This window comes from Tauraco erythrolophus, chromosome 5, assembly GCF_009769465.1.
Source record: "Tauraco erythrolophus isolate bTauEry1 chromosome 5, bTauEry1.pri, whole genome shotgun sequence".
NCBI lineage: Eukaryota > Metazoa > Chordata > Aves > Musophagiformes > Musophagidae > Tauraco > Tauraco erythrolophus.
The window spans coordinates 2,202,598-2,483,077 of NC_141469.1; the positions used below are offsets into that span (position 1 = coordinate 2,202,598).

A 280,480-nucleotide genomic window follows, 5' to 3' on the forward strand; every position below is an offset into this window, starting at 1 on the left:
GCATAATATGGGTAGATTTTTAAGAGACATAAGCCAAAACACTGAGTACTCAAAACCAAAATTCTGTATAAATCATCGCTTCATCTATAAATGTTCATGCCAGGGTTTAGCTAAAGGAATTTCAGTGCTCCCGTGGGCTGCAGGAATCATTTATCTGTTGCAGCAGCAAGCCACATTTAGCCTTTGAAAAAAAAATTGTGTATCTCCCATTTAAGATATCTCAGATTACTGGAATTCCTTAAATATTCCTGCCTTATTTTATTTTCCAGGTTTTCAGTGCTTAGAGGAAACAGCATGTTCTTGAACATCATTGATAAAAAAATGCTTTATGGCTGTGAAAAGAAGTTGTGATAAAAATGGCTTTGCTTAACTGGAGAATTGCTGTCTATTCTTGTTCATCTTTATTTATCTCTGATTTAGAGACAACAGACCTGGTCAGCTTCTTACCTGCACTGGAGTGCACGCATCAGGGTATCCTTACTCGGAGCAGAAGTCAAAGAGCAATTAAACCACTTTAGGTGAGAAAATAAAGAGGTTTACACTTGGCTGCTTCAGCAGCCATGGAACATATGTTTAATGCGCTGCAGGAGGGGGCATCAGCTTGTCAAAATTGTCACTACAGCTGGCCCCCACCAAAGGCCAATATTTTATGGTGTAAGGGAAGGTTTGTGGTTTCAGAGAGATAATTCCCATGGATGATTTTTTTTCCCGGGGGGAGCACAATCAATGTTTTGATATTGACATTAAATTAGCCTTCAAAACTGGATTCTAATTATTTACTCTGTTGCTTGCTTTTTGGAGAGATGATGGTGAAACAGAGCTAAGAACACCAATTTGGAGTGGGAATCTAAATCAAAACAAGCTGCCAGAACAATCGTTTTTATTTTTTTTAGCTGCATGGGAGGGACCACAAAAATTCTAGTTTTCCAAACAGCTGCAAAATGTGACCTCATAACCTTTTGTAAACTAAAAAAAGGCACATAGTGACATAATGCTGTTACTGCAATTACAGTTACAGGAGGCAGTGTTCATCAAGGAAAATGCTTCAGTCCATCTTAGCAGGAAATCCACCTGATAGTCTACTTGCTCTCTTCCAGGGAAAGCATCATTTGGACCCAGCTGATGGTGGCAAGCTGGAGAGGGAACTGACTCCTGACTTTGGGAATGCTGGTGCTGCCGCCAGCTTGGTTACGGTTCTGGGACAGGAGCCCTGTATGGCAGAGGCTTTTCTTCTTTCTCTGCAATAGAAGGCTGTGGTGGAAAGCAATTAGCACAAATTCCATGGCTGGGAAAGCCCCTGTCGCAGGTGGCCTTCCTTTTGATAGCAGTGCAGCAGGCTGCCATTATGGGGGCAAGCTGGAGTGGCAGTGCCCACTGTCTTTCAAAGGAGAGGGGCTTTGGACAAGGTGTGTAGTGACAGACACAGGGCAATGGATTTAAACTGCAAGAGGGGAGGTTGTGATGGGATATAACGAAGAAATTTTTCACTCAGAGGGTGGTGAGGCACTGGCACAGGTTGCCCAGAGAAGCTGTGGCTGCCCCATCCCTGGCAGTGTTCAAGGCCAGGTTGGATGGGGGTTTGGGCAACCTGGTGTAGTGGAGGGTGTCCCTGCCCATGGTGGCAGCGGGGGGTTGGAATGAGATTATCTTTGAGGTCCCTTCCAACCCAACCCATTCCGTGATTCCATGATCCTATGCTATGTGTACCTCAATTTATTTCGTAGGAGTGACCCAGCTCAGCAGGAGCCGAACCGCGCTGAATCACGGCAGGATCTCATCCCTGCGAAGCTCAATTCATCCCAGAGCCACTTCGCCTTCCCGACAAGCTTCTCCCCACTCACCCCGCTGAAGCAGACCTGCTTTTCCGCTGCTTTTTCCAGAAAACCTTTCCGAGACGCCTGCTGCACCCACCGCCCCGCCACCAGACGGCAGGATCCGGCCCCGGGACGCCCCTCGGCGCCGGCGGCTCCTCCCGGCCCGGCGGCGGGCGGAGCGAGGCGGCCGCCCGCCCCCTCCCTGCGCCCGGCCCGGAGCCTCGGCGGCGGCGGCGGACGCGTCTCTCGGCGGCAGCAGCCATGAAGTCGCTGTGCCTCGTCACCGTGGGGGTCTTGGCCATGACGCTGCTCATCGCCAGCATCTCCTTGCTGGTGGCACACGTCTTCCAAAGAGTGGTGGACCTGCAGGTGAAGCAGGTGAGAGCACGGCCCGATTCCCACCCCCAGTCCCTCCTGCGCGGTTTCTTCTTTCCCAAAATAACCCTTCGAGGGAGGGAGGAGGCGGGCGGGTGGCGTTTTTTGGCTCTCCCCTTGTACCACCTGCGGTTGGGTGAGGGCAGGAGCATCCCTGGGCAGTGAACCCCCCCTTGCCCTGCACCACCCGCAAAGGCTGGGGCTCCGGATGGAGCTCAGGCTGCGCTGGCCTGGGCTGGGTAACAATTGAGTAAATAGGAGTGAAAATCAGCTCTGTTGAGGCAGCTTTACTGGTTGCGGGGCCGTAGCTGTAGTGAGGAGCCCTCTCCACCGCACAAGGTGGGCAGGGGACACCTAAAGCCCCCCTCCTGTTTTCCCATCCCTATCCTAGATTTCTTGCAGCTTTCATACAGCAGCCTGTTCTGCTGCTCCATTTAGTGTTTCCTCTGGAGCACAGCCAGAGGTGCTGTGGGCTGAAAGACATGGTACACCCAGGCTGGGTGATGACAGACTTTACATCCTGTTGTTACAGGCTGCTTGTAGCAGGCTTTGGGGACACCCATCCTGGCATTGTTGTGAATGCAGAGCCCTTCACTGTTTGTGGTCTGCCCAAGCTTTTGTTCTTCTCTCTTAGCAGCTCTTTGCATTTATCTGGTGGTCCAGTGAGAAGGATGAACTATGTTAGTGTTAGTAACTGCCTTAAAATACCTGTGAAGCATGTAAATGGACAACTATTTATCTACTTGGTCTGAGGATTATCATCCTCTCTGTTATTCTGACAGAGAAACCAAGAGCACTAACAGGTGAAGTGATTTGACCAGTGCTATTGTGTAACTGGTGACCAAAATCTGGTGATCCCCTGTGATGTCCTAACCAATGTACTGTTCTTTTTTTGGGGGTATTGACGGGGAGCATCTCCTACCATAGAAGCTGTGTTGTCTTTAAGTTCAATCAGTTTGGTTTAGCGAGCGCAATCTTAGGGTGGCAGTTAGCTTAAAGCAAGCTGTGACACTTGGCAGCGTGCCTGTAAGCTTCAGGGGATAGCCAAAAACCAAAAGGCTACTGTAGCTTAAGCTGTTGTGCAGGCTGCCAGTGTGGCAGCTGCTCTTCAGGAACTGCTGGTACAGCTACTCCTACCACGTTTGTTCTCAGGGATGTGCCTCTGCCATGCTGGAGCACAGCATGGGTAATGAGTAGTTGGTTCTGAAGTCATTTGATGGTCAGCCCATATGTTTTCTAGGCAGCCTGAAAGCCAGATGTGGCGTGATGGGAGTGTTCATGTACATGCAAAGCAAGCTGGCTGAGTACAGCTTGGCATGCACAGGCATGCACGCATGGGCACCTACAGTTCCATCTCTTGGGTCTCTCTGGAAAGAAGGCTCTCATCCTCTGCATCACAGCAGAAGTTCTAGTTTCAAGGCTATTTCGTGCTCTTACCAAAAGAGCAGTAGGGTAAAAAAGAAAAATGGTTTGGCTGGAGAGTGTAGGACTGTGAGGAATTAGGCGTGATCCTCCTTACGCGTATTATCTGTGAGCTACACGCTCCTTACCCGTAATGGTTGATTACGTAAGAGTAAATTGGTGTTCGCTCAGCAGGGCTTTTAGTAATAGTAATGCAGGATAAAGTTTCCAGAGCTCAGTCTTCTCCTGCTTGCTGCTCTTCAGCTCGTGCTAGCATACGTCTGGATTGCACAGAATCCAACATCCTGCCCCCCGCGCTAGCCACTGGCTCCCTCCTGGCCTTCTCCGCGAGCCACACGGGCAAACTGCAGAAATACAGCTTTCGGCCCCAAAGCAGCGTGCTCCCAGTCACTGCTGATTCCACTGCTTTTCACGTGCACTTTAGCCCATGTGAGCTTTTGCTCGTTTGTGTGTAGTCTAGAAAGTTGCTGTCTCTTGTGTAACTGTGTATGCAGCTTAGAAAATCTTGTGCAAATAGGCAAAGCTCAATTTGCCTTCGAAAAGTGGCAAGACTTGAGCTTTACCAGCTCTCAGCAGTCTGGGGCATTGGACATCAAATGCTATCTCGGTGCTGTGGCCCTTCTCAGCCTCCTCAACCTCCCTGTCAGTGGAGGAGTTACAGAAGGGGCAGAGGTTGCCCTTACAACATGTAGTTGGTATTCCTTTGAGGGCTTTCCAGCAGTCCTGAAACAGCTGACTTCGAGTGAAGAGCTGTCTCAACTGCATCTGAAATGGAAGACTGCATTTTGGAGGAGCTGAAGCACCTGTGTGTCCACACCCAGGACTTGTGAACCACTGAGGATGGGTCAGCTTTCAGCAGGGGTTTGGTGTGCTCCATCCTTTCAAGCCAAGGGGTGTGGGAAAAGTGGGAATCCAGCCCGGCGTCAGACTTCACATCCCCTGGAAAGCAGCAGGCAGATGTGTAGCGACAAGGACGGTGGGAACACCTTTCCTGGAAGGCATTCAAATCTTGTCTACTTATACTCTGTCGTATTTGCCAGCCTGTTTGGCTTTTTGGGAGTTAGACTGCCATGCCACATCAGATGCCTAACTTGTCCAATATCTGTTTGTTGTCAGCACCTGATTCTCCATCGCAGAAGGGCAAAAAATCCTGTAATGACCAAGAATAGATGAGCTGCCCACAGGAGAAAGGCCTTCCCAGCTGCTAGCAGCGTTTGCCCTGTGCTATATGTTGCTTTCGTGCTTCCGTATGCAGTTTGTGAAGGTAACAACCTTTGATCAAGGCACCTAATTCCAAACTTGGGCAATCAGTGCTTTACCTCAAGTGCTTGCTTTATTCCCCACACCTGACACTAGTAATTTTAGAAAAAGCTTAGTTTTCGAACCCCTTGAAATTTCACTGGCTTTTTGTTGCCAGCCATTTCTAGAGCTGGATTGTCTGGAGAGTTTAGGACCCGAAAGGACAGGGAGAATATTTTGTCCCTTCATTTAGTTTATTTATCAGTCTTTTGTTGCTGTTGTTGTTTAAGGGGAAGTTGAAGAGCTCTCAGCACAGTTTAGTGTGGAGGCTTAGTTGAAGCATCTGTTGAGACGCTCCTTTTGAAGAGACCGTTCCCAAGGTGCAGAGTCAGAGTAAGTTTGCTCATGTTGGTTTGAAAGCTTACCCCATCACTTGTCTTCAAAGATGCAATGAAATTCTGTCATAGATGAAGGCATCAAACTGTGTCTTGGAATTAGAACATTTTGCAGTTTCGGGGGGGAAAAATTAAATTTAATTTTATGTGTAGGTTCCCAAAATATTCAGTACTATTTCCCACCCCCATGACCGCAGCCAATAACAGTTGCGTTTGGGAGAGGAAGCTTTTTTTCTTTCCATTGTCTGAAGCATGGTCAAGACAAGGAGACATGAAAGAAAGAGCTAGCTGGAAGTTCAGGACTGGCATGATAAATCAAGTCAGTGGGAAGCTTGGGTACGCTTGAAATGAGTGTGGACTCCACTTGGAAAGGAGAACTCGTGCTGTGCGTCGGCGTGAAGACAGGAGATGCTATTATCCATGGGTTTTGGGTTGTGGTTTTGCAGTAGGTACACCCTTGCACCTCCCTGAGACAGGATCTCCGAGTCTGAGGCCCCTCCACGCTCCTGCCTGCAGGACTAGCATCTGACTTGAGATTTCGGAATAATTTTGTCTCTTGCATATCAATATACCAAGAGGAAAGGTCTGATTCTCTGGCCTTACGCAGTACAGCAGCAGTAACTACAGTGGAAGTATCTCCCACATACTTGAGGTTAAAGAGCAGTCCTGTAGTCTGCTAAGTCACAGCTGCCCAACCTAGTAGTGAACCCAAAACAAAAAAACAAGCAATCCCAGTTGTATAAGATCACTTCTGCAGGGGATCTGAACAGTGTCCTGCAGATCCCCTTAAAAAATTCACCAGACAACTTTGTTTCACTGTCCTTCTGCTCTGTAGCCCATCTCCCAGGGGACCACTTAGGATTTCAAAATCTCCGGAGCCTGTATTTAAACTGCCTGCCACAGAAAAGCTCCTTTATTTCCTTCTTATTAATGCTCCTTCTGTGTCATCTGGTGCACGTGTATATCTAGAGAGCGTGGTAGAAACCCGTGTTATGTTTAGTGATGCTACAGTCTTGTTGGGGAGCTTCTTGTTTTCAGTTAGCTCAGGCCACGTCCCCTGTCCCCCTGCACATGATAAATGTGACCCCTCTGTCATAAAGGATACACAGGAGACTAAATCTGGACTGAATACGATCAGAGTGCACTTTTAGCCTGAGTAATAATCTCTCATTTTAGTTGTTTCATACGAGAAACATTTAAGCAGTAGATAGGTGTCCTGAATATGCTTAGTAGTTGTTAGGGAACAGTTCAAATTCCTAGATATGGGTGGTTAAGGTCACGACAGGCAATAGTTACTCTATTTATCAGTGTCAAGCTTATTGTTTTTCATGCACGTGAGAGATGTGAGTTTTAAACAACTTAGGGAGGGAAAAAACGTCAGTAGTTCACTACACCACCACCTCTGAAATGCTTGAGTTTGTAATGTGGTTATGTGCAGATGGAGAAAAGCTGTCACCATCATCTGTAGATGTCTTAAATGCATTGCTGTCTCACTCCCAGCCCTTTGTGGTGGCATCGTGGGAACGGTATGCCTGATTGGAGGGGATTTTTGGCTCCTGATCCTACAAACCAACTTCAGGAGGGCTCTTGTCTGAATACAGGGATGAGCCTCCTTAGCACAGATGGGAAGAAAACAGGATGAAAAGCATCAGGCTATGCAGACAATGATACCTATGAGGTGCTGGTAGTTCCAAGGAAATGCACAAAGCTCCTGAAGCACATCTAAAATATTTTTGGGATTTGTGGCGTGCACAGAGTATGTGGTTTGAAATTCTCAGGGGAAGGTGGTCTGCAACTGCAAAGTGCTACGAGCTGGGTTGGCTTTCATGGCTTTTCATTCTGTCATCCCCAACTCCTGCCAGTGAGTTTTTCTTTGAAACAGTCTTCTCTTGATCTACTCATGCAAAATGAAAATCTACACGGAGAGAAACCAGCTCCTTAAGTGGGAAGGCCAGGAACGAGTCCCGAGGCAACTGTGGCTGATAAAGTTGAGACCTCAAGAACAGTAATCAAGAAATGGCAGCTGTCCAGTCTGCCCTGCTTTGGAGCTTGCACTTACAATATTTGCCTTGTTTTCTCCGAAGAATAAAAAGAGCAATTGTTGATGAGGCCCATTTAATTGCAAATTATTCCCCTCCTCCCCTTCTTATGCCTACAGGTGTTATGGTTTTCCATGATATAGTTTTATTTTGTGCTTCTTTCTGAAAATTTTATTCTGCAAGCCAAATTAACTAGCCACCAGTGTTGTAACTACATGAACACCCTTCATTTTGTTTGTGTTGATGGTGATGCTTTTATAGCTGGGGTGAATTTTATCTAAAATGGAATGGCAATAAAATGGGCGGTTGAGACCTGTATTATCTGTTTCTAATGGAGCCACATACAGGTATGGGTGCAACTTTCCTTGTAACATGTATATGCTGCTATGTAAAGGAATTACTCATTCATTTCTTAAGTGCTTTTGCCATAAAATAATGATTTATAGCTTTTCTTTTGTACGTTCACGTTCTTTTGGTTACAAAATAGACTGAGAGTCCATGAATCTGCAGATACATGCACACTCATTGCTATAGGAAAGTAATTGAGGACAGGGGGTGAAGAATCTTGGCCTTATTCAGAGACCTCAGAAAGGCACGAGTCCTCGTACACCTATGTGAAAGCCATTTCTGCCACTTCCAGGTTTCCCTCACAGGCCACTGAAAAACAAACTCTTAATTACTTTGGAGACAGCGTCTCACAGCTGTACTGTATTTTGACCTTCTGAGGCAAAGAAATCAGAAAGAAAAGGGATCTAAACTTCTTTTCTGGCCTCCCTTAGGACCTCTTGGCCCTCCCATTGTTGCGTTCCACTTTTAGCTGCAGTGTTGGCATGTTTCGTGGTACCTGACACCAGGTCAGGTTTTTGCTGATGCGGGGAACGCCACAGGATCGCTGCGTAATAGCTGATATTTTCCCTCTGGAAAATGTCAGGCAGAAGTGTTTGTGGGAAGAAGTAAAACAACAAACCCAACAAACGTTTGCCCCTAACCCGCGAGCCGGTGCAGCACGTCTCACCTTGTTGATGTTTAGTGACAGGCTTCCAAGTCAAACATAGCTATAATTATTTGCAGAATTGGGGTCTCGAGTCCTGTTGCCTGTGCTGGTTGTGAGGGCACAGAATGCCTCTCTTTGCTGTAAATATCATCCAGCATCTGTCACTAACGGCTCATCTGTCTTTCTCTTGTTTCAGGGAACAGTATTGAAAAATGGCACGGAAACCTTTGAAGCCTGGGAGGATCCTCCTCCACCAGTCTACATGCAGTTCTACTTTTTTAATGTGACAAATCCTTTAGAAGTGCTTCAAGGCGATACTCCTCTTGTAGAGGAAATAGGGCCGTACACCTACAGGTAGGACCGTTTCACTATTTTCACATTTCACTAAACCTGTTGTGTGTGAGGAAGCCAAAAAGTGGGATCCAAAACGCTTTGGATCCCGTTCTAAGAGAAAACCTAACTGTTCATGTGTGAGTACAAGTTTATTCAGGGGAGCACGGTCATACGCCACCCAGACAGTACGTCCAGACTGACGTTTGGAGAACCTGCCATCAGCTTCAGATTAAGCAAGTGACTTCTATCAGATTTTGGGCAAGGTTTTGCTTGTCTGCTGCTGTTCCTCAGCTGCTGAACACAGAGGAAGTTGTTTCCACGTTGGCCTACTGTCTTATGAGGGCAAAGACAGTGACTGGTTGGGGGATGTTTGATAGTCTGGGGAGAGGAGTGTTGCGTAAAAGTGTGATTCATGTGTTCACTTAGAACTTAGCTCCTAGCTGAAGTTGCACAATTCATGCCTGTAAAAGTACGGCCAGAAAACCAGTTCGAGAGTGGTACTTCCTCAGCCAACCCTGACTGTAAAATCTACTTGGATTCAGACATATCTACTGTTTTTACAGATAGTGGACTTACTAAGGCCACGTGCAGTGTTGGAGCTTATCCAGCCCCTTGAACTCCCCTGCGTGGTAATGGCCACACACTGAGCAGTCTGAGCCCGCTGCACCTGGAGAGATTTTCAAGTCACCTTACAAATGCCTTTTCCTTTGAAGCTTTATTCTGCTCTGCTGCATGCAGCAGTGTAAACCAGGAGCAGTCCTGGAGCAGGAAGGTCTTGGAAGTCATGGAGGTACGAGAGCCGTGGCAGAAAGGCTGATTTCTCATTGTCAGTCTCACTTCTGGTCACGGATGCTCGTTCAGACCGAGCGCTGGCTCAGTGCCAGAAGGGGTTGTCTTTACCTACAGTGCAAAATGATCAGAATCGGGTTGTTAGCATTGGAAAAAAGCAGTACTAGAATAAAAGGGAGAGTCTTGGCGGTAGCCTTGGTCTCTGCAGTATGTCTTGCCTTTCTTTCCTCCTGCACCTCAGCTTTGCTTCACCCTCTGCCGTCCATCTTTTCCCCCCTCGCCTCTGCATCTCAGCCTTGGCAAACTACGTGTGGTACTTTGGCAAAACACCTCGTGTTAGATAAACCAGGAGAGCTAGAAGAAAGATGCATAAGCTTTCAAGTTCCCAAGCTTTTCTCCTGCTCTCTGTAGTATAATCTGATAATTAGTCAGTAGTGCCTTCTGTCTGTCAGGAAGAAATAGGCCAGCTCTAGGTGTAGTATTGCTACACGAAACCATGCAGGCCCACGCTCTTCTGCACCCTGGTACTCCATCCCCTTTATTTCCTTCTTTTTTTCCCTTTCCTTAGCCCCAAGTGTCTCATGGGTGTCACGCACAGCCCGGTTTGTCAAGCTGCGCCTTATCTGCGCCGGAGCTCGGTGGCACCAGCAGGGCTGGTGGTGCAGCCGGCTGGGTTGGTCCATGCCCGAGGAGAAGCTCAGCCTGAGCTGCTGGTTTGTGGCTTGCTGGAAGAGCTTTCCCCGGCCACGCTCGCCGCAGGCTGGCTGTCAGCCGGTCGGGCAACGCGGGCTCTGCCCGAGTCGTTCCTTGCGGTGCGAGGGAGGGCGGCTGCGCATTCCAGCGCTGCGTGGTTCGCTTCTGGCTTCCTTGGTGAGCCCCGTTTTGACGTGTCCCAACAGGATTCGGTTGTGCTGTGCTCCGTCTGGTAGAAGAAAGAGCAAAGTTAGGAAGTGGAGGGCTCTTTTCCAGCGGATTGTTTAACCCTTGCCTAGCTGTCGCCGCTGACTGTACCAGACTGCCAGCGGTGGGGGCAGAAAGAGAGGAGGGGTGTGGGAGGAGATGGAGAAGGGAGGGATGTTGCCAACACATGACACTCAAGCCAGAGAAAAAACACCAAGTTTGTCTCTCAGGCCCCATGTAGGTAAGTGTTAAAGACTTGTTTGGGTTTAGCGTGCGGCAGAAGGCCTGAAGTGCCTTGACATGAGGTGCATGGCTCGGTGTTTTGATAAAACAGGATACTGGGGAGAAAGGCTGGAAGTGAACTGGCCCAGACAAGCAGAGGAAAAAAATCTAATCACACAATCATGGAATGTTAGGGATTGGAAGGGACCTCAAAGGATCATCTAGTCCAATCCCCCTGCCAGAGCAGGACCACCTAGATCAGATCACACAAGAACGTGTCCAGGCGGGTTTGGAACATCTCCAGAGAAGGAGACTCCACAACCTCTCTGGGCAGCCTGTTCCAGTGTTCTGTTACCCTTACTGGGAAGAAGTTCTTCCTCATCTTTAAGTGGAACCTCCTCTGTTCCAGTTTATATCCATTTCCCCTTGTCCTATCATTGGATGCCACTGAGAAGAGCCTGGCTCCATCCTCATGGCAGTCACCCTTTCCATATTTATAAACATTACTGAGGTCCCCCCTCAGTCTCCTCTTCTTCAAGCTAAAGAGACCCAGCTCCCTCAGCCTTTCCTCAGAAGGGAGATGCTCCACTCCCTCAATCATCTTTGTGGCCCTGGTACTGATAGAGGGCAGGTGAGACTGGTTATATTGATAACAGAGGTTAAATTCATAATTTAACCAACATACATTGTAAATCCATTTAGCACAGAGGCAGATTCTGTAACAAGAACGTGGTAGTGCTTGTGTTTTTAAATCATGGAAGCTGCATTTGCAGCATTTAAATAATTAATTACCAAGTGCAAGCTGCTGATCTGCCCAAGCCTGCTGAGTTCTAAAGAATCTCCTTTGGTCTTGCGCACATTTATCGCTTTTTGTCTCTAACATCTGAGATCCTCCAACTCCTATCCCTAATCAGGGAGTATTATTTTCTTCTCTGACCCTTCTAGAGTTTGAGAGGCTTCTCAGGTTCTAACTCTGGCCTATTTTAGGGAAGGCACTTCACAACTATCCGTTCCCATCCCCTTGTATAAAGTAGATGGCTGTATCAGAGGCTCTGGCCAAATCAAGCCCTAAGTGTTGCCGGACCAAAACGTTCCTAGGTGGTAGGGATATCCTGAAGAGTGATAGATACACTGTTTGTGTAAGGAAGATGGGAGATGGTTGGTTTCTAACCAGAACAGTTTCACGGGCCTTTACAGTTTTCCTTAAATTTAAAAGACTGAACCAGAGCAATACAGCCTGTCACGAAGCTGCACTGATGGATCTAGTGCAGCCAGGATGGGACCTAGGCTCCGAAATGAATGGGAAAACATCATAGCACAGGGTGCACAGCCTGAGCCAGCCAGCTCTGCGGAATTTTATGTTTCTTGTTTGTAAAATGGTAGTGGGCAACAGGCCGAATTATGGTTATGACATGCGTTTCAGGGTAGTTAAGATGTGACTTCCTCCTCAGGCCAGCAGGTAACATTTGCAGTTTCTTGCCAATTGCACTTGTTTGTCAGAAGTCCTGAGTTTTATGCTGCTTGTCTGAGTGCTTAGACAGTAACAGTACCAGCTTTCCAGGCCGTCAGTAGTTCATGGAAAAAATTCTGTTGAATTTCTCTTGTGTCCGGGATTCCTGCCTGAGAATTAAAGGAGATGAGCTAAAATAAGGCTTGTTCTGTGGTCCTGTCACCTGAAGTCCTAGTGCAAAGTACTTTGAAGCCAGCAGAAATATTCTGGTAGGTTCTTAGGACGGGTTAATGAGACTTACGTGGAGCTTACATCTTATTCTGCCTGGGAGTGAATTTTGCCTGCAGCGAAGAGGCAAAAGTTTGGTTTTTCAAATTGTACTTCAAGGGCAGCCTCATATATAGTGCCTGTAAATCCTGCTGTACTGAATGAAATTGTTGTCTTTCCTTGGAGGTTTTTAAAGATGAGGCAAAAATATAAACTACAACTCAAGTGTAGGGTGGCATTTTTGGAAGGCCCATGCGAGGTCTGATTCAGCTTACACTGAGGCAGAGGGGCCTTCTGTTGCTGACAGCAGCAGTAGCAGAAATGAATCTCCTCCTAAGGAACTGAAAATCCCACCCTCCATGTGCTTAAAGCAGTAGGAGAGCCCTAAGTCAGCTGAAGTTAGTGCTGTGTGTACTTGTTTAACTCGCTTACAGAACATACTCTCTTGTTCCGCAGAGAATACAGGCCAAGAGTGCACGTTCAGTTTTTGGACAACGGTACCAAAGTATCTGCTCTGAATCCAAAGACGTATGTATTTGAACCTCAGAAGTCAGTCGGAGACCCTGAAGTGGACCTGGTTAGAACAGTTAATATTCCTGCAGTGGTGAGTTCTCGTTCATTTCTGCTTGGAAATCATCCTAACACAACTAGTGGCTTGTTGCTTCAAACTGTCTCTCCCTTCGTGGTGGACAAACATGACTGAAGAACGAGGGAGGCACCTTATGTCCGGGGCAGGTAACTGCATTCAGTTTTGGTTTGGAATGCTGAGGGTTATTTGGTGATGGTCCTCCCTCGCCGTATGCCTCTGTGGAGTTAGTGGCTCACTCTTGTGCTGGGAGCACTTCAGAGCTGAGCAGAAATCAGGCTTGGTGGGTTTCCATGAGGAAGCGAAGCTAGGGAATTAGTGATGCGTAGGAGGAACTGACTTTTGAATGAGAAAGTTTGGGATGCTTGGCGTTGTTTTTTGTCCAAATTGCAAGAATTGCCTCGAAGTGCATCTCAAACTGGAGAAAGAAAACGACAGCAGAGGAGTTTCAGATACAGCCGAATGAAAAGGTGCTCTCAGAATAAAATTGAAGTTAAAACCTGCACTTCCAAACTGTGTTAGGTGCAAGTACTCTGCAAAAAAAAGTCTCATTTTGGTGATCAGAGGCAGACCATTATTTTTGGTCTCATAGAGGGATGGTATGAGAACAAGCAGACCTAAAGCTGTCACACCTTCCAAAGGAACTTGCACTGTGCTAAAATACTTGTTGGTTGTGTAATGAAGCCTTTACTTCCTGTGCTAGTTTAATGGACTTCAATTACAGGCTACATTCATTTCTACTTTTCCCTCAGCATTTCCAAAATGTCTTGTCTGATTTTATGAATGAATACCTAAATGCACTGTAGGTAGTGGTAGACAGGACTCAGCTTACTAAAAGTTGCAAACAGTGCAGTGACTGCATTTACAATTCCTCCCAGGCGTTTGAGGGGTGACAAGTATTATCTCTTGTTGTGGTTTCTGCCTGTGATGTGCTGTAACAGGCAATACTAGAAAAACTACAGGTTGGTTTGCCCAAGCAATATTCCCTTCTTTTGTTTTTGCTTTTTTAAAGACATGTCACTTGTCAGCTAGAAAGGAAATAAATTTTGATGTTGTTTGTATTTTGGAGAAATGACTCTCTTTTAAAAATGGCAAGTAGAAATTCCTAAGGGCGGAATTGAAAGGACATCTCCAGCTCTAATATAGTTGTGAAATTCAGGCTGTTTAGAAAGCAGTTTTGCACTTTTTTCTTAAAATCCATTCTTAAGACTATGGCAGTTAATGGGACGCAACAGCGCTGGTTGTGTGCCAGTGCCAGGCTGAACAGGGATCTGCAAGACCACGTCCCTGTGGGAGAAAAGCTGAAGAAGGTTACTTGGTACAAGTAGGAATAAGGAAACTGAAAGTACAGTTGAAACACGTGCAGTGCTGAAAGGTGCCTGTGTGCCTCTGAGTGTATGCAGCTGGTGTCATTGATTCTGCAAGAAATCTAACCGTCGCTCCCTTGTTTCGATCCCCTGGCAGACTGCGATGGAGTGGACCAGGTCAACCCCTTTCCAGTTTGCCACGGAGGTGCTGCTGCTCCTGTACCAAGAATCCCTGTTCACCCTCCACACGGTTCATGAGTTACTGTGGGGCTACAAAGACAGGCTCCTGTCAGCCATTCACCTGTTGCATCCAGAGGTCGACCCAGTATTTGGTTTCTTTCATAAGGTAACAGAGATGCAAGTCTTGGTGATGCTTTAGGTGGGGAGTGATGTCATTGCTGCAGTTTGGGCTGTCATCGCCAGCCAGTTGGGAAGGATGTGCTCGGACCGCCGCCGGGAGGCAGGCTGTAGGGATAGCAAAAGGTTTCCAAAAGGAGGCCACGAAGATGATCTGAGGGCTGGAGCACCTCTGCTATGAAGACAGGCTGAGAGAGTTGGGGCTGTTCAGACTGGAGAAGAGAAGGCTCCGGGGTGATCTTATTGCAGCCTTCCAGTACCTAAAGGGGCTACAGGAAAGCTGGAGAGGGACTTTTTACAAGGGCGTGTAGTGATAGGACAAGGGTTGATGGCTTTAAACTGAAAGAGGGGAGATTTGATTAGATCTGAGGAAGAAATTTTTCACATTGAGGGTGGTGAGGCACTGGAACAGGTTGCCCAGAGAAGCTGTGGCTGCCCCATCCCTGGAAGTGTTCAAGGCCAGGTTGGATGAGGCTTTGTGCAACCTGGTGTAATGGAGGGTGTCCCTGCCCATGGCAGGGGAGTTGGAATGAGATGATCTTTGAGGTCCCTTCCAACCCAAACCATTCTATGATTCCCTTTCCAGTTTGGCTGTATCTGGGCACTGGCTGTTTTATCTGACTTCTCTTTATCAGGTGTGCATAAGCTTTCCAAGGGGGGATATAAACCATTCCACTGTGGCCCACGCTCGCTTGAATAACAGGGGCTTTGTGGGGCCGGTTGTGCAAACTACTGGAAAAAATTCCTGACTGATTTCCTTAGTTACGGCTTGAAATTGCCTGTTATTTCTGTGCTGGAGCCATTGCTGGCTCCCACAGTGTTTCGGGTTGCACGTCTTTTTCGACTGTGGGGACTTCTTGTTTCTTGGAAATCATACCTCAGGGGCAGTCCATCACTCCTAGAGTGGGTTTTGAAGTGATGACTGCTTAAACTCCTGCCACCCCATTGTAGTTACCAGCCAGGTGTTAGAGAATGAGTGCAGTCATTAACAACTCCTCTGTCTGCTTCCAGATGAATGGAACCGATGACGGAGAATATGTTTTCCTAAGTGGGGAAACGAGCTACCTTAACTTCTCAAGGATTGTGGAATGGAAAGGCAAAGAGTAAGTTTTTCAGTGTGGTGTGGCCTCTCGCAAAATCTGCACCTGCTCACATTTTGGATGAACATAAGCTCTGTTTATAAAAAAAAAAGAGGAGTCCTTTTATTCTGAAGATGATGGTAGCTCTTAGCAGCTGTAGCTTCAGAGCAGCCCCCAGTATTTTGGCACGTGGCATGTAACGATGAAAGGAAGACAGCCCCGGCGCTCGGAGAGCAGGCTGCTGTGAGTACTCACCTCGGAATCCCTGACTGCCCCGTGGCAGAGGTGACCCTCTCTCTGCTCCCTCCTCTAGGACACTCATCTCAGCCACCTGCGGGGACAGTATTGCTGCATCCACACAGGCAGTGTTCCCAGACATCTCGTGCCTGGGTATCCAACACTTCTTTGGGCAGCACGTTACGAGGAAGCCAAAGTGGAACTACCTAAAGCCTCCCCCTCCCATGAAACAACACGCCTGCTAGCAATTACTTACATGGGAGCAACTTGAGCAGCTGTGTTCTTGCTTGTCTGGTGCCAGTTTAAAAACATGTAATTTAAACCCATTTTAATCCCCTTTTTTGCTAGCAGAGCTGAGGCAAGAGGAGATAGCGCTGTACAGGTCTGATTGTTGTTCCCTTAGACCGTGAGCTGGCATCTCCTGACCACCGCTCCAAGATCTTTTAACCCTTGCTCTTTTGCTTTGTTTTCTTCAGGTCATTGAGCTGGTGGACAACAGAGAAATGTAACATGATCAACGGAACAGACGGGACGTCCTTTCACCCACTAATTAGCAAAGATGAGAACATTTATATCTTTTCGTCTGATTTCTGCAGGTAGGGAGAAGAAAAGGTCACTCAGACTTTAAAGCGGAGCCTTCACGTCCGTTCCTCTTAAGGTTTGGTGTTAGGCTGGTGGTTGTCCTCCCGTGATTTTTTTAGCAGTATGAGTGCTCTGCATTTATTCATGGTATGAAGGATGAGATAGTTACACCAAGAAAACATCGATCTGCATCAAGTTAAGGATGTGCCATTTCAAAAGAAAGATAAAGTGGAAATTTGGGAGATGACTGGCAAGACGAACTGGCCTGCCTTGCAAGGCTAGTAATGAGGGGAATGGAAGGATTTATATGAACCTTGTCTGAAGCTTCTTTCCTCCAAAATCTTCCTCTGTTCCTTGCTTTTTTAGAGAACCCAAATTGCCCTCTTGAGAGAGTCATGACTTGACGTCATGCTGTTTGAAATACAAGGTGCAGAAAATTTTGGTGTTTCCTTTGTTATGTTCCACCTTGTCTCCTCCCTTGCCCATTTCCTTATCTGTGAAGAACAAACCCCATCTGAAATTGTCTGTTGAAATCAATACAGATGTGTGTTATGCTAAATTCAGGACTTATCTAATTGTTCTGTCTTCCACGGCTGTGTTCCTTTCCTCGTCCCCTCATGTGATAACAACATGGGGACCGGAGGAGACCCTGACACGCTGAAGACAGGCATCAGTGTCCCTGTAGCAGCACAGTTGGCACGAGATTGTCTGTTTTGTGCAGCAGCAGAATGATGAGTTGTGTGTTTGCTCATCAAAAGCCCAGCGGATTTCATGCAGAATGGGCTTGAACCAAACCTCTGGCTTACTGCAAGCTTAAGTTGATATGCAGGCATCCGCAAAGAGATATCTGCAGCAGGTGTGCTCAAGACTAACAAGTCTGAGTCTGGCTTTTCTTCCTTGCAGATCTCTCTACCTGGTGTACGACAGCTCAGGAAGTGTGGCAGGCATCCCAACCTACCGCTTCGTGCCCTCTGCTATGGTGTTTGCCAACACGACGGTGAACCCGGACAACGCTGGGTTCTGCGTGCCGCCAGGAAACTGCCCCGGCACCGGTGTCCTCAACGTCAGCATCTGCAAGCAAGGTGTGTTAACAGGTGTTGGAAACAGGCTGGAGGGACATCAGTGGGGACCACATTTCTCCTTCCTATCTGAAATAGATGAGGACAGTCTGGTGAGGCCTGTGGGGTGACGATTGTGCTGGGTGAGACTGGCCACCAACAAGTGATCGTTTGGTTGTAAAATGCAGTAGTGCTCTGAGGGGATGTTCTGTCAGGTGCTGTCTGCTCCAGCCATGATTTAAATCGAGGATTCCGAAGAAAGTACCAGGGTCCATACTGAACAGCTTGGGCATTTATCCTCTGGTCTTAGCCAGGCAGCTGTCACATCTGAGTAGCTGAATGAAAACAGTGCAAGAGACCAGCGTGCAAGCTTGAGACGTGAAGCCATGCTGATGCTGCCCAAGGGAAAATTTGGCTTGTTCTGAAGACAGAGAGTCAGAGTGTTCATTCTGTAGCTCCAGAATGAACTTTTCCTTGCACTGTGAATGGCACAGTGGGATGAGTTTTGAGGTCCTCAAAGACTTCCCCGAATCCTGCTCTGCCTTTTTTAGGTGGTGACTTTCCATGTTTTCACATTCCAGGTGCTCCGATATTTCTCTCAGCTCCACACTTTTACCAAGCAGATGAAAAGTTTGTAGAGGACATAGAGGGCATGCATCCAAAAAAGGAATATCATGAGACGTTCCTGGACATCAATCCTGTAAGTACAACCTTTTTTGAAGGATTATATACTTGAATCGAAGCACGTGAGTTTAGGTCACCTTCTTGGGTGGTGTGTATCTACATAGTCCCATTGACCTCAAGGAAGCTGTGCTAGTTTATGTGGAACTGATCTACTTACACATGCTTATATAGAGCAAGCTTTACTGGATAGCACGATTTAAAATAGTTTACCCAGTGTACCTGTGCAATTAGAGATGCCATCAGACCGGTAATGATGAGATGAAGGGGTTAAAATATTGCTTTGAAGTAGATGGGACTACTTTTCCTCTTCACTCTGCCATCCCAACCATTTCAGAGTTACTTTTGACTGTGTGTTCCCCAAGCTGAAGGAGATAGGTATGTGGACCAAGAGAGCAAGTCAACTAAGATTCGATAAATATAGGCAGCACAGAATCAGGAGAGCAGAGATACAGAAGTGTGATGATTCTGTCTTTCATGAAATTTTACGGAGCTGTTGGTACTCTCACCGGGAAATGTTGGAAATTAAGGGAGCTCACAATTGATGGTCTGTGGTTTGCCCCCCAAGCGGGATGGGGAGATCATCAGGAGGGTAAAAGTGAGGAAACTCAGGCTGAGATGAAGATGCTTTAATGAGGTGGGGGGGGAAGAAACAAAGAGAAACAAAGCTAAGAAAATCAAGTGATGACAAAAAAAATCCCACTTGGTCACCACCAGCCAGTCCTCAAGCACTGACAAATTTCCCCCCCAGTTTTTCATCACTAAGCATGATGTCATAGGGTATGGGATATACCCTGGGCTGGCTTGGGTCCGTTGTCCTGTCTGTGCCCCCTCCCAGCGTCTTACCCGCCCCCAGCCTACTCACTGGAGAAATGGAAAAGGTCTTCAGGCTGTGTAAGCACTTTTCAGCAACATCTAGAATGTTTATGTGTCACCAACGCTGTTTTCATCACAATTCCAAAACATAGTCTGAAACCAGCTACTATAAAGAAAATGAGTTCTATGCCAGCTAAAACCAGTACAACACTGATCTCGACATGCACACCTCGGAGTGTAGGTCGAGGGAAAGGGCAAAATCCTGACCTACCTAGTTCACAGGAACAGAGTCCTCTGACTCATCAAGCTGTTCTGCGTAGCTTGAGGAGGAGGAAATGGTTCAGTTGCTCTCTTGAGGTCTAGTGCCTGTGCTACCTGGTGTCTGCTTTGGTGCCAGGTTCTTCCCGTGACCCTGCTCCGACTTAGCCAGCTTTTTTGTACTCCCATGAAACGAGCTCTGCGCCTCCCCCTTCCCACCCACTCTCCAGTTTTGCTGCTCGAATGAGGTCTGGAAGAAAGGGGATCTACCTGTAGCCCCAGTCTAAGTTTGCACAGCACACTGGCCCCCTTATCTCTGTTGCAGCCTCTTCACGTCTCCTTAATTAAGAGGCAGACTGGAATGTAGGGATATGAGTTACAGGAGTATCTTGGCAAAGGGAAATAAATAATAACCCTGAGTGGGTCTTGGCTCGCCTTGCCAAGTCCACACCAGTGTAAATAACAGGTTGTGTTCTCCCAGTTCCTATGATTTGTTTTTTTTTTTTACACTGGTTTCTTTTGTCCTGCAGCTGACAGGGCTTGTCCTGCAAGCAGCCAAGCGGATGCAGATCAATGTTCACGTCAGAAAATTACCTGAATTTTTGTAAGTGTTCTCTGCTGCCGGGTGGGTATCTCCCATCCGATTGGATGTTTCCAAATAAGCTTGTCTGCAGTGTTTAGATGGAATATTGGTTGGACAGAGGAACTAAAAGAGAGAGAGAAGGCCAGTGACATCGCAATTAGAAGTGGCAGTAACCTCTCTTCTCACAGATCAAGTAGATTTTACAGTTTCTTCTGCAGAGTGAAGACTAATCAAGACAAGAGAGATGTTCTGGACAGGTTCCTTGCCATCCTTGTGGTGGCATCAGTCATACCACGCTGGTTTGTGCCCTCAGTGGAGTGCAGCTGGAGCTCGGAGAGTGGCTGCTCACCGCTGCTCGGAGGTGCCGTCCTCCTCGTCACGGCTTTTAGGGGGCAAAAATCTTGCAGTTACCATAATTTCTCTCCCGTGAAAACCAAGTGAGAAGGCATGACGCCAGACAGGGCTGCCCGTGCCTTTCCCAACAAGCACAAAAAGTAGACCAGGTGGTATGTCTCACAACAGCCCTCAGGTTTTATCCAAACTCAGGAGAGAGGGCTCATGTGATGAGTTGGAGTGACTGCATTGGCAGGAGAAAGAAAAATCTTTGCGCTGCAACTGTGGCAGTCAGAACAACCCTGCAGATGGGAGCAGGGAACAGTCCCGAGCACGGTGTCAGTGAAACGCCCCGTTTTTGCTTTGTTGCACGTGGGTTCTGCCTGGTTTTCCGGGTGTTGCAGCTCGAGAGGGATGTCCCCAAACTGCAGCTCAGTTATGCAAAAATACTGTTCCCTTCATTGAATTATAGAATCATCTGGTTGGAAGAGACCCTCAAGATCATCGAGTCCAACCATTCACCCGGCACTGTCAGCGTCCCTAAACCATGTTCCTCAACACCAAATCCACACGGTTTTTAAACACCTCCAGGGATGGGGTCTCCACCACCTCCCTGGGCAGCCTGTTCCAATACTTCACAACCCTCTCTGGAAAGAAATTCTTCCTGCTATCTAACCTAAATTTCCCCTGGCGTAACTAAATCATGTGTCTTTCTGACATTTCTATTTACTTAGCACCAATGCTGTGCGTAGCTGTTCTCCCCACTCAGCTGCGGAGCTGATGTTCATTGGCACAGCTTTGTTACACACTGCAACTAAAAACCAAGGATTTCATCTGCCCCATCCTTTTGGGAGAGTCGGTGACGTTTCCTCACCGTAGCCCCACCTCGTCTCCTGGTGCCCGGGAGCTGTTACGTGAGCACAACTCACGCAGAAACTGTTATTTCGTGCGTGCCAAACGTTGGATTTTTGCTGCTGTGCACATGTTGCTTGCACAATAGATTCTGTGTTTTACAAATACGAGTGACCTTCAACACGGGCTTGGTTTAGCATTCCTGCTGGGTGGCACAGATCTGGAATTCAGTCGGTTATTAATGAGCCTCTTAGGGATCCCTCCCTTTCTCCCCCCACGGAGTCCCCAAATACGCCATTGCTCCCAAAACAGAATTTATTATCCATCTTGGAGGCTGAGATTGTTCTACTCCAGCGGGGAGGTGAAAACTGGTAATAAAAAGGAACAGCCCAGAGGTTTTTTTAGGGACAATTTCCTCATTCGTTGTTCTATAATAATAATATAAAAATATATATAATAATATTATCATTACTATAATCTGTCTTCAGAACCCTCCAGTTGAAAAGTTGCAAACCAATAAATTTTTATTGTTTTTTTCACACAGTGAAACAGGCAACATCCGAACGCTGATCTTCCCGGTTATGTATATAAACGAGGTAAATATTTTTATTATTTCTTTGCAGCATTATGGTGTGTTTATGTTTGCAAACATCCTGTCTTTGAGCTAGCCAGAAAAGAAAACACTGCTTTTCTTGTTTCGTACAGTAACAGGTAGGAAGCTGCTGCTCTTTCTTCACTGACATCTTCCTGCTGGTTGTAGACTGTAGCGTTAAGCTGGGCCCTGCAAAACACTCCCAGTCAGCCAGTCCTTTTACTTCCAAAGTTACTGGCCTCAAGGAACAGGATTGCTCAGATGGGGAGGCGGGAGTTCACAAGATGACTCCTTTTTTTGAGTTGTCTTCTGTGAATGTTCCTGGGCTGCAGCTGGATCACTGAGTTAACTGGATTCAGGGAGGACTCTGGGAGGGCTAGTTTACATGTTTTACACCATTATTCCAGGCCTGTATTATTCCATTCCTAAACTGAGAGTTCGAAATCACTACTTGCTTTCGAAACGCAGACAGATGATCTCTCTGGCTATGCCAGGAGAGCTAAGAAATATTAGAGGGAAAATATACCCAGAAGCAATGAAGTGGAGGTGGAGAATTGTGGGTGTGTTGTTTCTCTGCCCTTCCCAAAAGGAAAGCAGTCTTGGATACAGGAAGAACAGAAATAAATCCTTCTTTTCTTCTTTGTCTCTCTCTGCCCCAGAGTGTTCTGATTGACGAAGAATCTGCCAGCAGACTCAAGCACGTCCTGCTGGAAGCCAGTGTTGTAACTGCAATCCCCTTCGTAATCATGGTTCTAGGAATTGTTTTTGGGATTATTTTTACTGTGCTCGTGTGCAGGTCCCGGGGAGTAAGTGAAGAGGTAAGTAGCATTTGAATTTGCCCTTGCTTCCTCTGCATCTGCCTGGATTTGGTTTTCTTTTGGTTGATTTGACCTGTTCATTGTCTTCCTGCACACAAACGTTTTTATGTGTTGTTTCTGTTTAAAATGACCTTTTCAGGGAAGGGAAGTTTTGATAGACTCAGAATAAATTCATCAAAGCAAAGGAATGGAGGTAATATGAGAAACACGGTAAGGCAGGTTCTATCTTCTGTGCCTAATTCCCTTGCCAACAGTAGTAAAAAAAAAAAAAAAAAAAAAATCAGCCTGTCTAGAGGACCCTGAAGGATAAGATGCAAAAAGTCCACCGTGTTCGATGGGCAGACTTGGTCAGCAACTAAACGACTGTTCTCAGCAGAAACCACTGTGTTGTGCCAGTTGATGATTTTTCAGAATCGTAATGCAAATTTGCGACCAAAGAACAGACCGACTTTACAGACGACAGCACGCAGAAGTTTAGTCCCGACAGTTCTAGTCTCTACTTCTATTTATAACAAGTTCTCCCCCAAAATGACACGCTGGCATTCAGGTTGCTAGTCACGCTGAAAGCTGGTGCCAGAATTTCACCCTAATGGACACAGATGAGACAAATTATGGATCCCTTGGTTAGAGAAATACACTGGGTACTCTAGTAGGCTGTTTTCTCCTGGTAGTTGCTGTGGACTTAGCATGGTCTTGCTCGTATGATGTTTCCCAAATACTTTCTAACGGTGTGAAGAAGCCCCTCATGCCTTACCAAGCACTCAGCCACACTGCGTGTGCTTTGCCCGAGTCGGTGGGACCCATCTGGTCAGCGGGTCCCGTTGCCATCACGTCTCCAGTGGGACTATGGATGTGCTGGCAGTGGCAGCGGTGGCAGCACTTGGGCAATGAGGTTTCCAGCCTCCTTTCCTTGACCAGTGGCTCTGAGCAGCTGCTCTTTGGCTCTCTTGGCTTTGTTCTCGCTGTGCTCTCTGGGTACCCAGGAGGCCTTTCACGAGCAGATGCTCTCAGGCCTGTACTTCAGGTTCCTTTACAGCAGAGACTGGCCAGAGAAGTTGTAGATGCCCCATCCCTGCAAGTGTTCAAGGCCAGGTTGGATGAGGCTTTGAGCAACCTGGTGTAGTGGAGGGTGTCCCTGCCCATGGCAGGGGGGTTGGAACTAGGTGGTCTTTGAGGTCCCTTCCAACTCAAACCATTCCATGATTCTGTGATTCTTTTTCCTTTGAGCTTTTGAGCCTGCCTGTGTTACCAGCAGGCTGAGCAGGAGAGTCAAAACTGTCCCATTGCCTGAGGCCCCTGTCCCAGGCGTTCCTGCCTCACCCTAGCCGTATAGCTTTACACCAGCTCTCTTGGATGCTCTTGAACACTGCACAGGGATTAAAATGACAAAGGCACACCTAAATTCCATGTTTTCTCTACATACTGCAAAGAAAATTAATTCAGTTGGTCACAGCTCTCCTTGTGATCTGCCTCCCCTCCCATCGGGGCGGTTATGGCCTTCTGTCATCTGCAAGGTGGTACAGTGAGCCCAAGGTCCCTGCCCAAGCTGCCACCCACCCTCTGGCACTTTTTTAGTGCAGTGCTGGTTCTCTTACAGGAAACTGTGCCTAGAAGTAGAAGCCAAGAGCTTTTTTCTTTTCCTATTTGGAGTCTCAGCAATGCAGCTTCCCCACTGTGGAAGCTCTCTTATGTGCCACGTTTAACTTTGCTGCCTTGTGTTTTTTTTCTTTCAGAGCACTGAAGATGAACGGTCCCCACTCATCAGGACATCTTAGTAGATATTCTTTACCATGTGAGCTTGGAGAACAAACTATTAGAGCTGACCTAATGCCAACTACCACTGCCCAGCGTTGTCCACTGTGGAGGAACGACCGTGTCAAGTACAAATTTGTGTGGTATAGAGACGGAAGAGAATCTGCACCGTCATCCAGAGAGGAGACTTTTCTTACCCACTAAGTTACAACTTGGAAACTGCGTTTTGAAACGGCTTGAGACCCTGCTTTTTTCAACCCTGCACTCTCTTTGTACCTGCACTGACAGCCACAGACCATCGTAACCACTCTATCAGCGCAAATAAAATGGCCTGGTTCCTTGCAGGAACAACACGGGGGAAAACTGGCAAACGGCCTTAGGAGGGTGGGCTGCCTTCTTGCAACAGAGCAGGCTCCTGGGAGCACCCATGGACAACGCACAGCTCTGCTGTAGGCCACGTGTAGTCTTTTCTGTCAAGTGTTGCGCACTACTTGCTACCATTATGCACTGACTGTATTCTTCATGTCGTTGGTCCTTGAAAAACTGGTTTGGACAACTAAGCCAAAACACTGAGTGAAACGTCGTTAAGCGTCTGTAGTTACCAGTTAAAAAGAAGACAATGATTTGAAATCTTTTCCCTGCAGAGCTCTTAACTCCTCTAACTCCGCACAGGATCCCATCGCATGTTAACAATGCGTTTATCCTTAAAGGGTTTGGAGTTATTTTCCTTAGCTTCCAACCTCAACAGGACGTTGGTGAAGGGTACAAAAATGGTGTTCTTATTTGTCTGGTGTTTGTGACACAGTTACCAGCTGCGTGGTTTAACTTGAGTGCAGACTTGGGAGTTGCATTTGTTGTTGAGGATAAAAGCACACCTCTGTGTGTTAAGGTTTGTACAGGGCCTTGAGAAGTCACAACAGTGTTTTTTTTTACTTTGTCCAGTGGAGACTTGTTTTAAAAATCACAAAAGTACTTTTTTCCCCAATTAAAAGAATATTCTCATGGAGAAGTATTTCCATTAGAGATAGTGAAACATATTTTAAAAATGTGGTGTTGTCTTCTAAATAGAAGCACTGGTTTTTGCATTGGTTGGGTTTGGGGTTTTTTTCCTAACTGGTGATGTGTTCAACAGTTTGGTTAAGCTGGAGGCAGCTCCAAGCGGGAACTTTTATGCTAACTGCAATGATTTAGTATCTGTATTGGCTACAGCACCTGGCACAGCCCAGGCTCCTCACAGTGTTGCAGTTGCATTTTTGCCTCTTCCACGTGTTTGGCATCAGCCGAAGGCTGGAGCTGGTGTCCCAGACCTTGGCTGAGGAGCAGGACTCCGGTTGGACATGTGCCTGCCTGTTTCCATGAAAACTGCAAGCTCAGGGAAGGAGAAACTCCTCGCAGCTTCCTGCAGTGAGTCTCCAAAGAGCTGGTCTGGAGCAACCTCTCTCTTCGTGTCACCTCTTATGTGTGTCCCCCTCCCAAAATCCTGCTCTGTGGGCAGCGAGGGGGGAAGTAAGGCTCCGTGAAAACACCCTGGGAACTTGTTTTGCTCTGCTTCCAGCCAGATGTCGCTGTTCGGGCCGGTTCTGGATGCCAGATGTTGGGAGTTGGGGCCACCTCAGCCCCTTTGGGGTATTTGTGTCCTTTCCTGACCAATTCCAGGGAGGAACATGTCCTGCAGGGAAAGTCCAGCGGCTTCTCTTGCCCAGCTGCCTGCCCCCAGTTCCCGGAGTCCGGAAGGGACAAGGCTGATCCCCGGGAAAGAAAAGGGATCACGACCCCGCAGGCGGGCAGGGCTCCCGCCCTGCGCGGCGCCCCCTCTTCCTCAGCATATTTCTCCCCGGGAGATTTTCTTACATCCCCGTTAAACCAAAAGCGGGAGCTTTTCTTCTCGGGCGGCTTCTCCCTGTTTTTCACTGTGTCTTCCCCTCCCCGCCCCGGGTGGGCATTACCCGCTGATAGCCGCCCCCCCCCCCCCCCCCCCCCCCCCCCAGTGGTACAGCCCACGGCGCGCACTGATTGCGTCACTGCGCTGCGCTCCCTCGGCGACGGGAGGCTGCGCCGACCGGAAGCGCTTGCTGGCAGCGGCCGGAAGCGGCGGCGGTTGGTTTCTGGCCGGACCCGCCGACCGACACCTCATGGCCTTCAACTTCGGCGCGACGGCGGGCGCCGGTGCCGCCAACCCGACGGGTGAGCGCGGAGGGTCCCGGGCGGCGGCAGGAGCCGGGCGTAGATGGCGGGGGGGGGGGGGAGGGCGGGCGAGGCGGGGGGGGGGGAGGGAGCCTTTTTCTCTTCCTGTCACGCGCCCGACGCCGCGCTCGAGCCCCGGCAGGCCCGGGCCCACGCGCGCACCACGTGGCACGCGGCCCCCAACGCTCGCGGGGCGCGCGTGCCCCCCGCTCCCCGCCAATGAGAACCGCAGCCCCCTCAGCGGGCGCGAGGCGCGCGCGCCCCCCGCTCCCCGCCAATGAGAACCGCAGCCCTCTCAGCGGGCGCGAGGCGCGCGTGCCCGCCGCTCCCCGCCAATGAGAACCGCAGCCCCCTCAGCGGCGGCGGGACGCGCGCGCCCCCTCCCTCAGTGCGACCCCCAGTCCCCTCAGCGGCGGCGGGACGCGCGCGCCCCCTCCCTCAGCGCGACCCGCAGCCCCCTCAGCGGCGGCGGGACGCGCGGTCCCCGCAGGTTCCTCGTTACACCCGGAGCGCGGCGGGGCTTTCTGCTCGGGGCAGGCGGTGAGGCGCGAGTTCCTGCGCTGCTTTCTCCCCCCCCGCCTCCGGTCAAACGTTGCACACACTCCCCCCCCCCCGCCCCCGACACCCCGCGCCAGCCGGGTTGTGTGGGGTTCCTTCTTTCCTCCCCCGTGAACGGCGCTTGGTCCCGCTGGAAGGAGAAGCCGGTTGCTCTTCGGGCACTTGCGATGTGTTGCTGACCCCGTGGTGCCTGGTTACAGCTGCCAGGTCAGTCGGACCGTCGCTTTCGGCTGCGGTAGCGATCCTGCGTGGACGAAACGCTCTTGGAAGGTGATTTCTGAGCAGTGTAAAAGGCGGTGCTTAACTTGGCAAGGGAGAAAGACTTTTCCCCTCTTCTTGTTTGGCTGACAGTCGGTCTTGGTGGAATGCAAGCCAGAGCCTTCCTTATTCTCGCTTAGTAGTATCATTTTGTGTGGGCTCTTAGAGTAGACAATGAATAAGCCTTTTTGGCTGGGCTCATCTTCACTGCATCTAGCCTGGGCTACACGGTGTGGTCTTCGGCTCTAACCCTGGCTGGTTTAGACACAGGCTTTCTGGCCCCATCTCAAAGTAAAATATAGTATTGTACTGCTTGTACACTGTTTTGTTGTGCTCACAGGCCAGTGTTAGAGGGAATTCGGGCATCACACCCCAGGACTTGGTGTTGTCTGTCTGCCTGTCTGGCATGAACTTGTTCCCAGCTCCTCTTGGGGAGGGAGCCAGAGAACCACTATACTAGCATATTTTTCTTTCCACTGAAAAACCCGGATGCATCAGGTAAGACATCAGCCAGTGCTGGAGTGGAGAGATTTTGCGACTATAGCTTGAATGAGTCCACGCTGGAGGATTTGAGGCACGCACGGAGCCTCAGCTGCTGAAGTTGTGTTTTGTGGTTATTCTGCTCTTGCTGCTTATATACGGGTGGGGTATTAGCATGAGGATGGTTTAGTTTTGTCTTCTTGACAGCCTGTGAGGTAATTCTACTACTGTCAGTTACGCTAGTACAAATGCAACCGTATCGAGCAATCTTAGGTGGTTAAAAATTATTCTTAACAGGAATGCTGAATCACATGAGTGTTTTCATGAATGCCTTTGCGATAAGATGGGAAAAATGTTAGCTGCTTTATATGTAATATAGTTGAAAAGTAACGTGCGTACAGCAGTGATGTAGGAGGAGTGGGTTAAACAGAAAGCTTCTCTCTGTCCTCCTTGTGTTCAGTAAATCATGTTTAATGCCAGTTAATATCTTACTCTTGTTTTTAACTATGTCTGTCTCGTCCGTGGTGATGGAAAAATATTTTAGCTTTTCTTTCCTGAACCTGCCTTTTACTTAGAACTAATGTTACCTTGCTCTTTTTCTGCTTCCCGCTTGTCAGGATTTGGTGGGCTTGAAACTACAAACTCCACTGCCAGTGGGTTTAATTTTGGGGGTTTCGGATTAACTGCTAATCCCGCGGTGAATTTTAATATTGGCAATTTCGGTGTTTCCACTACCTCAACTCCACCGTTCAATTTTGGTAACAGTCTGGCAAGTGCAGGTAGATAACGCATAAATAATTGTTCTGTAATAAATGTTAATAGCAGGGGTCCAAGAATTACATTCCTGGGAATCTGTACTGAGTACTAATCGTGATATCCGGTGAAGGCTGGAGAAAAAAGCCCTGAAAGTGGAATAGGTTTGAGAACCATAGGCTTGTAGGGGTTTTTGCCTGTTAAATTCTCAAGAAACAGCTATTGTGGAAAAATAACCGTGTGCCAAATACTCGGTCTGTGAAATGGAAATGAGCTGTGGTAGCCTGCAGTCTGACCCAGTCTAAAATTGGCCCTCGATGACCTGCCAAAACGGCAACGTCCGTTCTCCGTTCAGGTCCAGGCAGTGGGGAGCAGTCGCGGAGCTGCTCCCTGCTGCCACCTTTCCTGCCATGAGATTCTTGGACTACTGCAGTCATGGTTTTCATCTTCCCCGTGTCTCCTCATTGGCCTCCGTTGGCTGTCATGAATGCGCTCCACCTCGGTGGTTTCCGTGGAGAAACAAATTTTATACGACCAGCACGAAACGAAGAGCCCTGGCTGTGATGAGTTTCCTAAACGCCGTTCTGCGCCCCGAAATGGCGCCCCAGGCTCTCGCTAGCAGATCCTCTGTGCTTCTGGGAGGATCTCCAGGGTGGCGTGCGAGCCGGGTGTTGATTGAGAGAACTCCCTGTGGCCCTGTGTAGATCCATCAGTTCTGAGCCATCAGCTGATGTCATTTCCAGTTAAATTTTTATCCATTTCGTATAGAAACGTTTAACTATCTGGATTTCTCATGCTTTTACTCACGTAGCCCGTGGGGCCTTGTTGCCGCTGCTCGTATAGGAATGACATGCACTCCACAGCGTCATCGCTCCCTGTGTTAGCCCACCCTTACTGTCTTGTGCACTCGGGGGGGGTCTCATTTTGGTTTTATTTGGTTTGAATTTGAACGACTCCAGCAGAGAACTCAGACACTTAGTTTTATGTAGCAGTTTGCACTCCTAGATCCTTCTGCAAGAAAGGATGAATTGCTGTGAGGACAAAACTACCTAAAAATTGTGTCACTCACCAGTAAGACTGAGACTTGAATGTTACAGGGAACAACTTCGTACATCCACTCGCATTAAGATGATTGTTGAATGGAAATAAAATGTGATTGCACGTCAACTTCAGTTTAAGTTTGTACATAGACAATAGGATGGGAAGTGTAGTAGGTCTAAAGACACTTTTTTTTTTTTTTTCCCTGCTGTTGACGTGTGAGTTATCAGTGGCAGCACCTTTTTGACAAATCCTTTGTAGCAGACTCTCTTTCTTCATTCGAATGCATGCAAAACCAGTTTGAAACGGAGAGACTTGGTTCTCTAGGGCCAGTCAGATGTCCACAGGCTGCATCGTGGGCCAGCGGTGCTTTGGCACCGCCGTGCCGAGGAGATGGCATGGCAGCATCCTGTGTAGCCTCACGTGCCAGGACAGGTAGCACCTGTCTTGGCACAGCCGCCCTGCGTTGGGGCACCTCTTCTAAGGGGGCAAATGGGAAGATGGGTTTCTTGGGGTTTTCTCTGTCGTGGTGGAGCTCAGGCCCTCACTTAGGTCTCCACGTGCTAGCCAGTGACTGGTTTTCCTGAAAATCTGTGGAAGGCTGAGTGCTTTTGCATCCGTCTTCCTCTGGTCGTGGTTGAACTTCAGAATGAGGTTTAATGGGGATGATGATAGGGAAACGATGCTTAAGAAAGGAAAACCTCGTAGAATTCTCCCTGTATGTAGAAAGAAACCATTGCTGTGGCAACGTTCCCACGTAAGCACAGCAATTGTGTGCCCCCTAGCCTCAGGCTTCACTTAATTTGTTTCTATTTTTGCTCTGAAGAGGTTAGGAATGTTGAAAAAGCTCACAAAACATCAGATGGTTGATTGAACACTTAGCAACAACATTGCCGAGAACTATTCCTGAGAAATAATCTAAGAAATACTGTTAGTTGTGTCTGAAAGCACATCCTGCTGGTAAAGGAACAGGATGTTGGTTAACTGCTGCTTTTTTATTTGCTTTCCTGACACACTGGGGATGTACTGGCTTTCTGGTTCGTGTTTTCTCCCCCGTTTCCTCAGCCAGTGACCTCAATACCCATGATCCACGCGAACTACATGCTTGCAACATAACGCATCCATCTGTCAACATCTCATAACACACCTTGAAGTCGATTGTCGTGTTACGCACAGCTGCCACTCGCAGGGTGCCGTCCACCTGACTTGCAAACTTTGTTGGCTAGGTGCCTTCGGAGGGTTTGGGACAACCACCACCACCGCGGGACCAGCCTTCAGCTTTTCCGCCCCCACCAACACCGGCACCAGCGGTAAGAGAGCACCAGTCTGAAAGTACTTGCTGGAGAATGCACAGCAGGGCGTCAGCCCTTCGCAAGAACGTTTGGCATTTCATCGGTTCTCTTCTCCTCTTTTCCTCAATACTCGTTTGCTTATTTCTGCAGGACTCTTTGGCGCTACCCAGAACAAAGGCTTTGGATTCGGTACTAGTTTTGGCACAGGAACTGGAACCGGCCTGGGTAGTGGGTTGGGAACCGGGCTCTGCTTTGGAGGCTTCGGTACCCAGCAGCAACAGAGCAGTGAGTATGGCCTTCTCTTGATTTACTTCTTCCTTAGCAAGGAGAGCATAAGTCTGCAACAGATGCCCAAGTAGTGGGACAGAAGTATATTATAAAGGGAGGCAGTTACACTTAGGCCTTGATGGATGGAGACTTGTCAGAAATTGGGCTGCTGAAATGCCTGCATTTGCAGCCCTTGCCTTTTTCTTAAACTAGAGCTCGAGCAAGTTTCTGAGCCTCACCCTTGAGTTTCTGATAATATTTGCCCCTTTGCTTTGGCACTTTGGCAGGTACAGAATTGATGCTGGCAGTCGTAGCGTTACTGGAAAGGGAAGGAAAACAGTGTTGAGTTCAGTTTAAGTGTGAGGTGGATGATGGCCAGATGCAGGCTCTAAGTCCACTGAATTCATAATAACAAACCCACCCTTCAGGTTTAGATAGCAAAGGCGCCAGATGATGTCATGGGCGAATACAAACGTCACATTTAAAGAAAAAAGTATAAATGTTTTTCTTCAAACTCAGCATTCGGAAACTTGTGTTGCTGATGAAGATTGGATGTAAAAGGACACTTCTGAAAAACATTTACGATGTTGATTTATTTATTCTGCGCATTTATTTTGTTCCTCAAAATGCAGAAAGATGTAATGCCAAGGATACCCAGATGGTATGTGTCAGCAAGTGAGCCTGTCTTGGTAAAGGAGTTAATTTGTTTTTCTTCATCCAATGCAGCATTAGGAAGCGGCTTGTTCAGCCAGCCTGCTCAGACACCCGCCCAGTCGAACCAGCTCATCAATACAGCCAGTGCCCTCTCGGCTCCAACGCTCTTAGGAGATGAGAGAGATGCAATTTTGGCAAAATGGAACCAGCTGCAGGCCTTCTGGGGAACAGGCAAAGGGTACTTCAGCAACAACATTGCTCCAGTGGAGTTCACGCAGGAAAACCCCTTTTACAGGTTTAAGGTACGGAATTATTCGGGTCCCCACCAGCAGTTCCGAAGCAGTTACTCTGCTCGCTGAGAGTCGGAGTGTGTCATGAGTGTTCAATCAGATTTTGTTACTCTGCAGAGTATTCTGAAACAGGATTTATCCAGGTTACGTACACAAGTCCGATACATGCTCATGAAAAGGGCTGAAGATGCACACATGCTGGAAATGTGGGTGTTGTTGAGGTACGAGATAAGGAGTGCCTCTCTGGGTCATAAACCAAGCCTTCTTCTGTGATAATAGTCAGATTAATGCGTGCGTGGTTGGAGCAAATATCTGGAAACGAATTTTAAGGTGTATTTGTTTAGGTTACAATATTAGGGAAACTCTTCCTTCACATCCGAAAGAAACTGTTAACATCTGGAATGAGAACTTCAGGGTCTGTCTTCATTGCTTTGCCTGCGTTAGTAAACCCCTCTGTGAACCTGGCCCGTGCATACCCTTTTAAATCCAGCAGCCTTCAGCTTTCTTCTGCCTTTCTCCTTGCCAGCGCTAAAGCTGACTCCATTCCTTGTGTGATGTCGGCATTTCCAGATCTTGCTTCTCGTGTCAGCAAAGAATACGTAACTCCTCTTCGTCCTCTGCAAATCCCGTGCCTGCTGCCTTCCTTGCTAAGCTTCACGCTTCAAGGTGGATTTGGGTCAGGCTTTCCCAAGCTGATTTGTTGAAGTGCAAACTTTCTAACCCGAATGTAGGTTAATAACTATTTAAGTCCAGTTTTGCACGTCGTGACATGTTGTAAAACCTTCGCAGCAGCTGAGTGCCTGCATGCAAACGTTTGGCTGCTGTTGCATGACCTTTTTAGATGCTATCTTGAATATTTTGGTGATCATGCACCTGAAAGCTTACTTGATGGTAAGTCGTCGCCTGAAGGGGCTTTAGAGTTTTTGCAGCTTTGAAAAACTGCGACGTCTAACTTGCGTGATGGAAAATCAGTTATTTGAGAGTTTCGTTTCCCAAAAGGAGAAGTTTTCCTTCCTTTCAGGTTCGACAACGCCACATATCAGGTTTACTTTTGTCCCTATGACTCGAGTCTTACTAATGCCACGAGGATTTCACGTGTGTGATACCACGTGTGTGATACAGGCCGTCGTTTGAAGGAGCACAACGCAGTGCAAAATCTGCCGTGGTTTGAAAACATGTAATTGCATAAAGGAACGTAGGAAAATGCTGAGAAATCCATCCAGATTTATGGCTGGCTTGTCTTTCAAATAGGTTGTGTCAGTCACTGCTTGCATTCATTCAGACATTTGGGAATATAATGTTGTAAAATTTCTGGAACTCTAGTAATTTTTCTGTATTAAAGTCTGCTTCCTTTTGCGACTTATAAATCTAAGTGTAAATTTGTAAAATGTTCTGATTGCTATCAGCTCAAAGCAACATAAATAGCCAACCGATCTCCCAATCCATAGCTTTTTGGTGTGTTTGTTTGTTGTTTTTTTTTTAAGTTGAGGAATGGATACTTAACAAACTTTTTATGTAAAAAATGTGAACTGTTTCAAAAGCTACTGGTGGCCTTGTGAGAGAACATTTTAAAGGGGGCTTGATTTTATGTTTCTCCATCTCTGAATATGTTGTAAGTTAAATTTTGAACCAGTTGCTCTAAAAATTGAGGGGTTTAGCCCCTTCCCTTCGTACCACATAGGTATATTTTTGCTCAGTAATATATCCCCAGTTTTTGTTTGTGTGTCTGCAGGCTGTGGGTTACAGTTTAATGCACAACAAAAAAGATGAAGATGGCTTCGTGGCCTTGGTCTTCAACAGAAAAGAAATAGATATTCGAAGCCAGCAGCAGCAGCTCGTAGAATCACTACACAAAATTCTGGGAGGAAACCAGGCCCTCACCGTCAACGTAGAAAGTGTTAAAACGATTCCAGATGACCAGTACGTGAACTTTACAGTTTTGGGTTTTTATCCAGTGTTGTGTGTTATAAAGGGTTGGCACGTGGTCTCCTCTGTCTCCCGTTCTCCTTGATTTTACATCTTTTTGTCTCGAGTTTGATTCTGAGTCTCTCATTCCTTCGCGTCGCTTTTTCGCTGTGCGCTTTTGCTAGAGCGCGCAGCTGTGAAACTCAGCTCAGGAAACGGGCTTCTCCAGACCCTGCTCGGCAGCAAAAATTGGAGATGAGGATGCTAGCCACAAAGGTGGCATACATACGTGGTGTTTTAGGAGCTGTGGGGTGTTCACCTGGTAGTGCGTGAGGTGGAGGGGCACTGGGGTGCACAGTAATAGGGTCTGTGCAGTGTTTGGTGTCGCAGACGTTGGTTTCAGGGGGACAGCTGTGCTGAGGCCGGTTGAGCTGGCTCACCCTGCGTGGGTGAGAGCAGAGTGCTGTCTGCTTGGACTCGTTTGAGGGCCTCGGGCTCGTCTGCTTTAAGTGCTTCAGCACGCCGACGTTTCCGTGCTTTCCCACCGTTTCATTCAGTTTTAGAGACCAAAGGTTTTAGGTTATTCTTAATGTAGTAGTAGTAGTATCACCGTATCACATGGTGATTAAAACTGAGGGGGAAGAATGTAGGTTGTAGGGTATTTACAGCTTTCCTTTTTCTGCCTTGCTGTGTTAAACCCAAGATGTACTGGCACTTTCTGCCCCAGTTAGCTCAAGGAAGTTAACAGCCAGCTAGGAGAAGCGGTAACTTGGATTTAGGGTTGTTTTTCGTGCTGACCTTTTTCTGACAGAACGCCCTTTGTCTTGCTCAGGACAGAAGTGACCATTTACGTTGTTGAGCGCTCGCCCAACGGCACTTCGAGGAGAGTTCCTGCAACGACCCTCCACGCCCACTTGGACCAAGCCAACATAAAATCGTCTCTGCAGCAGCTGGGGGTCAGCCTTTCCATGACCAGAATGGAGCTTTCCCCAGCACAACTCAAACAGCACCTGCAGAACCCTCCTGCTGGTAGGTGGTCTGGGGCCGTGCAGAGGCTCAGCTGGGCATCTGCTGGGGCGTTTTGGGGCTCTGGGAAAAATGCAGGTGTCGCCCCCCTGGAAAATACCTTTTAAAACTACAAGTTTCCAAGGCATTCTGGCATATTGACGTAGTGGTTTTAATTAGAATCATACAATCAGGGAACAGTTTGGGTTGGAAGGGACCTCAAAGATCATCTCGTTCCAGTGCCCCTGACATGGGCAGGGACACCCTCCACTACACCAGGTTGCCCAAAGCCTCATCCAACCTGGCCTGGAACACCTCCAGGGATGGGGCAGCCGCAGCTTCTCTGGGCAGCCTGTGCCAGTGCGTCACCACTGTCTGAGTGAAAAATTTCTTCCTTATATCCAATCTAAATCTCCTCTCTTTCAGTATAAAGCCATTGCCCCGTGTCCTGTCATGCAGGGTGGCTGACTGTGCTGGTCTCCTCTTTAAGCTGGCCAGAAATTGTTACATTACCCGCACAGGGTTTTTTTGGGGTTTTTTTGCATGTCTGTCTCTGGTCAGAAAGTCAGTCGCTTCCCTCTCAGTGCTGTCTTGTTTTTCCCCTAGCATAGCTAGGTGTGTGCATTTTAGACACTGATCTGGTGTGCAGTGAGGTTTGCAGAATGTCAGAACTTGCATCATGATGGACAATTGGGCTGTTTCTATTTTCTGTATTTACCCTATGAAGCAACTGTTCTGTCAACAGTAAAATCCTTAGACAGATCCTGTTAGGAACCATGATAATTCCTGCTGGAGGTATCATTATAACTATATTATATATATAATATAAATATTATATATATATATTTATATTTGGTTATACCAAACCAGTACCAACTGGTTTGGTACTTTGACCATTTAATTACTGATTTTTTAAAATTTTATTTATTTTTATTTTTTTAAGTAAGCGACTTGAAGGGGAAGGATGACCCAGGTGTGGCCTACAATGGGAACAACAGGAATTTTTCCCCTTGAAGTATGGATTGTCTGATTTGATCACCTGTGGGTTTCACACCAGTAGAAGTGCTTGACAGCCTTTGGGACTGAATTTGCTGCCTTAGTCCAGAACCAAGACTTTTAAGAAATACCCTTGTTTAATTAACTGTAATTTGTACAACAGTCATTCAGGTTAGCGTAGTTCATAGGTCTGCTGTATTTCCTGGTGTTTTTCCTGCTTGACAGTTGTAAGATGTGGTATCTATCTTTCCAGATCTAGCCCTACTAAAAACTTGTTTTGTTTTTTTTTTTAAGGTATTGATCCTATTATATGGGAACAAGCCAAAATTGATAATCCCGATCCTGAGAAGTAAGTCTAATAGTCTGTCTGAGTGTTACCAAAAGCCTTGGAAAGGGGGGAAATACGTAATATTGTGTAGTACCCTTCGGGTAACTTGTAGGAAACTTATTGGAGAATAACTTTGTCAAGTGCTGAGCTCGTTTGAAGCAGTGAGGATCGCTAGAAACGCCTGTCTAATCCTTTTTCCTGTTCAAGCACTTCAGGGTTGTCAGGCTCAAGAGCTACTTGAATTACTTCGAGTTGTGGAGTCCTCCATTATATGGAGTCGTTATTGTGACTCTTCTCTTACAGCCATTAGTTTTTTTCTCTTTATTCCTGCAGCTGAAAGTGATGTACCCTCGTACCCTTCCGTGGGTACAGCTAAATCAGGCTGATTTCTTTATGAAAAAGGAGCAGGTTGTTAGAAAAAGCAAAGACTGTAGCACTTAGCGAAACAAGATGTGCTTATGTAATATCTTAATTTATAATAGGCCAAGATCATCTGTAACTTTAGATTATATGAATAATTGTTAATCCATACCACATGTCTAATCTAAAAACGTGTTGTAAGAAATACTTGTATTTCGTAGGCTTATTCCTCTGCCGATGGTGGGTTTCAAGGAACTGTTGAGAAGATTGAAGGTCCAAGAACAGATGACCAAACAGCACCAAACTCGATTAGATGTAAGGTTTCTCATTTTTATCACGCCTACTTGCTCTTGACAAAGGATGTGTTATTAAATGAGCCTCCCCCTGTGCCTCCCGTGTGTTGAAAACAACCTGGAACGCTGTGCACGGGGCTGTGACTCGTCATTACTATTTATTAATACATGCCTTAATTATTTCTTTTGGCCAAAAAACAAGCAGTACTTCTTGGCTTTAGTTTTTTTCAGGTTCTAGGTTGCTGTGTTGTTACAGGCCAATTCAAACCAGCTGAATTAAGTTGCACTGGCCCAGACTCTAGTTTGGGCGCCCAGTTTTCTGGTGCCTTCTGACAATCCTAGTTGCCTGTGAAAATAGAAACCAGAACAGCAGCGGCCTAGCAAAAAGCTTCCGGAAAGCACCTTTGGCAAGGACCCCAAGTACTGTTTTGAAACTCTAGTTTCAAATGAGGACTCATGCGTTCTGTTACCAGAACCTCTTATACCTGACTTGGTCTCCTCTGCAGATAATATCAGAAGATATCAGTGAGCTGCAGAAAAACCAAACAACAACTATGGCAAAAATTGCACAGTACAAAAGGAAACTGATGGCGCTTTCTCACAGAACGTTACAGGTAACAGGGACAGTAGAAATAACTCCTTCTGATGCACAGTCTGGGGCATGGCCAGTGTTGAAAATGAAATTCTGGCTTCATATAAATGGTGTTGCTTTAAGAGGCAGAGCTGTCAGGGAAAGCTTGGGGTGCACAGCATGTCTTACTGCTTCGGGAGCCTTGTCTCTCCCTCACTGCCCTGACTAAACGACAAAACAAATCCCATGAGAGATGTTGGGGAGGAAGGGCAAGAAGACATGTGCAGGGGCTAGTGGGGAAAGAGGCGTGCCAAGTCTTCTGGAATGAACCTCCAAGGCTTCTTGTGCAGGTGTTAATAAAGCAGGAGATCCAAAGGAAGAGCGGTTACGCCATTCAAGCAGACGAAGAGCAGCTTCGTGTACAGTTGGATACAATTCAGTGTGAACTTAACGCACCGACACAGTTCAAGGTGAGGAATTAATAGAACTTTGCCAATAACTCTGCTTTTTTCTCACAAAGGAATGTAAGTTTTTCAAACCATATATATATTTGTTGTGGAAAGCTTTCAGAAGGGAAGTCCAGCAGTGTTACTAGGTTGTAGTGTCAAGCTCCTTGCTGCATTACGGGTAGGTATTTAAGTATTTTTGAGTTGTTAGAAGTATTGTAGTTGCTTGCCTTTTGCATGTCTTCCAGAAAAAAAAAAAATCATTTAAAATGGAACGAGCGGCAATGCTTCCTGCCCTGGTGAGGTGAGGAGTGGTACGTGCTGGAGCTCTGGCAGATTAGAGGTGGATGAGTTGCGGTCGATTTAAGCCTGTTTCTCTTCCCAGGGCAGGCTGAATGAGCTCATGTCCCAGATCAGGATGCAGAACCACTTTGGAGCAGTGAGGGCTGAAGAGCGCTATTACATCGATGCAGACCTCCTAAGGGAAATCAAGCAAGTAAGTATTTCTGCATAGAACCCCGGGATACCCTTTGAATGAACTTCATGATTTAAGCCAGCTACACAGTAACTTGGGAGATGTATCTGGAGTGTCACGTTTTTGTAACTGTTTGATGATCAAGTCCTTTTTATTCTTGGTGACAGTGCATCAAGGTGTTGTACCAAGCCACTCTGCGCAGTTTGGGTGTTAGCGCAGAAAACACTGGTTTTCCTTCTTTCCAAGAAATTATGCCAGGCTTTTCCATGTGCCAAGGCCACCAGACATGGCACTTGTGAGAAATATTACTTAGAGTCTGTGAAGTTCAACCCTGCTCATGCTGGTTTTTATCATCTGCAGCATCTGAAGCAGCAGCAAGAAGGCCTGAGTCACTTAATTAGCATTATAAAGGACGACTTGGAGGACATCAAACTTATTGAACACGGGCTGAACGAGAGCATTCCAATCAGAGGAGGAGTCTTCAGTTGAGGTGGAGGCTGCTGGGCCTATACAGAACCGGTCACTCGAGTTCATGGTTCGCCTTCCAAGGCTAAAACTGTTGAGGTAAAATAAACCACGTACCTTCTAGGAGCAATGGTGTTTGGGCTGTTATCTTTAGAATTAGCAAAGCCTCTTCTAAGCTTTTGAACTTGACCTTTGGAAGGTTTATATTTCATAAAGCTGTATATGCTTTAATAAAAGAAGGAAAACTGAATCTGTTGAGATACTGGTTTACTATAAAACAATATGTACTATTGTACATTTTTTCTTTTTCTTTTCCTTTTTTTACAACAGCATTGTCCTAGAAATGCACTGCTGAGGGAATTGTTCCTCCTGTGACTTGGTTTGTGGAAAGCTTAGTCTGCTTCCTTGTTTTTCTCAAAACAATCCAGTACCATCTTTATGTAAACAGCTAATTTAAATCATTACAGATCTGTGTGTTGCTGTAACTATGTCTGTCTCTGCAATACCAGTAGTTTACTGGGGCAAGCTGTGGGAAGTTCCTGGTTCCCGTTTCTGTTCTTCCTTTGGACTGCAAGGATCTGAAGGTTATGTCTTTATCACTTTATGTGTGTGAATTATCCAATGCCTTGCTGCCCCTCAAATTACAACAGAATGTCTGGACGTTGTCCTCTGCTTTTTTTTTAATTGCCAGAGAGTAATAAATTCAGTCTGAGTTTGTAATAATGGGTGCTTGGTGTTGGCTCTTTCTCACTCCGTCTGCAAAGCAGTGAAACTGCTGACAGCTCCAGGTTACTGCACTTCACTCCTCCAGGCACTGCAGGTACCAGGCTCTCAAACCCCATGCCACAGCGCTGCTGAGCAGCCTCAGTCCCCAAACTAAAATAAAAGGTCATGTCCCTTTGATCCCAGGTGGGAACAAGTACTGGAGAGCAGCTGGCTACTCCATACTTTGGAGAGACAGCTTGCTTTATTCTCCCCTCAAGTTGTCTTTTTTCCTCGTTACAAAATTCACTTAAAATAACTAAAACAAAAATACCCCATGCTCTGCAGTAGGAGTTTGTGCAGCAGAAACAACTCAAACAGGGTAGAGACAGAGTGATTTTTTTCATCAGCCACAAAAAAACCCCTCCATTCCTAAAATATGAAAGATAGAAATACAGCCTCAGCATGCTAGAGCCTGTATTGTGCATTTGAGAGAGTTTACTTTTGAAAGCACGCTTCCATCACAGCTGAAAAAGTTGATGTGGAACTGCAATTAAGAGCAAAGAGAATTAGCTTATTTGTGGAAGCATGGTTCCAATTCATAAAACACCTAACGTGCAATACAGGCTTTAGCAGGAGCTCTTGTAAGAAATGGAATAAGGCTGGAATTTTCTTTTTCAAGGGCTAGGGTCCCAGTCTCAGTGCAATCTTCTACCCTAGCGCCCCTGCTAGCGGGACTAGGCTGCGTGTTCGGGATGAACAGGTGGGTTTCTTCTTTGCAAACAATGTACCAGCCCCCTACCTCTGTAAACTGCAAGTGCACTCCGCTTGGAAAAGATCTGGAACGTGTAGCATAGGCACTTCAGCAGGGGGCTACTTGATCTGTTACCCTGGCCTTCGGAAAAAAAACTGGTCACAATAAATTTCTTCAAAATGGCCCCCTGCTAGAGACAGTTTTGCATGTTTGAGAGAGAGAGTTTTTTTCCAAGTGTTGCTCCACTGCATGTACTGAGTAGCTTCAAACTTGTACAAACTAGTAGGGTACAAACTTGTCACAGTACAGGAACAACAGAGGGGAAGTAGGTATTATGAGTGAAACAGCACTGCTGCTGCCAGAGTTGACAAACGAGAGAAGGCACCAACAGCCCAGAAACAGCAATCTAGAAAAAAATGCTTTATTAAAAGGCAAGCTGCGCCCTAGAAGTTGCTACCTGGTTATAACGCTGCCTACAACAAATAATTTTACTTCTGTTTTACTACACTTGAATAGCCCTGTAACGCTTCATCACATGCAATGACAAGGTAAACTACACTGCATCTCCCTTTGAGCAGCAATTTCTACTTAAAACCCAGCTCCTTCTTAAAAAAGGTTGGAACTGAAGTGCAGCTCATCGGTTTTACCTGCTACCTTCCCCAGAAGGATCGCAGCAGTTGGCTACGGCGGTCACTGGTTTTAAGCAGTAAGTGCTACTGCTATCTGACTTCCCAGTCCCTGCTTTGCATCGGCAGGCACGCTCTGCGGTTAGGTAGGAAGCAGCCCCCCTGGCTTCGCAGACAGTCAAGGCATCCGACATGGCAACCCTCACCAGGTTCTCGCTACTGTGACTGTTTGACGAGGCGAAAGGCTTCGAGGAACTCGTTGAAGTCGATGTTTCCATCCTTGTTGAAATCAATGCTGCGCACTAAGTCATTGATGCCGTCGTCTGTGAGGTCAATGTTCATGTGGGAGCTGAAGAGCTTCCAGGTTTGGTGGAATTCCTCGAATGAGATGAGACCTGTGGAGAAGGAAGGCACAGCCGCCTCAGCACAAGGTCAGCACGGGCACTGCTGCCAGTCAGTCCCCACTCAGCATACAAGGAGGGACCCCTGCTCAGATTTCGTCTCTAATCCCTGCATACCCTCAAGGACGGAAAGAAATCACTCCTAATCTTCATTTCATGGGCTGCAACTACATTTCCCAGCATGCAGAACTCTGGCTAAAATAAAAGTTAAAGCAGGAAAGAGACATAATACAACTTGGGAGAACAAAAGCAAGCAAAGACTGTTGTAGTTTCACTTTCCTGAAGGAATTTGGTGGAGATGACTGCTTGAAAGCTGGTAACTCTTGAGATGCCAGGTATGCTGCATTACTGTCATTGCTTTCATGGCCAGTTTTGTTCTGCTGAACTCCTCCAGAAAAAATAATGATTAATTCTCTACCTGGACTGCACAGAGTCCTTCAAAAGGCGTTATGTTTGTGGAAATTTGCAATGACATTTCAGAAACTCTTGAGGCAATAAGCCCAACCGAGAGAAAAGAAAGACTCAAACTTTAACACATGAAATGAAAATAGCTTTGTACATACTAAAAGGAGCCCAAAAGCAGAACGGAATATGCTGCAGTGACCACCAGCCCCTGCACACCTGCTTACCCGAATGATCTCTGTCTATGATCCGGAATATGGTCTCCAAGTTGGATCTGTTCCGATAGATGACTTCCAGCAAGCTCGACTGGATGTGCTGAAAGACAACATGGTCACACTCCTTCTACCCTTCTGACAGCACTCGGCTTTCTCCGAGCAGTGACTGCAGACCTTCCCGTGGATCAACATTTCCCTGCTCTCGGGAGCTTGCCAGCAGCGCGCCTAGCGTCGCGTGTGGCGTACCAAACAGCTTAGTGGTGACTGGACCCTCTGCGCAACCCCGCATTGTGGCACATCAGCAACCCGTCGCTTCCACACAGAGCTTTTCCCGAGAAGACGGTGACGGGCTACGTGTTTTAACCACCACAGAGCTGATTTTGCTGGGTGTAATTAAAAAACTGCAGCTCAGAGCCTGCAATAAAGTTTTCCTGCTTAAAAGCCTGCATCCAAAACTACCTCTAGGTTTTGACTGCACGTGCATCATCTGTTTCTACAAGGGACTTGAATTCATACAAGCTTTTCCATTGACTTCAGCGGGATTTTGGATTATACGGGAACCAGAACCATCCACTCTCCTTTCATACCATACTTGGTTTCACGTGCTGGAGATCTCGTGAGCTGCTTTGCATCATTCTTCGATGGAGGGGAGCGAGTCCTTACCTCTGGGCTCCGCTGCTCCATGGCCAAGTCGTCAAGCCAGGACTTGTACTCCAGCATGCCGTCCGCCGTGCTGCGCACCAGCTGCGGTCTCAGCATCCTCCAGGGCAATCCCAGGTGCAAGACTGACTCCACCGCTGTCGCCCAGTTGCTCAGCGTGATCCTTCCTGTGAGGCAAAGAGAGCGCCGTGGAGACCTCTGAGAGACAGGCAGCTGAAAGCACATGAAGGCAACCGGCATGTTGCTTGTTTCAGTGCCACCACCTGCTACACCACTGTCTCCTTCAGGTGCTGGAACAGGTCCAGGCCATCTCCAGAACATTCTTTACCACCAAGCTGCAGCAGGGCTGCCCACCGAACAAAAAACCCTCTGAGTGCACTTCTTCCTCTTCAAGCAGTCAGGTGATGGGACAGGAACACAGCAGACCTGTTGGATGCCCCTCCCTGTCACCGAAGAGGAGCCTCGAGGAGCAGTACACGTACCCAGCCTACCGTGCTGCCGACAGCAGCAGCGTCATTTCTCCGTGGCACACTTGAGCACTTCGGTACAGGAAAAAAAACCTACACTGCCCTATAGACATCAGGCACAAGTGCACTTGCTCCTCCCTCCCCAGTCTCAGCAAACTTTTGGACATTCCAAGAAATCAGGGCCCTGGGGCTGCAAACATCTGAACAACAGGAAGACACTGACTTTGGGTCTTTCACTGTAAATTTGTGGCCTACAGCCAGGGTCACCTTGCAGATCGTGGCCTACACAACTGCACTGTACTTCCTCAGTGACCCAGGAACATGGAAAAGCCTCTGGTCTAACAGCTGAACTGGACTTGTGTGAACAATTGCGCTGCCAGGGAAGAAAGCAAGAAGCCAATTCGGCCCACGAGGAAGGGTTCTGCCAACTGCTGTGGCCCTTTTCTCCCTCGGCCCACCAACGAACCCATCTCAACTCCACGTCTCATTCACCACATCAGCAGCGCAGAGTGCTCCTGACAGCCAGACAACTGTCAACTCTCAGCTCCTCCCTTTAAGGCTCGGACAGAGGCAGCAGCCATTGAGGACATCCCCTGCTTTCCTCTTCCCAGCGATTTGAGACTCTAGGGATGAAAAGGCTCTAGAGACCACCCAGGCCTTCCCGAGTGACACACGTTCCAGATCATCTTTTGCAATGCTTCATCGATACTCCTGTTCCAAAGGGTTCTCCTCGTACCAAGCCTAAATGGCTACGCACCTCTCACTTCTCCGACACCCCCTCAGTACAACACCACCCTGAGGCATGAACAGGTTCCCAACAGAGACACTGAATAACAGCAAACGAGACCAACCGTGTGGCAAGGTCTGACGCAGCCTCCCTGTGACAGTCGCTGACAACGATCGGCGATGAGTGTCCCAACCAGCCCGAGGCCCAGCTTCACCGCTTCAACCCCGTCCTACCAGGAAATGAACCCGAGTGTCCCTCGGTGCAGGTTTACCTGTATCGTCCTTATCGTAGGCCTTGAACGCGCTGATGAGGGCTGAGGTGTGAGCAAAGAGCTTCTCCCGCAAGGCTCGAAAGGCTGACTCCTCTACTCTGCTGATTCTGGAGGATGCAGAAAAGAGAGAAGCACATTCAAGACCTGCCACGAAGCGCAAGAGAAGCCGTGCCTTCCCAGTCCTCTGGCCTATCCTCGCACAACTGCTCTGCACGGCTACAGCTACGCTGCGATCCTCGTGACAAGGTACTGCGTGCCTGCAGCACATCCCTGCATCAATTCGTGAAGCAACAACGCAGAAGAGAACCTCAGCAAGGGTCAAAAGTTAAAACTCGACGTTGTAAAGAAGCTGTAAAATCAGCTGTCCGTACTAAAGAGTCCCCTTCTGATCTTGCAACGCTCCTTCCTCGACCCTTGAGCCTCCCTCAGTCATTTCTGCACAAAGCTTGAACCCTCCTCAAGCGCTATTATTTAGTAAATCAAGCCGTGAAAGTTCAGCTCCGGAGCCAAACATTCTCCAAGCTCCCAAAGTTTTCCCCTTCGGAATTTCAACTTGGTGAATATAGAGCAGCCGGAAAGCCTTGCCTTTGGGTCATGGTGAGAGTGTGGGCTGTCTTGTTCGCTTGGTACTGAACGATGTGGGGGACGAGGTCCGGCCCCAGCTTCACGTAGGCTCCCCTGTTGCTGCCGATCTCATAGTAGTTGGAGGCTGAAAATATGGTCAGCACCTAATCCCAAAGAAGAGAGGCATTTACAGTCAGTACCTACATCCTCTATTCGGTGAAAACGACGCAACCGATCCCATCTGGAGTCAACAGACTGGAAAAGCAACGTATTTTACACGGAAAAGGAAGAGCCAGGTGGCAGCTGGCCTGGAAGCCTTACGGGTGCGAGTTCCTCGACCGAGGCACTGGTCTGGTGTGCAACTGGCCACACGCTCGGCTTCTGCCATTTCACTTGACTCTCCTGACCAACTTCCACTCTGCACTGCAGTGAGCGGAGTGAAAAGTCCCCTGAACCTTCCGAGAGCAAAACTTTGCTGCAGCAGCTTAGTAACACCCTTTTGTAAGTCATCTTTGGAAACAGCTGTGATAAGTGCAGGGCAACGCCACGAACGGGCTCAGACCTTTTCTCAGCCACCGTGCACGGAGATGTGCTTTGCCTGCACAACACGTGCCCCAGCAGAGTAGGGACTACAGACTGTCCCGACCTCAGACCTCAGCTGGGAACACGCTTCAGTAACTCCCAATTAGGCTGTTCCATGATTTTGTACGTACTTAACAAAGCTTCACTGGAAGAAATACAGAGCTGAGACAAGCCACCACAGCAACCCCACCGTGGCAGGACAGAAAGTGCTGTCCCCCCCAAGCATCCTTCACGCTGTCCTCCTCACTGACCTTCCGGTTGTGACAGAACTCGTAGCCCTCGTGCTTGCACTCATGGGAGCGGATGAGGAACTGCAAGTTGTACTTCTCCAGGATCTTCCTTGTCACGTCAGGCCCAAAGTAGCAGCCACCACCTCGCACCGTATTTGCTCTACAGCCCTCCTGTGGCATGGGGTCACTCCAGAGAATGTCTAAAATCTGAAAGGATTGGCAAAGTCCACTGAATAAAGTGCACCCTGCAGATATCACCTGTCAAAGTTTAATAAGCAAATACAGCCCTGTCTCTGAATCCCTCTCTGGGCTGCTGCTATTGCTATAGTGCAGGGAAAGAGATGTTTCCCGCATCCCAGCTGAACCACCGTGCTGCTATGCAGGACTATCACGGACCTGGTCCACCACAGAGGTGACAATGTTATTGGTCTGGAGCTACAGGCACACCCAAAGTGCCTGGAGGAAGAGACGAGTCCATAAATCAAGCCTCATACAAGCTTTCCCTTTACTGCCTCTAAGATTTGAAACAGCCCTGGCTGTTCTCCTCCATCCAAAACACAGGTCCCAGGGCAAGAACACCCAGCAGATCCCGAGGCCTTGAGCAGGCTTAGTATTAAACTCCTTTGCTCTCCAGCCAGGACATTCCGCAGCCTGCAGAGATGTAAATAAGTGCTGACTCAGGAACCACTATTTGGATTAAAGTTTCAATCTCTTTAACCCTGACCTCAATATATAGCTTTATGCTGATCAGGCGTGCAATGCTGGGATGTCAGATGTAACGTGAACTCAGTAACGATGTTTTCAGAGCACAGAGAAGACCGGTCCAACACAAGCAGCAAACCGAGTTCTAGGCTCTGACCTGCCTAGCAATCTACTCGCAGCGCTGCCCAGCTGAACCCACAAATTCAGTCTGCTCTTAGCACCCACGATCACGACTCGCTCATCAGCAAACAACATGCTCGTTCACGACCTACAGAGCAGACTTCACGTCCTACGTGCGCAGTAAGCGACATAACCACTGGGCTTGACCATCAGGCTTGTCTATTCTTTCTCCCCCCTCCAGGGAAGCAAGAAAACCTGTCGCCCCACTCCATGCCCGAGCAGCAGTTTTATTTATACAGCGACAAGCGAGTGCTGTGCTGGGGACAAACACTGAGACAAAATAGCACAAACCCCATCAGCCTGCCTGCTGGCATTTCACCAAGTTGCTCCTTAACTTCGCAACTCCGAGTTGCTCCTTAACTCCATTATATGAAGCAGCAAAAATCTCAGCAGGGAGGTCTGTGCGCTGACTCGCGTATTTTGTAGTGAGCTTCCTCACAGCAGAGAGCAAACCCGCAGCAGGCACCCCCAGCCCACCAGAACCCAGGGCCACACTTAGACTACTCACCTGCTTCCACTCCTTCTGGCGAGCGTGGCACGGCCCATCCAAATCCGTCAAGGAGACCATGCTGGAATAGGTGAGCTCCTCCGACTCCGACTCGCTGATGTCCACCAGCCGGCGGCACCGCTCGATTTGCTCCTGCACTGTCTGCCGGACCCACCTGGAGAACTCCAGCCTGTTGGCCATGCTGGGAGCCTGGGCTGGCTGGGGCTGCGGAGATAAACTGGGGGCTGCCTCGTTGCCTGCTGGGTCAGCCTCTACTTTGCTCTCCCCATTTATTTCCTGTATTTCCACGTTTCTATTCGACTCCTTTATTTTCTTCACTCTTAGTACAGAAATAAACTGAAAGAGGGAAGACAGAAAAGGGAGATGGTCACACCGCTTGGAAACCAACATCTCCATTCTAACATCATCCACTGTCAAGCTGCTCAGACCTCTGAGCCTCAATTCCCTTTGCTGCCATCAAATGCTGATGAATTGTGGGAGCTTACTAGCGCCGTCCTCTTGAGTGTGCCATTCTTGGTTTACACATCCATCCTCACTAGAGATCTCTCTCTTCATTGACTTTATGCTGCTCAGACATTTCACAAAAGGTAGAGTACCTGGATCTAATCCGCAATGGGATCTAGGCAGCAGAATGAGGGAAGGACTAAAATGACTAACGGCAGTGCTTGTCATTACATTTGGAGAAGGGAAGTCGTGTTTCTTAAGTAGAAAATGAGGCAGAGACAAGTTAAAGGATTTATCAAAATCCTTCTGGAAATCTAGGGAGAAAAACAGGCTAAGACACTGTGAAACAAAATCTCCTCATTGTATGTTTTTTACAGTCAGCACAAGCACACCTATTTACCCGTGCCATTACCCACCACTTCCATGGCTACGATCCTTACGGTCTTCCAGAAGCCAAGAATGCTTCTTCCCTTCACACCTCCTGCACGCACACTACTAATCCAAAGCGATCCCCTCCGAACCTCAACCTAAACACCGTTTGTCTAGGAAGAGCACCCTTCAGATTTGTCTGGTCAGCAGCCAAGTTGATGTGTAGAAATAAGCTCCTCACCACAGATCAGCAACATGGTCGTCTCGTGCGATATCTGTGAGATAACACCTACTTTGTTCCTTTGAATTTTCTCAAGCATGTCCAGGTCAGTGGTGTCAGAGATGCCCCCGTGTATAATGAGGACTTTCTGATCAATCAGGGTGGCCAGGGGCAGCCAGCAGAAGACATTCTGGATCATCTTCAAGATTTTCTTTCCATGCGCCTAGGAGGACAGGTCAGAAAGGAAAAGATGAAGCATGAAGCCTTCAAAGTCTCCATCTTACACGGTAAAGATGACACAAACGTATGCCTACCTTGTATTTCTGCATTACTTCCTTGGCGAAACCGTAGCTAAAGGAACAGGAGAAAGGAAGTTCAGTGGGATTTCGCAGCGACACCCTTGACACCGCGATCAGCCCCGCACAGAACCCGTACCGTAAATTGACCATGTGGTCCTCGTGGTTCCCACGGTTGAGATGAACTTCCTTTGGATAGATCAAGAGGAAGGTAAAGAGGACGATGAGGATCTCAAGAGACTGTTTGCCTCTGTCTACAAAGTCCCCGTTGAAAACGTAGGACTTGGAAGGGGAAGGAAGGCCATTCTGCAAAAGCAAGGAACAGATGTTACAAGAGAGGCAGATGTTACAAGAGAGGCTCCCCGTGATCTACATATACCTTCCCCCCCACAGCTGCACATTCGCTCACTCCCGTCCCAGGCTGCCTTAAACAATAGATCCTGACTCTTATTTTTATCCTGTAGGCTCCCAGTGCCAAACGCACCGACGAGTGAAAGGTGGCAATCTGGAAGGGTTGCCATTGGTCTCGGCGCTTACAAAAACGTCCACCCGCACTTCCCAAACGTACGTGTAAGTCAGATCCACCAGGGGAAGCAGCTGGTGCTTTGTGAAGCCATTTAAAAGGGATGGAATTGACCTGGAGAATCGCACGTGAAGGGCCCAATTTTGCAAACACTTCTCAGTGTGACCCGTGCGATACCTCTCGCGATGCCTGGCCGGCCTCCCTCTCCCAATACAGTGCCTACCTTATAAAATATGAGGAACAAGTCATCCAGCTGGCCGTGCAAGTCTCCTAACAGGCACAAAAAGACAAGTCACAGCATGTTTAACTTCAAAGGACATCAATAAATAACTTCCTATGAAGGATCTCCTCCAAAAATTAAAGACTACGGAAATATTTTGGCAAGTTCAAGGTACCAGTTTCCTTACACTGAGACAGTGTGCCCGAGGAAAAAGGGCATGATGTAAAGGCTTGAGAAGGACAGCAAAAAGCCTACGGCAGCTTCTGAAGACTCTGATTCAGAAGCTTTGTTCATTTATCTCTTAGGATGACACAACACAGCCCAAGGAACTGCTTGCCTTTGATGGTTACATGGGAGAAAACTTTGCGTACAAAACAATAATGAAACTAAATTCTCATTTAACATGTTATCGGGGAGGGAGGTTTGTTTTCAGAAGCTGACTGCAGGCAAAAGTCTGTGTGAAGTACGTATTTGTCAGATATATCTTCAAGTTTAAGCCTTAGTCCTAGAGTAGGAAAATAGTGGTGAAAAGCTTGGTCTCTTTCAAATTTACTTGATAGGACACAAAGTTGTGTTCGTATTCCGGATCTGAATGCGTACGCTGCTGCTAAGGAAGACTCGACCAAAACAGCTCCAGGACTCGGATGTTTAAACAATCCCAGGCCACAGAACAGGACAGAACATGACTGAGCTTTGAGGCCAGTCCTCGACTGGGAGCAGTTTCTGTGTTTTATTAAAAGAACTGCAAGTTTGGGGTGCCAGAACAACGACAAATTTGAATCCAGATGAGAAATTCTTTACATCTTTGCTGAAACATATAACAACTTTAAGAGCCACAGGCCACCATTAGACTTCATCTTCCCTTACACCAAAGTGTATCCTTCTCTTTTCCATTCCCACCTCCTCCTCTCTTTACCTTGTTGTCCCTGGTGTGACAGCACCCCTGCTACAGCAGGCTGTGCCGAGCGGAACGCTGCCATCTAGGGGCAGGGTTTGTTAGTGGTGTATCCCAAAATCTCTCCTGCAAGCCAAACGCAGCCTACAAATAGATAAACCACCTTTCCTAGACACCTCCATCCCGTTCCGGACCAAGCAGCAATAGGGCCATGAGGCAGACTTGCTCCCTCCCAGCCTTCAGGCTAGTCTTTGCAGCAGCTCAAATACAGGATCTGAGAAGAAACCTGGACGTTTTAGACAGCCCCAGTTGCCTCACACGTTTTGCTTACGGGCTGCATTTGTGTTCCACACTCACTACAGAGGAGGACATCACGTTCACGCTACCGTTTTATATCTTTCATACCCCTTCCATGCGAGCGTTGTGCCCCGGAGGCTGCGCAGTGCCCTCCCACCCCGACGTACCGCACACGGTGACCTCCTCGCTATAGCAGGTGGAGACGTGACTGATGTTTGGCAACTGCTTGAGGTGCTTTCTGGTCTCGTGCAGAAGGTTTAAGACATAGCAAGCGTGGAGCTGCTACTAGGAGAAAGCGAAGGGATTAAAGCAGGAAATCAGTGACCTCTGAGCAGCAATGCGGCTCTGCCTGCAAAGGCCCCAAGGACCCACCAGCATGACCTGGATGGCAGAAACTCCAACTGGGACAACACTCGACGCTGACCCGCGGGCTTCCAACAAGAGGGGACAAATACTGGACAACAGCACAAAGGAAAAGACTCGCCCAAAGCAGCCCAGCCTCGGCACTGGCAGGGCTGGCAAGGGGACCCAAAAGCCCTGGCACCGTGTGGTGAAGGCTGTATGCGCTGGGCAACATCACCTCCTAGAGCAGCAGAAATTCCAGCCCCGTATCACAGGTAAGAAGCTGCTCCTCTAGATCTTTCTTAGCCTCTTCCACCAGGCTGTGAGCTTCTGTGTGTCCTGCAGAACTATGTTCGCCCAAAGCCAGGATGCAGGCATTTAATATTAGCTAAGACACTAGAGACCTTTGGTTTACAAGTCGTTTGGTTTGGAGAAGGGATGTTGGGGCCTGTTTTGCAGTTTAGCACCTTGACTGAGGGATGGCAGCAGAACACTGCAATTGTACAAGGACTTGGCTTGTTAGTGCTGCTGAATTGGTACTGGGCTTCCTCACCAAAAAACTCACATTTTACATTTTAAACATGAGTCAAAGTTGCATGGCGCAACACACAATTTTAATCAGCTGTTTCCATCTGGGCCACCCTATACGTTTTTACAAATGGAGGATATGAAACAAAAAAATGACAGAATGTTCCAACATAGACTGTTGAGGGAGTTTTTTCCTTCTAAAATGACATTCAGGTTAATATTGGCATACACCTACGACAAGTTTTCGGTTTTGTCAGCATTTGTCTGGATTTTCAGAAAGGAGAAAAGTTCCCATAGCAGGGGCAAACAGCGTATCATTTCCATCCCCTTTCGCTTAACAGCCTGCCAGCTCTTTATACTCCAATCAACTTAGCTTGCTAGGAAGGCTAAACCCAAATTATCTGTCCTACACGCCTGCGTGGAGAAAGCCTGGTTCTTTTTTGGGATCCTTACTTGTTTCTGTTTGAAAGCTTCCAGCAAGGCAGTCGCATGGTCAGGGAGGAGTGGGAAAGAGAGACGGGGTCCAGTGTAGGAGTCTGGCACCTCCATGGATTCATAGTCACAGTATTTTTCCAGCTCTGCCTCTTTGAAGCTTTCCCCACTTATGAACATGCGACTGATAAAATCTCCTGGATGACCGATTAGTTGGATCGATTGTTTTTGAAAAAAGAGAAAGAGACAAGAAAAAGTTAAGTCGGCTGGGGTAGTTGTGAGAAAAAGGGTGGCAGTTTGAACGGAAGGAGCAAGGACTTCAGCAGGTTATGGTCAGCAAAAGAAATAGTTAATTTTGACTTACTACCATCAGGTTTCAGAGCTAAGCTCATGAGCACGTTCCCAACACTAAGAAACTACAGGTAACGCTCTCTGCAGATGCAGGAAGATGCTGTACTGGTTCCCACAGCACTTCTCCTCACCACTGCCTCAGTTGTAAGGAGAGACTAAATTAAAGAGACACCCTAAAGCACAGTGCCCTAAAGATGGATTCTCTCACCTCGGAAACGGACTGTGCTCAGCCCTGCTTCCAGGGATCACTGAAAAAAGGCAGATTTCTAATGCTGCTCTCAGAAAACATACTGTGGTTTTATTGTCCCTTCCGGCTCCTAAGGAGGAGGAACTGCCCCACCTCCCTCGCACGGCTCTGAGAGTCCCCAGACAATTCACTTTCCCGTCTGAATTCCTGATGCCATCACTCTTCAGGCTGTCTCGGCCCCCTTTGCCATCCTGAGGGGCCCGCACGGGGCAATGAATTGATACAGGGTGTAACGTTCTGCGCTGCTGGTGCCACAGCTACAAACGACATCGAGAAACTTACTCTCTTTACTGCTGCTTGGCGTGAACTGATCCATGAGGTAACTGAAGAAGTTGTGAAGCTGCAAGAAGAGACAGAGCCCATCATCATTCACTCTGGAATGAAATTCTTCTTTCTGGAAGAATCATCTGTGCCTTTCTCATGTTGTCTGATACGTACCCCAGATGGTACTACACCAATTCGAGTTTTGAACAGCTTGTGATGAAGTCAAAAAAGCAGCTTTACCTTCAGCCATGCAGACAGAAGTAGCCCTGTAAGCCCTCCCTCTCCCTGCCTGACAGCAAGGCAACCAGGAAAGAGAATATTAATCCAAGTTAAGGCATAACAAACCAAGTAGGCTTGCCTATGGTGTTCAGACTCAGGGAAAACAAGATGAAATTGTCCTTACGGCTTGCTTTCAAGACTCATTACTTGGGGTTTCATCAGACACAAACAGGCAGGAAGTCAGTAGGCTAAAAAGGGGCAGGAAACCCCGTCCTTGGCCCACTGAAGCACTTAAAGGGTTACGAGCCACTCGCCAGAAACAAGCGAGCCTGTGGCAAAGAAGCCACCCTCCTATCTATTTTCCTACGTACTCTTTTCCTTGGCACCTTACCTTGATCTGGTCCTGCTCACAAGCATACTCAATGGATTGGAAGATTCTCCAAGTGCAACGTCGGCGCATTTCCAGCCGAGCGACGTAGCGCCGATACCACCGCTGGATCAAGACGGCCGCCTTGAAAGCTGGAGAGCAAAACCAGAACCAACCTGCTGAGCTGCAGCGGAGGTACCCTGCTACCGCTCCTTTCCCAATCCTGAAACCCGAAGAGGGACCTTGCTTTTTCAGAAGCAAGCTTTCAGGAAAGGTGTTCTGATGCCTAAATATCGAGCATAAAACGCTCACTTCTTTTCACCATATTGCAAGAGGTCGATCTGACCCTGCCTGACCAGAGACCTCTGAAGCCATTCTAACCATTGCTGTTGGCTCCTCAGCACCAGCGTCGACAACTTATTAGAGCCTAAAGATCCAAACCTGTTCTTCAGTATTAATAGATAAGTTCCTCCCTTTCTTTCCACCTTGATCATTTTTATGTCCTAGTCTAGGTACTAGGGCTTCAGGAAAGCAGAGATTTGACTGAGGCCAGGAGCTGGGGCAAAGCAAGACACCCAGTCCCCTTCCCGAACCTTTAAAGTATCGGGTTTGTCTACCTTCATAGAATCATAGAATGGTTTGGGTTGGAAGTGACCTCAAAGATCATCTAGTTCCAACCGCCCTGTCATGGGCAGGGACACCCTCCCCTACACCAGGTTGCCCAAAGCCTCATCCAACCTGGCCTAAAAGCCAAAAAAAAAAAGCCAAAAGCCTTCAAGCTAAATAAATATCTCAGCTTGTGCAGTCCTGGACAAACTCTACAAGGGATCTATTCTAGCTTAAGTGTTAACATAACCTTCCGTTGGGATACAATAAAGACATAATTAACAGCCACAGTGAAAACAGGGAGACAGATCTTAGGCCACCTAATGACAAAGAAGGAACAAAATGCCAGGAATTTCCAGGTGGTCATAGTTCAATCCACAGCCAGCACTGGCACCAGGCTCGTCCTGCCAAACAGTGGTTATTTGCCCTGATCTTTACAACATAACCATTCCTCTGCATTTCCCCAGTTCCAGTGGTTTTCGTTAGACTGGATGGGGTATGTGCATATGTGAAGTGAAGTACATTGGTGCAGTTTCCCATTTCTTTTTTCAAGTTCTGCAACGGAACTTTATGTGCCTCTAGAAACTCTTCCATCCTCTTTAGCTGGCCTTGACCACATTTGGACTGCCCGGTTACTTGACAGCACCGTGCCAACCCACTCTGCTACCTGGCATTTCTCTTTTCATTACGCTCAGTGTCCCTTCCTGTTAATTTCTGGAGCCCTACCCTAGAGCTCTGCGTTTAAAACATTTTCTAACAGTGTGTCTCTGTCCTATATGTAGCTGAGGGAGGGAGGGAGGGATGACTGCTTTATCTACAGGCTGGCCCCAAAACCAAGTGGAGACTACAGCATTAGCTCTGCTAGCCCTAACTAGCAGATGCTTGTATTCCCTCGGCATCGTGTTTGTGAGAGAGCACTGCCACCTTCGCCAAAGCAGGGAGAGCAACACAGGGTGTAGGGTGGAAAAACTTACTTCAAAAGAAGGAAATGCCCCACCCCTACCCCAAAGGCTGCTAAGTGCTTGCAACAAAGAGATCACCTTAATTCAATTAGCTTGCATTAATTATATAACACAAACCACCGTCCATGTACTTCAGCAGGAAACACTGACCTTTACCTACAGAAGATATCCTGATGGCTTACGTACAGAAAATAATAATCCTTTAAATTATGTTACTGTTACAGCACGAGGAGCTGCAGAGCACAAAGAGGGAAGAGGTATTGCTGTTGTGCAGCTGGGCAACTGAGTCACAGAAAAGTCACAGGCAAGAAGGTAAGACTTGGTTAGCCTTAATTCAAGACTAACTTACATATTCTTTGCCTGAGCCTTCTATCTTGTTGAGAAAATGCTTACTGATCTGCTGGGCTATGAAAAAATAAAAAAGGCTGACTTTTTTCCTGTAGTTGGGTGCTCCTGATGTTACCTCAGCCTCTTTTACAACAGACCCCACACTAGCTGCCTTCCTCTCTGTACAGTCATTTGGCTGGCATGTAACCACCATCACAGTCGCAATCACTCTCTAAAATAACAACTTGGAAATATCCCGCATTCCCCTAACAGTGGATAAACACCCAATTACTCTGGTCGGAGCCAGATGAATTTCAGCTGAATCCTGAGCAGAAATTCCTAGTTGTAACTCCACACATACCAATGAAAACTAGATCTTTTGAAACACTCTAAATGAAATCTGTGAAAGACTCATTATGAAGCACACAGTGAGCATATATACCAACAGCCACAGCATTTTAAGTTTCCAGATGGGCAAGGCATTGTTTTTTTTATGTTACTTTTACAGAGACAGGCTCTGCAACTGAAAAAGCCAGGTATTCTAATTTGCCAGCTTACCTGAGTGAGTTTCATCTGGCAGTGTTTGTACTAGTTTAGAAAAAAAATAATAAAAAAGGAACAAAATGAGATTTATCCACCTTTTATGAGGATCCAAGCAGTAAACTGAACCATACATCATCACATAAGCTACTGAAAGCACACCAAAGTGGCAGCACTCAGCCTAAAATAAGCCTGTTTGTGCTAGCAGTGTAGTTCACAAACCAGCTTACAGGATGGAGTCTGCACCCTCTCTCTGGTTCCCCATTCTCCTCTTTGCTCAAGCGCAGGGCCGGTTTAACAGAGCTCTGCTGGCTCCGCTTTCCGTAGGGAACAGCTTCTCGGGCCTCCTACAAGTGGGACAGGACACCACCCGGCACGTTACACTTGGGTGGCAAGTCTTAAGCAGCTCCACATCTGCAGATCAGCAGACGTGAAAGATTTTGAGAACCAGAAGCTAGAAATTCAGAGAGGTTTTACTGTCATGGGAACGGTTGAGGAGGTATCAGATCTAACGCAGAGTTTCAGATAAGTAGTTTTATGTCCCACTTGGTTTGTTATAGACAAGCCATAACCATAAAATAGCCCTGAACTTTTTTGGGAAAGGCCATGGTTCTCTGGTGCTATAAGGCAACAGACAAGTCTAACTTACTTTAAAAAAGGCGAAGTTTTTCAACAAAGAATTACAAACAAAAAAGGCTGACTCACAACACTGTCCCTGCTTTCTTCATTTCTCAATGCAATCACTATCTTCCTTTCAAAGCACTTGCAAACAGTTTGCACCCTACTGTTCTACCAAGGCTGATGACTGAGTGATTCAAGCAACAAAGTCATCCGTTTCCTTGTTTCACACTTCCTCTTGTGTCAAGCCTCACTCAGAAACTCCGTTTGTTCCATAGCAGACCTGAGCACATGCCCAGCAAATCCATATTATCCTACAGAGGGTTTCATAAAAACAAATCATTACAGCTTCAAGAGCCATAAAAAAAGTCTACATTATTAGCAGAGATTCGGAGCATTGCACTGATGTAATTATAAAAAAGCACAATTATTGATTTTCCACCTCTCTTAACCACATCATCTTACCTTCTTTAGAAGCAGATGTGTTTTGGCTTTGCTAATGCTTCTGCTTGATCAGTCCCGCACCACTAACACAGTCTTTAAAAACCAAGTCCACCCGAAGCAGCAGGGTGATACCATCCATCTCGCTCTCAGCACGTGACAACGCACGCCTGAGCCAGCAATTGATTAATCCATCGGGTGTCAGTTTCAACAGAATCGCTTTTTGCTGCTTCATTTCTGGTCAGGCTGAGTTTAATCTAATCCTCATCTAAATAGCTGTTATTTTCTCAAGCCCGTTGCTCTTCTGCCTGGCAGCTGAGACTCCTTGGCACAGGATACTCAAAGACCTCGCCTCAATGCTACCAAGAAAACCAGGTAACTCAAAAAACAAACACAATCCAACAGCATGTGCAGGACCAGACAGGAAATTACTACTTTACAAAGAATCACTCACCATTTTCAGACTTCTGCAGGGAGTACTTGTAGTTGGCATTTACGGAACTACCAGAGCCCATGTTCTCCAACCAGTACTCCTGGAACACTGCAGACTGGCTCAGTATGACCAAAACCACGAAACAGATGCAGGAGAGAACATAGTCCATTCAGTCGGAATCAAAATAGCTGCAACATGCCACACAGTGCTGAGAATCTGTAATTAAATATATTAACACTTATTAAGATCAATGAGCAGATGGCCTGTCTCGTGCCCAAGTACATCTTCCACTACCAGGTTTTTCCAGCTCCTTTGTTGTCCTCTAGACAATCTCAGATGAAGATTTGTGTCTTACTGGTTCAAACTTAAAGTCAGCTGTAGGAATAGGAACCTTTTCAGCACCTTTCTTAATTGTGTAAAAATAGCAGAGATTATGTATTGAGGTGCTATAATTGTACGGTAGATGGCTAAATCATTCATTCACAATGCTTCACATCCTCATTTTAAGCTCCTAAACTGTGAACAATATGACCTGAACCTTCATTTCAGATGCTACAATAAAATAAACTCGATTGAGCTCTTGAGAGCAGGCAACACCTCCAAAACCTCATGCTACCTCCCTGCTTCTTGGTGCGCAGCTGGAGCACCTGGATGAAGGGGCTAAAATACTACACATGACTGCATGTGGGAGGCACTCGTACACTGTACAGAAAAGAAAAAAAAAAGGTTTTCAGTACCAATCAGGAACCATAAAAGTCATGAAGATGATTCCTTAACAATCAGTCTACGCAGACAAATATTCATGCACGTAGCCATCTGCGAAGGATAGCTCTCATAACGAGAGGGATGAACACACAGATGGTATTTAAATCTATTTGCAGTAGCACAGCTAGAAGGGAGATAAGTCTAAAATAACAATTAGCTATCATAAGAAAATAATCAGCTTGGTTAAACACTGCTTTCCTTCACCTCGTGGATTTGCTCGAGTTTGGGGGCGTATTATACCAGCAGTTGCCCAGATCCCGGCTAGTATAAAAAGATGGGATAGCCAGACCGTTGTCACCTCACTGCTGCAGAAAGCTCTGCTCAGAGCAAACGGATCCCATTTCAAGATTAGGTCAAATTCTGAACCAATTCTCTTGGATAACAACCAGAATGTCATTCACAGCCAGAAACGTTTCCTCTGGACAAAAAAAAACCCTATCATGTACTACTGCCAAAGCAGCCCCAGGCTATACGGCCTAAGAATTACACAGATTTTCATTCCAACCTCCAAGTGGGGGAGGAAGAAGCTGAGGAAGAGAGGGAAGGAAATGAACACCTGTAAAAACATTAAACCTGGTGCTAGCAGGAGACCACGGCTCAAAGGATTTGGAAGGGTCAGAACAACGCGACTACAGAGGCACTTCTTCCCAGCAGAGGGAAGAGTCCTTCTCCTTTTCTCACCTCCCGCAATCCTTTTGCCTCCTTCAGTCTCTTTCCACCTAACCCACGTCTTTCCTCTCAGAATAGGGACAGATCTGCACGAACCCTAAGTGAAGGAACGCGTCCGGTGTTGCGTAAGGTGCACGTGCACAGTGCTTGCTCGGGAAGGCAAGCTGTGCTAAGGAATGTTTCGGCATGGAATGTCTCTAAGGCAGATGAAATGCTGGTTCTCTACCTCACCCAGCATGCCGAATCGCAGGGTGGCACCTTCTCAATAACTGGAGGATACGTAGCAATGCTCTCAACAAAACACCAGTCACTCCAGTTGTATTCTAACAACATTCTTTCATATCGGTGTCAAAAACGGCCTGAAATCTCTGCAGAGTTATGCCAAGTTACATCCAGTGCTTTATGGCCTGTGTGCTCAAATAACGCAGCTTTTCAGATTACTAACTGTTCAAAAGGACAATTGCGCACAAAAATCCGAATCCCTAGTGTTTGAGGCTCTTATTTGTGACCTCCTGCACGAGGCATATTGCATCTCAGGAAAAACAAATTTTCAAGCTTAGAATTTCGCAGTGTAGACTTCTAACTCCCGTCCGGCTAGCCAACCAAAAATTCTGTTCAAAGACACAAATCTGAAGATTTTGGCAAGTATTACCCATCCAGAGAACCAGCGATACAAACGTGAATTTAGAGTCATCCCCAAGCACCTCCACTTACTGCCTTCCGCTCCGCCTGGGAGGGCGGCCTGAACCAGCGTGACACAGGTTCCCTTCAGATGAAACACATCAGAAGACACACTCCAGTGACTAATGGGAGTTCAGTCTGCAGGACCGAATTCCAGCCAGTCCCAAGAAAAGACCCCAAAACACGGTTAGGGGAGACAGCTGTTCCTCCACGCTGCAGGTCAGCACAGCCTGCGTGCCTCGCTGCATCTTCCGTGCTGCTTAGGAACCCGACAGCACCAGCTTCAAAAGAAGACAGATGCTTCGGCTTTTTGGAGGTGAGCGCCTTTAAAGATACCTTTTAAAATGTAAACACGAGGAAGAAAATCCTTTTTCAGGAACTAAAACACCTCCAGATCACTTTTTATAACGGAGAAGAAATTTGAAGCACACTCTTAAGTGCAGAGTTAGGTACTTTGCTTGTTTAGGATGTGTTCAGGGGTATTGCCGATGTGTTTTGATAAAAGGTGACCTTGGATTTGAGAGCACCTTTGGGGACACAGAATTAAAACTTTTCCTCATTTCCCCTCTTCCTTGCAAAACAAATAAGCATTTGTTATTTGGGCGGTTCTACTTTAAACTTAAATTTCAGCCATCCCTACCCAGGGATGGTCTACTATCCGTGTGTCCTAGGAGCACCTGCGTGAAAGGTCTTGTCCACAGGTCTCTCCCAAGCAATTCCTGGAGATGCCAGCTTTTTCACTTCCTTACCCTCAGATTTTCCTGAGGGCCACAGCCTGAACAAAGGAGCGCACGGCAGTAAACCAAAGACTAATGGAATCGAACCTGTTTCAAGGGTGGGAGTGAGGAACAAATAGAGCTGGTCCAACGGCTCAGCACCTCTCATCCTTCCTCATCTACCCAAACGTGACATGCACTCCTCCTCTTCCTAAAATCCTATACTTCCACCCAAAAAAAGCATGGACTCCAGAGCCGTACGCGGACAGGGACAACTAACAGAACACCACAGGTGGGTGCCTCAGTAGAAGGCCACAAACATGTAGAAAAGAAGCATGTTCCCTGTTCACCAGAGCTGGTGTTCTAAAAGTCGGAGAAAGATCTAACAACCAGACTCCGCATATACCTCCCAAGCAACAGGTAATATACTCATTTTTGTAACTCACAAACTGCTGACTCATTGAATTATACCACATCAAAACTCATCAAAGGAAAACTTGCACAAATCCAGTTCTGTCAACCACCCCAAAACAAGAACAAAAGCCGAAGTAAATCTCCTAGCTTACCCTAAATGTTATTTTAACTCCTTCAAAACCAAAGCCAGTGACAGCATTTGTGAATCAAACGCTACGCACTCTGTCACATCGCTGAGCTTGTCCACACAACACATCTGTGCAAAATGTGGTGCTCCACCCACGTGAATTGAAGGCTTCCTGCAAGGAACACCAAAGCTAACTCCAAAACAACAGAGCTCTGAGAAATGATGACACGCTTCACGTATCACGTGCACAACCGGACCACCACTAACTTGACAATTTTATAGACGTTCGGACCACTGAGGGAAGAGATAAGCAGAATCTGGAAGGTGATGAGAAGATAGAACAGGCTTACTGAAAGTTTACTAGGAAAAAAAAATCTGTAAAAGAGGGAAATGGAAATTTTGATTTCTGCTGAAAGAAAAACAGCAACAGTTTAAGAGCTACAAATGAATTAAAAAAAAAAATAATCAAATAATCCTCCCCAGAACAAAAATACTAGCCAGCACTAGGGAAAGTGATGATCCCACTGTGCCCTCCTAGAGTAATGCCCATGTATGTCCCACGTGTACATCAGACTCGGCACGTCTCATATCTGGAAACGAGGTGATGAAGCTTATTTTATTTTACACATGCACTGACCTGGGCACCTGCACAGTTACCACAGTGCCAAAAAAGAGAATTTCAGACAGAAAACTCCCAACCGCAGTATTACCCATCTTGACGTTTAAAAAAGATATTTCTCCCCAAACTATGGGTGCCAAGTAACTACTTCTGAACACAAAACACTGCTACAGAGAAACAAAAAGAACAACGTAACTTACCTTGCCACCAGTTTCTAACTCAGGGAATTATCAAGATAAACACATGAGAAGCTCCCCGCTTTTTAAATTTATGTTTCCACTCAGTATCCAACGTGACCAGTAATCTCTGAAGTGATTTGCTTGCTGGGAGCTCGAGCAAGTCCTCCTGAAAATCTCAATAACGGAGTAAGGTGTTCGCTCGGTCACTGCCGTGCAGCACGTGTGTGCTGGGCTGCAACCAGTGCAGCCCCTGGGATTTATTTACTGCACCGTTGCTTTGAGCAGCCTTAAGAATCCTGTCCCATGTGATGCTTAAGAAAGGCTACAGCTCTGAAATGGATTAGGATTACTGCAGAGGATTATGAATGAGAAATATAGTACGTTGGCCTCTCTCATCTTAGAGTCAGCTCTTGCACACTTTCAAGTTGCCTTTTGCTAAATGCAAACTTCTGGAAGAAAAGGAGTTAAAAGTTTCACCCTTTCTCTGTGTTGGGCTGAAAAATCTTGTGGGCTTTTTAGTTAGGGAATGCGTCCTGCAGAAACAAAAGGATGGAAGAAGCAAGGATAATGTCTTTAACGTAGTTCTGTTTAATTACTTAACATTTCTGAGTCATGAATCTGACTGGGCTTGAGAAAGCAGAAAAACTGATTTTACTTCCCAGTCTCTTGCAGCGGACACACAAAGCAGATGATAACTCAAACAGAAGGAGGATGAGCAATTCACACAACTACAGACGATCCTCCTTTTTTAAAAACACACAAGACCCCACAGAATACCCAAATGCTCCAGAATCTATCAGTGTTACATTTTAATGGTTCCAGGTTTTATTTAACATATTAGCAATCCTCTATCTCTGTATTTTTATCAGATTTCAGTTCTTGCGCAAAAGCAGTTCAACACATTCCATAGGTTAAATCATCTAGTTTTTAAGACATGTTATTTACTACTTTCTCAGTGTTTAGTTCCATGACATGCTGAAAATATAAGACCAAAAAGTTATATGTTGTTCCACTTAGGAAAAAAAAATAAATCAAGTATTCAAGTTAGCACATAGGCTTTATTTTGTTGTCAATCAGGATGTCTCTGTGTTTACAAGCAGATGAAAGGCAAGACTTTGTTAAAAAAATAATTTAAAAGACCAAAAGAAAATAAAATTAGACTTGTTCAAATCTAGTTTCCAACTCAAACCAACCCCCACGTTTCAATGATCTGCTCTGTGCTGGCACAAGTTCTGAACAGCTGATGAGGCATACACAGGACAGGAATATACAATTGTTTCCTGATTATTCATGGTTACCAGATATTTATACTCTTGAGATCTGTTTGTACACATTGAAACAAACACATTCAATTAAATTTATATCCCACTGAGACGCCAGGCAGACCGCTGCCAGAAGATAATCAGCCTAACACCGCTGAGGTCAAGAGGACTCTGCAAAATGACACCTGTAAGGATCCTTTTGTCTTTACTGGTGGGTGGCTGTTACATAAAAGAAACCTGCTGGAATCAGGACTCAGTGCCTGTTCTGTCAATTAAAGCAACATCATGCCACAATCTCAAAGATATCACAACTGCTGTTATCCACGTCTTCGTCCAGGAACCCTCCTTTTCTCCAAATTTATCCTTTTAGCGTACCACTGCTAACAACATTGTGCAAAGTGGGTCAAGGCAAAGCCCGCAGCGTGTTTATCCAGGTAGTGAAGGATGCAGGTAAGTAGGTTACAGCACTTAGTAGGTGATGACTTTAACCAGACTCAGCCCAAGAAGATCAACGGCCCACATCTCCAGCAAGCTCTCTCGGGAACAGTTTGCGTAACCGGTGCGGAAATACTGCAGGTGACATTACACATGTGGAAACAATGCCCTCAGCTAACACTCTGATCATGCCTTCTTCTCCCATATCAAGTGCTCACTGGCACGAGCAGGAATTTTGTCCAGTGAAGAACAGAACCTCTAAGCTTTAGGTGAAGGTATCCACTGTTCTTATCTCTTTAAACTCTTCTGTGTTTTTAGTGTGTTCCTAGGAAGTGCCTGAATTGAATAGGCCACCACAGCATAACCCAACCAACAAACAAACCAACCCCTCTGCACTATAGAAACTGTAAACTTTCTGTTAAAGGCAACTTTCAACCAAGTAAAAGGAAAACCATCCCTTTTCTAACCTCCCTGCTATCCCAGCACAAGCTTCTCCCATCTACTGCAGGAAAAACCTGTATTATCCCTCCTCCTGATTTCTGATGGAGAAAGCACCAGTCTACAGCTATGTGTGCAGCAGTCCAACAGTGCAACAAGATTCCAAGAGAGGTGGTCGATGCCCAAGCCTGGCAGTGTTCAGGAAGCATTTGGCCAACACCACACTAACTTTTGGTCAGCCGTGAAGCAGTCAAGCAGTTAGACTTAGCCATTGTCACACATCCCTTCCAAGTGCAATAGTCTATTCTATACTCCCAGGCACCTTTCGTAAGCCCACTGAAAACAACTGAATAGCCTGTACACCAGGGAACCACAGCTGAAGGGGAGAGTGTGCCTGCAATGGCATTCACATGACAAAGTCACATTCCTTTGCACTGGTGCAGTAACTTCTGCATGGAGGAAGGTCCCACAGAGGATGGCCCAACAACTGCGGTTCAGCAAAGGCTTATAACACCACTACCTGTGGCAACCCTATTCTGCAATTATAGTAGCATTCAGCAGAGGTCTATTCCTGCGCCTGCTCTCCCACTCCAGTTGTCTCTGGCAATAGCATCTGACCAGTTAGGCTCACGATCACAAGCCCCTCACCCGTCAGGAGAAAAGCATGACGACAGTAGGAGCAACACCACAGGTCTTGATAGATCAAGTGACCAGCAGCATATTTTTTTTTAATTATATTCAGACCTACACACCATGCAAAATATATTTTATTAGTCAGCACATAAATACATTCAAGTTAAACAGCTCTTTCCAAAAAGAGTAAAAGCAATTTTTAGCCATTGACATGTGCTAGAACATCAGCATAATCACAGCAAAATCAATGAAACCTCCATTACAGTTCATTATCAGTATTATTTGCAACAATTCAAAGAATTAACAAGCTACTATTTCCTGAGTGGTTCACTTAATAAGCCCAAACAGCTGTACTGCTTGTGAGAGTGATTTTAAAAGCATAGGCCAGTCTTGGACAGTTCCAGCTTTTCACTCACTTTTTCTGTTGAAATAAAAAGAGACAGATAAATGAGAGAGCACAGATTCATATAGAGCTAAGAAACCAACTCTTCAGAATCATAGAACGGCATAGGCTGGAAGGGACCTTAGAGATCATCTAATCCAACCTCCCTGTCGTGAGCAGGGACGCCTCTCAACTAGATCAGGCCACTCAAGGCTCCCTCCAACCTGGCCTTGAACACCTCCAGGGAAGGGGCATCCACAACTTCTCTGGGCAATTTATTCCAAAGTCTCACCACCCTCGTACTGAAGAATTTCTTCCTAAGATCTAACCTAAATCTGTTCTTCAACTTAAACCCATTTCCCCTTGTCCTATCAGTGGACACTCTTGTACAAAGTCCCTCCCCAGCCTTCCTGTAGGTGCCCTTCAGGTATTGGAAGGCACTTATTAGGTCCCCCTTAAGTCTTCTCTTTTTAAGGCTGAACAAACCCAGCTCCCGCAACCTGTCCTCGTAGCAGAGGTGCTCCAGCCCCTGGATCGTCTTTGTGGCCCTCCTCTGAACACGCTCCAACAGATCTATGTCTCTTTTATGGTGAGGACACCACAACTGGACGCAGTATTTGAGGTGGGGTCTCACAAAAGCCGAGTTAGGCAGGACAACCACCTCTCTAGTTTAGTAAATTCTGGGTTTTAGCTCCATAAATGATTTGCATAGCCTTTATCCATGGAAACCATCTTCTTGGACACAGATTTATTCATGACCTCAACAGCAAAAAGGCAAACTGCATTAACTGTTAAGTTAAATTCTATAGTGTACATACATACAACATACATAGAACCATGTGTGTTTTATAAATACTATCTCATTGTACATGTATTGCACACTGGAATGCCTCCAGGGTCTTTTGGTATGGGTGAACTACTTGTAGATACTTCTAAGTTCTTGCTAGTCTGAGACTGATCGTGTCCTGCTTATTAAAGTGGTCTCTAAAGGAAAGGAATTATTCTTGCTAAATGTCCAAATATGCTATTTGTTCAAGTTTGAAAACCTATTCCAACTGGAATGCAGCTTCTTGTGCTATAAACAAAACTTGGTCTCTTTCCCTGAGCACTTCAAACCTACCACATGAGGCACATGGGCAATTCAAGCACTGGGACTTTTTCTGCAAGTTCCCAAAACAAACCCCTCAAAGGATGCTCATGTTCCATCGCCTGTGAACAGCTGCCATAAATTAAGCTTGATCTTTTCCAGCCCCAAGTGCACCAGCTCCTCCTGCTGGGCTTCAGTTCAGTCAGGGCTTTCTGTCGTAGTCAACCACCTGGAGACACATCATGTATCACAGTAGTGAGACTAGTACAAAAAAAAATAGCTGAAACCTTCACAGAGGGCACCTGTACCTTTAGGTTTTAGCACCACTCACCGCTGCCTCTCTGATAAAGTGCTTTTTTCCTAAGATCAACTCCAAGGGTTTTGTAAAGCAAGTCAAAACTGAACTCCAGCTCTAAAACAACAAAGTAAGCTATTTACCCAAGGTCGTAAGCAAATCAAGGGGAGAATCAGGAATTCTGACTAGGTCACTTGAGTGGCACTGCAGCCCTTTGTCCTTCCATGACTCCTCAGCTGAAATTTTTATTTCAACACAAGTAGCTGGGAGTACCAGCACACTACTTACACCTCTTCACCTCACAGTTCGGATCCATGTCTGGTACTTATTTGGAAGTGCAGCGCTCATGACTGTGGTATACACAGTGTTACTGGTAGGGAAAGAGCAAAAGAAGGACTAAGTGACACTGCAAAGGCAGAAATATTTACTTATTAAACTAGCAAAGCAGCACAACAAATTTTAGTAGAAACAAATGTTCTGCTTAGGTACAGAAGGGTTGGAAAAAGTGGGAAAGAGCATTAAAAATCAAGGCTGCTGGCACCAATTTTTATTATTTTTTTCCCTGCTTAGTATAGCGAAGGAATTGTACCTCAACATCCATTTGATCATTGTATTAAATCATGAGTATTGCTCATCTTAGTCACACAGAAATCATCTTCTCCTTTCCACATTTCCTCACATTTTTAAGACAGAGAAGAAGCAGTCCCAGTATGAACTGTGAAGAAGACATTGCCAAGCTCTAATGCCAGTGACTGAGCCAGAATATATCCTGAACTCCATAGAGAAGTAACCAAAACAGGATAACCTGCAAAGGTGCCATCTGTGGAACAACGCAGAACAAGGAACCGTCTATTAAAATACATGTCAAAAAAAAACAGGAAATGATACCTGAAAGGGACACCTTCATTTACTGTTTTTCTCCTTTTATACACAAAGCAGAGCGGTGTCAGTAACACCAGAGAAAGCCATTTACAGCGTTAAAACCCAGAGGTTTTTGGATTTTGAAAGGCACAAACACCTCAGCAAAAAGTCCAGCTGCTCCTCTAAGCAGTCATTTGTTTCACTACTACAAAGGAACTTCCCACTACCAGACCGAGCCTGACAACTTCTGGTTTCTTGGCTAGAGTGGCAGACCAAAGAGGAAGGGTGCTGCAGAAGTGAAAACATCGAGTGCCCAGTGCACAAGCAGAAATCTAAACTGGGAAACAGCAAGATATTCAGACAGACACACAGGAAGATCCTCACGACATCTGTGATTGCCTTTCGAGTGGCCTGAGGCACGGTGAGAGGCACTGATTAATCTCTCAATCTCATACTTACTTGTTTAAGACTGGCTTCACTGACAACACCTGTACAGAGAGTGGGAAGAGTAGTCATTTTCATAAGTGAAGAGGGAATTAAAAGGCTATTTAAAAGCAGCAGTAGGATGAAGTTATGAAAAGAAATAATACAAAGTCAAGGACTTCTCTTGCTGGTTTTGTGTTGTCTTTTTTTAAAATCAATTTTAAGTAAAATATTCTCAAAAAGCCCTCTGAAATGCACAACGTTTAAGTTCTGTGAACTAAGTGGCAAACATGACTCATCTCATACTTTATCTGCCTGCTCTAATATTTATAGTTGTGCTTGAAACCAGGAACCACCCAGAGATGATGGTGATGGGATTCACCTCTTGCCTTTTCTGCTTAAACAGGCAGACTATTACGAAACGCCAGTGCAAGGGAGTTCAGATATGTTTTAACAAACAACCTTATCAGCCTCCACCTCTCCAGACGTGGCTGTGCAGTACACCCTTTTCACCAGGCCTTCCTTGCACAGCTTGGAAATCCCTGACAAGAAGGTAACTGCACTTCTGATTTGAAAGAGTCCAAGTCTACATGCCACAAAGCAGAATTTAAGAGGAATACCTTAAAGAGCGTATCAAAATTGATGTGCTGCTGTCCAGTAGCATTGAGAGCTTTGATGGCCGGAGTTCTGCAGGAAAACCACACAGAAGCATGAAGACACATGGCAGTGTTCCAAACAAAGCACCAACGTGAAAAATTTTCAGTAAACGCCTTGGCATTAAAATGCTTACCTTGGCCTAAAATAATCCAGAGCTCTGCATTCTTGTTTAATATATTTATTATTATTATATTGTGAGTCAATGTCTCTCACCTTGCTGAAGCTACTCTATTACTACACCACTGAGGACAGACCAAGAGGCTATCTGCCAACAGCTTTTTGCACACTACTCAGCCTAAAGATGGCATGATGTATGCAAGTATCTTCCTAGTGTCAAATCTTTTTTTCACTGTCAATCTAAATCCTTTAACTTGATATCAATCTAAAGCCTTTGACTTTTACTACAGTTTGCTTTAGAATGAAATTTTTGGTACATGCCTTATCCTTGCAGTTTCTCATCTTTCATGCCGTTCAAAGCCACACGGACTTTTCTCTGGCATTTGAATATCCTTCCTTACCTTATCCTGCTCCCTTTGGAGCAGCATTACAGAACCTAAATAAGCTGCCTGCTCAGTGAGCTAACACCTGCTCAGAAAACACCCTAGTCTTGAGGCTTGTTCAAAATCCAAGTGTTATCTCACCACAGAGCTCCAAATTAACTTTACCTTCGATCATCAGAAGGAGGAGGGGTAGTCCAATGGTCATAGTTTGTCTCCACACGAAACCACCTATAACACAAAACACAAAAAGTAAGAAAAGGCCAATCAGTAAGGCTAAAAAAACAGGATTTCTATTTTGTCAAAAGGAAAAAAAAGCCTCTTTCCCTTATCTCTTGCAAGCCCAAGGGATCCTACCTAGGTATACACGACAGACTTTACCATAAACTCCCGAACACAACTGAAAAAGGAGCAACCTCTGAACTCCTCCTGGCCTCAGTGACTAAACTACTACTGAATACACTGAAAAAAAGATCAGACCTTAAAAGAAAGCATCAGAGAAAAGCTTATGGGTATGCATAGAACACAGCCTGCAACTTTCAGTTTGGAGTACACAGCCAACATGCCACCTGGCTGTTACCAGTATTGGCTGACTGCAGTCATTGCGTGCTGTTGTTCCCCGTAGTGCAAGCATTTAGCATCTCCTTCCTATATTAAGCTGCTCATTTCACCAAATTGATAGGTGCAGTTATTTTTGAGCCTTCCACCTTTCTACCACATTGGGTCACAACTAGTTTGGATGTGCTCAATTCACTGATGTGGTACTTGGCAGACAAACAGGAAAAGCCTTCGAGTCTTTTCTCCTTTGGAATCTGCATGAAAACCAAACACCTATAGATGCTTTTTCCACTCACTTGACTCTCTGGACTACCCCAACCTGACAAGGCAGCGTGATTCCTTCTCACAGAAAAACACTGGGGTTCCTTTCAGAGGCTTTCAAGCTTTTCCTGTTCAGCTGTAGACATTAGCAAGAGACAAACCTGGATCTCCCAAGGCAGTCATGTCACTAACCCTGCTTATCACTCAGAAGGGGATATGAAAGACCAAAACTAACCAGTTTTCAATACTTACGCTCCCCGTAAAGGATCAAGAGGCCAGAGATCTGCTGGCCCTCTTCTATTCCTCGTTATGACCATGCCTTCTTTGGGGGATACACCTCCTACAATATAGTAAACTTCAGCAATGATGGGCATGCCCGCTAGTCTGAGAACAGCTGACTGAAAGTCCTCTGCTCTGCTCAGGGTCTAATGCAAAAAGGAGATCACAGTGAAATAAGGATCACAGAGCACCATCAAGCACGAAAACTAGCACCGGGACATCTTACAAAGAAGATACAGTCCAGCTTTTCTGAACATGGCTATTGACTGTGAAGTGCTACCTGCAAAATCTTACTCTGAAAATCGTTTTCCAAACTGACTAGCATATGAACATGGAATGTGTAAGACTAGTAAATGAAATCATTAATCCCAGTTTTGCAACTATTCAAAATATTATTTAATATACATACACTTATTAATACACATATATATCGTGAAAAATGAAAAAAGGTGAAAAATCTGCCATTCAAAAGACGGATGCATATCCATACTCTGCAAATTCAATTCTCAAAGACCTTCTATGTGAACAATAGGACAGATGTAAGGGCAGGGAAAACCCACTCCACGTCTTTGTCTTGCCAGTGGTTGAAAAGGACTCGATAACAACACTGAGTAAGGTAGAGGCATCGCCAGTAGCCAGCATGGCTTCTCCAGCCGTAGCCAGGGACTAACTGGGCCTCAACTGACACTTCTACCACCATGAAACTACCATTTTCCGGCACATGGTAAACTGAGTGCTATGCAAGAACTCAAAACATATCAGAGAGCAAGCATCACAAACCATGCAGAAAGACAAGGAAAGCCCTAGAGAACCATTATTTTCCTGGCTGCAGCACTGCAGCTAGTAGTCTCATCTCAAGTCGCAGCATCAAGTGACTTGTCAAATGCAAAAAAAAACGAACAATCAAGTGTCCAGTGGACACGCCAGTTCTGCAGGGATTTTAGCTGCAAATCCAATCATTCACGTTCACTGTAATTACTGAATTTAAGAAGCAGCACACTTAATTTGTCTTAGCAGTACCCTAACATAATAATCCTAAAACGTGCAATACAAAATCTCAGTCTAACTCCTGCTGCCCACCAGCGAGCTCTGCATTTTTAACATGGAAACACATCAGACCTAGTGTAAAATAACAACTGAGTCAAACAGTCACCATCGCAGAGCACAGCTGTGTGAATTACTTGGATTACAAGTCACAGCTACCCAGTAAACTCCCTGGGAAGGAAGTCTTGGCACAGCTTCTCTAGAGTTTTAGCATTGACTAGAGATTGTCCCCCTGAGGGACTGGAATTGCCTCTCATACACATCCCTGACCATCTGGAGACAATACTTATTGCCCTCTCATGAAATGCATTTACTTATCAATTGATTGATTTTTCTATGAAACTGAAAGTTGGAACATGAAATTTAGCATGAGTTCGCAAGTACAAACGACATCACTGTGAAACACGATGAAATAAGTCAGCGCACTTACGTCTCGGACAAGCCAGCTTACAGGGTAATTCCGATTCAGAAAAGCAGCTATTGCATTTTCCCACCACCTACCACCCTCTCGAAAAAAAAGGAAAAAAGGACAAATTACTACACACGCGTTAGATATACTGTGAATTCCATCCTCCTGCCTTCCTTTCTTCTCCACGTCCCATCTCTAGCTCTGCAACCTTTCGCTCTACTGTGTTACACAACAGCAGTTATGATGAATTCCACAATTCTGACTATACCACTGTAACAAAACCAGCAAATTTTATACCGAACTCACAAAGCACACACCACCTGAAAGCAATAACTGCCTCTGTACTGTGTTGAGCTTATCAATGCTGCCTAGAACATTCAATGTCAGTAGTGCTCCTTTTCTTACGTATGACTGATATCTATACATAAAATAGGCAGGATGTGCTGCTTAACCAGGCTAACATACCCTGGACAAGCCCACTATTTCCATAATTTTTCTTTCAAACGCTCCGTTTTCTGCATGACTAGACTTGGATATTCAAATGCAACAGAAAGCTAAATCCTCAGTGAAGCAGTGCAGCTATGTACCAGCATAAAACGTCATCACTTCAGGAAAGGAGCTAACCAAGTGCATAATATCCAGGTGAAACTACAGGTGAAATAAAAAAAGACAACATAATCCCAACTGAAGTTCAACCAGGGCAGCTGGATTAACACCTCTGCTTTCCAGAAAGCATCTCAGACCCATAACATTCCCGTGCCATAAGAGGGTGCCGTCAAACAGTGGGAAGTCCGAGGTAGAGTGGAAAGTAAAGATGACAGACAGTGTTCAGCACTGTACAGAAAATACACTATCTCTCAGAACTGGCCAGTGCTAGCCATTTCCCTGAAAAACTATCACTATTCCTTTCAGTATTGGTGACTTGCTAGGTGCTCACTTTTTTAACAGTTTTTATTCATAGCTGAACAATAAGCAGAGTTGAAGGTGACTGTAATAGGGACTAGCACTTGGTAACACATTTCCAAAAGGATAGCAGGTCTTTTCATTTGATATAGTAGCTTGCATCTGTCAGCTCAAATATTTGTGTTAATCATAGAATCATAGAATGGTTAGGGCTGGAAGGGACCTTCAAAGGTCATCTAGTCCAACCCCCCTGCAAGGAACAGGGATATCTCCAACTAGATCAGGTTGCTCAGGGCCTTGTCCAACCTGGCCTTGAACGTCTCCAGGGATGGAGCATCCACCACCTCTCTGGGCAACCTGTTCCAGTGTTCTACCACTCTCATGGTAAAAAATTTTTTCCTAATATCCAACCTGAACCTACCTCCCTCTATTTTAAAACCGTTACCCCTTGTCCTATCATAACTGGCCCTCCTGAACAGCCTCTCCCCATCTTTCCTGTAGGCCCCCTTGAGGTATTGGAAGACCGCTATAAGGTCACCCCGGAGCCTCCTCTTCTCCAGGCTGAACAGCCCCAACTCTTTCAGCCTGTCCTCATAGGAAAGGTGCTCCAGCCCTCTTATCATCTTCGTGGCCCTCCTCTGGACCCTCTCCAACTGGTCCATGTCCTTCTTATGTTGGGGACTCCAGAACTGGACGCAGTACTCCAAGTGAGGTCTCACGAGGGCAGAGTAGAGGGGGAGAATCACCTCCCTCGACCTGCTGGCCACGCTCCTCTTGATGCAGCCCAGGACACGGTTGGCCTTCTGGGCCGCAAGAGCACATTGCCGGCTCATATTGAGCTTCTCGTCACAGCATAATTGACCTTACTGAATTATTACAGCAACGGGAAGAGTTACACAGAAATCATGAAATAGCTAAAAAAAGTAGTGATCGTGTTCCTGTGTTACTGCAGAAAATTAGGAGAAGTAAGAACACCAGAAAGTCAAGTGTGTAATTATTCACATGCCAAAACCAGAAAAGCCCACAGAAACAATATGCTTGTCACTTGACAGACCTTGGCCCTCATCTGAAGTCACCCCCCTTTTCAGCTGTAGTTCACATGCTCATTTCCCAAAATTTTTTTCAGTTGCACAGCCACAGATGAAGCACCAAGCAGACAGCAACCCCTGATTTTCCAGAGTGCAGCATGTGTTGAGTGAACTCTTCTTGTCTGCAGTTCCAAAGCAACTGCAGTCAAGGCACGCAGGTAGATAACAGCACATCAGCTCCTGATGGACCAGAGGGCCCATCCCACCCAAAAGCTTGCTGATCTTAGTTCCTCTGTCTGAATAAGGGTAACAGAAAGGGTTTGTGCCCAGATTAAACCACCTCACTGTGGTCTCAGATGATCCTTATACTGAGGGCTGAAGCACACTGCTGAGAAACAGCAGGGAGAACAGGGCAACACTGGTTCTGTCCCCAGATAGTGCCAGTTCACAGACACAGGACTCTGGTCTGCAAGATATTCTAAATCAAGCCTTTTAGCAAGACTCAGTAACACTTAAGGCTTTATTTCCAAGCTGATATTGGTGCCAACTAAATGCAGTTTGCATCTCTTGTTATCAGTCCAGGACACTCCAGTTTTGAAAGGATTCAACTACACTAGGTTCAGAAGCAAACTCTTTGAAAAATGTGTCTTTAAATTAAGCAAAGAATCTAGTGACTGCAACAAGGCAGCCTTAACTAAGGAAACAGGAATCACAAGGTGCATGTGTCCATCGCAGAATCTCTACTTCTACAGGTAATTAATATGTACATAATGTAGACAGTCAATAGTTTTTGCATAACATCTCAAGTAGAATTTTGAAAACGAAAGATGGTCTAATTCAAAGATTAAGAAGAAAATTAAAAATGGTTACCACACTCCCAAGGGAAAAACAAACATATATTTTTCAAGTTTTAAAAGAAAAACACTTCAAGCTCAGATGACACTGTACTGACAAACAAATACTTCTCTCTGCTACGCAGCAGCCTGAAACTGGCAGCCTGGGTGCTTTCTCTCCCCAAGGCCATTAGAGCTTCTTCCTGGCAACCTTCATTTTTTTCTCCTCCAAGAGAACAAGAGCCAAGGGCCAGAGCAGGCCACAGCCAACCAAAACAGTTTATGTAACATCAAGTGAGGAAACAGTTTTGTTTTACCTCGTTCATCACCGGAAATGGTGAACTTGTGTGGACTTTGTCCAGTCCATAGGCCTACGTAACCGAGAAAGGTGGTGCCTTGATACGCTACCTGAAACCAGGAAACAGGCAGTATTTCAGCTTTCTGGCACAGCACGCCGCTCCAAACATGGGCAACATGCTTAAGCAGCGTCTTGTTATTTTTCCATGACGTTCATACATTAACTGATGCACAAAACTTTGCCTTAGGTTACAAAAAAACTTGCAAAGTGAATTCTAAAAACACTCCGAGGACCAAAATTATCTGCATTTCATTTGTTAACCATCACTGACTGCTACCAAAGTTTTACTCAAGTGAATGAATAGCCAAAAGAAAAAATTCTCTATTTGCAAAACAGACTAATGAACATTAAGAAAATGACATGCAAGGACTGCACTAGCAACTAGTTCATTTTTGCAAATCTTCATCTAAAACACACATATTGGTCACAAAAATTAACAAGATGTCAGAAAAAAAGCCTTGGAATCGGTCCCTGCTGAAACTGATATCTTACTTTATATTCTCTATTATTTTTTTAGTATCTCAACATTTCCTTCTTTCAACATCTCCTTCCAAATAATCATCCTGAGATAGTAAATAATGCTGTTCTATTTGTTCCACTTTATCACCACAAACTCAATGTCCAGACAGCAAAGAAAACCAGCATTGATCCCACCTTCCTCGAGACAGTGACTGTGCTGCTCTAGTAATGCAGCAAACCTGGGATCGGAACCATGTTCCTACATAAAATCCAGCTGCCTCCCCAGCTGTTGACGCGACCCCAATCCTTGACAGAAAACCATCCCACCACATCCTCTCAGACCATACCTGCCCGCCTCGCAGAAACCGCACATCGATTGTAATCTTGCTCAATATATCGACGAAATCGTAATCCAGGTTGCGACCATGGAAAATGTTTCCTTTGTCATCCTGAGCGACAATGCTAGTACAGAACCTTCCAGAAGAGAAGGAGAAAGAATGATTTAAGCTATAGCTATGACAACACTGTCAATTTTATAGTTGAACATTTCAGAAGGAGTTAAGAGTTTATCTTTTGCAAAGTATTTTCCTAACACAGCAAGCATACAAGTAGGCGTTTGCATTACATTGTGAATATACTTACACTTCCCTATCTCTGAATAGTCTCATCCCATACTTTTTCATAAAATTTCTTACAGGTTTTAATGTGAAATTGGGGGAAAAAAAAGGACAAAATGGTCTGACTGAAGCTCTCCATAACACTGCAGCATCTTGCAGGACTTATGCACAATATACATGAAGGAAAGACTTGAATTTCTTAAAGGCAAAACTACACAATATTTAAGTTATCAAGTCTCACCTGGCTCAAAAAGTCAAAAGCTGCACTACAGTCCTCATCAGGACAGACATTACCAGGCAGGAAGAAGCATTTCCACTGGGGAAAAATTTCATTATTTCATTTTGCTTCTTGTCTAAATCGAGATTAAAATCTGACATCTAAAAACAGCCACAAAGTATCATTCTGAAACTTTCTGCATTTCATTTTGACAGTTATAGCTAATTTCATTTCAGTTTGGACCCTGGTTATATTTTTAATATCACAACTAGATCAAAAGCTCAAACAAAGCCCCTTGCAACTGAAAACATCACTTGCTGCCCAAGTGTCAGCCATGTCAATCACAGTTTAACCTCTACTCTACAACAGCAAGTGTGCTGAATTTCCTTTTTTAGTTACAGTTTCATTGCAACAGGCTTTTTCATGAAGTATATTGACTTCCTAGGGCATGAACAACTTAATTGCTCTGGAGTTATTAGTTTGTTATTCCAGTGATGTATAGCACTGTAACACCTTTCACAACTGTAAAAGTGAAAAATTATGCAAACATGTAGTTTGTCCCTGGCTGATGTTTTTTCCTTAGTATCATGAAAAGTGAGAAACCTGAAATTTCATGGGCCTTACGAGAGTTAAGAATGGTAAGTATACTCTGTTAAATAATAGGAAAGCTACATCTAAATGACTGTCTTAGCTGATATTAATTCTTATTAAACAAACAAAAGAACTACAACTTAAATACCACATGTTAAAAAAAAAATAATCCAACTGGAACTAAGTGGCTGTATGCACCTGTTTTTTATTACAACTTATATGGAGAAAAGTTTTTAGGATCTTAACAGGCAACACCAAATGTTTCTTCATCTCCTGCACATGCTTCTAGAGCAAAAAACAACAATGAAACTGAGTGGGTTTTCCACTGAGGTTTTGTTTCCTGTCAGTAAGATAATACATCCATTTTCTACTCTGCAAATCAAAATGTTAGCTTATACAAGCCTTGTGAACATTCGTCCAGAAAATTATTTGCAAACACCTTCCTCTCAGATGAAAGGTTCAAATAATCAGATTCCCACTAGGTATTCTAGTTTCCTTTTTGATGTAATATGACAATTTGAGTGACAACAGAAGACACTACAAAATCTTTGACAGTAAATGAACCCAAATACTTGAGATGGCCCTTCCTTGTCATATTTCTACACACATTACATTTATTAACACCTAACATGCTGCTCTACGTTTCTTGTTCAATTCAGGATACAAACAGCCCAATGGCAATGCAACCTTCCAGCTGCACATATAAAGTGGAACAAGAATGGAGAGTGCAAATCATCCGCCACGTGTCTTCACCTGCCTTCTGGCGCGTTCTGCCACGCTGACCTGCGACAAGTCTCTACATCCATTCCTACCAGACTCGGTAAGGACCAGACACTTACACGGTAGACTCATAGGCGAAGTTAAGCAGGACCCCATCTCCAAGACTTATTCCCAGTGCTTTGCACAGTCCCAGGATTTCCCCTGCGAAGGGCTGCGGCATAAAGAACTCCAATTCCGCTGCGATCGGCCGAATAACTTTGTGGACCCATTTTGGCACTTTTTCACTGAAAAACACACTCAAGATGTTACCTAAGAGACCCACAGGTTTCTAACTCAGCTGGCAGTCAGATACTCAAGCAGCCTGTGACTTCTCTGGTGAGCCTGTCCCCACTGACCTTGACCACCCTTTCCCAGCCTCTCCCACACCTTAGCAGACATCCCTGCATCCCATCCCTCACTTCATCTCATCAGCTCCCGCACAATCCACGCAAAACATCCAGCACAGTCTTGCTACTTGCCATGGTTTTTATTTTTACGAGGATTTCCCCAGTGCTGCCAAGTCATAATGCAGCAGCACCAGGTTAACACTCAAAAATGCCGGAATTTTTGAATTCAGACCATTTCAGCGGCCGCGCAGCATCACTTCGCCGCCTTCCTCCAGGACCCGCATCAACGAGGGGGCGACCAGCACTGCACGGCCCTGAGGGGCACGGGAGAAGCCGGCCCCGGCCCGCTGCAGCTCCCGGCGCGGCCGCGGGAGGAGCGGGGCTGCCCATCCCGGCGCTTTAACGGGGAAGCGGGGCCGTCCGTCCCCCCTCGGTCATTCCGCACCCCCCCCCCCGGGCTGCCCCACACTCACTCGATGACCCGCGCGACGGCGGCTCGCAGGAAACCGGGATCGAAGTGCCGCAGCACCGGCAGCCAGCGCTCCTCGGCGGGGCTGTCCAGGCTCACGTTACACAACAACGGCGAGACCGCGGGGGGGGCCGCCGCCACCGCCCCGCACAGCAGCACCAGCAGCCCCCACCGCCGGGCCCAACCCATGGCGCTGGCCGCGGCCCCCGCCCGCCGCCCCGGCCCCAGCGCTCCCCGCAGCGCCGGGGGCGGCCCGAGGGGAAGGGCCGGGACACGCCGGCGGCGGCCCACAGCACCGCCTAGCAGCGGGGACGAGAGGTGGGACAGAAGGAGTAGAGAGTTACCGAAAACACAACCGAAAAAGGGGGAAAGGTGAGGGTTAACCCTTATGTTTCACTGGCCCTGTGTTTTGGCAAATCTATTAGAAAAGGCAGCCCAGTTCCTTCTGGTTTGAAATGAGGGTAGCAGAGACAGCCACACACTGGGCAGCCACCAGGCAGAGCTCTCTGCTCGCTGGAGGCTGCTGCCAGGATACACACAACAGGAAGCAAACAGCAGAGGAGACTGGCTACTAGTCCTAAACTCAAAGGATGCGAAAAAAACAATTGCCTTTCCCTTACCAGCTCCCAAGTTTGGACATAAAGGCAAAAAACCCAACCCAAACCCTTGCGGTTTTTAAGTGCGGCTTGTACTCCCCCTCTCCTCCCCTTACTGGGGTCTCATCAGCTGCTGCTCCACTCGCCAACCCTGCACCACTACAGCTCCCCTGCATCCCTTTGCCTCTCCAGCTCTCAGCTACATATCCTGCACCTGGCCAGCTCTCTATCCTTGCCAAGTAGCAAAACCCACACAAACAAGACAAATAACAGGAGTTGGAATCAAAACAATTGTGCATTTGACATAAAAAAAACTCCCATTCCTAAGAGGAGAGAATTTCCATGTGAGAGATTAACATTAACCTGGTTTCCCAAGAAGGAAGGAAAAAAAACAGCCAAGCAAATGCTTTTCCAAGATACTGTGCATGTGGCACCTCTTTTGGCCCCACCAGAAAAAACAGTTATCAAAAAGAATTTAAACAAGGGTGGTACAGCTACCTCAAGTTTCAATTAAAACAGGTGGCTGGGTAAGTACAAATTACCCATTAATGGTCCCAGCAGAGGTCAAGGCTGAAGCAAGAGTCCATCCTTTGATGCAAAAAAATCGAAGTACTATAAAAATACTTTTTTAAAAAATAACACAAAAAACATCAGCAAGTCCCACCACCAGATGCACTGACACAGGAAATAACATTCCTTAGTTCTCTAGCAGCATGCGAGGCTGCTTTTCTATTTTAACAGCAACATGGAAACTATGTCCCATGTGCTAATTTTTTCTTGTTTTCTTCATGTATCATAATGAAACTCTTCCTCTCCCCACTTTTCACTTTAACTTAGCTGTATTTTAAGAATTTGGGTTTATGATTATTAAGCAGGTACAAACCAGATGCTTTGAAAATGGCCTAGTCTGTAAAAAATCACATCCCTAAGGCACAGACATGATGTCACATAGGCTTTTATGGACTGAGGCAGAATATTTTTTCCTTCCAATGATGTGTTCATGAATTGCTTCAAATAAATTATTTTCACAATATGGTTGAGTGTTTTAATACTTAGACATACAGAAGTAGCTCTAAATTAAATGATACTTAGTAACTGCTAATTGCCTTCATCCATAGAACGTTTTCAAGAATTAAAAAAGCTGCAATGTTAAGGGCCTCTTCTCTGTCCTACAGACATGATACCCAACAGATTGGAAGCGTTCCATTTCTAATTCTGAACAGAATAGTGAGAATGGCTTAAGGCATTTCAGTCATTTTTTCCCTTTTGGGTGATGGTAAAAATAAGCATTTCCAGGGCGATTTCTTCAAGGGTGATTCAGGACTCCTCTCCAGTATTGTTTTGTTATTTCAGCAGCCGTTTTCTCTTTTTCAGAAGTGCGTCTCGAAGAGCCAGCTACATGGGAAAGAAGAGTGGAATATTCAGGTAAGGAAATACTAGTTAAGGAGACAACACTGTCACATCCACAACCCTCTTGAATTTCTTCAGCCTCAGAAAATCAGTAACAGCTTATCTGCTAAATCTGGGAGCAGTAACTGGCAAATGCTACTGACTACACTGTGGTTATTTAGGTAAACTCAGTAGTAAAATTAACAACAGAGTTGGGCTTCCAGAAAAGTTTCAGTACAGCAGATCGTGTATTATGAAAAAGAGTAGTGTAACATCAGCTGTTCTTCCACTCACTCATGTTGAAGTACAAGACACCAAGAAAAAAAACTTCCATCCGGCTGAGAGGTAAGTAGGATTAAATGGCATTTTTTTCAAGAGTATTTAAAAGCTTCTTTTGAAGGAAGTGACAAAGGGATGCTAGAATTTTTGCAAGTGCCACATCACTCTGAAGAGATTTCATTCTTCATTTCGGACATGTTTCAGTTGGTAAAGGGCTTTAGCTCTGGACTGTAGACCAAAGTCAATTTTATTCTACCACCAAAGAGGGCAGAAAAACAGTGTCCTACAACAATGTTATTTCAACCCACTTTTAACAAATATTTCCAGATCATGGTCAATACAACTGATGCTCTTGTACAATTTCACAGAAAAAGTATGGAAAAATTCTTTCTCTCAGGATTAAGGGCTGAAACCATTCCAGATAGCATTTTACAAAAAGCAAGCCAAGTGCAATAATCTTTGTAAACAGCAGATTTATAAGAGTGCCTAGATTGTTTGTTTGTGACTTGTTGTGTGTGGATACCTGGGTTATTTGGGATGAGGCAAAGTGACACCAAATAAAAAAACTGCAAAGGCTATTGGTCCAAGTCTTCCTGTTTAACTGGATCACTTAGGACCCGTTCTCTCCTTGGAGTGTACAAACACTATCACTCTTGCTGCTCTTCATGCAACCAATTGCAGTCAAATACACATTATCCTAATGATACGATCCTGGAAACAAGTCACAAAGGAAGGTTTGTCCAAAAAGCATCTGAACACACTCTACCACAGGACAGAACCCAGCAACAAAAGACAAAAATCAACACTGCATAGAAACAAGTTCCTCCATCACAGGGTTATAGTCAGCGTTTTAATATGATCTTCTTCAACTGATATAAAGGAAAACAAACCACTTGGTCTTTGCCTCCCTAAGCTATACATGACTTGGCAGCAGAGCTTGGTCCTCAATGCACACTGAAGGTCATGAACCCACAAAAGCATTCCTCACCACTGCCATCTCCAATAGGATCCTGTGGGGAGGATTCAAGGGAAGCCACCTACCCACACACCTCTCCAGCAATTAAGCCATCAAACCCAACAGCAGACTAAGGGCACAGGACAGAAAGCACTTCACCTACTTTGCAAGTCTACTGCTCAGACTGCCCCATCTCTTTTCAGCATGAAATATTACCTGTTTTTCCCTGAACGAACGCTTATTTTTTGTCCGGACACTATGGCTGTATCTCATCATCATGAAGTTCTTGTGCTTTTTCTTTTCTTTATTGGAAGAGCTGGCAAATGGGTTAATTCTTGTTTTCTTTTTCACAAATTCTTTTCTATCTGTTTTTCCAGCCTAGAATAGATAACGTAACAGAAAAATGGGGTCACTTCCGCATTTTCTTTTCCCTGCAGTTAACATCAGCTGCTAAGGCCACAGGTTCTATAGTAGTACCAACAACCTCAGGTTGAGCATGACTTTTCATGTTACAAACATTCTTCCATGCTGGCTGTATTTCTTTAGTCACAGTAAAAAACGTGTGTGTCTATTTTCTTTGTCATCTGTGACCAAAAAGATGCTGTTGATGTGTTAGAGCCAAGCTGCAACAGCAACACACTACACAGAACTTGTCTCAAAACACAGATGGCAGCCAGGCACCTGTCATAGATACAACCCCACCACCTCCTCCTCCAGCAGCAGAGAAAAACACAACCCCAAACCTTCAACAGAGAACATGAATTGACCAAGTTGCTCACCATGGCAGTTGCCAACCTGGTCTCCTTGTCTGATTTCGGCTTCTTATGCAGATGTTCAATATCTCTGAGTGAAAGCAGCTCTCCCCTACGCACACAAAAACCCCACAAAAGGCTGTCACACACAAAACTTCATCTAGCAAGAAAAACAGAAATCCCTCATGACCCTTGGTCTCTCACACTACCATTTTATCTGAACTTGCACACTATCAGTTGTCATCCTTTCTCAGGCTAATCCTCACGCTCGGGACAACCCTTACTAAAGTCTCTCATGACTGTTTTCAAGTCCTGCTTTAACCACAAAGTGGAAGACACTCTGGAGATTAGGGAACTACTGCTACAAAGCACATGGCTATTAGCAGATTAGACCCTTAGTTCCCATCAGCCCCTCATGACTTTACTCCCAGGTACAAACAGACCCCCCAAGCCAGGACCCCCTCCTTCCAGGCTGTGTGGCTGTTTGCCACCTGCCACCAGCAGACACTGACAACAGCAGAGCTCCGCGCCCTCCAGCAATTAAAAGCTGAATTTCCAGGCTGTAGGAAAGACAAAGCACTCATTGATATTTCATATCCTACCTGCTCTCCTCTTCATCATCTATTTCAATCATTTTCCTCTTAGCAGCTTTGCCAGGTGCAGAATTAATTTCTTTGGAGAGCTGGGCAAGGCGTATTTTGTGGAAGTCTTCTTGGGTTAGCAGCCTGCTTGTACTGACTGCTGCAGCTTTGGCTTTTCTTTCCTCTATAGGCATGCTTTTCACCTTCTCTGCCTTTTGAACAAAGTGCAAAAGAAAAATTATCTGGAGCTTTCCAAACCATTTCTGTGCCATATTCCATGACCTTAGCCTCCCAAATACCTACGTAAGGGCAATATTGTCAGGAAATGCTTTAAACAGCTGTTGGGATTCTTCACAGTCCTATATGCAATGTGTATTATTAAAATAAGGTAGGACTTGCACTCCTTCCTGTTTCAGAGTCAATGAAAGCACTCATCATATAAATATCATAGCTCTGCAAGAACTTAGCACTAGGACAGAACTCCCCCATCTCTTCTCCTCACTACGCACGCACTTAGGCACAGGTGCCAGATAGTACTTCGGCCTCACCAATTCTGGTCAAGTTACTCCCGAGACCTCCATAGGTAGTTATAAGAAGCCACATGAAGGTATAGAGGAAGACAATCGGGTCTGCTATTTGAAAGCCTTATTTTTATTTGGGTTACAAGACACTTCAAACTCACTACTTCTTGCTGCTCCTCATCTGAGGAGTGATGCACATCAATCCATTCTCCATCTTCATTATCTTCTTCCTCACTCAGACTAGCACTCTCCCATCCATCTGCTCAGAGGAAGAAATGCACAATATTGTTAATATAGATTCAGTTTAACTGCTGCAGTGTGAAATAACTTCAGACTGGATCGCAAGCTCTCACCACCTTTGATGACCTATCAGGTAACTGAATTTACACCCAGGGACACACTTACCCAACAGGCAAGTTGTAGCACTTCAGCCTCAGAACTACATAGACATTACCAAGATATAAGATAAGTCACACACCTGATCACTATTTGGTTATGATTTTTAGAAGACATCCACAGCTTACCAGACCAGCAGCTCCCATGCTGTCCCACTAGCCAGTTCAGCTACCAAATTCCATCTGGCTTACAACCAATTCAGAGCTGTGTAAAAAACCTCAGCTTTGATTCCTCTGCACACTCACATCACAGGCACACTCCATTACAGACATAAAATTTTCTAGTGATAACGGCAGTGCGAGATCTTGGAAAACACACACACCCCTACCCCCCAACAGACTGCTTCAAACAGCCATCACTTTTTGTCATTACTGTGAGCTGTAATCACCTTAACACAATTCTTGATGATGAGCTTCCTACAAGCCTGGAACCATGGTGATCAGAACGTTGACAGGAACTGCCTTCAATTACACTTGCTCCCCTCAAAAGCAAACCAACTGCAGAACACGGCCAAAGCAGCTCACAACAGCAGGCTGTACCATAATGCTATGCTCTGCAAAGGCTAACTCTCATCTGAAGTTCCAGATCCTCAAAACAAAGTGCATTTGGGACATTGCCTGAATCAACACTCTAGTTTGTGGATGCTCATCCTTACTACACTATTCAGTAAGGGTCTTCCCCACTTCCTGCCATCTAAACCAAGAAGGGAAGCATTGCAATTCATAGCTAAGTGACTTCCTACAGTATATGCATTGCTCTTCCTCACTGTTGCTCCAACTGACTGTGCTGAAGTTACCAGCTTCAGAAACCCCAGCAAAGATTGTTATCCTGATCGCTGTATTCAGATGCGTAGGAAACATGACATCTGAGGGTGTTCATCCCTCCAGTACACCTCTGCTGCCCTATCTCCAAATCCCTCAGGCTTTCTTTGCCAAACTCTTCCACCTTGATTTCAGTCCCTCCCCATCTTTTTTTTCCTGATCCACACAGCAGTTCCAGGTTGTGTGGAGCATTTACCCAGGAAGTGAATTTAAGCAGCCAAATGCTATTTTTAAGTACAAGCTCAGTGTTTAGCATGGAGCAAGAACTTTTCTTTACGAAAAGCTAAAGGCTTCCTAGCTGAACAAAGTTAGTTCCTCTGCTTTGCCATCCTTCAGCATCTGTCACACAAAGCAACACACAGTACCACACTTGACTGGATAAACTGTGCTTAGTTGAGGAGAGCATCAGTTCTTCCAAACTGACAAAACCCAACACCTGCAAACCATGCAGCATGCAACAGCAGCAAACGATAAGCAGGAAGGCCATGTTTGGCATCCAAATCAAGTCTTGGTGACAATAATACTCAAAGTAGAAGTGGTAAAGAAAAAAAGGCCAACCTTCCTCTTGATTTCCTCCCTTTTCCTTTTGACTCTCAACATCCAGTACTTCTGCTCCTGGAATATAATCTTTAGCATCCAGTTCTCCATATTCATGAATCCTGGCTTCCAACGAGGCCTCTGTAGGCTTACCCTGCAAGTTACCAAAACAGATGTTCACCAGGCTGCTATTTTAATGCTCACAAATCCATGAAAAAAGTTAGGGGAGAGGAGGGTGCAGGTGGAAAAGGCAAGTTCTGCCTGGTAAAATAAGCCAAGATATTAAATTACTAACAAGTTGAACCAACTCTACATAGATAGTCAAGCTTCTGTTGCACAATCCTTCTGTCCATGAATCTGATGAAATTCAACTGAGGAAATCCCAAAATAAGAGCACAGCACATCAACAGGCAGCAAGGGAGCAGTCAGGACAAGGACAAGGGCGTAATTCCACCTCATTCTCAAGAGGTGATGAGACCAATTCTCACCATCATTTTTGAGCACATAAGCCTACATTTATAGTGAATACAAAGCACATCAAACACTCACCCTGAATTTCTTCTGCAGCATCTCTGGATTCAGAGAACGGAAAAGGTGTATCAGAGTTCTTGCAGACATCATCACATCTACCCAGAAACAGAGAGAGTCAAGATTAAGTATAGAAAAGCAGAATTCTGAGCAAACTGAAAGCTCACTCAGAAAAAATCAATATGTGCAGCCTGCTCGTGCCTTTTCTGAAGTTACAGCTCCCTCTGATTTCTCTAATGCAGATCCAGCTACTCCTTAGGGCCAAAACTTCATAGCAAGCCGTTTCTGTTGTTCTGTTTTGTCCATGAGTTCTGCTACCATAACTACTCTTGGCTGTTTTGTCTCCTATGTACATACACTCAAAATACAGACAAGAGGCATGTTGAAAAAGATGCCTCTCAGCCCACATTAAAACAATTAGGACATCACTATTATTAAGGTTATAACAATGGAGAACCAGATGATACAGGAGAAACAAGATCTACAAGTAACATACATGTAATTCACTTACTTTTGTTTTTGTGAGTCTTGTACTGAACAAGGTCTTGGAGCAGATCTTCCGTCATGGCTAAGGGACATCTCGCAGTGATTTCTTTTATCGCGTTGATTCTAAAAAAATAAGACATGAATATAAGAGAAATCAAGTCATAGCACCAAGCACAGCAACTCATCCTTCTGAGGAACTTAGAACACTCCCAAAAACAGTAAGGGACATTTATGCTGAGATACTGTGAGACAATAGTGTGAATGACACCACTAAGTTGGAGGTGGTTGAAAGAAGAAGAATAATTTTCCACATTAAGTGAGAGTTACATGGATTTCACAAGATTCTGCACCCACCCTACGGTCATGACCTCCCCAGAATTCTTGTCGGTGACGAAGTTGTTGGCAATGGTCATTAACACTGACTGGATAATCTGAAAACAAGAAAAAAGGTTTAATAACCTTAATGTGTACTTTTAAAACTGTGAAAGTTTTTCATATTATTAATTAACCAACAGAGCCCGTAAAGAAAGACAGAGCTCAGGACTAGTCATCATATCCTGTGAATATCTTCTAGACAAAAATTCTCTTGCAGGAAGGAGGACAGCAGACACGGGTGGATTTTCTCCCTTCATGTAAAACAACCCCTTCAAACTCGCAGAAGCAGGCAAAATTCCTCTAAGCTTTTCCAGACAAAAGGTTTTACCAGACTCCCTTTTCCCCCTCCCCACGACTGCACTCACTTATATTTCCAGGCTGGCTCGCTGTCCATTTTTAACATCACCAAATTAGGTGGAGTACTGACCTCAGGTGGCACAAGCTGATGCGCAGCCTGTGCAGCAAACAGAAGAATCTTTGTCACTTCTGGAAAAAAAAGTGGAAAGGAGATGTCTAAGTTCATTGTCGCAGCTTAGTCTGGCCAATAAACACACTCACCAACAAAACTAACTCAACAAGCTGCTCAGTCTAAGTCTCAAAGCTATTTCAGTGTGAATTTATTTGGGACAACAGTTTCTACTCTCCCACCAAGGATTAGGAACTAATCTGGTCTCCACCCCAGCAGCAGTGCAGGCCATTACCAGCCAGCTGAGATGAAAATAAATGCTCTACAACTTGAGTGAAACACTTGTCAAACACACATGCCTCAACTAGTAAGGATTTGCAAGGAACTAGGGACTCCAGAGATGCATTTGATTCCACTGCTGGAGTTCCTCAAACGCCCAAGTGAAGAGCACTGAGTGCACACAGCTTCCATCCAAGTCTAAAGCCCTCTGCACCTCTGGCAGTTGTGGCCTCCTTCTTGCTTCATCCACACTCTCTGGACTAATCCTACTTCCTACTAAGCTTCCACTACCTATTCCTTTACAGCACCACTGGTAAGAACTGACTTTTCACATGACATGGACCAGCAGCGATACCTACTAGTAGCTACTTACCTCTCTGATGGGGCTGTAGGAATCTCTGAACGAAGGGGTAAAAGTTAAAAAGGAGAAGCTGCAAGAAGGAAATTAGTACAAGATTAGCTTCTTGTCTTTTAACTTGAGATCACCTTCATAGGCTGACATGCTTTAAAACATTGATTCTACACAGCTTGCTTTCTAAACACCTTCGATGTCAGTCCATGAGCCATCCTCCTCTCTTGAGCTTGACATATGTGGGTATAAAGAAATTAGTTTTGCAAAGGAAATACAAGGCTCTATCCTACAAGCTGTAAAATCCCGAGGATAGTTCTTGTTACGCTGCACAGAATTCAAATTAGGGCATTCTGCTACGCCATCCTACAACGTGCCAATTGATTTTGCATTGAGGACACACGTTCTCTGCCAAACCAGAACATGACTCCAGTCATTTTGATCCCACTTGGGCCATATCTCAGAATACCTTTGAGGACTGCTTTTCCAAGTCCTTCTTTCAATCATCTCCCAGGAGCACGCAGGTCTTGAACAAGACATGTTCCCCTACTTCTTAGGGACATCCCAGCTATTCCAGACCAACAGTGTTCTCCAGCAGAGTTTACTCAGTACCACACAAGCACTCCGGCACTGCGCCGTTCCATGAGGCCCACTGGCAAGTGTACCTGACCATACACCTGCACTTTCCACATACATCAAATTTAAACCTCATTAGCCAGAGGTCTAACGCCAGAGCACACCAATCCACCCAAACCAGGCTGGCTACCACCAGACCATTACACAATTATCTACCTCGTGTATTCCAACCAGCCTAGATATGAGGTCCATGAGCATCATCTTCACTTCAAATCGCTCCTTACAGTTCTCCAGCTGTTTCAGCAGTTTCTCTGCAAAGTCTGGAGGAAACAGTAATAGATTAGTGGTAGACTTGAACAACACAAAGCAGAACTCAGCTGGGATTAGGTTAAAAAAGGCAGTCAGTTTGGTCTAAGTTTTTTTTAGAGCCCCAGTGCCCTTGTAGAGAAGAAATTAAAGGTGGTCAGAGCACTACTCCTAGTGGGTTACTTTTCTTCACAGGCCTAGAAAGTCTAAAGCTGTGCACAGGTTCAGCACAGAGGTAAACTCAGAGGTTCCACAACATCATAAACACAGGGTCAGTATTTAAAGCTAGATTTTTTTAATATATAATTTTTGGGTTCATCTGAAAAGTGAAATCCCCTGAAGTTCACTAGATCAGACTAAGACCAAGTAGAGTGATACGAGACAAACAAACTAGTAATAGGAACACATTTTTGAAGGGGGCTAAGCCATCTAAGTTTTAGTAGATAAACTACTCCTCTGTCACACAAATTACAGCCTCCACACATCCAAGAGGTAGAGAGCCACATCCCAATCTGTAGCAACCGAAAGCCAACGACCTAGTATTGCTTGTTCCTTGTCTGACTATGTGCAAGTGCTCCACCATGACAAGCACAACAGGATTGATCTTCCTTTTTTGGAGTGCTACAGAACTCTAGGATAACACACACTAGGAGCATCTCACAGTCTCATTTGTATCTACTCATTACTATCATTCTCCTTGGAAAGTTCTGTCTTAACCTCAGTGTCAGGGATTAAACAACCTTGAAAAAAGATAGAAACAACGCATGCTTACCTTGGGGATCATGAATCAAGTGAATAGCAGAGAAATTGAACACCTCTGGCTTGCTCTTCTTCTTGTGTTTCTGCATGGCAAAAAGAGTGAGAGAAATTCTTGTTTCCATGAAACAAGCTTCAAAGGCTGCAGTTTCATGCTGGTGCTAAAAGCAGCTATTTGCTATTTTTCACTTGAAGAAGAGGCACTTGGACTCTAACAAGTAAACTATCACTCTTTTCAACTGCATTGAGTTTTCTGCCACCTGAAGCAACCGGAGCTGCTTTAAAAACTAATTTATCAGGACACTACATACTTCGAAGCAGGGGACCACACAAAGGGTACCCAAAGCAGAACTAATCCCCAACTTAGACTCCAAGTCTGTTTCAAAACAGCTCTCTTCCAGGCAAACATGGCATTACGCCTGGCCAACTGATGCTAGAACACTTGAGGACCTGTACCTAGAACAGATAGCTAAAGCTAGCAAAGATGACAGGGCAACAGCATGTCTTCTGCTCTTGAAGGATGAAGCTAAAAACACTAGGAAGTTGGATGCCATTCTAGTCACCTTGAGAACCTTCATCGCTTTTTCCAGTTTTTTCTTTCGCTTGGTAGTTTTCTTGTTAGTTGCATACCGTACCATCAGATCTCTGGCTGTGGGAACATCGTCCTTGAGACAGAAAGGAAAACAAGACTCAAGTGACATCAGGCTTCAAAACAGCAATCAGAAATCAACGGTATTGATGTTTTTCAGGATTATGTACTCTTAAGTGAAAACTCTCCCTAAACTTCCTTATACAAAACCAGTAGCACTTCAAATCCCAATTCCATAAAACTAGCTACCTACATGCAAGAGAGATCACCAACACTTAACAACACATCAACTCAGGAGTTGGCACAGCTGCTTAAGCACAGAGTATTTTGCAGTCAGACAAATACTGCTATCTTGTATTGCGAGGTTCTAGACTCAAATCCTATTAGCTTATCAGCCTTCTCAAGCTAACTGATTTATGTTCATTTGTCCATAAAAGGGAAATGGAAGACAAAAAGGAAAACAAAAGTACAAACAGACAGCTAAACAATTAAACCAGCTTCCAATACACCAGGTGAAAGTCTCTTCCCACACTTCTGCATTCCACTTCTAGTCATTTGTGTATTCATGAACCAGACTGACTAGTCCCTGCTTATGTCTTCCCAGTGAAGTTATTCCTTCAGAAGGAGAACAGGAAAGCCAAGGAGCTCTTTGCATTAGTCTTTAGACAGGCAGTAAAGCCATTCTGCTGTCAATTTGAGACAGCTGTCAAAACCACTGAACTTTTCGTGAAGTGTAGGAGCATCTGGAGAAAACAGGATGTAAAACAAAGTAGCCCAGAGGCAGACAGACTGGCGGAGTCAGGGTTGCTAGGATGCCAGACCTGCTAAGAGTCTCAAAACCAGAGAGATTTTATCACAACACCCACCTCAGATTCCGATTCGCTGTCTTGTTTCTCGTCTTCATCCTTCCCAAGGAAGAACTTCAAAGCAGCAACTAACACCTGAAAAGCAAAGTAGGCTTATGCAAGATAGGACAAGCTGACAAGAATATTTAGCACAGCCCTACATCCACATCGTAGGTTATGCAAAGGCTCATAATTTTTTTTAGGTATGGATTCAAACAGAGAGCAAAACAAATTAAACAGAAAACCAGAGGTGTTTTAGACACACAGTCAATTTCTGCAGCCCATTCTCATCAGCAACACATGCACAGCTGACAACCAAGGCAGTGCTCAAAGGCTAAACTTGTATTAGTTTACATGGGTTTGTTTGTGAGGTGCTTTTTGGTGGGTTTTTTTTAGGTTTTTGTTGGTAGTTTTTTATTCCAAGTAACAGCTTTTGGACCTTCATAGTGGAATACCTTGTCTCAAACCGTAACCTAAGTGTTCAAAGCCTCCAGCACTGCAGAACTGACAGAGATGACAAGGCCTAAGATCCACTCAAGCCCCAGGCAGGATACCAGCTCTCTTGACATTTAACAAATTAAAGCCTTCCCGTGCTCATCAAAAAGAGGTGATATTCTGACAGTCTCTTTGGGCAACAGCAGAAAGCACACATACCCTCCCCACACCAGCCTGCACACACTCGCAATTCTGCTGCTCTGTACCTAAGCACCAAATGCCACCTCCTCTCACAACAGAAACAGCATTTTGAAAATAATCCAAGCAGAAGACACCTCATCAGTGAAGCCCATTAGCAATCAAAGTACTGAAAAGACCAGCTGAGCGCACAGGAAAAACAGCTTCAGTAACATCCCGTTTCATCAATCCATTTCTGTTCTCACCTTTGTCACTTTGGAAAAGCAGGCAGTTGTGATGACGTTTACTGTTTTGGCATCGTTCCTGGAATAAACCAAAATATCACCTTTTACTTAGTTTGGCCATGTCAAGTCATTCTCAGAAAACCAAGTCTCATGAAACGTGACTCCTAACCATCAGGTAGCTTCATCACCATCGAGTCTCTTAATGCTCCAAGTAGATTTGCAAACAAAAAACTTAAGCTTCTGTCTTTTTCTTTTTTCCTTCTAACAAAGCAGTAGCTTCATCTAAATTAACACTTGCATTCTATATAGTTCATGATGTGACTCCAGGGACACTAAGAAGAACCTCCAGTAATATAACTGAAGACAGATTACCAGTTTACTGATAAAAACAATAAACTCCCTGTCAAGTAAACAAACAAAAAGATTATTTCAGAACTCTAACTTGTATTAGAAAAATCAACTATATAGTTGATGCTCTCAAAACTCCTAAGGAATAAAGCCGCAGGAATTAATGTTATTTTACACCAAATCTCACATACTTACAAACCTACTTACTAAAATTGCTCAAGTCTTAACTTTTCAGCAACACTATCTTTCAGGAGTCTGTTTTCTCTCCCTTGTCATAACCTATTCTATTTCATTTTCGAGATGTGTAAGCAGCAAACATGCTGCTCACCGGCAGCATCACCTGTTGCATTTTTTAGAGTTCATTTCTGTGCAATAACAAAGAAGAGAAAAGGAGTTAAACACTGAACAGCTTTTAAGTCTTCAATGTGTATTCACAGTCAAAAAGCAAGTAGAGTACCATCTCCTCATGTGTTTTACTGCTGGGTCACATCTGCTCCAGCGTTTTGCAACACAACACAAGATTATTAGATATGAGACAGGAACTGACAGCACTCCTGGTGCTTTTACTCATTTCAGTACTTACCTAGACAGCAATTTTTCAGGCTGCTATCTACTAAAAATAGGAGTTGTAGTATAGCTTGACCCAAAAAGCCCAAAACTCCAAGGATCCATTAGATCAGTCTTCTAGAATGACCTTATAGAGTGAAGACAACCAGAAAAACCCTAAAATTCCTCTTCCTGTTGTACACAACAACCTATACGCCAACACTGGCAGCTTTCATGTGCAAAAGCTCAAAAAATCAAGCTGCACACCGCTTCTTTCCAATGCAACACTTGAAATTTACACCCTGTTTTCATACCAAAACATCGAAGATGAAACCTAAATAACTTTGACATTACATACAAGACAGTCTTTTTTACCACTTAAATAACATTCCACAAAACACAGCCCCAAGACAATATATTTTTAGGTCACAGCCCCTCAATATAACCTTTTGCACTAGGTGCCACGAGTGACCTCAGGAAGGCCGCTCCATCATAAATAAGGAATCAACACAAGCCTGCCAGACCTACCAAATATTCCTTCTGTACAGTTCTATCATCACATCTAGAGATATCTTGGCAGCAGTGGGATTGCTGTCTCTCAACATCGTATACATGAAATTCTGCAGTGTCTGAGAAAGAAGTTTGGAAACTTTTATTATCACAAGTCTTGAACAGCATCAAGGGGTTACATGGAAATATATCTGAAAGCTCAACCACTTACTGTGTTTACTTTATTATTTTTGTGCTTAGCATTGACATTCTTGATGTCCGACACGATGTGAGTATATAAAGTCTGCAAATGGAGAAATCAGAGAATAACCACTAAGACATGCAGAAAACAAAGCAGATATGTCCCAGTTCCCCCAAAGCCTCAAATAACTGAAACAGACCAAACTGATCACCACCCATATGTTACAGCTGAAAAACAACAAGAAGTTATCCTGTAACTTCTCAAATATGCTTAATTTTGAGTTATTTGTCAAGTGTACTTAATTTACAGTACAAAGAGTGAGGCAACAAAATGAACAGCATGAAATAAGGCTTCAAAAAAAATACCCCATCCTTAAATGCCTGTTTTGTTCAGGCACCTTCTGCTGGACAGTTTAGTAATTCTGGTAGCAGAAAGCAAGTATTTCAACTTATATGGCAGAAAACCTGAAATATCGTAGCTGGTCTAGTTTTATCCTGGTTTTGACTGAGACAGACATAGTTTTTCTGTTTAGCAGCTAGCAGAGCTCTGTCTTGTAGCTGCAGTCTGGCATTTGCTGAAAAAAATGTTGATAGCACACTGCTGTTGGTATTTGGTCATGAGACCTCAAGGACTTTTCAGCAGCTTTGGTTTTGTCAGCATGCAGGAGCACAACCAGCTGAGGGAAAGCTTAGCCAGGACCAGGAGCCCACAGCTCCCCTTGTGAGTGGAGCTTAGAGTGGGGATTGAGGGCCAAACTGCCCAACAGAGCATTCCAGACCACGCAACACCAAACTGGCCAACAGAGCGTTCTAGACCACGCAACGCCATGCCCAGTATAGACATGAGGGCTGACTAGGAAAAGCTTTGGCTCTTCCAGGACTGTGTTCCGAAGGCACTGTCTCTTTTTGGGCCTCTCCACGCAATCTAGGATTGCGGTGCCCAGACTCACCTGTTGGGGATCACTTGCTGGGATGGGACAGGCCTTGGTCACCAGGTGGTGAGCAATTACACTGAGCAAGACTTGTTTGTTTAATATTATCCATATGTACCCTCATATGTTATTATTATATTGTACTTAACTCACAAGCCTCCGTCCCTTTTCCTCTTTAATTCTCTCCCCCATTCCCCAGCAATAGGGGCAGGTGAGCAAGCACCTGTGTGGCTTTTAATTGCCAGCTCAGCAATTAAGAATTCTCACCAAGAATCCATTTCAGGCTGGTCTCAGAGCTCCACCTTCATGGCTTTCACCTGGAGACACACAAGCTGCTCAGTCCCCAGCACAGGACAGCAGTGCCACAGCATGGTAAAAATGGTTACAGCAGCATGCCTCATTGACTAACCCAACATAGAGATCAAGTCTTGCCTCTGGCACAGTCAGATGATGAAAAACAACAGCTATTTTTAACTTGTTTACTAAGGAAAAGAGAGAAAATTTTTTTCAGCACAGCTTACTTTTCGTAGTAGCTTATCATGACACCTCAGCAACTGAAAGAAGAGCTCCAGCAAACTTGTTGGATTTATTAGGTTTTTGTTTCTTAACAAGATCAATGCCTTACAGAAGGTCTGTGAAAGAGAAACAGGCAATCAGAACCAAAATTTCATAACACCCTCCAGTTTCCATCTTCATTAACAATTAAAAAGCAAACCATAAGCTCTAATCTCACACACCAACAGCTTATTTTAACCACAGGACACCAAAACACCTCTTGGTGTGGGACTTACCATGCGCAGGTCTACATCCAGGACAGTATGGTGGTAGGAGAGCAGCTCCTTCAGCTGCTGGGGAAAGTTGGCCATGTGTTCTGGGTAGCAGTGGGCAACCTGGACAGAGACAGAGCCAGCTGAGCTCACTAGGAGAATCTTGGGGCCACCCCATAACCCTGGGACAGTGTGAGATCTTGTAAGCAACCCAAAAAAGTATACTTGTTTAAAATAACTATTCAATACACACAATGAAAAGTAAGTTATGATCCATGCCCAGGTGTCAGAGCTACAGTGCAATTAAAAACAAACTTTTAAAAAACTGAACCAAAGCTCAAAATTAAAAGCTCTATTTCTGGAAAAACACAACCCCGCTGCAAAATCTGGGAGAAAACACAGTTTTAGGGCAACCCCGCCAAGGCTGTCCCCGCAAAACAGAGCGCGACACACTCGGCAGGACCTGCTCCGCTCCGGACCCAGATGCCACGGCTGCGGCTCACCTGTGCCAGGAACATGACCAGCTCTGCCAGCTCCTTACTGGGCTTGTCCGGCTGGAAGGAGAAGATCTCCACATGGGACTGGTAGTGGTGGTACTGCTGGAGGAACTGAGCACACGATGGGGGGGCGGGTGTGAGCGGGCACAGCCCACACCTGCCCCCGGCCCACCGCGCCCCGGCCCCGGCACCACCTCCCGCTCCCGCCGCCCGGCGACCCACCTCTTCGGTGTAGGACGGCGGGTCGCGCTTGATGAGGTTCTGCAGCTGCGGCAGGTTGCTGGGCAGCTTGTTCCCCTGGCGGCCCGACATGGCGGCACCGCGCCGCCGCCCGCACGCCGCCGCTCCCGGCACACGTGAACTACCGGCCGGGCGCCGCCATCTCGGCCCGCCCCCCCCGACCGGCGCCGCCGAGGGACAAACTTCAGCGATCGCAACGGCTGCCCCGCAGCGCTCCTGCGCAAGGGGAGAGCGGCGGAAACGCAGCTTTTCGCGGGCGGGTCTGCCTCCGGGCCCGGAAAGGGTTTGGCCGATCTCAAGGAAGTGAGACACCCGTGTAATTCGGAGGGCATCGCCTCCGCAGCTTTCCATGGATTTCTCGTCCTCAAGTGCATCCTGTCGCTTCAGCGCAGGGACCCTGAAGCCCCCCGGCCGGACCACGCGTACTTATTTGGTAGGAAAACGTCAGGTTTTACACACTGCCAGCAGCGCAGCAACACTGCCGAGGTGCTAAACCCGGCCCTGACCCCTTATGTTGCTCATGTCGGGTGCTACCAATGCAAATTACTGCCAAGCAATCCACGTGCAAGAGAAAAAACACTATCAGCACCGGCTCTCCACTCCAGCACTTAAAAGCTGTAACCAATTAAGCATGTTTTTGCTGGTCCAGGTATGTTCTGGCTTCTCCAAATATTTGAAGGCAGGAACACACACCTGTGTGTGAGACCCCTCCCACGCAAACTCCCAAGTGTAAAAAAAAAACACATACCAAAAGTAATTATTGGTTTCCAGTGTCTGCTCACAGGAGCATGGAGGTATTTCTCACTCATATGGAGAACAGCCACTTGGCACAACACAAACTGACCATGAAGGACCAGATACTGGCACTGATAGCCATGAACAGGAGCTTCATTATCACTTTGGCAGCAAGCCCTACCTGCACACCTTGTTTTTCAGGAGTGTTTACTGCTGCTGCATGTAGAGGTCCTTGTCAGATAACATCCAGAACCTGAAGATAAAGAAGCTCAATCTTTTAGGAAAGAAGACAAAACAATCTGTTCTTTCTCCTCCTCTTCTTGCTGAACACTTTGAAATAGTTGGTTTCAAAAGGGATAGTCAAAGGACAGGTTAGGTTGTACACTAATTATCCCAAGCACAGTGTAAGTAACACAATTCCTTACAGGCTTGTACAAATTTTAAGTTGGTTTTTGCTTTAGTTTAACTTACAAAAGAATACAAGATGAAAAAACAACCTTTTTGTGGTTTGTTATCTCATTAGCTCAAAGCAAAGCTACGCACTGTCCTAAACAATATTTTAAAATTTCATATCTATTCATCTTAGTATCAATTTATTAGTTTCATTAGCATCTTGACATCCTTAGTTTCTGTATTCAGGCATCTTTGCTCTCTATCCTCATACCAACCCTTTTAGCTCAAAACTAACCATGGACATGGTTTTTCTTACAGTAAAGCATAACCACCCAACTGTTCTTTAATTAATACCAAACTATTAACACAACTCACCCACTCTACCACAGGAATAGCTTACTATCTTAAAACATTACAAGACAACCGGTGAAACGGAACAGCACCATATTTTTCAGAGTAACCATGGAAAAAAACATTTTTTCTACTACAGTAATATAGTCCTGGAATAAACTGTTAATGTTTTTTTAACATACCTGTAGAGACAGCATTATGGTGCTGGTTTCTGTGGAGACCATAGTCCCTCCATAAGACCACATAAACTGTTTTTTTTTTTTTATTTTACAAATAATTTGTAGACTTACCATAAGTGTGAAGTAATTAGTTTTAAAACACATTTTCACTTGAAAAGCACTTATTATGTTAAATAACTTTCACACTTAAAAATAAGCTCATGAAAGAAAACTTCTTTATCAAGTTTTGAAATACCACCCAACATTTACTACTAATAATTTTAAGTAAATAGAAAGAAATATTATAAAGTTTAAAATGACATTTTAAGTTATTACAGAATAATTTAACACAGCCCAAAACCACTCCCTATATTTGCTTTAACTTTCTGTCAATACACCATAAACACTAAAAAATTACTTGCATTAAAAAAAAAGCAGATTTTTCAATGTTACTACTTCAACTGTTAAGAAAGAAAAGAATATTACTGGGAAAGCACGCAGTGTGAGCATTTATATCCTAATTCCTTTGCCTCCTGCACACTCATTGGTCTGATTTTAACGAGCTAATCAAGCCAGGAATGCTTAAATTTACGGGGGAAAGACATTCATTATCTTATTTGTTGTAGTGGGGTGGTGGTTCTTAATGAGTTTTATTGTTTAAGGAAATAAGTACAATTTTTTTGTGTGTGTTTTTTGCAACAAAGCTCTCATGTTTTTTATGTATGTGATGTGAGTACTGTGGTTTCGTTTATCTGATGGGAAATGAATTTAGTTGAGGCATTGTTTTGTTGTGTTAAAAGATGGAAAGCTAAAACATGGATTTCGGTGTCGTCTTAGAGCTATGTATGTATTTGCTATGTTTTATTTGTCTTGATTGAGGTCTATGAGCTGACAGTTTCTGTGATTGTGTGTTTGGTACAACATGAAGAAGTTAATTGAAAAAAAGTTTTTTGTGTACGCTTTGAACATTAGTGTAGATATAATTAAATTTACATACACAATTTTTTTTAATCTTGTATTAAATACAGCAAAAATACAAAATAGGAAAAATACCTATAAAGCCTAGTGGAGAAAGCTTTAGTCTTTTAACTTTATGAGCACTTGTCTTTTTCAGCTTAGTTTTTGCATAGGTTAAATATGCCCTTAAAAAAAAAAAATAAAACTGTGCGTTTTCTTCATGTTGTGAACTAAGAAATAATGTTCCATTAGAAAGTAAAGCAAAGGAAGAAAAAGGTTACTTAAAAACAGTATTAGAGAACTAAGATAACTCTCTGCAGGTTACTTTTTAGTAGTGGTTTAAATGACTTCAGCTCCATTTGAGGTTGCAGTGTTGATGGATGGAGTGTAAATGGATGGAATTACAGGCTGGGAATTAAAACATACCAAGTTATTGGTTCTGTTTTGTCCACAGTTAAGTTGCTTTTAGTGTTGCAGAAGAAAGAGAGTTGAAAAGTTGAGTACATGATCTTGAACGATATTGCTACTTTTGGTGTCACTACTTTAGTTCCAAACAAGCCTTTAAGCCATATGGGTCCTCTTCCATGGAAAAGAGTTTACAAGCTGTTACATATATTTTGGAGAAAGATGTACGTACTGGACTGCAACAACTGCATAACCAGCAAAAGAGAGCTTAGCTTCTTCCAGTTAGCACCCATTTCTCTTTATCTTATGAATGGCTGTAGAGTTCCGGTAGAGTTTTCAGAATATTTAAGAGATTTTACTTAGATTCATGTAGTGTATTTGATGCCTCACATGTCATAAATTCTATGTGAGTTCTTGGCCTTCAGTCATTCTAGGGAATTGGTGTTGCTGATCTCAAAACTTACTTTTTTTCTAATTGACAAGAGAGTCAACTTGCTCTTTGTACCTTAAGAAAAAAGCCAATCTCAAAGCCCCAAACCAGTGTTTACTGCTGGTTTATGTTACAGACTCATAACTAATTTGCAGTCTGAGACAGTGTTTGTGTCTTGTTAGACAAAGTAGGGTGATGTTTGAGTAATAGCCTTGATAAATACTCAGTCCTTTGTAGTTCTACTGAGAAAAGAAGAATCCCGGTTGATTTTGCTAATGTAAAGCCATCTCTGTGCCACTACTAGATTTTCAGTCCTGGCTTTGCCTGAAGTGGTGTTTCTCTGCAGCACAACTGGGTCACTGAGTTAAACCACCTGAAGGGAACAAGTTTTCTGCAAAATCTTTTTTCAAAGTCAAAACCAGTATGTCCTGAATAGTAACTAAATAGCAGAGACTTGTTTGAAGTGACATTGTGGTTTTCTGAAAGTTGCTTCCCCACTTTAAAAGATTTGCTTTCAAAAAAAATACCTTTTCATGTTTATTGAGGATTACAGAGTAGAAGTGGAAAAGTCCAACTTTCCTACTCATACTGTACTGGATAGCTGAGTTTCAAATACTTCATTTACAGAAACATTGCTGAAAATTATCCAATGGCTGTTTAACAAGTGCTGAAGTTACAGGTTTTGAAGTTTCAGTCAGGCAATTGCGGGTATTTTGTGAAACAAGAAAGGCTTACTAGACTTTTCTATTAAGGTTCAACAGGGTTTCTGAGACATTTCCTTGTATTTCAGCACTGTGCAGAAATGAAGGATGCTACAGGACAGGCAGAGGAGGGGTGAAAAGGAAAAGGACTTTGTGCTCCTTCGAGGAGAAGCACACATTAAATAAATGTATACTTCAAGACGTTAAGTTTAGGTGGTTTGCTTTGGTACAGCCTTCCTCTTTAGTTTGATCTCGACAGAGATGCTGCAGAAATGTGGTTTTTATAAGTTTTTAGTCATTTCATCTGCTGTGACAGTCTCTGGATATACATGGACCGGTCTTCAGTGCAAGCACTTGATGTGTGAGCTGTAGATGAGACAAGTAAGACTCAAGGTAACTTGGCTGTGTTGAAAAAATAATTTTTCCAGATCCTCATGCAGAGCCTCGTGTTTCCCATTGGGTGCTGTGATAGACCTTGCTGCACCTGATGAATAAAAGAAAGCTTTACGGTACAGCTGGAGGTTTTCTAGGCATATCCTTGCTGTCTTTCAGTAAGTCTCATTGCCTTGCACATCTGGAACAGCTTCCCTGGGAGCAGCAGCGCCAGCTGGGAGGTTCCACCGTTCCTTGTAAGGCTGCTACATCTGCCTGGCAAGGCCACCCGTGTTGGAGATGGCATTTCCGCAAACCAGGCTGCATGTTTGTGCTCCTTCTTTTGGGTCACGGTACAGAATTTCTGTTACTGGATGAAGTCAAGAAAAGCACCAGCAGGAAAGCAAGAATATTTCCCAACTGTACAGTGAATCTTTCTTGATCAGTTACCTTTGTGAACATGAGCCAAACTGGTACAACTTGACCTTCAAGACTGGCACCTTCTTCTGAGGGAGACTAGTCTGATAGACCTTTAGCTGAAATCTGCACTTGGCTTGTGCCCGTGATGGCAAAGACACCCCACAGACAAAAACAAGTAGCAAGTGGTCATGCTAGGTGGCCTGGCAGGGACAACAGAGCTGCAGGCAGGAAAAAAGCCTCGGTTTTTTATCTTAGAAGTAACCTGCTTTAGAAAAAACCATTTTCTAGATCAAAATATAGAGACCTCTTGTAAGATTCGTGCTTCTCAGTCAATAGTGCATGTCTTCTCACCTGTTTTTCTTGGGTCAGATTGTAAACCGTCTCTGAGAGCAGGCTTTGGTGCTGCAAGCTGTGATACTGTGGGTTTTTTTGCTGTTTGGATGACTTAGATTGGGCGTTTTTCTCATACCTCTAAACTTCACTTAAAGCAAAAATTTCCTGTCCTAAATCAAGAAAGCAGGATAGGACAGGAGCTGAAAATTGGGGCTTAATTGGTAGACAAACTTGGGTATCTGTGGGTGTCCCACCTGGCTTAGAGCAGCCAGGGCAGGGTGGCACAGACCTCTCCTGGGCCATGTCAGGTGTGTGCTGGCTCTGCGAAGCATCTCTGTAAGGGTTAAATGGTCATGTTTAGGCAAATGTAGTGAGATCCCAGTCTGAGCTAGGTGGATTTGGTATGTTGTAAGGTAACTCTCCTCCTGTCTCTTCCAGGATAACTGTCCTCCTTGACATGAAATAATCCAATATTCACTGAGTAGGCAAGAGAAATGTTTAAGTTTATCTTAATACCTACATACAGCTATGTATAAGTGTATGAAATACTCATTTAACTGGGGATCTGGTGTGCTGGTATTTTACTACTGGGTCTTGAGACACATTCTTTCTCTCATGTGCTCAGTAAATAGCACATTAATAGTAAATTAACTCTGGATGTGTGTATATAGACATAATGTGCCAAACAGTCTCAGCTTCCTTTATCTATTCTCTTCTCTCCTGTGTGTTTTCTTGATGACAAACCAACTGATCACTTGATTATTTAAGTGTTAACTGTTCACCTCTTCTCATAGACTTGCTTTTTTCTATGCTTTTCATTCTGGCAGCTGTGGGGAAAAGTCATTCTGGTTACACGAGGGCTTTGCCTTCTAGGTGTTACAGCCCAAAGTAGAGGTACCTGGCTGCCAGAGACCAGTAAAGTGTTCCTCTTAAATGTGCTAATGTTAGAGTAGGTGAGGGGTGGAGCAGAGCTCATGGTAAAGCAGGCTCCTTTGAAATCACTGCCCTTGCTCCAGTGACTGGTCACTCTCCCAGTACGACTGAAGAAGCAATACCCTAAGGCTGCCCTGAGCTGCCTTCAAGTGCTGCTTGGTTGGATTTGAACTCTGTTTTCTTTTTGTCCAGGTCAGAATGGAGGAAAGCCGTACTGTGGCAGGGTGTTTCCATGGATAAGCAGACCTCACTTACTCCTATTTTGCTGTCTAGGACTTTCAGGTAAGAATTCAGAGCTGCATTTAACTTAGTCTGTTGCTTTGTTACTTAAAACCTGGCTAAAACAAACCAGTACCGAGGGGTACCGGGACTGTCAGTTCAGGCTTTTCTTTCTCTGAGAAGATGACGGGAATGAATCCTGCTTTATTATAAATCTGAGAAGCACGGGGGGAGTTGGCACAATTTTTTTATTTCCCAGTGGCTGTTTGGATCTGCTGAAAGTCACCTAAGCCAGTACTTGTTCACAGCTGCTTGGACCATGTTCTGTGCTTTCAGTTGGCTTACCCTGAATGCCTTTAGGGAGCACTCTCTGCTGCTGTTGCTGGACTGCCAACATGTGCTGCGGGGTCATTTGCAGTCCTGTTGTGAGTCAGTGTTCATCTTCTGTTACCTCTACAACAGGATGCACAAACAAGTGTCAAGTTGTCTTTAGGTGCGTGGTTCCAGAGTAGAAGCAGAGCCCCAGGGACGGAAAAGATCCTGTGGCTGTGAACTGAAGGGCTGTGTTGGGAGATGAAATGCAGTGTTGCCATGACCTCCTAACTTGTGACATCATGGCACTCTTAGGTTGATAAACACGGGGATTTTGAAGATGAAAAGGTTTTTAAAACAAATTTCAGTGAACTTAGTACCTAATCAGTGAAATACTTAACACCATCTCGGTATGTGGCAGGAGTTTCTTCGCTTCCTTTTGCATTTTGTGCAAGTTCCTATCTTTTTCCATGAAGGAGGGGGAAAAATGTTGCTTTTCAGAGTTCATTTTCCTTAACTCTGATGTAAAATTAGAATTATTTATATCTGTATTCTTTTAAGTCTTGCTTTTCAGAACTTGGCCTCCACAAGATTGTGTTCCCTTTGGGACAGATAGTTTGCATGGGAATGATTATCCCCAAAGTACCTGTCCTAATGGCCCTTTTTTCAGTCATGGGATAAAATTCTGATTTGGGAATGGCAACTTTCGAGAGTGATTTAGGTGGCGTTGGGGTTTTTCAACTCAAATCCTGCACTGACTCATGAGGCCTTGAAGCAGCTCAGTGATGCAGAGCTGATGCTAAAATCATCAACCCGTTCAGCCTTAATCTGTCAGAGTTTCTGCAAGTGCATCGTAATATTTCTATCATGCTATTTTGGGAGGCTTTGCATAAGTGTAAGCAGCTATTTAGGGAGAGCTTCTTCACTGTCAAGAAGGAACGAATATGTTTACAGACTTTTTCCTATGGAATCTCACTGAGTTGCAGTAAAATACACAGACTGCTGCAGGAAGAAGTTTATTTAATGTTTCTCTAACAAAGCTCCAATTACAGGAATAAGGTTTTTGCTGGTTTATTATTCTGATGATGTGTGAAGCCAGGTAAGGACTTTTCAGAACAGCTGTAGGCTTTACAAGAAACTTCTGGCAACAGTGAAAAAGAAATCAGCTACCCCAAAAGTAATGCTGGGCACTTTAAGCACTCATATAAGTGATGTCTCCACGGGCAGTACAGGGTGTGATGGGGTTAAGTGTAAGGTGCAAGACAGAAATCAGTGCCTTTTTTTGTTGAGGCTTTCTTCTATGGAAATACTGGTGCAAAAAAAGGGATTAATCCCTAACTAGGGTCCTGCTCTTGCAATTGTGTTGGCTTGATAGTATTTCTTGTGACTCTAAATGTAAAGTGATGAACATGGGAAAAATTCAAGCCAGCTTGGGCTTGTTTTCCACCAGTAGCACTTGAAGCAGAGTTGGAAGAAGGCAGCAATATCAGAAAATGAGCGTGGAAACACCTAACGTCCTCAAAGAGTTTACTATTCTTGGCACAGCTGAGGTCTTGGCAGCTTTGTCAAGTGCTTCAGGGTAGGGGTATCTGTTGGCCTTCTCTAGGTGTAGGAGAAAATGGTAAGCTTGCAGTTGTCCAAGTGATACAGTAGTCTACAATGCCCAAATGCAAAATAACTTGGATATGTGAATTCTGTCTTATCCCTCATCTTTTCTTGTAGACCTGAAGGTTTATCAGACTTGTAATAATGGCCCAAATTCTGGCCATGTCATGCACGGCTCTCATATAAAGGTTGTGCAGAGGTTTGCTTGAGATGGCTCAGGGAGGGAAGGCAGTGCATGGACATTGCTGCTGATGTCCGTGGCAGCCTGGATCAGAGAGACTGATGGAAAACTGTCCAAAAGACTGGTGGTTATGTCTGAGGCATGTAATAATGGCACTATGGATGTGTGCTGGGGATATAAGAACAGTTTGACAACTGTGAGCTGCTTCTGGGAGACAGCACTCATGTGATGTTGAAAACAATCTGAAGAAGCAAGTTGGCATTACTCTGGGAGCTGATAATTTGGACACTGTTGTCCAGGTACTACGGTTCTATACATGGATTTTGGACAGGACACTGAGCACAACAGGGCTTTAGCATGGCAGAGGATTGAGCTAATCGGCGTAGCAGGATGCCGGTGTCAGAGCTGCTTGCAGGATTTTCGTCTCCCCGTGATAGAGGAATGGGAAAGTTGTGGTGTAGCACTTGTCCCTGTTGTAGGTATAGCAGGTTTCGGGTTCCTCGCAGGAGGTGCTCTGCTGGGCCTGGTAGATCTCACCACCCAGTTCAATTTCTACGGGATCGCATTTTTTGCAGCTGGAAGAGATGGGGAATAGAAAAAAGGTCAAGAGCTGTGATGAAAACATGCCCCTGGTGAAACCCAAATCCTCCTTATTTATCTGCAGGTGTAGCTAGGTGGGTACTGTGGCCCATCTAGGTTTTACACAGGAACTCCCAGCCAGATGATTTTAGTGTTGTCCAAGTGTTACTGGCAAGACTGGTCCCTAAAAGGGGGTGTTAGTGTGTAATTTGCTGATATTTAAGATATTTGACATGAACAGGGGTCAGAATGAAACATTGTCTCTAAATGTGAGACCTTTTAATGTGAATTAATCATGAAGATGATAATTTCTTGGCTTGCAACAGAATATTAAAGCTTGGGTCCATGAGAAAAACTGTTTTGGGGGACTCTGCCTCACCTTGTCTGCTGGCCTTCAAGCAGATCTTGGTGATGCTGTGAGCAATGCTGCAGAGGAGGGTAAGTGTTAGGAAATGAACTCGGTAAATAAAGCTACTTACAGTTCAGTCATGCGGTAGACAAAAGTGGTTCTGAGTGGGGACAAGGGGTCAGAGATGTTCTCTCGAGCCTTCAGGGGGACTCTGCAAAGGAGGGAAGAGAATGGCTATTGTGAAAACGGCTTATTAAACACGAGATCACTCTGCTGTAAAGGATTGTCAACTCTATTTGTGTTCTCCAGGTTATTTCCTTACCAAGCCCTTTCCATAGCAAAGCCCAGGAAGGGCAGATCTTGGCCCTTCTGTGCCCTCAAAGGCAGCAACTTGTCCTGAAACGATTGCAGCAAGTTCTGAAAGTGCTGCGTGCCAGGTGACAGGGCTGATAATACTTTCTTAAAACAACCACCTCTGACCTGGCAGATGTGAGACCATCTTGCAGGATGTGGACAGATGTTGAGTACTTGATCTGTTGTGAGCTGTACCAGACCTCTTGCAGCTCTGAGATGGAACTTTGTCCATGTTTCCAAGAGACAGACACACTAGTGTAAGGTTTGTGTGAATAAAGGTCAAAATTCTAGTCTGGAACTGAGATCTGCCTCACAGGATTAACCTTTCTGGTAGTTTAGGCATTAATGAGTTTTCCCAGCCTATAAAATAGCAGGCATGCCAGCAGACCAGTGAGTCCAGTGTCATGGGCCCAATTTCCTTTCAGATGGGATCAACTGCAGAAATGTGACACCCTATTTCCTCAGACTTTTTTGTAAGTTTACCACTGGACCCTTAAAACATGAGGAGCTTTTTGTATCTGAGGGTACAAACACCAGCCAGGTTCATTTGAGCTAGAAAAACAAAAGAAAAGGAATTATTTTGTGAGACCACAGAAAGCAGCCCATGGGAAAAACTCTGCACATGGATGATGCCAGGAGATAAGAAACAATGCCAAGAAAAGCAAACTCCTGTACATCTTAATCTCCTGTTCACCATTTTTCTGCAACTGTTGTCTGCCACTTACATGATGCGTATGTTTCTCTCCAGGATTTCTTCATCAGGATTTTCTTTGGAGGGGACGAACTTTGAGGTCACTGTTACGCACTTGCACTTGTTATCGACCAGCACGTACTCCTTGTCCTCAGAGTAGCGTGGATAACCTGCAAGGACAAGATAAGCAATCCCAAGGTCAAGAAGAAAAACCTTGAAGCCTGAAAAGCCAAGTGATGAGAATGCTAGAAAAGCACCTTTGTAACATGTCAACTGATACAAGTCCAGGTTTCCACAGGTAGAAATGAGCCTCTGGGCAAAGATGAGTTCAGCTGTCTTCCCTGCTTGGTCCACAGTATGCTTTTCTATGTGGAGATGATGGGACTGGGCAACAGAACTCAGAACCTGGACACAGTGTTGCTGGAGTGATAGGCAAACATGCAGGGGTTTCTAATGAAATGAGAAGCAAGTCCCTGTGCAAGCCTTGAGCTTTACCTGGCTGCTGAAGTGCTGTTTTTCCCCGAATTGAGAAGGTTACTCAAGGCCTCTGTCATGTACCGGGACTCTTAAAGCAGTGCAACCCTTAGTTTGGATCTGGCTTCTAAGGAGACATCTCTGACCTTGCTTCAGGGGCAGATGTGTCAGTTTACCTTGAGTGGTACCTTGGCCTTCAGGTCTTCGGTGGAACAGATGTCAAAAATCACTACAGGACTCACCAAGAAGGCAGCCTGATGACCTGGCAGTTAAAGGTAAGTGGCCCTTCAGATGGTTGTGGTTTGCAGGGAAAACTCTGGTCCTGATTTCCTAGTCTTCTGCTTATACTGAAGTTGAGTTTGGCAACTGAGGAGCTTATTCAAATAGAGAAGAACCAGCTTGGCTATGTCTCCTGTACTTTTAACATGTTATTTAATATGGAACCCAGTCAAAACAGAGTAAAACATATATGCCACCCAGAGGCTTTTTGAATGCGCCTGGTGGCATGCAATGCCTTCTTAATGTGCCAAGAGATGGATTTGAAGTAGTTTGTTCTTTGCTACCTGGCTTTTCCCAACCCAGAGCTGCTGGTCTCCTCACTGATAACCAGCCAGCCTTGCTTTTCGTGTGTCAAGTCGTACCTTTAAGTGGTTGTTTTTACATCCCTTGGTATTTGTAAATGCTGCTAAGATGGAGCTTGCAGCCATCACTTCACAGCATCACCCTTACTACAGCACTGGGAGCCTGCTTAGAAGTACCGAAGCCAGAAATTCCTGTTTGTGTGATGGGGCTAGTTTATCTTGGGCTCAGATGGACCTCACAGTTCTGGGGACTCGCGTACTCCGCTTGTCCCTTGGTTTAAGCATGGAGAGAAAGAAGCAATAGGCTAAAAAAGCCTGTGTCCATCATGTCTATGGAAGATTTCGGAGTCTCTTTGACTGAAAAGCTTTGGTCCTAATAGCTGGATTTCTTTGAGTTACCAAAGCATGGAAGCAGACACATTGCTTAAGCTCGTGGCTGCAGTTTTTATTTCCATGTCCAAAGGTGCTGGGTTTTGTGAACAACAGCCCCTGTCGCTATACAGCAAAAGGGATAGTGCTCAAACCCTGGAGGAACAACAGTGAAGCTGGGATCCAGGAGCAGCACATGGTATCCCAGCTGTGCTGCAAGCTTCATGTGTGTTACCTGCTACTGGAAGCAGCTTGAGTGTTGCATGAAGCTGTCAGCAAGACCAAACAAGAACAGTATGGATGGGCAGAGCCCCCTAAGCATCTAGTCCAGACCATGTAATGGAAATAGCTTTCCTGTTTTTTTACCAAAGGCTACTTAGAGCTTCCTTCCTACCCCTACAATATGCTGGTCTCATCAGCTCCCATTGCACTGGGATGTTTTCTGAGATCCTTACAGGCCTCTTAATTGTAAAAAAGGCAGAAAAACTGTCAAATGATGCCTCAGGGTGTCCCTACAATTCGCCCGTTGGTTACAAATGCTGTTTCTATGACAATTTGCTGCAGAATACCTTCTGAAAAAGGTTCACTGTGGAGTTTGTCTATCAGGAAGGCAATAACTTGGCTCCTTCACTGTGGGCAGTGGAGCAAGCCACTAGGGGTGTGTAGGAGTCATTGCCCTTCCTACTGCTCGCACGCTTTTCTTTATCCCGCTCGAGCACATCCACTACACCGTGTGCCCGTTGATTCCCTTGGAGCCAGGGTGGGCTCTTAAAGTTTCTCTATATAGCACCCAGCACAACTGGCCACCTGTACAAATGCCACTGCCAAATGTGTCCATGGCATGTAGGTTCCCGTCCTGCTTCCGGTGGCAGTGTGCCCCACCAAGGCAGGAACGTGTTCTCATACCTGGCACGTGCAGATGGTGGTTATCTCTTCACACCACTTAATCCCATCTCCCTTGCTCCATGTTTCCTCTCTGCTAACCCATTGCTCAACATGAATGCTTCCTTCTGAAGCAGAAGCTGACTAGAAAACCCTCTTTAGTCGCTGCCTTCTTGAGGCTTGGCCTTTTTTTCTTGCAGAAAGTCTTTGATTTTGTGTCCTGCACATAAAGCTTCCTCTATCTGTTACTGTATTCTGTGTGATGTGTGCAATTCTTACGAAGCCATTAATCCAAAGCTAATATTCAAGTAAGATCCCATTTGCTTTGGAAGCAGGCTTTAATTCAACTTAGAAAATTATTAACATACTGTTCGATGAATACGCAGAGGTTTTTTGACTGTACTCTAAAAATATTCTTCTCATTTAATTCCTTATTTAATACTCATGGCTTCAGTAACCATAGAAGTTACAGGTAGACCATATACATTATTTAAAGTAAAATTATAAAGCTGCAAAAAAAGGTAGTTTAATCAACTGTACTCCTATGTATGACCCAGTCAAATGCCTTTGGGGAGAAGGTAGTTAAGTATGAAATTTCCTCATGCCTTTCTAAATGTCTGCAGGTTGGATTTTCTGGTGCATGAGTTAACTGGAAAATGGTGTTCCCTCCCTTGTCAACACTCATGCAGAGGTTATTTTGACAGTTTGTCATCTTCCCATATTGAGTTGTGGTGCAGTGTGCTGCGAAGCCAAACAAAACCCAGCTGCGGCGTAGTGAAGAAGCAAATGCATTCCAAACAGATCTGTGCCAACTCTGCTGCAGGTGCAAGCAGCTACTTTCAGGAGGAAGAGGCTCAATTAGACCAAAATTACAGTAATTTCGACATAAGTAGTAGAAATAGCACTTGTGTAGCTGCGTGTAACTCAAATCTGACTTCCCCTCTAAGCTGTTTAAGTGTATCTCTGTTAAGCCATGTGTAGCAACGGGGAAAACGAGAGTGGGCTCATGACATGCCCCCTCCCAAAAGCTGGAGGCAATGGAGGGATACTGTTGTCCATGCTGTTCTGATTGTTATCCTTCAGCATGGACTTTACTCTGTAGATCAGATCCACCATGTGAATAAGGATGACTTTAGACGGTCATATAGAGTTCTGGCATTATTATAGCCAGTATTTCTTCTCGGTGAACCACACTGAGGAGTGTGCTGGCATCTGATCTCAGTCTAAATAGAGACTCTCCAAGAAAACCAGTGGAGTTTTATGATCAACTAAAGTTTCATCAGAAGTAAATTGGCTGTAGCTGTATGACAGGACTACCAGGAATATTTTAGAAGCCTTTAAATCTAGCGGGTAAGACTCTGTAAGCTGCTTAGCACTGCAGAAAAGCAAGCATGCTTGTTTGGTTTGTTGCTTCAGAAACCCCATAAAAAACAGCTAATCAAAGTCTTAAATTTGCAGCCAGTGATGGCTTTTTCAGCCTTGACACAGCAATTAAACACACAGCTCTGCGGTGCAGAAAGACTCTGAGGTGTCCAAGCATCACTGAAGTGTGACCGCTTGAGCAGGCTTCCAGGTTGGGTTTTTGACTGTTAAAATTATTAATGGCTGATTACACAAAACCCATCACTGAGAAATGAAGTTAAGGCTTTTCCGTCCTCCTCATTTTGCACCTACCTGCCACAAAGACGAACCCCAAGGAGATGGCCGAGGCCACGCACAGCAACAAAGAGCTCTTCATCTCGTCTCCTCTTCTTTTGAAGAAAGGGAGTGGACAGCCCGTGTCTGCCTATAAGGGGGTGTGCAAATGATAGAGCTACTTGTTTCCTAAAATAAACAGCCCACCTGGCTTGTGCTGACACTATGGAAAATGTGGTGGGGGACTGAAACTGGGCAGGTTTGGTGCACAGAGATCTCTGGCTTGCAGGGGGTTGCGCTTTTACTGTGCGTTTTTATTCTGTTCATGGCCAACAAGCACGGAAGCTGTTGAGTGGAGGGGAGTGCAAAACCACCCTGAGCCTTAGGGGACATCTTACCATCAGAGCTGGTGGCACTTACCCACCTTGGGGTGAGGAGTGTATGGCAAGGAAGTGTCCCAGAAAGGGGTCACAGCTCTGCCTCCTAGTTTTGAGAAAGCAGACTTAGTTTGCTTGACTGGTCTAATAGAAACACTTAAGGTGTTGAGGTCAGAATCCTGTTTGCACCAGATAGTCTGCAAACATCTTTTAGGGGCTTGACCTGCCCCCAAAGAGCTTGCAGTCAAGATGAGAGAGGGGAGGAGTAAAAGAGATGGAAAGCAACAGGAGGCCTGTGGCAAAGCTGAACTCTTCCTGCAGCTCTGCCCGCTGCATGGATGAATTTATTTCCTTGTGAAGGGAAATGGCATTCCAGGGGACTTGTTATGTGAAAGGTTGTGAGTCAGGCTCCAGACAAACTCTCTGAGATCCTGAGCAAGCAGACATCCTGAGGGACAGGAGTACTGGAGAGGCTATGGTGGGGTTTTTGTTCAAATTTGGGACCATTTGTGTAACTCTAAAAACCAGCTTTGCAATGTAACCTGCAATGGCCAGAGCTGTCTCTGTAGCATATGGATGTCTGGCACACAAAAGGCCACTTTTTAAGGAAAGTTGGGTCTTAGAAACACTTTTTAGCAAGGGCTTCCCAACACTTCCATCAGGGGACAAAAGGGGAGGCAGAGCAAAGTAGGATGCTGACAGCTCCCTTCTTAGCCAGGGTTATTTTGCCAGTGTATCCCCAATTTCGGTTCCTTGCACTAGTGTTCCTCTCAACATTAGCAGCACGTGGTAAATGTCCCTGTGTTTTCCAGGTTTTCTTTGGGGAGCAGAGCAGCAGCCCTGTGACCAGGCACAGGCTTTTCACACAGCCTGTGCCACCTTTGGCTCCCTGGGCTTGGTTGTTCTTGCCAGGCTCTCTAGAGGCTGAAGCCATTGGCCAACACTGGCCAGTTGCAGAAAAGGCTGCCTGTCACCTTACAGCATCTCTTAGCCTTTCTGCAGACCTTGCTGGCTGGGTCCCTAACCCTAGAGCTCTTCGAAGACCCTGAAATCTGCATCCTGAGCTTTTCCTCCTAGTGCAAACATCTCATGCAGCAGTTGCATGATGCAATGAGCTTTCGTGTTGCATCAGCAGTGCTGAGGTGCAAGGTTTCCCTTGGCAGGTGGTGGGGGATGATGGGTGCGAGCCCAGCTCCTAGCAGGACATGGGGTTATGCCATAATTCTTCTTTACAAACCTTGTTTTCTCACGAGGGCTCCATCTTCAGGAGAGCAAAATATGGTTTTGTTTCTTTTCCCTGTCCCCAGAAAATATTGCTTGCAGAGTTCTAGGTGGAGCTCTCTTCTGAAGCAGCAGCGAGGTGCTCCCCATGCCCCATCTTTTGCAGAAGGTTAAAAATAAACCTGTTGAACTGTGAGGTGGTAGAGGTGTCTATCTAAAGCACTTTTGGGTTCAGTCACCTTTTTTGTAACCAAACCAGAGATTTTTTTGCAATCTGTATGAAAGGGAGATGCAGGCAGCGGAATAAAGCACATGCAGAAGTGGGTGGTTTTGGTCTGTTTTGTGAACCTGCACTGATAAAAAAAAAAATGGCCCTGGTAAAATCCAAGCAGAGGTATCCATGAGTATTTTCAAGCCTGAAGGGAGAGCCTGAGCAGAATGACATTGTGCGTGACTCAATTTTGGTGGTTTTCCCGGACTGCTGGTGTTCAGCATGTCTGAATTTCAGTTGCTAAATCTGCGTGTCTGCGTACGGTGGTGTGACAGCTATTTTGAGTCCCGTTCAGCCACCTGTATGTCTCTGACGGTTTCTATCTGGATCGCAAGATCTTTTGATTTGTTTTACAAATTGTTACTTCTACGGACTATCCCCTTTTTACTAGGTGACATGTTCAATTATTAAAAAATTTCCTAGGGAAGCCGAGAACTGCAGCAGTCTGGCAAGGAGGTGGCAAACCACCACCCCCGGCTTAAACTCCAGGCTGAGTCAGGAGCCGGACTCCCAACCTCGCTGCACGGCAGAGGCTTGTGGAGCAATCATTGGGAATTTGAAAAGAAAAGGGAACTGGCCTTGTAGTCTCAGTCTCCCTGTGCCTCTGGTTGCCCCTGGACATGCTGAATGAGGATTTTCCAGGGGAGAAGCTGAGCAGGTGCCTGGATGAAGTAAAACAGTTGTGACTTTGTGTGTCCTTGCTATGCTGGGTGAGGAGTGGAGAAGAGAACAGCTATACCAGGGCATGGGGTATCTCCAGGTAACACCCCATCCACTAGCAGTCTGTTCTACGGCTTTCTCCTCCTCGTTTCCAACTCAGCAGCAGAGAAAATAGTGGATTAAACCAGCACTCACTGGTTATTGTATTGGAAGCGGAGGTTCTACTGATGCTTAGAGCAAACCAGTATGGTCTGGCTTGAGCACTTATTGATCACTGGATCAACTCACTCACATTAGAGGTTATCACCAGCTTCAGCAGAAGTGGATGGCATCTTCAGCAAGTCCTGAAAGAGGTTCAAATGTCTGTAGGTGCTGTTTATTTTCTGCTCTTAGTAATTAACCTTGGACTGGGAGACACTGTGTTGGTTTCATTTAAGTCACTGAGAGTCCGAGTGGAAGCTGGTCTAGTTTTAAAGCTCTGGATTTTGAATGGGCAGACTTGAAAAAAACGAGTGTGTTACATTGCAAGGGCAGTTGGATGGGAACAATCAGGGCCACCTTCAAGGCCTGGGCTCCCGTAAGTCACACTAGCAGCAGTTACTTGGGATTGTAACCACCCAGAAAGGGACTGCAGATTTCTCTGGAAATCAGAAAACGCAGTAGGATGAAGCAGAAACATTACAAAGCCTGATCAGAGATGGCTGTAGTGCAGTAGCCAACTAGTATCAAGTGAGAAGTTCCACCGAGGTGTAGCTAACAAATAAAATGTATGTGATGTTTTGCTTCCCAAAACCAAGTTATTCTTGTTGCTCTCTTACACAGGTCTGTATCCAGGGGAGGTGATATCTGAAAATCCGTGCGGATAGATTTTGAAAAAGTGTCTGAGTGTGAAGCAAAACAAGTCTTTGGTGCAAGACTGAATATGAAGAATTTGGACCCGAAGGTGACCGTGCGGAGAAGCTGAGAGTTTCAGAAAAAAGGCTCACAAGTGATACTGGTCTGCCATCAGATCTACCAGAACCCAAACTTATCACCAAAAAGTGAGTAAAGCTGTGCACCCTCATTTGAATTAACTTCAATATTTGCTTGACATGTCTTTTTCCACCAGAGGATGGAGTATTTATAAATAAAACTGCACCTGTTTGGCAGTGAGAAAAAACCACCTGCACTTGCTCTACGCAGAACTCCTTGCTGGGAGGGACGTGTGGCTGTTTAGTTTATCAGGCTCTGGGTTTCTGAGCTCGGCCTAAACTGAGATCCAAGGAACATGGAGGACTGGGAAGCAGCAGCAGCCCAGCTTTGCAGCCAGCAGCCTCTGGGAATGCACCTGGCTCCTGCCAGCTGCCTGTATTCCTGTAGAGATGGAATTTCTTGAAGGGAAGGACTCAGGAGAGTTAATGTATGGATCTCAGATGTGTCCAGGGAGGTTTTACTAATACTTCTTCTCATCTCTGAAACTTTGATCTGCTCGTGGGGAACTGAGTAACGAGAAGTTTCGGTGAACAAGGGGACAGATGTCAGGTGTGCTTTCTATCTCGCTTTTTTTTCCCCCTCGTTGTTGTAAGATGACTATACAGATGGCATTTGCGTGGGTCGGTGCTTTTAGGTAAAGAATAATCCTTAAAGGAGGAAAAAAGGCACTCTTTGCTTTCCACATGGCATTATTGACTGCCCATACCTGCCACGATCTAAAAATTCCTTGTTTAGTGCCTGCCCGTGTGAGGCAGCTCCTTACGGGTCCGTATTCCTCCCTTGGGAATGGAAAAATAGAACTGAAGTCAAGGATGTTCCAAACGCGGAGTGATTTCCGATCCCAACAGGATCGGATGTGAACCCGCCGCTCCAACCCAACGCGATTTTTTTTGGATACTGGGCAACCACACACAGCCTGGCCCCGGGAGGGCGCCGAACCGCCGCAGCCCCTTCCCGGCCCCGCCCGGGGGCGGGCACGGCGGGACGCGGAGCCCGGCGGAAGGGAAGGGACGGGGGCCGCGGAGCCCGGCGGAAGGGACCGGGGAAGCGGAAGCGCCGTGCGGCGGAAGTGCCGGAGCGGAGCCATGAGGACGCGGCGCGGCACCGTCCTGCGGCCGCCGCCCGAGCCCGCCGAGGCGGAGGATGGAGCCGAGGAGGCGTCCGGCGGCCGGGCCGGCCCCGAGGGGCTGGCGGCGGAGGAGGAGGAGGAGGAGGCGCAGTTCCAGGCGGTGATGGCGGCCCTGGAGAGCGGGGAGGAGGCTGGGGACAGCGAGGAGGAGGAGGAGGAGGAGGTGCTGGGGTTGCAGCTGCCCGAGGACAGCGACGAGGAGGAGGATGGACACGGTGAGGAAGAAGAGGAGGAGGAGGAGGTACGGAGCCTGGATCTTTACGTGGACCACAGTGCAGAGGAGGGTGGAGAAAGTGACGAGGATGGAGATGACGAGGGGGAGGAAGAGGAGGATGGAGAAGGCGAAGATGAGGGTGAAGATGAAGATGAGGACCTGTCCATGGAAAGCGATTTGGAGGAGCGCCATCCAGACACCAAGCTCCCCCATGAGCTCTCCTGGGGCCAACGCAAGCAGCTCTACTATGACACGGATTATGGGAGCGATGTCCAGGCCAAGGGCAAGCGTAGCCAGCAAGAAGTCGATGCTGAGGAGGAGGAAGAGGAGCAGGAGGCTCAAGTCATCCAGAGGCGGTTGGTGCAAGACTTGGGGGAAGAAGATTACGGGCTGGATGTGATCCAGGGCTATCTGGCTGAGCAGCAGAAAACCCACGATGGCGAGGGGCAGAAGATTGACAAAGATTTGCAGGCTCTTTCCAAGAAGGAGCAGCTGAAGCTTCTGAAGCAGGAGTCCCCTGAGCTCCTGCAGCTGATTGAGGACTTTGAAGTCAAGCTGATGGAGCTCAAGGACGAGCTGCACCCGCTGCTGCAGATGGTCAGGAACGGCACTATCCCGCAAGGGAAAGGCAGTCGCTATTTGCAGACTAAGTACAATCTCTACTTGAGTTATTGTGCCAATATCAGTTTCTATTTGCTTCTGAAGTCCAAGAGGATGCCGGTCCATAGCCACCCCGTTATCGAACGGCTGGTGGCTTTTAGAAATGTCATCAACGACCTAGCTGTTATCGATCAAAAGTTATCCTCGCAGGTTCGCGTGCTTCTGAAAAGCTACTATGATAAGAAGGAAGATAAATTGCGGAAAGACAAGAAGTTTGCCGTGTTTCTCCCACCGGATGTTAAGAAAAGCAAACCAAAACGTGCTCCTGCGCTTGCTAATGGCCGGGCTACTGCTGATGAACCGTCAAGTGAATCCGACCTGGATGAAGAGGCTGCCCTAAAATACTACAATATGATGGAGGAGAAGCTGAAACTGAAGAGGAAGAGAACTGCCGACCAAGACGTGCTTGAAGAAGAAGCGGTGTTAGAAGGAGAGGATCCAAATAAGAAGAGAGGTGTCACCTATCAGATGATTAAGAACAAAGGCCTGACACCCAGAAGGAAGAAGATCGACCGCAACCCCAGGGTCAAGCATCGGGAGAAGTTTCGGCGAGCCAAGATTCGCCGCAAGGGCCAGGTCCGGGAAGTTCGCAGGGAGTTGGACAGATATGCCGGGGAGCTGTCTGGCATTCGTGCAGGAGTTAAGAAAAGCAGGAAGCTTCAGTGAGAAGTCTTTTGCTTTGTTTCCCAGGGCTGCGAGGAGCACTACTGAATGCAATAAAAGTTTTGTAAAAGATCGTGTGTGTTTTATCCTTAAGAAGAGTGAGGGGTGGGAGGGCTTTTATTTATTGTTGTTTTTTTTTTTTCAAAGGATGCTTTTGAGAAGGTGCAACATCTAAAAGGAGAACAGGACCATTTCCTCACCTGGCCTGTGTTAAGGAGTTCTCCTCTATTGCGATGCTGTCGTCTTTCCGTACTGAAAATACTTTTTTGGGAGGCTGCAGGGGATGTGACAAAGGAAGGGCATGAAATGGGTGGTGGGGACTGATGGGGAGATGGGAGTGGGATGGAGGGACCTCTGGAGGGTGGGATTCCTGCAGCTGTCCCTGCCTTCTCCTTTTTACTGTCTCGTTCTGGTCCATCCTTTTTGTGTGTTGAGCTGCAGAATGAGAAGTGTTGTTACGTTATTTTCTCTAATTCTTGTTCTGATTAACTCCTTGTGCTCGTATGTTTAAGAATTAAGTACTTGGAGGCTCCCTGAAATATTTTTCGTTTTGTAACTGAGCATAAAGCTATTTTTTAAATCCCACATGCTCTGAGAGGACGGTTTCCCCTCTTGAATTCAGTGAGAAGTGAAGCAAGGACTTTTCTGGATTTCGTAGTAAGATCTATTTGTGACAAATACGTTGACTTCACCTCTGATACGTATGTTAACTGATCTGCTCTTACAGGTCTAACGTAGCATTGATAGAGGACAAACAGGTAAGACAAAAGGTCTTCAGTTTGATGGTAAACTTTCCAAATGTTACGATTATTGCTGTCCCTTCTGGTGGGAAAACATTTAACCTCACACCGAAGTTCTTGCTGGGAGTGGGCAGTTCCAGTTCAGGCTGCAGAGGAGGAATGACTGATGAGTTTTTCTTAAAAGTTTAACAAACACTGTCTCGGGTAGGAACTGCAGTTGTGTCTAGGACAGATTTCAGGGAGCCCATGCCTTGATTTGTGAGCCAGTAGCATCTGAAGGGTACTACTGACTGTTTCCCATGGGAAATCAGTTAAAGGGAATAACTGTCTTGCCAATAAATGCTATTTGATGTCACGAAGTGGTACTGTAGCTAGGGGGTTTGTTTTGTGCTTTTGTTCTTTTGTGTGTGTGTCTGATAGTCTTGGGGAAAGCCAAAAGAGAAGTGTGTGCCCTTGAACCCGTGGCACGCCAGGTGCTGTAATATGAAAAAGTGCTCTGCTCATTTTCTGTAAGTGAAAGATGCTTCTGTGTGTTTTGATGTAAACCTTGGTACCCTAGGCCTGTTTCTGCCAGGAACACGCTGTTGATAGCTGACTGGAAAATACTTTGTTAATTTTTAAAGCTGATTATTGAAGGGAGAGGTAGAAAACCGAAAAATTTAAGCTGTACAGGTGGGAACACAAGTCAGGAGACTTTTTGTAGTCCTTATGTGTCCCCGATCCATGGGATATGGAGCTATGCATGGTGATTTCAGAGGGGATACTGGTGTGGTAGGTGGATGTATAGGGCAAAAGGGTGAAATGACGAGTTCTGTGGACTTGAATGGCCAAACAAACTGGGTTTGTTTGCCCCCTGCTGCTTACAGGGCAAACAGCAGATAAATGCTACATAATACGTAATAATTAAAAAAAAGAAAAATACTCCACACAAACAGGCTACAAAGCATTGAGAATTGATGGTCTCCGTGAAATGCCTTGGATGGTCTTCACCTGCCCGCAGAGCTGTGGCGTTTTGCACAGCAAGAGGTAATGGAACCTCCTGTAAGGGCCGGAGGAAGTTTGGTGGCAGCAGAGAAGAAAAACTTGGTGTTTCAGGTCAGTGCTGGGATTTGCTGGCTGTGCTGGTAGCTGATGTCTGTGTGGGAAGAGGAAAGGTCGCAGTTTAGTGTAGGAGTAAGGATTAATTCTTCGTATCCTGCAGTGGCTGGGGGTGAGCCTATATATGCTTTCAATGTGGCAAAATCCTTGTGAAGGAGAGGAAGGATGTTGAAGTCAAAGGAACCTCCTGGGACCTGGACATTAATGCTGTTCTTGGTACGTAGCAAAAGGGAGCTGGGGCTCTTGTATGGGATTTCCTGGCAGCTGCTGTTTTAAGACAAAAATCACAGTCTGGAGCCCTGCTTTTCCAGGGAATCGGGTAGCTCAGTGCCTGAGGCAGAGGCGTGTGCTGAATCCTGGGCCTTGTTCTGCAAGAGGGTCATGGGGGCAAAAGTGAGGCTTGCTTGAAGGGGTCACTGAACATGTCTCCTCATTTGAGCAATGCTCTCTGTAACCTGATGGCCTCAGGTGGGATGTGTCACCTGTTAACTGGGGGGGTAAAGATGTCCTTCACCTGTGCTTAATGGTCCTCCCTTCCTGTGAACAGCAATCAAGTGTCACCTGGTTGCTCTTCCTTGTGAGAAGTGCAAGGCTTTTAGCTGGCCCCAGCCTCACCAAGGAGGGAGCTAGAGCTTTTCCCAAAACTACACCTTTTATTAACTCCACACTGAGATGACAATGGAGGCCGCAGCTGATAACACTGAACTATGCTCCTCAGGCTTTGCAAAGAGGTCAGTAAAAGGTAATGTGCTGGGGAAAAAAAAAAAAGCAGCTTAGGTGCTTTTTCTGGGGAGGAATGGTGTTGTGTAATAGGCATCACGTGGGATATGGAAAATAACCGGCAGAGATGCTAACAGATCTCATTACTGCAGCTCCTGCTCGCACGTGTTTGGCACTCTGTGTGGAAATTAAGGGTTAACCCTCTTTGGTAGATCTGCAGGCAAGCTGCAAGCGTCCGAGGCAGTTTTGTGTTTCCTCAAAAAGCTTTAGGCGGCTGGCAAGCAAAATTCTAGCAACTTCCATCTGAGCAGTAAGTAAGGGCAATAAGAAATCAGTGCGTTGTTACGGACACGCTCCCCAGAAACGCTGGGATTTAGGCTGAAGGCAGGAGCGAAGGCAGCGTATCCGCTCGCCCGGCGCAGGCGGGCAGCAGATGGCACAGCACGTCGCCCTGGACGGCTGCGCCAAGCCGTTCTAATGAAGATTAAACACGCCATTATGTTCAGTTGGTTAGTTCAGAGTTGGGACAAAGCCATAAATAGGTCTTCCCCGTATGGTTTTATGTATGGGTGATCATGGGAAGGCCGTGATTATTAATGCCGTGGGAGGGGGGACACTGAAACGTCGCTCGAAGTGCTTCTTAGAGGGATGCTTGGTGCCAAAGGGAAGTCCCTGATGGTATCTAGGTTGTGAAGATCCCCGTGAAAACGGACGTGTGAAATTAGAAAAGGACCACACATGATGGCCAGGAAAATAAATGACAAGTGGAACAAGGTCATGGTTAATGCTGTGGTTTTTCCTTCTCCCAGTAGAGTTTCCAGAGAAGGTGCTGACGCTGCCAAGTGACATGCTTCAGCTGTGGGATGGCACTCATCCGTGCCATGTTTCTGCTTAGTAAGTGCTGGTGGCTCTGCTCAGAAAGGACTGGTGGTGGGGTCTCCCTCAGCTTCACCTGATGCAGGTTAGGACTTAAGCACTAGGACAACAGCTCTGCCCCTCCTGCATTGCCCTGCACAACTGCAGAGATACCTGCCTCCGTGTCCTTTCCGTCTGCTCATCTGGAGCACGGTGATTCAAGAGATAGTTGGTCCTGTGCGCGCTTGCACGTGAATGATTCGTGTTTCAAAAGCACGTAGGCAGGGTGTAGGAAACTCTAAAGGAGAGGTATTACCTCTGTTGTCTTTCTACACCTGGAAATCAGGGTCCTTGGTGGGTTATAAGCATCCAGAGTCAACCTGGTTTGCCTTTGGAAGCTTAGGCAGAAGCGGTACAGCGGCAGAGAGGTGGACAACGCGTTCAGCATCATGAGCTGAAGTTTCTGTTTATACAAGGTAGGGAAAAGATATTAAATAACTCCCATCGAAATAGATCTACTGCTGCCTTAAATGTAGTCAAGGCCTTTTTCCCAGTTGTCTTCCGTAACATTCTAGCAGCAGCAGTCTGGACGTTGTCTTGCTCTCGCTAGCCCTGGGAAATACAGATCTCCAAGCTGGACGTTTGGATTTCTGAAATGGATTAAAGCATCTGTTGAGGTAGTTGCAGCATGTTGCATGACTTGGGGCAGCATTCGAAAAAGCAGTCTCCAGAAATCAGTTGCCTTTACAGCTTTGCTTTTGCAATTTTTCTGGGAGATTTAAAAAGAAAGAAGCAACATGTTCCAGCTTAATCTAAGCGCACTGAATGCAGGATGTTCCTTAAAAACTGTCAGGTTTATCTTGTCTCTCCCTGCCTGTTGACAACGCTACAGTCCACATTAATTGCCCTGCCTTAATGAGAAGTCTTTATTACTGTCTTTAAGACCATCTCTCCAGTGTAATTCCCACTGGTATTGCCTGTTTGGTACTTTTAATAGTAAGGAATATATTTGGACTTGGTGTCGTCACCTCTTGTCAGAGGATCTGGAAACGCTGCTGGCCATGAGCTCTGGCCCTCTGGGAAGCGAGAAGGAGGCAGGAGATGGTGTGATGGCTTCGCTTCATGGGTAAGACGCAGTACGTGGGAATCCGACTTCCTCATTGTTGGATCAAAGTGGTTTCTTAAGATGAAAAATCTGTGTTTCCCCATATGGGCTCTGGTCCCATGGAAGTGACTCCAGAGGCACATGGATGCTGCCTCCTTCCTTCTGCCTTGGTGCAGAAGTAGATGTGAAATACACGGCGGGACAGTGTCCCACCTTGAACCGCTTCCCTTGGGGCAGGGCTGGGAAGCTTCTCCTTCAAGACAAGGTTGGGCTTGTCTTTAGTTTGTTGTTTTTTTTTTCTTAAAGTGTGAGAAAAACGAATTGGCAGTGACGGAAAAGAAAGATTTCGGGGTACGAGGCTGGGAAAAAACCCAACCAAACCCCTCTCAGCATAGAGGTGGAAACAGGGTCCTGTCCGTATGGCCCGGAGCCCCTGCACCTGCGGGAGGGGGGTGACCCGTCCTGGGGGGAGCCGTGCCCGGGGCCGGGGGGGAGCCGTGCCCGGGGCCGGGGGGAGCCCGGCTCCCTCCGCGTAGGGCCGGGCCGGCGCGGCTGCGGTAACGGCACCGCCGGGCTGTGCGTCCCGCGGCGAAGGGCGAGGGGCGGCGGCAGGTAGGGCGCTGCGGGGCGGGGGCCGCGGTGGAACGATCCCTCGGCCCCCGCAGCGCGGCGGGAGGCGGGCGGAGGGCGGCCGCGGCCCTGTTCCCGGCCGGGGCGGGGCCCGGCGGCCCGGGGCAGCGATGGCGGAGGCGGAGCGGGCGCCGCTTGTGCCGCCGCTGGCGGAAAGTTCCCGGGACGGGGCCGGCGTGGAGCTGCCCCCCGCCATGGAGCGGCGGGCCGAGCCCCGCGAGGAGGCGGCGGCGGCGGCCGAGGAGGAGGAGGAGGACGAGGCGCGCTCTGCCTCGCCGCCTTTCTTCCTCCTCTACCCCGGCCATGGAGGCGCCGCCGCGCCGCCCGGCGTGTGGAGACCCCCGGCGCCCTCCCTGCCCGTGCTGGTGCTGAGCTCCCCGGGGCCGGACGGAGCCGGCGGCCGTGAGTAGCGGCGGGGGGGGCCGAGCGGCAGCGCGGGGCGGCGGCTCGGGGCCTCCGTGCGCGCCGGGAGGTGTCATGGCCGGGCTGGGGGAGCCGTGGGAGCGGCGGAGCAGCCGTGCGCCCCCCTGCCGGGCTCCCGCCCCCCCGGATCGGACCGCCGGCCGGGGCTGAGCGGCTCCCGGTACCCCCGGGCTCCGGGAAACGGGGCGCCCTCTGCAAAACCCGGCAGGGTTTCATGGAAGGGGATCTGGGAGGGGGTGGGACTGGCCGCCCCCCCCTCCCGACGGCAGAGAAGGGCCGGCGGGTGCGCGGGAGCGGGCGCTGTGTGCGTGTTTCGGGGAGCGGTGCTGGCCCCGGGGCTCAGCACAACCAGCGCGGCGGGGGCTTCTCCCCGTTCACGACCCTTGGCTCCGGGAAGGGGTCGTGTCGCCCGGCCCGGCCCCGGGGTGCGTGGTCCGGGGGTGGGCAGCGCCCGCCCGAGGTGCCGGGGTAGGGAATGGGCACGGGCAGTGCGTGCTCCGGGCGCTGGACGGGCTTCGAGCGCGTGGCTGCGTGCGCTCTTTTGGGTGGGAAATAAGTTTTGTGCTTCGGGACGTTCCTGGTGATGTGCTGGGATAAGCTGGGGTGCTGCGGAGTCATTGCTTGTGCTTGAAAACCAAAATCTGCGCGTACGGGTGTGTATGGAAGAGATGTGCTCTTTTCCATCCATCTTGAAAACGGCCAGTAGCTTCATCTTCTGGGCTTGGGCTGGGGGTGGGTGACGGACCACCCTGCCTTTCCTTAGTCTCATTCTGCCTGCATCCCAGGTGAGCGTTCACTCACCCATTAGCTGGTTGGTTTTGGGTGGGTATCTTTTTTCTTCCTCTTTTTCTTCCTCCTTTAGAAGCTGATGTGCTTTATTTAAGCCATTACTCAGCAGAGCTCAGTGAGGGAAGCAGGCAGTTTCTGTAGTGCCAAGAGCGGATGAGATGTCCTAACTTTGTTTGGAGCCACACGAAGGGCTGTCTCAAACTGCAGACTTGGCCCAAAACTCCCTCCCTGATGACTTGTCATTTAAACTGACAGCTTCCCGTCAAAACCTTCATTTTTACTTTTCTTTTTATTTTTACCTAGTCAGGAAATCTTTACTCACTGTAGTCCTGTGATACGTGTGCAAGGAATGGAGCTGTTTCTGGTAGAAAAGAAGCCTTTAAGAAAAATACTTAGTTTTAGCCATCATGCTTTCACTGCACAAACTTCGTTGTGAGAAGGTTTCTGTGTAGATGTGGAGAAACCAAGGTACTGAGGTGAGCACGTTGGTTCACCAGGAGTTAGTGTAAAAACTCCTGGGTTGAGCAGTGCTTTAGCTCATGTTTTAGCCTCGCTCTGCGGTGGTTATTGGCGTAAGCGTGGTGAAAAAGCCTTATAAAACATGTCTGAAAGTTCCCTTGTTGTTTCCAGTCTTGCTGTCTCGGAGATAGTAGCTGTCTGTGCAGCGTTTGATGTCAAAGCCCGCTCGGTAGCTGAGTGACTGAGGCAGTGATAGCTGTGTCTGAGGGGAACAGGAATCACAACGTGTTTGCATCGTGTCTTGGACTGTTTCTCCTGGGGCAAGCTCTGTCTGTAAATCACTTTTTCTCATCACCTCTGGTTTGTTTGGTTTGAGTTTCTTTTTTTTTTTTTTTCTGGTTCTCATATCTGGAAAAGGCGGCTTTCATCTGTTCATGGCTGAGCAGCAGGAGCAGTGAGTTCTGCAGCAAAGTTCTGCTTGTCCACTGGCTGCCTTGGCTTGCTGCTACAGCAGTGGGTACAACTTTGCTCTGGCACGGAAAAGACGTTGTGTGTTGAACTGCTGAACTGAATCCTGCCTACCTGCAGCGTATGTGACCTCGCAGGTGTCATCCCTTCGTACATCTCCCATAAACAGCAGTTATTCTGCACAGCGCTGCGGTGCGGTGGGGTTAATTGTGGTCCGGGTGATAAAAAGTGTCGTGTCTGGGTTGGTGTTACTGGGGAGACCCGTTGGTGTTACTGGGGAGACCTGTCAGTGGCCTGCGGCGCCCCGTTTCACAGGGTCTTCTCAGGTATCCTGAATTCAGGTTGCCGCACCATCCACTATTCTTGGTTGGCTTCTCCTTGTTCCACAATAATACCTGGAGTGATTGCTCATGTCTGCTTCCCTTGGTTCCTCAGGGCTGGGGTTATTTTTAGAGTTAAGATAATCTAAGGAGGATGAAGAAGGCTATTTTTGCATCTTGTGTGTGTGTTTAAAAAAAAAAAAGTGATAATAGTCTGAATGCTAATCCCTCTCTACGTACCTGCGAACTGAAAGCAGCAGTTTCAGTGAAGGGTGTTTCCTGCTCGATCACGAGTTCTTCCCTTCAGTGCCTGAAGGCTGTCCTTGGCAGGAGTAGTAGTGAAAATAATTACTCGGTGTTATAGCCTTGTAGTGGAGGTAGTGACTAGTATACTGAAAAAATCAATATTTCAGAATATTTGGGAGGCTTATTTGAAGAAATCTTTTTTTTCCTCTTATACCAACACAATGATTAAACTGTTCACTGGAGAGAGGTCTCACCACAGGGTAGAATCATAGAATCATAGAATCGTTAGGGCTGGAAGGGACCTTCAAAGGTCATCTAGTCCAACCCCCCTGCAAGGAACAGGGATATCTCCAACTAGATCAGGTTGCTCAGGGCCTTGTCCAACCTGGCCTTGAACGTCTCCAGGGATGGAGCATCCACCACCTCTCTGGGCAAGTAGAAGGGTACTGTACAGCTGTTGGATTTTATATTTGAAAATCTAGAAAAGTATGTTTGCTGCTTGTGAACTAATTGCAGCTTTTGTATCTCTGAGTTAGAGTTTTCCTGAAGAGAATTGTCTTGATGAGGCTCCACATGCAGCTGTGGCTTCCAGCTGTAGAAGTCAGCCCAAGGGTTGTTGGCACACTGGTTGTGTTACTGGGATGCTGGTGCAAGCCTTGTAGTGCTGGCGAGCTGAAGCCCAGCGACGAACGTAAATGAGGAATATGCCAAAATAAAGAAGGAAATCATAAGCACGTATTTCTGTCATAACTGGATATTCTCTAGAGTTTTTCTCTTGGAGGTGTTTTTTTCCCCTGTCCAACCCATCTTTCTCCATCTTGTCCAAGTTGTCTTATTTACGAGGTGAGAGAGATGAGATGATTCCAAACATCAGGTGATGGTGAGAGCTGCTAAAGGAAGGAGAATGCACAAGTTTTTCATGCCAGCAGCACCTGGTTTTTGGATACGGATCCTTCCAGAGAGACAGAAGGAACAAGAGGGTTTACTTAAGCATGCTGAGCTGTGATAAAAGTGTAGAACACACTTTAAATAAAGTAAAAGTGACTCGATTATGCTCTCTTAAAAAAAAAAAACCCACACAAAAACCAACCCCCTCAAACAAAAAAAACTCCAAAACAAAAAACGCCCAAACTATTCCTCGCTCCCAGATATCATGATAGTTCCAGTAGACTTTTCCTTCTCATTTTTGAGTTGCACCCTCTGTTACGGGACTTACTTGAATCCTTAAGTCATATCTCTGTATTTCACAGTAGTTAGACAAAAACTGGTTGGTCACATATTCCAGGAATTAAGAGATGGTGTCACTGGTTTTTGGGTTGTCAAACTGTCTTTTGCCCCGTCGTGTTTTGAGCGCGCAGGGTTCAAAGTGCTGCTGTTATTTGAGGTAACGTACGTGTCTGTGCTGTCAGAAGAGTCAGAAACAGGCTTTGAGACCTAGATGCTTTGATTTCTGATTTTACCTTTTCAGATTACATGCTGTGTAAGAGGTTGCCTGGAAAAAGGCTACTGGAGGAGCGTGGAACAGTGGGAGTTGTGGAACAGGAGGTCCGTTGGCTCTAGAACTGGCCGTAGCTCAGATGCTGTTTGGCCATCACGAGCGGTACAGCTATGGAGAGCACTAACAGCTAGTTGGGCAGCATCTTGATGCAGAGTCCAAGTGAAGGGAAGAGAGGGCTTGAGAGCAAAAGTCACGTTCCCGAGTCTGATAGTAAGAGGTTTTCACATGTCAGTTAAGAGCATGGGCAGAAAAGAGGAAGATCAGAGTTCTTTATCTTGGAAACGTGGGAGCTGCCTTGCTGGACCAGACTGTCAGGCTGCCTGGCCTGATAGAGCAACCACAGACGTGTTGTAGGCTTTAGAGGAACTTGAAAGAACCTTCTGGTGATTGATACTTGTCTTAGACTGCCACGTAAAGGCTCGTGGTTGTTCTTTCCCCCCGTACTCAGCACTGGTGAGGCCACACCTGGAGTACTGTGGCCAGTTTTGGGCCCCTCACCTCAAGAAGGACGTTGAGGTGCTGGAGCGGGTTCAGAGAAGGGCAACAAAACTAGTGAAGGGTTTAGAGAACTTGTCCTGTGAGGAGCAGCTGAGGGAGCTGGGACTGTTTAGTCTGGAGAAGAGGAGGCTCAGGGGGGACCTTATCACTCTCTGCAATTACCTGAAAGGACGTTGTAGGGAGATGGGGTCGGTCTCTTTTCCCACGTTGTGAATGACAGGACGAGAGGGAATGGCCTCGAGTTACGCCAGAGGAAATTTAGGTTAGATATCGGGAAAAATTTCTTTCCAGAGAGGGTTGTCAAGTACTGGAACAGGCTGCCCAGGGAGGTGGTGGAGACCCCATCCCTGGAGGTGTTTAAAAACCGTGTAGATTTGGTGTTGAGGAACATGCTTTAGGGACGCTGACAGTGCAGGGTGAATGGTTGGACTCGATGATCTTGAAGGTCTCTTCCAACCAGATGATTCGATGATTCTTACCCTGGGGTTTCCTCTGGCGTGGCAGTCGCTCTCAGGCACTCCCAGCCGCTCTGCTGGCGCTCAGCGATGCCCCTGAGCTGTCACCACTGGACAGTTTCCTTCGGCAGTGCTTCCAGATTGTATCGTCTTGGTGGCTTTTTTTTATGGTTCTGCAGTCTCTGGCGAGTCGTCTGAAGCAGGAACCTCATCTGCCAGCTGGGCCGTGCTGCTGGGCGGCTGGTTTCCAGTCTCTACGCGCTGATTGGGAACGGGAAGGTTTTCCCTAATGATTGAAACTTGCTGGCGCTGGAGGTGAAACTCCACTGGAAGGTGCCCTCTGGAGTCCAAAAGGTTGTTTGGGAATTTGATTGCTTAGATAATTCTAATTTATTCAGCTTTTGAAACTAAATTCTAATTTGATTGCTTTTGAAACTAAAAATACTTTCTGGTACAGGTGAGCTTTCAAATCCCAGTGGCTGATGGAGTGTTTTGCTTTTAGATGTTAGTCTTAAATTTCCGACACGCTCAATTTCAAATTCTTTTGTCTTGACAACGTTTTTGCCAAAAACTGTCTTGTTTTGTAATGTAGCCAAAGCCTCTGTCTGCCTTTGCCCAATTTTGGCTGATACGAGAGTTTTGTAAGACCAGTCAAGGCTGTCTGACTCAGATGAGATTGAGAAAGTGGTTCTTCATGAATGACCTGCCCTTGGTTTATTCCTGCACTTGGTGTTCTCTTCTCCACCGACCACTCGTTGCACCCTGATGGAGCTGTCTCAGCCTTGAGTTGTGTGGTAGCTTCAGCAAAGGCTTTCGGAAGATGCAAATATTTCATACCCCTCTTTTGTTTTAAGATGCTTTGTTTTTTTCTAATTTTGAGGTGTAGGATGGGGGTAGGGGAAGGTTTCTCTTGTGTTTTCCAGGTGGTGATGAAAAGCTCACGGGTCAGTAAGTCATAGGATAGTTCCTGTTTGGGGTTTTTTAGGTTTGTGGGTTTTTTTTAATTTTATTTTTTATTTTTCTTTTCTAAGCAGAGTTTTTATTTTCCCATGGTCCTGTAGCTGACATAAGGACATTACCTTGTGGTTTGGCCTTAGCTTACCCTGGAAGCTGTACTGGGAAGGCGAGTTCTCTGATTTTATCCTGTAGGTGTAAATTCGGCTGTGCACTGGAACCTGGAGACTACAGCCTCCTCTGGACAGCTGAAGAATTCTTAGATCTTCAAGTACCCGTATTGAAACTCTGCAAGAGAAAGCAAGTTGGCTTAAAAAATAAGTTCTGAACTTGTCGTTGTTGCTTTTCAAAAAAGGAGTCTCTAATCATATGTGTGTTTTAGGTTGTTTTTGTTTCTCAGAGGAGTAAAAGGTGAGGTTTTACGGAGGTGAAGTAGCTCAATTTCTTTTAGGGTGGCGATTACTAAAAATCTATTAGGTGTTATACTGTGTCTAAGCTTTGTTTTGGGCAAAACATACTAATAAACTGAAATTCATTAAAGCTGAAAAGTATTTTTCAGTTACTTTAAATGTCCCTATAGAGTATTTGCAGCAGGAACGTTGCAAAAAAGAGCCTTGAAAACATTTGAGCTGAAAGGGGCAGACTGGCTTCTTTTATTTCTTCACCTTAAGAAGCAGCAAATGGCATAAAAGAAAACCAGTTGGAATTAATTTTTTTAACAAACCTCCACTGGTATGGGGGTCGCTTGACGGTGCTGAATTCAGTTGCGGACCCGTGTTGGGAAATGGGAGCTGTGGGGTTGCACCGAACACGGCCTCTATTTCTAATTGTAATAAAGAAATTAAACCCTCTGATAATTACGTTTGGTGGATAATGGCTCCTACTTTGTTGTTTCTAAAGGGTTTATTTTGGTTATCTGCTGGCTCAGACCCTTTCATACATGGCAGCTTTGACTGGGTTTAGCAGAGCGGTGCCACGCGGACACGGAACTCGGAGGTTGTCGTTGCGGGAAGGATGTGTAAACGTCCTAGAAGCTGAGATGCTGTCAGCACGGTTTATAAAACCCCTTTTTTCTTACAGAAAAGCAACAATAGTTATTGTTCTCGTCGGTGAAATAGTTCTCTTTCGCATCGCCGCCATGGCAGGCTGCGTGGCTCGCTCTTCGTTTCAGTCTAACGGGGGACAAAGAGTTGCTGAGTTAGGCACCGAGCAGGAAGTTTTCACTGAAAGCAACTGCTTCCTCTTGCCTGTTAAAAATCAAAGATTTTAACCCTTTTTTCCAGTTTTACGAGAGTTTTACGTAACGGTGCTTTTTTCCCAGACAGCCAGATGCATTGGCGTGCTGAATTCTGTATCAAGTGATGAGTTGTTCTATTTCACGTCCCTAAGGTGCAGACACGTGTCCTCTGGAGTATTTCTTTAGGGAAGGAGCAGTATGGAGAGGAATTAAGGTCCTGTGCATTCATCGTTGATGTGTTCCTATCACTACGCTTCTCTGGAGAACAGTCAGCCTTTGCCGAATTTCCGTGGAGGGGGACTAGGCATCCATTTCAGACCGATGCTACGTGTCTGCTCTCCACAAATATACTGGAGTCACACAGGAATAGAGTAAGATAAGCTAATTTATTGTTGCCTGGTGTTGTAGTTGAAGGGGGTGATGATACCATGTGCCCTGGTTAAATAGTGACCTTTTCACCAGGGCGTATGGTGACAGGACAAGGGGCAATGGCTTTAAACGGAAAGAGGGCAGATTTAGATGAGATCTCAGGAAGAAATTTTTCACTCAGAGGGTGGTGAGGCACTGGCACAGGTTGCCCAGAGAAGTTGTGGCTGCCCCATCCCTGGAAGGGTTCAAGGCCAGGTTGGATGGGGCTTTGGGCAACCTGGTGTAGTGGAGGGTGTCCCTGCCCATGGCAGGGGGGTTGGAACTGGATGATGTTTGAGGTCCCTTCCAACCCAAACCATTCCATGATTCTAGGAATAAGAAGGATGTCTGACCAAGGATCTGTTGTCCCCTAGAGCTGCGGCTGTGTGAGTTGGGGACACGGAGGGGATTGAGCTGGCTGGGAAGGGACTGGGCAACACAGTACTGTCACCTTACTTTTGAGACTGGAAGCCTGTGTCTGTGCCTGCTGAGAGGTCACGTCACGCTTCTTCATCAGCCTCACCTGGGCAGCACCAATTTTCAGATGAGGTTTTGGAAGTGCCAGACTCGGTCACGTATGTGTGTGGTGTTGTCCATCATTGTTCTTCCGTGTGCACGTGCCCTCCTAAAAGAGCTTCATCCCTGAAGTGTTTAGAGCTAGATGTTTTTTTTTCCCCCTCCGTGTTTCCCTGGGTGGATAAATCCATCTTAGTGTGTTTTATTTTTCCCGTGTACGGGAAATCTTAGCTCAGAGGTGCCCTTCGAGAAGGCTGCCGAGCGAACGGAACGCGAGCTGCGCCTTGCACGCCTCCCGTGACAACAAAGGTACTTATGGAATTCGTGTAGTGACATCCAGGCACGTGAAGGGAATACAGACCCCTCTTTTGTGTCCCTCCCGGCGCTCCTTTGTAGTCCGGAGGCGCCCCGCGAGCCGACGGGGAGGTGCTGCGGATGCCCTGAGCCCCATCGCCGTTCCCTGCATCGGCAGCCGCCTCTCGGGAGCATCCTGGGAATCGCTCGCCCTGCGCCGGGAGCAGCTGATCACATGAGCCTGGATTTCCAGTTCAGTTCATTAGTCAGCCATTTTGGTCACCACCCTGCTCGCTGCGCACCGCCGGTCCCGGCTGCGCTCGGGGAAGGACGGCACCAGCGCTTGGATTTCAGCAAACCGGGATATCTCCCTCTACGCTCTGCCTTTGTTTTTCCTTGGGTAATCAGCAGAGGAAGCCCTTGGTTTTCCTCCTTCTGCTTTTTTTTTTTTTAATTTTTTTTTTGTTTTTTTTCCCTTTCTTTTTTTTTATTCCTCGCCTCCTGTCTTTGATGCAGCAGCCAGGTTTTCTGCGGTCGCTTAGGATCAATAGCCTCTAGCACAGCTGAAGACAAGGACGGTGGAAAGGAGGGAGGAAGAGGAGCGTGGAGGAGCAGCCTTTTTACCTTGCTTTATATATGAAAAGGCCAGAGCAGCCTGTGCCATCCTGAGCATATCTGTCCTATAATAGCAAGGTATTTCTTATTTTCTTCTTCAGAAAGCTTTTCTTTTTAGTAGTTCTTATTTTTTTATTCCCCCCCCCTCGCTGTTGTCGTACCAGCTGAGTCATCATGTCTGCTCTGACGCCTCAAAGCGACATGCCAACCCCCACCACAGACAAGATCACTCAGGCTGCCATGGAGACCATCTATCTTTGCAAATTCCGCGTGTCGATGGATGGAGAATGGCTCTGCTTGCGCGAGCTGGACGACATCTCGCTGACACCCGACCCGGAGCCTACCCACGAAGGTACGGTCGGGTTCCCCGCCGCGGGATGCCTGCAGCCCTCGCGTTGGGAGGGGGTGTCTCCGGGACGAGATGCTCTTCTCCTGCTTGGAGAACCAGGACGCTGTTGGACAGAATAGAAAGCCAAATCGGCGCTTCAGGTCACCCTTAGGATTTGTTGCGTCTTTGTCATCCACCCCTTTGAGACACAGTCATGCTTAATTGTTATAATTTTTTAAGATGTGTCTGGAAGGATCAGGTTTGTATGTCTCGGGAAGGAAGATAACCATAATGTGTGCAGTGATACATTTAATCGTGATTTTACTCTTAAAAACCCGTCAGCTTTTCCGAATGGAGCGTACTGGCAAAACAGACGTGTGCCCGCGTACGGCCAGGGGGAAGTTTTTGGAAAGCTCCGAATGGTTACGCGGTTGTGCCTATTGTCAGATGACAATACCATCACAAGTCTTGCAGCTCGCTCCTGCGGAGCGTGCCGATGTTCGTAACGGCTGGGAAGCCTGAGAAGTGCGAGGGGAACACACCTTGCTTTCTTCTTGAAAAAGGTTTTGTGGTCTGGGTTGAGGGCCAAAACGGGTTAATATCAGATCACTTAAAACGAGGATTGAAAGCTTCGTGAGTATGAAAACCACAAGAGGACGCGTTGCTCTACCAGGAGAAAAAGTGGGAAAGAGGGAGACAGGATGAATTCCTGCAGGAATCTTGCACAGTAGCCAGTGCTCCCGTGGTCAGCAACGTTGCCGTGTTGTGAGTGTCCCTTGCGGGATGCTGAGCATCGTGGGGTGTTGCAGCGAGGGATCCGTCTTTCCACGCCTGACCCCTTTCCAGTAACTGCCGAAGTGCGATTCCACCGCGTGGTCTCCCTTGGCCCGTTTGGTGCTGCCGTGTCAGGTCAGGAACGTCCTACTAGATTTTCATCTAGCTGGATGAGGCGACTTAAATTGCAGTGAGGGTTTGAGCTTTAAAATGAATTCCCGGGTGATAATTGAATTTTCATTTCACAGCTGCTTTCAGCCCTTGGGTTTGGATTTGCTTGCCAAAAACTTAGTCACACAGTAGGGTGCTAGACAGAGGCTTCAAAGGCAGAGACCAACGCTCCCTCTGAAGCGTGGCCCAGGGTTTCAGAACGATGCTGCAGGCTCAGGAAAGCAGAACCAGAGGAGTGAGTACAGGGTGAGCCAAGGGCGCAGTAGTTCAGCTGACTTCCAATTCCCACGTTCTTCTGCATGGCACAGGCTTCTTCAGACCTTACTCGGTCTTACTCGTATGTCTTTAGACTGCAGTGTTTTGGGTTTTTAACAGTACGTTCTAGCGTAGGTGGATTGATTTTTACCTATTTTCTCTATCTGTTTCTATCATAAATAGTAACTACTCATTTACTGCTCATATTGTAGTTAGTAAACGACCTTCCAAGCATTCTAAGGCTCTTCACACAGTATAGCCTGGAAAACCTTTCAGTTAGGCTGTGAGTCAGTTCTTTAGATCCTTGTTTTTATATGTGTCTCTTCACTCTGTTTGCCTTCTTGCTCTGGGCAAACTTAAGGGGAAGGTGGGCTCGGGTGAATCCCATGTCTGTAATAGAGCTTTTCTGGGTTACCTTTCTCAAATATGCTGAATATGTGTCCCTACAGCGTACAGATTGCACTCTTGCACACGTATGGAAACAACTTGAGCACCAGTACTACCCTACCCCTGCCCTAAAACTAGAAGAATAATTGTTTTTAAAGCTGTGATTACAGTCACTCTCTTGTAAGTGTCAGGAAGGGTTAGAAAATACTATTTGCTCATTTCCTTCCCTTATTATTTAATGCATATGTCAAAAATGGATTGGGGAAAAAAAAAAAAAAACCCACAACAAACCAAAACTGTCATACCTACCTTTATGGAGATGTTAATAGATTTGTAAATTAAGGTTGCTTGTTGGGCGGCAGAAAGACTGAGTGTTTGGGGGAGGATGTTGGATCCAAGTCGTGTTTTTAACAGAGGTATAAGGTCAGGAAAAAGGGTTCATAATAGAAGAGCTGACACAGCTTTATCCCCGGTGCTGGAACCGGCGCTACTGTGCCAGCACTGCCGCCGTGCCGCGGTGCGCGGGATGGGCTGGCGGGGGCCAAGGGCACGTCCCCGAGGAAGAGCAGGAGATGGAGGAGCTGAGGCTGGCCTGTCTCCCAGTATCTCCGTGAAACTGTTGTAGAAAGGTAGGATGAGGAAGAAGAAGAAGAAAAAAGAAAGGTTGTAGAGTTCTGCCCAAGGCGTAACAAAAGGTTGCACTTTTTTTTTCCCCTTACAAATCAAGACATGTGAGAAATAATACATTGCAGTAGCAAACCCAACAGCTTGCTGAAATAGGGATCTGAAGATGATCCGAGGTCTGGAGCACCTCTGCTATGGAGACAGGCTGAGAGAGTTGGGGCTGTTCAGCCTGGAGAAGAGAAGGCTCCAGGGTGATCTTATTGCAGCCTTCCAGGACCTAAAGGGGGCCTACAGGAAAGCTGGAGAGGGACTTTCTACAAGGGTGTGTAGTGACAGGACAAGGGGCAATGGATTTAAACTGGAAGAGGGGAGATTTAGATTAGATGTAACGAAGAAATTTTTCACTCTGAGGGTGGTGAGATACTGGAACAGGTTGCCCAGAGAAGTTGTGGCTGCCCCATCCCTGGAGAAGTGTTCCAGGCCAGGTTGGATGAGGCTTTGGGCAACCTGGTGTAGTGGAGGGTGTCCCTGCCCATGGCAGGGGGGTGGGAATTGGATTATGTTTGAGGTCCCTTCCAACCCAAACCATTCCGTGATTCTATGATCTGAAGCCTCCAATGGCTGTCCCTCAGCTCCTGCTGCGTTCGGACAGTGGTTCTCCCTCTGGCCCCTCTTGGCTCTGTGATCTGCAGTGCCCCCGCGCAGCCAGCCCACCTTCCTCCTCCTTGCCATGCACCTGTTGTGCTGAGGATGACCAGCAGCTGTGCTCCTGGCCTTGCCTCGTGGGTGCCCCTCGTTTTCATGGTGCCACATGTTAGAACTGGGATGGCAGGGGCAGCTGGAGCCAGATGGCTGTGCTTCCTGCTGGTGCTCGGGGGGCTGCCCGAGCAGAGAGGCAGAAGCTGCAGCTGGTGCTTATTATTTGTGAGGCCAGACCTGCTGTCTGCCCAGTCCACAGGGGTCTGTTTGCTGTGGCTGCCTGTGGAATAATCCCACTTGTGGCCATTTCGGTGATAGGAGCTGGAGGGACAGGGAGGGAGCTCAAAATGTAGTGATAATCACACTTACTCGTTGACATTGGAAAAACAACAGGCGTGCCCCCGTGGAGATGGTGTTTTCTGGTAAAACCACGCTGAATTCTGCTACTTAAGCCAACGGCGATATACTTTGGGAAGCAGATTCCATCTGAGAGGAAACCATGTCAATGTGGACTAACTTGCTTTCCTGCCACAGACTTGGAGTTTCTGAGTGTCACTGAGCAAAACAAAAATTTAATTCCATTTAAGAGTACCACGTAGTAGAAGTGTAGATGCATTAGTGTAGTTACTGACTTTCTTGCAACTATATGTCTTGAGTGTAACATGGATGCTCACTTCAACAGCAAAAGCAATTAATTTTTTTTTTCGACTGTTTGGACCAGTATATACGGGACTGAACGCTGACCTCAGCTATTGGGAGAAGTTACAAAATGCAAAATGGTTTTACTGGGTGTTCAATTTCTGCTTTGGATAACCAGTCGTCTTTATGAGGAGCTTCACGTTAGAGCAATGGAAGTTTTAATCCTCATGGGATCAGCTTGTAACTGAGAACAGAAGGAATACACGGGATGAGCATGTGATCTGAATTTACCTGCAACTGTCAAGAATTAGAGAGTCCTTTGTTTTATTTTAATTCCTGCTCTATTTGCACTAAAATGGGGAATTAGAGTGATATAACATGCAAAGATGAAATGATCTTCCTGTAGTGTAATTTTTGGTAATGAAGGTCAGATTTTTTTTTTGTTCTTCGTCTTTGACCAGTAATTTAAAAGTTTCAGTTTCAGTCACATGCTTGTGTAAAATGCCCTGAACAGAACTTGTAGAGCTCTTCAGAAAAAGCAAATGCTCTTCTCGACACTCACATACCTTTGGCCCATTCATCTCTTGCACTGTTTATTGAATTATCCTTCAGATTCTACTTTTTCTCTCTGCTTTCTGTTCTTTTCCATGTTTGTTTGCACGCTTCAGAATGGTTTAAGGAAGCAGCATGACCTTAGTGGTTATATTTTTGTTCTGCCAAGTGGCAGCCTTCTTGGTTCTTAAATTTGCATGGAAGGGGCAAGAATCTTCTTATTTTTGGTGGGAGAGCTACGGAGCCGTTCAGTTTTGAGGGAACCATGTGATACGAGGGCTCATCTGCCATACTGCCTCGTGCTGCTGGGACGATTGGGGTCCTGCTGTAAAGCCCCATGGGTCTGCAGAGAAGGAAGAAACCCTGGTCACTGTTCCTTTGGTTTAGGTTATCTCTAGTAGTGTGAAACAGGAAAAGCAAACTGTTGGGAGAGGCCAAGTTGCTTCCCGGATTGTGCCTTTCCCATCACCAAACAAATCCACTGTAAACACGATATTCCGAGCAGCAGGGACCTTTGATGTGTTGACAGAGACTGCACGAGGTGACTGTTTTGCTAGAAAAGTACCTCTTAAAATACGTGTGTTGGCAGAGACCCCTCAACAGGTGAAAAGTTTGAAGGAGCTGGAGACTAGATTTCATGGAATGACTGCAAAGTCAGTAATACGCAAGATAAATGAATCCCAGTGCGTTAATGGTTGTAAATATCTTGGAAGAGCAGTTAGGTCATGTAGTCCAGACAGCCCCTGCTGAAAAGTAACGTGATAGAGTCATCTCCCCAGGGATGGGGGAGAAGATATCCTGCTTACTGTGTCTACACTGGATCCTGTCACGAGACGGGAAACAAGGGAAGTGGCTGGGAGAAGAGGGGCACTCGGCCCTGAACCAAGGGAAGTGACTGGGAGAAGAGGGACACTTGACCCTGAACCAAAGGAGAGGGAAGATCAAGATCTAAAAATCTCCTGCGGGCAGCTGGTGCCATGTACCAGCTCTCCCATTGGTGTGAAGGAGTTGGGAGGAGAGCGGACAAGTGCCCTGTGAGGCACCGACGTCAGGGCTCCCCTAGTTTTGGTTTGTGCTTACAATTTTCAACTTTTGTACGTGTTTTCAATGCTGTCATGAAGAAATTTCAAGCAAGAGTTCTTTTCTTTGCTCTTTTAAGCTTGTTCAATCTAAATGAAGTCAGACATGGGAAATGTGGGGCAGGTTTATTTCCCCCGGAGGTAATGACTCAGTAGTGTCACGGAGAAACCTTTTGGGTGTCAACTGAGATGGGAAGGGAAAGATAGGGGAGAAAAAAACAAAAAAAAATATAGAGTTTTGGGTTTTCTTTCCTTGGCGCAAACTATCAAGTGCCAAAGTAAAATGAGAAATTTCCCATAACAGTTACTCGTGTATTTTCCTCTAGAAAGAGACGTTTGGTGGAAAATGTTCCACGTAACTCCACGAGGTTGCAACGTGCAACAATGCCTCTTAGCACAGCACAAGCCTTGACTCACATCAAAATGTCCGTGGCAGAGGAAAATGGGTGGTGTTGGGCTGTGACCCAGCCGCTGCCAGGTGAGGAGCAGCTCGTGTTGAAACAGCAGTGATGATGATGGCCTTCCAGTTGAAATAAATCGTGCAACAGCTTCACCTGGGAAATATTGCAGTCACTTGTCACAGTTTGTGATGAAAGCACGAGCTGTCGGTGCTGGAGTGGGCAGCTGGGCGCTGGATAAGGATGCGTTAACGGAGCGGAGAAGGTGGGTGCGGGATAGCAGCGCGGGGATTGAGTCCATGTGCCTGGTGTGGTCAGAGGAAACGGAGAAAAGAGGAATTATCTGCAGGAGCAGGCAGTGCCGAGGTCAGGAAGGTCGGCCGAGCACAGCTGTGGGCGATGGGAGAGCGTGGGCACGTGTTGGCGCAGTGGTACTTGCATGTTAAACTTTTTGAGTATCCATTAGTCCAACCTTCCTGTTTGGAAAACAGCTTTCCCAGGCAGAATTTGCAGGGTGAAATGAATGGACTTTTTTTTCTTCTTGATTCAAGGCTCTCTCTATACACACATATCTATTTAGAGATGAGATTTTCTTCTTAAACTACTTTGTAAGTTCTGAGTAGATTGTTCCTGGCATCCTCGGATGCAGGCTCTCCGGTCACTTCCTCGATTTTTGGGTCGCAACGTCTTTAAACGTGATGCTGAAGCTCTCTTGGCCGGTCCATTTTCTTTGTCCGTGCCTCATCATCCACCTGTTTGGCAAATCTAATCTGAAAAAAGTTAATTGCATACCTCTGATGGTATTGTCAGCATCCACTTAATTTTCTTTCTCGACCACTTCCTTATTAAATATATTATTTATCTTTCCTGAAGTGACAAATATGAGATAATGCAGTTAAAATAAACACAGTAATGTGGCTGTAGGTTTCTGGTTCACGATAAAATACCGTTTGTCCATGCAGTGAAGGAGAGTGTGCTAGCCTTAAAGCAAATAAAAACGACTTCAATGCCATTCTTTGTGCGTATCCAGTTAAGCTTTTCCGACTTTCCCTTGTGCTGCGGGATGCTTTGGCCCCAAAAAGAACAGCGAGTGGTTAGAGCAGCAGACTGAAAGTGAAAATCAGGGAAATCATCCTATAATTAGCCTTCTACGAGCACGTGTGTCAGCATTTCTTCCCTTAGTGTCCCTCTCTAGGACAGGGACAGAAGTTTTTAGGGCATAATGAGGGGTAGCTGCCAGGGACACGATGGGTTCCGTTATCCTGATGGATGCTGGAGAATTGCACTTAGAGCCAAACTTTCTGGTGCCTTGGAGGGAACGTGAGCAGCGCTGTCGAAACCCCCGGCGTTCCTGGAGCGCTTGGAATATCAGGGCTTAGGTAGAAGAGATGTTGAGGGAACAAGGGGAATCGGGAGGAAGCCACCCTGGTCACTTGGTGTTTTCATGTTTGGTTTGATTCGCTTCTCTCCATCCTCATCCCCATTCCTGCGTGTGTCATTCAGCCCCATGAACTTGTCAGTGCTTTGGCAACTCTTATTTTAAGTGTGTCCGTTATTTTTCCTTCTTTCCTCCAAAATTTCCTCAATCGTGGCAAATGACCAGGCAGGAGCAGAAGAGGTTTGACAGTCGTGCCTCGGCGGACCACAGGCCGGTTGTGTTGCCTTCTGTTCAGCTGCTGATGTGTTTAGTATTTATTATACTAAATAGATAAAATATATATTTTGTGTGTGTATATATATATTAAAATAATATTTATTTTAGAATATTTTTTAGCTTAAAAAAATAACCCCTTTACTTCTTTCATTCTGCTATTCCTAGCAGCCAGAGCAGCATCACTGAGCTGTCACGGTTCCTGAGGAGTATTTTTATCAGGCTCAGTTTTTATTTCCCCAAATAGGTGCTAGGGGTTTTTTTTGTTTTCTTTTTTTTACTGATTTTTCAGCTTCCCCCTACACGTTTGCTAAGAATTTCTCTGCTTGTAATAAAATAAAGTCAAAACCAACCAGATCCTGACCTGTTCGGTCTGTCTTTGGAGGAACATCATTCTCATATCGTGCTTGGAAATTCCAAAAAGGGTGTGTGCCTTCATTGCTTTGTTCTGAGCATCTTTCCTTTACACCTTAAAAAACGCCGTGGAAGTTTGGAGCGTTTCATCCTCCTAGTTGCACTCACGAGGTCTTTACTACGAGGAGTAAAGAGGATGTGGAGTGAAAATTGATGGCCTGGAAAGCTGCATGTGGTGGGGAACCTGCAGATCTTGTGCTTGGCTTACTGCAAATGGTGGGAGTCTCCTGGCAGGTGGTCTGGGTTTAGACACTGGGTTTGACTTTGGTTGCGCGTCATTCCTTAACGAATATGTTCTGTACCGGCAGTTTGAAGGGAATATTTAGGAGTTTGTGCAGCTTCAGACCAGGGAACATCTCAGCGTTCATTAAAGGGCACGTTTGGTGCTTGGTTGGGTTTATTTCAAATATCACAGGGATACTTATACTGTATTTTTGGGAATTTTTTGCTGTTTTCATTTTACAAAACACATGTTCAAAAACCCCTTCGCTTGAATCAGATACTGGTTTTATCCCCATCCTGCCCACACTGCGAGTTGCCACGATCTTAACTTCCTCTCCACTTACTCAGCTTTTGCGTGTAGTGTAGTTTTCTCAGCGCTGTATAGGAGTGTGGCAGCTCCCTGATTAGCAAGGTTGCCCTTGAACTTGTCCACAGCTGTGTTGGGGGCTTTCAGGAGGTGTAGGAGCATTGTATCGCAGCGCACAACTGGATGGGAGCTGGAGAGTTTCGGTGGGAGTTTGGAATAGTCATAAAGGTTTCTACTTCCAACTCTATTTTAGGCTAATAAAGTCAAACTTGTAAAAAAAAAAAAAAAAAACAAAACAACTAAAAATTAAGTGTTTTCTTACTGTATGTTGGACTGTTTCTCTTAGACATACTATGGTAAGAAGTGTGGAAAACAGCAAGTTGCAGGTCTTCGTGATTATTTATGTCTTTATTCATTCATTTATTTATTTTTGGCTCCGTGTGTGTGCGCGTGTAAAGGATTTTTTGGCACTGTTGGTCAGTGTGAGCCCCAGACGAGTGGGGAAAACTGCACAATGTAAAAGAAAAAACAAAGTGTAGGCAAATTTCATTTAGATGAGACTGTAAAGAAACGGATGAGAATATGAAAGAAAGTGCTAGTTACATGTGTGCTTTTGCCTCTAAATTTCTACAAATCTCGTAGTGCCTTCGTGCCAACGTGAATTCGTGCAGTTCTTGCAAGCATGTCTCGCTAGAAACAGATGATTATTGCCTGTAGGGATATAATAGAAGAAAATATTTGTGACTCCACTGGACATCCATCTAAGATTGACATGAATCACTTGCAAAGGATTATAAAACCAACAAAAAAAGCTTAACTCTTTACCATGAAGTGGGTAACGATTGTCCATATAGAGTCACCATAGTCTTATGCCTTTGTGGAACGTAGCCCAGATGTTTTGTGACTGCCTGGGCTGTGCTGACCTAAGACAGATAAGTCATCTCCCTTGTTGCTTTAAAAAAAGGAAAAATAAAAATGGAAGGGATGAGACAGCAGAACCTGTTTTTCTGTGGATAAGCCCTCCCTACCTGTTAACAGCTGCCGTAGCAGGTTGGAGATCTTGGGTGTTTTTTGGAGACGGAGGTGAGCCAAGGAAGAGGCTTGGAGGAGAACACTGAAATAATTGGAGACTACGTGGTGGAGCTAGGGAAGGGTTCCAAGTGCCAAAAGTCAAGTGAGAAAGATCATGTGAAAGATGAAGTGAAGCCTGGCAAATTTCTCTGTCCCTGGAGAAGCTAATTGGAAATGTTTTTTCATGATGAGACGTTCTGTTTACACTCTAGGGAAAAAATGCAAACTCTCAGCATTGAGTGATGATGTGCGGTGTCAGTCCCAGGTAGGGATCCTGGGATGATGAGAATCTGGTTCTGATCTTTACACGTGATGGAAACTGCGATGAAATAAATCATTCCACGTGCAGCTAGGTTCTCATCTGATTCATCGTCTGCAGTGCTAGAAGTACAGCTAGAAAATACCACCTGTATTAGCTTGTTTGCAGTGTTGTTATGCAAAGCATTGTCTTCAAGTACTGAATTTCACTATTGTGCCAACATGGATGTTTTAAGTCCTTAAAAAAAAAAAAAACAAACCACAAAAACAAGGGGAAAAGAGTGAAAGTGACCCCCGAGTCCCATTTGTAGCACCCCAGGGTAAGAGTGTGGTGGAGTCTGGGAAAGCATCAAAGAGATGTTGGTCCACCGCTGCACTGCGAGCTATGGAAAAGCTCCAGGACCTACAGAAAGCTCTGACATTTCTGATAAAAGACCAGAAGGTGTTAAGTGTAGGACATGGGGGGAGCATCACCAGGGCTTTGTGCAATAACAGGGAATTTCTCAAGCGAAACTCCCTGTTGCTCCCGGCAAGCAGAGGTAGGTGAGCCTGGTGGTGTCCATCCCTGCCTCCCTCCTCGGCCTTGGCAAGGAGAGGAGAACTGGCTCCTGAATCGGAAGCAGTTGGTCGATTTAACATGGAGTCATGGGTAGGTGCTGAGGAATGGTGGGGTTTTCTGCTGTACTTGGTGGTGTAGGAACTCAGAGCCGCAGGGGAAGGAGCAAATTTTTGGTTTGTGAAGAAAACAGGTGGCTGAAAATCAGCTATGTGAATAAAACAGTTGGGAAGGATGAGAAGACTGTTGGTCAGTGGCATGACCGTACAGGAAGCCGTTGGGGATCGGCTGAATTGCTGGTCATACTGGTATTTAGACTTTTTTGTTGTTGTTTTTGCTTTTTGGTTTTGTTTTTTGTTTTCTGTTTTGTTTTTTTTTTTTCCTTTAAACACAGTGACTGTGAACACGCTGTTTGCTCGCCAGCGCTGGCTCCTACGGCAGGAGGAGGCTGGTGGAAGCTGTTCCGTGGGAGGGAGGAGGTCCTGGGAGTAGGTGTACTTTGCTCAGGACTCGGGTGCAGTTGGTCCGTGAAGGGGGACAGAGCCTTTCTCGTGCTTTGGACGTTCCACCCGACTGCACGTTGGCACTGGGGAGAGCGGGCACGTAAGTAGGGAGCCGCAAATCCCGCGGGGTTCAGACCTTCTGCGCCTTCGTCCGGCTTGGTTCGCTGGGTTGGAAACCCAGGGAATTAGGTGTTGTGCTGAAACAAGTTCTCCTTGTCCTACCTGCTCCTCTCCCAGGATCCCTACCTCTCCCCGCGTCTCCCGGCGACGAGCCAGAGGAGTTTTCCTGTCAAACCCTTAGTGAATCATCATCGGAACGGCGGCGTAAAACCCGTGACCCGCTTCCAGGCACGGTTGCATCACCTTGGCAAGGTTTTTTTTTCATTCGGAGCGGTGGTCGTAAAGGAGTTTGAGCAATGTTTAGCCCTCTTTGAAATGTCCTCCATGTGTCCTTGTCCTGAAACGTGCTCGTTTTTCCCGTGTGGCTCTATTTCCCTGTCGGGGGGTTCTTTGCGGGGCTGGGTAGGAGGAAATGGAAGCAAATGCTGCCGTTGCATAAATACAGAAAGTTTCAGTGCTTTGATCTTACAACTAAAATAACGCTTTTCTTGCTTTTCTTTTTAGGATGTGCTTTACAAAAACGTTGCTTGTCTTAATGCAGAAGGAAACAAAGCTTCTAAAGCTTGACTGAAGCCTACCTTAATTTGACTCTCAAGGAAAAAAACGCTTTGCGTTGCTTCGTGCAGACTAAAAAACCCTTTGGCCTTGCAAATCTCTCGCCACCGCGGATTAAATCTTGTATTATGCAAATCTCCCTTTCAGTTACCCTTTTCTTGTACCTTGATTTTGAATCTTGCCTTTAGATCACGGCTTGCATGACGTTTTCTTTCTTTTCCTTTCCTTTCCCTGTTTGCAAAGACTCTTGGGAGGATTTGACAGATGTGGTGGAGCAGTTGCGTGATGACACCGAAGGTGCGTGCCACACCAACACCTTTCAGCTATTATTTCCACTAATGACTGACTTTTGACTGAATATTTTTTGAGCCTGAGTGCAACACGAGTTTTCCTTCCCGCTGCCAATAGCTGTGGCTTTCTGAAGGTGCCAGTCTGGTCGAACCAGGTTGGCAGCCAGAACGTGCCCTTCTGGTTGCACTCTGTGCAGATGTTTGCTTTCTGCTGTTAGGGTGTAAAAAAAAAAAATCAAGTCTTTGATCGCTCGGGTGTGTGTATCGCTCTGGCAATTGTCTGGATGTGTGTTGAAAATGGATATTGCAAAGGATTTTCTGCTAAATTTTATCAGCCCCTTCATGGGTTCCATGCGATCAGGTTTGGTTTCGAAATGCATACTGATCTCTTTTTTTGAAATTATGTGCCTACAATGTGGCTTAAAAAAAGATTTTAATAATTTTGGGGTGTTTTGAATCAATGAGGGGCTGATTTATTTATCCTAAATGTGTTCTGAGGCAGTCAATTTGCTGAGCCTGATGATATAATTAACTTAAAAGGTCGCAGCGATACATGGAAGATGAATTAAAAAAAAAAAACTTCAGAAATGACCTCAAAGCTTCAGAATGTCTGAAGGATTTCTAATTAGTAACTCGAGACTTTGCAAAAATGGCTTCGAAACTTGAATTGCAGATTTTGATTAAAAGTTGCCAAGTACTAAATGAGATATTTTTGTAATGCTTCTTGGTTCTCAAAAATGGTGCTACCATGAAATAGTTGAATTCCCAGTTGAGCGTGCGCTCGAGCAAATATGTGATCTGATAACTGAATTCAATTGTTCATGCTTGGGATGGAGGGAAGGGAATAAGAAGGGAATTTTCCTTTTGAGGCTGAGAAGCTCAACTGCTCATCATGAGGAAGACTCTGGCCATCTCAGATGAGAAGCTAAAGCCAGAGTTATTGATACCTGGAAGATTTACAAGCTGAAGTCCTTTTATTCTCATGCTGAGAGTCCAAAGCAGTGAGGTCAACGGACGGATTTCGTCTCTTTCTGCCAATTGATGGGTTCTTTTCGAAGGTGGTGTGGATGGCAGGTGCCACGGTGGCTGGGTTCCGACCAGTGTTTTATTCAGTTTTGGTCTAGTTGTCACTGGTCGGATGTTGTCCTGGTTTTGGCTGGGACAGAGTTAGTTTTTCTTTTTAGCAGCTAGAAGAGCTCTGTGTTTTGGGTTAGTCTGGGATTTGCTATGAGAAGAATGTTGACGGGGCACTGGTGTTTATAGTTGGTGCGGAGACCTCAAGGACTTTTCATCTGCCCGTGTTTTTGCCAGTGTGCAGGAGCACAAAAGGCTGGGGGGGCATGGCCGGGACAGAGGGTCCACAACTCCCCTTGTGATTTGAACTCGGACTTGGGATGGAGGGCCAAACTGCCCAATGGAGTATCACACAACGTCGTTGCCAGTGTATAGATGAGGGTTGACTGGGAAGTTTGGAATTCTCTTCCGAGGGTGCTCTTGGTCTCTTGGAGTTTCCTCGTTCTCTGTTGCTCAGCCAGGGTTGTGGTGTTTTGACTTACCTGTTTTGGGATCGCTTGCTGGGATGGGACAGGTGTTGGTCACTGGGTGGTGAGCAATTACACTGTGCAACACTTGTTTGTGTACATTATTATTGTTATATATATACTCATATCTTCATATTATCATTATTACTTTTAATTTCTTAACATTATCAACATCATCAAATTGTTCTCATCTCAACCCACGAGTCTCCTTCCCTTTTTGCCTTTGATACTCCCCCCATCCCTTGGGGGTGAGGGAGGGTGAGCGAGTGGCTGCGTGCCGTTCACTTGCCGGCCGGGTTAAACCATGACAGATGTTAAACAAAAGCTGCTTTTGTTTCTTTATAGCACAAAAAAAAAGTAATTTAAGCACAAAACTCCGTAAAGCAAAATAATCAACTTGAGCGAAGCGTGTTTATATTACGGACTCAGGGTTATAAATGGAGGGTAGAGAATGAGCAACCCTGTGAAGGACACATCTGTCTTAAAATATGTAGCTGCAATTATTACTGGAGTAATAGCTGATAGTAAAGGGTGGCCAAGTAATGCAGCTAGATTTGGGATTCACTTTGGAAAAACCTTCCAGCACAAATTGTTTTAAGCATTGTTTCTGGCAGAAGAACCAAGCAAAATCAAACCATGACATACCAAAATATACTTTTATTTGTATCTGGAAACTCAGATGGTATAAACCTTTTTGAAGAGGTTGTGTTGTGCACAGAAATCCGTTTAGGTGCATTAACTACACAGATCTCTTGCTGGTCATCTCCTGTAGATGGTACTTTTCTTAACTGTTGTGCTCGGTGGCCTCGTGGACACCGCAGGCTTCTCACCAGCCATGGGAGATGTCCTCCATCCTGACGTGACAGCTCATTCTTCTTCCTCCACAGCTCTAGCCGAGGGCATAGCCAAGGTAGTCCTTGGGCGGGGGGGAGGAAAGGATTTTAAACTTTTTGCCCCCTATTAAACATTGTACAGATTTTTTGCATTGCTTTTGTCGGGGTGGGATGCGTTTGAAATGTGTGTTTTGCCTGTTTGCACTTGTGTCCTTGTTGCCCATGTCCACCACCCTATTGTGGTTTTTGGTTGTGTGGGTTTTTTTTTTTTTTTTTAACTCTTACATGCCTGATGTGTGGGGGACACTGTCCTCCTTGGTGATCAACCAGAGACTGATGGATGCTTGACGTGGAGCATGCTTTCCCCCTCCAAAGTCAACATTCGGGACGTAATAGCAAGAACAGAAGATGCAACGTCTTAAACTCTCTGTGAAAATCTTTCCTCTCTTAGAAAATCAGATTTTGTTTTGGTAAGATGGTGCTAGTCCAGCTGCTTTCTGGTTTATCCACAGTCCTTCAGAGTAGGCAGGATGAATTTTGAGTATAGAAGCAAAAAATTAGTAGAGTAAAACCTCTTTCTTTAGAAACAGACATGCCTCTGCTTTTCTATTTTCGTCGCTGCTTACCTTTAAGAGAGACTTTGCATGAGCCACCCGACGTGTATCACCCCGTCCTTGACGTGGCAGTCAGGGGTTTGCGGTGCGGGAGGGCAGAGGAGGCACGTCAGAAGAGCTTCGACTGAAACACAAGCAGCTTAAAAACAAATCCATGACGATGCTGAACGCCAGTTTAAATGATGAAAGCCCTTAATTTATCTTGGAATTTGCTTTCCACGTTTGCTTGCAATTATACGTGCGTTCACGATTTCGTAGTCTGAGCAGCTGGAGCGAATGTCTTGGCAAAGGTGAGTTGGCCTCGCTGCGCCTCGCTGCCCTGTAGGCAGCTGGCTGGTGTGTTTTGAAAGCAAAAGCTTCACCAGGAACGTGTCTCGGTTCATCCGAACGCAGCACGGACTGTTTGCCAGATGCCCTTTCTCTTCCGTAGGCAGAAGCAGCCCTTGGAAGTCTCGGATTGCTCCAAGTTTGGAATGCTGATGTGATAGGTGAAGAAGCTAGCTGCAATACTCATTAATTTTGTTCACGGATTTGTTCACGTCTATGGTGTTTTCTGGCTACCTGCGCTTGATCAAAGTTCCAGCTTGATTTTAGTTTCTTCTTAATTCTTTTTGAGTAATTCAGTATGAGGAGAGATAAGGCTTGTTGGCACCAGGTGAGAAACACTTAGACCACAGTCGCAGCTTAACCCTTTGAGATGTGGTATTACGTTGACTTTGTCCTCCACTTTTGGGTCGCTAGGTACGTATTTTAAATTGCAAACAAATTACAGGGTTCCTGAGATTCTTGGATGCTTTTGAAGGCGTCATCTTTGTAGAAGCTTCTCAAGAACCCTTTGCTTTTCATACTGTTAGTGTGTGAATGACTGTGGCACAGTTTTACCTCTTCAGCATTTTAAGCAGACACTAAGACGAGCTGATTATTCTACCCTGTCATTGTAGTGGGATACAAGCCCAGCTCAGTCATGACCCATTCCATCCCATGTGCAAGGTTGTCAGTGAGAAAACACGTCTGTTCTGTAGAAGCTGCAATATTTAAATAGCAAAGCGTCTTGAGGGTTTCAAGATTACTTCAATCAAAATCCAAACCACAAAGTTTAAGGGCCACGATTTTGCTTTATAAGGTTTACGACGTGGCATGTGTGGCAAAACACAGGTAGAGTTTTGGCAGTTAGAGACAGAAAGAGAAAGTTGGAGAAGGTCTTGACTCAGAATTTCACTTGTGAAATGTCGAAGTGTCTGGGTTGACTCAAAACTAGCTGGGTAGTCTTAATGTGTCCAAGTTATCTTTGCTTTGCTTACTCTGCTCTTTGAGACTGACTTTTAGAGGTACCTATCTTGCAGCACATGTAACAATGGTATAAAATACTTAGGATTTAATTTTGGAACAAATATTTGGGATTTTATCCAGTTTCATGCTATATAACAGCCAATTGGTTGGCAAGATGAGAATCTTAGGTTGCGTGTGCAGAGCACCATCGTTCACGACGGACTAATGAGGCAGAAACCTTGAATTGGTCCATGTGATGGAAATACTTTTCAGTTCAGTAGCGTGGGTCTACACGTTTTAGTCTTAAATGAAAGCACAGCCCTGATTTTTCTTTTTCCCAAGTGCTTTCATCAGCTCAGATGTTCATTAACTCTTAAAAGTGTTGAAAAACCTAGTTGTCTTGAACGTGCTCCATACTCTTCTCTATTTTTCTTGTTTTTTTGTTGTTTTTTTTTTAACGAGGGTGGTATTGACCCCAGTTGACACACACAGCTGTCCCAGACCGCTCAGGCTTGTGGAAAACCATGCGCCTTCCTTCAAAAAGCATTGCAGGACCTTGGCCAGTGGGGGAAGAAATCTTGATTAGAGAAGAAAGGACATCTCTGTATCTTCCTCTTCCCTTCATAGGGAAGAAGAAGAAGCAGGTGTGGTTATTGACAAGGTTTAAGTCAAGGCTTAAAACTTCTAGATATGTTCAGGAGGCAAAGGCTCAGCTTTTCAGGAGAGTCTGATCTCACTACTGAGGTCAGTATGGATGACTTGTGTATGCACGAGAGTTTCTCGTCAAAGTGTGGCCAGGCAAATAGTCATCTTCAACCTAGACTTAAAAATGTATTTAAATTTAAAAAAAAACCCTCTATTTGCTTCTTTTACCGCAGCACCATGCTCTTTTGAGGGTACATATAAAAATTGCCTCCGATAATTCCAACCTCCTGGAGATTTCTGCTGGTTCGCCTGTCTTGGTCAGAAGCGCGGATATACTGGAGAGGGAGTTGAGCTACCAGAAGTATTGAGGGGAGGTGTTGATGGTTTTTTACCAGATAAGCTTGTTCTCAGTGGACTTTGAATCATGTTACTGAAGCAAAGCACGTTTTTGTGACGTTTTTGTGGTCTGTGGTAGAAGCAAATGCTGCAGTGATGTTCCTACAGTCATGAAGGGCGACTGTGGTGGATGCTGTCGGAGGTGGTGGTCGTTCGTTTGATGCACAAGTGCACAGAAGAAAATGTACAGCAGTACTAAGTGGTTTTTTTTTAATTGCATGTACAAAAATTAGTTTTTGCAATCAATTATCTGTAAAATCAGGTCAGGCTTGGGTTTTTTTTTTTTCCCCAAGTCTGCATTCGTAGTAATGGCGACTGTTAGCTACATGGCAAATTATAAAATGGATTGGACATCACAAGACAGGTCATCTGCTCAACCTGCATGTCAAATCTACCAGCTTAAAATAGTAGTAGTTCTGCCAAGGCAGCAGAAGTCACCTCCTAGATGAAATCACTCTACAGTCCAATGCTGCTGTGCGAATCACGAATGACTACTTTGAAGTTTGCTGGACTATAAAAATAAATGGTGACAGCCTCATCTCAGCCTTCTCATAAGATGTGAGCCAAGACGATCAGTGCTGGAAGAGCGTACGGTTGGAAAAACAAAACTCCCAGCGGGTGGTGGTCACTTTGTCCCTCAGCAGACTCGTCTCCCTTCTCCACCCAGCAGACTGGGTGGAGACACGTGAACAACTGGGCTTGTTTGCCGCTCATGGGAACAAGGAGGCGTTTGTTCGTGGCAGCAGATGTGGCCTGGGCGTGACTAGAAGGGTGGCTGTTGATGGATGGCCATTCTGGTTGGCGTTGATTGGCACCCCTTTGATGAGGGGTACTCCAGTATTGCTAGGGCCGCTGCCACCGCGCCAGAGCTGAGCATTTCTTTGAGTCATCAGCAGCATCCCTGAGAAAAACAGCCTGTCCACTGGCAGATGGGCCACCCAAAACTAAGCAGCAATAGTGAGACCTCACCAGCCCGGGTGCCAGCTGGCCTTGGAGCCGTGGGAACCTGACCATGGTGTGCTTCAGAGGCAGATTGGGCACATAGACCTTTCTTCCCAGGTCACGCGAATGTTCTTTGGGTTCCCTTTTGTAATTTGTCATGTTCTTTGATGGAGGATGTTTGTGTCTACGCTTCAGTAGTTGCCAAGATGCCTCGTTGCAGTGGCAGTACGTTTGAGATGACAAGGAGTTGGTAGCTGAGCAACTGGACTTGTTAGTATCGGCATCACGGTGGAGCAGGATGATGACTTGCATCATCAGGACAAGTCCTGTAGGAGACTACAGTAGACTCAGAAGAATAGACCCCTTGGCCTCTTCCGGTGAAGTTGTTGCATTTTACATGGCAAGAAATCGTTCTTCACGGTTGTATTGACGAGAGCATGAGAACTGTTAGCAAACCAGACAGCTCCAGTCCACCTGCCTTGAGCTCATCTCAAACATCAAGTAGAGATTTGATGTTTACACTTGCTGAATTCAACCCCACGCTTGTGCCAGACTTCACTTAGGGACTGGGTCCACTGAGGGTGAGGGTTTCATCTTCACCTCCTCCTTCCCCACGATAGGTTCCGACATCTCTCCTTAAAACATCTGTCTCGGCTGTCTGTATGTTGAAGAGACGGAGCCTCCGAATCGTCAAAACCAGCTTGAGAACACCTCGATGGTGGGTGAGGGTCACTGGGCGGGTCTGGGTGGTGGTACTCCACGGAGGTGGCAGGAACAGCCATTATTCTGCTGCTTCAGTTTCTAGATGTTTTTATGGCTTCTTTCATCAAACTTTCCTACCTGCTCCCTGGCGTTTTAAGCAGAAATTTATCTCCCTCTGTTCTAATTGAAGGTTTTCAGTCTCCTGGTATTTATTTGCTTTCCTCGTTTGCTAAACGCAAGCGCGCTTTGTCGGTATAGCAGATAGAACGTGTACCTTGTGCTTAGATTTGTAGTCTGAGATGTCCTCTGGTCATGTTTCTGCTGCTAGGTGTAGTATATTCACTTGCCAAGGTGGCAAATTGGTTCAAGGGTCCGTGGCTGTTGACAGCAGCCCTAGAGGTGAAACTGCTTGCGCCCAAGAACTCCAGCTCAAAAATCAGATGTGAGATCACAGGTGGAACTGCAGGACAAACAGAACGTTTGTGACTGACGCAGCATCGTTGTAGTAGCAAGAATGTCTCTCTACTTAAAGAGAGCTCAAGTGCTTGTAGGACTTCTTCGCTCTCGTTACGGGATGGTAGTGCTGTTTACGAGTTTGTTTCTTGAGATGTTGGAAATGCACTGGTGGTGTCGGGGAAGAGAGGCTCCCTGTGAAAGGTTAGGTGTTGGCGTTGGCTCCTTAAACAGGTCCAGGAGCTGGAGGCCTGCAGGCAGGGTGTAGATTGGAAACGGATGTCTGTATCTGTTCCTTGCTACTGGCGAGTGGAAAGGTCTGAATATTTATAATGTGGTTGAGGAAGAACATTGCCTTGGAAGATCTGTGCGCGTTGGGAATTGGAACGAGCGGTCAGAGGAGCTGTGAGGATCAGCTCCTTGTTGTCAGTGGTAAAAAAAACCAGTATAGAGTTGATAAGATGGAGAGAGATGGGTGGGATTTGGCTCCATGTTACATCCAAGTTTTTTTTTAAAAAAAATAATCATGAGAAGGAAAGATGCAAGACTGGCTAGAGAGGTACATGGATGGATTAAGCACGAGTGGATTCCTGGTTGTCTTTAGATGGAAGAATGAATCCTGAGTGGAGAAGTCTGACTGGTTTGTAGTGGCTAGACGTAGCTGGGGATTCGAGTTGGATCAAGCAAAGGCTGTAGTATCCAGTAACGCATTGTCACGATGTAAAGCACAATACTAACAGCTGTCTTCAAACTTGTCTTCCTTGAAAGTTTGAAGCTTTTGTAATTATTTGAAGTATCGAGGCACCCTTAATGTGATATATCACCTATTCCCATGTTGTCGTGGCTTTGGCTCATTAATTTTAATTTTCCTCAACCAAAAGCCTGAAGAGGGTGTCTTGCATGAAACGTCACTGCCCCTAAAAATGTCTTCAAAGCTGAGGGACAAAAGGGAGAGATATGGGATGTCTTACTGTGTTAAAAACAGCCTTTGTTTCTCAACAGTGTTTTATTTCCTTTTTTTAATAGATCCTAATTATCTCATGGCTAATGAACGCATGAACCTGATGAACATGGCGAAGCTGAGCATCAAAGGGTTGATTGAATCGGCGCTTAATCTGGGCAGGACGCTCGACTCCGACTATGCACCTCTCCAGCAGTTCTTCGTTGTGATGGAACATTGCCTTAAACACGGCTTGAAAGGTAACCTTGCTCGAGGGCATCCTTCTGGGCTCTTGGTCGTTGCGTAGGAGCAAGGAAGTGGCATCTTGTTATAAAAAATCTAGTTTTGCAGACTAAATTTAGCGAGGCTGAGCAGGGCCACTGCTGTGATCACAGTTGGCTCGACAGGCCACAGGAAGGGAACGAAAATCTGCTGGAAACGCCGCCGGTGAGATGTTCACTGGCGTTGTGGGTGTTTGCTGGTTTTGAAACAGCTTTTCAGCTGGCTTGAGGGTAACTAAGTGATCAGTGATAAAATTAGTTCCTCGACAAACTCACGATTCCCTTCTTTGGTGCACTTCCTCGTGCTTTAAGGACGCAGCGGTGGTGTCGCTGGAAGCGGAACTGCGCCACGGAGGTCCTTTCTCAACAGCTCCATCTAAACTGAGGGGTTGGACTTTGTGCAGGAAATGTCTTCTACGCCACTTTTTAACGTAGTGACCAGAGCGTATCTTCAGTTATGTAACACAGAGCCACAACTCAAATTACCACGTACCAGACTGTTTTTCTTGCTGTGCTGCACTTGGGTGATAGTTTCTTGATATAAGAAAGAAATTTTTCACTCTGAGAGTGGTGAGGCACTGGCACAGGTTGCCCAGAGAAGTTGTGGATGCCCCATCCCTGGCAGTGTTCAAGGCCAGGTTGGATGAGGCTTTGGGCAACCTGGTGTAGTGGAGGGTGTCCCTGCCCATGGCAGGGGGGTTGGAACTGGATGATCTTTAAGGTCCCTTCCAACCCAAACCATTCCATGATTCTATAGTGTGAGATGAAGAGCAGAGGATATTAAGTGCCCTCTGAGCACCCATGTGTACATCCTGCGGTGCTTCTTCAGGAGTCGTGTTGAGCACCTGGCAACGTTTGCCCACTGTTGGTTCCCTTCTGACCGCGTCTGAGAAATGTCTGTGCTGACTAAATACTAACAGGCTCGTTTTATACCTTTTTCTTTTCTAGCCAAAAAGACTTTTCTCGGGCAAAATAAGTCGTTTTGGGGACCTCTAGAACTAGTAGAGAAACTTGTTCCTGAAGCTGCAGAGATTACAGCAAGCGTTAAGGATCTCCCAGGGCTGAAGTAAGTCCAGTTTCCTACTGCACAAGTACGTGACATGTTTTGTTGTTGTAAGAAGGATCCCGAAGAAGAGAAGGAAGGGTGAACATAACCTTCAGGAATACATCTGCCACCTTCTGCTGATAAAAATGGATCATTACTCTCTTTTGAAAATGGTTAGTCAAGGAACTGCAGGAGGAGAGGATAATTATCCTTAAGGATATCCTTATCCAGAGGGCTGGAGCACCTTTCCTATGAGGACAGGCTGAAAGAGTTGGGGCTGTTCAGCCTGGAGAAGAGGAGGCTCCGGGGTGACCTTATAGCGGTCTTCCAGTACCTCAAGGGGGCCTACAAGAAAGATGGGGAGAGGCTGTTCAGGAGGGCCAGCTGTGATAGGACAAGGGGTAATGGTTTTAAAATAGAGGGAAGTAGATTCAGGTTGGATATTAGGAAAAAATTTGTTACCATGAGAGTTGTAGAACACTGGAACAGGTTGCCCAGAGAGGTGGTGGCTGCTCCATCCCTGGAGACGTTCAAGGCCCGGTTGGACGAGGCCCTGAGCAACCTGGTCTAGTTGGAGATATCCCTGTTCCTTGCAGGGGGGTTGGACTAGATGACCTTTGAAGGTCCCTTCCAGCCCTAACCATTCTATATTATTTCTGCGTTAAGCACACGGGGCGTTATGGACAATAGTGCTAAACGAGTGATGATGTGTCTCTGGATTGTCAACAGCCTTTACTTTGTCAAGTCAGACTGAAGAGGAGGGGAACTGGAAGGAAGGTGATGACAAGTTAATTAGTTTTGAGGCTGATAGAGGTAATTTTTCTTGGAAATACATTCAGGTAAACTTGTAAAGTTTGTGTACTGGGGAGGTGCAGTCACAAGGTTAGAGCAGGTACTAGCTTATGTTAAAGGAGGAAAAAAACCCACTTCAAGCATATATGGCTTTTAAAAATTTCATAGTCGTTTCATGCATCACCTTCAGGTTGGCTTATTCTGTGCTAAAAAGAAACTGTCAGAGGTTTTCAGCCTGGGGATTAGAGAAAAAGATATGAGGAAGTTTTTCTGTGAGTAGCAGGACTAAGGATTAAATCTTTTTTGCTGAAAGAGGAGGTGAAGAGATTGAGTAACATTTTCTTTTGGGTTAGTATTTAGCGATGTGCACATGGAAAAGGGCTTTTACTGGAGGTCTGTGCAGGACTCCTCCTGGAACAGCTAACACCACGGGCATGGAGTGCCAACAGTGCTGTGCCAGAGCTCATGACCCTTTCCTGTTGTGAAAGAATATTGAAACATGAAATAAATGAAATGAAGGAACAGTTTTAGAATAAGTTTCTAAACGTCAGCCTTGTGTTAGTACTAACCCTGGGGACATGTCATGTCTTCGCGAGGTCAAGAATGGGGAGTAACGAAGATGACTGTCATGGGGACTAGTCAAGGTTAGAAAATGAAGCGCCCCACGTGCTGTTTGGTGTAAGACAGCTGACTGTCTGCTGGAGACAGAAAAGAAATTTCCTTCTCATCAGAACACTGCTCAAGACGGGGGATTTACACCTTCCTGTGGAGCGTCTGGTGCTGGCTCCTGGCCAGCACGCTGGGGCGGCCGAGCCGGAGCTGCGATGCAGCGTTATCGGTTATCGTATTCTTCAAGCTGAGTGCTTCAGCTTGCTGGCAGAAAGGGAGGGGGAAGGACTGGGACTGTAACCCTTTGCATCCTGTGAGTACCTTCATGAGCAAGCTGGTTGGAGAGAGCAGTGCTGAATTGGTGTTTTCAGTTGGCTTTGTGGATTCTCACCCAGCTTAGCACCTACCTGAAATAATGGTGCTCGGGCATCTGCGCTGAGCTGGAGTACACACACGTTGCTCTGGCTTGCCCCGTGCAAAACTGATTTTGCATTGGAAGGGGATGTGTTGAAGCAGGTGATGTCTGTCTGTGCAGTAGCATCCAGCAGGGCTAAAGCCAGGGAAATATTTTTGATGTAACGACAGATATGGGATGTTAGGAGAGAAGCAGCGATCGCATAGATAAACTTGTCTGGATCTATTTGCACATAAATACCTTCTGTTTCCCTGTTTTCACCAGTGCCAGTGTCTTTGAGATGCAGAAACTCTAGATGGAACGGGGTTATTCAAGCTGTTGGTGCGTGTGCGCGTTGCGGTACGGCTGTCACTGGTGTGTTCTGGCTTTTGCAGGACGCCTGTGGGCAGAGGAAGAGCTTGGCTGCGCCTGGCTCTCATGCAGAAGAAACTTTCGGAGTACATGAAAGCCTTGATTAACAGAAAGGATCTTCTCAGGTGAGCCATGAGCTCGCACTTAAGTTCACTTTTGCCCTCTTGTAAGATGGTTACCATCTTTTACACCCAAATGGGAAAGTATGCGTGTACTTTTTTTGGAGAAATGGTAATACTTGCGAAATGTAAAGCTTCCTTTGAAGAATTAAAAATGCTTGGTACTCTTCATTAATGCACAAGCTGTTATTTCTCCACTTTTCCTGAAATACCGATTCAAATAAACACAAATTTCAGTTCCAAAGAAATAATTTGGGTGAAACGCTTGTAGAGAGGGGATCCAGTATTCTCTGTCTGCAAAACCTTGGCCCTGGGTTTATTTCTGACCTTGTCACTTCGTTACCATCTGTTTTGGAACAAGTCACTTCATTTCTCTGTGTCTCTGCTTCCAAGTCATAAAACAGCAGTGATTTTGTAGTTCAAATCCATGGACTTGAAATTGAACTACTGTGTCAAGCAGTAGCATTTAATAAATATTTTGGTGTTTCTTTACTCCAACAAGTAGGTTTTTGTTGACTGTCCATGTAAATCCATAACTTGACTTGGGGTCAGAAAGGAGAACTTGGTGCTTTCCGCTGGAGAATGTGACGGTGGCTTGAGTTAGTAACAGTATGTAACAGAGTAGTAGCAGTATGCTACTTCAACTCTGATATTAAGCCCCAGTCTTACATCTTCAATGTGTGGTACCGTTACTCAAGAACCGTGCTCGCTTTCCATCACCTCTCAACAGCTGAGGGACCAGGTCTCCTACTTCCTCAGTCTTTGCCTGACCTGAAGACTTTCTGTGCTAAGAGAGATTAGTTGAGTCAGAGCAGGAGTACGTTGACAGTACGTTGGAGTACGTTTGTGTGGACGGTGTCCCACCACCTGGGTGTTTGTTAAGGCTGAGCTTGCGCTATGTCGTCGTCTGAGATAGCAGGGATCCCATGCTAGTTGGCTTTTGGAAGGTGCAATACTTGTCTTTTGCCATGTGTTCTGCAGTGAATTTTATGAGCCTAATGCACTGATGATGGAAGAAGAAGGTGCCATCATCGCTGGCCTCCTAGTAGGTTTGAACGTCATCGACGCCAACTTCTGCATGAAAGGAGAAGACCTGGACTCCCAGGTACTGGGTGTTCAGTTAATGACTTTTTTCTGCTCATGTAAATTGGAAGCTTTTTCTGTTGTGCAAGACTTGGATCAACTGAGATAGAAGTTGGTCACTACATGGAAGAGAAAACTAAAGCTTGTTGCTGTGACCGTGTCTTCGGTTAGCTGGTGGCACTCAGATCAGAGACTCGGGATTTTGGTTTTAGCTTTGCTGTGGTCGGCACGTGGGTGGCTGCGGGGCGAAATGTCTTAAATGAAAGAGGAGGTGAAAACGGGGAAGGACTTAGCCAAAGTGGGGGGAGAAATGGACAGAACTGTTAATTCCCTCATGCTGTGTGATGAGATCATTGTAGCTGCTCAACACAAGAAAAGGAGCCTGTACGCGCTTATGTTCCGGCTTGCATGTGCAGATATGGTGACAGTCTTGTTTTGTCCTTATGTCCTAAAGTTTGCTTGCCAACTTGCTGCTTATCCTAGTGTATTTTTTCTTGAAATGCACCGTGTTTTCCTTAATTTTTGATAGATTACTGACATAATGAATCCTTGCTACAATACAACACGTACTGATGTTACAACTGAATGACTTTAGACTTTGACAGCTACAGGCAGTGTTTAGTCTTCCACCAAGTGTTTAATTTAAAATGCAAATTTTTATTTTCTAGGTTGGAGTAATTGACTTCTCGATGTATTTGAAAGATGGGAACAGCACAAAAGGCAGTGAAGGGTAAGTACACGCACAGTTCTCTGCTTCTTATCTTTTGGTTACTCATATTCAAGTATTCCAGGTTGCCCTGCAAGCTGTTGACATTTTGAATTAAAAAGCTACTGAGACTGCATTTCTCTTCTGCAAGAAACTAAAATATATAAAGAAGATACTGGAAGCATTGGGAGGGGCAGGGGAAAAGGCAAGTCTCCCACAAGTTCTGTGTGTTTTTTCTAAGTGGCAATTGAAGATAGAAATGTTTTAGAAGTGACCTTGAGCTGAGTTAAGTCTGCCAGTATTTAAAGCCTTTTTGGTAAGCAGCTTAGTAGCCTTCACCAGTTATATGGCTAGCAGGATAGGAGTGGAGTTTTTGGCACCGTAGCATGCTTAGGGAAAAAAAAATGTCCAGCTGGAAAAGGCTGTAACGGCAATAATAGCGTAGATGACGTGTTCCAGCATACACCAGTGGAGCGGTGCAACACGGAGAGAAGGAGGCTCAGGACTGCAGTGTAGGCACACCAACGTGCAGATCATCGGGTGTTGTGCTCTTCTGAGGTTCTTCAAGAGGACTTCTTCCTTCTGAGGAAGTCCTGCCAGTTTGAATCCAGTGTACCTTTACTCATTAACTCATTAGGATCAGGTGTTTTGACTGCGTTTGTTTTATCTGTATTTGGATTTTAAGAACATTGTTTAGTTCAGATTTCCTGCTGGAAGCACGTGCAAAACATGGGTTTGTTGGCAGTTTTGCCTCAGTGGATTTTAGGGAGATGACTCTTGTCCAATATAAATGTAGTGCAAACCCAGATTTTTTGTCTTTGAAAAACTGCTGTGCTCTTTAAAATCACAGAATCACAGAATGTTGGGGATTGGAAGGGACCTCAAAGGATCATCTAGTCCCATCCCCCTGCCTGAGCAGGACCACGTAGATCAGATCACACAAGAACGCGTCCAGGCGGGTTTGGAACATCTCCAGAGAAGGAGACTTCACAGTCTGTCTGGGCAGCCTGTTCCAGTGTTCTCTTCCCCTTACTGGGAAGAAGTTCTTCCTCATGCTTAAGCAGAACCCTCCTCTGTTCCAGGTTATATCCATTTCCCCTTGTCCTATCGTTGGATGACACTGAGAAGAGCCTGGCTCCATCCTCATGATAGTCACCCTTTCCATGTTTATAAACATTAATGAAATGCCTTAATCCTTCTGTTTTGTGCGTCGCAGAATGCCTGAACGTCCTCCAGGTGGACGTAGCAGTCGCAGTTTCTGAGAAGTCAGGGGCCAGTAACTGGTTATAAAGGCAGATGTAGACTGCAACTGGCCTTTGCTGTTTCATGTACATCATGTAGACTTGTAGGTGAGACCTGGGTGTTGGTGCTACGCTGGGCACACCGGCTGCTTCGCCGCGTTCCTGCTTAGACCTTTAATCATGGAATCATAGAATGGTTAGGGCTGGAAGGGACCTTCAAAGGTCATCTAGTCCAACCCCCCTGCAAGGAACAGGGATGTCTCCAACTAGATTAGGTTGCTCAGGGCCTCATCCAACCTGGCCTTGAATGGTGTCTCTTTGTTCTTTGGCTCCAAACGCCTGAGCTCTGAATGAGCTTTCCTTTTTTTCCAGAGATGGTCAGATAACTGCTATTTTGGACCAGAAGAACTATGTAGAAGAACTCAATAGACATTTAAGGTAAGACATGGTTTGTTTATTCTTCGTTACATAGTATAGCAAAATGGAGAACTGGTTTTTAGAAAAGAAGGAATTACCGTAGGATTTTTTTTCCCTCTTCGACAGCGCTACGGTGAACAACCTACAGGCCAAGGTGGACGCCTTAGAAAAATCCAACACTAAACTGACCGAGGAGGTGAGTGTAATAGGAAATCTGATGTTTTGGCCTTTCGGAATCAAGGGTTAAAAAGGTTATTTTTAGATTTTTGGTGTGCATAACGATGAGAGTTGAGGGATGGAACTGGAATAACTGACCTGCCAAGGAGATACACTGGCTGTTGCTACGAACTAAGCACAAGGTGGAGAAACTACTGAATATTTATGTTAAAAACCAAAACCCCTTTATGTCTCTGAAGTCTTTGAGTGCTTTTTGGTTTTTGGAAAATGCCTTCGAATAAATTGTGTGGTGGCTACAGTTTTGAATGCCATACAGCTGATGTAGGTTATGAGGTGTCCAGCTGTACCAAAAAATATTTATAAGTCTATTTATTTTGACAGGTGCAGAAATTTACTACTGTGTCAAGATAGTAATTGAAATGTTATAATAACTTGAGCTCTAGCCTGTCAATATGTGCCAGAAAATATCACAATATATATAATATAAATGCTACAATAACTTTTTCTCTAGCCTGTCACAATGTGCCAGGAATAAAGGAAAAATTATTGTTATAGGTAAAATGTTGTTCAGTCTGAGCACGAAAGCTGGTTAGTACGTGAGATACAGGTGCAACCTGTGTTTTAAAAGTGGTTCATTAGTAATGGCATAAATATAATAAAATCTTTTGGGGTCCATTCCCTGACACATGGGTGATAGTAGGTCTCATGGTAACGGTTTTACAGTACGTCTGTCCACCCGTCACTTAGTTCAGCAGAATTATCTTGACTGGGATGTCGCAGGGTCCTGGCAGTACAGCTGTGAAATGGAATTTCCTTTGGCCTTGTACACCCTCAGGAAAGGAGGTCTGTGTGGCTGGTGGTTGTGCTCTGCTGCATGTGTTCCAAACGGTGAGAAGCTGTCGCGAGGGAAATAATTTTATCCACTTTTACAATCAAGGAGTGAGAAATGCTTTTCACAGTTAAAATAGTTTTTTAATTTTAAAAAGGTGGTCTGCAGTAGAGGCTCCCTTTCTCAGCACTACTCTGATAAGCAGCTTTTGATTCATTACCTGCAGAGTGTGAGGGCTGTGCCCATTAGTCATGGTACCCATGAGATTAATTGCAGTGCTGACTGAAGTTTGTTTGTTTTTTTTTTAATAATTTATTTACTTGTGCCTTAGTGAAGCCTGCATGCTGCTCAAACTAAGAATTTCAGTGACACTGGGACACGCTGTGCCAACGAGGGCCATTTGCAGCGTGTAGTTGATGAACTTCCTCACGTGTCCCATCAGTTTGTGTATGTGGTTTGAGCTGTACCAAAGACACTTTTTATCAGGGTAATTTCTGCTTGGATTTGTCACTTAATGACACTGCTGATCTCGTGCAGTGTCACTGAGCTTTTCTGGCGTGCAAGGCTTACGTGAGGCAGGATTTACAAAGCCAGAAGGAATTTTCTGAAGTTATTTTGGCCTTTGACCGCACGCTCCCAAGTAATCTGGTAGTCTGTGGCGATGCCTTGGTTGAGAATTCCTCTGAGGTAGATATCCCATCCCATAAGGACGGTGTGTGCACCGATCCTCTGTTTCCAGCCGAATCTTCCTCTTCTGATGAGGTTCTCGTTGTGCTTCTCCTGCCCAAACGCTTGAGCGTCTCACATCGCAGGTGCTCTCCCTACCAGTGTACCCCAACTACTGAAGCTTTAGCAAATCCATGCCAGGATTTCTTCTCTGGTAATGTTTTTCCGTTACTAGAAGTTCTCAAAACTTATCTGCCGTGCGCTCACGTTTTTTCCTCTGTTGTCTTCGGCAAGGGATGGGGAATGGAGAGAGGATTTCTCTCGAGTTGCGCTAACCATGCGTTAGGCAGAATCTAGCAAGAGACCTGAAGAAGTCCATAACTTCACTGGAAGACAGGAACTGAACTAGGTTGGGAAGTCTCTGTTGTAGCTGATACTGGAAATCCATCACACTGGCCCTAACTGATGCTTTTTCAGATAGTCTTTCTCTACGGTAGAGGTCGAGTTGTCTTTTGCCACTCCAAATACTTTTGTTTCTCTCTTTGTAAAAAGAACGAGCACAGAAAATGTGTCTAGAGAGGGGAAAATAATGGTCAAGTATGTTCTTGGGATGTTACTGATATTCTGTTTTGTTCCCAGCTTGCGGTTGCGAACAACAGGATCATTACTCTGCAAGAAGAGATGGAGCGGGTTAAAGAAGAGAGTTCTTACATCTTAGAGTCCAATCGTAAGGTTGGTGTGCGTGAACGATGGGTGAACCTTTGGGGCAGCCCCAGCCCAAATTCAACCAAGAAGCAGGTGTTTGGAAAAGACTTGGATTTCTTTTTGCATCTCACACAAAAAGGGCAGTAGATAGGAGTGACCCCAGGTGGGTTCTCCGTGGAGGATAACAGGTGGAGCCTGGCCACACTAAATCCTGCCCGGCCGTAGCTAATTAAACCGTGCGCAGAGCCCGGAGCTGACCCAGCGTGTCAGGAGGAAGGACGATGTACTGAGGGGGTGGCAGAAGAACGTGGACGTAGGAGTTGTGCTTTTTTGGCCTGAAATGCTCCCCTTTTGGGAAATCAAGAGGCAGCATCTATAATGGTTTTTTATTGATTTATTGAAAGTGCTACTAACTGTGGCAGAATCTGGTTTTTAGTTTGAAAACCCCTAAGGTGTTTTTCTGAGGTTCTGTAGCCATACTTAGTGTATGGTGAAAGTTCTGAAAACAGGCAGTCTGTCCGTTTAATTCGTGTTGGAACGTGCGCTGAGCACCTCGGGGAAACGGGGAAACAGAGAGATTTCTCGTGGAAGCTGCACGCTGCATTCACTGAATGGAGCTCTCAGCTCTCATAGGTGCAGAATTTGTTTTCCAAGCGGTGGGAAAAGTAAATAATCAGCAAATGTGAGAGTTAGTAGTATATAATGACAAGCTAATCAAGTGTCTTCATTAACTTAGGTCACTAAAGACAGAACTGCTGATGGGCACGCGCTGACTGAGGCACGGAAACAGTTAAAGGAGGAGACTCAGCTGCGGCTGGTAAGGACTGGGTGAGCTGGTTGCTCCCTACAAACAGCTTTTTCACCTCGTAACTCCATGTTGGACAGTCACATCTGAAAACGTTTGGCCAGGGGATTTTTTTTCTTCGTGCCTGCCTGCTTCAGCCTGATGGGAGACGGTCTCAGCAGAAGAGATGTTGATTTTGAGGCTCTAGTGATGAGTTGGAGATGTGCCTCTCAAAACGAGCAGCGTGCTTTGGGTTCTGGGTCTGACACAGCCCCCTGCAGATAAGGATGTTGCTACTGTCTGCACTGTGACTCAATGTAGCACGTTCAGGTGGCGGGGAGAAAAATGCCCAAGCAGAATGTTTTTAGGAAATAAAGTCTGCCAGCTTTTCACTAGTTCCCTCCACCAGAAAGATGGACCTATATAGTGCTTTGAGACTGTTTCCTCATAATGCTGTTTCTATTGCTCTGGTACTGGCCTGAAAACGTGGATTTCTCATCCTTGGTTGTCTTAGATGGGTCAGGTCTGTAAGGGTGACGCTGGGGCAATGCCACGTGCTTGATGAACCCACCGGGGACAGTGAGGAGGGCTGGCTGGTAATGCCGACTGATCCCTGTGTTCCAGGATGTGGAGAAAGAGCTGGAGGTGCAGATTGGGATGCGACAGGAGATGGAACTAGCCATGAAGATGCTGGAGAAAGACGTTTGCGAGAAGCAAGATGCGCTGGTGGCACTCAGACAGCAACTGGATGATCTCAGGGCCCTAAAGCATGAACTGTCTTTCAAGCTGCAGGTAGGGAAATAAGTAAATGAAATGCAGTGAATTCCAGATGAAAGTGATAGCATTTCCCTGTGACTGGGGAAAGCATCTTCTGTGTTTTTGTGGTACAAAAACTGAGCCATGGTAGCTTCTGTTCCAGTGCAATGTGATGACAAAAGCAGGCTCTTAAGACAAAGAGCAACACAAAATGCTCAGAAAGAAACCAAAGAATCACAGAATGATTTGGGGTGGAAGAGACCTCAAAGATCATCTCGTTCGAACCCCCCTGCCATGGGCAGGGACACCCTCCACTGCACCAGGTTGCCCAAAGCCTCATCCAACCTGGCCTTGAACACTGCCAGGGATGGGGCATCCACAACTTCTCTGGGCAACCTGTTCCAGTGCCCCGCCACCCTCAGTGTAAAAAATTTCTTCCTAAAATAAGCTTGAAAACAGGCAAGAGTTGCTTTTCCTCTTTTTGAGCCAATCGTTCCATGCAAAACAGTCGAATGATAGCAGCAGGGACCGCGTGAATATTGATTATCCCGGAAGCCTTGTGGATAATGGTATTGCCCTTCTGTGGGGCCCAGGTGCAGCCTGCACCTGTATGGCAAGATGTTTGTCCTGGCAATATTGTCCTGGCAATATTGACCTGGCATCTGCTTGCTGAGCACCTGCTCCTGCCTCTTTGGCTTCTGCCGCTTTGGTTTCATGTGCCAAGTGATTTATCGTGGCGTGTTTTGGTTTTACTGCTACTTACAAAAAACCCGTGATGCTGCTTTTCCCAGAGTTCAGACATGGGAGTGAAACAGAAGAGTGAATTAAACAGCCGTTTGGAAGAAAAAACAAATCAGATGGCTGCCACCATCAAACAGCTTGAACAAAGGTAAAACCCGAAACTTTTACGATTATAAGATCATGTGTGTGTTCCAGTGGTAGTGTCCCACTGACCCCGAGTTGAGCCATTCTCATTTGGAGCAGCCTTGTATTTTCTGAGGGAGGTGAGCTTGGAGAAAATCCTCACGGGAAAGTAAGTGGAGGAAGATGAAAGAGCAGCCTGGCCACTGTGAGAAGTTGGTCAAGACAGCCCATAGGTATAATATCCCTTTGGATTGGCCAAGTTCCATCCTAATGATAGTGTTGCTCCCATGTTCCCAACCCTCCTGAAATTAGGAGGGTCTCCGCATGGAAGTCAGGTTGGTTTGAGAAGGACCAATGCTCCTTTCTCCTGTTTGCCTTGTCCAAGCCAGGCTTCAGGGTTGTTTGGCCAATGGTTTGGAGCTTCAGGCTCTGCGAGTTGCCTCGGCTGCCGTGGAGCTCCGGGAGCGCTCGGCACCGCGGCTCGGACTTACCTAATGAGTAGGTTAGTGCACTGAAGTAATGCCCTCCTTTTAGGGTTTATATTCTGAATGGTTCTTCATAAAAAAGGTCATTTTGTTTGTGGAAAGTTTGTATTTTAAAATGTTTCATGATATCTGCTCAGCTAATTGATTTGCTCTTTTTCTCTTGCTGTTCTTATTTTTCCGTTTTCTCATCATCCTCGTTCTGCCGTACTTACACAGTGAAAAGGATTTGGTGAAACAGGCAAAAACCTTAAATAGTGCAGCAAACAAACTGATCCAGAAGCATCATTAGACATTTTTATGTCTGGTCACCTCACAGCTCTGACATCAGAACTCATTTATGAGGGGAGAACTTGAGAATCGCTAAAAGCAACCGTTAAAATGTTAATTGTCACCTAAAGTTGATTTGGAATTTGCCGAGTTTTTAAAATCAGTGAGTTTTTCTTCAGGGATTTAGAGTCGGGTATAAAAATCCCTAACTTTGCCATTTAAACCGTGTGAAAGTACCAATGAGTTGGCCAGTGAACACCCCCGAAAAGCGTAAGGAACGGGAGATGCGTGGCTGTGTACGTCCCGGTGATGCGTACCGTATACAGCAGCACGAGTCTTCACCCTGTATGGCTCCCAGGTGCCTTGGTCAAGCCAGTGGCAGACTGGCCAGCTCTGGGAACTCAACTAGTTTTCTGTGTTACCCTTTTTTGTGAAGTAGACGAGAAAAAAAAAAAAAAAAAAAAAAAGCATCCCTGGAAGTTGTGGAAAGTAGTTGTGTGCGTACCCCAAGCCGTTACCCGTTCACTTCTGTTCTGTGGGTTCAGCCCCGAGTCCAAGACGGAGAGACGTAGCTCGTCGCCGTGAAGACCAGCCCTCAGTAACCGAGACCGCTCGCAACCGTTGGCTTTGCCTTAGTGACTTGGTGGGAGGGTGGGGACCTACGACTTATCCTTATTCCTTTTAAACTTCATGTGTCCAGGATTAGTAGCTAGGTGTCTTAGAGTAACATGATAGAGTGGTCCGTCGAGTGGAAACCTCCTTATCTCTGCATTGCCTTCTACCTCTGCCATGAGTCCCTCTAGACACACGCCGCGGTTCTTCCCGACCGAAGGAAGCCGAGGAGAGGCGTTTTGGTAGGTCCCTCCTCTTCCTAGAAAGGGAAGTGCCACGTTTTACAACAGTTAATCCCATCTTTATACTTTAGTCTTTAAAAGAAGCGACAAAAAAAAAAAAGAAGGAAGGAACAGAGTGTGCAGTGGGGGGGGTGGAAGCAGAAATTTGATTCTTGACCGTTCCTTGTCTGCGTAGTTAGTGGTTTAAAAGGACGAGTTGCCTTTCACTGTTACACTCCTTTCGTTTGCTTCTGAGCTTCTCTTGCTCGGTACAAATGGAATTTGCTGATGAAAGAACAGCTAAAGCTTGGAAACAGCTCCGAGCAGGAAAAATAATTGCCAATTTAATACCCCGGTGCAAAACTTGAAATAACTGTAGCTCGGACTGTTATCGACTAACACCCTCTTCGCTGTGGCCGCACAAGTTCACCGTGCTGGCCTGTCACAGCCTTTAGGTTAGAAGTGCTCCCAGAGATCATGTTATTTTTTCTTTCAAGAAGATCATGTTTGGGGGTTTTCCGTGTTGAATAAGGGAGTTTTTGCCCTGGTGAGATGCCCGTAGAAATTGTCCGATGCCGGTTCCCCCTTGGTGTCCTGCAGGATAGTGCTCCCTGGGGCAGCCGGTGGCCGATGCCACCGAAAGGCAAGTGGGGAAGGAGCACCTGGGGGTTGTCACCAGGCCGGTTCCAAACTCTGGGAGGCTCAGCCTGGTCCTCCCGTAGCAGCGCTTGGCTGGTTGAATGGGCTGCCACGCACAAGCAGACTGGGAGACCCGTTTTAAACCTTTACACCATGCCCGAGTCGCACGCTGGAAAGGATAAACTTAACCTTCCGTAACCTTGGAGTAGAAACTCATCTTAACTGCCTGGAGAAAAAAATCCAATAATAACACAAAGGTGGAAGCTTTCCTCGAGGTATCCCAACAGGTAGTTAGAGCAGTCAACTCCCTTGCCCCTCCCCACGTTTCTCCTGTGGAAACAGGAGGCTGGGCTGGTTTTGTTTGCTGTCCCAGTAACGCTAAAATAAGACAGAAGGAAGGATCTGGCCATTTCTGATGTCAGGCCTGAAGTGGAGATGCTTTGGTGTCCGAACGCCCGGGCGCTTGAGCCGGCGTGTCGGTCCGTGGAAGAGACCAGGAGAGTGCACTAATTCCCAGTATAGTAGCTAACCTATGTTGCAAGTTCCAGTTACATGTGTAAAGCTGAAATGTAACGTACATTAAAATCAAATTGGACTGAAAATTCTGTGTACTTGAGGTTTGCTTTGAACCTGGATAACAGTGATGTTTTGTTTTTCATCTAATGGCTGTAAACTGTAGTAATAGAATAAAAACTCTTGAAAATCAGAGCTTCTGCCTGGTTCACCTACATTTTGCTTTTCTTTACAGTATTTTCCTCCTTTCCATTGTTTTTACCATTCCTTTTTTTTTTTTTTTTGGCTTTACCTTTTCACTGGGTTTTTTTATTTGTTGGTTAAACTCGGTCTTCCTCCCCACCATGGCTTTTGTTTTTTATCACAAGTTCATGTGGCTCAAATCCAGATTGCGACAGGCAGAGAAGGACCGTCAGTTGGCCCAGCAGGACAACCGCCTCTTCAAGCAGGAGTTTGGGGACAAAATCAACAGCCTCCAGCTGGAAGTGGAAGAGCTCTCCAGGCAGCGGTGAAGAGACCCTTTTCTAATCATTTTTCCTGGGTGGTTCTTCCTGTGCCTCGTAGGAAGGAGGCAGGGAGACGGCCAAAGGCAGAAGTAGGGCTTGGTGGTGGAGAGAGAGACAAGTGGCCTTTTAGGTGATGCTCTGGGGAGGTGAAACGCTTTGCAGATCTTTTCACATGTGTGTCTTTAAAGTTAGAACTTGAAAAAAGAGATGGGAAGAAAACACAAAAGAACTACATGGTCAGCAGAGACCACCAGCAAAAGTACATATCTGGCGGTGAGATACATCAGCAGCAGGTTGCAGAACATCTTGTGGGTGGAAACGAAATGTCAGGATGTTTTTCTGAACGCAGAAATGTCCAGGGGGGTTTTCTGCCCTGTGGTTAGATTCGTTGGGCGTCTGTCTGTAACGGTCTCTTTTGGAAAACCCGCAGCACTGGAGACGTGGGACAGGGATCCCCACAAAAACCTGTTTGGGACCCTCGGTAGCTGCTGGGGCTGCGCCGGGGCAACGTGGCAGGCAGCCTGCTCTTGGGAAAGGGAGTTGGTGGGATGTGTGCTTCCAAGCACAGGAAATGTGAAGCTACTGGGAAATGAAACTGCTGGTGTTCATGGGCAGGGATGTAGCAGCTACGTCTGGGCGTAGAGCTGACGCTGAAGAGTTTGGAGCAAGGGCTGTCTGTCCTGGCTGTCAGTCTGACAAACAGTGCTCGCCTTTATTTCACTTTTTTTTCCAGCTGAAACTGGTCTCAGTTTAGCTGGGAGGCAACCAGAAAGTTGGAAGCCAAATGTCAAGAACTTGGCAAGAGCTGTTGCATTTTGCCCTGCAGTGTCATCAGTTTATCAGGAGCAGGAAAAGAGAGAAATCCTCTTATCTTAAAACAGAGGAGCATCTCTCCTCCTGCAGCCGTGACGCAGCGTCGCTGTGCTGCAAGGTCACTGCAATGGATTGTGTGGAAGCATTGCTGGATGCGGATTTTTTTTCTTTTTTTTTTTTTTTTTTGTCCCCTCCTGGCAGAGCTCTTTCTTGCCTTTTGGAAAAAGTCACAGAGGGTACCCACGCAGCCAGCAACCAGCTTTTATCAGGAGTTGGTACGAGGTCCTGGGTGCACGTGGGTGAGCTGAGCAGTGTTCTCGGGTACCACCAGGGAGGGCACCCTACACCGAGTCGGTTTAACTGAGCTCCCGCAGCTGCCTGGGGACGACGTTTGCAAACTGCTCTATTTTTGCACCAGTTGTGCTTTTCCTGATTCCTTCCTCACTCAAGCTGAAGCGAGGTGACAGGATGAAAATGTCTGAGCTGCCTTTACCAGGAGGTTCTACTGCTTTATTGAAGTGGGTTTCTAAAGCAGTGAGTTACTGGGGGGTGCTGGTCTCACTGGAATTACGTTATTCCTTTCAGAGGAAACGGGGGACTCTGTGTCGGTGGTGGTGGTGGTTTTAAATCCGAGTTCTAAACAGGAATTCCCTCGGTTGGTTTGGTTTTGAATGTCAGCGTGGGCGAGGATTCATTTCTGGATCTCAGTCTCCACCAGCTTTGCTGGCTTCAGTGAGGCTGTGTAATTAACGAGGCTGTAGTCATAACGAGTTATTTAAAAAACCGTTGGAGCGGTACGGAGGCGAATAATGGATAATGGTGGGTTTTAATAGCAAGGAGGATTCCCAATGTTTCATAGTACGAGTCTTGCCATGACTTTGACCAGCAGATACTCAGTTCTGAACTTTGGTCTTGGAGCAGCTACTGCTTTTTATTTGCAGCCATTTCAGAAAAGGGCATTTCTGGTGCTCCAGTCCCTGATGGTCCCTCCGAGGGCTTCATCTGTCCTTGACCTGCTGATCAGTCGTCCTCCTGAATATCCATGTGCCGCACTGAGCCGTGTCTTTGTTCCCTGCGGCTCCACGTGCCACAGCATGGGACCCACCAAAGCCTTGGCTGCGATACCACTGTGGACCAGTGGCCCCAGTGCTTAGCCACCTTGAAGCAGCACGTGTCATCCCTTGGTTCCAGGCTAGGCTAGACCAGGGAGTTCACTGTGGTCCATAAACCAGAATCTGCATCCCATTTCCAGCCTGCTGGGTTGGCCTCTCCTCTTCAAGCCCATGTCCCACCTGGCTCATACACTGTTGCTCATCCAACATCAGCAGAGCGGAATGCCGAGCGCTCTCTCTTGGCTGAGCCCTTGGTTTCTCCTTGGGGACTGAGCCCCACGGTCAGCTGAGGTGTCAGAAGAATTGCCACAGCTGGCAGAGAGGAGCAGTCCCTCCATCCTGCGTGGATGGCTTTTGGGAGTGGTCCAGGCTGTTGGCTTTGGTTTCAGAGCCTGTCCTGTAGCAGCTGGCGTGCTGAAAAATGTCTTTTTCAACGGGGCACTGATCAGCAGTTCTATAATAGATGAAGAACTCTCTTTTTTAATGACTTGTGGACTTAGGCAACGGGTTTAATTTCCTGTAAAATCATGCTGGAATTATCAAAGAGCTTGTAGATTTTTCCATCCTGACACATTACAGCTTAACACACTGCAGGACAACTTCATATTCCAAGAGGCAGTTTTCAGCTCTTGAATTGGGGTTCGACCGCCTTAATGTGAAGAGAGGGTTCAACAGTTGGTTTGCTCTTGATGTGGAGCGTTACAAAACCATAGCCTGTGTTCACAATTCCACCTCGATGTTCTAGGAGCCACCTTGAACTGGAACTGAAGCGGGAAAGGGACAGATGGTCACACAGCCACCAGCGCAGCCAAGAAAACAAAAAAGGTGCAAAGAATTGGCCGAGACAGGTAATGTGACTTGTATTCTTGGCCCGTGCCTGAAGCATGTTTTCATCTCGCTCGTTTGCTTTTCCTGAGCTTTATTAGGCAATAAATATGTTTGGTTCATGTGCCACAACAAAATGAGCTTGGGAACGTTTTTTACACGGCGCTAAATAGGCGGTTTATTGAGTCGAGCCTCGCAAAAATGATGAGTGTTACACTTCATGGCATAACGGTCCTTTCCTCTTCCCAGCGGGGTGCCTGGCAAAACCTTGGCAGTGACTGTGGTTTTCCTTCACTAGTTCAATAAAACACAGCAGGCACGATGCTGTACCCGTTACATCTTGAGAAAAGCCAACTTAACTCGGTTTTATTTTTGTGTCGTAATAGGGGAAATTAATTTCCCAACACACGAAGGACATAGAGCTGCTGGAGCGGGTCCAGAGGAGGCCACGAAGATGATCCGAGGGCTGGAGCACCTCTGCTATGGAGACAGGCTGAGAGAGTTGGGGCTGTTCAGCCTGGAGAAGAGAAGGCTCCGGGGTGATCTTATTGCAGCCTTCCAGTACCTAAAGGTGGCCTACAGGAAAGCTGGAGATGGACTTTTTACAAGGGCGTGTAGTGATAGGACATGAGGCAATGGCTTTTCAGCTCGGGCTGAAAGAGGGGAGATTTCAATGGGATCTAAGGAAGAAATTTTTCACTCTGAGAGTGGTGAGGCACTGGCACAGGTTGCCCAGAGCAGCTGTGGCTGCCCCATTCCTGGCAGTGTTCAAGGTCACATTGGATGAGGCTTTGGGCAACCTGGTGTAGTGGAGGGTGTCCCTGCCCATGGCAGGGGGGTTGGAACTGGGTGATGTTCGAGGTCCTTTCCAACCCAAACCGTTCCATGATTCTATGATTCTAAATTCTTCTGAAAGAGGTAAATATTAGAACTCGAACGACAAAATTATCTTTTGAGGGCATCACAAATCACTGTCAGTGTTTCTGTGGTGCAGCGCATGAGTGAATTCAATGTTCTTCAAAGCCAAGTGCTGTGTTGATCTTGAGAGTAAAACTCATGGTCCCCAAGAGAAACTCCCTTTTTGGCAACAAATTTGCCTTTGAAAGTGAAAATCTGCTCTGCAGCTTTTTCTGTAAAACGAAACAGGCACTTTTGCTGGGAACTGGCACCAAAACAGTCGTTTTGGAGAACAAAACTTGTGTCTATGAGAACTGTGAAGCAGCAGAGGTTGTTTCTGCAGTTCTCCTGTGTGCTGCTCTCCTTGAGAACTGTCTTCATCGGGCTCCCCTGGGCAGCTCGATCCTTTTTCCTTTTTTTAACCAATATTACATACAATTTCAGGGAAGTTAGTTACACATCATGGTTCATTTATCAAAAGGTCCTGTTTTCTGTAGCACAACAGCCATAATGCAGTAGAAGGAATGGGGAACAGAGTGGGGTGTCAGGTACATACCTGGCTCGGGCTACGACCCAGTGCTGAGCTGGGGAGCAGCAGAGGGTTTGTTTCCTTTGCTGGCTGAGAGGATTTGTCTCATGGATTGGTCTTGAAAAAGCCTGTCCAGCCCATCTCCCTCTGCTGTTAAAATAAAAAACTGTGACTGTGAAATATCTTGTACCTTCTATTAAAAGGAGGTTGTTGGACATGTTTAAGAGTCCGTATCTAACATGGGAAGTTAAGTTTTTGTTCCCAGACAGAGGAAAGCCTGTAGAGCAGGTGGAGCAGGGTTCCTGTGCTCTCACATATCCTCTGTGCCAAGGAATGGTAGAATCACAGAATGGTTTGGGTTGGAAGGGACCTCAAAGATCATCTCATTCCAACCCCCCGCCATGGGCAGAGACACCCTCCACTACACCAGGTTGCCCAAAGCCCCATCCAACCTGGCCTTGAACACTTCCAGGGATGGGGCAGCCACAGCTTCTCTGGGCAACCTGTTCCAGTGCCTCACCACCCTCAATGTGAAAAATTTCTTCCTCAGATCTAATCAAATCTCCCCTCTTTCAGTTTAAAGCCATTGCCCCTTGTGCTGTCACTACACACCCTTGGAAAAGCCCCTCTCCAGCTTTCCTGTAGCCCCTTTAGGTACTGGAAGGCTGCGATAAGATCACCCCGGAGCCTTCTCTTCTCCAGGCTGAACAGCCCCAACTCTCTCAGCCTGTCTCCGTAGCAGAGGTGCTCCAGCCCTCGGATCGTTTCCGTGGCCTCCTCTGGACTCACTCAGCAGCTCCATGTCCTTCTTGTGCTGGGGACTCCAGAGCCGAAGGAGGGTCAGAGCAGCGTTCCCCAAACGGCGCCATCAAGTCTCCCTTCGCAGCGCGGCGGGGTGGAACCGGAGTCTTCCTACAGTTCAGCTGAGGGGTCGATGTTTCCTTTTGGCAGGACGGGAAGCTCAAGATCCAGGAAGAGAACGCTAAGCTGAAACAGCCGCTGAGAGAGGAGAACAGTGTCCTGCCACAAGAGTATGGAAGAAAAGCAATCTCGGTTTTGCCTTCTCCTTTTCTAAGTCCTGCTTCCCCTTCTCTAATTTCTTTGCTGATGGGAAGTTTGGACTAGTGCAACTTCCCTTGCTAAGAAAGATTTTACAACCTTGTGCCCATTGTTGAGGTCTCTGGGCTGCTTTTTCATACCTCTCAAAGGGAAGGAGGAGGTTCGGCTGCTTTCCATCATGGTTTCTCGGTCTGAAATGCTCTGTCTCTCATTTACCTTTGAACTTGTTTCTATATAAATCAGCTGTTGACTCATTTTTCCTAATTAATGGACCTCCGTAAGCCAAATGCTGCAGAGACCTGGACCTTTGGTACTCCAGTCCAAAGGAGGTATCTTTGCTGGTGAGGGAAAGGAGAAGGGTTGGTGGATCAATGACATTTGGAACTCACCACCAGTGGCTTCTGGACAAGAACAGAAGCTGTGGGAGAAAGAGAACTTGAAACAATATTTCAAGGAGATGGTTGTATAAAACCGTAGTTCAGGTAGCATGTTTCTAAATTCAGTATTGGAGAGGAGGATCCTTGTTGTAGGATTGGTTTAGAATTTGAAAGCCATGTTTCAGGTTTGGTTTTCAATGTGAAAGGATGTTTTAAAAGCCACAGCTCTGTAACGAGGACGTTGCTCAGAGACAGTAACAGCCTATTTAAGGTCTCGGAACATCAGTGTGAAAACGCACTGCTCTGACACAGTGCTCTCAATGCCAGTATCAAGTTAATCAGGGAAGTATTGTCTTAAAAATACCATAAGCTCCATTTTAGTCAGCTTTACCAGATATTAAAAACCCACCAGGCCTTAGATGGCCATTACCCCCATTCCACCTTGAGCGTTTAGGCAACGTGGGCATCACACTGCTCATGTTTAGAAGGCCTCAGAGCACGTGATCGCTGCCTGGTCACAGGCGTTGTAGGGGATCAACCCTTTTGCAGTAGTATGTTTGAAGCTAGTTCTAAACGGTGTTTGTACCCTCCCAACAGTCTTTTTGATGTTGGTGCTCCCTTTCCTCTGCTCTTCTGAAGGTGTTTGGCAAGTTTTTCTCCTGCTCTTACATCTAGCTGGGAGTGCTGCGTGTCGGAACGGCACCGGTCACGTACTGCCCCTATGCCGCTCTCACGCGAGCGGACTGGGCAGCGTGGCTTTGAAACACCAAACCAAAAACCTGCATGGGTGGGGTGTTAAACACGGGGTGAGGGACCTCTCTGATAGTCCAGATGTTCTTAAATGATGCATCGACTGAAGCACCGGCTCCAACTGACGGTCGTCTTCTCTTGTAGGTTACTGAGCGACGTGCAGGAGGAGCAGGTGGGTGATTCTTTTCCTGGCATTGAAATACCGAAGGGCACGGGGACTGGGTTGCTGAAGCATCTTCCCTGCCCACAAGCCCTGAATTCTGTCCTTTGGGTTTTACCTTGGTGAGGGTTTGTCCGTAGCAGCAATCGTTCCTTAGTGGAAAAGTGCTTCTTAGCTCTTCAGAAGGGCTTTTAGTTGCTCGTCTTGCCTCCTCAAAGTTGTTTATTAAACTGATATTCACTTGCTTTACTATTCCTTTGCCCATGAGTTTCCTGGGCTGGTGACTCTGAAAAAAACAACAATGAAAGGGTAATATAATGTAGTGTTTGCCAAAATGGTGATGTTTGAGCTCCTTGGGCTGGGCTGGGGTGTTGCCAGCTGCTCTGTAGGGTAGAGGGAAGGGTCTTCTGGTTTGGTTTTAACATGTGTGTCAGAGTGACCAGAATCTATTTGTTTTCCTCCGTGTGCCTGGCAAAGCACAGTTAGACCCCTGACGGACAATGGGATGCTCAGGTTGTGTCCGGTCTCCGGGGAATTTCTGCATCTGTCAGCAATTTTTTAAAGTGAAAAAGATGTTTAGTTCCGGCCTCGCCGCTGTGACCTCAGCCTGAAAACGCAGCGGTGTGATCCTTGGTTGGCGCAGCCGCGCCGTGCTTCCCCGCTGCCCTGCGGATCGTCCCGCGAACGCACGGCGGCCCTGTGCGGGGCGCTGGGAATAGGGAGGGGTTAAGAACACGAGCACGTGGAGTCTTCCTCGCCGTTGGAAGATGCGGATCAGATGCAGAGTGCAAACACAGAGACTGTGTCCAGAAGGGTGTCAAGCAGAATGTCTTGGTTTTCTCTTGGGGTTTAGGACCAGCTGTCAGGACTGGGAAACGCTGAGATCTGCCAGCTCTGCCAGGAAGAGAGCAGCCGAAGCAAAAAAAAGGTAACTCTGAGGACTTGTGTTGTCACCTCTGGCAAACGTGCGTTTCCTCTGATGTTCGTTTCCGAGCAGCCCAGACTTCCTGCTGGTGACCTGGGACAAAGGAGCGAGCCCTTCTCCGAAGTCTACTTTACCCTTGGAGTAAACGTGTTAAACAGTGGTCGCTCGAGGGTTCCCGGCTCTGTTCTGTGTTCAGGGGTTTGTTTTTCCTTCCCCTCAGCAGCTTCTTCCCTTTTCAGCCAAGTACGTTTCGTCTGGGATCGATCAGGAGTGAGACCAGGAGACGTTGACACTTGTTCGTTTTTTTTCCACTTCTCCGCTTTGCCCTTTCCTCTTATTTCTGTTTTTTCCCTGGCTAAGCCCCTCTTTCAGTCTGAATCTAGAGGGATTACAGGAGAGTTACCAAAAAGGGTGCTGAGTGGGGGTGCTGCCTTCAGCCGGGTGCTTTCCTCCCGCGCCGCTGCGGAGCAGGAGCAGCTTGCAAGGAAAGGAGTTGAGATGCTGCTAGAAGTGCTGCCGGCACAGCGGGTGTCCTGGTGCCACTGGTGCACGTGCTTCAGGGGGAGCTGGAAGATGGTGTTGGGTTGTGTTTTCCTCTTAGTCCATCTGCCAAGACCTGGAGCAAAAGGCTGTTGCGGAGCTGTGGATGGCCGGGAGAAGGGAGAGGAGTTGTTGGGCAGCACCGGGGCACTGACCTCCGCACCTGAGTTAAGACGAACCGGCACCTCAGTTCCAAATAAATCTTGGGAAACTTTTGGGGGGGACTGGGGAGCACAGTGAGGTTACTTGACCAGGGACCTTCCAGGCTCACGCGGAGACACCATGTCTGGCCAGGTGAGCAGTGACTGGTGGCAGCTCTCGCGGGCAGGGCTCCCCGCTGCAGCTGTGTTTGCAGCTCTGCTGGGCACAGAGAGGGGTCTGGCACTTGGGGATTTTGCCAGAGTCCACAGCTGTGCCACAGCGCCGCCGAAGACGGCGTTCCTCGCTGTGGTTGGAAGCCGGCCCTCTCCTCCCCAGCGCTGCAGTACCACGATGCTTAGAACAGGCGGTGAGGGGCCCGGCTGCTCCCCACCACCCCCCGAACCTCTCCTGCTACACGTGTGGGAGCTCCGGGTAGGATTTCCCAGTCCTTCCCATTCTCCTGTGTTTATATTGAGAAAACACTTGAGTTCAAAGCAAATCTACAGCCTTATATCTGACTTGGATGCGTTTCCAGATGCATCCGTGCGTTTAAATACTTAACCCAGGCAAGACTTGTTGTTCCGGTGCATTTATACGGCTGTAAAATATCCACATGTCCCTCTGGTGACGAAATTAAAACTGGGATGGTTGGTTACTGGCAACTCTTACCTGCTTTACTACAAGCCTTCACCTGCTCTGGGTTGACCTAAGGAGCTTTGCTGTAAACTGGTCCCGAGCACCGGAGCAAACTTGTGATCTTCAGAGGGGATGGGAGTGGAGTTTCGGAGCATCTTTCTCCATCCCAGCGGGAGGACTTGGGTTGATGGTAGGATAATGAGAGAAAACATAAGCTGCTTTGTGTTGCTTTGTCTCGAGCATCTCCTTAATTTCCCTGTCCCCTTCCTGCGTTCCAGAACATCTGCAAGAACTGCGGCGGCACCTTCTGCGAAGCCTGCTCCGCCAACGAGCTGCCCCTCCCGTCCAGCATCAACCCCGAGCGCGTCTGCAACCCCTGCCACGCGCGGCTCATCCAGCAGTATTCCTCCAGCCCCTTGTAGGGGACGGGGTGCCGAGAGAGGTGCCGGGGAAAAAAAATGGTTGTAGCCCGTGATGGTTTCTGGAGTTGTTGGTGGGGGATTGTGAGGAGAAGACACTTGTCCGTGTTCTTTGGAGGTCAGAGGGGGAAGCAGCTCTGCCGTGTTCACGGTGTCTCCTGACTGAAACAGTCTGAGCCTTCCCTGTGCAAAATCCTGCCTGCTCTCCCACCCCAGCTTGTGCCGGGAATGCTGCTTGGGAATGTCCCGTGCAGCGACAGCAGAGCCCCTACCCAGCAAAGAGCTCCGTGCACCCGTGGCCGTGTCGGCAACGGTCTCGTCCTCCAGCGTGCGGCGTGGAAGCTCGCTGCTGCTGAGCGAAGGCCCGCTGAAAGCACAACGGGAGCGTTGGGAATCCTCGTGTCTGCCTGCACTTGGAATACCACTTCCCCTTTCCCGGCTGCGCCGTGCCACATCGGTGCTGGGTGAGACACCAGTGAACACTTTCTAGCTTTGTTTCTTTGGCCCAGCCCTCTGGCCACGGGCTTGCGGCGCAAATTGGTATGGAAAAATGGAAGCAAGCTGTGGAAGTTCTCCTTCTGTGTTTGAGGGGCTGGGGGGTGGGCACGTGGGTGGCTTTGAGGTGCCTGCGACACGAGAACTCACGACCTGCGCTGGTGTGGCATGGAGCTGCCTTAAGGCATCTCCGATCTTCCTCTCTGAGACCCTCACTGTGACTCGGTGACTACCAAACAGTGGCCAAGGCTACAGGTGTGACCGCTGGAGGAACTGGATCCCCCTGGTATTTGGATACCAAATCCTCGTCATGACACACAGAAGGTTTAGGGCCACTTGGAGCCACTTCTCACCCTTGCGCACAGGAGAAAGTCATCCTAACAAACCTGGCATTTCACTTTTTTGTTTTTTCCTAGCTCAAAACGAAGGTGAGATGAAGCCAGAAGGCTTCTCACCTACTAGCAATTCTGATTGGGAACACAGTTTAAAGTTTCACAGTTTCTACATCCTGCTCTGTTGCTGTTACATGGAGGAATTGCTACTCCAGAAAGCGGTGGTGGCTTCCTCGTGAAGCGTGGTAGCGTGTCACAGCTGTGTTGGGTCTGGTTTATACTGGAAGACCACAGAATGTTTTGTAGTCCTTAGAAAACTGATGTATTTGGATGTGACAAACGTGTTTGGTTTTGTACAGATTTTTATTAGGGGTTAGTGGTTGAATTCCTTAGAGGGGATTTTGTATTGGTTAGACTGGCTGGAACGGCGTGGAGAAGGATGTCAGAGCTGAGGTTATTTCCACGCTTGGTGCTAGTTTGTACCAGGAATTAATTAATCCCTTCTAGTTCCCTCTAGGCCGTGGCGTGTTCAGCCACTGGCATTCTTCAACTCCTTAGTGCCCTTCAGAGCCGCAGCGTTCACAGGGGGTAACTTGAAACCCTTTTTCTGCTCCTTTCCCCCCTCACGGTAGCCCCATTTCCTCGCTGCTATCCCTTAAAGTAGATTAAAGAAATAGGAGAAGCCTAAATTCTAGCGTGGGCATGCTGCTTCGCAGGGGTGAGCCACCGGGCACGGGGAAGACACCGAATTTCGTGCTCGTAGTTTGGTGTATGTACTGGTACGTACGAGATTTCCGATTCCTGCACCTGAACCCAGTGTGGCTCATCCCCCAAGGAGGAGTGTGACCCAAGCGATTTCCACGGTGGAGGATTAAACTGGAAACCGGGCACTTACTGTATGCTGCTACGTCCCGGGTTTTGCAGCTCCGACAGCCGCTTTGCCGGCGGCACTCAGCTGGTGAGTGTCCCAGCAGGAGCGGCCGCCGCTCCGCTCGCTCCAAGCGCAGGCTGTGACTGGTGGTGGTGTGGAAAGGACAGCGCTGGAGCACGTCCTCGGAAGCGACACCGGAAGGCTACGAGTGAGCAGGGAGAGGCAGCGGAAAACCCTTTGGAATGGAGCTCTGGCAGCTAAAATGGCAACTGGGATTTGGAAAAGTCAGAGCAAGGCTGCACTCGCCCCCAGCTGTGCCCACACTTGCCTTTTGCTGCTGGCTGAGGCTCCAGCGAGCGTCTCTGCCAGCCAGTACTGGACGTTCACGCCGCACCACGCTGCCAGCGTTCAGGGCACGTTTGCTCAGGTACCGGTGTCACGCGAGAGCGCGGCACACCCGGGCGTTTGGACTGGGGGGAGCGGAGGGCAGCTTTTCTGACGTTTATTTTGTTCCACAGAAGAATAATAATAAAAATTGATGACCTACATCCCGCCTCCCGAGTGGTCCTTCCATTCCGCTCTGCTTTCGGCTACGCATGGGGGAGTATTTTAAACCCAGGACCGATTTTAAACCCACTTTAAAGTATTATTCAAGTAAACTGATTTTTAAGTAATTTAAACCCAGTACAGATGCTTAGGCAGATGGAGCAGTGTGGCAGCAAGGGGGGAGGTACTGGCTGCAGCACAGAGGGCACCTGCTGACCTGTGTACGAGGCGCTTAGATCGCTCGGGTTTTGTTCAATACTGGTGTTTTATTGATGCTTTGCACACCACTGCGCAGCTGGGAGCCTAGAACTGCTCCATCCTGCAGCATCTGGCATTGCTCCGGCCGCTTCTGCAACAGACAGGATGTCAACACAGTTCATTCCATGCTTTTACCCAAAGCTCAAGTGGATTTTATACAGTTTCTCCTTGTTACTGAGCAGTGACACTCGCAATCCATCTTTATGCTCGTACCCACGGAATGTGTTCGCTTTGGCCTGGAAAGAAAGGAAGAGGAAAAAGAAAAATCACTGCCTTGCTGCAGCTGATGGCTTTCCTTTTTTCAAACGCACCACTGCGTTTCATTCCAAATTATTGTCTCCAGTAATGGGAGAACTCAGCAATGCTGTAAGATCTCACCAAAAAAAGCTAAGATGACAGAGACAGCTACACCAGGTGAGACATTTTCATGTGGAGCTGCAGTACACTCTGGTGGGGACCTGCCCTCCCTGCTGCAGCTGCGGGGGACCAGGACCTCAGGGAGCAGGGACTATCATCACCTGGTTTCAGAAGGGAAGTCATGGAAGCATAACAAGCTGACCAGGGCCCTCCGTAGCATAAAGGTCAAGGGAAACATCTTTCCTGGTAGACACCTTCTGCCTCATGGCTGCACACCTGGGATGCCCTTCTTGGGCAGCTGGGAAGGGCAGTCTTGTGTTTTCAGTAAAGAGTGTGACCTCATGATGTTACACAGGGGGGCCACCTCCCTCACACTTGCACCCAACACAGCCCCTGAGTTTTCTCTTGTGAAGGCCAAGGAGAGATAAAGTCGTTGGGGGGTGACAAAAAAAACCCGCCACAAAAACCAAGCCCCAAAACTGTCCTGGCACAGGACACCTCCGCCCTGCTTGTTAACACTGTGAAAAATATGACAACCTGTGCACTGAGAACCGGCTGACTACCGCGCTTAGCTTGGCACCTGGTCTGCTTTTGAGAGAGTGGATGGATGAAAAAAAAGAAAAAAAAAATAACCTGAAAAATGTTACATTGTCAAACTCCACGTAATGGTAAGTGATACCCCCCCCACCCAGCCAAAACACCAGTCACTGTCAATCCATGCCCATGGAAAATGTTTAGCCACGTTTCTGACAAGCCCATCAGAACTTTTCATCAGTCACACAGAGTTTAAAGGGGAGGAGGAAGCCAAAAAAAGGTCTCTTGAAGGCTCCAGCAGGCGTCAGCTGTGCGAGGGCACGTTGCTGAGCAGCTGTGCGGTGCAGCTTCTGCCAGCCCTGGCAGTACCCTCAGGAAGGGGCTGCTGCCCCTTCCCCACTACACTTGTATCCCATAGAATCTGGATTCGCAGGCCAGAGGGTCCAGGCTCAATGCCTGACCTCAGCCGAGCTGATCCTCCCCTTCAGCTGCTCAATTTTGACCTTGGAGCTAGCAGAAATCCACAGTATGAGCGTAAGCTGCCCACATACACTGGGAGAAATGGAACAGAACAACCAAGATGACACACTTACCAGATGTGAGACTGTGCCACCATCACTAGCAGTCTTGTTTTGCCTTTGGATGTTCATTCAGGAATAATTCAACGGCACTGCACTCTGGGGAACAACGGGACAGGGGGTCTCTGCTCAGTGACCTGCGTGTGTTACATCCCCCCCGCCCCCCAAGCCAATGTCACGTTATGGGGTAATTTGGGAATTTGCACAAGACGATCCTTTTGCACAGGAGTTTCACAGCAGCTTCACAAGCTGTGTCAGACTGCAGGAGGATCCGAATTTTGGGGTTGCAGGACCTGCTCCCATTTACTTACGCAGCTGTGACCCCTCCTTAGCCATTGCAGCGACGGCGTCCTCTCGGCGCTGGAAATGCACATCTGCTGCTCCTGTGGCGTCTCCATGGGAGTTGTATTCTACCATGATCCTTGTGGGCTTCAGCGGAGCAAAAAACTGAAACGGAGGAGAACAACAATTTGGTGAGAAACAGCAGAACACTCAAGCACTCCATTACTGAGGATCTTCATGTTTTCACTCGTAAACCAGGGGGAAGTCTGAGCTCCCGAGTAGCAAAGGGCTCTTCTTCCTCCATCTGGGGGAAACTGAGGCACAGCCAAGCCACCTGTCCCACAGTGCACAGCCTCCCACCCTCTGTAAGCTCCTGGCAGAGTAGTTCTTGACAGGAACAAAAATATTTCCTCACCCATGTTCTGTACATGTCCAAGTCATTAAGTGCACGTATGTGCACTCTGTGATGCTGTGTACTATTAAAATGAAATAAACATGAATAAACATGACAGAGTCATTAGTAAATTAAAAAGCTGAAGTCATTTCACCTGTAACAATTAATCAAGGGTTTGCACTGGTAAAGACAACAGAGTTTCATTCATGGTTTCGCTGTTACTCACGTTTATTATGTCTTGGGCACTAGCCTGGGTAGGAAAACCTCTCATGTGGACAAAGTGCAGTAGTGATGAGGCGTTCCCAGAATCTAAATCCTGCTTGGAGCTTTCTGTTCCTTCCCTGTGTAATTCTGTGGAATGGAGGAAAAAAACCCACGTAGTTAACATTTATAATTATCCCCTCCCTCACATGAAAGCTGCAGACACCCAGGGTCACGCAGACAATCCGGGTAAAATGAAGATGCCTCAAGGAACACGCACAACAGGGAGGGACTCACTAGTTTCTCTTTCACCATCGGAGCCTCCTGTGTTGCTCAAGGCCTTTTCTTCAAAAATGTATTTAAGGTCTTTTCTCACTTTGGGAGGGGTCATCATCTGCCTCTCATAAAGCACGTGCCTTTGCATCTGATGCTTTCGACTCACGTACACTTCTATGTATCTAGAATCAAAGGAAAAGAGTCCATGACATTCCTTGCACCTCTACAAAGAACTCCAGGTTTTGAGAAAGTACTTTTGGGACGTTTTCCTACGTCAGCTCTGCTCACATACGAGGTGTGAGAGCCATGGTGCGGCCAGCAACGTTTTTTGAAGAATTAATTCACTTAAATTGCACAGCTGTGTTTACGAAAGCCCTTTCCACCTTGCACTAACAGCCACTCTCCTGTGTACACCCACACCTTGTGAGACACACAACCAGCTTGGCCTGGACAAGGTTTTTAGCTTACAGCCTTACCCAAAGTTCTTTTAGCAGTCATATCAGTCGCTTACAAACCAAAAATTCCGTTTTGTCGCAGAAATACAGGTTTATTTCCTTTGAAAAATGTTTTCCATTTCTTTCAGTAGTATGCATGCCTTTTGAGCAGCCCTGTACGTGAGGCTGTTTCCCCTCATGCCATCTGTACCAATCCCAAATTAAAGAAAAAACCAACCCCAAAACAGATTACTGAAACAGGCTGACACAGAAGAGGCACAGAATCATATTAAATACTTCAGTAAAGCGAGAGGATTCTACATATTGCTATGAAATCTATGGGATAAAATGTAACAGGATATGGGAAAGTTGGGGGTATAATACACCAGTATGTAATGCACCATTAAGGGACTCCAGCAAGATCCCACCTACACCACAGAAAGGAAAAAAAAAAAAAAAAAAACCCCAACCCAACAACAAACTGTTATTTGCAGGTTTAGGCAAAGTTTAACATGATAATATTGTCATCTATCAGCCCCAGAACCCCTCTACTCAGAGCTGCCTGTGCCCATTTCAGAGAGCTGGCAACAGCACCAGCTGGACCTCATGCACATTGAACTAGCAGTGTTAAAGGAGGGGCTTTCCACAGCTTTGGGAATATTGGGATACGGAAGAGAATATGGAAATCCAAGTGAGGAGGCTTTCCTCCCTGCCTTCCTGATGAGAGCTGCCTGAGTAAGGAAAGTAACCTTAGATAGGGGCTGACAGAGCTTAACCCCAGCCCCCATGAACCCACGGTCAGTTCTGTGCATCACTGAAGGCCAGTTCTGGCTAAAACTGATAGCCCAGGAAGAATGAACCAGGGCAAGTTGACAGCAGTTTTGGACATCGCTCAATTTCTAGGCTAATCACACAGAAACAGAGGTGTAGGAGTTTGGGCAGCTGAATCAAATCAGCTCTTGTTCAGTAGTGATGATGAAAAACTTACTGGCAGATGAGTAATTAATTAATCTCTATTGGAGGCTAGGGAAGTGTGTCAGTTGATTCAATTATGGGGCACACCTACAGAGCAGCTGTTTCCTTTTAATATGGGTGAGGGGACAGGAAATAAAGAAACAGAAGAAAGGAAGTAGGTGCTGTGTAGGGCAAGTTGTAAGATGGTGAGAGGTCACTTGTTACTTTGTGTTCAGAAAGACAATTTAATTGGGTGTTGAAGAAAAAACAGAAATCTAAGCAGGTTAAGAGTAATTTTAGTGGTTGTTTTTTTTCCTGAGTGTAGCTTGGGATTCTGGGAAAAAGCGGTATAAATCCTGCTTGAGAAGAAGAGGCTCTTGTGAGAGAAGTGTGTGCTATAGGGCTGTGCTCTGGAAGAAAAGTGGTTACTCATGGATTTTTGAAGTAGCAGAAGAACCCGGATAGATGTGGTCACCAAAGAGGCAGGTGATTGTATGGTGTTGCCCAGCAGTCACACCCAGCACTGGCTCCAAACCAGAGGTGAGTGGTAAGCTCTGCTTCCTACAGTGCATTGTCCAAGTGGGGATGGTGACTGTGCCTGGTGCTAGGCTGAAGGGAAGGGTGAAGGCTGCCAAAATGGGGGAAAGCTCCAGGAAACCTGGTGTAAATTTTGCTGGGGCATATGCCTGCAGGAGGCGCAGGACTGCCATGCACTGGTGACTGGGCAGGGGGTGTCTATTTGGCATTCCCAGCTCTGAATGCTATCACCCCATTTTTCTTGGGAAGGTACTGCCTTCAGGAGTACTTAAAATAACTTGAAAGTATTAAGTATTAAATACTTAATACTTTCTCTGAGAGGCCCCAAATTTCTCCAGGGTATGAGCGCTGAAGGTGCCTCTGCAGCACACAGAAGCCTGGAAAACGCTTCCTCTTCTCCAGTTTTGTCATGGTTCTAAAGAAAATATTGCCAGAGAGAACACTTGGCTTATGCCAAGTATTTCAGAGGGTGTTAATAATAAAGGAATATTTTAAACCCCAAGACAACAGACTGAAATCACTAAGAGAAATAATTAACTATGATTTCTACTGAAATTTAAATCTGAAGTCTGAATGGTAGGTTTTAAGGGTAATAAAAGCAGAACTCTCCTTAGTAATAACATGTGGGATAGCCTAAGATGAGCTGTTTGAGCTGGGAAGAAGCAAGTTTTAAATCACACAGTGTCCCATATAGAATATTCTTTGATCTTTCTGAACCCCCGAGAAGCACCTACCTATTTCCCATATATTCCCTATGTCGTAACAGGGCTTTAGCTGCCATGTCAGGAGCTGCAAACTGCACGAAAGCTTCTCCTGTTCTTCTTTCTCCCCGGTAAACAAAAACTATGTCAGTTATTTCCAAACCTATGGAAGGAGAGGGAGAGAAAGGCATTTATGTTGTCAGAAACGTGTGCTGTAGCTCAGAGAAAAGTTTCTTTCCTTACTCTTCTGGGTTTTGACAAGCTAATCAGGCAGTTAAGTAACTACGAAACAACTGCTCGTGTTGGACTACATGTATTTTTTTTATAACTTCTGTTTTGAACTCCAATTTACTGGGTTTGTTTGTTAGTTTTCACAGAAGCCTTAATTGCCAACAATGAATCCACCTGAGGCTTCAAGTAACTACAAAAACAAGTGAATTCAAGTTCTAGACAACAGGGAAGTCTAGAGCACAAATGTTCTTGAATTTTTCTTCTATTATTATAGGAATTTTTTCCTGTCTCATAATTTAAAACTCAAGTCGATGAACTGATCTTGAATTTTTGTGCTGTGTGTTTTCTTTGGGTGCCTGAAATCCAATAAATAGCTGTGTCTGACAGGTATTTATGATGTATGATACAGGCTACACACTACGCTGAGCTCCTACACTTGTGTTTTCAGGAATGCCTTTTTGCTTTCCTCTTTGTGCCTTGTTGCTTTCACAAAGGGTATCCCCAAGCTCCTGATGAAATGGAAATAACTTGGCTCAAAATGCTGCCCCAGTCATCTCAGTGTTGTACAGGGATGACCTCAAACATATTTAACTACTGGTAATCAACTGAAGCCTTGACTACCAGTAGCCTTTGCTTTTGGCAAGATGATGGTTACGATGAGCCCTAGTGCTCAAGGACTCCATGTGAATGCCTACCTGGAGTGGAACAAGTGGAGATGAAGAACTGGTTTAGGTTTAGTCTACAACTTAAACTTTACCTCAGGAAATGTCATTTTTATTTTACAATAACCTAAAGAGGCTTCTTTGCTAAGAAATGCAGGCAGCAACCACCTGGATTGCTCTAGCACGGAGAGTGGGACGTCAACGTGCACACCCATGCTGAGCAATGCTTGCTTGGCTGAGAACTGCTGCAGTTAACTTTGACAGCCATTAACAAGCCACTAATAAAAAAAAAAATGTTAACAGTTTTAACAGTGGCACATGTGACCTGACTGTTGTGATGATATAGCTGTGAACACCTATGCTGTATTTACTAGTACTTTAACTAGTACTTTAACTATCATATAGGCTTTTTCCCCTCCCTCTTTTTCCCCTCTCCAGTCATGCACGGGTAGCAATCCAATTGTAGGTCACAGGATCTAGGTCCTCCTCTCTTTGCGTCCCCCACCCCCATAAAAGAGTGCTGCAAGTACTGGTCCGAGGTTAGACCTGCGGGAAGTCAAAGGTGCAAGGAAGCGTGCAGCCAAAAGCTTGTTCAGAAATCTTTAGTTACTTCTAGCTGCAGAGAGATGGCAACTCCTTTCACTGCTCAAGGTTTTGAGGGCTGCGTGTGCTTTTGCTTCTCTCACTTAGAGGAAAAACAGCCTGGCTAAGCACCAACTTGGAGAAGTGAGAAGGCCTCATAACCGAAGAGCACAGACTAGGCTGAGTTACCTGAGAAAAAATCGGTGATATCGTCCTCAGTGGAGCTGAAGGGAAGGCCTCTGAGTAGTACAACTCCATCATTTATGGCTTGTGTCTCATCCCGCAGGCTTTGTAGCAAGCCCTCGACGTCGCTGTCGTGTACTTCAAAAACTGCAAGGAATACAGGCACAAAACATGTTTTCCCTCAGGGTACTGGGAAGGTGGCTCTCTGCAGGCCTTCTTCAAGGCAGCTTCTTCCTCCTGCAAAACTTGGTGTTTCTTCCCCCACCCTGTACTCCCTGATCCTGGGGAGATGCTGCTCAGTGCATGAGCTGCTTGGCTTTTCCTTTGCAGAATGGGAAGTTTTGGCTTAATGGTGCCTTGTCGGCTCATTTGCTGCTCTGTTCCACATCCTGCACCTCTGCACACCAGCCAGCTTTTTTATGTAAGCAATTCTTTATCACTTTATCATGAGTCTTTTTCCAACGCAACTTCTGGCATTTCAAACCTACCTTTCACGTAGCGTGGACCCATATACCTCAGGTTCTTTTCCAAGGCCTTCTGGACATCTGCTTTGGACTCCACCTCGATCAGGGCATCCCCCTTGCGCCTCCCATCCCTGTTTAAGAGGAAGTGTATGCCGTTTTCACCGTTTCGAATCCTGCAGCCTAGAAATCAGGGAACACATGATACAGAAACATATGCAACTGTATCAAACATGGGGTTCTTTTGATTGCAGATGGAAGTGGAATATTCTGCATAGAGCTAGCCCCCCCAGCAGTGCAAAATACGGTCTGGAAACAAAAGATAGGAAATAGCTATTTCTAACCTTAACTCTTAACATGAAATGTTTATCACAGAAAGTAAACTGATTTGACATCGATTAGCTTCCACAGCTATGGAACTGGATAATATATATTTTCATATTGTTGGTTAACTTAATTGTTTCTGAGTTATTTGAAATCAAAAAAGAATTGTTATTGTCTTTCAGTGTCCATAGCTATATTCTGCCTGCTCCATATTCCTTTCCCTGAGACCTTCAAAACGACTTGCTGTGGTTCAGTAGGTTATTAAACCATTTAAAAACTTGGATCTGACTATCTAGTCTACTCTGGAAGGAGACACAAAAATATTGCAGTATGGAGAGACTGGCCCTGCAAAGGTACAGGCAAGCCTATTAATTAGGATGAGAAAGCAACTCTGTAGTTCCAACATGTAAGTAAAAAACACTCCAGTTTGTTTAAAAGAGAGCAGTTGGGAGGAAAAAGCCTACCATAATGGTCTTGAAAGAATCCATTTCATGTTGGATTGCCTTTACTGTGGAGACACCCAATAAGAGGAAAAGCTTTCTCAGTTAAATATAAGATGTCCTAAGGATGATTTTTCTAGTGGTTGTCCAGCAGTTTGATAGCTGATTATTTGGTTTATATGAGCAAATCACAAATAACTTGGCAGAAATATTAAAAAATCATCTTTTTCTGGCTAACGAGCTTGAATTTTTCTTTCCCTTAACTTATCAGAAACTACTGGGTTCAATAACACCACACTGAACAGTTCAGCAAGAAAAACAGCTCCCGTACCCTCAAAGAAGGTAAGCACGTCTTCCTCAGTGCAGGAGAAAGGGAATCCTTGTGCCCTGATGAGGAAGACATTGTCACTTTCTGCGCTGGAGGACTCGGGTTCTTGCTCTTGACCTTCCTGGGACGGCGCATCTGTGACCTGCCACCAAAAGGAAACAAAACCAAACCCAAGCCACGTTAAAAGCTGGCGGCTTTCAGCAGCCGTACCTTGCTCCGTTCAACGTTCCCGGTAGGCGCACGGTAACCGGGGCTGGCGCGGGGAGGACGGTGAGGAGCGGGCTGGGGCGCACGGCGCTCGCCGCAGCCGTCGCCGCGCCGGTGTGGGGTACGGGCGCGGGGCCCCGCCGCCGCTCCCGCACGTGTGCCCCGGCACCCGCGGCGGAAGCAGCTCCCACGGCGGCGGGGAAGCGCCCGGCGGTCGATCCGCGCCGCGGTGCCCTCCGTCTCCCCCGGCTGCGCGCCACCGCCATCTTAGGCCCCGTCCCCGCGGGTCCCTACCTGGCTGTAGCTGCGGAGCGCGGCGAGAGCCCGCGGCGGGCCCGGCCGCGGCCCGAGGGCGGCGGCGGCGGCGCTGAGGAGGCGGCGGGCGGGCGGCGGGCGCAGCCAAGGCGGCAGCGGCGGCCGGTGACCGCGCAGCAGCGCGGCCAGGCCGCGGCGCGCTACGGCGGCCGCCATGTGCGACGGGCGGGGGCTCCGCCTCCCCTTCCCCTTCCCAGGATGTGCCGGGCCGAGCGGGGCGGCCCCTGGCCGGGAAGCGCTTCCCGAGCACCCCGCGGCGCTTCGGGGCGGCCCGAGGGGGCCGGCGGGGAGCGGGGCGGGCGCTGCCGAGCGGGACTCACCGCGCTGCGCGGGCCGCGGCTGCTGCTGCCCGGCTCGCAGGGCTGCAGGAAGGAAAGGAGGAGGCGGCGCGATGCCCAGAGCCAGGGGGGAGACGGCGGGGAGAGCAGCGGGCTTCTCCTGGGTCCCGCCGTGCCGGGGGGCTCTGCGAGAGACGGGTGTAAAGGAAACGCGTGTTAGGTGAAGGGAGAAGCGTGGTTACGGGTTATGCTCTGCTAGAGTTGCTATCGGCACCAACGTTTTCCATTTTTCTGAAAACAGGAAGGAAGAACCCCCACATTATATTGGTAATGTGGAGTTGTGAATCAGGCTTGGGCACAACCCTTTTACACCCATTCCCTGTGTACTTTAAGAAACAAGAGCTGATTTTCTCCCCCTTGCTCTCAGCTTAGCTCGACAGTCTCAGGTCTTAGAGGCAATACTGGCTGAGGCTGTTTGTGAGGAATGTGGGACTTTGGGACCATCTGGAAAAACAGTCCTGCTGTTACTGCTGCGTCTAAGAGGGATAAGGCATGAGTTGGCACCGGCTTTTTGCAAGTGCACACATGGGAAAGTGAGGTCATGTGGAGTCCATGTGAAAAATTTTTAAGATGAAGCAAAAAGGGTAGGAAGAGAAAAGACAAGCCAAAAAAAATCCCACCACCACCAACCTAACAGTGGAGGAAGCTAAGGGAGACTGTGGAGGCTCAGATCCCAGGTATGTAGGCAGGTATCCAAGTGGTTGTCCAGAAAGAGGATGTGCCAGGCTGTCAGGAAGACGGTGACAGCTGTGATGCGGAAGATTTTCCTCTTCTGTCCCTCATCCTGTAGTTTTAGTATTGGGATTGCCAAGTAAGAGTTGCCATCTCAAGCCGTTGCAAACTTATCACTCAAAATACGGTCTGGGGTTTTTCAACTCGAGTCTTGGAGCGTGTAGTACTGCCAACCCAGTAATTCCTCAGAGCCTTGAATGTTTCTTATCTCCCTTCTGAGAAAGTTAAGGAGTTATTTTATGTCCCGTTATTGTTGCTGGGTTTTGCTTTTATGCTGGGTTTTGCTTTTATAAACTGTTTCTTGTAACTAACTTCCATGTGACAGACTGTCACTTTGATAATAGCACAGTCTCTTGACAATAGCACTCCCAACTCTCTCCAATTTTCAAGGTAAAGCACGTATTATACACGTTTTCGAAGGAATGTTGACCTCAGCGCTCAAGTGGTTCACATTGCAGTTTTTCATAGTCTAAGTGATAGATTTCTCTTCAAAACCTTCTTTAAATAAGCAAGCAGGTTTTGTAGGAGGAAAAAAAATAAGATAACTACAGGAATTCCTCTTGAACACTTAGCTTTATCGAGATTGGCTTTCCTGCTTTAATTGAACAAGCAGATCTCTGAATCTTACAGACTGAGGCAATGTTATGTGCATTCCTCTCTTGTGAACCAAGAAGAGTGCAAGGAAGAGTCTCTTCAACGCCTTCCACCCGTTTTTCCTCCAATATATTTGCTTCCCCAGTGCACTAAAAAATAACCTACTGCTGTTGGTCTAGTAGCTTGTCAGTGTGTGCGAATTACCTTTAGAGGGCACCATGTTGTTGGCCATCTGTTGGCACTGAAGTTTTCCAGGAATTTCAGAGCTTCCTTAGCAAATGCCAGGGATCAAAGCCTCTGCACCTATGATCAGAAAAAAAACGTAACTGTAGGACAACTGAATTTGCATTTATTCACTTGACAGAACTGGTGTTGAATGAAACCTACTAATGAAAGGATATCTGTTCCCATAAGTAAACACCAAAAAAAGTCTGGAGATGCCCCTCCCTACTGCTGTTAACCAAAAGTTAGATTTATCTTCCTTGGAAGATGCCTTTTTTAATATCTAATGTTGAACAGGTTATTGTTAAGAAAAACTAATACCAGCTATTCTTTAGTTTGAGTAGAGGAAAAGTAAAAATCTTCTGAGTTGGTGCTAAACCAAATGTTTATTTTGGGAGACATCACTTATCGGTCCGTGTAGTCTGTCACAAAGAAAAATTGACCTTGTATCCTGTTGCGGTATTGAACACAATTATTCATTTAGCTTTAAGTGACCGGAGCAGTGAGGCTTCCACCATTTTCTATGAAAGATGAGGCTGTTACACAGTCGCTTATCTGCAGCTGTCTCAGCATTCAGCAGGAGATAGTGTGCTTAGCCTGAGTGAGCCCCCCCAGCTCTGGAAAGCAGAAAAGAGAGCATAGTTGGCATGGAGAAATTCGAGTTGGATGAACCCCCCCTTCAGATGGCGTCCACACCGTGAACACTTGAGATTTGTGGAGCAGGTCCTACACAAATAATTTCTTTTTGAAACGTAATTACTGAAGCGGATGAACGTTGCAGCAGGAATGATACATACCTGAGCAGAGCAACAGCACTGAGGGGAACACGGGGATGAATTTATTACTTTTCTGGAGTCCAGCAACAACAAGGCTGCTGAGTTGTACTACCCCAGCTCCAGAATTAAAGCAACTCCTAGGACTGTTATACAATAGCGTCCTAGTTCCTGTAATTTCTTCATGCGTTGCCTTTTTCGTAGAGAATAACAAGTACATACCCCAGGTTTGATCTGATATTTATACTTAATGTTTCACTAGTTCAGAAATCAGTTACCTTGATGTACCAACAAGTATCCAATTACAAAATTGATGTGTGCTATCAGTTTTATCTGGAATGTGGGGAGAACGTTGACAGAGCTTAGTATTTGCATCCAGTATTATTTACGTTTCAACACAAAAGTTTGTTTCCTTTTTTGTGTTCCCAATAGTATACATATTAAGTTTTGTTATCTTAGCTTTTGAACGTTTGTCAGCTGGAATGTTCTGGGTTTGCCGAGTTGTGCTGCAAAAGCTGGAAACTTCAGTTCAGGACCTAAGCACTTTTGTCAGCTGGAGGGCCCTTTCAGCGTAATTCTTTAAGCTCCACAGTATAATGGATAAACCGAAATGACAGACGTGAGGCCCTGGGTGCATTCACTGTGCCTTTCCTGGAGCAACTGAGCGGTTCGGCTCTTACGTAAGGCTGCAGCACGCTGCCAGTCCCTTGTGTCGGCAGTGTCTGAAGCGAGCCCTTCATGTGACCCTTAGCCATGCCCAATAGACCAGTTTTAATGGGAGACATAAACTGTACACATTATGTAACCATTTCTCCTGAGAGCCACCCAGGCCGAATATTTCCTACTGACTGCTGCAGGAACAGACTTTTAACTTTAACTTGCCGCTAAAATGAAACACTCTGTGGGTAGACGGAAGTGTATGGGTGGGAACAGGGAAGGGAGGTTATTTGTGTCCCAATGTGAACGTGCCAGAGAGATGAGCAGTGTTTTTTTGGATTGGATTTACGTGGCCAACTTAGTCTGACGGTGTCTGTTTAAAAAGTGCCCGGAGACTCATTTCATGCCTGATTTTACTAATACAGCCAAAAGGAAACTGGCGAATGTCATGAAATGCTTTTTAATCATGCCTGCGCTGCCTAGTAAAACACTTGATTTTATAAGTGTCCTAAAAACAGTTGTGTAATTTTAATCTACTTAGAAATGCACTGACCTGGCATTTTGGCTTGGTCTCAAGGACAGAGCCAGAAAAGTAGAAAATGCAGTTTCAGCATGTGAAAACATGAGAGAAGTGGATGACTGTCAATGTTGCTGTGTAAGGCATCGTAGCAGAAACCCTTTATGTGCCATGAAGAGACTTAATACTGTGCGGGATTGAAGCATGTCTCAATGTACTAAATTTGCCCAATAATCAGTTTCAAAGTCATCATCAGGGTTTCCTCTGGCCTACCTGCAGCTTCGCGGGGTTGCCGGGGCTCACAAAATCCCCTTGGCACAAGCAGGAATCTCTGGGAATTGTGCTGCCTGTCCTGTCCCTTCTCTGAAGTCCAGCTGGTTTCTTACTGACCTAAACAGAGGCAGATTTTCACATGAGATTACACCCTGGGATTGTAATTTCTGCCACAAAGTAGTGGCACTAGGATGTGGCTAAGTCTACAGTGGAACGTGAGGTCCTTGCTCGATATCAATCATAGAATGGTTTGGGTTGGAAGGGACCGCAGAGATCATCTAGTTCCAACCTCCTTGCCACGGGCAGGGACACCCTCCAGTACACCACGTTGCCCAAAGCCTCATCCAACCTGGCCTTGAACACTTCCGGGGATGGGGCATCCACAACTTCTCTGGGCAACCTGTTCCAGTGCCTCACCACCCTCTGAGTGAAAAATTTAGATTGGATATAAGGAAGAAATCTCCCCTCTTTCAGTTTAAATCCATTGCCCCTTGTCCTATCACTACCAGTCACGTAATATTTTATTTCAAAGCATTCTGGATGCTGCTGTCTATCTTTGTTTCCTCTGGGAAACTAACTGAGCCAAACCTCAAAATTCTGACTATTGTTCCTGGTTTGGGAACGGGCGGTAGAGATTGCCAGAGCACACTGTCGAGACCCCAAAACCACAACCTGTGGCTGTCACCTGGAGACGAACGAGCTGCCAGACATCTTTCGCAACACCCTGCACACCCTCGGTTGGTGCTTCACGGAGCAGCCCTCTTGCCTGGGAAGAGCACGCTCCGTGCTCATCGTTGCCAGCCAAGATTTCCTTGTGCTTATCAGAAAACTTAAACTGAAAGGACACGCTCTAACTGTGCTGTACATTGTATTTCTGCAAATGGAGTTTTCAAAACATGCCGTTTTGAACCACGCTCGCACGAGGTGAGGTGGTTCAGGGCAGAGATCAGGGGAAGGAACCGCCAAAGGTTTCTAAGGAAAACTAGATTTATTCTTTTTTTTTTTTTACTTCAGTAGTTTGCAGCTGCCCGTACCTTCACTTCTGAGGTGCGTCCCTCCTTAGCCGGCTGCTCGCCGTACCCTACTGAGGTAAAAATCGCTCCCAAATCAGATATTTGTGTGGAAATATCAGTAGCCGTTTTGACACGTTTCTTTCCCAAAGGGTAACGCTGCGAAGAGGGCAGAAACGTCAGTGAAGATCTCCCCCTTTTTTTTTATGTTACCTGTGGGTCGGCTGCCTGAACCCCCGTGTCGCGCCTCTGAAAAGCGCGGTCCCCCGTGACGGGGGAAATGCTGGAAGCATTTCCAGGGGGCCCTGCGCGGCCCCCGGGGCTGCGGCCGCCGCCGCCGCAGGGTGGGGGTGACGGGGGCACAGGGGGATATCTGGCGGGGCGGGCGGCCGCCTGTCCCCAGGGCGTCTGAGGGGAACAGCCTGCCAGAGCAGGAGCGGGGAGTCTTAACGGGGTGCCCCGGGGAGATGCGAGGGGGAAAGTCACGCCCGGGGACCGGAGCCCGCCGGCGGCCAACCTGAGGGGAGCCCGGCGGAAGGGCGGCGCGGGCCGCGCGGACTGCTGGGGGCGACGGCGGGAGGCGGCGGGCCGTGTCCCCGCCCCGCGGCGCTCTCCCGGCACACGCCCGCCCTGCGCCGCCGCTGCCATTGGGAGCCGAGCAGCGCCGAGCGGAGCCGAACCGAGCCGAGCAGCGCCCAGGCAGCCGCCGGTCCCGCTCCACCGCCATGAGCTTCTTGTTGTGAGTACCCGCGGTGGTGTGTCGGACGCTGCTCCGGCGGTCTCTCCCGCTTCAGCAGGGAGAAGGGTCCCTTCCTCCTCCTTCTCCTCCACCCCGTCCCGCCCCGCCGCGCAAGGCAGCCCGCTGGGGGGACGCGGCCGCCGCCCGTCGTGCTGAGGGAGCGGGGCGGCCGCTCCCCGCCGGCATGGCGCCGCGTTCCGCACCTCTCCTCTCCGTCCCGCTCCCTCCCTTTGTGCCCCCGTCCCGTGGGGGCCTGGTCGCGCTAACGGCGGGAACGGCCGCCGCCTCAGCCCCGGGAGCCGCGAGTTAACGGCCGCTCCGCGAGGGCGTTTGGAGGGCGGCAGTTCGCCGGGACAGCGGGGTTTCCACCTCCTTTTTCCTGTCGGCCCGGCGTCTCCGGCAGCGGGGACGTGAATTTTGAAAAAAAGGGAATAAATCCGCGCGACGCTTTTAATGGAGGGTCGGAGAGACCCTCCCGGTGAGGGCTGCGGGGGGGGGGGGCCGAAAGCTGAGGGGGGTGGCTGGGAAGGCGAGAGCAGCCTTCAGGGGAAAAACACCCCTCTGCTGCAGTCTCCCTTTTTTTTTTTAAAAATATATATATATTTTTTTTTACTCATAGCAGGGACGGTGCGGGCAGAAGTTGCTCCCCGCAGCGTTGTCCGCGGCCCGTCAGTTAAAAGTGGATGGCGCTGATGCAGGTTCGGGGAGCAGCCGCGTTTAAAAGTTAATTCCCAGTTCAGGTAATGGTTTGTGTGGGTGACGGAGGGTGATGCGGAGCGAGCAGAGGGATCGCTGGCAGGATGCACGTTGCTAATGAGAAGGCAATTGTTTACTGCGGCGTAAAAAAGCTCCCTTAGGAATCGGTGGCAATTTAGGTGCGCGCAGAACCTTGCGTGTTTGGCAGTTTTGCTTCGTAGGCAGCGACTGAATGAACTTTGGTCCCTCCCCTTGGGAACAAAGACGAGGTACTTCTGACAATTAACATAAACCGGTTCAGTGACCTATTAATTAAAGTGAAGATGTGCTCTAGGGAAAGAAGGGAAATCCAAGCGGCTGGAAAAGGCGCCCTTGCAGAGCGAAGCTGCATTAAGGCCTCGGCCCCGCTGAGTGTTCTTGCACGTTCAGAATTACGTGCGAGAGCAGTTAGCGGGACCGTTGCCATAATATCTGACAGCAGTTCAAGGCTGGTGTTGATAGCCAACAGATGTATACGTAGCCTGCTTTTAGAGAAGATACTTTTATCTTGGGAACCGGAGTGTTCTTGTAAGTTGTGTTCTCATGGAGACAAATAACACCGACGCTGGCCTCCTCCTAAATCTCTCCATCTTTTAACTCTGCCGTACCGAACCGGCTTGGCTGCCATTGCGTTTGTGCTGCCTTACCCCAAAAGAGTTTTGGTGTTTTTTTTTTTTTTTTGAAAGACATCTATCAGCTGCAGGGTGGGAGGTGGGTACAAATGACTGTCCGTGGATTCAGGCGCGATGCTCCTAATGAGAAGCCCAGCTGTCTCCCTCCGTCGTCGTTCTCAGCTGCTGCAATGGAGAAGTGGGGACAGGGTTTCGAGTACGGCGGTGTCCTGGGAGTCTGGTTTGCAAATTAAAGAGCCTCCTCTCGGTGGCATTTGGCTAACTGGTAACGGAAAAGCATGAAGCCCTCCACCCCCTGTCACAGGCAATAATGAGATGCTTGTTTCTTTTTCCAGACCCTTCTGAAAGCTAGGAAAGCAAACCTTTGCCTCCACCTCTGTTGTTTCAAGTGGTGCTGCTGAATGAAATATGGGAATGGAAACTGAAGTTCTTGCATTGGCAAAACTAGAAATATTGGCAAAGCTGTCTGAGCTGTTTTTGGCAGTGTGCTGTAGACGGCACCTGATTTGCTCATCTGCAGTGTAGAGATGGATTTAAGACAAAATAAAATTTAAAATATGCCTGGTAGGCCTCAGGGAGACCAGGGAAACTTTCTGTGTTGCTGGCGAGTAGTTAGTTGTTTGTTTTTTTTTTTTTTTTAAGTATCCAGAAAGTTAGTATCTCCCTTTTTGTCAAACTTGAGTTTCATGTTAACTTGGTAAGTTTTTCAAAGACAGTGCTTGGATATCCTTACACTTTTACAGAGTTGGTAGTACAAATGTGTATTTTTGAGCTGCAAACCCCCCACGTTTTCGGTACTTTTCACGTAATTTTTCATAGTGCTTTTTGACCGAGAGTTTCCTTGTTATGGAGGTAGTGAAGGTGATTGTCCGTGCTGTTTTCTCTGCCTCAGTGATGCTGTTGTCTCTTTGTGAACTGACTCACAATTTCGAACTCGCAATAAAGATGCGGCACACGAAGGTTCTCTTTGCGCGCTCGGAGTAGAAACGTTTTCCTAATTGCAGTGAACCTGTCAGGCAGGTTTATCACTAGTAACTTGGCTGTAGTTTGTCAGTGTGACACTGAAGTAGGATATCAAAAGCCGTGTTCTGCTTGCAGGCTGGCTCGTTGCCCACTAACAGGGCGATTGTGCTTGGGTAACGCAGGGTGCTTGGGGCCCCCCTTGGCGGGCCTGTTGCACGGTCCTTGTCCGCTGACAAATCCATTGCTATTCTTTGCTGTTGCTAGGGCCAGTGGCATATAAAGCTGCATGGAGAGGGGGGAGGAATCAAGGGAAACCATTGTCTTCTCTTGTTATGGGTAACATTATAAAAAGACTGTCTTGTGAGACGAGTCACTGAATTCATGCAACTCGGTTTTGACAGCAATTGTTCCTTTCAGCGTTGCTGTTTTCTCCTTCTGATCTGTTTATTCCTTTCTGAAAAGACTTGATTAACCTCTCCGATGGTTGGTTATTCTGAATCTTTGAAAAAAAAAAAAAAAAAGGAAATGGGAATTGGGCTAGAAAATATCTTTACTTCGAAAAAAATTCAGCTTGGTAAGTTCTCTCTAAAAGGAAATTACAGCATAGTTGCAGGTAGTTTAGCTTACGTCTCCAAGGAAAAAAATTAAAGATAGTTCTGGTAGGCGTGCCATATGGTAACATGCTTGTGTTATGCTATGCTGGCAAACCTTACATAAAAAAGAAGCTAGATGGTATCTTCAAAAGGAAAAGATTCAGTTTTATTGTCGAAGTTGTGAAATTGCCTTTTCTTAAAAAAAAAAAAGGCAAAAGAAAGCTATCTACATATTAGTAAATCCTTCTCAGAAAATTTCATCGTATAGCTTTTTCAAACTGAGTTTCATGTGAGTAGTCCTAACTGATGAGACTTTGAAAGACGAGGTGCTGGTGGAAACAGCAAGTAAAGGTGAGGACGAGGAGCTGTATTTTGGGGCACTTATGTTTATGAATCAAGGCAAAGTTAACTTTGTCCCAGTTTATTTCAAACTGGGAGCAATATGTGCTCTTCCTTCCATGTCTTGTTACGCAGCGGAGCCTGCCAGCGTCTACCAATGGTGTGCACGGGTTATTATTTATTTTTATGTTTTTGATTTAATTAAAGTCATAGTTTGTGTGCGTATGCGTGTGCAGAAGGTGCAGTGGGGCGTTACTTTTTTTTCCTTACATCTCTTGCAGGGTAATACCAAAATCAGAGCTGGTGTTTTTCAGCTTACTGGAGCTGGAGAGCAACTGAGGGCTTTCTGAGTGCTCCTTCTGTGGTTACAAGTTGGAGATACGGTATTTATCTCCTCGTTCTCAAGGACTCCCCCAGAAGGCTGTTAGGCACTTCTAAACTGGAATTTCGGTCCTTGAAAATCTTATGTGTAGGCATTTACAAACTGTTAGAAATGGGAAATATGTGCTTGTGGAAAGCTCAGATGTTTTTCTCCCTGTCTTTTCATGTACTGGTTTTCTTCAGTTTTAGCTTGATGAGTATAATGCTCCTGTGCAGGCGGTGTTCCCAGAGGCTCTCGACACATGAATGTGTTACCTTACTGCAAAACCTGTTGTTTAACCAGTACCATTAGTGATGAGTTCAGTTTCTTCTTTTTTTTTGTTTTTTCCTTAAGTTTTCATGACAGTAATTTTGAGCTTTGAGGAATGCAAAAGGATTCCATAGTGATAGAGTTTATATGGAACCCGCTCTTGACTATGAACTTCACAGAAAGTAAAACTTTTCTTTTTATCTTTTTTAAATTTTTTTTTGTGTAGCTGCTTACAGCTTTCATCAGTGCTGTTGGGTAAAGGTTGGTCTTGATGGTCTTAAGGGTCTTTTCCAACCTAAATGATTCTATGACTGATTGAATTACTGGCTGTAGAAATACATACTTTTACCTCAAATTTGTGTTTAATGTTGTGGAAAAGCACTTTGCTTGTACTGTTGACTCCGTGTTTAATTCCTGTTTTGAAATGTTTGCTGTCAAAAGATTTAAGATTTGCCCCTCGGCTGGCAACTGGTTTCTCATTCAAGGAAGTGAGCACCAAGGACCAGAAAGCTTCCAGAAACCGTGGCAATGAAAAACTTGCAGAGATGCTCATGTTGCCCCTTTTGCTGCCTGCGGTACAAGTAATTTTCCATTTCTGGAACTCTCTTGAAAAAGGCTTTTTAAAGTGCTTGTCACTCTCCTTCCCTTCACATTTATCTTCCCCAAAGACCTCAAAATAGTTTGTTGGAGTGCACTTCGCTGATGGGTTTAAGCTCACAGAGGCACTTCTCATCCTTCTAATGAGCTGGCTGAAGACGCTAAACCAATGGAAAACTATTAATTCCTTTTTGGTGGGATTAGGTTTTTGCTAATTCAGTTACCTGGTGTCATTTTGTAGCGACAGGAGGGACGGTGTCGGAATAACAGAAGCAGCAGGAGTGTCTGGACGTGGCAAAATGCAGAGAAGAGGTTTTTTTCTTTTTTCTCTGCCAACTGGCAGTGGAATAAGCTGAGCTGTGTCACCAGCCCTGCCCTTCAGACTGCGTTGGGCTTTGTGTGGGCGTTACTACCTGTTCTCGTAGTTGAGTTCTGGCTGTTCCCCTGTCAGGGACTTGGTTCTTTCTTGATGAGTTTGCTGAGGTCTTGGCTTGTCCTGGTAAACAAGCGTGCGCTTCCAAAAAGTCACTGATCAAATATGTGTACGATGAAATGGAAATAAACCGTAGCCAGCAGTGCACCAGTGCTGCCGCTGTACTGGTAAGGTGGGAGGTGGAGGGCTGCGGGGCTGAGTTTGAGCAGAAGGAACGGGTCTGCCCTGGAATAACGGAGCTGTGTGGATAGTTCGGGCTGTAAGATAGAATCATCAAATCACAGAACGGTTTGGGTTGGAAGGGACCTCAAAGATCATCCAGTTCCAACCCCCCTGCCATGGGCAGGGACACCCTCCACTACACCAGGTTGCTCAAAGCCTCATCCAACCTGGCCTTGAACACTGCCAGGGATGGGGCAGCCACAGCTTCTCTGGGCAACCTGTGCCAGTGCCTCACCACCCTCCGAGGGAAAAATTTCTTCCTTATATCCCATCAAAATCTCCCCTCTTTCAGTTTAAATCCATTGCCCCTTGTCCTATCACCACATGCCCTTGTCCAAAGTCCCTCTCCAGCTTTCCTGTAGCCCCTTTAGGTACTGGAAGGCTGCAATAAGATCACCCCGGAGCCTTCTCTTCTCCAGGCTGAACAGCCCCAACTCTCTCAGCCTGTCTCCATAGCAGAGGTGCTTCAGCCTTCAGATCATCTTCGTGGCCTCCTCTGGACCCGCTTCAGCAGCTCCATGTCCTTCTTGTGTTGGGGACTCCAGAGCTGAACGTGGTATTCCAGGTGGGGTCTCAGCTTGGAATTGCATTTGGAAAAAAAGAACAACTTTGGCTAATACTTTGCTTTAGAAAACATGGAATTGATGGAGTCATTGATTAGCTATTTGAAATATTCTTACAAGCACAGAGTTGTTGGGAATGAAAAAAATACCCAACATACCAAGAAAGGCATTGTTCAGTGTGCCAGTTGTGTTTACTACATCGCACTGATGGCCGGTCTTAATTGCTTCCGAATTGTTTGCTTTTATGCCACAATTGTTTTCCCTTGTTTTTCCTTCTCTCTTGGTGTTTGCAATGTTCCTGAACTTCTGCAATTAGCTATTTCCATACGGAATAGCTGGGAACAAGGATCATTTTCAGAGGAGGATTTATGCATGTGTTAAGTGGCGTGGCTTTTTGATCTTGAAAAGGTACAAGAAGCATTTGATAATTTTCAGTCAAATCTTTGGATTTAGGACCTCTTTGTGGCAACGGCGTTCAGGACAGCCAGCTAAATCCTACGCTGTATGTGTCCCGAGAGATATGTGGTGGTTTTGTATATTCTTTGGAAAAGCATAAAATATTTGGGAGCGTTTGTCCACCGAGGGGCCGCCTAGAAGTTGCAAGTGTGGGAGTAGATTTTTGTGCCCGAGGCTGATGGAATAAAGCTACTTGGTTTTGTTGGAGAAGTCAATAGCTGCATTGATGCCACTCGAAGTCTTTAGGGAGCCATAAGAAGGATATTGCTGCCAAAGCTATCCATAAGCTTCTGACCCACAAATCAACCCAAACCACAGGATATACTTTGTGATGCTTTTAGCATTTGTCAACTACCCCGCTTCCGATTAGAGTTGAGCTGCAATGAACTTGCTGTTTGTTTTGTTTTTTAAGTACACAGAGAGGGAGATGGTGGGTTATATATCCAAATGCTGTAGAATCTGTTTTCAGCTGTGACTGAATAAAACTTAATTGCTTTTCACAGGCTTTTAAATTTTTTTCTAGCCTCTAAGTTTCATGGTGTGGGATTATCGGGACCCAGTGCTTTGCTTTGTCATCTCTGTGTGTGTTGCTTTTTCCAACGTGGCATTGCCTTCCCTTTCACTTCACTGGCACTTCTGTGGCAGTAGGGTAGTGTTGGCTGGCACTGTTGTAACTTCACCTGCTGCAGGAACGTTCCTGAAGAGAGCCCGTGATGGATGTACTGGACTGCTGGGAAGGACTGTGCTGTGGGAAGGTCAGCGTAGGGGAAGGATACTGAAAGCATTTGGAAGGAAAAGCTGGAAAAGTCTTTTTTGGGGTCTGTACAAGACAACAAAGGGCAAGAAAATTATCTTTCTGTCAGTTATCAGGGCGTTCTCTTCCAGATTTAGACATCTGTTGCATTTACCTCTTCTGGAAGGAAATACACTGAATTTCAAATCTGAGCAGGGTGCTATAAATTTCCCTCCAGAGTTACAGTGCATTGTGACTAGATTATCTAAAACCATGTGCGTGCAGCTTTTCTGGACCAATTTCCAGCAGATCATGAAGAAGTAACCACAAAGTTAATCTTATATTTTTAAAAATAATTTCCCAGAGCCAACAGAGTGGTTTGTCTGCATGTGGATCTGTCAGACGCTTTCCCAGGGTCAACATTTTGGCGAAGGGATTTGAAAGAAGGGAATGAGACCTGGGGATTGGTTCTCTGGAGAGGCATGTATCTATGCAGCTTAAATTGTTGTGGGTTTTTTTTTGATAATAAGTATTAAATGACTTCTTATTTCTGAATTAGCTTGTAGGTGCATGCCTTCCAGGACCTGACACCCAGTTTTGTGCAGTGTGGTAAAATGTGTTGTGCATCTCAGACGTGTTCTGTTTAATCCAAGGCTTTGCTTCCCCTTTCCAATATGTAGCCTGAGTCAGCAGACAGGGAATTCATGCACATGAGATGATAATTTTGTGTTAATAAGAAGACAGTCCCCCACGGTGGATTAATGAAAGTAACAGTAGTTGTTTCCTTGCAAATATATTTTGAAACTTTTAAAAGACTACTTGGGAGTGAAATAATTCACTCTTCTCTTGCATTTTTCCTGTTTTTGTTCAGGAGAAAGCTGAAGAGAAGGTGCAGCTTTTTGGTACGTTTAGGCCTTGCTCTTCAAAACATTGACTTTGGGTGCTCTGATGTAACTTGCAAATGTAAATGGTCTTTCTTCCTTTGTTCTGTCTTTTCCCATTCATCTTGAAATCGAGCCGCGACCTTAGCTTCTTGTCCCAACTTCCCTTCTGTGGTGATGTCTTTCTTTTTTTTTTTTTTTTTTGTGAAGATACTTCTATCTTGTTCACTCTCTTCTCTCTTCCTTCTCCAGTTCACAGCTGTTCCTTGGCAGGAATCCATTCCTTTTGTTATTCTTACATACCTCGTGTGATCCTACCCATATTTCAGTTGGGTTTTATTTGAAATGTGCTTCTTTTCCACATAATGTTTTTTTTTTTTGGTTGTCTGTCACTGCCTTTAAATTGGCTAGCTTACCTCCAGAGTTGATGATTTGTTTCCTACAGATATGAGCGCTCCTGACATACGAAATCTTCATCTCTCCCTCAGTCAAGAAGAATATCTTGCAAATAAAAACTCATAATGCCTGGATTTGTTGTCTTTATCACAAGTCTAATTCCTTTCTTTATGACAAAGGGAACAAATAAGCTTAAGTAAGCTTTGGTTAATTCCTCTTTTGCTAAAAATTGAGACATCTCATATCTAATATAAAAAAAATTTCTACTCAGTTAATGACTGAGTGGGTTTCCTATGTTGACCTTAATAAAATAACCCATATTTTGTTTTGCTGGCTGGTGTTTTAATAGTGTTTTTGCAAGCTTCAGTAGCACAGGCCTGATTTCGCTCGAATGGAGCAATTGTTCAGGACTTGCTGAGTGTTCTAGATGCAGGAATCAAAATGGCATTGTTACGTCTTGCCATACTTTGTGGCAACAAAATACTCGTTTTTCTAACGCTGGAGTCTAACTTTGAACAAAAAACATCATGTATCTTTAATGTCCTATTGTTAACTTCTGTGGTTGACAGCTCTTAAAATTTCTTGCTGCAGTATGAGTGGAAAAGAGGAAAAATCGTTGTATTTTAAGTCACCATGGACCAGTTGAACTGACTGTGGACGCAACTGTCAAATGCACAAGCCGAAATAATTTCTGAAGAAGTGTTCTCCGATGTGTGTAGGAGCTGTGGTTCCCCCTCAGATGCTTCAGACAGGTGGATTTTCCTGATATCATACTTTGTCAGATAGTTACAGGCAGCACGTAGAAGATTGTGTTAAATATGGGTGATGTGTAAGAAGTATCGGTGATGAGAAAACGCGGTGTATTTTTGGAAAGCTGTTAGATTATTCCTTGCTGCCTCCTGTCTGTTTCTTCTTCCTGTTGTTCTCTGTCTTCTTTATTGCCTCTGATGATTGCTCTGTTATTTCCTGAATTCAGACCCCGTTTTAGCTATTAATCACAGTGTAAGTAGAATCTTCGAGGTTTTCCGTCAGGTAGTTGCCGAGGATTTCTCATTCACCGTGCTCATATCATCAGCCTATTTTGCATGAGGGTTACAATAAAAGACAGCCTTTTGTCAAGTGATAAAGTCATTCCTCCCCCATTAAAATTTAGCGAAATTTCTCCTTTTTTAACTTGGCCTTTTTCCTAAACTCATTAACAGATGGCTCTCTTTTTGTTGTGTTTAAAAGGAATGCAGATTCTCTTAAACTGTTTAGGTAGTCTTTTTCTTATTTTTTTTTTTATTTTCCCCAAATGCTCTGCTGGGATTTCTTAGGTTGCATGACTAGATTTGCTTTAGTCATTCATAGAGCATTGATTTTCAAAAGAGCTAATCAGCATTTTGGGAAACCATCCACGTTCTGAGGCGTGCTCTCCAAGCACTATATTTGGTGTCTAAGTAAGGATCTAATTTGATCCTAGAGCCAAGCTTTTATTGTTGCAATTTATCATCCTCATCGGCTTGGAGATGGCTTTCTGAAAAGCTCTGCTTCCTACTTTCTTAAATGTATTTAAAGGGCGTGACTGTTACCAGCAGATATGGTTTAGGATGCAGAGGGTATTAGCAATGTAAAGACAAAAAGAGAATTTAGCTGAATATAAGGAAGTCTCAGGAGGAAGAGTTTGCTGTGGAAAGTAGCGTGTACCTTTTGTATGGACACTTCTGTCTTTGTTTTGTCAAATCAGAAAAGTACTGCAGTAAAGAAATGACAGGTAGGCAAATACTGTTAATCACCTGCTTTATTTATTTGATGTGCCTCCCCTTTTTCTCCTGCCTCACAAGTGGGATGATGCTCTATGGGACTGGCAGCGTGCAAGGCTGCCCGAGGCAAACTGGAGCTCCCCAGGACACTTCAGAGTATTTTCAGTTACTTGTTGAAAGATCTTCCACTCCTTCCTGTCTACTTAAATGGTTTCGTAAACCTTTGTTATGGTTTGAAGTGGGGGGGGGAGGTCCGGGTGGCACAAGCTGCCCATCAGACCGGACTCCCGTCCCCCTCGGGGTTTGAGCCAATCGGCGCCTCTGCGAATTGCCCTATTTACGTCGGACAAAGGAACCGGAAAGGTGTGCCTGTGCCCAGGAGCGAGGAGAGGGGAGAGGGGGGCACGGCCCCCGCTCCCGGCTCCTGGCCGGGCCGGCGGCCTGGCCTGGTCCGGGCCGGGCCCGCTCCGTCGAGGATGGCGGCGGCGGAGCCACTTGGGGAACTCGGGGAGAGCCCCGCTGCCGGGGCGCCCACCGGGCCGAGTTCACCCAGACAGGACTGAAATCTAAGAGAAACGGCCACACAGCTAAGAGGTCAGTGAAGATGGAACGGAACAACGTGTGCCGCGGCTGAGTCCCCCTTGCGAGCGGCCCCTTCTAACAAACAGTCCTCGGTGGAGCAAGCAGAAAACCCACTCGCAACCAGTGGATGACCCACGTTGGAAAGAGATGCCTAAGCCTGAGACTATTGTGAATCATGGGCACAGGTAGAGACACTTTTACGCATTTTACGCATTTTACGCATTCAGAGTCTGTACGGAGACGCATTTAAGGTCGACATGACGACCCACGCCGGAGCACATTTAAAGTTTGTTGATGACCCACGCCAGAGCGAGTGGCTGCAGCTCCTTAAAAGCCCAGGACTGGTAAAGCCCGCACTTGGGGCAAATCCGATGGGGTAAGGATTTGCCCCCCAGCGGGCAGGATTCACGCCTTCGCCGTGAGTAGGGGATCCGCTGGAGCAAGGGACAACGGTGTAAGGACTCCTTTTCCTTTAAGAGAAGCGGCAGTAACAACTTGGAATGAACTGACCTGCACTCCCCCATTCCCTGCCCCCTGCGCCGCTGGGGGGAGGAGGTAGAGCTGGGAAGAAGAGGCAAAGGTGGGGGGGAGTGGTGTTGGTTTTAAGACCTGGCCTTGTTTTCTCGTTATTCTCTTAAGTAACCGTTTTTGTGTGCTTTTCTCTTTCTAGGTAGCTGTTAATAAATAGTTTTGCATTAAGAAAAAGCCTCTTTTGCCCGGGACCGTGGTTGGTGGGTGCTCTTCTGTTCCTGTCTCGATCCTCAGCTCTTTTATTACATTTTTCTCTCCTCTCCATTTTACTGGACTGGGAGAGCTGCGTGGGTTTGGTTGCCGGACTCAGCCTAACCCACGACAACCTTCTTCCTTCATCAGGATTTCCAGTATCTTTTTTTAAACACAATTAGATGTGTTACTGAAAGAAATAACCCAGACTTGTAGCTTTATGTATTTCCTTATATTTTTTTTTAAATTTGCTTACTTGCAGCCCTAATGGCACCTTCTAGTTGTGATTTCTGATAGTCTGTGGATGCTCGTCTTCTGTGGTTGATTTGTTTCCCCTCTCTTGGTGGATTCACTTTGACTGCCAGGCCAGGACTTGAATGTTATTAATTCCCTCTTAAAAAGGAAAAAAAAAAAAAAAAAGTTCCTCTCTTTCCTTACGTTTTGCATGATGTTTGATTTGACCGATAGTGCTTTTCATGTTTCCTTGCATCTGCATCACATGTGCTGTGTCATCATCCCTCCCACATGTGTCACCAAGCGTTTTCCTTTAGAACATAATGTTTTCTTGGAGACATCCGTGTGACAGGTTGGAAGAATTTTCCCAAAAACACACAAATGTTCTTCCTGTGTTTACTCTTGGGCCTGTTGTCTTCATGATGGATATAAAAAAATATCAGAGGGAGACGGTCTGAGCTGGTTCAGGTGGCTTTTTAGTGAAGAGTTTTATGTATGGAGAGGGTAGGTTTTACAGAAGAAGTGGAGTGGTGTCTACTGAGTGATTTATTACGTATGTTCGTGCATTAAACTGGGCTTGAACCTTCGTGGAAACTGAACTTTGAAGCGTAACTGGGTGAAGTTCTGACTTCTGTTTGAATTCATGCTGTGCCCGCCCTTTTAAGCGAGTTAATGCCAGTTGACAGAAATAAAGGTTTCCTGAGAAAGAAGGGAGCATTAATGAGAAAATAATGCTGTTTATTTTGCAGAGAGCTTAATTAATGACTGAAATGATAAAGATACTGAGCTCCTCAGTGGTCCGTAGGAAAAAAACGCAAGGCAGTTGTAGAGGACGGAATACTTTGTGTTCACCTTCTTCAGAGCTGCAAGTAGCTTGCTCTTTGAAAGTAGTAGTACATGAATATTATGATATTAGAATCTGCAGAAATAAATCTGGTTTTGACTATGCCCCGCAGTTCCCTGGTGTGTCTGTGGGTGCACGTACGCAGTAAATGGTGGTATTAAAATAGTCAAGGAACCTGGCTCTGATGGAAAGAACCCAACGAAACAGCCAAGACCAGTCCTCAGCTTTCTGAAATATCTGACTTCTGTTTGTCTTCACTCCCCAAATTTCTGTCTCATTACAGCGTTGCGTTTGCCTCAAGGTAGTCAGTGGATACCTGGGAGCGTGCAGCAAAACATTCTGGATAGTCTTGATTGCTCTCGAGTAGCAGGATTTCAAATGGATGTCAGAGGACAACACGCGGAGTTACTCGGGTCTCTGCTAAAGTCATCCTTCTTGCAAATTGAAGTGAAAACTTGTTTCAACTCATGTTTGTTGGTTGTAAAGCTCTGGAAAAAGTCTTTGGAGAAACTTGGGAGCAGCAGCAATGCAGTGACGTTGATAAAGCATGCAGAGTGTTGGGAGGCTGCGGATTTTCTACTGCATACATGTTCCGGTTCCTCTGCTGTCTGGTGTCTGCCGGCTTGTCTCTGCAAGTCCATAGGGCATGCTGGGCTGAATGTGGACCTCTGTCTCTTCTCATCTAAGTTTTTCTCTGCTGGATACTTGAGTATGCTTCTGTCTTGTGTTCCTGGCCTGCCCCTCTCCTTGCACTGCTGTTAGTCCTGCAGAGGATAACGCTTGACGTTGAGTCACTTCCGCACCAGTTGGCTCCTCTGGGAATTGGTTTAATTGTGTTGTCGAGTGCACAGAGCTCTGGTAGTATCGAGTGAGGGCGACTGTGGCTTGCTTTGTTTATTTTGAGGATTTTCCAGGAGATGTAAGTGTATTAAGTGAACGTGTTATAAATGAAAGAAGGGATTTTATTTTGTGTGTGTGCGTACCGAACCGATGTTGATTTGCTGGTTACGGGATGGTGTTGCTTGTTCCTTGCGTTAGGAATTGTGATTACTTGCGAGAAGGGTTGCATCCAACTGGGCAAACAGCAGGAACACGATGGGTGGGGTTGTGGTAGACATGAGTGTTGTAGCCTAACACCTCCCCCTTGTTTATAGGCACATTCTGAGCTCACAGACTTCTGGAAAAACGGAGGTGGAGAGACGTGGAGAAGCCTGTCTCGGCTAGCAAATGGTCTGTGGCCACCTGACATCTTTGTGGATTTGGCAGGGCAAGTGAGTGCCAGAGGGAAGAGTTCAGGGGCTGGTTTCCAAGGGCTGGTCACCTGTCCCCTTGTCACATAGCTCAGCCAGCAAAGGTTTGCCTTCAGCTGTCTTCTGGTGCACGTGACAGCATCTGACTTCTGCTGGACAAACCCCGCGTTTGCTTCATTTCACTGACTCTAAAATGTGTGTATAGAGAAGGGAAAAAAAAAAGTATTTTAAGAATGTGGACGTGGACGTGTTCTGACAGCTTTCAACACTGGGCGATGATGGCTGGGACAAGCCAAAGTAAAACCATTCCTTGAGGCTACCTTAAATAACTTTCTCCTTACTGGATGTGAATCATCTGATAAACTTCCACGCTTTTAACATGTAGAGTCTTGTGTGTAATGATACCTGTGTTTTTTAGGAGCTATTCATGAGATGATGACTTTTTCATCTGCCTCCCCTCATACCATCATGTGTGGAACTCCAGTCAATGAAGGTAGCTGTTTTTCTGACAAGGGGAAGCCAGATTTTAGTCCCTGCTGTGATGGGTAGAGAATGAAAAATCTCATAAAAACACCTTTTTCACTGTCTACTACTTAGGTAGAACGAGGCACTACTTCAAATTGATTGTAATGGTAACGGTCACTGTACTCCTTGAGGAGCATGTTTAGGTTGCAAAACCTACAGACTTTTGCCTGGTGACTTTTTTTTTTAAAGCGTGGTGTTCAATACTTTAGAAAATGATGTTTGATACTAAGCTTTTTCCTTCCTTTCTCTTCTGAGAAGATCCCTGGACTTTTCTTGTGAGTTGTGTTTTGTCTCTGTTACGTTGGGATTTACTTATTGATTTTTCAAGGCTGACTTTCTTGTTAAGCCGTGAAGCTCAAGGACCTGGGGCTTTTCGGGGAAGAAACAGCTGCCCACATCTGCAGGGAAGTGGCTGCCATGGGCAGCAGAAACACCTGCCAAGGAGGGGAACTTGGCTCCGACTCCGTGGGTTGTAAAGCGTGGCCCCGGTCTTGCGTAGACTTGGCAGCTGGCCGTGGCTTGGGCAGGCTGTAGGTGACTTAGATCACACAAAGGCATTCCTTCTAAAGTGGAGGCTTCTTGATTACCAAGTGCAGTCTTATCTTTGGGAAGAACTATTTCTTAGGCACCCTTAATTTCACCGTTTTTAACTTTGGTATGTCTCGTGTCAGTGACTTTAGATGTAGTAGACCATTTAGGTTATTTTTATATCTTATAATAGCTACACAGGGCAACTTCATCTGTGTGCCCTTGACTTAAGTATTTTCAGTTACTGTTTCCTACAATACAGAGTATAAACCATCAACAACATGTGTTCTGTTTCTGTAGGAATGACTCTGTGTCTGTGGAAATTTTTCAAGTCAGTGCAACTGATTCTTCCTTAATAAACAACAAACAGAAGCAAAGCAAAACAAAGACCCTGGGCCTGGAATTTCTTTCTGACCACCGTCTTAACTTTTGGGAGAGCAGCTGTCCTGGTTTCAGCTGGGACAGTTAGCTCTTCTTTTTAGCAGTTGTGTAAGGAGTTGACAGCTCTTAAATCTTTGGTTGGCTTCTACTTAGTGATCTCGGCAGAGTTGGTGTTTCCCTCCATGTGAAGAGAATTACACTTTTTACAGCTCAGTGTTTGCGACAGTTTTTGTTAGATGGCAGTGCTCTTGAGAAGTGTGTTGCTTTCATTAGTGTTCAGGATAGTACAGTGACTATATCTGAAGAATTTACACAGGAGGACGTTTCTCAGGGTGAGAGCTATCAGTTGGTGCACTTAGAGTCTCTATGTGTATGCTTGCTGGCTTTTAACTCTCGGGCTGTGTTGAACAGCCTTCAGATACCTCTTCACTGTGACAGAGCACTTGAGTTTTGTGAATTTGAGTTGGCTGGACTGATAGCACCACATCTTATTTCAAACCATTAGCCTGCTCTGGTCAAGGAGTTTCATAGTCATCTTCCTGGGAAGTAATATCAGGGACCAGTGTTTGAAAAATTGTCTGTAGTTCTTGAGTAGCTGGGCTCATGGGTTTCTCAGCCCGCCCCAGAGCCTGGCAGGAGCTGTTGTTTCTCTGGCCCATCTCACCTGTAACCTTTCAGCGTGGCACTGAAGCTTCCTTGGCAGTATTTCTCTGTCCTAAGGTGGTGGTTACTTGATTTGTCGTCAGACCTGCTGCACGGTGATGTGCCAAAGGAATGCAAGGTTATGGAATGCTTGCTTCCTGGATTCTTATATTGGATTTGCTACCTCCAGATTAAAGTGAACTGACTGAGACAGGCTTATTTTAATAAGTAGGAATTTAACTGGAAAATAATTGACTGACTAGTATGGTAAGAGTGGAAGACAGTAATTCCTGGCTTGCACACGGTCTCTCTTCAGAAGAGACGTGTTGTGACTATTCAGTTTTGTAAACAGAAATGCTCAATTTAAATCTCGTCAGTGTGGATTTTGAACATGTCCAACTGCATTTTACCTGCCTTGCTTCTGATGCAGTGATTGTCACAGGGATAATGCGTTTAAATGCTTCAACTATTGATTTCATTTCCAAAAAGGAGCTTGAGCTTTCAGTTTCATTTTTATGTCGACGTTGTGGCTGTTGGAAACAAACAGAATCCTACCCTAATGTGCCTATTCTTAGCAGGATGTTATAATTTGAAATCCCAGATGATTGTTTGAAGGCTTGAAATGTTTGCTTTTCTGGAATTTGATTCTCGCCTTTACTGTGTTTCTGTGTATTAGGATTTAAAAAAAGGTGCAGCAGGACAAAGAAGACAAGGAGGTACAGAACTAAAACTTGGAGACTTCTCTGGTAAATTTACTCATTGGCCTTTGGCAATGAGTCGCTGCCTCAGTTTCCCTGTGTCTAACAAGACGCTAATGATGCCTACTTCAAAGGTACTTTGTGAAGATGAATTAATACTTGCCTAGGCCTTTGAAGATGAAAAAGCAGGAGCTGAAATATGAGAAGTTTTCATGCCCCGGGTAAACGTTCTATGTACCGTCTTGAGTTTGGCTTTTTCAGAATCTCTTGACCACTTGGAAGTATTTTGGAGGGCTTATTCCAGTTGGACCGTGGTGGTAAAGCTTTTGGGAGACATGACTTGCACGTTCCCCCAAGAAAAGAAGGAAAGATGGTATCCCACAGCCTCAGTGTTATGTACCAGTTAGAGCAATACAGGTAGCAGGTGCACCCTGAAATGGTGCCGCTCCAGTGTTTTCTATTTATTTTTCCCCAGGGCGAGTTTCTGTCCTTTCCATTGTTTGATAAAACCGTCCACTGATGAGCCCTGTGTGAAATGATTTCCAGTAATTGCAGTGCTGTGCCTTCAGGTAACCTGAAAGGGTTTGGAGGAGCAGTGCTTTCTGTTTTCCATTGAAGTGGAATGCGTGTGATGTTTTAAAATAAAATCTTTAACTCTTGTAAAAAGCGTCAGCTTGGTATGTGATGTGCAAGCAGTTGCGGAGGGGGAAAAAAAGATTTTTAGTTTGTCCCATCTTATCCAGGGTGGCGTCTCCTCTTCTTCCTTTTTGCCAGTGGCATAGTAGTTGCTTACTTGGTAAGTTCTGCATTAGATTAAGATGCTGTGATGAATTGTCAGTGAATTATGGGCTAACTTGGTCTGGTTTTGTTCACTCAGGAGGAATTTGGGGAAGGCTGGAGCACTGTCGATAATTGAGTGGTTCAGATTGTGGTGCTGCTGCAAAATGGATAGATTGGCAGCCTGGGAAGAGGCAGGATTTGGACTTTGATCTGCACCCGTATGTTTGATTGTGAAGCAGGCTAGATTCAGGACAAGGTTTTTTGCTTGTCAGTTTGAACCATGTTAGACACAACAGTAGGTGAGAGCTTGAGGTTAGTTCTGTGGTAAGAACAAGCTGTCAAGTCTTAAGTTTTATGCATAAGGAGCCTCAATTTCCTGATATAACTCAAGTTTCCCTGGACATGCAGCAGATTGCATAGATAAAAAGCTCCATCAAAAGGCTCAAGTGCACGAATAGCTTGGGTGTGAGGAGGTCTAAGCCAGGCCAGCCCAAGTGCTTCTCTTGGCTTAAGTAGCTCCTTTACTCCAGTTCAGAAGAAGCCTATCAAGAGTTTAGGCTGGATATTTAGCTGCTTTCATTGGAAAAGATCTGCCAGTGCTGCGTTTCAAGCTTAAGTGAGTTGTTGAGGCAGCTTGGCAAGCGTGGTGTAAGCAGGACGCTTGAAAATATTCCTTTCTTCTGCAAACGTCGTCTTGCCAACCAAAGACAGGACAGCCTGCAGAATCCGCATCATTAAAAACCCTCCCTGTCAGCAGATGATTAGATAAAACTGCAGCTTTGGAGGAAATTTGGTGTTCTTGCTGACGACTGAGTTGTGACGTCTTGGTGAAGCCAAGCGGCGTGTGGGCTCCTGCTGGGGGAAGAGCTTCTTGGAGCTGGGAGGTACCTCTCCCTGCCTTCCAGACTCATCCCAGCTCAGTGAGTCAATTGCTTGAAACACGTTTCCTGATTCGGTGTGAGGTCGAACTTCATCTGGCACGGCCGTAGCTGTACTTACCTACAAAAATAGAAGGGCATAATTTACTAGAAATGTTGGACGTGGGAGGGAAGGGAGCAAAACGTCCTTGGAATTGCAAGAATTGCGTGAGAAGTCAGTTCTCCTTGAAAGACTAGAAGTGGGTTGTGACAAACAGTGGGGGTGATGCAACGTGTTCCCCTTTTCATGGCCTTTTTATGTCCGAGGCAAATGGGATCATTTCTGAGGGTTTCTCTGTCCCCTTTCACTTCTGCATTAATGCGATGTTTCGAAACCGAAGGAGAGGTCAGAGACTCTGAACAGGGAAAGGCAGGTGCTGCTTGGTAGCTCAGAGCATTTTAAAATCTCAGGAGAAATGGCTCACAGATAAAGCTAATGCTCTTTTGGAATGTAGGTGAAAAAAAGAGTCATGCTTGATCAAGACATGTATTATTGTGGATATTATTGGCTTCCTGACAGAACTCTCAAGTTATTTTTTAAAAGAAAGCTCAAGGAGTTGAGGAAATAGACCTAGAAAAAAAGGCTTTCTCCATCTGTCACATGTAACAGATGGACATAATAGGAAAAAAAACATTATCTATTTGTTTTGTTGTTTTTTTTTTTTAAGATGCTTTCATCTCAGTGTTGGGAATCATAACGTGGGGTAGCAGGAATAAGATGCTGCTGTGCTCAGGGAGGAAGCAGGATTACTTAGTAAGGTAACCATTTGAAGGGATAATTAAGTGATGGTGCCAAGGCATAAATAAATGAGGAATTTTTTTGTTAAATGATAGGAGAGCTTCTGAACTAATAAGGTGGTGGAAATAATGTTTGCAGCAGTGATTTCAAGTAGGCTTCCCGAGAGCCAATGTGTCCTCCCAGGGTTTTGGCTTAGAGAAGGTGTATTAGATTTTGAGTCGTCGAACTGCTGTTGATGTTGAGGAGTGTCTGACCGTGCGTGTGCTTAGCTGGCTCCACATATGGTGAGCTGCATAAATGCATGGAATTGCGCTAGTTTATTGCCCAAATGGCAGGTATTTCCATCGCACGTGAGGACTAGCAGCCTGCGTTTATCCCGATGACTTGTCCTTTTGGATGGGATGCCCACCTGCCTTCTCTGCAAGAGCATTTCCTGCTGTCTTAGGATGGCTGTGCTGAGTTTGGGAAGTAGTGGACAGAAGGGTGGTGGAAGCAAATATGGGATGGCTTATTTAGAGTAGTTGATGAGACCAAATCACTGGATATTCTGTTTCTAGGAAGGGGTTAGCAGGGATTAAGTCATGCCTGCTGATTTTACAGCATGTTGTGCGTTCTCCGTTTCCTTGACCACAGAAGATCTCTGCTGGGTGTTCCGCAGATCTGCCATGACTTGGTTTGTTACCTGGCAAGTTCATGATCTGGGGTGGGTGCAGTGTGAGTTGCTACCCAGAGTTTTCTCCAAATGAACTACTTGGTTTGGAGACTTCCTTCACCATGCTTTCCTTGAGCCTTGTTCTCACACCCTTATCCCTTCTGTTGGCTTACTCTTTTTGCTGAAATTCAAATAGTTTCTTAGTTTAGTTATTGTATAACCTTTTTCCAGTTACTGTTCCGTGTGTTTCTATACCATCTCCTCCTCCCGAACAGATTTTTGTGCGGAAGCTTTAAGCGAGTTGCTGCCTTTTGTGATGTGAATCGTCTTGGTAAGCCCTTTGCATAGGGCTTTCCTAATCATGCTCCCAGAGCTCCACGCACCTGGCAGTAGTCTCTGGAACGAGCTGGTAGATCTTGCTTCGGGCAACTCCACCAGACCAGTTACAGCAGTTGGGTTTCTCAGTCTTCATCATTGTATGAAAATGACAGTATTGTGAAAGAGAAGCTGATGTGCGTTAGATTTTGCAACCTGATGGAAGGAGGACTAAAGTTTTAGGAATTGGGGATTGTGTGTAAGTGGCGGGGAAGAATCTCTCGTTTCTCTTTCTCATGTATGAGGAGTGAACGACCTGAGCTTTGGAGCGATGCTGAGTCACAGAATGTCAGGGATTGGAAGGGACCTCAAAGGATCATCTAGTCCAATCCCCCTGCTGGAGCAGGACCACAGATCACACAAGAACGCGTCCAGGCGGGTTTGGAACATCTCCAGAGAAGTCTGTGGAAACCTTCAGTTTGCTTTTTGTTGAAGCGTTGAGATTTGGTTTCCCTCGTAGGGAAGGTATGATGGAGAGAGAAGACAATCTTAGGAGCAAGTTGGGAAGTGCTGTGCTTGTATTTAGCAGGTGCTGGTTTTCTTCTGCATGCACTGACACGCGTGGAAAGATAATGATACTTGTGTCTCTTGCTGTTTGGTTGGCGTGAATATGATCTCGTGTCAGCCCTGCCCGTGCAGCCATATAGCAAAGCATTTGCCAGGTGTTTCGAGTTGTATTTTTACCCACCACGTGGGCATAGGGGCTATAAAGTGGATATATTCCAGAAGAGAAAAACTTGTGTCTCCTAAATAGTCAGTTAAAAGAATTGGGATTTTGTTTGGTGGGGTTTTTTTTTCAGTTGTTTTTTCTTCAGAGTTGGTTTGAACCTGGTCTGGCAACAAATGCAGGTGGCTGGAGGGGTGGAAGGTGAAGGCAATTCCCTGAGCCGCATAAGCTTCTCACTCCCACTGGGAGGCGATTTAGATTGAAGATTAGAATCTGGTGTCCGTGCCTAGGGTGAAATGCAAACGACTGGGTGCATGTTAGCAGTGGCCTGTAAGAGAATATATGGAAGCCATATGTTTCCTCTTCATATTTCTGGCTCTTACTTGCATTTAGTAGCTGACCGCACTGGTGGTGTTTTGGTGTCCATGTGAACGTACGTGACTCTTCACCTGTACCATCCTGTGATCCCTGGTAGTCCAGCTAAGTGCTTCTTCAGGAGAGTTGGAAAACAGGATTAATCCGGAGGCCTGTGGGAAGGGGAGGATGCTGCTTGCTGCTCCCTCGTAGCAAGGGAGAGTGAGAGCAGGAGCGGGTCCGTGTGAATCTCTCACCAGCTGGACTTGTGGGATCCGTCCAATATGCCAAGATGCACCTGCCCAAAAGAACTTGGGGAACTCGTTCTTGATCTCCACTTCCAGAATGTTTTCTTCTTCCGTTGCTCTTGTTCAAGTCTAAACTGAGCCTGACTGAACTGTTAGGGGTTTTGTCCTACGTGTGGCAACTGACAGCTTCTTGATCACCTGTTGAGTGTTTTGGAAAGACCAATTTTTATTGTGTTCTTCAGTGCTCACTGTGTAGCTGCTATAGCTGTTGGCATTCAGGGTTGTAGACACGAGTCATCTTCATTTATTTTCTGTTGATGGCTGTAAGGTGGCGTGGTGGGAAGAGGAGATGGAGGATTTTTAGAGTGCTCCAATGTGGCAGTGTAGCTACATCAGCATTGCCCCAAAGATAAGCTACGACCCTTGCCAGTTCAAACAGGTAGTTCATGTATTTGGTGAACTGGGGAGAATCCTTATGCCCACTAACAGAAATTTCTCTTTGGTAGAAAGGTGGTGAAAAATTGGCTAAGTATTTTATGTAAAAGAATGAGACCTGAATTGTGTTTGTAATGAAAATTCTGCTGTCTAGGTTTCAGATCTTTCCGTTGGAATTCAGAGCTCAGTTTTCCTTTTCTGACATCAATCTTTTCTTAGCTTGTACACTAAAAAATTCACAAAAACTGGCTTATATGGCACTTTGCTACAAATACTGAATTTTACATGTCATGTTTTTGATATGTTAGGGGTTCATGTGCCATCCAGGCCCACTGCCATCATTTAAAATTTAAATGCCTTAAATTTTTTCTAAGTCAGTTTGTTTTTCAAATAAAATTAGAGCTAAGAAGGTTATTTGTATGAAAGTTTCTACAGATTTTATCCTTATTTCTCACCTGACTGGTGGACTGAAAGGTCTGTATACTGTGAAACCAGTGGAAAATGACGTAGTTTGTGGAAAATGTGGAATTGTATCAGTCTTCAGCTAAAGTGTTTGTGTATTTTTGAGCAACTGGATTTTGAAAACTAACTTCCTCAACGAAACCAGATACTGGAAAAGTTACTTTATGTTGTTAGGGAGGATAGTATTTTGAATCAGCTAGGCCTGCAGAAAGCACGCTTTCCTAAGTAATAACAAACAGCTTGTTTTTGGGGAATGAATAGTGACTACTCAACACATGATACCTGATTGGAAAAGGCAGGGACTCTGCACAGACTTAGTACACTTGTGCAGGAGGGACTAGATTCTGTGTCTCATGACAGTGGGTGTTGCAAAAAGAACTTTTATTTCTTTTTTTTTTGTTAAAGAAATAGTATCTTTAATTACCATGACAAGCTCTGTGACTGTTCAGAGGAAAGAAGGTTTCTGTTTGGCTGGGCTGCTGTCCTTGGCAATGTGGCTGTCCAAATTCTGGAGAAGGAAATATTTTTGGTCTTGTTGTTGCCCATCATCCAGTTTGCTGATAGAGGGAAGGGAATCTGACCGTTCCCAGTTATCTGGCTGGCTTTACAGAAGGGTGAGCAGATGAGAAGGCAGGGTACTAGTTAATTTTGCACCCCAGTTTTCATTCAGGATCTTCGTTCGACATGAAAATAGGCAAGTGGGCAAAATGTTTAAGGTTAATCCTGTGCTTACGTGTGACTTGTCCACGCCTTTCTTTTTCCCTCCCCGTTTCCGCAAGTTCTCTAAATATTTTCTCTCCCTTTGGCAGTGGTAGTCGCTCTTCCAAAACCTTCAAACCAAAGAAGAATATTCCAGAGGGGTCTCACCAGTACGAGCTGCTCAAACATGCCGAAGCCACGCTTGGAAGCGGTAATCTGCGGATGGCCGTTATGCTTCCAGAGGGCGAAGACTTAAATGAATGGGTTGCAGTTAACAGTAAGTCAACTCACCTTATTTTTTTAAGAGGGCTCATACTTGTGGGAGGACAACTGTGTGCTCCTCAGGCTCTTCTGTCCTGCACGCACCGCTCTGCTGCGGCTGGGAGAGGTCAATGTTGTATCCTTTAGAGCTGACAGATGTAGAGCGTCTCACCGAGACAGAAGCTCCTTGGTCTCCTTGTGCCAAAAATACGTTCTCGTTCACAAAATAATTCTTGTTCTGAGTGGTTGAAGTCTGAGCACTTGATCCCAAACAAGTGGTGAAGTAGGAATGTCGCCGCTGGTTTTAGTAAGTAGCCTGTCAGTGCCGTGGTAATATGTTTAATTTGGCTCGTTTTCAGCTGGGGTTATTACCCAGTGGTACAGTCAAGCGTCTACAGGCTAAGCATAAAACTTTAATTTAGGTAAGCGTGAGGGCCAGGTCTAAAAGATGCTCAAGACTAAAGTTGTGTGCATGACCTGGCCTCCCTTTTGCCTGAAACAGACCCCAAGATGGATATTTGCGGTTTTCCTAAAGTTAGTTCCTTCCTTTTGTTTCTACCAAGTTGTGAGCCTTTGCTCTGCTAGGTCTGATGTCATGATTTTGACTTCCTCTAGAGCTGTTTGTCCGAGCTCCCTCCTTTCAGGCCGGCTCAGGCCCAACAATGACACCCAAATTAGTGGTTTCTCATTGCTTGACCATGTTTCTTCTGCCTTCCTCTCCCTGTGCATAAATTTACTGCCTGCCTTCTGCGCTGAAAGAATGGATTAACCCGAGTCTTACGCTCCGTAGCCCGTGTGGAGTTTTGGCTGCCACTAACTCTGTGCCCCGTCTGGGTATTTCCTCATCTTTTGTGGCTTTGGCTCGGCGCGCTTCCGTGATTTTATGGTAGTGATTGTGCACTGCGGTGCTGAATAACTTTTGCTCTAGATAAATGGCTGCTGATTTTTTCTATGTGGTTCTGTCTATTTCTTCTTGCTCTTTGATCATAGAATCACAGAACGGTTTGGGTTGGAAGGGACCTCAAAGATCATCCAGTTCCAACCCCCCTGCCATGGGCAGGGACACCCTCCCCTACACCAGGTTGCCCAAAGGGTCATCCAGCGTGGCCTTGAACTCTTCCAGGGATGGGACAGCCACAAGGTCTCTGGGCAACCTGTGTCAGTGCCTCACCACCCTCTGAGTGAAAAATTTCTCCCTTATATCCAATCTAAATCTCCCCTCTTCCAGTTTAAAGCCATTGCCCCGTGTCCTGTCACTAGACACCTTTGTAAAAAGTCCCTCTCCAGCTTTCGATACGTTTGGGAAGTGCGACTGTCATACTGGCTTCAACCTTCCGGTTCTTAATTAGCCACACAGTGCTCCGGTATTTGACTTGCCACCGCTTCCAGGGCATGTTGAAATTGCTGACACCATTCTTTATAAAACTTTATTTACGTTGTGTTGCAAAACTGTCTAGAAAAAAAGTCAGCCCATTTTTATGAGTCAGCATTACTAAAGATGCTTCATGCATTGCTGGCATCCTTGCCTTGTGGTGGTTCCTCCGCTCCATGGCTCCTCTTTCCTGTGTGGCAGGGCTGTTTTTCCCTTCCCAAATATATCAACTGCTACATCAGCTGAGTGGCAAAAGGCAGCCAAGCGCTTGGCAAAAGAGTGGGAGCTGCCTTTTGCTAACAGCTGTGTTCTGTAATGAAATGGTCCTCTTGCATGCCTCCTGCAGCAAAGTGGGGGTTTAATTTTTTTGGTCAAGAAGTAGTTAACTGATTACGTGCTCCCTTCATTTACAACATCCCTCTACCACCCCTAGTAGCAGTTAATGGTAGCTGTGAGCCCCTTCTATTGATGAACTAATGAGGAAGTCAAGTGTGTGATTTCATGTCATTGATTTCACCCTTCACGATCCTGAGAGCACAGGTACGAATGTGCTTTGCTTTTCTCCTTCTTGTTCAACTCTTAGCCTTACTGATGTCTTATTATTAATAAGTTGACTTACATGTGGAGTTTTCAAATATGTTTTCAAAATGAAAAAGAGGTGACAAGCGTAGAATTGGTTTGTTTTGAGTTTCATTTGTAATCTCGATGAGAAAATTATAAAATTTCAGAAGTACCTCTTGCCCACACCTTTATAGTAGAACACCAGACAGTGTGCACTCTTTGAGTAGAAAGGCACTTGGAAAAAATCATCTAAACCTTTTGAAACTGAAGAACAATGAGTAAAAAGAGGAAATGAAAATACACAGAGACACTGTACAGCTTTACAGATGTTAGAAAGGAGGTTCTTGCGTTTTTCTTGTTTGTCACAGGCTGCTGGCTTTGGATGAGTGGTGTGTCTCTTGGCCTTTGGAGACTTGCAAGTGTGAGATTCACAATAATCAGTCATCTTGTCGAAGTCTGGGTGGCTTTTTTGAACATGCTTGCCTTGAAGGAGACATTGGGCTGCGGTTTCTATTTGGGAACAGGGAATGGAAACTTAATTAGCAGTTCTTGAGTACACTTAAGAAACAAGGGCTGTACTTCTCTCTGCCCTCAGTGTTAAAATGTTGTTTTCTGTTTTCTGCTTCTGCTGTGTAGGAGGAGAAAAAAAACTATTTTGTTGCTGGGTATGATCTGCACTAGGTGCATGTCATACCATTTTGGTTTTTATTTTTTGGCTTCCCTTTTTTGGTACTCGGCAAGTTGCGTGATACAGTTGTAGCTTGTATCCTGCATCTGCTGAGGAGTAGCTGTAACTTGCTGCCACTATGTTCATCGAATCTTTGATGTTTATTCTCTGGAAAAATCCGTGAGGGAGCTCCACTGTTTAACCCTCCCTTTCCTTCAGCTATCAGTTACTTGAACAGTACTTGGTGTCTGCTAGTGCTCATATTTAGGATGTCATTACAGTGAAACAAATTTGGGTAGGCTACCCAGTCATGTGCTGGCTTTCAGTAATGTGCTTATCTCCATTGCAGCATAAGGGAGACAGGAATATGTAGTAAAATGGATATTCTGGAAACACATCATTCGTTTAGTTAGTCGTAAGAATTTAACCCAGCTTTCTTAAAATTCGATTTCCTAGTGCTTAATTTTGGTCACCTTTCAGTTTTACTCAGGACAGGGGTTGTCTGACAGACGTTTTGAAAAAATGAGCTTCTATGTTGATACCCTGGTGCTGTGCTGTGCTCCCTAACAGGTGCAACGGGGACTGTTCATTGAGAGGAGAAAAAATTGATTTTATTAACTCAATACAGTGACCACAGTTCCTAAGAACTGAAAAATAACTGAGAGAGAGTAGATTTGGATTAGATCTAAGGAGGAAATTCTACCCTCTGAGGGTGGTGAGGCACTGGAACAGGTTGCCCAGAGACCTGGTGGCTGCCCCATCCCTGGAAGTGTTCCAGGCCAGGTTGGATGAGGCTTTGGGCAACCTGGTGTAGTGGAGGGTGTCCCTGCCCATGGCAGGGGGCTTGGAACTGGATGATCTTGGAGGTCCCTTCCAACCCAAACAGTTCTGTGGTTTTTAAGAAATGTTCTTTGGAAAGATAGTCTTTTGGAATACAAAGCCTGATGGATGTCAGTGTCAGCTAATGACGGTAACGCTGCTCTCTGATCAGGAAGCTCACATTGAAAATCTTTGTTTTATTCCAGACTTGCCAGTATAATTTGGGATTCTAATAAAACGCACCAAACTTTCGGATAAGGAAACAAATCAGCTTTCTGTTTCCCTTTTTTGTTTTTGTTTTTTTCAAATGAAGGTTTTGGTGCAGTGAACAATTAAATAGTTCTTGCCAGAAGCTGTCTAGAGCTGGTGATAGCTTTCTGCTTCTCCTTTATAACACATCTTAAAAAACAATGGCTATGAGATCCCCCCTCCCCACCCCCAAAAAAAAATACTCCAGGACCCTCTTCAGCAGTGTGTGTTTGACAGTTAAGGCTGTAGGAAGCTTGTGTTGCCCTTAAACTGCAGAGTGTTAACTGATGGTTAAAATGCTTTCCAGCTGTTGACTTCTTCAACCAGATCAATATGCTTTATGGAACCATCACGGACTTCTGCACCGAGGAGAGCTGCCCCGTCATGTCTGCTGGCCCAAAGTAAGAGAATTTTTTACGTGTTGTCAAGTGTGATGTTTTGGAGATGTTTTTGCATTTGGAAACTTGAAACTAGCTCAGATGAGTGCCAAAGATAAGGTGACTTCTGTGGGTGGAAAGAGTGTTTTCTCTTGCCACCTGTGGAGGGTAAAAAATTGGAACCTTTGTTAAGGGAGTGGGCAATGGAAAAGTGGTTGGGGTTTGTTTTTTTTTTCTTGTTCTTTAGGCTGAGAAGTAAACAGATTATCAAAACTATTTGCTTTTTTTTTTTTTAGTGTTAATGATGGCTTCTTAAATTAAGATTTGAAGTTTTTCTATGCCAGCATTCAGTTAGGACTTGCCAAAATCCCTCTTTTAGATGTTTGAGTAGGTATTATAGAAATAAACTTGGCTACAGTTTTGAGTAGTCTGAATAAGAGTCCCCTACCCTGTCACTCAGTGAAGTTTCACTTCTTGGATTGTTGCTTATGCTTTTGTGCAGACACCCACGTTTGTGTTTTTGCTTGCTCCCCAGCTGATAGTGTGTTCTAAACAGGAAAAAAAACTGCATTTCTGAGCCAGTGGTGAGGGAGGGCACTGCTTCCTTTTACATTACTGAAATAGCTTCAATAAATAATAAAGGAAAACAATCCTCTCTTCCACTTCCTCCTCCTTAGTAATGGCATTGGTTGTTATGGTCTGAAGCCAGTAGTTGCCAGCCAGTGTGGTGGAGAGCTGAGGACTCGCAGAAGGGTGCAGCTGGGAGGGCAAGGCAGACCAAGAACAGCTTTGGCACTACGTTCTTAAACTAAAAATGGACACTGCTGGGTGCCAAAACCAGTGTGGGCAGGCAGACCTGCTGCTGCAAAGCGGGGAGGGGTGGAAATACAAAAGGAATAGAAGTTAACCATTATGCCGCAGAACTTTGGGATAAGCTTGTGCAATAACGTGTCCCATTGTCTGCTTTGTGCTTCAGCGCACAGAACAGACTCTTATTTATTAAATCAGAGCATGAAAATATTTCTTTGTTTGATTGTGTCTCCTGAGAAGCAGTTATTTGGAGGTGGAGGTTAATCATTAAAGGCTTAGCTGTCTGGTTGCCAGACTAAACAATTTATTTCTCTCCAAAGAGACCGATAACCATGGACAGGAACTCATGTTGTACTGGAGTAGTTACAAAGCGGGGTAGAAGAGGGATGCTGGAGGCTAGAAGATGCGTTCTTGCCAAGGTTTTAATTCCTTGATCTTGTCCTTAGGGTTTGTAGAACATTCCCCAATCTCCACAGCCCTCGCCTGTGCTCAGGAGTGGGTTTTGTGGCAGGATCAGACACGTGTGCGTGCGAGGGGCCGAGGCCGGGCAGGCGCAGGAGTGGGTAGTGCGGGAGGCTGGCAGTGCCTGGCAGTGGAGCAGAGACAGTGGTTTTAGTGGATAATGATAATTAGTGGATTTATTGTTTAACATATTCATCGATGACTTGGATGAGGGAATAGAGTTCATGGTCAGCAAGTTTGCTGATGACACTAAACTGGGAGGAGTGGCTGACACACCTGAAGGCTGTGCTGCCATTCAGAGAGACCTGGGCAGGCTGGAGAGTTGGGCGGAGAGAAATTTAATGAAATACAACAAGGGCAAGTGTAGAGTCTTGCATCTGGGTAAGAATAACCCCATGTACCGGTACAAGTGGGGGACTGAACTGTTGGGGAGCGGCACAGGGGAAAGGGGCCTGGGGGTCCTGGTGGACAGCAGGATGGCCATGAGCCAGTGATGTGCCCTGGTGGCCAAGAAGGCCAATGGCACCCTGGGGTGTATTAGAAGAGGTGTGGTTAGTAGGTCGAGAGAGGTTCTCCTCCCCCCTACTCTGCCCTGGTGAGGCTGCATCTGGAATATTGTGTCCAGTTCTGGGCCCCTCAGTTCAAGAAGGACAAGGAACTGCTGGAGAGAGTCCAGCGCAGGGCCACAAAGATGATGAAGGGAGTGGAGCATCTCCCTTATGAATAAAGGCTGAGGGAGCTGGGTCTCTTTAGCTTGGAGAACAGGAAACTGAGGGGGGACCTCAGTAATGTTTATAAATATGGAAAGGGTGACTGTCATGAGGATGGAGCCAGGCTCTTCTCAGTGGCATCCAATGATAGGACAAGGGGACATGGATATAAGCTGGAACAGAGGAGGTTCCGCTTAAACACAAGGAAGAACTTCTTCCCAGTAAGGGTACCAGAACACTGGAACAGGCTGCCCAGAGAATTTGTGGAGTCTCCTTCTCTGGAGATGTTCCAAACCTGCCTGGACGCGTTCTTGTGTGATCTGATCTAGGTGGTCCTGCCCCGGCAGGGGGATTGGACTAGATGATCCTTTGAGGTCCCATCCAATCCCCAACATTCTGTGATTCTGTGATTACTCACAGTAATGTTCCATTCTTTTCACTTCACCAGTGACTGTTTCTGCCCCAGACAAACTGTAGCTGGCTGTCACGTGCTATTCTTCTATCAGTTGCAGTATCACGATCAGTGAAACGGACATGATAAGAAGTTTAGAACTTGCACAGAAGTAATAGGTTTATTTTAACCAGCATTAGGTGAGGCGAATATTCTGTGTTTTCCTTCCTGGTTGTAAGTCTTCAGCAAAAACACAAAGGAGGGACCTGGCTACTGCATTTTTAAAAACTTCATTCTGAACTGGGGCTCTAAAATCCGTTTTTAGGCATTTGTGTGAGTACACTAAGCTCACCTGTAGTGGCAGTGAGATCATTCCCATTTTCCTGAGGTTCGTTTGTCCACCCTGCTTCTGTCGTCATGTGTTCAAATCAGAATAGCCGTGCACTCCCAAGAGGACAGCTCCCATAAATCCTACGTGGGTGTAATAGGGTGTAATTGAATATTCACATTCTGCCTTCTGCAGGAAAAAGAAAAAAATCGTGTAATCAGGTCCGTGAAGTACCCTGTATCTCTTAACAGAATCCATCCTTTTGCCTTTTTATAGTGCTGCACTCTGTGCTTGTGTCACTTGATGACTGAGGGACAAGACAGAATTAAGTATTTCTCAGCAGGCTTGATGTAGTAGAGTTGTGCTGAGAGCTAGAGATGAGAGGTCCGTATAATACTGGAATACTGCGTTCAGCTCTGCAGTCCCCAACACAAGAAGGACTTGGAGCTGCTGGAGCGGGTCCAGAGGAGGCCACGAAGATGATCTGAGGGCTGGAGCACCTCTGCTATGGAGACAGGCTGAGAGAGTTGGGGCTGTTCAGCCTGGAGAAGAGAAGGCTCCGGGGAGACCTTCCAGCAGCCTTCCAGTACCTAAAGGGGTTACAAGAAAGCTGGAGAGGGGCTTTTGACAAGGGCATGGAGTGATAGGACAAGAGGCAATGGCTTTAAACTGGAAGAGGGGAGATTTAGATTGGATATAAGGAAGAAATTCTTCCCTCTGAGGGTGGTGAGGCACTGGAACAGGTGGCCCAGAGAAGCTGTGGATGCCCCATCCCTGGCAGTGTTCAAGGCCGGGTTGGATGAGGCTTTGGGCAACCTGGTGTAGTGGAGGGTGTCCCTGCCCATGGCAGGGGGTTTGGAACTGGATGATCTTTGAGGTCTCTTCCAACCCAAACCATTCCATGATTCTATAAGTGTCCGAGAATCTTGTAGAAGGTGTTACTGAGCCACTGCATTTTATTGCTGTTGGACAAGGTAACTGCTTTAACTTGAGTTGAGCTGGGTTTTATTTTATTGGAGGTTTTTTTTAATTATTTTTTAGGCCATGTACGTGCAATTGCACAGTAGAGGAGCTGCTCCTGGGATTGCTTATCCTTAGGGGTATTTTCTGGTTGGGTGTTCTGTTTATAGATGTCTGTACTAAACTGTAGAGGTTTCCAAAACCTGTATTTTGTGTAGAGGAACCGCCTATCATGATAAGATGAGTTGGTTTCTATCACCAGAGCTGTAGGTGTGTGCTCGCAAGCTCAAGCTAGAGATGTTATTTTACCCTTAATTTCCTGTAGCTGTTGCAGTGCTTGTAACATGTGGGAATTTTTCGTGTGTGTTTTGGTTTTCTGTTTTTGTTTAAGAAGCTGGGCTGGGATTCTTGTTTTCATTGATGTGTTTAATCTTGTAGGAAGAGTTCATTTCCCCCTGTCTTGCAAACTCCAAGCTTTCTTACAGCCTAGGAGCAACCATGAACGTTAAGTTCACTGGAGCATGGGGTGTTTGCCACAATGGTTTCAGATTCTCTATATAACTTTATTTTTTTCAGGATATATCTGCTGTTTCTTAAGAGTAAGCGTTAATTAAAGGGTCATTCTATGGCATTCTTTTGTCTAAAAAAGTACAGAATTAACCCACAGTATTGGGGGTGGGAAGGGAGGGATGGAGGCTTCCTATGGATATATGTTACTTGCATGAGATTTTTAGAATATAATTTAATATGTTGTCTTACACTGTCTCCAGACAACCCAGCACCTCAGCTAAGTGTCGATGTTTGTCCTATGTTAGTATGACTTAAAATCTCAGTGTCAGGGTAGTACAGGGTGCTGAGGAAAAATCCAGACATCTTGTGATCCATTCAGCATGTATGGAATTTTGGCATGTGTTTCGAGATGAAATTTGATAATGCTTTCAGACCCCCTGATTAGTTTCTGTTATAAAAACGGGATCTTTATATACCATCGTGAGCAGCATGCTTGTAATCACTTGTAAAATGTGTTGATTGTGAACATGTTCTCCCTGTTACTGCTCTGAATTTGTTAAACAAACTTAGAAGCCAGATTTATCAGGTACAGTTATACTTTGCATAAAATGATGTGTTTGGTCTTTAAAATAGACGACCTTCCGTGTTGGCTCGGTACTAATTGGAGGTAGCGAGGGAAGGTTTAAAAAGTGGTTGCAGCCCAAACGTTGTGGTATGCTGCTACTCTACTAAGAAGTAACAATGAAATTGAGCATGCAAAGAAGAAATATTAGCCATTAATAACATCTCTTCTAATTCTTTTGGAAAGATTTGTGATAAAACTTGTAGGTGAAGTGGGTGTGTTTCCTGCAAAAGCACGACTGAGCTTAAGTCACCGTCCTTGCATGTTTTGTTTCTTTGTTTTTTTTAAATTTTGTTGTTTTACAAGAGGAGTGTTGCAGCTAGCCTGAATCATGGTTCATTTGTGTCTCTGGGAGGATTTCGGAGCTGCAGAGCTCAGCACTCCTTCTGGCTTCAGGCTTGGCAGCTGGCTTGCCCATGACTAGCCCTTCTGCAGCAACGCTGGCTGGCCGAGCAAGGCTGGCAGGTGAAAAACCGACGGGGGAGTTGCTGCTGTGTTCAGAACTGAAAGAGAATGCCATGCAGGGCTCTGTGCCGATGAGGAGAAACTGCTCAGATGTTAGGAAGTGGCAAGGAATATTAAGGTAGATGCATTTGTACTCAGCGAGACACAGAACTGGGGTTCACTTGAAAGCCAGTAACATCAAGCTCCCAGTGTTAAACCTGTTTGGTTTTTTTAAGCTCTACATTCCCAAGATTAGCCATCTTTTCCTGTGTCCAGACTTGAGTCAATGCATTCCCCAAGTCAGTCAAAAGATGTGTTCAGTTCTAGTTTCCTAAAGACTTCTTTGTGTCTGGTTGTGCGTGTTAATGGGTGCTGTTTAATACCTTTTTCCTTGGCTTTTTCAAACCCTGAAGTTAAAATGTTACCAGTAAACTCAGTGACAGTGGAATCTGCTCGTTAAAGGTGCTGCATAAGATGTCAACATGACTAGCTCTGTGAAGCCAAAAGGGTCAAAAGAGCACACATTCTGCTCTTCGATATTCACATCGGGGTTGTAAAGTTGTGATTCACCTTATCTACAAGTGGAAGAAATAAGCTAAAAGACAGTTACTGGCCTGCAACTATCAAGTGGCTCAGTGGTAAACCTAGAAACTGAGATGCTTCTGCATCTTGGCGAGCTGCATGGTGGCACTAGACCTTCAGATATGAACCTTTTCTAAGGAGGGGTCTTTAGTCGAGAAGCTTTCTTCCAGCGATTAGCTGAAAACACTTTATAGCAGCTTATGGTTTTGTAATAGTCCTCTTTGGCATTAACCTACCTCTGAATCCCTTCTGTGTCTCTCAGACAACCATCATTTGGGATGTCTGGCAAGAGCCAGTGGAGTTTGGTCTTCAGTTTCACAAAACCTATAAGAATATTTTCGAATGTAAAGAAATTCCATAAATTTTAGGGGTCTAACGTGGCTGGCTGGCAGCTATTGGAAATGTTGAGCATTGCCACTTGCATTGCAGTTCTCTGCCAGTGGAGGTGACGAGAAGCCCGTTGCTAGGGCTGATGGGGTGAAACGTCGCATTAGACACCAGTCAGGGTCCTTCACCGATCTGAGCCTTGGAGCTTTGATTTTATTTCTGGGAGAATCTCATTAAGTTTTTGATGTTTGAATTCAACAGGCTGAAATGTTTTTCTTTCGGAGAGGGGGGGGGAAAATCTGCTTTAAAAAATAATAAGCAGCTCTTGGCCTTTCAGGGTTTGGAAACCTACTCATTGAGCACTTGCTGATGTAGAGGGATGGAGGTTTGACCGCAGGCTGCTCTGTGCGTTTTGGCAGAAGCTTTGCTAACGAGGATGAATGGGTCGTGCTCTAAAGGCTGAGGTTTTTCAAGGCCTCCAGAGACTGCAGAGGAGAGTCCAGCTAAAGCAGGATTGCAGAGGGGAGGCTGGGTACAGAGCAGCTGCAGATGACTCAGGAGTGTTTGGACCTTAGTTTCAAGGAAGGACTCTGGGAGGGTGTGGGAGTATGGGGAGAAGAGCAGGAAGAGCAACCTTGCAGGCCTTGATATGAATGATTCACTTGTGTTAAGAAATGTCTTGTTGTCCTCCCAACCCAGATACGAGTACCACTGGGCAGATGGGACAAACATCAAGAAACCAATTAAGTGCTCTGCACCAAAGTACATTGATTACCTGATGACGTGGGTCCAGGATCAGCTGGATGACGAAACGCTGTTTCCTTCTAAAATAGGTAAAGTAAATAAGGGAAGTTGAACAATGTGTTTGCATTACGGTTGTGCAGGAACATTCAAGTCTTGGAGCATTACACATTCTTCTAAATTACTGACGAGTAGGGCGACTTTAAAAGGTTACGTTATTTATTCAAAGACACTTGAATCTCCTAAGATAAAATTGATGTGGTAGTACATGAACTCTGATCCACGTGTCAGTCCTCCTAATAAACATCTATCACAATTCTGAACGCAGGAAGTCATGGTTCTATTGAATAAATGTCTGTGTCGATCCAACCAAATGGTTTTTTTGTTTGTTTTAAACAGAGGGTTGTTTCCTTAGAAATAAGGCAGAGGGTCTGAAAACCTTATAATTAAACTGGTAATTAGTACAAACTGGCAGCTTTTTGATGCAGGAGAGATGTTTGATCCTCATGAGCAACTTCTCTTAGGCCGTTAAGAAACTGAATTGCATCTTTGATTTTAAGTTAATTATTTATTTTTTTTTTTTCTTTTGAAGTGAAAATGAAAGGCATGTTTTTAAGAGGTTTTGTTGAGAAAAGCAGGAGGAAAATAATGAACCACCACCAGTTCGGTAACGATAACAAGAAGAAAACCCAGTTTCTATAGGCACGAGGGAGTATTTATTCTAAAGCTCCTAAATGGCAGTTTTCCAGTACACTGCTGCTCATAGGCTTATGATCCCTTGTGAAAAAAGGAAGGGAGGCCTTTTAATTGCTTTTAATTTTGTGAATAGTTTGTGAAGCATTTGACACTTTTTCACTAAGCGTCTTGAGAGAAAGAGGGGCTGCCTGTCGGAACCAAGTGGCATTTGGTTTGACTCCCAGTTAAGCAGATAGGCGGAGAAAGCTGGTTAGTTTGGGAAAAGGTGACAAAAAGGTAAATCTTCCTGCTCAGTAGATTGTCGGTGTGGTTTCTTCACATGCTGTGGCATTCGTTTTAGAGCTCAGAGCTGGGATAGATGTCCAGTACTAACAGGAATCGTGTTCAATAGTTACAGTTTGATATTAAACTTGTGTTCAGAAGACTACATCAGGACTTGATCTTTCTTCAACTGCAGCATATACTTTGCTGAAGACTTTGTTTTTCTTTTAATAAGATGTATTTTTGAAAGGTAGCCATTCAGAAAGACTTAAAGGCCACAATGGATAACCTAAATATAAACTTCCCATGCGAATTGGCAGCCAGTGAAGGAAATGTGATGTACATTTAAGCAGGGCAAGCTTAAGTAGGAGTATGAAAATTTTATTGCTAGGATTTTACAGGGTTGATAGGTGAGATGGAGATTGCCCTACAGCATCCAGCTTGGACCTCTGGCCTTCAGATGGGTCTTGAGCAGTTGGAAAGACTGCAAAAGAACTAAGCTGACTGAGAAAACTCTTAGGTGATGAGAAGCTAGAGAGGTTTAATCTTTTTAGATGATTGTTAGGTGGTGAGAAGGTAGAGAGGTTTGATCTTTTTAGATGGTTGATAGTATCTTTTTTTTAGCCTGCAGATGTGTCAGCTGAATAGATTATTGCTCCCAGTAGCCAGTTGCTCTTTCCTAACCAATTTTAATGAAACTTGTGCACTGACAAAGATCTGCAGTTGAAACTGAATTTACCTCTCCTGGGTCATTTTGACTGAAATGACTGCAAGGAGCATGTTTCAGAGTACTTAAGAAAGCAGTAGCCTCTGGCTAAGGGATGGTGAGGAGCAGGATGGAAACAGGAGGCTTTTTGCTGCGCACGAGACAGGTGGAACAGAGCTTCTTTCTGATTCCACTTTAATCAAGAGAAGCATAAACTCGATGGCCGATACCAGAGATGGTTTGTTACCTACACAGAGCTATCTGATGTCCCTTGGAGTAGGCTGTGGTATTTTAGATGTGTGCACAGAGCCATTGGTGAGAATTGGAGCCTGGAGGAGGCTTCCCCCTTTCTGCATGGGCAGTCAGAGGCCCGGCAGGTACTGAGAACCCGTCTGTAAGCACATTAGATACAGCCCTTCTTGTGCAAGAGAGAAGGTCGGGGTGTAATGGCTTTCAAAATGCATGAGTGTGACCTGGGCATTTTAAAATAAGCCGTACGTTATCTTATTTCTAGGTGTACCGTTCCCAAAGAATTTCATGTCAGTGGCAAAGACAATTTTAAAGCGTCTCTTCAGAGTGTACGCTCACATTTATCACCAGCACTTTGACCCAGTGATCCAGCTACAGGAGGAGGCACACCTTAACACTTCTTTCAAGCACTTTATATTTTTCGTTCAGGTAAGCGTGGCAAGAGCATTGTGATTCCTATCATATTCTGGAAAAATTAATGTAGCAAAGCAATGCCCCTGCAGTTGCTGAACAGTTGTTGTGTTTGTAGCAGAGTCAACACCTCCAGGATGGTAAGATAGCATCTTGGTCCCTTTGTATGTATGTTTACTACTAGAAGCACTCAAGGAATTGAAAAGTTTTCAAAGAAGTATTTGTTTGCTACAAAATTGATGACCAAGGAGTGTTTCCTGCAGTAATTCCTAACAAAAGAGACAGGGAGGGTGGCGTCTGAACCTTGGTCGGAAAGAATGTGCTTGGTTCAAAGCTACATTCCCCCTCTCTCCTTGATTTAAAAAATAAGAGGAGCATCTTGTTAGGTTTCCTTCCTTTAAGTGGGGGAGAAAACTTTAGGCAGTCGAAGGCTGCTGTTCAGCTAATGGCAGACAGGCAGAAAGTGCTAGTAGTAGTGGCTAAGAAGGGATTTGAAGAGCCTACTACCAAAAAACTTGTGTCTGAATAAGACTTCTCACCTGAGCTGCACGTGTAAAACTCTTTTCTCCTTGTCCTCGTTACAGGAATTCAACCTTATTGATAGAAGAGAACTTGCACCACTTCAAGAACTGATTGAAAAACTCACCTCTAAGGACAGATAAAAGGAAGAGCATTTCTTCAAGTCACTTGTTTCTTTAAGCAAGCGTGTGGTATTTGTTTTTTGTTCATTTGTTTTTTTTTTTTAAAAAAAAAACAAAACAAAAACCTGTGCTGTTGCTAATGACAGCCAAGATCTACTTTCTGTGCTTTTAATTATTAGGGGAAATCTTTTCTCTGTTAGTGACACGTGGTTAAATAGCTTTTTTTTTTTTTTGATTGTTATTCATTGTGGGATTTTAGCAGGTGCTGAGTGTTTATAAAGGAAACATGCTTGGTCTGGAGATTGACTCTGCTGGTGGATGGGTTCTTGTATTGTGTCAGTGGTAGCTCATTCTCATGAAGTCCCTAAAAGACTTGCTTACATTCTCTAAGTGCCTTGGCAGACTCGCTTCTGAGGTGCAAAGCACATAAAATACTGAACATTGCTGGAAACAGAAAATACGAACTAACACCCAGGACACTTACTGATAGTTCTTTTAGAAAAAAATATATATGCTTACACTAAAAAAAGCCATAACTTACTGAAATCAATGATCTCCAGCTTTTAATACAAATACTTGTCGTATTTTTCTAGAGATTAATATAGAGTTTTTCAAAACTAGATATTTCTTATAAAGAAAAGTGATGGTGAAGTTAGAGTCACTGAAGCGAATCGTGAGGGTGGTGTCAAAATGACAAAGTACCTGTGCTTAGCAAGTAGTTACACGACTGTTGCCCTTGGTTTTGGCTTTTCATAGTTGATTTTATCTTTGTAAAAGGGAAGCATCAACTTAGGTCAGTCACTTCTTGTAAGTTTCCTAGAACTTGCCAAGTGAGTGGTTAGTTTGCACAAATAAAACTAGGGAAAATAACATCAAAAAATGCAGTGGAGGTGGTACTAAGAAAAATCTGGCATGAAAAATAACTCGTTAAGTGATGTTTCTAAGTTGTGAATAAAAAGCTTGGCTCTGTGGAGGAGCTCTGGTGGTTTCTGTGGTAGGAAATATAGCTTGGTGGGAATGTAATTTCACGGACCACTTGGGGTTTATGTTAGCGTGACGGCGTTCTCCCCCGTTTAAAACTGCGTCCCATCTCCAAGGAACTGCAGCAGTCGGGAAAATTAATAGAAACATACTGGTGAATTTACAGAGATTTGTAATTTAGCAAGTGCATCTTCTGTTTCTGAGGAGATCTGATCAAAATGTGGCCTTCCCCCACCTGGGTTAGTGACCGTGCCTCTCTAGCCTTGTGTTTTCTCAAACCAGGATCGAGAATCGCCTGTGAGAAGTTCACCTCTGGGGTGACCCACAGACCATGACTTGAAAATTTCTGCTACAGCGCTGTCAGTCAGGCTTCCCGTTGCAGAAGCCCGTTAGGGATCTTGTCAAGGCCGTGTTATTTTGGATTCCCAGAAATCCATGTGAGGTTCTGCAGTGTGCTATCCCCCGATATCCCTCGTTGCCAAATGCAGTGCACTAGGTGGTTCATGTTGCTTTCCTAGAGTGTGACTCTGCACAAAACACCATTTCTAGACCTGAAAAACACCAAGACCTTCACTAGACTGACTCAGGAACTTGTAAAATTTACAGGAGAAGCAACGGTTAGCATGAGACAGAAAAGTTGAGCTCACGTTTTGTGCACCTTTGCTTGACTGAAACTGCTGAGTCAAGTGGAAAAAACTGTGCAGCAGCCTGCAAAATCTGTAAGTGGCCATGAGTCTAGCCAGCTGATAAACATCTAGGCACAGCAGGAAACTTTTACTCTTTCGGGAGACTAGAATCACTACCTCTGAGTTAAAATTAGGGATTTTGGTAGCATCTGGAGGTTATTCTAAGAACTGTGTTCTCTTCAATGGAGTTAAATTTCTTAGTCTGCTTCAACTGCTTCCTGGAGAAGCAATTTAATGTTTTGGTACCTCTTCTGTACTTTTTTTTTTTCTTTTTTTTTTTTTTTTCTTTTCCTTTCCTGGACAGGCTTGAGAACAATTGAGAAAAGCAAGTATTGAGATAGAAACTGGCATTGTGTGCTTGTTTCACTGCTCCTTGTTTAGAAATGGAAACATGGAGCATTGCATGGGGAACAATGGTCATGCCGTGGTGTTGGTCCTTAACTTAGGTTTGGCTACACTAATGTTAGATAGAGAGGCTGCTTGCAGAACACCTGCCATGTACGATTTGTAATGAAGACAGTCCTTGGTTTCATTTGAAGCTTAAAGAAAGCATGGAATATGTTTGGCTCCTTTGCAGATCAATGTCATTGCTCTTCATAATCCGCTCAAAGGACAAGTGAAATTTTCAGTTAGTCTTATGTTTTGTTTTGGTTTGTTTTTACATCATACAGGGTTACCACGTTTTTTTAATGTCTGGATGTCAAAGGAAAGGACTTGGATGTTGTGTTTTTTCTTCACGTTGAGTACTGGGACTGAGTCGGAGTTACCACAGTCCGCACTCAGTCAAGTTGATGATGCAGAGAGCGCTTTCCCTCAAACGTTTAAACAAACTCCTAGTTTAAAAAAGGTGGAGTAAGGTCTTAGCCCTTCTCAGCTGGTAAAGATCTTGACTCTCCGTAGTGTGTACATACACGTGGGAAGAAAAGAGGGGAAATGATAAATGTCTGTTAGCTCTTCAGGGAACTGGGGGTTGCGAAAGTATGCACAAGGCGTAAGAAACTTAGAGGCCAAAGGAACCACGAGGCACGAGCACCATTTTCCTTCCTTTGCCAAGTTGCCTATGACTGCAGTGTTCATCCCAACGCTTTTGTGAGTCCTACGGTTCATGGGACATACTTGGTCTGGCAAACATTGGGTTTCCCCATGGAATTCTGTTGGCCAGTGGAAGAGTCGGTCAGTGCTATAGCACCTAAGTGGTGCTGTCTGGAGTCGAGTAATGAGCTGATAAGAAGGAAGGAGCTCCAGTGGGCAGTGTCCCATGTGTTGGACTGAGCAAGGACCATTCTGTTGGAACAGTTGGAGAAGAAGTGTTCCTTCGGTGTGCACTACCCTTTCTATGTGCTGTGTGGCACGTTTGATAAGGTAGCTGGGAATGCAGTCCTGCTACGGACTCTGTGCATCGTTCTTCACGTCTGTGCAGATGCAGGATTCTTTTTAGCTGAGCAGTATATCTGACATGGACCTGGACCAGGCTGGCAGTGGTAGCTCTGGGTGCAGGCATGGAGAGCTGGCGTATTTTGGGTCTGAATAATGCAAAAGATAATGATCTTTTCAGAGTTAGGGGGATCGGTCAGCATCCACCTGACTAGGCAAGAGCAGCTTAACTCCCAAATTTGAACCCCACTGTTTTAAACAGAGTTGAGTCGTGCAGGAGGCTGAATTAAATCATGTCATCTTACACACAGAGCCTTTTATGCGTGCTTCTCTCCCAGGAGCGTTTAATGACCGAGCGTTTTCAGCGACAGAGGCGTGAAGGGTGCTGCAGACGCAATTGGAGATGAAAAATCTGGTAAACTTGCCAACGAAACCAGTTTTGCTGAGTGGAGCCAGTGCTGCTAAAGCAGCTGCGTGTGCGTGGTCACTGCACTGATGATGTTTGCTGGAGAGGAGCCTTTCAACCAGTGCTGCAGCGCATGTTACCACGTCGCAGCAAGAGGTAGGAGTGAGAGTGGCAGACACCTGTGCCAAGGTGCCAAACAGCAGATATCCCCCGTTAGATTTAAAGCTGTCTCATGGCTTTGATGTCAGGTACAAGCAAGAAATTCAAAAGAAAAATATTTAGAAGTGAGGATTTGCTTGAAGTGATACCAGTGCAGTACTTCTCAGTTTGGGCATACTTCTACGCTGGAAGGATTTTTTTTTTTTTTTTTCTGTTTAATTTTTTAAAACAGCCAATTGTAGAAATAGAGAGGCATCTGCTTCAGTTAAGCCAATCAGAATTAGAATGTGTTACATAAAAAAAAACCCAACAAACTCTTAAGTGAGCAGCCTATTTTTTGTATTTAGTATCTGGCAGTAGAAAAGACTTTGACAGAGGAGTTTCTAGGCATGTAATAAAAGCTTGGAGATCATGATTTGCCTGACAGCTGTATGAACACATTGTTTAATTACACAACACTTGAAAATAACAACCTTAAAGATACATATGCAGTGTTTGGGATTGAGTATCCCTATGCTGTTTATATTTGCAGCTTTTAATTGTGTTTTTTTTTGCTTCAAAAAGATGCGGGACCAGAAGTTGATGTGTGTTTACACTCTTGGAGTAAGGGCACGTTGAAATGCTAAACAAAAGTTGCCATGTTGTACAAAATCTGGATCGAGTGAATGTGTTACTAAAACAGTGCATTTGTTGGGGGGAAGGGAGGCGACACCCCCTCCCTCCCCAAATAAAACCCGGAGCAAGGAACCCCGAGAAACCCCGCGCCGCTCCAGGCCCACGTTACAAACAGACTCTGTTACGTGTCGCGAGTGCTTTGAGACAAAAACCTTCAGCTTGGTTGTCATTGGGAGCGGAAGGTGCTGGTGGGGTTAAACCAGGCTGGGCCACCAGTGCTGCCTGAGCCCTTCCAGTGTCAGAGGCTCCTGAAATTCTATGGTTTGTGCTGTTTTCCAGCCACCAGCATGACCAGACCGTGTCATGGATTTGGGTGGTAACTTCAGGAGGTCATCTGCCTCGAGACGGGATGGGGCAAACTCCGCTGGGTTCTTCACGTTCAGCCAATGTTGACACTGTTCCAAGGCTGTGGACACGTGATGTTGGCAGAACTCATTTTTCAAGCCTTTCAAATTCAAGTCAGGGATACAAGCTGATCGTGCAAATGGAAAATGGAAACGCCGCGTTCTGCTGTTGCCGGTAGCTGAAGGGTAAATCAAGGGAGAAAACAGGTTTCAAGGGGCAGGTGGCCTGTCTGCAAGTACCAAGTTTCTTTTACTGCTTACTATGCAATGTAGAGCTTTGAAGTTTTGCTTTTCCTTTGAGATGTAGAGGAGCACTGTCCTTAATCAGTATTTAGGAACTGAACACTCTCCCAGTCTCCCTGACACTCACTTAACAGGTAAGGATACCTATTTGCTGCTATGGACTGTACTTACCTTTCAGATTATTCCTTTCTGTTTCTCTCCCCCCATCCCTTTCTCTTCAATCACCAGACACATTTTTACTATAAACACATCCTTTTTGGATAATTGTTCTTGTTCTTGCTGCCCTCTCCCCGCTTCGGACCTGCCTGAGTGCTGTATTTCTGTATATAAACCGCCCCCTTCTAGTTGGACTATTTAAAAAGCTGCAGCACGAACACAGGCTCCTTGATTTGCTTCCACTAAAAGATTCCCTGTTACACGGAATCTAGTTTCCTTCGCTGCTGATAGGAGTTGTCTTTTTTTTTTTTTTCCAAACTGCACCACTAAAACCACTAGCAGTTTTACGGATGCCTGTCATCTTCTCCTAGATATCTCCTCTTTTACGAGGAGACTAACATGGGTTATTTTAGGTGTTAAAGCTTTTTATTTTCCTGCTTTCTTACAATTTCCTCTTGCCAAGTTAAGATGGCAGTCTGGGTAAAAATCAAATTATGTTTCGTTTGAAGAACCAGTTCCCTGAATTGTTCATAGAGTATTGTATTTTTAGGGGAAATTAGTTTTTATAGCCACTGAACTATACTCATTATTTTTGTACGTTTGCAACTTCTGACGTTTTACAGAGCCGTGGCGCGGAGGGAACACTTATTTTCATGGCTATTTTACTACTTTGGTGTGCTGTGGTTGTGTCGGTAGGACCTAGAAGCACATGCCTTGATGTGCAACGGAAGAGAGGGAAGAATGCAATAAAAGTGAATGAGGTTTCCATAAAAGGCCATTTTTGCAGGAGAAAAAAAAAAGAAAAATTACAAAAGCAACACTAACCTTTCCTCCTCCTTGAGAATCCTAAAATATTTGGGAGAAAATGCGGCGTAAAATGTAAAATGCAAGATGAGAACCCTTGCTGTAAGCTAACTGTGCCAATATTGCTTCAGTTTGCAGTCACTGATATTTTAGTTTTAAATGAGAACAGCTTTTGATTAAAAAAAAAAAAGTTGAATGTCTGAAAATCTGCAGTGTGTTTATTTGAGAGTTGTAAATAATGTATACAGATTGTTGTATGTGATGGGACAAAATATTTAAATTCTAGATTTTTTTTTCAATAAGAAACTGAAGGCTGTTTATAAGAGAAAATAAATAGCTATGTTTGACCATGATTGTCTTCATTTCCTTTTTCAACTTGCTTCTAAATTATCTCGTACTTGTAGATAGGTTGTTTTTTTTTCTTGTATATTGTACACATCCAACCATTACACATAGAAATTAGATTTTTGGAATTGCCTTGTCTGAATTTGTGAATATTTGTTTTGCAGGCAGACACAATAGCAATAAACCAACCTGATACCCTTTTCATCTCCTTGTTTCGTGACCTAAGTCCGCCCAGTACGGACGGAGCTCAGTGTGGGGTTTCCCACAGCGAGTTTAGTGTCGTATCGGGCGCATCTCAGCGGTGATCCCGGGCGGATTTTGGGAGCTGTGCTGCGAGGAGGGTGTCCTGTTGCAGCCATAAGGCTCCGCTCTCTCAGGTCACCATCTTCACACCAAGTACAGACCCTGCTTTTGGCCCTGCTCGGCAGCACAGGTCCCTTTTTTGGTTTTTTCTTGCTTTCTTTCTGTCTCCTAAAAGCCTCCTGTGACCCCGACAGCTGCAGCAGTCCCGGTTTCCTGCTCTCCCATCTGCATCCCATTCCCTCTGCTCACCCCGGAGCACCCTGTCCGGCGGTAAGTCATCCCTCGCGCGCAGAGGCAAAGGGGTTTGTTCCAGCAGGTTGAGGTGGGGGTTAAAAATGTTGCTTTTGCTGCAGCCCCCAAAAATCTTGGCGATGGTGCAAAGATCGAGTCTGGTCTTGGCCGTACGCGGTGTTACGCAAGAGCGCGTGTTGGTCACGGCTCCCTGCGCCCATTTCAGGGATTGGAGGATTTTTCCCTGTTTAACTGGGTCCTTCAGGAACCAAGTGGGTCTGACGCTGCGATGGTATTTTGGGAAACGCATTGCCAGGTCGGGGTGGGGTGGCTGGTGGGGGTTCAGCGGCTTTGATCTCCTTGAAATCCAACCTGCCTTTCACTTCAAAGCTATTTCTGGACGATTTTTACCCGAAATCTTTGCTTGTTGAGCAGCCTCGCTCCTCTGCCAACCGGCGAACACCCCGTGGTGTCGGTGTGGCGGGAGGCTGGGCCGTGGGGAAGCGGCGGCGGAGCCGAGAACCGACCGACTCATCGCAGGGGCGGCGCCGGCCCCATCGATGTGTTTGTCGTGCCGCACCTTCGCCTGGATCCTCAGCGCCGCGCTCGACCGCCCGCCCTGCCGCCTGCTCTCCGCGCTCGCTGCCGCCGCGGGCTTTTTTTCCGCTTTTTGGCCCCCGCGGCCACCCGTCCGCGGCCGAGGCGGGGGGGGGGGGGGGGGGGGGGAGGGTGTGTGTGTTTTCCGTCCGCTCCGCCGCGCGCCAAATTCGAATAAAGCGGCCGTTATTTCCGTTGCGGCGCGCGCGCGCGGCGTTCCCGCTCCGCCGGCTGTGCGCAGCGCCATGGCGACTCCGCCGAAGCGCGGGCGGCGGGAGGGCGGCGTCAAGAAGATCGCGGTGGAGGGCAACATCGGTGAGTCGCGACATATCGCCGCGATCGCCAGCGGGGGGGGGCGGGAGGGAGGGGGGGATTCGCCGCGGGGGCGCTTCCATAAGGTTTTCCTCTCTTTTTTCCTTAAAAAAAAAAAATCCTTTTGGTTGGATGAGGAGATGTTGGCTGGGCGAGTAGCGCGGGCAAAGCAAGTCACGACTTGGCGAACGTGACGCCGACAGCGCGGGAATTAATACGCTGCAACCGGGCCGTATTTGGGAGGAAAACGACTTTTTATTTTAGGTTTTTTTACTGTTTTTCACCGCTTTAAAGGCGCCGCCGAGTCCCGGACGGCGCTTCTCCCGCACCTTTCCCGGTGGCAGCGCAAACCCCCTGTGCAGAGGCGGAGTGTCCGCTCAGGGCTGGAGCGTTGGATACTCCCGCCTTACAGCGCTCCGGGGAAAGCTGGGGGCTGCTCAGCACCCGGTGGTTACTTGTGTGTGTGTGTGGGGGTTGTATTTTATTTTTTTTTTTTTTTAGAAGGAAAAAAATTGCGCTGGAAATCGAGCACAGGGGTTGCCGGAGCGTCAGTTTGTTTCCTGGTTCGTTTTTTGCTGGTCGATCGGCTTCTCTAAAGTTTAACTATCTTTTTTTTTTAATTTCCCGGTTATTTTTCAGCTGGCGGCAGATTAGGCAACTAGTAACGCATCTCTGTATCTTGGTTTCTGAAACCATCGCTTTCACTTTACTTTTCCTTCATCGTTGATTGCTTTTTCTTTTTTTTTTTTTTTTTCATAGAATCATGTAATGGTTTGGGTTGGAAGGGACCTCAAAGATCATCCAGTTCCAACCCCCCTGCCATGGGCAGGGACACCCTCCACTACACCAGGTTGCCCAAAGCCTCATCCAACCTGGCCTTGAACACTGCCAGGGATGGGGCATCCACAGCTTCTCTGGGCAACCTGTTCCAGTGCCTCACCGCCCTCAGAGGGAAAAATTTCTTCCTTAGATCCAATCTAAATCTCCCCTCTTCCAGTTTAAAGCCATTGCCCCTTGTGCTGTCACTACACGCCCTTGTAAAAAGTTCCTCTCCAGCTTTCCTGTAGCCCCTTTAGTACTGGAAGGCTGCTATAAGATCACCCCAGAGCCTTCTCAGATGGTTCTTTTTTCTTCTAAAATAAGTTACCACGATTGCAACTTCATGCCCGAGGCTGGACCACTAAGTGTCTTGAGAAATCTAAGACTTGGTGTTCCAGTTGCAAACGGAACTTTCTAGAATTTAGCTAACTGATCTGGGCTGAGGTTTGCCGTTATTGGGTTTTGTTAAATTGGCTGCTGGTGTTGTGGGGAACAAAATAAAAAAGGCTCGATTAGTTGGTGGTCTGTTGTACATGATGGTCTCCGATTCACGCTCGTCGTAAAGTCAAAAGTACGTAGATGTGGAAGACTCGTTGATGGGACTTGGAACCGGAGTTTTACAGCAGTTAAATTATCCCACTATTATTGGTTTTTTTACTGTTGTTGTTCCTCAATCCTTTTTCTGCAGCTGCAGGGAAATCCACGTTTGTGAATATTCTCAAACAAGCCGGTGAGGAATGGGAAGTTGTTCCGGAGCCTGTAGCCAGATGGTGCAATGTTCAGCAAAGCTCTGAAGACGATTGCGAGGTATGGTGTGAAAGAAACTAAGGTGAAACTTCTAAAATAAAAAAAAACCCCACACCTAAACCCACTCACATGTTCTTGTAATTTCAGAAGACCGATACATCTGATAGAGTAGGTGTTTTAGAAAATATACGTGATAGCAGAAGTTATTTTTAGCAACTGTGGACTGACCAGGTGAGAGTGGAGGGTCATGCTGTGGCCCTGGAAGGTGTCCTCCAACATGTCGAGGGAGTCAGGAACTACTGCTGAATGGTTTGTGGTGTTTTTTTCCATCAGGTCTTTGTAATTCTGTTGGCAATCCAGCAGCTACCTAGTGGCCAAAACCATGGTTGCGTAGACAGCTTTTGGTGGAACTGTAGAAGATGCTTCTTTATTCAATCTGGAAAAAAGTACAGTGCATTCTGGTTAACGAAATGTAAAATTTTAATGGAGGTGTCTTGTTTGTAACTTTTCCTCAGATGTTTTTTTTTTTCCCCAGAGTTAGATAGCTATTTTTTTATTTTTCTTTCTTCATCATACTACAGTAAATCCAAATACAAAATCAGACTGAAGTCCTTCGTTTTAAGAACTAAGCTAACAAGCTAGTTTAATAGACGTGAGCTCCAAGTTCAAGTTTTATACTTTTTAATTTATTTATTTGTTTAGTGTGGTGGGTTGGCCCTAGCCAGCAGCTAAGGACCCCCACAAACAGCAGCTCCCCCTCCTCAGCAGGGTGGAGAAGAGAACAGGAAGAAAGGAGGCAAGATGATTTATGGGTTGATCTAAAGACAGTTTGATAAGAAAGGAGCGATGCAAAGGCAGTTGTTTCCCTCCTAGAAGCAAACCAATGCCCAGCCAGTCTCTGAGCAGCAGCTGCTCTGGAAGACAAACTTCTCCCCTCCTCCTTCTTCCAGTACCTGAGTTGAATTGCTGACCATGAGGTTCCGTGGTGAGGAATATCCCTTCTATCCCTTCGGGCAGTTGGGGTCAGGTGCATTTGCTGTGTCCCTCCCAGCTTCTTGCCCACTCCAGTCCGCTTGCTGGGGGGCAGAGTGGGAAAGGAACAATGCGTTTGTCTTTCATAAAGCTGGTACTCTCATTGTCCCACGGTACCAGGAAATTAAGAAAAAAATAACAACCATTAGGAAATTAATTTGGGTGTGTGTGTTCATAGCAAGAGGTGTGTCACTGCTTTTGTAGTTGTTAGTTCTTATGAAATTTGCACCTGAAATACTTCAGCTGGCTTAGCACTTTCGGTTTTTAATATGATGTTGAAGGATATTAGAATCTTTTCCAGAGGATATTTTATATCTTTTATTTCTTATTGGTGAAGCTGATAAATAAGGGTCTTCTGACTCGTGGAAGGTCACTGTAGCTGTGTCACTATAGAAGGACAAGGAACTGCTTGAGAGGGTCCAGCGCAGGGCTACGAAGATGATGAAGGGAGTGGAGCATCTCCCTTATGAGGAAAGGCTGAGGGAGCTGGGTCTCTTTTGCTTGGAGAAGAGGAGACTGAGAGGGGACCTCATTAATGTTTATAAATATGGAAAGGGTGACTGCCATGAGGATGGAGCCAGGCTCTTCTCAGTGGCATCCAACGATAGGACAAGGGGGAATGGATATAAGCTGGAACAGAGGAGGTTCCGCTTAAACATGAGGAAGAACTTGTTCCCGGTGAGGGTACCAGAACACTGGAACAGGCTGCCCAGAGAGGTTGTGGAGTCTCCTTCTCTGGAGATGTTCCAAACCTGCCTGGACGTGTTCTTGTGTGATCTGATCTAGGTGGTCCTGCTCCGGCAGGGGGATTGGACTAGATGATCCTTTGAGGTCCCTTCCAATCCCTAACGTTCTGTGATTCTGTGTGTCTTCTCACTTGATTATGGAATAGAGAGACACATCCTTCATAACGGAACCAGGCCATGTCCCCCATCCCTAGTGGATTTCTGTCTGCCTGCTAGGCCTCTTCCAAGCAGTTCGTGGGAATGGTTTGGGCAGCAGGATGGCCTGAGGACTCTGCTTAAAGTACATTGCATGTAGCTTCCTGCTTTTGGGGGGCTTAGGAAGTATGGTGCTGTGGATATCGCTCCTGTGCTGCTTGGCCACGGTGTCAGAGTACGGTGCTGGGCGTGTTTGGCTGACTAGAGTAGGTATGGTTACAGGGAATTAGGGATGAGGATGAAACCTGGAGTTCCAGAGTCTTAATTGGGATCACCTAGGTGTTGACATCTATCTCCAGAGTTTTGGAAACACGTCAGTATTGGGATTTGGTGTTAATGTAGCAAAAAGATTCCGAGGTAGGCTGTGTTTTCTGGTAAAACTGCAGCACGCAGCGTTCCGTTTCCGTGAGCTTTAGTGGCTGTCTTGAGGTGCTCCATCTCCCTCGTGGGCTGAGGGAGATCTTTGGCCTGGAGTCTGTTCTGAGCCTCACAGGTAAGAGGAGAGCATAATTATCATATCTTGAGATGTTTCTGTAGGAACTGTAATGAATAGATGGAAAACCAAAAGGAGCCCAACTTGAAACTCACACTTGTCAGATTAAAAGGAGCATGGATTTCTCTGCAGTGTTGTTGACTTTTTGCACTGATAAGATGTTTTTCTTGTATCAAGGCTTGTAAATAGTGACCACGGTGTGTTGGCACTTGAGCATTTTGACGTTTCAGATGGCAGAGTTGCTTATTCAGCTCAGTGCCCTAGGAGGAACAACATTACTGGCGTTTAAGCCTTATGTTGCAAGTAGAGTTGAGAGGTAAATGGTGCAACTGTAAACCACAAATAAAGGCTGAACAGCTTGAACGTAGTAGAGCAATTCTCTTTGACCTGAGTTGGCCACCTTCTCCACTTAAAAGGTCACTGTATTTGTTGAAAACCAGGAGCTGACTACATCACAGAAGAGTGGTGGAAACGTGCTTCGGATGATGTATGAGAAACCGGAGAGGTGGTCTTTCACTTTCCAGACGTATGCATGTCTCAGCAGGATCCGGGCTCAGCTCAGATCCCTCGACGGCAAACTCCGAGAGGCAGAGAATCCCGTGGTCTTCTTCGAGCGATCTGTTTACAGTGACAGGTACGTGGGACTGAAGCCCTTAAAGTGAAAATCAAAATTCACCTAAGTGAAATGGATAAAAACAGACCATGACTGAGTTTTGCACCTGCTTTTGTCATAATTTTCGTACTGGTGAGTCACAATAACCTCAAAAAGTGTTTTGTTACCTTTTTCTTGTTGGTGTCGATGGTGTAGTGAAATTACTGGTTAGAGAGCTTATAGATTTGTCGTGTAATCATAGAATCATAGAACGGTTAGGGTTGGAAGAGACCTCAAAGGTCATCCAGTTCCACCCCCCCTGCCATGGGCAGGGACACCCTCCACTACACCAGGTTGCTCAAAGCCTCATCCAACCTGGACTGGAACACTTCCAGGGATGGGGCAGCCACAGCTTCTCTGGGCAACCAGTTCCAGTGTTTCACCACCTTCAGAATGAAACATTTTTTTCTTATATCTAATCTCAATTTACCCTCTTTCAGTTTAAAGCCATTGCCCCTTGTCCTGTCACTACATGCCCTTGTAAAAAGTCCCTCTCCAGCTTTCCTGTAGGCCCCCCTTAAGTACTGGAAGGCTGCGATAAGATCACCCCGGAGCCTTCTCTTCTCCAGGCTGAACAGCCCCAACTCTCTCAGCCTGTCTCCATAGCAGAGGTGCTCCAGCCCTCGGATCATCTTCGTGGCCTCCTCTGGACCTGCTCCAGCATCTCCATGTTCTTCTTGTGTTGGAGACTCCAGAGCTGAATGCAGCTCTAAAAACATCAATTAACTGTGATTTGTGCATGCACATTTCCCTTGAAAGAGAAGGAAGAGGCATCAAGCAGAGTCAAGAGCGATTTCTCTCCTTTTCGCTTAGTCTTGTTTTCTTTTACGCTTCTTGAAACAGGTCTCGCTGTCCCATGTTGCAGGACCCTCCCTGTCTTTCTGGATTTGGAAGGTTAGCTTTGGTAACGTGATCCCATCACATAATCCATAGGTGTTCACTGTCTTGTGATATATTGGACACAAATGACCACAGTGTGCCAAATGGTGGTGTTTTGTAGATTATTCCTGAGCAGCTACCTGAGCTGCAAATGTTCCTGCTTTTCGTGGACGCTGCTATGGGCGACTGCTGTGGACGTAGTTACAGGATGAGGATACCAGCTGTTGGTTTCCAGGCCAAGCATATATCCAAGAAGTTAGGGAATTCCTGTGCTCAGCTTCTTTTCTAGTTACTGTGCAGCACTTGAGGCAAAGGAAGTGCTAACTGTGTTCAAGCTAATTTTTATTTACCTCTCTATTTTGTGTTCACAGATACATCTTTGCAGCTAATTTATACGAGTCCGATTGCATGAATGAAACCGAGTGGGCTATTTATCAGGACTGGCACGACTGGATGAACAAGCAGTTTGGTCAAAGCCTGGCGCTGGATGGCATCATTTATCTCAGAGCCACTCCTGAGGTGAGAAATAAAAATTTAGGACTGCACAGAGACTGAGAGCACATGGTCTAGGCCTGGCCTGTAAAATTTTATCTTTGTCTATGCCTCCGTAGTACTTTCTTTTCCTAAAGAAAAGTAGGGTCTAACTATGATTCTAGACTTTTTTTATGATAAAAGAATAATATGCTTGCAGTCAACTCCAGTGAGGTCACAGCTGTGTGGCATTGCATGTCACTGTATCTGTGTTTTAGGGGTTGCTTTGAACATCTCATAGATTTCATAGATTTCATAGATTTCTAGGTTGGAAAAGACCTTAGAGATCATCGAGTCCAACCATCCCTAATCCCCATTAAACCATATCCTCAAGTAGATCATCCACCCTATTCTTAAACACATCCAGGGATGGGGACTCAACCACCTCCCTGGGCAGCTTATTCCAGTGGCTGACAACCCTTTCAGAGAAGAGACAAGGCAAGGACACAGCTGAGAAACTCAGGCAAGGACACAGCTGAGAAACTCTCCTTGAGATGTAATATTGTCAAAATCTTGAACTACCCTTATCTTTCACTATGAAAGTCCTAATGAGCAGAGTTCAGACTGGAGTATTCCCTTGAGGACAATAATACTCGAATTATGACTAATACAGTGTGGAAATACTTAAAAAAAAAAAAAAATCTTGCAAAGGTGGCCTGTGTATCTTTAAATAAAATGTGATGCTGATGATTTTCTAACTACCAAACCAGAATATGTGGCAAAAGCAAACCAGAAAATGCCACTGAAACTAAAAAAAAAAGGCAAGTACAAGATAGCTCTATGAATATCGTTGTGCTGGATGGAAAAATTCACAGTTCATGTCATGGCTGATTCTTGAGGGGTGTGTGTGAAGCCCTTGGATGTGGAGCAATGGAGCTAAACCAGATGGATGCACCTGCTGTATGTGAGGCTTCAGTTTTTGGGCATCTAGTATTTTGTAAAAGGAGAAAACAACATGATGAAGGTGTCTTTTGAGTGTGAAACTTACATGAACAAGAGAAAAACATGAGAGTTTAGGAGTAGTGAATTGCAGTAATGAACTTACCAGTCACTTCCCTACTTCCCTACTTGCAACTTTTATGCTTTCAGCTTTGTTGTTGTGAACAACTGTGTGATGTAATAGGATAGAGTTTATCCAGGGGCTTTTTTTCTCTTTAAGTCACGAACATGTGTTCAAATGACAAAGCACAAGAGTTGTAAACAGTTTGGATCGACTTGTTATTGAGGCTTTGGATGTGTTCAGGACAGGAACAAATGATTTATTACACTTGAAAACTGGGTTCTCAAGAGCCAGAAATATATAATGAGATTTTGAAACACTTATCTATAATGTCAAATGGGTATTTCTGTGCTCTTTTGATTCAATATGCTGGTAACCCTTTATTTTAATAAAGAGCTTATTTGAGACTTTTCCTTCTAGCGGAGAAATAACATGATATGTTTCCTTGGGTCCTTCTTGATTTTGTGTGTAGCTCCTGGGCTCCATCAGCTGAACGTGACATAATGTTTCTATCCTCCTGAGATAGTTAGCAAGTCGAATATTCATCTTGGACAAAGAGCGGTGTAGTGAGCACAGTAGGAACAGTTGGCAAAAAAAAGTTTGTAGTCAGCAAACTAGACTTCCTCTGTAGGTCTTGAGAAACAACCAGGTTTTATTTTTATTTTTTTTAATATCTTTTTCCTTTAGAAATGCTTAAATAGGATTTACTTGCGTGGGAGAGATGAAGAGCAAGAAATTCCCATTGAGTATCTGGAGAAACTTCACTACAAACACGAAAGTTGGCTTCAGCATAGGACACTGCGGTAGGGTTTGTTGAATGCTTCAAGATGGATAAATCTTTGTAAGGGTGTTCCATAACGCTTATTTCCACCAGTGAAACTTTACCCTTTCTTATGATATGTAAAGTTAAATTCCAGGAGTGCTTCCATCTGTACTTCCTTGGTAGTGTTGGCTTTACAGCATGTTAATTTTTGCTAGGACCTGCAACATCCCTGGAGTTCTCTTCACCTAGAGCTCTGAATAGCAGAGGATTCAACTGAACTGATTTTAACGTACAGTTGAATTTAACGTTACGCGCTGGGGGAACATGATGTTCAGGAATCAGTAATATATCCCAGGAGCCACGCTGTAAATTCCAGCTGCTTTAGATTCAGGATTCATGGCTGTAATTTATACATGCAGTTCTTTTCATGGGATTCTTAACAGTGCAAATGCTGACAGGGACTTGAATGATGTTTATTTTTTTCAGCTGGTAACATTTTCTTTGTTCCTGTTCTAATACAGAACGGATTTTGAATATCTGCAGGAAATACCGATTTTAACGTTAGACGTTAATGAGGACTTCAAAGGCAAAAAGGACAGATATGATCACATGACTGAAAAGGTAAAATGTCACAAGCAGAACAAAGTGATGATTTAGGTTGATTGCCAGTATGTCAAAATCAATTCGGGATACTTCTTGCATTTCGAGGTACGGCATTCTTTGAAGTCACACTAGACTTAGAACCTGTGTTTCTTCGTGCTATTTCAATTAATTTTCCATTAAAACAAAAAAAAAAAAAGAGGAAGGAAATATTCCAAGCTTGTTTGAGAAGACTTTCAGTAGTAGCTTTGTTTGCAAATGTAATTTCTAATTTATATAACCCTCAGCTGTTTAAAAGAACTGTTATTTGCTATGTGCTGCTCCTAACGTTGCGCAGGTATCCTAAGAAACGTCACAGGGGTGGGAGACGATGAGGGAAGCGGTTGAGGGAAAGAGAAAGAAGGCTGCACAGGTCCGAGTTGGGTGTCTGGGGTCAAGTCTTCCTGGTAATAGGTGTGAAAGTGTCTAACCTACAGTGCTAGTTATTACAAGCATTTTGGTTCCAGGTACTGGGAAAATACAGTACATAGAATCACAGAACGGTTTGGGGTTGGAAGGGACCTCAAAGATCATCCAGTTCCAACCCCCCTGCCATGGGCAGGGACACCCTCCACTACACCAGGTTGCCCAAAGCCCCATCCAACCCGGCCTTGAACACTTCCAGGGATGGGGCAGCCACAGCTTCTCTGGGCAACCTGTTCCAGGTACAGAACCATTACAATGGAAAATCGAAGGATGAGGTTACTGAATGTGCAGCTGAATTGTGATCCACAGCAGTGAGCCTGTGGCAAACTGGTTTAGATTTTGCAGATATTTCTAGCTAAAGGGAAGAGAGTATGGGCTATCCTCTCTTCTGGTTAGCACGTCACAGCAAAGGGCTCTGCAGCTGGTGCAAATAGGGATCCTTTAATCCAAAAATGTACTTTGTTGTCTAATTGTCCTTCCAAAATATTTAAGTTGTGGAGTTAGATTCTGATAACAAACAGTGTGCTAGCCTGCTGCAATACTGCCTATTTTTCATCTTGTTTGTTAAATTGGCGTGATGATGAAAGTTTTTCCCTTCAGTTGTGTTTATTAAAGAGTTATACAAAATCTTGTTCAAAAGCAATGGTCTGAAACTTCAGGGAGTGCTTCTCAAATGTAGCTTTTTCATTTGTTTCAGAAGAAATGCCACATGTATATCGGAAGTATTTTTAAAATTTATTTCAAGGCATGGAAAAAAAAGTCTTTTTTGATATAAGATGTTGTCCAATGGAGAATTCTGTTTGCATTAAGATGATGTAATCCTTAGCACAGAAAGGTGTAATGCCTATTTTAAATCTGGGCCAAACCATCAACATTTTAATTGTGCAGGTGTCCGGTATTTGAATCCTGATGAGATTCATCTGAGGACAACTTGAATCCTGTTAGGGTAGTAGCAGTGAGTTACAGATCTTAGCAATGATTTGTGCAAGATTTTTCTGCTCTTGGGAAATAAATTGTTCACCTGAAGAGAAAAGCAGCTTTGTCCTTTGATCTCAGTTTATCCACTTACAAGTGGAACTGTTCACCTGATTAAAGCCAGCCTTGGTGGTGTTTGCTCTTCTGCAGCTTGTTAATTGATGGAAGGACTGGACGTGGCAGCTGTGGAGGGAATATGCTGCCCCTCTGCACTATGAGATAGGGCCAAGCTCAGGCACCTAAGTAGGGATTTCCAGGGAGTTCACTGCTGTGTAGCTGTCAGGTTATCTGGGAACACAGCTCTGTGTTGGTGTTTCCTAACAACAGTCCCAGAACTGCTACGCTAATTCTGAGGCTGGGTGCTTTGGGCTTCAGTGCACGCTGACGTCCCGTGAAGACCCAAAACCTGGATGGTTCTTTCTGGGCTCTGTTGCGATGCTGGCTTTCAGAGACCAGTCCTGAAACCATGCCCCGTGTGTAAATCCTGACAAGGTTCATGGTGTGCTGTTACTCTTGCTGCTTTCTCAAGTGGAGGGTGGCTTTCTTGGGATACCTTTCAAGTTAGAGTACTGGCACAGTTATGTTTTCCCTTCACAAACATGTTTAAGGGAGTGGAGCATCTCCCTTCTGAGGAAAGGCTGGGGGAGCTGGGTCTCTTTAGCTTGGAGAAGAGGAGACTGAGGGGGGACCTCATTAATGTTTAGAAATATGGAAAGGGTGACTGCCATGAGGATGGAGCCAGGCTCTTCTCAATGGCATCCAACGATAGGACAAGGGGAAATGGATATAAGCCGGAACAGAGGAGGTTCCGCTTAAACATGAGGAAGAACTTGTTCCCAGTAAGGGTACCAGAACACTGGAACAGGCTGCCCAGAGAGGTTGTGGAGTCTCCTTCTCTGGAGATGTTCCAAACCCGCCTGGATGCGTTCTTGTGTGATCTGATCTAGGTGGTCCTGCTCCGGCAGGACTAGATGATCCTTTGAGGTCCCTTCCAATCCCTGACATTCTGTGATTCTGTGTGATTGTGTGATTCTCCATGTGAAGGAATTTGACCTCTTTCTTTCTTTTTTCTCCACCTCTTTCAGCCCTGACCTAGGAAGGGAAGGGTCACAGTTGGAGAATGGGATCCGAGATCCGTTTCCATTTCACGCCAAGAATTTGGACAAAACGTTTGCAGATGCGCTCTGCGTACGAGAGCCTCTGCCAAAAGAATAACACCATATTCTCTAGTGAATCCTCGATTGCTTTCTGTGCTTGAGTGGACAGAGAGAAAAGTCTCCCTGTTCAGACTATATCCCAGTGTAGGTGCTTAGATGCTCTTGAAACCAAGAGATAACAGTTTTGTGCCTAGAGCTTGTGTTCCTCGGGTCTTGCATCCACTGGGTTGCTCTGTTTTAAAAAAGGTGGTCTGGCCCTTGCTGCCACCTTTTCCTACCCCTGTGCTATAAAGAGAGGGAGCAATTACTCTCTTACTGGTGGGAAGGGGGAGTGGAGGGAGCACAAGAAAAAGGCATGTGTACCTGTGGCAAGAAGCGCGTTCTCAGCACGTTGTTTTCATCCAGCCTTTGCCATGGACCTGAATTTTGTTTCAAGTACTGTGGTTTTGCTAGGTATCATCTTACTATTTGTTTGCCAACCTGAAATTCTAAGGAACTTACTAATGAGATGCTTTGGGTTGTTCACTGCCATGAAATATGACCAGTGTTCTGGTGGTGGGTGTGACTTGGTGTTCTCCAAATAACAGATCTCTCGACGTGGTCATTATCTTCGTTGTGTTTAGGTTAGACCTGCTTTTAAGGTAATTAATTTGTGATGCAGGGCTGTAGTTCAGGACCACAGGAGGAATGCTCATCATTCCAATGCATCTTTCTCCGCACCGGCTAAATTACAGGTTCTTGGTACACAAGAAATGGCGTAGCTGAGTCTGAAGATTGTTATTCCCAGTTCCTCTTTCTGTAGGTTGTAGTAAAACACAAAGCAATCGAGAAGTAAGTGCAGTTGCTGTATAATTCTGTTGGTAAATACCTAGTTTGATTGATGATATTTCTTTCCTTTTGCAGGTGAAAGAATTTTTGAGCACGTTATAATCCTCTTTGAAGCACAGGCAGAGTCAAACTGTTCCGAACATCTGGGCCATCAAAGTCTCAAGTACAGCTTCTGCTTTTGTAGGTGGCCTCTGGAGAGGCAGGACTCAATCCCGGTGATGTAATTGTGAGAAACAAACAAACTTGGTGAATAGGGAAATTGTTAAATAAATCAGTAAGTCTGTTCAGCATTATATTAAATAACCCACACAAATTGGGAAAATACTAGAATACTGAGAGTTCCCAAAGATTGTGCCTGTTTCTAATTGGACCAGTAAGTTGTTCTGGAGTAATTTATTGTATTTTTTTAATTTATTTTGAACCCGTTAGCTATTTAATTTTCAAGAAGGTAGTGGGTTTTTAGATCTCTTGAGTGTTTTTATTTTTTTTAGTGGAATTGATTGGTAACGGATGTCTCATTGCTCGGAGGAAGACAAAAGGAAAAGCTGTTTTTACGAATGAGGGAATTTTAATATAACCCAGAGTTCTATATTGGAAGGTGTAAGTAAATGTTGTCTGACAACTTTGATAGGTGACGTTCTTCACAGAATAAAACTGTGAATTAAAACACAGAATTAAATTCTTCACTGAATTAAAACAAATCCAGATACGGCTGATATTCTGTAGATATCAAATAAGTTTCGAGATTTGTTTTCATTGTGCACTGAAAACTAGGATATTGAGAGGCTTTTCATTCTCTACCACGTTTGTTTTTTTTTTTTTTCCCCAATTTTTTTTTAAGCTCTTAATAAAACAGAGCTGGTTTTCGTTGTTGCTAAGTGCTCTGTTCCTGTAGATGAGTGTGTTTGCTTGATGAGCACTGTAAAAGGAAGAAGAAAATGGTCCAAATGGCCCCCATCTGTAAATGACGTGTTTCTGAACCTTTCCTTAATCATCTTTTGGATGTCAGAGGTGGCTTCCTGCTTTTGTTCCAGCGTCTCCATTTGTTAACTGGGGCTTCTGGGTGCTTACACAAGATACTGCAATATTGGAAGTAGGCTGTCCTTCCTCATCTTCTCGTAGTAAGAAGGGGAGTAGCTGCTGTTGGAGTGCATCTTTATTTATTAACTGAGCCACTTTTGTTCCAGGTGCAGAAAATACGAACTGTACAGGGTACACGTCTCGAGTACTGTGTTTTATGAGCTGCTTTGTTCTGCTTGAAACATTTCTGAAGGACTGCAAAGTTGGCTTTGGAATGCAAAATTGGATTGTACGGGATTTTATTGTCTACCGTGGTGCCTGTGTTACCTGCTGATTTGAGATGAAATTTCTTCCTTTGTGGTTGGAATCGTGCTGGCGTTGTCTAACTGTTGACTGAAAAATAAAAGTGGTTGGAAAGACTTTTTCAGTGCTTAGTAGTGTTGGCTCCCTTGTCTCATGAAAGAAGTCATGTTCTAGGTTGCTGGTACGTAGTACTAGTACAATGGATGAATTTAAGATAATGTATTCCCAGTGCATGTAGTGTTAAGATTTCTGAAACACCATGACTGGTTTCAGATTTTTCCATGTGTGGGAAATGAAGTTATGGGCTAGAGACACAGGATTGTAAGAAATGTCATATGTGTAACTTACTAATCAGTGCAAGTGTTTTGTGTAATATTTGTTACAGAGGACTGTAGCAATAGTATGGCAGAAAATGGTATTTTGAACTTCAGAGTTGCCTAAGCAAAGGAAAAATTTTAAGATCTTTGCTTCAGAGATGAAGTGAGGTGAGATGGGGGAAGATTCAGTTCAGATTCACTCGAAACATATAGTAGAAGCCTTTAAAACATTCTTGGCAACAGTCTAAACAGTGACAACTTGTTTTGACTAACACTGCAATTATTCCTACAGCTTCAGCTGTCAAAATTGTGCATTTAATTACAGGAATTGGAATGACAGTGCTCATTGCAAGGAGTAAACAAGTCTGAGTTTTAATAAAGACTTCTTTTCAAACCCATCACAGAGCACACAGAAATTCTGTGGCAGGTTATCTGCATCTCGTTCCAGAAAGCTTTACAAAACCTCCGACTGCCAAGTTTGGGTTGGAAGGAGCAAAGTCACGACCAATTATTAGAATGTTTTTAATTGCTGTGGAGGAGGAACAACGGCGAACCCAAACCACCCAGCCCACCCACCCCTGGACTTCTCGGGGCTTGGGAAGTAGCTGGGCTGAAGTGGGTGAAGCTGCAGTTATTTGTGCGTAGGACGGACGCAGCGGAGATGTCCTTAGACCCTTCTGCCTCAGCTTAAACCTCACAGTACCTCCCACTTTGGAATTTGTCAGTATTCTTTTCTTTGCTTAAACCTCTTCCCAAGCTACCAAAAAACCAGGATTGTTGTGTTGGTTTTTTGCCTGGTAGAGATAGGGCAAGTGTCTGTCCTGCTGTCTGCCGTTCGGTGATGATGTTTTTTCAGTCTTTGAGTTCTGTGTGCCTTTCTCTTCCCTTGGGTGAGAGACTTGGATGGAACTGGCTAGAAATGCGTGTTTTAATCAAGTGTCGGCGCGATGGGGGGAACAAAATGGCTATGCAGCTTTTGTTAGTTTTTTTTCTGGTTAGAATGCAGATGAAGATACTGATGGGTAGTGTTTTACTTGCTGTGCAAGTGCGTGCGTGAGCAGTGGACATAATAGTGCCTTGTTTTATTTTCAGTCCTTGTAGTTGTTTTCGGTACAGTAGATTTTAAGTTCTCTTAATATAAATGCTTCTGTGAACAGCAGCCAATTTTGTAGGTAGAACTTAATTTTCTATAATTTTATGCCAGTTACTTATTTCTACTGTTTTCTAATTATTTAAGCAGACTTCACAGTAATGGAATTGGATATAAAATGTGATTAGTGTCGAGATTATTCTGTTATTTTTCTGGTTATTAAAGCCACCAGGAATCTCTTCCTGAAATAAAAGTGACACAGGAGGAATTGACCATAAGCTGTTAAGCATAAATCAGGGAAGTATGAATGTAGTAATAATTAAGTTATGTCTTAGGGGAAAAAAAACAGTGCACGATTGCCATTGCCAAGAGGTTTGAGCACAGCCCAGCTCCTGCTTAGACTTGCTGTGAGTAAATCACTCTTTGCTTCAGTCTTTTCATGGTTAAAATATTGATTTCCACCTTCTCCCTATGCCTTGAGAAGGCTGGGAGGATGACTTAGTTAATGTTGATGCGCCGTTTTGTAGGTCTCAAGTGCTCCGTTAAATAATTGAGAAGGAAGGCAGCCCTGGTTTCTAGATTTTTCACCGTGATGTTTTGGTGTCCTTCTGAAAGGAGTCACCAGCCCAGGTTCAGGGCCAACAGGAGTGATATGTTTGTTTTAAAAGATGGTGAAAGCCGTCAGCACAACGTCAGTTGTGTTGCAGTTCGCTGAAAAACACGCGGCCACCGAAAACGGTCACCGCTTGTGAGGAAAGGGAACTGGCTACCAATCGAAGCTGGAAATGAAAATTGATGGCAGAACCTGTGCTGCAGCTCGTGGTAATGGCCAAGCCATGTGTGGCATCTGCCACACGAGGTCATTGTGACCTCGGAGCTGGCGGCCAGAAGAGCAGCAGTGTTCTGACAGTCCAGGGCTTTGGAAAAGGTAAGGAAGGAAGAGGTCGCTCGCTCGCTTTGCCGGAGCAAAGACGTTGAGCTGATGAATAAATACTCTACTGAATGAGATCAATCTCCATCTCTGGAAGGAGGGGGATAAAGCAATCCCCCGTGGGATTAAGTGAAAGAGTAGGGAAGGCTGAGCTGATGGGAGGGGTTCTGACACCAGAAGGTCTTCCGTGCTGCCACCAGCTGTTTCTGCTCTGTGAGTGAATATTAGCGCATGGATCACACTAATCCTGGTGTGTCTGAGGGATAACGGGCTTTGAGCGCTGAGCCAGCCGGCCCGGATGCAGCCAAGGAGCGGTACCGTGCTGGGAAACCAAAGCAATTATTAGGAATTCTGCTAACTGCAGCCATGCACAGTACTTAACCTGCCAAATACAAACCCGAAGTGGGTATGGATCCTCTCAAGTTCTGATTCAAATCTAGTAGTGACGAGGAGTGTGGATCCCATACTGGGAGGGAGTGGTGGAGTGATTTGTTTGACCTTAGCTTGGCGTTCAGCGCGGGTGCAAAATCCATGGGGTGGGCAGAGCCTAAAAGTCTCGGCTGTTGTGTTCTGTCCTTCCGAGGTCTGGATTTCAATCCATGGGTATAAAAAAATATCGTAGCAGCGTAAATAAGAACTTAGTGCGTGCTAAATGACAATGTAGGCTCTTGCCCGTCGCTTGGATTTCTACTGGCTGCTCTTCCCAATCTCTTAGGCAGGGTGTACGTAACACAAAGGTATCTCCAGGATGTCAAGGTAGCCCAGCTTGCTCCTTGCGTGTTTTCTGGCTAATAGACTGACTTAGGAAAAGGCAATGAGTTCCTGAGTTATTTACAAAGACGTTATCGCTGCGTTTCGTTCGGAGTACATTCCTGTGTTTTGTGCTTTTCTCTCCAATTTCCTTCTAAGTTGTTGTGACTTTTAGTAACTACTGAGAACACGATCTCGTGCCAGTTGTACCAGGCTTGTTAAAGGCAAAATTTCACTACTATGCAGCCAACTTGAGGATGTGGCTTCTGCCTCTCTTCCAGCTGGCTATCCTAGGTTTTCTGTTCTTTTTTCTGAGCAATTCTCCCGTGTTAGCTCACCGGATTGCTGGCCATCTTCCTGACTCCTCCTGACTTCAGCACCGTGCATGGATGTGTGCCGACAGCGTGCTCTTGTTTTCGTAATTACGTTGAGGTTTGCCTCCGCTGCTTCCTAAATAGGAAAGCCATTGCTCTCTGACAAGTTTCTGCTGCACCTTTGGCTTTGTTCTCTCCGTGGGACAAGCTGATGGCCTTTACCCTGACCCGCTCAGCTGCATACAGCGGCCTCAGGTCATTGACTCCTTTGTTGCAGGGGACTGTTAGTCCACATTGGCCTCTTGTCCCGCTGTCCTGCGCCACGGGAGGAGAAGACCCGCTGTCATAGAAAGCAGGACTTGACTTTTTAGGTATCCCTTCCTGATCTGCCATGCTGCTTACTCCGTGAGGGTTTATTGCAATGGTCCAGCGTAGTTGGGTAGGTGTTTCACGCGCGCTTGCCCTTGTCAACAGTTTCTTTGCTGTCTCTGCTTTGTAATTCTCTAGGGGATAGGTGTCATGTCTGCTGACTAAAAAGCTTGTTCACGAGGGGTTTCCGTTGAAAAACGTGCCGTGCCGTGGCCGCAGTGTGACGACGGATCGTTAGGATGCCGTCGCTTTTATGGCTTGATTGAACTGCAGTTCTTGCTGGAGCCTGCTTGAAGCATTCTGGTTCCTGAATGGTAGGCTTGCTGTGTGTTATGACAAAGGAAGATAGCTCCATTTCGTGGAATGGAGTGGTTTTAGGTCTTGGAGAGCTAACTGAGATTCCTTGAGGCTGGGAGCCCTCCTTTCCTCAGGCAGTCTCCGTTTTCAGCGTGGCTCATGGTATGGTGCGTACACTTACAATCGGGTTTTTGTAGCTAATGAGTGCCCCTGCTGCTCTTAGACATTCAGCTGTGAAGTAGGCGTTGATGTCACAGTTTCAGTCTCTGTCCCCTCGGAACGTAACCACGGCTTGTGGACCAGACGAGCCTCTTCCTCAGAGGACAGCGTGACGCTCGCGGTGGAGCGGATGGTTTTTCTGCTGCTTGTGGCTTCCCATCCTGTTCAGCCTTTTAGTATCAACGGGATGGATCTTTGGTGATGCTGGGATGCTGTGGCGTGGTAGGCTCTACAAACTATTTCCAGTTGTATCTGCTGAGTCTTACTCACACACTTAAACTTGTGTGATACAGCTGGAATTTTGATGACAATTGCAGTTATTTAGCTCAGGTAGCCGTTTTGCTTTTCTTGATATCTGTTAATGACTTAGACTTAGTCTACACATGCAGTGGGGCTCATCGAATTTGTCCTTGCCAGAGATGAGTCACTAACTTTATGCCTGAAAATTTCCTTTTCTCCCAAGGTTGTGCACCCATGATAGGCTTAAAGTGTTAATGCATCTTGTTTTTATGTTTTATTGATGGGCTACACTTGCTCCTTGCTCACAGATGAGGACACTTGCAGCATCTGGTTGCACTTTAGGCTTTAAATACTGCTGTTACCATTGCTTCTGCGATTACAATCCAGCTGGGATCATATTGGCAGTAGGTCAGAAGGCATTGCTGAAAATGGAGCAATTCTCTGCCTGCTTGCTGTGGAGCATGGACTGAAGGTCTCTGGATCTGCTGGAGTCCCTCTGCAGAACCCTCCTTTTAGTCACTGTCTGTCAGGAGCTTGTCTATGCGTTTCTTGGGCTGCCTTTAAGAGTTTTTTGTTTGCTTGTTCTTCTCTTCTGCTTGTCTCTAGCACCAGAATACAACCTGGTTCTCCTTCCACATCTGTCATGCACCTGCTGGTGGACTGAACCCTTTGTGTTTCATTCCCTTAGGACAGCCTCCGCGTCGTCCTCGTACCTCCTGAGCGCCCACGGACCGAGTCTGTACGTTTAGGCTGAACTGCTGCCTCTTGGCATGCTTGTCCTTGTCTTGGAGAGCCCTTGGATAGCTTCAGATCTTGGAAGACATTTATGTAGGGAATTAGATCTGTCCTACGTTTCCTGCTGGCTGGAATAGTATGTCGGTTGAATGATCTTGGCTTTCACTAGGAAATACTTAAGGTCTTGAAATTAGATGTATATACTACAGTTCTCAGCTTCTTAATGCAATTACTGATTTCCACTTCTGCTTGGTTTCACGGTGTTATGTTTTGAGATGTTTTGTTTGTTGGTATGTTTTAGTAAAAGTCTTTACGGCCTTTCTTTAAGTGAGCACTGAGTTCATTATACAAGGAAAGTAATTTGATTTTTTTTCAGGCATTACTCCATGCAAAGTAACTGGGTTGTGGTTTGTTTTTTTTTTTTCCCCTTGTATTTGAGATAAAGAAGTTTTTAGTTCTTTGATTTTTATCTCCTGTGGCTACCTCAGTGTATGGACTTCTAGGCAAGAAAGCCTAGCAGCTCATGTTACTAGCAAGGTTTTTCCTACCATCTTCCCTTTTTGCTGTGTTTCTCCAAGTCAGTTGTTGTGAATCCCATGAACTTCACGAGCTGCCAGTGTATTTTGTGAATCATGCATTGAATAACATGTTAGGACTCTATAAAACACAGTCAGCTTCCCTTGTTTACCAGAAGACCTCAGCTGCAGCGTAGCTTCCTTTGCACGAGTGGAAATGCTGTTCTTGAGATTCTGTGCATCTACCGTGCAGGCTTCTTCAAGGACACCACCAGTTTGGGAGCTGGTGTGACCCCCAGAGTAACTTTCACTTTTGTTTTTAGTGCTGTCTGACCTATGGCAGCAGTTGCAAGATGACAGTCTTGGTTAACCAGTGGCTATGATGACTGTATGTAGTTAGGTTTTAGGGTGGCTTGTTTTGTTTTGTTTTTTTAAGGGGTCTGTGGGCTGTTTGTACAATTACCTTTAATCTGTCATCATGGCAAAAGCCTTAGTATTTGGAAGTCCTTGGTTCTGGTTGTGACTGTGGCTGACAGAAGGTGGTCTGGGACAGGCTGCTTTTCTGAGGATGACTCATTGGTAGCACCTAGACTGCTGACAGCAAGAAGTACCTTCAGATTTGTTCTGTGCTTTTAACCTTTTAGCTGTGGTATGAATGGTTGGGGAGGATGGAAGGAGCTAGAGCGAAGTTCTTAGTTGCCATTTTTAAGGAGAAGGAGTTGAGACAGATACTAAGGGCAAGAAATTGTGTTACGAGCCTGGATGTGATTAATGCGTAGATACACCTGCAATGACGTAAACAGATGATGAATGACCTTTTTACCTGAATAAGATAGAATGCCAGCAGCAGCCAAGATGGGGTTTCTGCAAGTGATGCGTGATGCTGCAAAGAATAGGCATCTGGGAAATGTAAAAGGTGGAAATAGTTGGATGGGAGTTGTCAACTGATACAGAAAAAGGGAGATGCACTTAAAAGTTGTACCAATATAGTTTCTGCCGACTTTTGTCTGCAACAGTGGAGACAGACTATGAGTTCAGGACCCCTGGGAGATAAGAAACTGCTTCAAAAGGCAGTGTGTAGTCTGTCCTGGTACCAGGGAGTTCAGATGACACCATGAGCAGGTTTTGTCGGTCTTGACTCAAGTAAACTGGTAACCAGGAGATGTTTGCTGCCGCTGTGGGGTTGATGGTAATACCTGCCCTCTTACAAAAAAAGGGAAGATGAAGAATATGTGTTGAAGACCAACTTTTAGTTGAAGAGTTTTGGTGCAGTGTAAGCAGAGTGAGTAATACAAAGGCTGGTAACCTTTTAAGAAGAAGAAAGGAGTGAGAGAAAGGTGCACGCAAGGGAGAAGCAAATAAGGTCTGTGGTATTGGCTGTCACTAATGCTAAATCAGAAGATGAATGTGGCTCAGGCTGAGGTTAAATAAGCTAACGTAAGAAACATGCCAGGTTGAGAATATGTAGTGACTCATCTGATTTTGTGCTGACACAGTGCAAATCTAGACTATCTCCACAGTATTCAGCAAATCCCTTCCACTCTCCAAGGTGCAGCCTGAATTGTGTTAAGCTGAGTATTTCATGTGTTGATTTTTATTTTAAAAACTGCAGACCTAGAGAGACCAGTTTTTTACTGTTACCACAGAGACTGACAGATGGTCCAGTGACAATCCTGCTAAAAGGGCTTCTGTTCGATCCCGCAGGCTGGAGAGGCAGACAGATGATGGAGAGGCAGGTACTCACGCGGTAGAGCTGATTCTCTTGTTATTGATATGACTTTTACAGTTTTACTTTTCTGTATGAGAGAGAATGAGATGCCCTGGACTAAATCTTTGGCTCATGTTCATTATTGAAGCTTCATTTCAGATAGTATCACGGAAATCAAGCCAAGAAACAGAGAGCATAAATAGGGGTGGAGATGCCTTCTGTCCTTACAGCAAATGGCTCATCCAGGGTGAGACGGAGGTATTCATAGCCTACTTTTGAAGTTGGCTATTGCTCAATGGAATCCACTAAGATCTCTGTAGCACCCAAAATCCACCGAGAGTCTTAGGAGAGAAGAGTGGAGTGGCTTGCACGCAGCGTTGGGGCAAGCAGGGCTATGCTCTCAGCGGTCAAACAAGCGCTGCTTCTGCTTCAGCCATGACGTACGGCGTGGACCTTCTTTTGGCCCAACAGCAGCATTTCATCAACTTGCCTCTGCTTTGCATGAGTGATGAGAGAGGAGAATCCCAACCACAGGCTGGTATGGTTTTTTCCTTCAGCAGCCAAAATGAAGATGCTTAGCTTTTTTTGAGAGGTCCATGATGGCTGGCAGGTCTGGAACTTGGGGACTGGCAGTTCTTAGTGCTAGTTTAGACCAGCTTTACAGGTGTGACAAGCTTTTATGGAGCCAATGTAAGCTTCCTGAGGGAAGGATTGCTTTCTCTTGTTACCTTTTGCAAATCTTTTGGCCTTTGGCCTCAGGAGTCTGCAGCCCACAGCTTGGAGTTAGTGTTGTAGACAATTCCGACTAGTTTGGCGTGTTCTAGGGGAAGAGCTAGTTGTGTTGAAAGTGGTGGCATTAGTAGGTGTTTTTACTGTGCCTGTGGAAAATTACCTGACCCTTAAACCAAAAATGGAGTAAGGAAATAATTTAGGAATGCCTTTAATGCCTCAAAGGTGTGCTAAGAACAGTGAAATGATACACTGCAAGTAAGCCAAATGTATCATCTACTTGCTACCTATACAGATTAGCAGTGAAACGTGTTATCTTAGTTAGGAGATGGTTCATAGATTTATAAATGGTCTATGGTATTTTATTATAGCAACAAAGCAGAGCTCATAAAATGCTTTTGAAACCTACATCAAACCTAAATTAAGGAGTTAGTAAGACTTCCATCTGCTAATGTGACAGCGCGTGCCAAATAGAAGTAGTATTACCGCCCTTTTTAGAGAGGACTAAGTTGAAACAGTGTGGAGTGGATTGTCTGTCTCCTGCGTGACTTTGGACATGAGAGGTGGGAACAAAACGTATTTCAGACTTGAACTATTGCTTTGGACTATACTACTGAGCGAGGGGTGAGAATGGACAATGACCCGAATAAAGCAGAACATGTTGCCTAATGCGTGGAGTGAACGAGTCCAGCAGACTCTAGACCAAGAAGGTTTATAGATGTTAGAAGAAAATTGACTGATGGAATTTTACTTCCAGGTTTGAAAGTACAGTGCTGAAAGGTCTGTTGAGCAGTGAGGTTTTTTGTTGTTGCTAAAAGAGAGAAGCATAAAAGTTGACCTGGTTTGCTGTAGATGACAACTGTACAAATAAGTGGACAGTGCCACTTCAAGACATACTTGAAGAGCTCTTAACAATATATCATGTTTGCATCCTGTACCTGATAGAAGGAAATACTGCTCCAGCTGGAACGATCCGTGCGGCGAACCTCTGTTGCCTTGAGCAGTCGCCAAAGCTTCAGCATTCAGAGAGCAGGTGGGTGCTGAGTTCCTGCCTTGCTCGTGACACAGCAGAACCTCTGTTCTGGCTCCCGCGTGCTAGAGAATTGAGGGAGGAACAATGGGAGAAAGAAAATGCAAGGCTAAGACCCTTGAGGAATTTTAATATCCTTGCTTTGCGCTCTTTCTCCTTCTCTGCCTGGTTAGAAGGTTTGTATGCCCTGGGCCACTTACAAGGGAAGTGTTTGGTGTTTTGCTCCTTGTAGATGGTGGCTGGTGGGGCTAAGGAGACTTGCTGGAAGCCTAGAGCAACGGTGAAGTTGGTCACGCTCTGCCATATCAGTTCCATATCTAGACACTGAAGATGGTAGGACAGCGTTGGCGCTGGAGGGTCATGTGAGTAGGGAGAAGCAATTTGGAAGGGGCTACATCCTTCAGTGGTGGTAGTAGGTTCAGGCGTTGATGCCCCTGATAGAGTTCGTGAATAAGAACTGCGTTGCAGGGGATCCACTGATTATTTTTTTTTTCCTCTGCCAAATAAACATAGGTTAAAGAACGAAGAAGACCTTTACAAATCTGGCAGGCTATTTTGTCTTGTGTCTTTTGCTGACACAGTTATTTTGGTGAAAAAGATCTTTCAGCACAGGTTTTGCCTGGGAAGACTGGGGTACATTCTCAGAGCCTGAGCGCGTTTTCGTCAGGAAAAGCTCTATTCACCCTACAAACCCTTGGCTGGCATAGCTCTATTGGCAGTTAGCTCACATCATAGACCTGGCCCCGGTGTAAAGGTCTGGGCTAAGCTATTTATTTGAACTAGGTCTTAGTTAAGCACATGTTGTAAGAGAATGAGGGTTTGGTTGGTTTTTTTTGTCATGGTGTATTGCGTATCGTCAAAGAGGAACCCCTCAAGTTAGTCCATGTTTTGTTTGGTTGTTTTTTAATAGCACCTCCCAGTTAGGAGAACATGCTCAGAAACAACTTAGAAGAGATTCCTTCTCGGTCCCAAACTTGACAGTGGTTTTGAGCCTCTCAGCTCTGTTTCATGGCTTGAATTTGATGGGGTGAGAGGGAAAGTGATCTCTAATCTCGCTAAAGGCATCTGACTCCAAACTTGGGTTTGTTTGCCCGAGATTGAGATATGCAGATGAGCTCTCTGTAAATGTTTAACGAAGGGGGTTGGAGTCAGTTTAGGCTGACACTCGGGCAGTTTGAAATATTTGTGTTGTGCTTTGGATGTGAGTCGAGTGGTTTTTTCCCCTTCTTTTTCTTCATTGTGTTTTAATTCTGCTGGCTTTGAGACTAAGCATATTCAATTTTTAAAAGTAGCTGATGGGAAATGAAGAAATGAGATGTTTACCATACAGCACAGCTTCTTGAAGAGAGCATGTGTCTAAACTTTAGTTGAGCAAGTTGTTTTCCCCCCACCCCAATCAACTTTTCCAGCAGAAGTGACATCACGAGGGGCAGAATTGGGCTGGCTCCTACTGCTCTGGAAAAAAAGTACCTGAGGAACGTAACAACAGTATTGTTGAGGTACTAAGATGAAACAAATTCTGCAAATATAAATGACGTGGAGACAAATTGCCTTTCTGCAATAAGCGTTGCTATAGTATTTAGAGATCCATCTCTTTGCTGGTCTTCTGTTGGTAGGTAACTGGGTGCTGATAGGTGTTACTAAGAAAGGGAAAAGGGGGTTATGACTTCCTTCTAATTAATAGATTCCATTATAATTCCCATGGCACAAGGAGCCTTTCCAGAGGCTAGTGAAAATCCCCACCCCAGCCCCATTTCTGATTTCTTCTCTTGTCCTGACTAGTTACACATTGCTTACCGCAGCAGTGTGCTCGTTGCCCCTGGCGTAACGTTGCACAACCCCCATCTCCAGTGATTTGCAGCAATATTCTAATTAAATTGTTTATCAGTGTTGGGCTATTTGTTTGTTTAAGGCTGAATGCTGTGTGAGTTAGATAAATGGCTTTCGAGTGGCTGAAAGAACAAGTTCAGAGGCAGTAGAGAGTCACTAAAAGGTTAGTGAAGAATTTCAAAGTAGCTTTGCTGAACTGGGGGTTTCTTTTGATAGAGCAGGCTCCATCAGAACAGCCACTGGGAGTAATTGGGCCTGACCATAGATGGGCTTGAGTGAACTAGTTCCTCATGGGCTTGTAGCAGAGAACTTCATTTGCACAGAATTGTGTCTGTTGAGAAGTTCACGTTTTCCTTACCGTTTTTGTTACGAAGGCAGCCTGAGGCCTTTCTAGTCTTTCTCTGCAACTCCATCCTCCTGAATCCATCAGCCTTTCCTTATTCCATGACTTGTCAGCTTTGCTTGACATCTTCATGGAATTTTGCCTGCTGGGATCAGAGGGCTTACATCTAAATATTGGATGGTCTCAAGCAGTGACTCTGCCAAGAGACTTACTGAGCCCTTCCTCGCAAAAGATTTTTCTTCCTTTAACTTGCTACAGATAAAACGAAGTAATCAAGACTCCCCGTTAACGCTACTAGATGTTTGGGTACCAGCTAAAAAGTAGCAAAAAGAGCTTCCTTCTGCCACTAGATTTTCATTGAGTTTACCATGTCGTTTGAGGTTTGTTGGGCAGCTCATGTTTTCATATGACTTATCGTTGGGTTTATTTTCCGTAACGATTTGGGAAAGCTGATGATTTTTTTCCTCCCAGTCCAGGAACAATTGCTCATCCTTTCCCATCACTGAGACGGCTGGTTGGAAATAGGCAAAGATGTCATAACTTCTTGAAGCCAACTGTGTTCTTGCCCTGCTGAGAGCCCTCCAGCACTCTCCTTATCTGTCTTAGAAGAAAAACACAGCCTGTGTTAACATGCTTGGTTTCATTTCTATCTCTGACTCCACCTAGCCTAGCACAGTCCAGGATCCTTCTTTACTCTTACTCGAGGGTTGTGTGTGATTTGGCTTAATCCTGTGTCCCTTCATCATCAGGGGATGTCATCCAACTCACTCAACACCTGTCTGTGTAAACTGCTCCTCTGTTTCCTCAGCGATGCTCAGATTTGCCGAGGAACGTAGCTTCTGTGTGAGCACATCAGGTGAAGTCACCAGGGCTTTCAGAAGTGCTTCCAGCCCAGCGGTGCCTGTTAAGCCCCTGATTAAGATTTTGCCACGTTCTGCATGGGCTTGAGAAGGAGCTTCTAGGTATGGTAGCATTTATGAAAAAAATGTGCCTGCAGCACCTAGCCAGGGTTTGTAGTCAGTCAGCGATTCCGAACGTGGAATGCTCTGTAACCACATACAATATAGTCACCACTCAGTCATCATAATAACAGCTAATTATGGTTTCAGTTTTTGCTGTCTCGTGATTGCCTTCCCTGTGATCTCTTAGTGCATGGGGTCTGCCTTTTGGTTTTCTCTGTAAAAGTCTGGCCCACTCGTGTCCGTCCCGGATGACAGAACCGTTGTCATTGTACGTGGCTGCTCGGTGCTGCTCCTCTGCTGCTGTGGCTGCCTGGAATTTTCTACACTGTCATTGGCACATAGAATCACAGAACGGTTTGGGTTGGAAGGGACCTTAAAGATCATCCAGTTCCAACCCCCCTGCCATAGGCAGGGACACCCTCCACTACACCAGGTTGCTCGGAGCTTCATCCAGCTTGGTCTTGAACACTGCCAGGGATGAGGCAGCCACAACTGCTCTGGGCAACCTGCTCCAGTGTTTCCCCACCATCATTGTGAAAAATTGCTTCGTTATATCTAATATCAATCTCCCCTCTTCCAGTTTAAAGCCATTGCCCCTTGTCCTATCACTATATACTCTCAGGCACGCTTAGCCTGAGAGTCAAGTGCACCTCTCTGCACTACCTGTGCTCTGGTGAGAGAAGAACAGCTGTTAGGTGGAGAAAATTCCATGCTATGGATTTGGAACGGAGGTAACTGGGGTAGCCAGCATGGTAGCAAAAGCATGGCCATATACCCAGGCCGTTGCAACAGGAGGTGACTGAAGTAAAGAGTCATTCTGGGGTTGTTTAGAGCTTTGGGGTTTACCAAATGGAATTTGAGGTATCCCAAGGTGAAAAGGAAAAACGGGAAGCAAGCAAAGCTCTTTACCCCGGGCCCCGTGAGTCAAAAGTCTCCGAAGCGCTCAGCGTATTGCGTGAGCGTCAACTGCGGCGACTGTGGAGGGGGTCGGTTGTGCCCTGGGCCCTTCACCACTGCCCTGCGCTCCTGTTAGGACTATGGGTGTCTTTGTTCACTTGCTGTATAGATAGGTTATCAACCTCTGGAGTTGCCTTGCTCCGAGCTAAGAAGGCTGGATCTGCATCTTCCTGTTCAGGCCGTCCAAACGGAAGACCTAACTGGTGTGGGCTTTGTGAATGCCAGAGTGTTGGATGCTCGTTTCCGTGGTAGTGCTGCCATACAGTTTCCATTCTTATTGTCTGGGGAGCTGCAGTGGTGTGTGGTGGTGTTCTGGTTCGAAGAGGACCCTCTGCAATCAAGGTTAAATGCTCTCATCCTACTTTTTTTTTTCCCTGCTCTGTGTGCTGTAAAGCTTCACGCATAGAAGAGGAATCCGGAAAGGAGGCAAGGTACCCGGAGCTTGCCGGGCAGCCTGCCCCGGGTGTGGTGCGTAGCAGGCAGGAGTAGGGAAGCTCAGCTTTAGGAGAGAGAGCTTGAGTTAAGGCAGCGAGACTGGGAAGCCCAGCAGTAACTCTTAAGCCAGAAGATAGCTCTTGGTTTTGGTTGGTGATCACTCCTCAAGCCAGCTTTTGAGAGACTCAGCAAAATGAGCCTTGCAGCCAACTCTTGTTTGGTGAGGATGCTCGAGGTGGGTGACAGGATGCTTTTACTCCCTGGAGCTTTGGAGAGCTGTCAGAACGTGCTCTTGGTGGAAGGAGGCTAACTCCTGAAAATCCTTCCCATTCTGATGTACTGGTCCTTCTGAGAATGGTCCTTGGTGCTCGGCTTCTGGATTGCCCAGATTTGGCCACAGGTTAAAGAGTTGTGGATGTGCACGTGTGTGTCGTGGTGGGTTTTGGCTGTTCTAGTTGGCTACTGTGGCCTTAGGGCTTGTCTTTGGCTTTTACCTCTTCCTTTTTCCAGTGAGTGTGGTTGAGGAATAGACTGGCTAATCTGGTGCTTTAATGATGGCCAAAATTGCTATGGCCTCCCTGGTCCTTTTGGAGTTACAGCCACATAAACCGCCTGATTTAATCCATCTCCTTGAGAGTCCTTCCTCCCTTTCCTACTTGTTAGGATGTGTGTGTGGTGTTGGCTGCATAAGCAAGCCTAGGTAGGAGGAGAAGCCTAATGCTTGTGATACGATAAGGATCTCACTGCCTTCTGCAAGTCCCACAGGTGCTTGTCTTGGCCAAAGAGAGAGGAAAAAAACTTGTTGTTGCTCTGTGACGATAAGCTGGTCTGGTGTCCTGATGGGAATCCACCTTCAGCAGAGCCCCAGGGCCTTCACAGCCAATTGAGAAGATTTTATTTTTTTTTTTTTAAGTTGAAGCCTGGCTCAGCCAGGCTGCTGACTCTTTCTCCTGGCAATTAACAGTCTGTTTGTTGTGTTTTTTTTTTTTTTTTTCTGCATTTTGGCCCTGGGCCCTTTGCGAGGCCACTGAGCACAAGATAAATAATCTCTTTTATTTGTCGTAGGCACCTGTAGAGCTTCTGGTATGGCTGGCAGTACCTGAGACTCTTGCAGTCCTCCAGCGTGTGCTGCTGTAAAGCGGGAAGGTGACTTGTTGCAGAAGTGCAGAGAAAGAGCAGAAATGCATCTAAGGTAACGGAGGAAGTCCCCAGCGACGGTCGTGGTCGTTTCTTTCCGACCCATCCACAACCAGTGTGTGCTTCCGTTGTACACACGACTTTGTCTTTTGGTTGGGCACTTCCAGTTTGCTGCTGTGTGATGGGAAGAGGGGAAAACCATGAAATGGTTCTCTAGTGTCAAGGTAAACAGACAACCCTCCGAGTGCCTTTGGGATTTGGCTGTGGGCTGAGCAAGCGTGCCCTGGGTTGTGGACTGGTGGGAAAACATCTTGTGGGAAGACCTCTGCGGTCCTGTGAACCTAAAGGAGAGTGGGATTTGACTCTCTGTTTGTTCCATGACTTAGGAAAGCCGCAGAAGAAAAGGAAAACTGGTCCCCGCAGAGTGTAAAATGTAGCGTTAACAATGGGGCACTGTGTCCGTGCTACTGTTACAAAGGGTTTTAGCTCGGAGACCTGTCAGTGTTTAATTACAGTTGACTTGTAAAACAGTCTTTCTTGTAGCTAAAAGAACATTTTATTATTAAATCTGCACTTACCTTCACAGACTCAGGAATTTTGAGTGTTTGAATCGGTTGCAGAGGCAATTAAGCACCTAATCCCTTTTGAGATGAGGTCATACCAGTTCTTTCCCTAACAAGGGTGTACAGTGTTTATTCCTGCTTTTGATACAACTGCCATTTATATTGGTTTTAGGTTGTTTGGGTTTTTAAAATTGTCTTTTGGCTCCAGTAACTAAAGCTAACCTCTCTTGTTTTACCACTGTAGCCCTGTGACTATTACCTTATAAGGCACTTGGGAGGAATTTAGTCTAACAGTGATCTTCTTTCAACATGTCCTTACGTCACCCATGAAAAGATCAGAGAGATAACCCTTTGTCCTAGGTGAGTTGTAGTAAGTAGAGCAGCATAAGCGAGCTGGAATTGCCATTTCACAAAAACAACCCGTGCGTTCACTAGGGAGAGAACTGGATGACCTGAAATTAAACTTCCCTCTGGGAGAAAGGAGGTGTCCCGCTGATCAAGTCCAATTTGAGTCACCATCCCTGGAGGTATTTAAAAGATGTGTAGATGTGGCACTTGGGGTTTAGTGGTGGACTTGACAGTGTTAGGTTTAAGGTTGGACTCAATGATCTTAAAGGTCTTTTCCGACCTAAACGATTGCATGATTCTAAAAAAGTCCCAGAAACAGGCTGGTTCTGCTGAAGCCTAGGTGGTCTTCTGAGATCATGCGGTGAAGTAGAATGGGTGATAGTGAAGTAGAATGGGTGATAGTGAAGTAGAATGGGTGATAGCTCCAAAAGTCATGCTGCTTTTTAAAATGTCCCCTCCTACCATAGTTTCAGGTTAAAGCCAAGATGTGCTGTCATGCTAGGTGTAATCCAAAGAGCTGATGATTGACTAGAGCTTGGATACAGACCCCTTAAAGTTTAGGTCCCAACTGCCACGTAATTGAACGGATGCTCAAACAAGACTGATCTCCAAGGATAGTACTGTCCCACACTAAAAACCGAACCGTTTATACCACAGACATGAGGAGTGCCATCTGAAAATTAGTGTTATTTCTCTCTCTTTGGAGATGACAGTGGTTAAGATCTGTGGTCTGAAGCACTCTGAGACCAGCAGATGGAAAATTTGCTGTCTGAAGTGCCCTTCAGTTCTTAAGCAATATGGAAGCTCCCTTGGTCCCCAACAGATTCCGGACCCGGTGGCCTTCGTTGATGAAGGGAGCGGTTGACACCTCGGAACTGTTGGAAGCTGTCTGATTTCCTCTTAGCTTAGCTTAATTTCTAGTTGTTATCAAAGTACATTTTAACATGGATTTAGGTTCTTGTTGGTCAGCACTGGATTCTACAGTTTGCGGCTGTGGAATCATTCAATATGAGGAGATTACTGTTGTTGTGTGATTTGGGTTTTTTTTATATAAACAAGTATTAATTCATAGCTTCACTGAAATGATACTCCTTTTGCCAGTCATGTTGATCTGCCACCCCACTACTGATTGCAGGTGGCTCACAAGCATTTGACTACGTGGCCTGATGACCCCTGGTATTTTTTCTCAAAGAACATGAACCACCACTGTCACAGACTCACATGTGGTTCTCTCTTCAAAACTCTTCCTTGGAGACTGCTGAGGAAGCGTGCCTGCTCTTAGATTTAGGAACTCTTTACTGGGATGATTTGTAGTGGTTTGAATTTCTCAGCCACAGGACAAGATGCAACGGAAAGCAGTCTCAGTGCCGTCTGAAAACAAAATACTCCTAAAATGTCAGAAACGACCATAACGTGTGCTTATCTGTGTTTTCGGGGTTTATCCCCTTTGGAAATGAAGTCCCACTTTCCCAGGGGAAATAACCTGAAGGATTGAAACCGAGGGAGTTCCAGTACCTTGGTATATCTGAGAAGTTCTCTCTAAGCCTTACAAGGTGCATACCCCTTGGAGAGGTACTCGGAATTAATTCATAGCTCTTGAAAGCGTCAGCTGAAGATGGGACCGCTGGATGGTGCTGTTGTCTTGTGGCTGGCCAGCAAAAAAACTGGTTACTGAAGAGACAGTACCGTTAAGGAATTCCACTAGAAAACTAGTCTTTTTAAATGGTAAGGGTCTGGCATTCAAGACTGACAAGCATAGTGGTGATGTGTGATGACATAATGTCGTTTTATGAGAAATTTACGTCTCCTGGTCAAGAAGGAAAAGCTAAAGTAGCCTAGCTAGCCACGAGCATTTGGGAGACCTTATTCATAAAGGCTACAGAATGGTGAGCAAACAAGAAAGCTACACCATCAATCTGCATATAAACCCTGGGTTTGGAAGGCAGTAGGTAGGGATTTTACCTAACCCCATGTCTCTGAGCTTTCACTAAGTTGTACGTTTTTGTTTCAAATAAGCTGCTCCCCTGAAAGTCAAAAGAGCCACGAAGAGTTGAAAGGGAAGGAGAAGTCAGAAGTTGTTTAAGGAAGACAGTTTATCCCAGAGAACCCGAGTGAGCGTGTGTATCCGTGCACCGTAGGAGGGAGTCTACACACAGACTTTTCCAGAGGTAAGGAGTAATAAGTCCAGAAGGAAAGCTATTGTATGTACAGCTGATGTGGTTACCGAGGTCCAAACAGAAGCATGTCAGAGACATGTGTACCGTGCTCTGTGACGACTGGCGTGGTCCAACTTCCTTCCTGTTGTTGCCCAGGAGGAGCAGAATGGCCAAGTTTGAGCCTCAGGTCTGCTGTGGCAAACGCCGTGAGGATCAGGGATTGCACGGGACGAGGGTTCGAAATAAGACAACCATGTGATGATATTTGGCTCTAGGTGATGGTTTGAAGCTGTGTCCTAAAGGAAAGTGCTTTTTAGCAGAAAATTTTCAAAATTTGTTTTGTTCTGATGTTGTGACAAAGATGTTAGTCAACAGGAGTTTTTAAATGGGATTAATGCTTTTGAGGACCATGGCTTTCAGGTGCACAGTATGAGATGGCTTAAAGGGTCTGTCTTTTCCTTCCTGGAAGTGAAGAAGGGCAACACGCTTCTTCAAAACCTATTGATCCCTGCCCATGGCAGGGAGATTGGAACTGGATGATCTTTGGGGTCCCTTCCAACTCAAACAATTCCATGAATCTGTGATGTGTTTTTTTTTTTTAAAAAAAAAAAAGGCAAATTAAGTGTATTGTTTAGCCTGACCTTTGGGCTTCCTTGAGCTTTAACAAGCTGCTTTATGTCATTTTATCTGCCTTTAAAATAAGGCCATTGCTAGTGGCCTACCTGGTTAGGAGGTGAAAAGGAAAAGTTAAATAGTGTTTATGACATAGTGTAGATGTTGAAGGCATGGAGTTCTGTCAGATGAAGAGATGAGAACTGGACTGCTTTCAAACTCCAGTTTTAATAAACCATGTGTGCCTTCAGAAAGGAACGACTTCTTCCTTCGTTATGTCGCTGTTCTCATAAAAAGAGGATGCACACGTGCATGTTTCACCACCACTTTCTGCAAAGTTTTAAGATACTGGCTGTTGTGACCTCTGGGCTGTAAAATCAAGGTGAAGAACGCATTGATTCAGGGACTGACTTGCCTCCTTTTTTATTCTGTTTTTCTGTTTTGTTTTGTTTTTTTTTTTCCACCAGTTTGGACTAACTACCTGCAAATTGCTTCAGTCCAAAGAGTGTGAAAACTGGGAAGACAGCGGGCAGAGAGTTAAGTGTTTGTGGCAGGAATTTGGGGCCAGCTCATTGCCTGAGAAGAAGTGTTTCAGATGTAGTTATGCTTCCAGTGCTTTGTTTTCTCGACAAAAGCTGTTGAGGATGTCATACGTGGCTGTTTTGCCCGCTGTCATCCAGTGAAGAGCTAACTCTTGCCTTTTCAACTCATAATCCTGGCATTCCTTGTTAAAAATTCCTGACTGTCTACTTGAAGCTTTCCTTGTTCATGTCTGTGCAAAGACTTAGGAAAGTTATTAGGAGTTAGTGATAGCCAGAGGGCTGGTAATATAGCTGACAGTAAATGATGAAATGGTGGAAGGTGTCACTCTCCTTATGGTTTTTAGGCAAAACAGCTGGCAGCATGCTCTGCTTGATGAAATTTGGACGGAAAATGGGTTATTCCTCTACAAGAAAGCAGTGCTCATGGATACAAGCAGTATTGTTCTGTTACTTCCCAACTAGTTCTGTTTCCTCCGTTGTCAAACGAGAACCCACACGTGTTCGTGTCACTGTGTCTTCTGTGACCTTACCAATGAAGCCAGCACATCTAGCTGCAAGAGGGCACCTTCAAGTTGCTGTGGGAGCAGGTTTGAAGTGTGGTGTGCTCCGAGTGGCGGTGGGACAACAGAGGTTCTGCTCAGCCAAGCAGGAATGCCAATTTCACGTTCAGGCGGGATCAGCTGTATAGCAACGAGCTCGCTGCAGCTTCTAGGGATGGAATTTCAAGTTGTCTCACGTTGAGTTAGTGCATGAAAGATAACAGTGAGAAAGTAAACCTGCTGTCCTTGCCAGGCTCCTTTGTTTTCCCAGCCAGAGTGCATCACAGTATGCTGGTCACAGGCCATGTGTTTCTGTCTCCCCATCCTGACATTGTCCCGACTATGTCCCTGCTGTAGGATACAGCTTTCCAAAGCCCCTTGGGTTGCTGGCTAGAGGGAGATTTGTGGGTGAGGAGGTGCTGCTGGCAGAACGGAAAGAGGATGTGGGTCACATTTTTTTTCCATTTCTTGATCACAAATGGCTTACGGCACGATGCCGCTGGAAAAGTAGACGGCGCTTCAGGTTTAGTCATGCCCTGTGCTTATTATAGTGCTGTTGTGGGATTCCAACAGCTTGCTAACTGCGAGGGCCTATCATTAGATAGTCATCCCAGCAGCAAGCTGCCTCGTGGGAGGCAAGAGCCACTTGACAGCTGCCTGGAGACACGGAGTGGGAAGAGCTGATGCACACACCAATGACACGCTAATCCGAGTAGGGAAAGGGGTGTGATGCCAGCCGTGCAGGACAGGGGTTGTTGCCAGGCAGGTGTCTGCAGACCTGGTGACTACCCAGAACAAGGCATTCCTCTACTTCTGCCAGCGCTGGCCTTGCTTTCCCAAATTAGTAAGCGCTTGGGCAAAGCGTGAATAGGAATAACGTAGCTGGGAGTCTAGCTCGGCCATGCCTGGATGGGCATGAGGGTCGTGGGGAAGGTTAATGCGGGTGTTTTTGCAGTGCAAGCTGCATGCAGGAAATTTCTTCTGCCCAAATTCCTGCTTGCTGCTGAGCTTTGACTGCAAGAATAGCGAAGAGAAAGCTTAAGAAAGCTCTCTGGGGAACGAGCAGCAGGATGGGCTTAGGAAGGACAAAGTACCGTGCTGCAGGTTGCTTCGCAGCAGCTGATATCTTCTGATGTGAAATTACAGCCCAAAATGTAAACGAAGAATACAAAATACAGTGCTGAAAGTGACTTTCAGTACTAATAGCTGAATTTGCTTTCTGTTTTTAACTCGACACAGAGTAAACTTTGAGTTTACTTACACGGTAAGGACATCATAACTGTGTGTGTTTGAGAATCAGACTGGCATTTAAATACAAGCTTAAGTCTATTTATCTAAGTATTCTCTCAAAAGTGTTAGAATTTCCTGGTAATTGTGGTGTTTAATTTATGGCCAACTGCATGTAAGAATGACCTCTTTGTCATGTGGTATTTGGTGACTCTGTTTTAACAGGTAAACTCCCTAACTTAGCATTATGAAACTCGCCTTCCTTGTATGATATTCTAAACCCTCATTAAACCAGAAAGAAACCCATAACTTATTGTGATAATTTTGATTTATTAACTTGAGGTAGGTATAAACTCTTCCTGTCTGAATGTCGATAATGTTTATCATTAAATGGAGATGATGGCACATATGTGTTGGAGGCCTAGGATCTGTAATAAATGCAAAGCTCATGAATATTTAAGGTCTATTACATCCAATTCAACCTTGAACACATCCTTTAGCACTGTTAAATTGAAAATAACTTCAAGATCTAGAAACGCTGCTTAAAACAAATCTGGGAAACTCCATTATTTAGAGAAAACGAGGTGTTAAGGTGATCCAAACCAGCTTGGCATTACCTAAAATGTTTGATTTGTTAGCACATGCTTCACATGGAAGTACTTCAACTGAAGGCTGCCCAGGGAGGTGGTTGAGTCCCCATCCCTGGATGTGTTTAAGAATAGGGTGGATGAGCTACTTGAGGATATGGTTTAATGGGGATTAGGGATGGTTGGACTCGATGATCTCTAAGGTCTTTTCCAACCTAGAAATCTATGAATCTATGAATCTATGACTGAGACCAGAACAACCCCTCGGCTCCTAGCCCAGCCAAGCTTCTCCCGGCCCCTGATGGCCTCTCCCTGGCTTGGTTTTGTCTATCCCATCGCTGGAAGTGTTCAAGGCCAAGTTGGATGAGGCTTTGAGCAACCTGGTGTAGTGGAGGGTGTCCCTGCCCATGGCAGGGGGGTTGGAACTGGATGATCTTTGAGGTCCCTTCCAACCCAAAACTTTGTCTAAGTCCATGATTCTACAGTTTGAAGGGGGCCCAGGTATCGGTACTGGCCGTGGAGCTGAAGGGCAAAGGTGAGGACAGGGTCAGTGCTGAGCAGAGCCCCGGAGAGTTGATTCAGACAGCCTTCTCCCACTGGCAGTATCTGGGAGGTGAGATGCCTGTCATCAGATAGCCTATCAAGAGCATAACTATCCCTCCATCTCTCCAGTGACGTGTTTTGAAGTCCCAGAGTCATGCTGGGAATACCCTTTCCTTCCGCCTGAGGCGACTTGTCCAAGCAGATGGTAGATCCTTGAACAGAGCTTTCAGATGCAGCATGGTTTGTCACAAAGCCATGCATTCCTGGTGGGTTTCATTTAAACACGCTGAGGGTTTGGGACATAGTCGGTGTTTGTTCTCCCAGTGTAGAAAAATGAGTATCTAAAAGACTTTTTGAGCAGATGTGTGATTGTTTCCTTGCTTGGAAAATGTGTCTCTTAGAAGATGTCCTGGAAGTTTAGAGTGAAGTCGTCTAATGGGAGAGATGATGCCGCCAGCATACCTTTAGCACTGGAACAGCATTTCTCTCCTTCACTTTCTATCTGTTTGCAGTGGAGAAGAAAATTGGTTTTGTTTCCATGTATCTGTTGATTGAAAGGACTGACTGTGTTCAGGATGACTGTTAAGCAGAAAGTGAGGGCTTGCTAACATTAAAACCAAATATTTTCAGGGTTTAGGATTCCACGTGTGTAAGCTGTGGCCATGCAGGCTTAGCTGGTAGTCCTAACAGCAGTGTTTTCAGATTCCTCATCTTTTGTCATCTTCCAGTGAGTCAGCATCTATTTCAGTGTAAAAAGTCATAAGATGAAACACCTTAAAAGGGCTCGTCCCTACAACCGTGAACAATTAAAAGGAAAAACTGGATCCTTGCTCCAGTAGAAAATCGGAGCCAAATGGAGCTTTCAAGGAACGCCGTTATGTGACGTTCTTGATAACAGTAATAACAATAAAAGTCACGAGAGCTCTGTCATCCTGAGACATGATGTTGCCCCCTGCTGAGACTGACATCAGGTATCTGATAACAGAGATGGAACAGCGGTCTTTATTTCTGGAACTTGGCAGCGAACCTCTTTCTGGTCCTTGATCTTCTTTAACAGTCACGTATTTATTTACACGGTCTGAAACTCAGTGGCTTCTCCCATAAAATGGAGTGAGTTGTATCTGAACACTTACTACTTCTCCTTCCCCTTTTGCGTGCTGATGGCGTGAGACCTTAGGAAGAAAGATGGACAGGGAATGGGATATTCCACATTTGAGATGAAACTGTTGCCAAGTAGGCTGGTTTGCCCCTGGCCCTGGTGCCATGCTGTGAAGAAATCATTCATTCAAAGAACTCAATGGATAAGCATGTATCCATGCCTGGGTATTTTGTATGTTTTGGCCCTTCTATTTTAAAATATTAGCAGGTAATTTGAAAAGGAATTGAAAACTCTACATTTGGGTTTGAAATATGGGCAATATGTACAGCAGTCAGTGACCTGTTCAGGCAGGTGAAATTAGTAACAGCAGAAAGTCTGAATATACCAGTGCAACCTCTGACTACAAAGCCTTCACATCTCCCATTGACGTCAGAAAATGACTAATGACGTGTAAATTGAAGAAGGTCTTCAGTTTAGAAATCTGATCTCAGATTATTTGGATTGTTCTTGCTTTCCCTTTTTGTATTTTTATTTATTTATTTATTTTTACTCAACTGGCTGTGCAGCCAAAAATATCCTCAGTGGGCTCAAACAACATGGGACAGAATGTTAGAGGGCTATAAAACTCTCTCCTGCTAATGAAGTTAGTTCCTCTTCAGTGGAGGAATAGCCTCCACTGAAAAATTAGGAAAATTAGGAAAATTTTTAGGAAAATTAGCTGAGGATGTTGATGGGTATGTGCCAGTCGTTTGGTATAATGTTATAAAATATGATGGTAGAAGCTTTAAAGCACTCAGAGTTGGAGGAGAAGTTACAGTCTTTTTGGGTTGAAAAACTCCTCCTCTGTCTGCTCCATGAAGTCACCATCGATGTATTAATTGGGAAAGGAATGAAGTAGGGAGGAATTTGGTGTTTACTGACAAGAGACCGCGTCGGATCCTGAATATCACTTGTTGTTAATTGTTAAATTTGTTAAATTTCCTTTTCTGGTGGTGTTTGCACAAGGATTGTTACGGCGTGATGAGTGATGAAATAGGAACAACCTGTCAACAAGAGTCAGTGGCATATTCTTAGGGAGGAGTTGAAAATCAGAAGAGCAGGACCGACAAGCAGAACAGAAGAACACTGGAGACAAGGATGAGAAGATGTTTCTGTAGTACTGGATAGGCTATACACATCTGGCCAGATGAAGGCATATAGGAAAAAGATAAACCCTGAGAAAAAGCATCAAATTTTCCTTCCAGACCATGCCTGCCCAGGGAAGGCAGAGGAGAAGACAGTTAAGAGAGGCCGGATGTAAGTGGGCACTTATAAAATGAGGGAGAAGAACACTGGATTATGAAGCCAAACTTGAGGATCTCTCCTAGAACCTGCAGGAGAGATCCTGGAACGGCTTCTGGAAGCAGGGACTCTTGAAAGGATTGCCAAGAACATGATTCAGTTATCCAGAGAGAGGGATATGCTGCTTAGCAGTTGGTGGGACTTTGTTGGTCAAGATTAGAAGACTGTAAAGTCTGGATCCTTTTGTTGTTTTGAGCACTTCTCCATATAAAGCCAAAGACAGGCTGTTGTTGTAATGCTTCCAGGAATGCTTGGTCACAAAATAGATGTGGATGCTAAACATTACTTAAGCATTATACCTGCCTGACTGATTTGCTAAGAAATGTCTCAGTTGTTCTGCTTGCTGCTAGAATGCAGCCTGGAAGAAAGCTGGAGAGGGACTTTTTACAGAGGTGTGTAGTGACAGGACATGGGGCAATGGCTTTAAACTGAAAGAGGGGAGATTTCGATGAGATCTAAGGAAGAAATTTTTTAGATTGAGGGTGGTGAGGCACTGGAACAGGTTGCCCAGAGACCTTGTGGCTGCCCCATCCCTGGAAGTGTTCCAGGCCAGGTTGGATGAGGCTTTGAGCAACCTGGTGTAGTGGAAGGTGTCCCTGCCCATGGCAGGGGGGTTGGAACTAGGTGATCTTTGAGGTCCCTTCCAACCTAAACCATTCTATGATTCTATACTGGGAGACAGGTGAAAGCTCAGTCAGCAGCTACGAAAATGGCAGTGGTTTGGGGTTTAACTGGAGGAATTTGTATAGCTGCAGTGCAGTCCTCTGTCCAGGATTGTGACTCGGGTGTTCTGCCATTGTACATGGGAAAAGGCACGTGAAATCTCTTTTCCTTGAGGCCACGGGAGCTGTGTTCAGTGGTATTTCCTAACACGGCACCTTCGGCAGCAATAAAAGAGGCTGTTGGATTGATGATCAAAACTGCCCTTGGAGAAGTGGAGCTGCCTGAAGAGCAGACTCGCTCACAGTTTATTATGGTGAAAGACACTGAGGGTGTTCACAGCGACTCAACGGAAAACAGGGCTGCCCCATAATAAACCTTCTTTTTGCTTGAAGTTTTGAGAGAGATCCTCCCTCAGACTTAACTAAAACCTTCTTTTGTAAGTTGGTTGATAGCACCAGATGGGTGGGAAATGGAAATGCAGAAGGACGATGGGGATGAAAGAGGTTTCTTTCAAAAAGCTGTCCAGATTTGCTTCCCACTTCAAAAAAAAAAAAGTCTGATGAGGTTCAGGTGACTTTATAGCATGTGGAAGAAGATATCTATAGTTCTTAAGCCTGCAGGACTATTAACCTGTAAGATGTACGTGTTGACTGGTGGGTGCTTGTGGGACAGTTGCAGTCATAGAACCATAGAATGGTTTGGGTTGGAAGGGACCTCAAAGATCATCCAGTTCCAACCCCCCTTCCATGGGCAGGGAAATCCTCCATTACACCAGGTTGCCCAAAGCCTCATCCATCCTGGCCTTGAACAGTCCTCCCGTTGTAGAACGCTGCAGTGTCATCAAGTGGCTGAGGGAGCTCGATCTCTCTGAACAGCAAGGATCACTCCTGCCTGGCTTCAGTTCCTTGGAAAGGTTGTTTGGTTGCTTTTTAAACTGCAACTTTTCATGCTTGTACAGCTCTCCTAGGATTATAGATTAGTTGTGCTGTGTTGGCGATAATGATTTGTGGAAGGTTTTGAGAGGGCTTGACACACTTCCATCATCCCTGTGGCAGTGATGGTGACACACGGACGCTGAATATAGGTAGAGGTGTATTTTTTTACCAAATAATCTAGGGGCAGGAAAGATTGTGTATGTTTTCCTGTAGTACTTTGGGAGTCTTTGTTCAAACATGGTTTTCTTTATGACTCGGAGAAGCTCTTCTGATCCTAATCTAAAGGTTTCAGGTCTCCCTTTTACAAATGTATTTAGACGAAGGAATGTGGTGAGCACATTTAGATGTTACTTTGTGTGGTTGCCATGTAGTGCTTTCTGTTCCGACCGCTCGGACTTGCCAACAGTATTGTACGAATGTCATAGATGAAATTCTGTGGGTTGCAGTGCTTGTGACATGTTCTTACTGCTTCCCGGTATTCAGTAAAACCAGTGGACTTGAAATAAAGTTCAACTTCTCTAATTTTAGCATAAAATTAAGATAACTTGATGATTAGCGTAATTGTTCCAAAGAGTGTAACGTTACTCAAGAAACCAGCAGGACTCATAGGTGTGTTCTGCTGGAGAGGGTTCGCACAATATCCTCCATAAACTGTTGTCTGTTGCTATGATATAATCAGAGAAGATCAAACGGTGGATAAACATTGCATAAGTCATCAAAGAGATCAAGTAGCATATATAGGTAAGGGATGGGAGTAATCGTGGCATGGGTGTAGAGATCTGGGGAGGGGTAGAGATCTGAGACTGGAGAACAGTCTCAGAAGTGCCATGGGAGCAAAATGGAGAACCTTGACAGTGGAGGAAAAGAGAGGAGGACATGGCATTAAAGCTGTGGAGGCAGGAAGGAACAGCCATCCTAGTTAATATACTGGCAAAAGTTCTCGTAGGAATCTCTACCCATGGCTTTTTTTTTTTTTTTAATCTCATGCTATCTTAGAAGAATTTCTTCTTCCTCCCGCACGAAGGAGACTGGAGAGCTTCCTCAGGAAATATTCTCAGAAATTTTTTTCTGGGAGGCTTTGGTTTTGGGTTGTTTTTTTTTTTTTTTTTTAGTTTTTAATAATTTTTCTTACTTTGTTCCATCTCGTCCTTTAGTTAGATGCTTCTTCGTTTGAAAGGGCTGAGCGCTCCCTTTGCGATGCTCGCTTTTCATAACGTGCCTTTTGCACTGTGGCAGAGCAGCCAGGTAGCAGTAGAGTTGTCTTCACTTCCCAAATCACCCCAGACTCCTCGCACTTGTTTCTTTCTTTCATGTATTTATGCAGATTTATTAAGTCCATTCTTGTTTTTCCTTTAGCAGAAGAGATCAAACAGAAGATAAACCACTCCTGCCTGCCGCAGCGCTCCCTGGTTGCCTAACTGCCTGTTCTTATTCTTCTTCCAGACGCACCTTACTCCATCCCACAGTGGGGAAAGTGCTTGGGTAAATAGATTAGCTTTGTGCTGTGTTCTCAGGGTCAACACACGGAGAGGCTGGCAGGTTGACAGAAGAGGGAGGATTTTCCAGCAAGCCACTCAATCACCCCTGAAAATATCTCGCCACGCAAACTGGAGTAAGAGGGAGTTATCTAAACTCTTTGCTTCATTAGTAAGGAAAGGCTTTGGCAAGTTTTTCGGCCTGGTGCTTGTCCGAGGTAGCCAAGAATTTCAAGTGATTGCCAGAGAATTGAATTCCCCCACTTATTTTACTGGGTGCCGACTCTGACTCAGAGATAATGCTTACTAAATTGAGTTAAACCTCACTGCTCTTCAGTACAAGATGGAGGAGAAAGATCCCGTTAAAAAGAACTGCAGAAACCTTTTCAGAGCTCTTGTTTCTGATGACCTTTCAGTAATGCGCAGCAGGACGGAAAGTAGCAGTGGTCAAGTCCCTTGGCTTCAGAAAAAATGAAACCTGTTTTCTGTTGCTGGGCTTCTTCAGCCAGCGACGTTCGTGGCACGTAACAATTGACAGTGTTTCGGTGACAGTTGTACAAATGTGACAACTGGGTGTTAGCTCACAGAGGAAGCGACCTTTTTTCTGTCTTTGCATCACAGATAAATTCCCTTGTGTTGTGTGTTTTGGCATCTTTAGTTGATTACTCACGCTCAAGTGTGAGAAGAAATACTACAGAGCTCATTATAATGGCTTTTAATTAGATCCTGCAGCGACTCCTGCAAGAAATTTTAAGGATATGAAAAAAATACGATACCAGGAAGGATAGAGTGGAACTTTGCACGTGCAGCTGGAAGGGAAGAGAAAACAAAATGGAAAAAAAAAAAAACCAAACAAACTTGTGTGTAGAGCACCTCAGGAATTTGCTGTTGATGGGATGCACAAGACAGGAGACTGGCTAATAATTTGCAGCCCAGGAGGTACCGTTTCTGTCCAGCTCTTCCTGCATAGTCACCTAGGTACCATGCTGAATGAAAGGGAGAATATCAACGCAAGAGATGTCTGCAGTCTGAGCAGCTTGAAAGCTTCCATCCATTCCCTGGCGAGGAGGAGTGAAAGGGCAAAATCCCTGACTTAGGAGAACGTAGGGAGGCCTGCAGCTTTGACCGTGCCCTTCTTATACGTGGGCTTGAAAAGGAAAGTCATCCCTTGCAGATCATTTCTGTGACTACATTCTCCTTCTCTCCCTGCCCCTCCATCTCTTAAAAAATGCTTTCAGTAAGGCTGGAAGAACTGCCAAGAGGGAATTCCTTGCAGGAAACGAGTAGGATCTGGGCTTCCTTTTTATCCCCCTTCGGTGCCAGCAGCTGGGATGAGAGAACAAAGCGTGGTTAAAGCAGTGATCAGGTCATCTGTTGGTGGTGGAGGGAAGGTGGAAGAAGATGGATGGCATGGGTGGAAAGTTACTCCTAGCTTAGGAACTCAGAGCTTGGTTTGCAGGCTTTCTTTTCCATCTTTGGTAGCAAAGCTCTGCTGAACTAGGGGTATCAACTGATAAGCATCGAAGCAGGGTTTTAGGTGCGCTGTGATTGTTTAGTCTGAATGTAGATGGTTTCTTTTGGGTGTACGAAGCACACGGTATGTGAGTTGGGTGCTGCCTTACAGCTGAATCCCAAAACGCTCCCTGCATCCGTGGCGGAGAGCGGGTAGATCCGGTACTCAAACCATGACGCCCTCTTACAAAGGAGCGGTGAAATAAATAGACACGTGAGTATTCCGTGGATGTTTGGGAGCTTGGCAAAGCAGCTAACACAGCAGGAATTGGTGTGAACCCTTTCCAGCTGCCGTGCTGTATCCTGCACATGCAACAGGTCTTGGAAAACTGCTATGTGACATGGTCTCACAAAATGACCGGCTCAAACCACGTGTTGTTATGTGCCTCGTGTAACATTGGCACCGGGAGCGAGCGGTGTTCCCTCGGGAGAGGCTGGGTTTGGACATCATGTATTGCGAGATGGTTAGCTGCAAGTCTCCCACCTCTTTTTTTTTTAATCTTTGAGTGTGTCTGTCTCAATGAAAAAGTTTCAAAAAAAAATTATTTAGTACATACGTAACTAGATGATTTGTTGTTGTTAAAGCACTTTGTAGCCCGTGGCTTGCAATGTGTCAGAAGAGTGAACAGCAAAAGATAAACAGAAATTCCAGAAGAGGAATAGATGTTAATAAGGGCTTTAAGGTGATAAAAGAATTTTCTCGGATACTGGGTAGTGCGGACAGAGTACTGACTGAATTAAAATGAGGGGATCTTATCTTTTTGGAACAGTAGAGCTTGTTCTACATGACTCTTTATCCCTCTTGGTCATCGTTTCTTTTGCCTGTCATTTCCCTGTGGAGATTTAATTTGTCTGTAAGCTCTTCCAAGACAGGGATTCTCCCATCAGAGGCACAACAGGACCATGAGTTCAACTGGGACAGTCCTTCAGACCAGCAAATGACGGTAACGCGTTTGCTGGTCTCCCTGGCTGGAGACCTGTGTCAGCATAGCTACTTTCTTGGAAATGGTGCTTCCTCTGGGGAAAAAAAAAAACAAAAACAACAAAAAACCTCAAAGGTTTTCAAAACCTGAGTTTTGATATTTTTAACTTGATGCATTAGGTTTGTCAAATTGTTTTTAATTTGCTGTGGCTTGTTTAAAATCTGCAGTGACAATAATATGCCGGCAAATGCTATGCTTTTTGCTTTCAGCTTTTCCAAGTTTCTTCAAAAAAACCAAACTACATCTTGAATTTCGTTTTCTACTCGGTGCCTTAGACTCTTGAAGCATTCGAAAAGCAAAGCAAGGAGGAAAAAAAAAATGCGAATGGGAAAATTCTTAAAGGGTTCATCTTGGAAGCCTGGAGCTTGTAAACTGATCAATTATGTCACGTTTTCCAGGAAATAAACCCGAACCTTCAAGGCTGTGCCCAGCCTTCCATCCGGAATGGCTGGGAATACTCTCCCTCTGCTCCGGGGCCTCTGTGCTTCCGTGCTCCTGAGTTTTCAGACTCTATGAGAAGAAAGTTCTCCTTGCTTCTCATGCGTGGAAGTGAAAGCATAGAGGAGATAAAGAAACTTGACCGGGGTTTCTAGGCAAGTGAGCGGTGATTTCTGAAATTCGAGTTGGGGCCTCTGGGTGAAAGCCTGGCCCCACTGGCAAAACAACAGAGAGGAGCAGGTTTCTGCACTTCCTTAGTATTGATAACACAAATGAATTCCTTTTTTTCGGTGATTCTCAAAATGCCTTATAAAAGTGTAATCATAGAATCACAGAATGGTTTGGGTTGGAAGGGACCTCAAAGATCATCTGGTTCCAACCCCTCTGCCATGGGCAGGGACACCCTCCAGTACACCAGGTTGCTCAAAGCCTCGTCCAGCCTGGCCTTGAACCCTTCCAGGGATGGGGCAGCCACAACTTCTGTGGGCAACCTGTGCCAGTGCCTCACCACCCTCAGAGGGAAGAATTTCTTCCTTATATCTCATCTAAATCTCCCCTCTTCCAGTTTAAATCCATTGCCCCGTGTCCTATCACTCCATGCCCTTGTCTAAAGCCCCTCTCCAGCTTTCCTGTAGCCTCTTTAGGTATCGGAAGGCTGCTGGAAGGTCTCCCCTGAGCCTTCTCTCCTCCAGGCTGAACAGCCCCAACTCTCTCAGCCTGTCTCCATAGCAGAGGTGCTCCAGCCCTCGAATCATCTTCGTGACCTCCTCTGGACTCACTCCAACAGCTCCGTGTCCTTCTTGTGCTGGGGACACCAGAGCTGAACACGGTACTTGAGGTGGAGTCTCACGAGAGCATAGTAGAGGGGCAGAATCACTTTAGGATCTTCATCCTCATCCTACAGACAGGGAACCTCAGGCCACATGCAACAAAAAGCCGTTGCCCGGGCCATGTAGCAGGACAGCAGCATCCTCAGGAATAAACTGCACATCCTTCGTGCTCCGGACAAGTGCTCTCGCCGCCTCTGCCAGCCCCTGCTACGCGGCGCTCGCTGGCGTAAGCAGCTTGTCATGGCCTGGGGGGGGGGGTCTGGGAGGACGCGTTGGCAGCGCTGGCAGCGTGCTGGCTGGGCCAAGTGTCGTTCTCCTGGGTGCATCACGTTGGGCTGCAGCATGTAACCTGAGATGGTGGAAGCAGAGGGACGCGCTGCCTGCAACGTTAGACACGAGCCGGCGCGGTGAGGACGAGGCGTTTCTATAAATACGAGCTGCGGATGCCTGACCCTAATGGGAACTAGAGCAGCCCCTATAGCTCGTAGCAGGTTTTGGTGTTTCTGAAGGGCTGGGACAAGTATCCTCCTCTGGTAAGCAGAAGACATGACTTAGCGTGTAGATGTTCTATCCATTTCTTTGAAAACCGTTTTCCCTTCCTTTCCTCTACTATTAATTTTGGGGCCTTATATCATGACGTTCTCTCCTCCTCATTGCTTCCTTCACATCTTTTTCCGTGCCGTGGTGGGACCC

The 280,480-nt window shown here is 45.8% G+C and overlaps 11 protein-coding genes and 1 long non-coding RNA gene across 22 annotated transcripts; 7 read left to right on the forward strand and 5 right to left on the reverse strand.

Moving 5' to 3' along the window:
- The first annotated feature begins 2,046 nt into the window (after window positions 1-2,046).
- On the forward strand, window positions 2,047-24,920 carry SCARB2 (scavenger receptor class B member 2). Its single transcript, XM_086611482.1, has 12 exons — window positions 2,047-2,192; window positions 8,475-8,632; window positions 12,696-12,843; window positions 14,290-14,478; window positions 15,501-15,592; window positions 16,282-16,401; window positions 17,291-17,469; window positions 18,027-18,145; window positions 19,731-19,804; window positions 21,513-21,564; window positions 22,220-22,378; window positions 24,112-24,920. The coding sequence occupies exons 1-12, from the start codon at window positions 2,076-2,078 to the stop codon at window positions 24,151-24,153; spliced, it is 1,449 nt and encodes a 482-aa protein (XP_086467608.1). The 5' UTR covers window positions 2,047-2,075; the 3' UTR covers window positions 24,154-24,920.
- Window positions 24,921-26,252: 1,332 nt separating this feature from the next.
- On the forward strand, window positions 26,253-38,998 carry NUP54 (nucleoporin 54). Of its 6 annotated transcripts, none has more exons than XM_086612053.1 (13): window positions 26,253-26,314; window positions 28,228-28,389; window positions 30,628-30,711; window positions 30,844-30,987; window positions 31,687-31,916; window positions 33,637-33,824; window positions 34,642-34,838; window positions 36,105-36,159; window positions 36,720-36,813; window positions 37,298-37,405; window positions 37,713-37,832; window positions 38,194-38,304; window positions 38,644-38,998. In XM_086612053.1, the coding sequence occupies exons 1-13, from the start codon at window positions 26,263-26,265 to the stop codon at window positions 38,770-38,772; spliced, it is 1,674 nt and encodes a 557-aa protein (XP_086468179.1). In that variant the 5' UTR covers window positions 26,253-26,262; the 3' UTR covers window positions 38,773-38,998. The 6 variants fall into 6 exon arrangements, with proteins under 6 accessions (XP_086468179.1, XP_086468178.1, XP_086468180.1 ...); XM_086612052.1 differs by having other exon boundaries at window positions 30,844-30,978; XM_086612056.1 differs by lacking the exon at window positions 28,228-28,389 and adding an exon at window positions 26,769-26,804 and having other exon boundaries at window positions 26,263-26,296; window positions 30,844-30,978.
- Window positions 38,999-41,018: 2,020 nt separating this feature from the next.
- PPEF2 (protein phosphatase with EF-hand domain 2) lies at window positions 41,019-56,892 on the reverse strand. Of its 2 annotated transcripts, XM_086612051.1 has the most exons (16): window positions 56,702-56,892; window positions 52,778-52,905; window positions 52,186-52,243; window positions 51,327-51,502; window positions 50,171-50,285; window positions 48,815-48,861; window positions 48,208-48,374; window positions 48,087-48,123; window positions 47,846-47,995; window positions 46,740-47,075; window positions 45,371-45,556; window positions 44,559-44,701; window positions 43,974-44,080; window positions 42,512-42,675; window positions 41,861-41,948; window positions 41,019-41,225 (listed from the first exon to the last, which is right to left on the reverse strand). In XM_086612051.1, the coding sequence occupies exons 1-16, from the start codon at window positions 56,847-56,849 to the stop codon at window positions 41,047-41,049; spliced, it is 2,229 nt and encodes a 742-aa protein (XP_086468177.1). In that variant the 5' UTR covers window positions 56,850-56,892; the 3' UTR covers window positions 41,019-41,046. The 2 variants fall into 2 exon arrangements, with proteins under 2 accessions (XP_086468177.1, XP_086468176.1); XM_086612050.1 differs by having other exon boundaries at window positions 48,087-48,374.
- Window positions 50,241-56,741, forward strand: LOC147528667 (uncharacterized). The gene is made up of 3 exons (XR_015222159.1): window positions 50,241-50,620; window positions 54,546-54,633; window positions 56,540-56,741. It is a non-coding gene; the product is annotated as an uncharacterized LOC147528667 (long non-coding RNA).
- A 6,845-nt stretch (window positions 56,893-63,737) lies between the features above and the next one.
- On the reverse strand, window positions 63,738-77,141 carry NAAA (N-acylethanolamine acid amidase). The gene is made up of 11 exons (XM_086612059.1): window positions 76,957-77,141; window positions 76,217-76,381; window positions 74,300-74,426; window positions 73,453-73,543; window positions 70,393-70,469; window positions 68,892-69,064; window positions 67,989-68,051; window positions 67,287-67,353; window positions 66,703-66,731; window positions 65,671-65,752; window positions 63,738-64,039 (listed from the first exon to the last, which is right to left on the reverse strand). The coding sequence occupies exons 1-10, from the start codon at window positions 77,139-77,141 to the stop codon at window positions 65,677-65,679; spliced, it is 1,053 nt and encodes a 350-aa protein (XP_086468185.1). The 3' UTR covers window positions 63,738-64,039; window positions 65,671-65,676.
- Window positions 77,142-78,834: 1,693 nt separating this feature from the next.
- On the reverse strand, window positions 78,835-94,223 carry SDAD1 (SDA1 domain containing 1). The gene is made up of 22 exons (XM_086611504.1): window positions 94,134-94,223; window positions 93,918-94,022; window positions 93,439-93,537; window positions 93,169-93,279; window positions 91,747-91,818; window positions 91,554-91,654; window positions 90,153-90,210; window positions 89,296-89,370; window positions 88,404-88,505; window positions 87,857-87,926; window positions 86,995-87,098; window positions 86,227-86,284; window positions 85,596-85,654; window positions 85,148-85,224; window positions 84,819-84,916; window positions 84,329-84,405; window positions 83,801-83,933; window positions 82,187-82,284; window positions 81,526-81,716; window positions 80,951-81,035; window positions 80,388-80,549; window positions 78,835-78,943 (listed from the first exon to the last, which is right to left on the reverse strand). The coding sequence occupies exons 1-22, from the start codon at window positions 94,221-94,223 to the stop codon at window positions 78,893-78,895; spliced, it is 2,076 nt and encodes a 691-aa protein (XP_086467630.1). The 3' UTR covers window positions 78,835-78,892.
- An 8,806-nt stretch (window positions 94,224-103,029) lies between these two features.
- JCHAIN (joining chain of multimeric IgA and IgM) lies at window positions 103,030-108,673 on the reverse strand. Its single transcript, XM_086612259.1, has 4 exons — window positions 108,610-108,673; window positions 104,664-104,799; window positions 103,715-103,795; window positions 103,030-103,231 (listed from the first exon to the last, which is right to left on the reverse strand). The coding sequence occupies exons 1-4, from the start codon at window positions 108,671-108,673 to the stop codon at window positions 103,030-103,032; spliced, it is 483 nt and encodes a 160-aa protein (XP_086468385.1).
- Window positions 108,674-113,156: 4,483 nt separating this feature from the next.
- On the forward strand, window positions 113,157-114,778 carry UTP3 (UTP3 small subunit processome component). The gene has a single exon (XM_009989610.2). It carries the CDS (start codon window positions 113,157-113,159, stop codon window positions 114,738-114,740), a length of 1,584 nt encoding a protein of 527 aa, XP_009987912.2. The 3' UTR covers window positions 114,741-114,778.
- Window positions 114,779-119,995: 5,217 nt separating this feature from the next.
- On the forward strand, window positions 119,996-173,522 carry RUFY3 (RUN and FYVE domain containing 3). 5 transcript variants are annotated; one of them, XM_086611343.1, is made up of 20 exons: window positions 119,996-120,091; window positions 120,128-120,287; window positions 140,872-140,925; window positions 149,340-149,513; window positions 150,483-150,600; window positions 152,770-152,871; window positions 153,847-153,970; window positions 154,617-154,678; window positions 156,268-156,333; window positions 156,439-156,508; window positions 158,624-158,716; window positions 159,426-159,506; window positions 160,098-160,265; window positions 161,021-161,118; window positions 164,219-164,338; window positions 167,007-167,109; window positions 169,464-169,543; window positions 170,843-170,870; window positions 171,712-171,786; window positions 173,379-173,522. In XM_086611343.1, the coding sequence occupies exons 1-20, from the start codon at window positions 119,996-119,998 to the stop codon at window positions 173,520-173,522; spliced, it is 2,016 nt and encodes a 671-aa protein (XP_086467469.1). The 5 variants fall into 5 exon arrangements, with proteins under 5 accessions (XP_086467469.1, XP_086467468.1, XP_086467467.1 ...); XM_086611342.1 differs by lacking the exon at window positions 140,872-140,925 and adding an exon at window positions 126,268-126,272 and having other exon boundaries at window positions 119,996-120,291; XM_086611341.1 differs by having other exon boundaries at window positions 119,996-120,287.
- Window positions 173,523-176,032: 2,510 nt separating this feature from the next.
- On the reverse strand, window positions 176,033-185,170 carry GRSF1 (G-rich RNA sequence binding factor 1). Its single transcript, XM_086611902.1, has 10 exons — window positions 184,982-185,170; window positions 184,484-184,622; window positions 183,416-183,571; window positions 182,934-183,074; window positions 181,303-181,432; window positions 178,665-178,825; window positions 178,393-178,517; window positions 177,802-177,937; window positions 177,506-177,589; window positions 176,033-176,257 (listed from the first exon to the last, which is right to left on the reverse strand). Exons 1-9 carry the CDS (start codon window positions 185,156-185,158, stop codon window positions 177,531-177,533), a joined length of 1,224 nt encoding a protein of 407 aa, XP_086468028.1. The 5' UTR covers window positions 185,159-185,170; the 3' UTR covers window positions 176,033-176,257; window positions 177,506-177,530.
- Window positions 185,171-190,805: 5,635 nt separating this feature from the next.
- On the forward strand, window positions 190,806-229,609 carry MOB1B (MOB kinase activator 1B). The gene is made up of 6 exons (XM_086611687.1): window positions 190,806-190,857; window positions 213,619-213,785; window positions 217,745-217,838; window positions 224,660-224,793; window positions 226,879-227,042; window positions 227,609-229,609. The coding sequence occupies exons 1-6, from the start codon at window positions 190,844-190,846 to the stop codon at window positions 227,684-227,686; spliced, it is 651 nt and encodes a 216-aa protein (XP_086467813.1). The 5' UTR covers window positions 190,806-190,843; the 3' UTR covers window positions 227,687-229,609.
- Window positions 229,610-235,214: 5,605 nt separating this feature from the next.
- Window positions 235,215-248,602, forward strand: DCK (deoxycytidine kinase). Its single transcript, XM_086611706.1, has 7 exons — window positions 235,215-235,284; window positions 236,789-236,907; window positions 239,754-239,947; window positions 241,216-241,363; window positions 243,063-243,178; window positions 243,660-243,759; window positions 247,239-248,602. The coding sequence occupies exons 1-7, from the start codon at window positions 235,215-235,217 to the stop codon at window positions 247,263-247,265; spliced, it is 774 nt and encodes a 257-aa protein (XP_086467832.1). The 3' UTR covers window positions 247,266-248,602.
- The last annotated feature ends 31,878 nt before the right edge of the window (window positions 248,603-280,480 follow it).

Bases quoted from the DNA above. Each gene is read 5' to 3' on its own strand.
- SCARB2 (XM_086611482.1), top strand. From the start codon at position 2,076: ATGAAGTCGCTGTGCCTCGTCACCGTGGGGGTCTTGGCCATGACGCTG. The intron at 8,633-12,695 runs GTAGGACCGTTT...CTTGTTCCGCAG, and splicing joins ATAGGGCCGTACACCTACAG to AGAATACAGGCCAAGAGTGC. The intron at 15,593-16,281 runs GTAAGTTTTTCA...TGTTTTCTTCAG, and splicing joins GTGGAATGGAAAGGCAAAGA to GTCATTGAGCTGGTGGACAA.
- NUP54 (XM_086612053.1), top strand. From the start codon at position 26,263: ATGGCCTTCAACTTCGGCGCGACGGCGGGCGCCGGTGCCGCCAACCCG. The intron at 36,814-37,297 runs GTAAGGTTTCTC...TCTCCTCTGCAG, and splicing joins AGCACCAAACTCGATTAGAT to ATAATATCAGAAGATATCAG. The intron at 38,305-38,643 runs GTAAGTATTTCT...TATCATCTGCAG, and splicing joins TCCTAAGGGAAATCAAGCAA to CATCTGAAGCAGCAGCAAGA.
- PPEF2 (XM_086612050.1), bottom strand. From the start codon at position 56,849: ATGGACTATGTTCTCTCCTGCATCTGTTTCGTGGTTTTGGTCATACTG. The intron at 47,996-48,086 runs GTAGGCATACGT...CTGTCCTCCTAG, and splicing joins AAGTAATGCAGAAATACAAG to GCGCATGGAAAGAAAATCTT. The intron at 41,949-42,511 runs GTAAGGACTCGC...GTTGTCTTTCAG, and splicing joins TGGAGCAGCGGAGCCCAGAG to CACATCCAGTCGAGCTTGCT.
- NAAA (XM_086612059.1), bottom strand. From the start codon at position 77,141: ATGGGTTGGGCCCGGCGGTGGGGGCTGCTGGTGCTGCTGTGCGGGGCG. The intron at 74,427-76,216 runs GTAAGTGTCTGG...CTCTTCTGGAAG, and splicing joins TTCGCCTATGAGTCTACCGT to GTTCTGTACTAGCATTGTCG. The intron at 67,354-67,988 runs GTAAAGTTAATT...GTTTTCCTGCAG, and splicing joins CCTCCTTCTGATGATCGAAG to AACTCCGGCCATCAAAGCTC.
- SDAD1 (XM_086611504.1), bottom strand. From the start codon at position 94,223: ATGTCGGGCCGCCAGGGGAACAAGCTGCCCAGCAACCTGCCGCAGCTG. The intron at 80,550-80,950 runs GTGAGCAACTTG...TATCTATTCTAG, and splicing joins CCAGGTTGGCAACTGCCATG to GCTGGAAAAACAGATAGAAA. The intron at 78,944-80,387 runs GTAATATTTCAT...TTTCCCATGTAG, and splicing joins GTTCGTTCAGGGAAAAACAG to CTGGCTCTTCGAGACGCACT.
- JCHAIN (XM_086612259.1), bottom strand. From the start codon at position 108,673: ATGAAGAGCTCTTTGTTGCTGTGCGTGGCCTCGGCCATCTCCTTGGGG. The intron at 104,800-108,609 runs GTAGGTGCAAAA...TTGTCCTTGCAG, and splicing joins GGGGTTCGTCTTTGTGGCAG to GTTATCCACGCTACTCTGAG. The intron at 103,232-103,714 runs GTAAGTAGCTTT...CATCTCTTCCAG, and splicing joins GTCTACCGCATGACTGAACT to CTGCAAAAAATGCGATCCCG.
- UTP3 (XM_009989610.2), top strand. From the start codon at position 113,157: ATGAGGACGCGGCGCGGCACCGTCCTGCGGCCGCCGCCCGAGCCCGCC.
- RUFY3 (XM_086611341.1), top strand. From the start codon at position 119,996: ATGGCGGAGGCGGAGCGGGCGCCGCTTGTGCCGCCGCTGGCGGAAAGT. The intron at 149,514-150,482 runs GTAACCTTGCTC...TTTCTTTTCTAG, and splicing joins CCTTAAACACGGCTTGAAAG to CCAAAAAGACTTTTCTCGGG. The intron at 160,266-161,020 runs GTAGGGAAATAA...TGCTTTTCCCAG, and splicing joins AACTGTCTTTCAAGCTGCAG to AGTTCAGACATGGGAGTGAA.
- GRSF1 (XM_086611902.1), bottom strand. From the start codon at position 185,158: ATGGCGGCCGCCGTAGCGCGCCGCGGCCTGGCCGCGCTGCTGCGCGGT. The intron at 177,938-178,392 runs GTGAGTAACAGC...CCTCCGTTTCAG, and splicing joins GTGCCCAAGACATAATAAAC to TTTTTTGCTCCGCTGAAGCC. The intron at 177,590-177,801 runs GTAAGTAAATGG...GTTGTTCCCCAG, and splicing joins TAAGGAGGGGTCACAGCTGC to AGTGCAGTGCCGTTGAATTA.
- MOB1B (XM_086611687.1), top strand. The intron at 217,839-224,659 runs GTAAGAGAATTT...CTCCCAACCCAG, and splicing joins GTCATGTCTGCTGGCCCAAA to ATACGAGTACCACTGGGCAG. The intron at 224,794-226,878 runs GTAAAGTAAATA...TCTTATTTCTAG, and splicing joins GCTGTTTCCTTCTAAAATAG to GTGTACCGTTCCCAAAGAAT.
- DCK (XM_086611706.1), top strand. From the start codon at position 235,215: ATGGCGACTCCGCCGAAGCGCGGGCGGCGGGAGGGCGGCGTCAAGAAG. The intron at 239,948-241,215 runs GTACGTGGGACT...TTGTGTTCACAG, and splicing joins CGATCTGTTTACAGTGACAG to ATACATCTTTGCAGCTAATT. The intron at 243,179-243,659 runs GTAGGGTTTGTT...GTTCTAATACAG, and splicing joins CTTCAGCATAGGACACTGCG to AACGGATTTTGAATATCTGC.